Source organism: Papio anubis, chromosome X (genome assembly GCF_008728515.1).
Source record: "Papio anubis isolate 15944 chromosome X, Panubis1.0, whole genome shotgun sequence".
Classification (NCBI taxonomy): Eukaryota; Metazoa; Chordata; class Mammalia; order Primates; family Cercopithecidae; genus Papio; species Papio anubis.
Window position 1 is genome coordinate 91,007,816 of NC_044996.1, and position 261,600 is coordinate 91,269,415.

Here is a 261,600-nt window from a genome sequence, read left to right on the forward strand (position 1 = left end):
TGAAAGACACCATTCACAGAAATAGAGAGTACCAGAAGTGGAACAAGTTTTGGGGAAACATAATGAGTTCCATTTTGGGTAGTTTTTAGTTTAAGTGACCTAAAAGACATCAAGTAGTAGAGAGCTGAAAAGATGTGTTGAAAGCTCATGAGAGAGGTCGAGGGTAGAGACAGAGCAACAGGAATCATCAGAATTTAATTAATACTTAAAGCCACCATAATGGATGAGATTGCTCAGGAAACAAAAGTAGAAGAATATGACCAGGACAGAAGCCTTGAGGGCACCAACATTTAAAGAAGCAGGCAGAAGAGGAATAAGGAAAAAAGAAGAAAGAACTAGAGGGTTACAAGGAGAATCAGAAGTGAGTTGAACTGTGAAATCCAAGGAAGATAGTTCAAGAAAAGGATGGCTTGATATTAATGATCTTAAAGAGGACCAAGAAAGGCTAAGAATGGAAATGTGTGCAGCAGCTTCAGAGTGGTGACATCAGATATAAAGTAGCACTAGGCTAGGAAATGGGAATTAATACAATCTGCTTCTTTAAGAATAATGGTGAATAGGGAAGAAACGAGATAAAGATAATGGCTCGAAGGAATTAGAAAATAAAGGGGAAGTTTTTGTTTTTCAAAGATTATTTGTGCATGCTGTAAGTGAAAGAAACCAGAGAGGCAGAGACTGAAACTGTAGAAAGGACAGGGATTACTACTTTTGAATTCCTATAACATCACTGTATGATTCACTTACTTGGCACTTAGCTTACACATTTGCCTTGTATTGGCAGTATTGTACATTTAGCAATGCTGGCACAAACTAAGTGCTCAAAAAATCTACTTATGATTGTTTGTCTTCATGTATCTATACATATTATCTAGCCAGTAACAGTGTACAATCATACACAAGAATGTACAAAATGAAGGAAACAGGATGGTGGGATTGTGTAAACTTTGAGCAATATAAACCCAGAATAGTAATTTTTATCCACCACTTACTAGTACTTAGAACAAAGAAAAATTATTTTACCTCTTGGTTATCTCAGTTACTCAACTGTAAAATGGGGGAGAATACCATACACCTTGCAAGCTCTTGAGGATTAAATGAGTTATTTTTAAAGCTTTTAATATACAACTTGTTGCCTAAGAAGTAATTATTATTTTGATTATTTTCCAACCACTAGAGCATCTAGAAAAGTCATTGACTTTTCAGAATGTCTATGACTAATGGTAAGTAAACAATCAGGAGGCATAGCAGCCATTGCTTTATCGTATTCTAGAGAACCAAAGCACAACATGATACCTGTTCTCAAAGTCTGGTTATTCATATACCACCAACATGATTTCTGCCATATCCAAGTACTACAACTTAATATCTTTCTTTAAATCAACTCATTTTATGTAATCATAATCATTCTAAAAAAGTATAGCTGCGAAATGGTGAGTTTGATGTGCTGATCATTTTTTTTCTAATTACACAGTAACCATTAAAACAAAGCATTCATTCCCTTAATCACCCTAAATTATCTCCTGAATCACAATCTAAAACTGCTTTAGGTTGCTCTACTTCTGAGACCCTTAGGAAGCAATCAGGCAAGCAATTTGTGGGTTTACTTAATTTTCCTTCTACTGATTATCATTTACAAAGGTTTGCAGAGCATATAAATGAAACCAACCAAATCAAAAAATTCATCCCAACAATATACACTGGATCTTTTCATGGTAAGTCCGAAGTTGTCTAAAGCTAAACAGACAACCCAGCAACTTATCTATTATTTAATCCTTCCACCTCTACTTTCTGTATCACAAATGAAAATGAGACTGGGAATAAAGGTCCATCTTGTGGTCTAGCCCGAAGAACAAAACCAAAGAGGGGAGAGATACAGTAGTGGGTTTTGTTCTGAGGCACTGACATTTAGTCAAAAGAAATAGTAGGCATGCAAATCATCCAAGTGAAAAATTCCCACCTTCGAGACAGTAGAACACTCCTCTGAAAAGGGAAACCACAATCGGTTATTAATACCTTTCAAGTCTGTGCTACAATCCAGGGAGTTCTTCATCACTCCAATAAAAACAAAAACCGGGAGAGAACTTCACTCATTGATAACATCGACAGACACTTTAGATATGCAAATTTAGAGCTGGTCTTAAATCCATTATATTGAGCCACACTACACTCTTAAAAAGTCACTTCTACAATCCATTCTCTTAGGATCATTGATCTATTCATTATGGAAAAAAACAAGGTACTCTGCACCCAAAGTACACAGGGCATTATGGAGAATACAAAAAGATCAGAGTTTGTTTATAATCTAGCACAGGGAATAAGATTTATACATTCCCCAAGAGTGCTTCTAAGGACTAGAGAGAACTGCTGGGAATTTTTCCCCAACATTTTTATTATGAAAAACTTCAAACATATGGCAAAGTTGAAATAATTTTACAGTGAACATCTGAATACCCACGACTGAGATTATACTATTTTTACCATACCTTATTTATCACATATCTATCTATTCAATCCATCTTTTTTATTAACTGCTGGGATTTTGAAAATGAGACTGTGTGGTGAAGTACGACAAAAATACACTAAGGGCTGCTTCTCAAAAGATTTTGACTGATGGGGTATATAAACAAAAAAAAACTTTGGAAACCACAAACCCATACTCAGTGTTCAACCCTCCTGCCAACCTCCAATCAAAATCTATTCAGAGCTCATAACTGGCTATTCAGGTCTCCACACCCTTGTCCACTATCTGAACTCTCTTCAGTCCTCTTCATGGCTTAGCACCAATCCGTGAAGCCTTCCCCAACTTTCACTACCTTAATCAGAATTAACCATGCCCCCTATAGGGGCCACATTTTTCATCATTTGCAATTAGCCCACAGTATCTGCAATTTATTATCTCTTTCACTAAACCTTGCCCTCCTTGAGGACAGGGTCCCCTTATTTACCTCTCAGTCCTCAGCAAGCAGCTAGTACTTGGCCTACAGCAAGCACTCTAATAAAAGAGTGAGTTAATGACCTGAACCGTCTTTAACCAGGAGCCAAGGAAGAGTTTAACTGAGTGGGGAAATGATCTAATCACAGTGGCACTTTAGAAAGATTCATTTTATAGCAGCACTGTTGTTTAGAGTATGAGCTTTGGAGGAAGACCACATAGGCACAAATCTCAGCCCTGCCACTTATCTCTTGGTGACTTTGGGCAAGTTTCTAAGCCCGTGCCTCAGTTTCCTCATTTAGAAAACAGGGATAATACTGCTTCACAGGTTATTGCGAGGATGATGAGGTAATTTTTTTAAAAGAAGCGCATAGAGCGGCACCTAACACATAGTAAATATTCCATCAATGTGGTCACTATTGCCAGCAATCAGGTTAATAACGAGGTTAAAAATTCCTTACAAGCCTGGGTGGTAGCAGTGAAAACAAAGTGGAAAGAATGGCCATGAATAAAGAATCTACCTTAAAATGTTCAGTCAGAAGAGCAAGCAAATGTGTGCCTTTTTTTTTTTAACCTTGTATGAGATAGCTCACGTTTGGATGTGTTTAAACTAAAACAACTATAATCTAGGCACTCTAGGCACAGATTTGATGCTGAGAACGAGTCTAGCATGACTGAACTCTAGACACAACCTTTATAACCACTGCAAGCTTCTCTGTTTAGGTCTTTTAGTCTCTGAGCTAAAACTTGTTTCCTTCTCATTACTCCAGCAGACACCACTTCTTAAGTGATTCCCACAATCCCCTGTTCTGTCTAACTGTAAGGACAACCCCCAGGAACGTTGGTTGGGGAAATAGGTTTGCGGTTTCGTTCTACCCAACCCTGTACTACTTTTCTTTTTCTTCTTCCTGCCCACCTCCTTTACTTCCCCAGCCTTGCTATTCTCTACACGTAGGAACTTGAAACCTAAGAGTATGGGAAAGCAACAGAGCAGCAGCAGTGGTGCCAAGAACTGGGGATGCTGCCAAGCTGTTCCCCAGGCCCCATATGCAGTGACCCAACTACATGCAGATTGGACGTAACTGCCTATGGGGCCTTGCACACTTGATACTCCTTTTTCCTTCTGCTCATTTTCTTCCTCCCACTTAAAGCAACCTCCTCCCAAGCTTGTGACTCATTCAAATCCAATCCATCTTTGAAGACCCAGGTGAGGTCCGACTTCTTCAGGGAAGCCTCCCCTGACCACTTTAGTCCAAAGATAACCCACCAACCCCACATACAGAAAACAGGAACTGTACTTACTGTCTGGACCATAAGGCATAATCACACATTGCTATAATTAAATGTTTCATGTGTATACATTTAACTTTCCAAGGGTATGAGCAGTGTCTCACATGTCTTTAAAACTCGTACACTCAGTGCGTTAATACTTGTTGAACAGTGACTGAATCAGTGGGTTTTTGTTTATGTGTTTAGGCTAAGGCAGGAGGAAGAAGATGCAGGTTGAAATGAGAAAGGCTGAATGGACAGATGGGTAAAAAAGCAGCAGTGGGTGAAGACGGAAAAACAATGTAGAAGAAAGGTATTCAGTTCACACCTGCTTAAGTGATTTACTGCGAGGTTGGAAAGAGATACAGGAGAGAGATGTCAACTGGAAAAAGCAGGGTAAAGGCATTTCAGTTTGAGGCAGAAGACAGCAGGAGAAAGGTGAGGCTACAAAAGAAATTCTGACTAGATTCTGCTGAAACCTAGTGGTAGGCTAATTGGATAAGGGAACCTAAAGGGAGCTACTGGGATGACATGAGTAGAGATATGGCCATGTAGGTGAGTGAATCCGTAGGAGGTAGTATGAAGGGGGGAGGTAAATGGACAAAATGGTAGAGGGTAGTTAGGCAGGTAGGTTAGCTGTTGGGCGGGTAGGTGGGTGGGTAGATGGGAGGCAGGGTAGTGGGTAAGTGGGTAGGTGGTTAGGTATTTAGTTGGGAGGGAATAGGTGTGGGGCTTATTATTTAAGATCCGGCCCCTCCCTCACCTTGACCCGGAAGCGGATGAGTGCTAGCCTCACGCAGTGGCTCAGGCAGGCCGGTGGCAGGAACCAGGCCCGCGGTGGAGGGGTGCCCTTGTTGCCCACGTGTCCCACGATCAGTTGCGCTGTCTGCCGCTCGGCCTGGCACCGACGGCCCCACTCGGCCAGCCGGTCCTTGCCCAGGCCCCCCGGGAACATGACCACGAGCTCCAGGCCGTCGCCGCCAGGATAGGCACAAGCCTGGCACAGCGCTGACAAGTAGCCCAGCATGGCGTTCCATTGGCCGCCACACACCCAATCCGTCTGGTAGCCGCCATAAAGCCGCGGCAGCGCCGAGCCGGCGTCCACCAGCACCCGGGCCCCGGGCAGCGGAGGGGGCGGCGGCGGCAGCGGAGGGTGCAACCCGGGCTGCGCCTGGCCGTGATGGTGGAAGTGGTGAGCGGGGTGATGGTGCCGAGTCGGCCCCGCGCCCCCGGAGTAGGCACCCAAGGCAGCGGGCGGAAGCGGCGGTTGCAGAGGCGCGGAGCCCCTGGCGGCGCGTGGAGCCCCGGGCGCTAGGGCGGCAGTCGGCGGCAGCTGGCGGTGCAAGTGCTGCTGCTGCTGCTGGCGCGAGACCGTGCGCGCGAGTTTGAGGAGGTCCACGGGCACCACGGCCCCGGGACAGCGCTTCTCCAGGAACTCTTGGAAGCCCTGGACACCCATGCTTCGTCGGTGGGCAGACGAGACAGCGGCTGCGCGAGCAGGCTAGGCGACGATCTGGGCGCGAAGCTGGGGGCGGGCGCGTGCGCACTCCGCGGGGGGCAAAGGGGGGCGGGAAAAGGATTCCCGAGGGGAGGGGTGAGGAAGCGAGGGAATGAGGGCGGGGAGAGGAGGAAACCACAAATTGGATTTGGGTAGAGAGAAGAGGAGAGGCGGACCGGACCCGGGAGAGGCTGGGAGGATAAAAGCGAGGATGGGCTCTAGTCACTTCTCTTTTTTCTCCTTTCCGGTCGCTCTTCTTCGCGCTTTAGAAAGGGTGAAGCCTCTTTCTTCCACCTCCGGGAGCCATGTTGCCTCGTCTTCTCGGTGGTACACGCTTTCTAGCTGGAGGAAGGGGAGCGAGGAGGGGCGGGGCGGGGAGAGGGGCATCTTGGTAGTTGTAGTCTTCTTTATGGCCTTGGTATGTAGTCGAGGAACCAGAATACCACCCTTCTCAGCCCTTGTGCTCACAGGGTCTCAGGAAGCGGGGCGTGATGATGAGTGTTTAGGAGTTGCACTCCAGCTCCTTGCATCCCATTGAGCTGCTTAGGTTATTTACTGCTTTTTCCTGGAAAAAGAGTTTTGGGGGAAGGATTGATGCATCATGGGAATGGAAGTTAGAGTGGATTGACTGAACTCAGCTAAAGTGAGCTAAAACTCCCCGGGAGGGAGGATTTTCCCCTTAGTGGAAAGATGATATGTAAAAGAGCTGTTGGTCCCAATTAAGAAAGACGTAACTGGTCGGGCGCGGTGGCTCACGCCTGTAATCCCTCTGAGGCGGTTGGATCACGAGGTCAGGAAATGGAGACCATAGCGGCCAACATGGTGAAACCCCGTCTCTACTAAAAATAAAAAATTAGCCGGTGTGGTGGCACGTGCCTGTAATCCCAGCTACTCGGGAGGCTGAGGCAGGAGAATAGCTTGAACCTGGGAGGTGGAGGTTGCAGTGAGCCAAGATCACGTCACTGTACTCCAGCCTGGTGACAGAGCCAGACTCCATCTCAAAAAAAATAAAGAAAAAGAAAAACTTACATTATTTACTTGCCTAAGGCAATGCAGAGACAAAATAAAATCGAATATCCTTGCCCTAAGCATCTCTTTGGGCAGGGAGATAATTACCAACACAAATTACATTACAAGTTGTCCCTTTTTGGTACTCCCAGATCTATGTCCTATGGTTAGGGCCTTTGGTTTCCAAACTTCATTGTGTTTTAGTCTGTCGGGAGCTTTTCTAAATAGCTGCAAGGGCTCTAATTTCAGGTGTATAGAGTCATAATCTTTTGAAAAATGTATTTTCAACATACTGAGATGAAACAGATGCAGTGCCTGTCTTCTTTCTGGCTTTTAGGGCCGGCCCACTCTTTCAGCAGGAATAGAGCAGAAAACAAGATCTGAAATGAGTAGTAGCCAGATCTGGCTTGGAACTTACTGGAAGGTAGGAGATAATGGCAGGCAGAGTTAGACTGCAGAAGTGCAGAACCCAAGAGTTATCAGGATAAATGAAATAGGGGAATACTCTGTTAGGATGCAAAAGCAAAAAAGCTTCAAGCTACATAAAAGAAATTCTAAAATAGTGGAGATGGAACAAGCCAGATTGTCAAAGAATAAGTAGATGGCAAGGCAGTGTACATAGTTAACTCTTGAAAGCAAGCAGTGAAAGGAGAGAGCAGTGGCTTGAAGGGATGAAGGATGGAAGGAATGGAGGTTTTTTAGTATAATGGACACCTGTGGGACTGTCTGCCCAGGCCCTCTTTTCCGGGAATTGACCCTCCCCTTCCCGCATTTATAGGGTTATGACAAAAACTGCCATGTTCCTATAACCATAGCTTATTGGGTCAGAGGTGGGCACCTAATCCAACCTGGGGCAATCAAAATCTCATTTTCTAGAAATCTGGAATTGGACCAGAGATATCAGCTTTTCTCTAAGTGTAAAGCTTGGAAGCTGTCAACTAATTTTCCCACCAGAGGGACAGAAGTGAAAGATGCTGGTCTGCAGAAAGAGAGAAAAAATACAGACTTTCCGAGAAGAGCAGAGGTGAGAAATAGAGTCTGCATTGTGTTCAAGTCCCAGGTTCCAGATAATGCAGTAGTGTGATTACAGCTCACTGCAGCCTCGGCTTTATTTTTTGTAGAGACCCTAAAATGTGGAACAGATAAGATCAGAGACCTCTGCATCAGTTGATGGGAAGGAAGTTGGTATTCTGTGTTATTTGGCAGTGAAGCATTTGCTTATTGCTCTTGGGACTCAAAACAGCAGCCCCTTTGCTTGTATCAAGAGATCTGCATTTGCTGAGGGTCAGATATTCATTGGCCTTGCTGAATTACAGCAGAATCTCAATCTTGCCTCAAAGGTTTCACCAGTTAGGAAACTGGCATCAAGGCAATTGGAATGAAGTTATCTATATCTGCCTCCTAAGTAGTACTCCTTGTTCTCCAGCTCTCCTAAATGTGACGAATAGAAGCCACAACAGGATGATCCAGGCTATTCCCTTTAGCAGATCTGAAGCTTCAAAGAGCCTAACTTGGCAAGATTCTTGGCACTTGTTTTTAGCATTCTGAGTCTCCTCAGATGAAACCAGCAGGCAGTCAAATAAGGTTTTAAAGAAGCTGTATCACTAGAAAATCAAATCTGTGAATAGGGGCCATAATTGATCAGCCAGAGCAGTGATTCTCTCTCTTTTTTTTTTTTTTTTGAGATGGAGTCTCACTCTGTCGCCTAGGCTGGAGTACAGTGGCGTGATCTCGGCTCACTGCAACCTACACTTCCCAGGTTCAAGCAATCAAGCGATTCTTCTGCCTCAGCCTCCCGAGTAGCTGGGACTACAGGCATGCGCCAGCACGCCTGGCTAATTTTTGTATTTTTAGTAGAGACGGGGTTTCACCATGTTGGCCAGGGTGGTCTTGAACTCCTGGCCTCAAGTAATCTGCCCGCCTTGGCCTCCCAAAGCGCTGGGATTACAGGAATGAGCCACCGTGCCCGACCAGAGCAGTGATTCTCAAAAGTATGTCTCTGGAGCAAGCACATCAGCATCACCTGCAAACTATTAGAAATGTACATTTTCAGGCTTCACCTCAGACCTCCAGGATCAGAAACTCTGAGTGTGGGGCCAGAAATCTGTGGTTTAAGTAACATTAGTTAAAGCAGTGAAGACAGATTTTATTCAGTAACTACTGACAGAAGAGGAAAGAGCTGAGCTTCATTCTGATTTGCACAGAGGTTACTGGGCATTTTAGAGGGAAAATGAGGGAGTAGGGAGGGAAAGCAAGCAGGGACTCAGTAGAGTCATGGAAGTGAAAAATTACAGAGGGTTTGTCGGTGTAAATGTGATTAGGCCAGCTGTGTCTGCTACCTGGCAATTACTGAAGTTAGATTTTTATCCTCCCGGGGGCTGGGAGACAGAGGCCCTACCCTACATTTCAAAGGACTGGCTTCTAGGCCCTTGAGAAACAGACACTCTGTAGTTTGTAGGAAGTACATAAACATCTCAAAGGAACAGAGGAAGGATTTACAATTCTAAGCCCCTTTTTACTAAATGCCCTCAGAAAGGGAAGCAGGCCAGGTTTGGTGGCCCACACCTGTAATCCCAGCACTTTGGGAGGCCCAGGCAGGTGGATCACCTGAGGTCAGGAGTTGGAGACCAGCCAGGCCAACATGGTGAAACCCCTTCTCTATTAAAAATACAAAAAAGTTAGCCGGGCATGGTGGCACAAACTTGTAATCCCAGCTACTGGGCAGGCTGAAGCAGGTGAATTGCTTGAACCCAGGAGGTGGAGGTTGCAGTGAGCTGAGATTGTACCACTGTACTCCAGCCTGGGTGACGGAGAGAGACTCCATCTCAAAAAATAAATAAAAATAAAAATAAATAAATAAATAAAATAAAGAGAAACTGAGGCCTATCCTCAGGTGTAGACTAGAACAAACTGAAAGTTTTTCCCGACAGGGAATTCAAAAGTGAGCTAGGGCTGGGTACAGTGGCTCATGCCTGTTAATCCCACGCTTTGGGAGGCTGAAGCGGGCAGATCACTCGAGGTCAGAGTTCGAGATCAGCCTGGCCAACATGGCGAAACCCCATCTCTACTCAAAACACAAAAATTAGCCGGGCCTGGTGGCGCACGCCTGTAATCCCAGCTACTTGGGAGGCTGAGGCACGAGAATCACTTGAGCCTGGGAGGTGGAGGTTGCAGTGAGCTGAGATTGTGCCTCTGCACTGCAGCCTGCTCAGTAGAGTGAGACTCCGTCTCAAAAAACAAAGCAAAAAGTGAGCTGGGTCTTCTCAGGGATTCAATCTTAGACTGTCAGAAACCATGCTAATGTTTGGTGAAGTCTCAGTGCAGGGGTTTGAATTGAGTGTACCTGCTGAGTTTTTGCAGGTCTTACTTAATAGCACTTTAGGTGAACTCTTGAGTTTGAGAATCACTGCTTTTCTAGAACATACTCTTAGCCCCATGTCCAGACTGGTTAAGCAAAGAGGTACATCAGTAAATTGGTTGCCATTTTTTATATGCCTGTAATTTCTTTTATTCCAATCCAGGTGGAAATGGACCTGGTGGCTGATAATAGTGTGACCCCTCCTTTCCTAAATAGGCTTTTTTTTTTAGATGAAGTCTCGTTCTGTCGCCAGGCTGGAGTGCAGTGGCGCGATCTTGGCTCACTGCAACCTCCGCCTTCTGGGTTCAAGTGATTCTCCTGCCTCATCTTCCCTAGTAGCTGGGACTACAGGCATGTGGCACCACACCCAGCTAATTTTTGTATTTTTAGTAGAGACGGAGTTTCACCACGTTGGCCAGGATGGCCTCAGTCTCTTGGCCTCCCAGAATGCTGGGATTACAGGCGTGAGCCACTGTGCCTGGCCTAATGGACTTTTTTTTTTTGAGACGGAGTCTCACTCTGTCGCCCAAGCTGGAGTGCGGTGGTGGGATCTGGGCTCACTGCAACCTCCGCCTCCCAGGCTTAAGCAGTTCTTGTGCCTCAGCCTCCCCAGTAACTGGGATTACAGGTACACGCCACCACGCCTGGCTAATTTTTGTAGTTTTAGTAGAGATGGTGTTTCACCATGTTGGCCAAGCTGGTCTCTAATTGTTGGCCTCAAGTGATCTGCCCGCCTTTGCCTCCCAAAGTGCTGGCATCATAGGCGTGAGCTACCGTGCTGGCCCCTGAAAGGGCATTCTGACTGTGGTTATCTAATTATTTCTCTACTCTTGCATATTAGATCTATTGGTGGCAATTAAGTTTATCAGAGGTTGTGAGATCAAGAGCAAGAGCAGCCGTATTTAGATTGTCACCAAACTAGAGGAGGAAAGAATATGTCCTTGCCATACCATTGCTTCTGAATGCAGTAGTTGAATAAGACCAGCAGTTGTACATGGCTAATGTTAGGTGCTAGCATTTTGGGAATTGTAGGTATGGGGAAAATAGCATGTTTATAGGACAGCCAAGAGGAGGTTTATAGGTAAATATTTATTAGACTGTCTCTGCAGCACCCCTTTTTTACCACCTTATCTACCTTATCCTCATGGTTGCAGCAGGAGCCATCCTTTAGGGACGTTCCCAGAGAATTTGACTGAGCTGGAGGAGAAGACATGAAAAATCCTGGCTGTATTCAGACACCTGGTTCATTTGTTCCTAAGGCCCACCTGTATTATCCCTGGGTTCTATGAGGCAACCCTATCTTTATAAATTCCCATTTTTGCTTAAACTTGTTCAAATTGTGTTTGTACTACTTAAATATAAGATTCCTAACATAAATAGTACAGGAGAAACTATACAGGACGGAAGTCATAGAATAGTATTTCAGAATGTGTGCTTTGGAGCCAAGAACTGGTTTCCCATACCAGTTCAACTTGTTATTAGCTGTATAGTTTTAACAAGTTGCTTAGCCTCTTGTACCCTTCCTGTATCTGTGAAGTGGGGGCTCATTAATTTATTCAACAGATTTATTTAATACCTACTACATGCCAGGAATAAAGCTGGGCACTGGAAGAAAACAGTTTTAAAGACAGTCAAGGAGCACAGAAAGGTGACAACTAATGATCACTTAGGAGCTTGTGAAAATTAAATGACATTGTAGAGCACTAGCATAATAACTGGCACAATAAGCACCTAATAAATGTTAACTCTTATGAAGGGTGGGGAGAAGCATAAAGAGGTTATATGGAGAGTTCACATCAAACTCAATCTTATGTTACCATTCCACCGAAGTAGGAACTAGCTGTTCAGTTTCTGAAAGAGGTCCACTTAGGTTTCCCTATTGCCCAAATCCTTGGGGCCTCTTTGAGAGGCTATGAGGTCATAGAGTTATAGAAAATAATTCATCAGAAGGTCTAATGAGGTTGCCATATTGCTTGTGTTACTTGAATCAGCAACTGGCTGATAGTAGGGAAGTCATTTATTTGATTAGTAAACAATGACAGTGGTTCTCAACCCAAGTCACTTATCAGTGTCACCTGGGAAGCTTTTTAAGATGATGGTGATTCTAGAGATGGGGCCCAGACACTAAATTTAAAAATTTTATTTTTAATTGTAAAATACACATAAAATTTACCATCATAACCATTTTTAAGTATATGGTTCAGTAATATTAAGTATATTCATATTGTTGTGCAACTAAAACATTTTTAAAAATAGTTCCCAAGGTGATTCTAATATGCAGTCAGGGTTGAGAACCACTGAGCTTGAATGGAGAATGTTTTTACTGGTTAAATTCCTAAGCCTACTTCCTCATTTGTAATATGCATGTGAGCTAGTCCTTTCCAATTCCAAAATCTTATGATAGTCTTTTCTCCACCTAGCCCAAGGTCTTGCTCCTATCTAGACCATCATTTATGCTATACTTCACTCCTGTCTTGAGCTCCTGTTATAATATCCATCTTCTCCCTACTCCCCAACTACTTCACCTCTTTCTAAACTCTAGTCACAGATGTAATTCTGTTATGTCATTCTGTGTGTGTGTGACGGAGTCTCACTCTGTTGCCAGGCTGGCGTGCAGTGGTGTGATCTTGGTTCACTGCAACCTCCACCTCCCGGGTTCAAGCGATTCTCCTGCCTCAGCCTCCTGAGTAGCTGGGACTGCAGGTGTGTGCCACCATGTCTGGCTAATTTTTGTATTTTTAGCAGAGACAGGGTTTCACCATGTTGGCCAGGATGGTCTCGATCTCTTGACCTTGTGATCCGCCCACCTCAGGTCCGAAAAGTGCTGGGATTACAGGTGTGAGCCACTGCGCCTGGCCTGTTATCTCACTCTTTTACCAAGTGGTGCTCATTAATGATGGCATATTTTAAAAGGGTGTATGCTGGTCTTATTCCCTGACTTAAACACTCTCACCTCTACACCTCACTTTATTATATCATCTTGCCCCTTTTGGGCCAACACCCAATTTTTTCCACCAACAGACTTATGTTGACCCACGGAACGAGTTCAGTTTTTTTGTCACCTCTGTTTTGTCCTCATTTAAAATAATGATCTTTAAGGTCCCTTGTGTAAGTTATTTGAGCAAACCTACTATGTATCAGGCACAGTGATAAGCCCTTTATGTGCTTTTTCATTCAACCTCAAAACAACCTCACTGAGGGAATTATCCTTTTTACAGGTAAGGAAATTGAAGCTAAAAAGTTAAGCAATTTTCCCAAGTCCATAAGATAGAATACAACTACAGGTCTGCTTGACTCCAAAAGGTATCTGTATTAACTATAATCAGAATCAGGGCCCATTTCCAAACCAGTTTAATTTCCCAAGTGCAAGTTTACTGTGAAAGTCACCAGTGATATATAACAATAAGTGCAATTAGTAAATTAGAGACAGTGTTGGTTGCCTTAACACGTCTCATTTAATACTCATAACCACTTCATTTTACAAGTGAGGAAATATAAGTTTGAGAGGTCTGTGAATAAAAAAAAAAAAAACACATGCTTATTCCACATGTACCTTGTTGCCTCCCTTTAGGGATCACCTAATATAGAATGACTCACAGTCATTGGGTCAGCAAATCAAGATAACATATATTTAAAAACACTTTTAAAATACTCATCTAATCTTGAATATTTCTGATAGGCCTATTACTCTTCATCCAGGGTTGTTTGCATAAGCATATGTATGTCCTTCTCCCTAAGTTACCAGATGAGCAAGTGATCTGACCCAGTCTGAGTTTCTCAAGTCAGAGTGACGAATGATAAGTGTGGGAGGGAGATTTCCAAATATGTGTTGTTCTAAAGGTGGACCATACACATTATCAACATGAAAGGAAATACTCCTTAATAAGTTTGTGCATAGGGAACACTTTGAATCCTTGCTTGGGCCATAAAAACCTCCTTCTGAAACTATGAAATAAGCACTGATACAACTTCATGAAAGACATTGTAAAAAGTGTTCATACGGGCTGGGGGCAGTGGCTCATGCCTGTAATCCCAGCACTTTGGAAGGCCGAGATGGGAGGATTGCTTGAGCCTAGGAGATCAAGACCAGCCTGGGCAACATGCTGAAAACCCATCTCTAAGAAAAATACAAAAATTAGCCGGGTGTGGTGGCGCGTGCCTGTGCTCCCAGCTACTTGGGGAACTGAGGTGGGAGGATCATTTGAACCCAGGATGTTGAGGCTGCAGTGAGCCATAATTGCGCCACTGCACTCTAGCCTGGGTGACAGAATGAGACTTTGTCTCAAAAAAAAAAAAAAAAAAAAAAAGACCAGTGGGCCAGGCAAGGTGGCTCACGCCTGTAATCCCAGCACTTTGGAAGGCCAAGGCGGGTAGATCACGAGGTCAGGAGTTCAAGACCAGCCTGGCCAATATGGTGACATCCCATCTCTACTAAAAATACAAAAATTAGTCGGGCATGGTGGTGGCGCACGCCTATAGTCCTAGCTACTTGGGAGGCTGAGGCAGAAGAATCGCTGGAATCCGGGAGGTAGAGGATGCAGTAAGCTGAGACTGCACCATTGCACTCCAGCCTGGGCGACAGAGAGATTCCATCTAAAAAAAAAAAAAAAAGTGTGTACATACAAATCCTATTAGATAAGGGCCTACTCTAAATGTATCTCAATTATTATGCATGTAGTACACCTGAGAATCAGTGTGGCCTAGGGTTTTTCCCATGAGCTGTGCAGACAGACAGACCTGGGTGTGGATCCAGGCTTCACCACTGACTAAGTATGTGGCCCTAGCAACTTCTTTAATCTCTCTGATCCTCAAATTTGCATTGTAAGTGGAAATAGTAACAGACCTATCTTATAGGATTTTGTGTGAATTAAAAATATCGCAGGTAAAAGCCTAGCTAACACAGTATGTGTTCAGTAAATAAGAGCGACTGTTACAATTATGGCTCAAGTACAAGTGTGAAAATGAAGTCCAACTCAATTTGTTGGAACTGTAAATCAAGAGGTAACACGCAGCTTGGTTAGTTTTTTTAGGCCAGCATAGTTTACAGGACTAAATGTTCTAAATCTGCTAAATTACATTTGGTAAATGAAGAACCAGTTTTAGCCAGATGATTGCAGTGACTATGGCAGCATTTTAATAAGATAACATACTCATTTTAACACAGCCTTTATTTTCTGTTTCAAAACAGAATTTCCAGGAAACAAAACAAAATACTTACAATGGCTGGGTACAAATGAAATAAAAATCACAGTTTCAAAGAACCAAAATCAGACAGTTGCTGAAAGGCAGATCACTTGGTTTACCCCAAAAAAAGGTTAATGTCAAAAAGGATTAAAATTAAGTTTAACAACATTCTATATAATGCTACATTCCCCAATTAAGAAAGGAGAGTTCACATATACAACTAAATGTTAAGTGTGGAGAAGAGGGTGAAATTCTGCATACTTCATAGTAAATTATGCTGAAAGTTTATTAATTGCATAAACTTCCTGAGTGGCTCCCATGCTGCACTAGGTCTACATGCTTAATATATGAAACAAATTATAGCTTTAGGTGATTGAGCATGACAGACCTTGAACAACTGCACTTTCCAGTTAGTCACTATATCTGCTGAGGGTATGTTCTGGACCACAAACCTCAATCTCAAATCTTGAGTTATAGTGGAAAAGAAATTCAACTTAAAAAAAAACTAGAGGATGACAAGCACGCATTTAGGAGTTTAGTTTACAATGGCACATTTTTTTCTCAGAACCCAGTTTCTCTCTTCCCTTCTTGCTTGACTTTTAGCCTTGTTTGAATTTTTTTAATTAAAAGAAAACCTTCCAGAATAGGAGCTGTTGGTTTGTACACTTGTCTAGCTATCTTAGTTGAAAATAACTTTAGTGTAACCTAGTTACTATCCCAGGCTCCTTCATATATTGGCTGTCAGGGTTCCTGACCAATGTTTGTGTTCATCTTTCACATACAAAGACTATTTCCAGGGTGACCTGAAGGCATTTGGCTCCATAAAAATTTCATACTAATTTCAATTCAAAGGATTTTATCAAGTTTGAGTGTTACTATCTTACAATCTGCATTTTAAAAAATTTCAATCTTAGAAATTATACCTATCAAATCAAAGGCCTTTTCTACACACCACCCCCCTTTTCTGATTCCTCTTCTAAACAAAGGGAGGGGTGGAACAAGTCCTTGATAAACTACAGATTCCAAAAACAATCTATTCTAGAAAATGGCCTGCATACTACCTCAAATAGTTCAAGTTTTTCTGACCCAAACAAGATAAAATAACTGAATCCCAAAATGATGGCAAATATACCTCAGGAATGTACTTATGCATAATGACTGAAATACAGTATTTACCAATATTAAATATGCTGTAGTGTTACACAGTAAACATGTGAAACAAGGAACATCTGGTTACAAACATTTGCTGAGTTTTCAAGGAAAAAAAAAAGGAATGCATCATTTTCACTCAGAAAAGACAGCGAAGAAGAAAGTCAATGCTTCCATAAACTTTAGAGATTGGATAAAGTTATATAAAACCCTTACTATCAACTACATTTCAACTAAATGCATTTGGCCGTTTTAAGGTAACCAAATATCACTGCAAATACCTAGCACTGTGCTAATATATGTTGAATGATAGGCCATTGCTGAAGGATTTGTCAAATATTTCACTGTGGTAGTTAAAGCAATTTCAACCCATTGCCCTTTAGGCACACAGACGAGAAATGCATCTCTAATAAAAAATGCAAAGTTATAGGCACTGGATTGTCTAATTCAGGTACTTTCTTACCATTTGTTTATTTTATAACTAACTCCTACACCTAAGTCCTATATTGCCACCAATTTCAATTATTATTCTGCTCTCCACCCCCAAATCCCCAAAGCATATTTCACAGAAGCACATGGCTGTCCACTTAAACACAGATTGGTGGCAGAGTGATGATCCCTCTCATCTCAAACTGTTGGCTAGCACTGGGAAAAAGAGGCAGACCAGATTTATAATCTGAAAGAATACTGAGAATCAAGGCAAAAAAGCAAGTTTCACAGGCAGTGTTTACTTGTGCACCCAAAACAGCACTGAAAACGAGGTAGTTAAACAAAATTAATTGGACTAGAATTAAATCTGGGGTTCTAAAATGATACATCCCATCAAACTGTACATAACACTCCACGCTCAATCCAAAAATCACAGCAGAAAAGTGCCTTTTAAACTTTCACAGATAATTTTGCAGTCAAACCATTAGAATTCATGCTTGATATAAAACTGGCAAGGAAGGGATGAAAAACAGAATGAATATTTGTTATATTACAGCAAATTACCTTAAATAGTGATTCAAGACTGCTACAAATATACATAGGGTTATTTTCATTAGATTTACACCAATACTGGTTTCATATTCTTATGATGTTACACCCAACTTCACAGACATAGCAGCAGGTACTTCATGATGAAATGCTCACATTGCCACATATGGAGATACAGTACTATTCATCAGACTTGCACTTTGAGAAGTAAACATGGTGGCTGGACATACAGACTATCCTCTGAATAAACTTTACAAGCAGGATGGTTAAGTACAACCATTTTCTCCTCTACAAGAAGGAAAATGAAAAGGAAAGGTTTGTATGTTTTTTGGAAAGGAAGGCCCTTTTTATATAGTAGGCTCTTTGTTAAGAAGGGAATTTCTGAGCTTTATCTCAAGTTAATTATTTCTGGGGCAGAAAAGTATCTCAGACAAGGATGAAAATAGCACTATTACATGATTTAGCAAAATTATGACATAATGCAAAACCCCTGGATAGAAAACTAGCCAGTATTTACAGTCAAAGTGACTATAATCTGAACCAAACATGTAAGTCATGGGAAAAAATAATTTTAATAAAACCCCACAGTGATGAGAATAACATTGTTTTCTCCACTTCTGCACAAGCTCACTTTTTTTTCTGTATTTTTAAATGTACACGTTATACATAATATATATGATAACCCAGTTACTGCAGTCAGCATGGAGACAGCAGTACACTATTCACCATCTTCAAACTTTGGAAGACTACTTTTCTTTCCAGCAAAAACCTGAAAAGATTGTAAATATTACAAGGCACTGCAAGAGTCTGCAGGCAAACAAGAATGATGAATTATATGTGGAATACAGGTGGTGGCCAAAGGCAGAACATATGATGTAGAGCAGTCATTAATTCATGTAATTGTACATGTCAGCCATGGAGCTTTTTTCATCCTGGGGTACACTGTTTAAAATGATTGTGACTAGAGAAGAAGGGGTCCTAAAATCTGCAGTATTTTCACTTTATAGGTTGTATGTCTCAGTGTAATTACACAAAGCCAACTTTTTATAATGAAACACAAGCAGTTTTAAAGAATTAGGGATTTTAGGAGCATTGTTTTTATACATATGGAAAACAGTGCAATGCAAGCATTTGCATTACACAAATGTCCTAAAATCACTTCAAATTGCAAACCAATACTGTACAAGAAATTTGAAGAATCTGTACTTAACATTTGGAAAGACTCATACAAAACAGAGCATGTTCTATGAAAAGAAACAGTGGATCTTATCAACAGCAATTCTCAAAATGCTGCCCTAGATGCCTCAAATTATAGTGACAGAATCTTCTTGATAATGGATGTGATCCTCAGGTAAGCAACATAAGACACTTTTTTTTTTTTTTTTGGAAAAGAGGTACTGAATGTCACAAAATAGACTGTGCAAAAAAAAAAAAAAAAGTACACCCATTAAGTTTTCCTCATTACCTGGCAAGCCCATGGGGTACAATTTTTAGAAGAATACGGAGGAAAATCTGTTAACAGTAATGTTGGGTAACAATTTGGAATGTTTAGTAGTAGACAGAACTCCTAATTAGGTAAACGTGTATTTAGAAACGACCTCGAAGTCTTCAGAGTGGAAGGTAAGTAATTTGAACATGAATACTTAGTTGGTAAATACCATTTTAAGAATTCTATTTGGGTTTCACAGACTGAGCATTAGGTAACCCTGTGACTAGCCTTTAACATTATTATAGTTAACCTTCTTAAAAACCAAAGGTGTACATTTTGACATTGCCTCCCCTCCTCCTAAAACTGGATAAAACCCAGTAAAGTGCAACTTGACAGTGATCTCTCTCAGATTCTAAAGAGGCTGCCAAACTCATTTAAGATCTAAAATCATCTAAGATACTATAGATACTAAAAAGAAATTCTAACATCTAAAAATGGTAATTAAAAAAAGAGCTAAGGACAACTTAAATAGTATCCTTCTAGGGTCTACTGTCTCACTGCAGGACAGTGTATATCCCACATCTCTGAGAACCCTGTAAAGCCAGTGTTTCATATGTAAGTCTCAAAACCTACTGTGTCAAGTAAATTTCACTTCAGAAGAATGGACTGAGGTGTAGCTTTAATCCCCCTTGTTAGGAATACAAGGATTCCCCCCAAATGAGATTCATATCAGCTGCAATATATGCTTTGCAAAAGAATGCAAGCCAAACCAATACCTCTCAGATGTTCAAAACCAATGTAGTATGCATGTGAGAAACAAGGAGACAGCTGCTTTGAATTATTACTGAAATCCTAAAACAACAGCAGTATCTGCAGAATCAAGGAACTGTTACAGTTCTGTTTTTTTCCTTTCCCTCTGTCTCATCCAAAACAAGGCTTCATCCTACTGCTGTGATGACGGGAAATCAAATTTAAAAAGGGCTCATGTTCTGTATTGGTTGACAAAATTGTAATTTTTTGGGGGGCCAGGAGGATCCTGGGTTAGGGATTCGAGATAGTCCAGTAGCATAGTGAAACCTCATCTCTACAATGCAAAGTGGCAGGCATGGTGGCTGAGCCTGTAGTCATCTCAGCTACTCAGGAGGCTGAGGCAGGAGAATCGCTTAGACAGGAGGCAGAGGTTGCAGAAGCGGTGAGCGAGATCCTGCCTCCAGCCTGAAGGCGACAGAAAGTCCATGCCGAAAAAAGTTACTCTAATTTTATACACCAAAATGTTTCCTGCAGCAAGTTACCCTGCCTTCTGTGAAAGGTAAACCTAAGACAAACATGTGAAGATCCCATAAGACTCTGGCTGATGGAGGGTCTCAGTTCATCCACATTTGGGAAGAATCAATCTAAATAATTTTTAAACATTTTTAAAGAAAAGTATCCAGCTGCAGATAGCAGCAGTAAAAAAAAAAAAAGGTGGGGCTGGGGAGCTTCTCAACAATTCATGGAAAGTGTCCTGGAAATGGTAATGCTCAAGCTGAGCTTATTAAAGCATTCTGAACAGTATTTTTAAAAAATCAAGTATCAAAGAGGATAGAATTTGAAGTGAAAAAACATTTCTGTGTGCAGTGTTCTATGTGCAAACTGCACATTTCTACAGAATGATGAGCTGTATCAAATACCACACTGGAACAAAAAATATATAGTCTAAAGTAAACTCAAATGAGGGAAAATATGACAGAACCCAAGAAGAAGAAACTTTAATATCTTAGGTGTCCTGAAAATAATTCTGAAAAAACCTCCCTTATCATAATCTACTCTGATTCATTTAGGACCAGGAGGGATTGTGGCAGGATTCTGCACTGATGAAGTTGGAAATGCCTGCATATTCCCTGGCTGGAATGGTCCCCCAGATTGGGTGGGAATTACTACAGACTGTTGTGTTGTTCCTGAAATTCCTACCCACTGTACTGGATACCCCGCCCCACCCACAGCATTATACTGACAAACATGAGGCATTCCATATGATGATAATGGCCCAGGAAATGAAGGGAGTGAGAGTCCTTGTGGCAAGGAAGTTGGGACAGCTCCACGGATTTGGGACAGAGAAGAAATCCATGTTGATGTGTAGCCCATAGTAGATGGAGTATTCTAACAAAAACAAAAATAAAAACAAAAGATCAGTTTATTTGGTATATGCTTTTATCAGTCTATATTCCTTCCTATTCTTTTTTTTTCTATTGCTGCTGCACAAATTAATATTCCTTCCTAGTCTTTTTGGCATACTATTCCTATTATTACTATCAGGGACTACCATTTTTGGAGTACCTTTCCGTGTGCTAACCATAATTATGTACCTTAATTAATGCCATCTTCCCTGCCTTACATTTTTATAGTTATTTCCATGCATATGTACATAGAAAGATATTTGACATGATGTTTATCTGAAGTTAATGAAAATTATTTCTGGGTGGTGGAATTTGAAGGTGATATTTTAAAATTTGTACTTTTCTGCACTGATTAAATTATATAATGAACATTATTAGTTTACAGATAACCTGATTTTTTAAAGAAGACAAATTGGAGAGGTTATACATTTTCTCTTGGATATTTCAAAGGCATCTCAGAAACAAATGCGTGGAAATCAAATGTGTGATCTTTCTCTACCAAAGCACACTGCTCACATTCCCCATCTCGGTGATTGGTACACTAGCATAGTATCTAGTTATGTGAGTCAGAAACCTAGCCTTCATACCTCCCCTTCACCATACATCCATTCCATCACCAAATCTTGTCCATTTAATCTCTTAAGCATTTTTTGGAATCTGTTCACTTCTTTTCAACTCAACTTTTCCCATTTTCCAGACCAGTTAAGACTAATTCTTAACTGGTCTGCCAACATCTACCCTTACCTCCAATAAATAATCCTTTTCTCTTGCTTGAGTCAGAGTCATTTTTTCAAAAATCAAGTCTGATCATGTCAACCCTAGGGCTTAAATGGCTATTCATCTTTCTTAAAATACAGACGGCTGGGCGCGGTGGCTCACGCCTGTAATCCCAGCACTTTGGGAGGCCAAGGCGGGTGGATCACCTGAGGTCAGGAGTTCGAGACCAGCCTGGCCAACATGATGAAACCCTGTCTCTACTAAAAACTAAAAAATTAGCCGGGTATGGTGGCGAGCGCCCGTAATCCCAGCTACTCAGGACGCTGAGGCAGGAGAATTGTTGAACCTGGGAGGCGTAGGTTGCAGTGAGTGGAGATCGCGCCATTGCACTCCAGCCTGGGCAACAAGAGTGAAACTCCATCTCAAAAAAATAAAAACAAACAAACTAACTAACAAAAAATACAAAGTTCCTTATCATTACACTTTTAAGACTCCATCTACCTTAGATCCATTGTGCACTAACTCCTCTTTGCTAACTAACTTCACTTCAGCCAAACTGGTCTACTTTCAATCCCTTCATGCTCCTTTCCTCATACAGGGCTTTTGCATATGTGATCCCTTTCCACATGGAATCATTATTCCCTCCTCTTTTCACCTAGTTAACACCTATTCATCCTTCAGATCTCTGCTTAATCATCACTTGCTCAGTGAAGCTTTCCTTGACTTTCCTTTAAGAGGTCAAATTTCCCTTATTGTAGCCTATATCTTTCTTTTGTAGTTCTTATTACAGTTGCAATTTTATATTTGTATATGCAATTCTGTTATGTCTAACTAACTGTCTTAGCAGAGCATAAATTCCATGAGGGTAGGGATCACACTTGTTTTTACTCACCAAACCCATGTCTAGCGGAGGGCTTGGTACGTAACTGTTAAGCAAACAAGTATTTCTAAGTAAGGACACAGAGCAGTAAAATGTCAGAGCATTAGTGAGATGGGCTTGCCACACAAAAGATATAACCAACTGAACCTACAAATATAAAAACAGTTACTATATATAGGGTACCTACTATGTAGCACCTATAAAGGTACAGCTTCATAGGTGTTATCTCATTTAATCCTCATACCAATCCTGTAAGGCAGGTATTCTGTTTGAAAGACATGAAAACTGAGGCAGAGATAGATCAAATGACTTTTCTAAAGTCACACAACTAGTAAGTGACTGAGCTGACATTACAACCCAAGTCTGTTAAATGACCTTCACTACTTTTATTCACACACCATTTTCTACTCACCCTTCCTCCAAACATCCTCCATTATACTCCAGTAAACAGCCCTCCAACTAGTCAACAAAAGCCTCCATTCACACAGTACTCAGAGGTTCTCTCACTGGCAGTACAAATGCATTTATGTCTTGAAATTTGCCTCTAAAGGCTTCCAATTTTCACAATGGTGATGCTATCTGTGTATAAATTGGTGCCACAAGTAAGATAAATATACAGAGCTCCCAAGGAGATATACTGCTCACTAATTTGGGAAATCGAGGATTTTGAAAATTTTTATTCAATATTAACAATAAATGCATTATTCCTTTAACAAACTATATGATGATATATGTATAAAAATACATGTACACAAATATAACACACAGAGATAAATCTCTTTCAATTAAAGGGGTTAAAATTCTAAGCCCTGATTCCATTTTAATAGGTTTACTCATTTTGAAAAAAAAAAGTCACTTACTTTAAAAATACAAAAACACAGAAATGTACGAGGTAAAATAAGGCCTAAATTCCACCATCCAGCATATTTTTCATGGCTTTTCATATTTATGCATATCTATTTTGCATAAATTCTATGTATGCTGTTCTCTAAGCCTGACTTCTTCCTACTCCAGAATGCACTGTGGGCATCTTTCTTCATTTCATTGCATGTACACCTGACTAAGGGCACATGCAATAACTAGGCATCTTTTCTTTAAAACACCTCTTATAATATTCTAGCTTAAAGAACTTTAAAATTCTTTTTCATAATGAACAAATAACTTATCAGATCTAAGAATATTGATGTGAAACATAGGAAAACTTTTCCTTAAAACCCAAACTCTTCTTGGAACACTGTACTGAATTAACCTTCATTCCAGATGCTTTCTTCTTTGATCCTTGCTGGATTTTTTTTTTTTTAAACAGAACAGTCTAAAACAAGGGTCAGCGAACCACAGCCTACCACGTCTTTTTGTAAATAAGGTTTTAATGGAACAAAGTCATGCCCATTTGGTTATATATTCTCTATGGCTGCTTTTGCACTATAACAGAGTTGAGTAGTTGTAATAGTATAGCTTGAAAAGCCTAAAATATTAACTAACTGGCTCCTTCCCCCCAAAAGTTTACTGACTCATGGTCTAAAATATAATTTGCTCAAAGACATAATGAATCTAAAAAACGATAAAAGTCTCTATGTTATCAAGTCATACCACCCTCTCATAGTGACTGTAACTATAGGCCTAAGTGCATCAATTTTTATGGTTTTAGTTCTTGTAAATAAAGTAAATCGGGTATAAACAACTTACTTCATATACTTTGTTCCAGTTTTCTGTCTCTAGTTTGTGTTGACTTTGTTTAAGTTGGTTTAAACTTGGCTTAATAAGAGAATTTCCTACTGCTTCCTTTGTCCAGTCATCCACCAGCTTGTGTAAGTCATCTGTGAACATCCCTTTTTTACTGGCTGGAGACTGTTGGCATGATGCTGCATTACTCTCCACACACAGTGGATCTATAAGGAAAAAAAAACAAAAACAAAAAACAGGGAAACCATGAAAAGGAATTAAAACTGATAATCAGATAGCTCTTTGGCCAACAATGCCGTTAACAGAACCACACATGGGGTGCAATTAGGGTGAACACACACTCTAGTTTACCTGAGACATCCTGGTTTAAAGCTGTTGTCCTGGAGTAATTGCTAACAGTACACCCTTTCACTCTCAAAAGTTTCTTCTTGGCTGGGCGCAGTGGCTCACGCCTGTAATCTCAACACTTTGGGAGGCTGAGGCGGGTGGATCACGAGGTCAGGAGTTCAAGACCAGCCTGGCCAACATGGTGAAACCTCATCTCTACTAAAAATACAAAAATTAGCCAGGCGTGGTGGTGGGCGCCTGTAATCCCAGCTATTCGGGAGGCTGAGGCAGAATAGCTTGAACCTGGGAGGCGGAGGTTGCAGTGAGCTGAGATCATGCCATTGCACTCCAGCCTGGGACAGAGTGAGACTCCGTCTCAAAAAAAAAACAAAAACAAAAACAAAAACAAAACAAAAAAAACCACACACACACAAAAACAAAAAGAAAGTTTCCTCTTGTTTGGACAGCAAATTATATGGTTACCTTAGGTATAAATCAAGTGTAATAAATAGTACTCATAAAAATTAGTATAAACTCTAGTCTTTTCATCAGCTCCCTCAGATAGATACTTAGAAGAGTTAAAAAAGAATCACAGAATGTTAAAAACAAAAAAAGAGGTCTAGTGCAAGCCACTTTTATAATGGGAAAACAAGGCCCAGAATAAGTAAATTGACATGCCCAAGTTCTTGCAACTAATTACCAGCAGAGACAGGCCTGGAACTCTAAAGCCTAGACAAAGACACTCTATCTTTTCAATATACCATACTGACTTTCAAGAAGCTTCAGAAAACTAGAATCTTATTTTATTTTTTACCGATATTTCTGTCTAGGATTTAAAAAGATGAATGTGTATATCCAGAATAGCAGAAATGAAGGCACAGATGGTTTGATGAACCTCATGAGTTGTGGAGCATAAGATGTTCAAATAAATGAAAGAAATCAATTATAGAGAATTCCATAAGTATACTTTCCTAATCTGAACATCACACTAAGTCTTTACATCATAATTGAGTACTATTACTCATGCTTACGATATCATTCTCATAGAAAATATTCATAGAGTTCCAATTCCTCTGACTGAATTATAAGCCAAAAACTTAACAGAGTGGGTCTAAAATTAATTTTAGGAAATACAGTTGTGAATTTAAGCATAATAACAGTTCCAGGGATTTAACAAGCATGTGAAGATGTCTTACACATTTGTTATGGTACTTCTTTTAATCACGAAAAAATACAAAAAAAAATTGCAAGAGGTAATGCAAGAAGCTTCCATATTAATACTTTCTGAAACTTATAACAGGCCTGTGATATACACAAGTATCACTCTGTTTTATAGACGGAGAAACTGGGACCCAGAAGATTAACAACTGGAGTTACATGCTGGGGCTAGAATCCAGATATCCTGACTGTCAGGTCAGTGGGCTTTACGTTGTACTCCATCATAAATGCCAACTGCCAAGGTGGGTGGATCACCTGAGGTCAGGGGTTCGAGACCAGGCTGGCCAACATGATGAAACCCCATCTCTACTAAAAATACAAAAATTAGCTGGGTGTGGGGGTGCGCCTGTAATCCCAGCTACTCGGGAGGCTGAGGCAGGAGAATTGCTTGAACCCAGGAGGCGGAGGTTGCAGTGTGCCGAGATCACACCATTGTATTCCAGCCTGGGCAACAGAGCAAGACTCTGTCTCAAAAAATAATAATACAATAAAATAAATGCCAACTGATATAATAAAGTAGGAAATGGAAGAAGATATTTCTTAAAAAGGGAAACATGACAATCTCAATGATTGCATATGCATAGTCTGTGATTTTCTATGAACTCTGTGCTACTGAAAATTTAGATTCAAAGGTAATTAAATATTTTTGTTTGTTTGTTTTAGACAGAGTCTCGCTTTGTCACCCAAGCTGGAGTGCAGTGGCACGATCCTGGCTCACTGCAACCTCTGGCTCCTGGGTTCAAGCGATTCTCACACCTCAGCCTCCCGAGTAGCTGGAATCAAGGCATGCGCTACCACGCCCGGCTAATTTTTGTATTTTTGGTAGAGATGGGTTTCACCATGTTGGCCAGGCTGGTCTCAATCCTCTGACCTCAAGTGATCTCCCTGCCTCTGCCTCCCAAAGTGCTGGGATTACAGGTGTGAGTCACTGCTCCCAGCCTTAAATATTAAAGGGAAACACAATAATGTTGTATAAGAAGAGTTTAATGAATTAATCAGAACATTCACATATACAAGAGTTTTATAACAACATTTACTAATGTGGGGCAACCATGATATATCAAAATGACATACCAACTTGTTGGAATCCCAATTTTTCTAGGACATAAAATCCTGAGACCCAAAAGTCAGTCTATAATAAAAGCATCATTTCTTCTTGTTATTCCTTTGCACACTCAACTAATTCTCTGCTTATTCCAGCGAGGGAGCAAAGAGCACAACAAAGTTGGGGAAGACTCTGGAGCTGAAGCTTTTATAGACTGTGTTCTCAACCTAGAAGAATGTCAGCAGGTGGGATTAAAAAGAGAAGATAGCCAGAAACAGGAACATATCAATGCCCACAGTTTTGCCTATCCATCTTCTCTTAGAAATATTTTTGTGCCCAATCCCTTCAGCTTCTAAAACATTTGTTGCAGAGAGATTAGGTCTAAATGTCATTAATTTAAGAAAATTTCTGGGGCTGGCACAGTGGCTCACGCCTGTAATCCAATCATTTTGGGAGGCCAAGGTGGGTGGATCACCTGAGGTCAGGAGTTTGAGAGCAGCTTGGCCAACATGGTGAAACCCTGTCTCTACCAAAAATACAAAATTAGGCGGCCACGGTAGTGGGTGCCTGTAATTCCAGCTACTCAGGAGGCTGAGGCAGGAGAATTGCTTGAACTTGGGTGGCGGAGGTTGCAGTGAGCTGAGATCATGCTATTGCACTCCAGCCTGGGGGACAGAGTGAGATTCCATCTCAAAAAAAAAAAAAAAAAAGAACATTTCTGGGTGGGAGGGAGAAAAAGAACATTTCTCCAGTAAGGGAAATACAATGTTAGGACTCTTCTTGTGTATAACTCTGGTCTAACAAGTTATCTTAAATACTCAATTGGCAGTAAGTTAAGGCTGCTGCACTAGTGGCACAATAGCCAACAAGTGGAGGAAAACATAATTAACAAACCGAAACAAGTATTTAAATGAAACAGGGGCTAGGGCAGCAACCACTGCACTCCAGCCTGGGCGACAAAGCGAGACTGTGTCTCTTAAGCAGGCAATAGAAAGAACAACTACACACACACACAAAGTTATCAAGAACAATGTGCCATATGAAAAGGAAAAAAATGCTATTTGAATGTTATTCAGTATCTATGGTTTACATAAGGCAGGATCATTTATTTATTGATTTCATCTAAAAGTTATTCATATCATAATATAAAAGACCACTTAATTCAAAGCTCACAAGCCAGAAAGTACCCAATCAATGCATATTAAAATAAGTACTATGCAAATGTGGTTTATGATAGGTAGTAATAATATATTAACTTCAAACGTGCTCTTTAATATTCATTTCTTATTGATGAAAAGAATAAAACCAGAGTTCAGTCCTTGATGTTCTTTTTTGTTCTTTCCCCAAGGTGATGCCTATATTCAGACAGTTTCAGTGATCACTCCACTGCATTATTTCTATCTCTTATCCTATCCCTTGATTTCTCTCTTCAATCACAATCTCACAACCAACTCCCAAATGTATTTTTCTACTTGGATGTTAATAAATTATTCAATTCAGGCCAGGCACAGTGACTCACACCTGTAATCCTAGCACTTTAGGAGGCTGACACAGGAGGATTGCTTGAGGCCAGGAGTTCAAGACCAGCCTGGGCAACATAGGAGGATCTCATCTCAAAAAAAACTTGCTGGGCATGGTGGCACACACCAGTAGTCCCAGCTACTTGGGAGGTTAAGGTGGGAGGCTTGATTGAGCCCAAGAGTGCAGGGTTACAGTGACCTATGATCACGCTACTACATTCCAACCTGGGTGACAGTGAGACCCTGTCTCAAAAAAAAATTAAATTAAAAAATAAATAAATAATTCAAGTCAGTACACCTGGGGTCAAACCTATCACAATCCTGACATGACAATTGGCTTAAATGTCATACTTCTGTTAAAGATACTGAATTTTTTTCCAAACCACTCAAACTCATATCCTTTGGATCTCCCCACCAATACACACATATCCAGTCCATCACTACGTCATGAAATACCTCCTATACAATGTCTTTTGTCCACTTTCATTTCTACCATTCTATAAGCTCTTAATTATCTCATGCATAGACTACTATGATTGCAATGATCTAAATGGACTCACTCCTTGGCTCTAGCCAATATATTCTTCAAACTACCACCAGATTAATATGAATGAAGGCTGGGCACGGTGACTCACGCCTGTAATCCCAGCACTTTGGGAGGCCGAGGTGGGTGGATCACATGAGGTCAGGAGTTCGATACCAGCCTGACCAACATGGTTAAACCCTGTCTCTACTAAAAATACAAAAATTAGCTGGGCATGGTGGCACGCACCTGTAATCCCAGCTACTCGGGAGGCTGAGGCAGGAGAATCGCTTGAACCTATGAGGTGGAGGTTGCAGTGAGCCAAGATCGCACCACTGCACTCCAGCCTGGGCAACAGAGCAAGACCATGTCTCAAAACAGTAAATAAGTAAAAAATAATATGAGTGAAATGCTGTTTTCAGCTAAAATGCTGCTTTAAAAAAAAAAAAAAAAAGCTTCCGCAGTTCTTTACTGCTAACACCACCAGGATTCCCACTTGTTTAGGTGGCAAAGACCTGGGAAATCATGGTTGTCCTTGCAGAACAAGTACATTATTTTATTTATTATCCTTAAACTAACATGTATCACTTATTAAGCTTAAATATATAATTGTTTTAGATCAGATTATCTTACACTAAACACTAACATAAACATGCTGTAGGAGCTGCCAAATTTTTTTTTTTTTTGAGACAGAGTCTTGCTCTGTCACCCAGGCTGGGGTACAGTGGTGCGATCTCTGCTCACTGCAAGCTCCGCCTCCCGGGTTCTCGCCATTCTCCTGCCTCAGCCTCCCGAGTAGCTGGGACTACAGGCGCTTGCCACCACGCCTGGCTAATTTTTTGTATTTTTGGTAGAGATGGGGTTTCACTGTATTAGCCAGGATGGTCTCGATCTCCTGACCTCATGATCCACCCTCCTCGGCCTCCCAAAGTGCTGGAATTATAGGTGTGAGCCACCGCGCCCGGCCCAAATTTTTTTAAGTATAGAAGGAAAACTTTCTACTGTAAATCCTCCATTTCACCCAAGTATTTGAAAGTTATATGTCTTTCTCGCAAATCTTGCATTTTTACCATTTACATGCCTTAATATCATGAAATTGTATCTACTGACAATACTCTTTCCACTTTCCTTAATTTCAATTCTGCCCATTTATCCTTCTTTTTTTTTTTCTTCTTTTTTTGGCGAGATGGAGTTTTGCTCTTGTTGCCCAGCCTAGAGTGCAATGGCACAATCTCGGCTCACTGCAACCTCTGCCTCCCAGGTTCAGGCAATTCTCCTGCCTCAGCCTCCCGAGTAGCTGGGATTGCAAGTGTGCACCACAACACCCGGCTATTTTTTGCATTTTTATGAGAGATGGGGTATCACCATGTTGGTCGGGCTGGTCTCGAACTCCTGACCTCAGGTGATCCACCCGCCCCAGCTTCCCAAAGTGCTGGGATTACAGGCCTGAGCCACCGCACCTGGCCAGCCCATTTATCCTTCGAGACCAACTCAAATCCCATCTTCTGCATGAAGTATTCTCAGACCACTATCATCATTCATTCGCCTCAACCCACTACAGGTACAATTTATGGTTTTGGGAAGCAATGCAGTATAATAGTTAAGAGCCAAGGCTTTGAAGTCAGACAGATTTGGATTCTCTCACCTATTAACTGAGACCCAAAAGAAGTTACTTAACCTCACTAACCTCAGTCTCTTCACCTAAAAAAGACAAACATTAATATTTATCTACCTTACAGAGATGTTCTGAGGATTAAGATAATATATGTAATATATACTTTTTTTTTTTTTTTTTGAGATGGAGTGTGGCTCTGTCGCCCAGGCTGGAGTGCAGTGGTGTGACCTCGGCTCACTGCAAGCTCCGCCTCCCGGGTTCACGCCATTCTCCTGCCTCAGCCTCACAAGTAGCTGAGACTACAGGCGCCCGCCACCACGCCTGGCTAATTTTTTAATTTTTAGTAGAGACGGAGTTTCACTGTGTTAGCCAGGATGGTCTCCATCTCCTGACCTCGTGATCCATCCGCCTTGGCCTCCCAAAGTGCTAGTATTACAGGTGTGTGCCACCACGTCTGGCCCAATATATACGTTTTTAGACAGGGTCTGGCTCTGTCACACTCCTGGACTCAAGCAATCCTCCCACCTCAGCCTCTTGAGTAGCTGTGATTACAGGCGTGTGCCACCATGCCCAACTAATTTTTGTATTTTTTGTAGAGATGGGATTTCGACATATTGCCCAGGCTGGTCTCAAACTCCTGAGCTCAAGTGATCTGCCTGCCTTGGCTTCCCAAAGTGCTGGGAGTATAGGCATGAGCCACATGCCCAGCCTAATACATGCAATATTTTTATTATGTCTTGGGATCTCCCAGACCACCCACACATTCCGTGATTCACCAGGTCTCCAGGGACTCAGATTCATAGCTAAGGTTTATTACAGTGAAAGATACACATTACGGTCAGCAAAGGGAAAAGACAGGAGTCTAGAGAAATTCATGATCAGACTTCCATATGTTCTCTCCCTATCCTTTCTACAGCAACAAAAAAAATACAGCAACAGGTGTACACATTTCTACCCAGGAAAGCCCATTAGAGACTTAGTGACCACAGTTTTCACTGGGGCCCGGTCTCAGAGGCACATACCAAAATTCCAGACTCTGAGGAGGAAAACATGTGTTCAGCATAAATCACATTATTTGTACCAACAAACCAGGCAAAGTGAACTACTTACCGGTTAGGGAACAGAGGGAAACCAAGTTTCCACATACCAGCCAAGGGCCAATCTTGCCGGCAGGCCTCTCTAAAGATAGCAGTCTCATGTCTGTTATGTTGGCTCTATTCTGTACAGTTTACCATAATGCTCATATTATAAGTTAACTACACAAATACATTGTAGATACCATTACATTGCAATACCATAATTAGTCAGGCATGTTTGCATACACCTGTAGTCCCAGCTACTCGGGAGCTGAGGCAAGAGAATCACTCGAACCTGGGAGGCAGAAGTTGCAGTGGGCCGAGACCACACCACTGCACCCCAGCCTGGGTGACAGAGTGAGACTCTGTCTAAAAAAAAATAATAAATAAACATTGCAAAACCATGTATCAACTCATGTTTCCAACAAAACATGTATAATTGTGGGCAGGGAAGGATATATACATGTTAAGCAGTGCCTTTTTTTTTTTTTTTTTTGAGATGGAGTCTTGCTCCGTCACCCAGGTTGGAGTGCAGTGGCGTGAACTCAGCTCACTGCAACTTCCGCCTCCTGGATTTAAGCTATTCTCCTGTCTGAGCCTCCCGAGTAGGTGGCATTACAGGTGCCTGCCACCATGCCTGGCTAATTTTTGTATTTTTAGTAGAGACAGGGTTTTGCCATGATGGCCAGGCTGGTTTCGAACTCCTGACCTCAGGTGATCTGCTCACTTCAGCCTCCCCAAGTATAGGGATTACAAGCATGAGCCACTGCACCTGGCCAAGCACTGCTTCTTAAAATGGGTTCCCTGGTAAAATGGTTTTGGGAGATTTTGTATATTATCTCCTTTCTTGGACATTCTCAGTTCATATTAGCACATTAAAGGACCTAAGAAATTCTACAGTGGAGAGACTGGTATTTATATTACTTAATAACACATTTCGCATTTGACCATGTAACACCTATTAACTCCCTGCTGACAACTTATGAAATGCTGTGCTAAGGCCAACAAATGTGTTCACCAATCTTGGCCAAATGGGAAAAGATGAAATGTCAGCAAGTTTTGAAAGAGCACTATTAGAGCTAGAAATATGAAATCACCTGTTCCTTTGAGAGGCAATAAAGTAACAAAACTACTGGAAGGTACGTGTGGAGCACCCTGTCTTTGTGAACGTGGCCTCCATGAGTTATAAAAAGAAAGAGAAAATGAAGATAATTTAGTTCCTACTTAAGAAGACATGGCCATTTTTATACTAAATCTGGTTCGAGGGCCTGGCACAGTGGCTCACACCTGTAATCCCAATGACTCTGGAGGCAGAGGCAGGAGGACTGCTTGAGGTCAGGAGTTTGAAATCAGCCTGGGCAACATAGCAAGACCCCATCTCTAAAAAAAAAATTTAAAAAAAGATTAGCCAGGCACAGTGGTACACGCCTATAGCCCTAGCTACTTGGAAGGCTGAGGCAGGAGGACTGCTTGGGCCCAAGAGTTTGAGGTTACAGTGAGCTATGACTGAGCCACTGTACTCTAGCCTGGGTGACAAAGCAAGACCCTGTCTCTAAAAAATAAACACATAAATAACAAAGCCTGGTTTGGAAACCATCTAAATATTTTAATAAACAAGTTAATTTAACAGAAGTACAATAATCACATACTCTCCTTCCTGCCTACTAAAAAAGATAATTTCTGGCTTCCAGCATGACAGAGTGAGGATGTTAAGAAACCTCCCTCAAAAGCAATCCTAAAATTGGACAAAATTCAAAAACAACCATTTTAGTACTCCAGAATTTGTCCTAAGGAATACAACAAAATCAGAAGCATTTATTCGTGAAAACTACTGAACTTTTCAGGTAAGAACTGTGCAATCCGTGGTGTTTTTGCATAAGGCTGTTCCCATCACCCCCACCCAGTTCTGTTGCCCAGCAATTCTACCAAAGTGGGGCATTCTGAGAAAACAATAAGTTTGGCTGCTGTTGCGGCTACCATAGGGGATTCACTTGATTTGGAACTTTAGAAGCAGGTACTCCATTAGCCTGAGCTTAACAGGGAGATCTGAGAAGTGAGATAGCCATGGGGACTTGATAAATTCTCCACATGTCAGGCTGAGCGTGGTGTCTCACACCTATAATCCCAGCACTTTGGGAGGCCAAGGCAGGTGGATCACCTGAGGTCAGGAGTTTGAGACCAGCCTGGCCAACATGGTGAAACCTTGTCTCTACTAAAAATAGTAAAATTAGCCAGGTGTGGTGATGCACACCTGTAATCCCAGCTACTCGGGAGGCTGAGGTGGGAGGATCGCTTGAACCTGGGAGGCAGAGGTTGCAGTGAGTTGAGATCACGCCACTGCAATACAGCCCGGGGAACAGAACTAGACTCTGTCTCAAAAAAAAAAAAAGAAAAAAAAGAAAAAAAACCCAAAAACTCCACACATCTCAGGCTGACTGGATGGTTCTCTAACCATAATGATTTTAAAGTACAAAAATAAGAGATAATGAGTGGTGGCACACACCTGTAATCCCAGCACTTTGGGAGGCTGAGGCAGGAGGATCACAAGGTCAGGAGATCAAGACAAGCCTGGCCAATATGGTGAAACATCATCTCTACTAAAAATACAAAAATTAGCCAGGCGTGGTGGCGGGTGCCTGTAGTCCCAGCTACTCGGGAGGCTGATGCAAGAGAATTGCTTGATCCTGGAAGGCGGAGGTAGCAGTGACCCAAGACTGCTCCACTGCACTCCAGCCTGGGCAACAGGGCGAGACTCCCCATCTCAAAAACAACAACAACAACAAAAAAAAACAAAAAAAGAGAGATAATGAGAAAAATCTTCAAACTCTTCAAAATTAAACAACACACTACCAATAATCCATGGATCAAAGAGGAAGTCTCAAGGGAAATTAGAAAACATTTAGAACTTAAAAAAAAAAAAAAGAAAATATACGGCCGGGCGCGGTGGCTTACGCCTGTAATCCCAGCACTTTGGGAGGCCGAGGCCGGTGGATCATGAGGTCAGGAGATGGAGACCATCCTGGCTAACACAGTGAAACCCCATCTCTACTAAAAATACAAAAAATTAGCTGGGTGTGGTGGCAAGTGCCTGTAGTCCCACCTACTCGGGAGGCTGAGGCAGGAGAATGGCGTGAAACCGGGAGGCGGAGCTTACAGTGAGTGGAGATTGTGCCACTACCTTCAGCCTGTGGGACAGAGCGAGACTCCGTCTTAGCAACAGCAACAACAGAAAATATAATATATCAAAACCTAGGGAATACTGGAGTACAAAAAATAAACTTCAATGTATGCAAAGGTAAAAAAAAAAAAAAAAAAAATCATTTAGGAGGTCATGAGATCCCAGGATAGAATGTATTTGTCAAAATGCACAGAAAAGGCACAAAGAATGAACCTTAATATATGCAAATTTAAAAAGTAATTTAGGGGGTCTGGGAATCCCAGAACGGAATGTAGAATATGACAAAAGCATCTAACTATATTGAAAATGTATGAAGCAACCTCATATAAGGGGGTAGAAGAACAGATGCTGAACTATATAACTTTGGAAATGAGTGGCACATGTAATACTGAAGGCAAAAGAAACTGTACATAAGCATTGTATTCTGCTTGATGAAAGTGTTTCCCACTAGGGTTTGGGTTAAAATTCTGAAACTACAATACTTGTTTACTGGAATTAAACAAGTAAATGGCTGGAGGATGGTGGGAGCCAGGTTTCTCACTTCTGGAGTGGGAGGTTACAGATAAGCAAATAGATAAGTCGATAAGGGCAGAATGATCCATGTGGCAATGGAGTAGAGTTGGAGACATCAATATGAATGCAAATTTACCTTAATATAGATACGGATGATTACCTATAGAAATATTCATAGGTAGGGGTGTGTGTGTATATATATATATTAGTATACATATGTATAGTTCTTTATCAGCTAAGAGGGCCTAGAAGCAATGATACCTCAAGCACTCAAATCTTGGTTTCTTTTTTGTTAAAAAGGGTCTCACTCCGTCACCCAGGATGGAGTGCAGTGTTGCAATCACTGTTCACTGCAGCCTCGACCTCCCAGGATTAAGCAATCCTCCTACCTCAGCCTCCTGTGTAGCTGGGACTACAGGCATGCGCCACCATGACTGGCTAATTTTTAAAAAAATTTTCTGTAGATATGAGGTGTCACTGTGTTGCCAGGGGCGGTCTTGAAATCCTGGCCTCAAGTAATCCTGCTGCCTCGGCCTCCCAAATGATTTTAAAGGGCAAAAATAAGAGATAATGAGCAGTGGCTCACACCTGTAATCCCAGCACTTTGGGAGGCTGAGGTGGGCGGATCACAAGGTCAGAAGATCAAGACCAGCCTGGTCAACATGGTGAAACCGAGTCTCTACTAAAAATACAAAAAATTAGCTGGGCGTAGTGGCGGGGGCCTGTAATCTCTGCTACTCGGGAGGCTGAGGCAGGAGAATCTCTTGAAACCAGGAGGCGGAGGTTGCAGTGAGCCGAGATGGCGCCACTGCACTCCAGCCAGGGCGACAGAGTGAGACTCCGTCTCAAAAAAAAAAAGAAAAAAAAAAGAAACTAGGGGAAAAAAATCATCAAAATAAACACAAGGCATGTAGAAGGCAGAAAATAATAAAGAGCAGAAATCCATACAATTTAAAATCGGAAAACAATAGAGAAAAAAATCAATAAAAGCAAATACTGGATCTTTTGTAAAGATAAAACTGATAAACTATTAAGAATCACAAAGAAAAAAGAAGACAAATTAAATATCAGGAATGAAAGGTAATATCATTCCCCAGACATTAAACATAATGTTCATATTATCTGTAAACACAAAAATTCAACAGCATAGACAAAATGGAACAAGTCCCCCCCAAAACCACAAACTACTGAAACTCACCCAACATGAAATACGTAATCTAAATAATCCTATAACTACTATTGAAGAGTGTGATTTTTTTTGGGATGGAGTCTCACTCTGTCACCCAGGCTGAAGGGCAGTGGCGCGATCTCAGCTCACTGCTACCTCTACCTCCTGGGTTCAAGCGCTTCTCCTGTCTCAGCCTCTCTGGTAGCTGGGATTACAGGCGCGTGCCACCGCTACCACGCCTGGCTAATTTTTGTATTTTTAGTAGACATGGGGTTTTGCCATGTTGGCCAGGCTGGTCTCAAACTCCTGACCTCAGATGATCCTCCCGCCTTGGCCTCCCAAAGTGCTGGGATTACAGGCATGAGCCACCACGCCTGACCAAAAGTTTGAAAAGTTTGTAGTTAAAAACCTCTCAAAAAAGAAATCTCTGAGCCCAGATGGTTTCATTGGAAAAATTTCCCAGATATTTAAAGAAGAAATAATACCAACTCAAGACAAACTCTTCAGAAAATAGAAAAGGAAGGAGAAGATGGACTTCTAAAAATGCAGAATAAGGGCCTGGGTAAACTTTCTTGCCTTCAAAAACAATAAAAATATAGGCAAAACAGCTAGAACCAACCACCCCTGACAATTATCCAAAGCCATAGAACAAAACTAAAAACCTCTATGAAAGATAAACTGTGGAAACTACTGGCATCTGTGACATTTTGACTTGGGGCAATTCTCATTCCCCCTTGCTCCCCAGCTCAGGGTTGTGGTAGCCAACAAACAGCAGCACTGCACACCATGGAGCAATCAGACCTCTTTTTGAGCTCCCTTAAAAACACCATTTCCAGTGCACAGTCAATATTTTGCAGCACCCTGGAAAGATTTCTATTTCCCAAGTGTGGTGGATATTTGATTTCACTCAAAGCTCTGCTCACCTGGCAGTGGAAGAGCATAGTGGAATAGAGAGTAGGGGCTACCTGCAAGGCATTACTGAGACTATGGGAAAGTGCAGGTAACAACTCAGCTGCCTAAGGCTGAGATTTCAGTTGGGGCAAATAAGAACCTAGACTAGAATTAAAAGGGAATTCTGGGAGAACTAGATGACCATAAGAAACTTTGAAAACCTCTAACATATTCTTGGGAATATAAAAGTCTGACATGCCCACAAAAGACCTAAGAAAGGAGAAGGTGCCAATCACTCACTTCTGGTTGACCTTGAGTTCCTAGGCAAGCAGGAAGTAAATCAAAGGTTGTCTTGTCTTGTAAACTGTCTGAAGTTTGATCTCTAACAGAGATCCCTTTGGAAAAGATATCCAGGCAAGGCACTTAATCATGGCTCATCACTAAACGGTACTGGCTCAGATGTGAACCTTGGGAAACCAGGCTTAAAAATTTAAAAATAAATAAATAAAAACAATTCCAACAGGGAGGCCAGGTGTATTGGCTCATGCCTGTAATCCCAGAACTTTAGGAGGCTGAGGTAAGAGTATCTCTTGAGGCCAGGAGTTTGAGACCAGCCTGCACAACAGAGCAAGACCCCATCTTTACAAAAATTTTAAAAATTAGCCATGTGGGCCCGGGCACGGTGGCTCACACCTGTAATCCCAGCACCTTGGGAGGCCGAGCCGGGTGGATCACGAGGTCAGGAGATCGAGACCATCCTGGCTAACACGGTGAAACCCCATCTCTACTAAAAATACAAAAAATTAGCCGGGCGTGGTGGCAGGCGCCTGTAGTCCCAGCTACTGGGGAGGTTGAGGCAGGAGAATGTCGTGAACCCAGGAGGCAGAGCTTGCATTGAGCCAAGATCGCGCCACTGCACTCCAGCCTGGGTGACAGAGCGAGAGTCCATGTCAAAAAATAAATAAAATAAAATAAAATAAAATAAAATTAGCCATGTGGGCCAGGCGCGGTGGCTCACGCCTGTAATCCCAGCACTTTGGGGCAGGTGGATCATGAGGTCAGGAGATCAAGACTATCCTGGCCAACATGGTAAAACCCTGGCTCCACTAATATACAAAGAAAATTAGATGGGCTTGGTGGTGCGTGCCTGTGATCTCAACTACTCATAAGGCTGAGGCGGGGAATCACTTGACCCGGGAGGCGGAGGTTGCAGTGAGCCGAGATCACACCACTGCACTCCAGCCTGGTGACAGAGCAAGGCTCGGTCTCTCTCTTTTTTTTTTTTTTTTTTTGAGACAGAGTCTCGTTCTGTCGCCCTGGCTGGAGTGCAGTGGCCGGATCTCAGCTCACTGCAAGCTCCGCCTCCCGGGTTCTACGCCATTCTCCTGCCTCAGCCTCCCGAGTAGCTGGGACTACAGGCGCCCGCCACCTCGCCCGGCTAGTTTTTTGTATTTTTTAGTAGAGACGGGGTTTCACCGTGTTAGCCAGGATGGTCTCGATTTCCTGACCTCGTGATCCGCCCATCTCGGCCTCCCAAAGTGCTGAGATTACAGGCTTGAGCCACCGCGCCAGGCCGGCTTGGTCTCTTAAAAAAAAAAAACAGAAACAAAAAAACAAACAAACAAAAAACCAAAATTGCCATGTGTTGTGGCATGCACCTATAGTCCCAGGTACTAGGGAAGCTGAGGTGGGAAGATTGCCTGAGCCCAGGAGTTTGAGGCTGCAGTGAACTAGATCATGCCACTATACTCCAGCCTGGGCAACAGAGCAAGACTATGTCTCTTTGAAAAAGAAAATCTAGCAGGGAATTCAATGGCCATACACTGCAGGGAATGTAAAATTTGTCCAGGAAAATCACTAAATAGCAACAAGAAAAACAACAACAACCCTTGAGGGGTAGAAGAATCTGATACTAGAGTTCTTTAATATATGATTTAAAATGTCCAGTTCGCACCACAAAATTAAGAGACACGCAAAGAAACAGGAAAGTATGACACACATGCAGGAAAAAGGGGGACCCAACAAAAACATCCTGGAGGGGGCCTATATTTTGGATTTAGTAGGCAAAGCTTTTATATCAGCTATTATAAATACAGCTGACCCTTGAACAAAACAGGTTTGAACTGTGCAGGTCCACTTATATGTGGATTGTTTTCAACCAAATATGGATAGAAAATACAGTATTCTGGGAAGTGAAACCTGCATATATGGAGGGCTGACATTTTGTATATATGTGCATTCCTCAGGGCCACCTGTGGAACTTGACTGTGTGGATTTTACCATACGCAGGAGTCCTGGGACCGATCTCCACATATACCAAGGGACAAACCGTATATTCAAACTTAAGGAAACTATGCCTAAAAAAATTAAAGTGTGACAACAATATCTCACACCAAATAGAGATGGAAGTTGTTTTTAAAAAGCAAATTCTAGAGCTTAAAAGTACAGTATCTGAAGTGAAAAATTAAATAGAGGGTTCCATTAAGAGATTTTAGTGGGAAAAAGAAATAATCAACCAACAAGAAAACAGGTTAATAAATCCACTTTGAAGAACAGAAAGAAAAAAGAATTAAAAAAAAAAAAAAAAAGGCCGGGCGCCGTGGCTCACGCCTGTAATCCCAGCACTTTGGGAGGCCGAGGCGGGCGGATCACAAGGTTAGGAGATCGAGACCACGGTGAAACCCCGTCTCTACTAAAAATACAAAAAATTAGCCGGGCGCGGTTGTGGGCGCCTGTAGTCCCAGCTACTAGGGAGGCTGAGCCAGGAGAATGGCGGGAACCCGGGAGGCGGAGCTTGCAGCGAGCCGAGATCGCGCCACTGCACTCCAGCCTGGGCGACAGAGCGAGACTCCGTCTCAAAAAAAAAAAAAAAAAAAGAGGCCGGGAGTGGTGGCTACGCCTGTAATTCCAGCACTATGGGAGGCCAAGGCAGGAAAATCACTTGAGGTTAGGAGTTCAAGATCAGCCTGGCCAACATGGTGAAACCCCGCCTCTACTAAAAATACAAAAATTAGCTGGGTGTGGTGGTGCTTGTCTGTAATCCCAGCTACTTGGGGGGCTGAGGCACGAGAATTGCTTGAACCTGGGAAGTGGAGGTTGCAGTGAGCCAAGATCACACGACTGCACTCTAGCCTAGGTGACAAAGCAAGACTCTGTCTCATAAATGAATAAATAGATAAAATAAAAAATTTAAAAATTTTAAAAAGTGAAAGAGCCTCACAGACCTGTTGGACACTATCAAGCATGATAAATATGCATAACAGGAGTTCCAAAAATAGAAAGGAAAGGGTCAGAAAAAATATCAGAATAAATAATAACTCTAAATTTCCAAAACTGAATGACAAATATTAATTTACACATTCAAGAAGCTCAGTGAACTATAACTAAAGTAAATTTAATGAGATCCTTACCTAGACACTCATAATCAAATTGATGAAAATCAAAAACAAAAAGAAAATCTTTAAAGAAGACAAAAAATAGACTTGTCATGTATAAGGGACCTCATTAAAATTAAGAGCTGACTTCTCATCGGAAACCATATAGGCCAAAAGACAATGAGATGACATTGTCAAAGTGTTGAAAGAGTAAGACTATCAAAGAAGAATTCACCTAAATCTTTCAAAAATGAAGGAGACCCGGCCAGGCACAGTGGCTCACACCTGTAATCCCAGTACTTTGGGAGGCTGAAGCAGGCAGATCACTTGAGGTCAGAAGTTCGAGACCAGCCTGGCCAACATGGTGGCACCACGTTTCTACTAAAAATAGAAAAATTAGCCAAGCATAGTGGTGGGAGCCTGTAATCCCAGCTACTCGGGAGGCTGAGGCAGGAGAATCACTTGAACCTGGGAGGCAGAGGTTGCAGTGAGCTGAGATTGCACCACTGCACTCCAGGCTAGGCAACAAAACGAGACTCCATCTCCAAAAAAAAAAAAAAAAAAAAAAAAGGAGATCCACACAACACTGTGCTATAAACTCCTTGAAGAGGGTGACCTTCTCATAGTAATAGACATCATGCTTTTACTTTGCATGTAGTTGGAGATTGTTATGTTTTAAGAAAGTGAGTAACAGTTTTCTATAGGTGAATTTTAATCTATAGAAAAAGAAATGTGTCTTGTGAAAAGTATGTAATACAGTTCAGGGCACCAAACTGTGCACTGTCTTTTGGGAGCCAACTGTTCAGTTGTGAGTGTTCAAAGGTGGACAAAAGCTAGTCTATATACCAGGGGAGAAGTGGATAAGGTAAATACGACTGAGATTTGGAAATAACCAGTTATAACAGTAAAGTAGCCATGCCTCTAGATTTACTCTCTTGTTTACCTATTCTTTATCTCAGAGACCTAATGTTAAGTATCAAAAGCAAAATATTTGTTGTGAAAAAGATTTGAAATAATGGAAGATGACTAATGCTTGGGAACATGCAAAAGGAACTTTATGCTTTCAATGCTCATTCTAATAACTAGTTCTTCTTGATGACTGGAATACAAAGAATACTAAAAAATCTGAATTTAAATCGAACCAAGCATTTTTAGAATAAGACCTTTCCCGAATAATCCCAGCACTTTGGGAGGCCAATGTGGGCAGATCACTTGAGCTCAGAAGCTGTAGATCAGCCTGGGCAACATAAGGAGACTCCATCTCTATTAAAAAAAAAATCAGCTGGGCATGGTAGTGTGCACCTGTAGTCCCAGCTACTTGGGAGGCTGAGGTGGGAGGATCACTTGAGCCCGGGAGGTCGAGGCTGCAGTAAGCTGTGATGGCGCCATTGCACTTCAGCCTGAGGGACAGAGAGAGACCCTGTCTCAAACACAAAACAAAAAAGATTGGAATGGAATCTTTATTATTTTACATTATTCCCCAAAACCCTAGAAAGTCTAAATCCAAATGGTTCTGATTTCTTTTACAAGAATGATTTTGTCTTTTCAAATTTTTAGGTGTCTTATTGCATAAGATAAAACTTTATTAATAGACTTATTAAGCAAAATAATTTTTTTCAATTTTGTACTTTTCAGTATTTTTTCTATCAACTTTATGGCAGAAAAGGAAGCATCTATTTTCTTAAAGAGAAGAGTTTTAAATAGCTAGCTATTTTAGCGTTCCTATTAAAATAGGATTCTACTTGTTATATTTAATTAAAGAAATTTAACCTGGGCCAGAATAGAAGGTGTTAAGAATATCAGATGTTTCTGTGAGCTGGAAGCTGTCACAGCAGTGACACACTTGAATTGGAAATCACCAAAATTTCCTTCTTATTTTCTAGTCACCAAACAAAACACAGGCATGCTTTTTCATACCTTATGTTTTGTAAGTTGAATTGTACCAGGCCCTTTAACAGCCTTTGATCCAAGTTAAGCTAGTCCTTTATGTCCTTGTTTTTTAAAAACAAATTCCATAAATGGAAAAAAAATAAAAATAGAAACACTTCTAATAAAAAACTGAAAATTCATTGCTAGCTGACCTAACTTACAAGAAATATTAAAGTGAGTCCTTCAGGATGAAATAAAAGAATGCTAGTTACTCAAATCCACATGAAAAAATAAAGCACACTGCTGAAGAGAACTACATAGGTAAATATAATATTCAGTATAAATGTACTTTGTGTTTATAACTCTTTACTTTTCCTATCTGATTTCAAAGTCAACTGCATAAAGCAATAACTATAAAATTGTGTCAATGAGCTTATAACATGTAAAGATGTGTATAACAATAATAGTACAAAGAAGTGAGGGAATATGTGTGTGTATGTATCACACACATATATATTAGAGAAATGTTTTGTGTACCATTGAAGTTAATTTAGTATTAAACTGAACTAGAGGCCGGGCGAGGTGGCTCACGCCTGTAATCCAGCATTTTGGGAGGCTGAAGCGGGCGGATCACCTGAGGTTAGGAGTTTGAGACCAGTCTGGCCAACATGGTGAAACCCCATCTCTACTAAAAATACAAAAAAAATGAGCCGGGCGTGGTGACACATTCCTGCAATCCCAGCTACTCAGGAAGCTGAGGCAGGATAATCGCTTGAACCCAGAGGCGGAGGTTGCAGTGAGCTGAGATCGCGCCACTGAACTCCAGCCTGGGCGACAGAGCAAAACCCCATCTTAAAAAAACCAACCAACCAACCAAACAAACAAACAAAAAAACATGACCAGGTGCGGTGGTTCACGCCTATAATCCCAACACTTTGGGAGGCTGAGGCGGGTGGATCACCTGAGGTCAGGAGTTCAAGACCAGCCTGGCTAACATGGTGAAACCCTGTCTCTATTAAAAATACAAAAATTAGCTGCGCGTTGTGGCAGGTACCTGTAATCCCAGCTACTCAGGAGGCTGAGGCAGGAGAACCCCTTGAACTTGGGAGGTGGAGGTTGCAGTGAGCCAAGGTTGCACCATTGCACACCAGCCTGGGTGACAAGAGCAAAACTTCGTCCCAAAACAAACAAACAAAAAACACACAACAAAACTGAACTAGATTGCTTTTAAATTAAGAAGCTCATTGTGGCTACCACAAGAAAATAACTGAAAAATATAAGAAAAGAATAATATAGGGCCAGGTACTTTGGCTCACACCTGTAATACCAGCAATTTGGGAGGCTGGGTAGGAGGATTGCTTAAGCCCAGGTGCTGGAGGCCAGCCTGGACAATACAATGAGAGCCTGTACTGGAAAAAAAAAAAAATTTTGTTTTTTAATTAGCTGGGCATGGTGCCATGCACCTGTGGTCCCGGCTACTCAGAAGGCTGATGTGGGAGGATAACTTGACCCTGGGAGGTTAAGGTTACAGTGAGCTGTGACTGCACCACTGCACTCCAGCCTGGGTGACAGGGCGAGACCCTGTCTCAAAAAAGAAGAAAAATGAAAAGTATAGTATAATAGGCCGGTCATGGTGGCTCATGCCTATAATTCGAGCACTCTGGGAGGCTGAGGTGGGCGGATCACCTGAAGTCAGGAGTTTGAGGCCAACCTGGCCAATGTGGCAAAACCCCGTCTCTACTAAAAATACAAAAATCAGCCGGGTATGGTGGTACGCACCTGTAGTCCCAGCTACTTGGGAGGCTGAGCGGAAGAATCGCTTGAACCTGGGAGGTGGAGGTTGCAGTGAGCAGAGACTGCACCACTGCACTCTAGTCTGGGTGACAGAGTAAGACTCCATCTCAAAAACAAAAACAAAAAAAGGATAGTATAATAATAATAATAATTTTATATATATATATACACATATATATATATAAAGACACAATAGAATTTAAATGCTACATTGGAAAATATCTATTTAACATAAAAGAAGGCAGGAATACGGAGAGTCAGAGGATGAGGAAAAAAAGAAAAAAATCAAAGATGTATAGAAAACAAAGATAACAAAAAGATAGGCATAAATCCTACCTTACATTAAATGGAAATGATTTAAATGCCCCAATCAAAACACAGAGATTGAAGGAATAAAAAACATGATTTAAAGACAGAATTCTGATTTAAAGACAGAAATGCATTCAAAGTAAAAGAATATAAAAAGATATGGCATGCAAGCAGTAACCAAAAGAAAGCTGGATTGGTTGTACTAATATCAGAAATAATCTCTCCTCTAGCCATTCAAAATGCCAAAAGGAATGAAGGCTAAGTGGAAGAAGATGGCCCCCTCTCCTGCTATTGTGAGGAAGCAGAAGGCCAAGAAGGTGATGAATCCCGTTTGAGAAAAGGCCTAAGAATTTTGGCACTGGACAGGACATTCAGCCCTAAAGGGACCTCACCCACTTTGTCAAATGGCCCTGCTATATCAGGTTGCAGCAGCAAGGAGCTATCTATCTTCTGTAAGCGGCTGAAAGTGCCTCCTCCAAATAACCAGTTTACCTAGGCCTTGGACTGCCAAACAGCTACACAACTGCTTAAGCTGGCCTATAAGGACAGACCAGAGACAAAGAAGATCATTGGCCCAGACTGAGAAGAAAGTTGCCAGAGGGATGTCTCCACTAAGAGGCCTTTGAGCAGGGATTAAGGCTGTCACCACCTTGGTGGAGAACAAGAAAGCTCAGCTGGTGGTAACTGCACATGACAATGGATCTCATAGAGCTAGCTGTCTTCCTGCCTGCCCTGCATCATAAAATACAAAGGGAAGACAAGACTGGGTTGTGTAGTCCACAGGAAGACTTGCACCACTGTTGCGTTCACATAGATTAACGTGGCAGACAAAGGAGCTTTGGCTAAGCTGGTGGAAGTCATCAGAACCAATGACAATGACAGACAGGATGAGATCCACTGTCACTAGGGAGGCAATATCCTGGGTCCAAAATCTCTGGCTCTCATTGCCAAGCTGGAAAAGGCAAAGGCTTAAGAACTTCCCATGGGCTGGGCACGGCGGGATTACATGCCTGTAATCCCAGCTACTAGGGAGGCTAAGGCAGGAGAATCACTTGAACCTGGGAGGCGGAGGTTGCGGTGAGCCGAGATCGTGTCATTGCACTCCAGCCTGGGCAACAAGAGCAAAAAAAAAAAAAAACAAAAAACCTTCCCATTAAGCTGGGTTAAATGTAGACTGTTGAGTTTTCTGGACAAATAATAATAATTCTCCTTCAGCCAAAGAAAATGAAATATAAATTAAGACATAACAATTATAAACATATGTGTAACTGCATTCCAAAATACACAAAGCAAAACTGACAGAATTGAGGAGAGAAATTCAACAATGGTTGGAGACTTTTTTTTTTTTTTTTTGAGACAGAGTCTCAGCTCTGTCGTCCAGGCTGGAGTGCAGTGGCAAGATCTCGGCTCACTGCAAACTCCACATCCTGGGTTCACACCATTCTCCTGCTTCAGCCTCCTGAGCAGCTGGGACTACAGGCACCTGCCACCACACCCGGCTGATTTTTTGTATTGTTAGTATAGATGGGGTTTCACCATGTTAGCCAGGAGGGTCTTGATCTCCTGACCTTGTGATCTGGCCACCTCGGCCTCCCAAAGTGCTGGGATTACAGGTGTGAGCCACCACTCCCTGCCAGTTGGAGACTTCTACGACTCACTTTTAATAACTGATAGAACTAGGCAGATGATCAACAGAGAAACAGAAGACTTGAACAGCTCTCTAAACCAACGAGGCCTAACAGACATATATGGAACATTCTACCCAACAACAGCAGAATACATACTTTTCTTAAGCATACATGAGTTCAAGACCAGCCTGGGCAACATAAGAAGACATTGTCTCTAAAACAAATTAAAAAAAAAAAAAATAGCAGGACATGGTGGCATGTGTCTATAGTCCCAGCTACTTGGGAGTCTGAGGCAGAAAGATCACTTGAGTGAGATCAGGAGGTTGAGGCTGCAGTGAACCATGATCATGCCACTACACTCAACCCTGGACAACAGAGTGAGACCTTGTCTCAAAATAATAATAATAATAATAATAATTATAAAATAATAAATTATTATAATATAATTTATATTATATATTATATAATAAAAATATATAATTTATATATAATATATAATATAAAAATATAATTATGATAAAATAATAAATTATAATAGAATAATAAATTATTATAATAAAATAATAATAATAATAATAAAGAAGCATAAGACCTGTACACTAAAAACTAAAGATGATTGCTGAAAGAAATTTAAAGACAACCTGGCTGGGTATGCTGGCTCACGACTGTAATCTCAGCACTTTGGGAGGCTGAGGCGGGTGGATCACATGAGGCCAGGAGTTCAAGACCAACCTGGCCAATATGGCAAAACCCTGTCTCTACTAAAAATAGAAAAACTAGCCAGGTGTGGTAGTGCACATCTGTAATCCCAGCTTGCAGTAAGCTGAGATCATGCCACTGCACTCCAGTCTGGGCGACAGAGAGAGACTCTGTTTCAGAAAGAAAAGAAAAGAAAGGAAAAGAAAAGAAAAGAAAAAAGAAAGATATTTAAAGACAATCTAAATAAACAGAAATATATCCCATGTTCACGGATTGGAAGACGACATTTTAAAGATAACAATACTCCCCAAATTGATATATAGATTCAATACCCTATCTAAATTCCAACTGTTTTTTCCCAGAAATTGACAAGCTGATTCTAAAATTTATATGAAAATTCAAATTACCCAGAATAGTCAAAACAATCATGAAAGAGAACAAATTTAGAGAACTCAATTTATACTTTCAAAACACATGATAAGCTATAGGAATCAAGACAGTATGCGATTGGCGTAAGGACAGACACAGAAATCAATGGAATAGAATTAAGATTACAGAAATAGGCCGGGCACAGTGGCTCACGCCTGTAATCCCAGCACTTTGGGAGGCCGAGGTGGGCGGATCACCTGAGGTCTGGATTTTGAGACCAGCCTGGCCAACATGGTGAAACCCCATCTCTACTAAAAATAAAAAATTAGTGGGGTGTGGTGGCATGCGCCTGTATTCCCAGCTACTTAGGAGGCTGAGGCAGGAGAATCGCTTGAACCCAGGAGGCGGAGGTTGCAGTGAGCCAAGACAGCACAACTGCACTCGAGCCTGGGCAACACAGTGAGACTCTATCTCAAAACAAAACAAAACAAACAAACAAACAAAAAAGAAATTATAGGAATAATTCATGACCTTAAATTAGGCAATAATTTTTTTTCTTTTTTCTCTTTCTTTTCAATTATTATAGAGTCAATGGTGAGCCAATGGAATTTTAGATATGACAGTAAAAGCACAAGCAACAAAAGAAAAGAAACAGATTAGATTTTAAAACCGTTAAAAACTTTTTGTGCTTCAAAAGACACTATCAAGAAAGTGAAAAGACAATCCAAGAATAGGAGATAATATTTGCAAAATCATATCCAGTAAGGCTCTAGTCCCTGGAACATATAAACACCCACAACTCAACAATTTCTCTACATTCTCTCCAACACTTGTTCCTGTCTTAAAACAATTTTTTTTTTTTTTTTGCCTCATATGTCCTATGTCCTTGGGGATTGCCTTTTTAAATTTCAGCCATTTTAAGTGGGTATAAAGTTACATCTCATTGTGCCTTTGATTTACATTTCCTTAATAATTAATGTTACGGAACATCTTTTCATGTATTTATCAGTCATTCATATATCTCCTTTAGAAAAATGCCTATTTGAATATTTTGCCCATTTTAAAATTGGATTTTTGAATCTTTTATTGTTGAGTTGTTGAACCCTCATGCCCTGCTGGTGGGACTGTAAAATGGTGCAGCTATTTTGGAAAAATAGTCTGGTAATTCCTCAAAAGATTAAACATAGAGTTCCCATGTCATCCAGCAATTCCACTCCTACATATCTATCCAAGAGAAATGAAAACGTTATGTCCACATAAACATTTGAACACAACTGTTCATAGCAGCATTATTCATAATAGCAAAAAAAAAAAAAAAATAGAAAACAACACAAATGTCTAACCACTGATGAATGAATAAAATGTGGCATATCCATACAATGGAGTATTATTTGGCAACAAAAAGAAATGAAGTACCAATACATGTTACAACACAGTTAAACTTTGTAAATACTATGCTAAGTGAAAAAAGTCACAAAAGACCACATAATGTATGATTCCATTTACATGAACTGTCCAGAGTAGGCAAATCTCATTTTATTTTATTTATTTTATTTATTTTATTTTTTTAAGACAGGTCTTGCTCTGTTGCCCAGGCTGGAGTGTAATGGCGTGAACATGGATCACTGCAGCCTTAACCTCTTAGGCTCAAGTAGTCCTCCTGTCTCAGCCTTCTAAGTAGCTGGGACTACGGGCATGCGCCACCATGCCTGGCTAATTTTTTTATAGAGACAGGGTCTCACTTAGTTGCCTAGGCTGGTCTCAAACTCCTGGGCTCAAGCAATCCTCCTGCCTTGGCCTCCCACAAAAGAGCAGGCAAATCTATAGAGACAAAAAATACTTTAGTGATTGATGAGGCTGGAGAATGGGGGAAGCAGGAATAAATGGGGGAGCTACTACTCATAGAAAAGGGGTTTCTTTTTGAGGTGATGAAAGTGTTCTAATGGATAAACATACATTTTAGTATTATGCAGCAATAAAAAACGAAGTACTGATACATGTTATAAAATGTTTGACTCCCAAAAACATTATAAGTATAAGAAGCCAGTCACAAAACCACATATCGTGTAACTGTATTGATACGAAATGTTTCAGCATAGGCAAATCTATAGAAACAGAAAGCAGATTTGTGGTTGCCTGGGGCCTGTGGTTGGGGGTTTGGGGTAGTGGAGCTACAATGAGGGATGACTATGAATATGTACATGTTTCTTTGTGGAATGTTGAAAATATTCCAAAATCAAATTGTGATAATAGCTGCACAAGTCTGTAAATTGTATAAGTTAAATGAGTGAACATTATGATATGTGAAATATCTCAATAAAACTGTAATTTTTTTAAAAAATTAAAAGTAAAGAAGCAAAAGAAATACTTACTTTCCAACTCATTTATAAGGCAGGTTTTCCCTGATATCAAACCAGAAAAAGATAATATCAAAATTTTCAAAATATAAAAAAAGATGAAAATTGTAAACTTATTGAACTTAAATTAATAAAGGGCATCTACAAAAACTTACAGTTAACATTGTAATTTATGGCAAAAGACAGAAGGCTTTCTCCTTGGAAGAACAAGGCAAGGATGTCCAATATAAAGTTTTAGCTAGTACAATAAGAAGAAGAAATAAAAGGCATAAAGATTGAAAAGGGAGAAACAAAAAAGTCTGTATTCGCAGAGGACATAATTGCTCACTCATAAAATCCCAAATAATTTATAAGAAAACTTCTAGAACAAATATGTTTAGCAAAATCTTCAGATGTAAGGTCGATATACAAAAATTAATCATATTTCTCTACCAATATATGATTGAAAACTCTGTAGAAATAAAAGAAATCCTTAGGTATAAATAAAACAAAACACATACAGGATCTGTAAGCTGAAAACTATAAAAAGCAGATAAAACATATCTAAGAAGACCTGGAGAAATAAACTGTACACCAAAGCCCCATGACATGCAATGTGCCTATGTAACAAACCTGCATATGTACCCCTCAGCCTAAAATAAGAGTTAAAAAAAGACAAAAAAAGGAGAGATATCCTACGTTTATTGATTGGAAGACTCAGCACAGTAAAAGTGTCAATGCTCCCCAAATTGATATATAGATTTAACATAATTCCAATCAAAATCACAACAGGATTTGTTTAGATTTAGTCAAGTTGATTCTAAAATTTATAAGAAAAGGAAGAGGAAGTAGAGTAGCTAAAACAGTTTTGAAAAAAACAAAGTTTCAGGAAACATAATACCTAATTTTGACAATAATAATTTTAAAAGTTGCTATAAAACTACAATAATGAAAGTAGTGTGGTATTGGTGAAAGGACAGACATATAGATTAACTGGAACAGAGTAAAGAGTGCAGAAAAAGATTGACACATATATGGCTAATTGATTTTTCAAAAAGGTACAAAAGCTATTCAATGGAGAAAGGACGGTCTCTTCCACAAATGGTAATGTAATAATTGAATATCAGTATGCAAAAAAGAACCTCACCCAAAACCTCACACCTTATACAAAAAGTAATTCCAAATGTGTCATAAATCTAAATGTAAACATAAAACTATTAAACTTTTAGGAGAAAACACAGAGGAAAATCTTTGTGACCTGTGTTTAGCCAGAGTTCTTAAATATTACACCAAAATCACAAGTTTTAAAAAATTTGATAAAGTGTACTTTATTAAAATCATAAACTTTTGCTCTGCCAATGATACTGTTAAGAGAATGAAAAGAGGCCGGGCACGGTGGCTCATGCTTGTAATCCCAGCACTTTGGGAGGCCGAGGTGGGTGGATTACGAGGTCAGGAGATCAAGACCATCCTGGCTAACGCAGTGAAACCCCCTCTCTACTAAAAACACAAAAAATTAGCCGGACATAGTGGCGGGCACCTGTAGTCCCAGCTACTTGGGAGGCTGAGGCAGGAGAACGGCGTGAACCTGGGAGGCGGAGCTTACAGTGAGCCGAGATTGTACCACTGCACTCCAGCCTGGAAAACAGAGAAAGACTTTGTCTCCAAAAAAAAAAAAGAATGAAAAGACAAGCTACAGACTCGAATAATATATCTGTAAATCATATGTCCTACAAAGGATTTTTATCAAAAATATAGAAAAAAACTCTCAAAAATTAACCATATGAAAACCAACAACCTAATTTTCTAAAATGACAAAAATTGTTGCCTTTGGGATAAACTGAGTGAAGGATACACAGGTACATAGGATTCCTCTGTATTATTTAACTGCATGTAAATCGACAATTATCTCAATGAAAATTTCAATTAAAAATAAAACAGGATACAAAAAAATAGCAACAGACTTGAACAAACAGTTTACCACAGAGGATACACAGAACACAAATAAGTACAAGAAAAAAATGCTCAACATCACTAACCATTAGGGGAATGAAAATTATAATAAAATAACCACTTTATATCACCAAATACCTATTCGATTGGCTAAAAAAAAGAATACTAGTAACACCAAGTGCTGAAGAACATCAGAAAAACTGGAAGTCTCGCACATTGCTGACAAAATGTAAAATGATACAGCTGCTTGGGAAAATGGTTTGTTTTTTAAAAATGTAAAATATGCATACCATATGATGCAGCAATCTCATTTCTGAGTATTTCATCCAAGTGATCTGAAAACTTATGTTCACCCAGAAAGCTGTATGTGACTATTTACGGGAGCTTTATTTGTAAAACCCCAAACTACAAACAACCCAAATGTCCTCCAACTGGTGAATGGATAAACAAACTGTGGTACATCCATTATAACACAAAATAAGTTGAGGAATCCCAAAGACAGTCTCCAGAGACATGTTTTTACCATGAGATCGTACTTCTCTGGCCATGCTTACTTAGAAACAGGTGGACACCTGACTGTAGAACAGCCCAACTATAGGCCAGGCAATGGCTCTGACCCATTTCTTCGCATGAAAAAGATGAGCAGGGACAGTCAAATTTTCTGTCCCTGGAATCTAACAAAGGTCAGTTAAATAAGGACCTGAAAGTGAAAGAATGCTTTGGGATCACGAGTAATCAATGTTATCTAACAACCAGTTTTGGGAAAGCAGAAACTATGCATAAAATGAAGCCATTTGGGAATGCAACAGAATAAAATAAAGTATAGCTATTAGTGATACTGTATCAGACTGAAGGTTCATGTACTTCTGCTATTAAATCCCCAGAGCTGCCTTCAATCTAAGTCTACCCTTTAATTCTGTCTTTACAAGATCATCCAAGTACAGTTCCTGTTCTTGGGTTCTGTATTAGTTGTCTATTGTTGTTGTAACTAATTGCCAAAAACTTAGTGGCTTCAAACAACACAAATTGATTGATCTTATAGTTCTCTAGGTTACAAGCCTAACATGGGCCTCAGTGGCCTAAAATCAAGGTGTTGCCAGGGCTGTGTTCCTTCTGAAGGCTAAAGTAGAGGTCTGTTCCCTGGCCTTTCCAGCTTCCAGAAGTTGCCTCCATTCCTTGGTCTGTGGCACTCTTCCTCCATCTTCAAAGCCAGCAATGTTGCACCTTTCTGACACTGTTTCCCTTTTCTCTGACTCTTCTGTGTTTCTTCTCTTCTACTTTTAAAGATCCTAGTGATTACACTGGACCTACCTGGATAATCCAGGATAATCTCCCTATCTTAGAGTCAGCAGATTAGCAACTTTAATCTCACCTGCAAGCTTAATTCTCGAGACTTTGCCATATATCCTACCATGGTCACAAGTTTCAGGGATTTGCACATGGACGTTTTGTGGGGGAATTATTTTGCCTACGACAAGTTCTGCTGGGATTTCACTTATGTCCTTATAATACATCCTTAACCCCCACCTTGACTATGCACATATAACCAAAGAGGCCTGACCTGATTAACAACTTCTTTATTAGTTAAGTAGAGACTGATGTTCTTACTTTTCAAAGTCAAAGAAGTATATTTTACTAATATTCTTATAACTAATAAATGAAGATCTCTTCAGATAAGAGCATGAGTGTAGATACATGTATACATTTCTTTTTTTGACACGGAGTTTCATTCTTGTTGCACAGGCTAGAGTGCAATGGCATGATCTCGGCTCACTGCAACCTCTATCTCCCAGGTTCAAGCGATTCTCCTGTCTCAGCCTCCCAAGTAGCTGGGATTATAGGAACAAGCCACCACGCTCAGCTAATTTTGTATTTTTAGTAGAGATGGGGTTTCACCATGTTGGTCAGGCTGGTCTCGAACTCCTGACCTCAGGTGATCCACTTGCCTGAGCCTCCCAAAGTGCTGGGATTACAGTCCCAAAGTGCTGGGATTACAGGTGTGAGCCACCGCGCCTGGCCAGAGAAAATATATATATATGTATTTTAGATGGGGTTTCGCACTTGTCACCCAGGCTGGAGTGCAATGGCGCAATCTCGGCTCACTGCAACCTCCGCTTCCTGGGTTCCGCTTCCTGGGTTCAGCCTCCTGAGTAGTTGGGATTACAGGCGCCTGCCACCACACCCAGCTAATTTTTGTATTTTAGGTAGAGATAGGGTTTCGCCATGTTAGCTAGGCTGGTCTTGAACTCCTGACCTCAGACGATAGGCCCACCTCAGCCTCCCAAAGTGTGGGGATTACAGGCGTGCGCCACTGTGCCCGGCCAAGTGTATTTTTAAGATTATCTTGTTACCAACAAACTCTCCAACAAACTCTAAATGCTAGACCAGAAGTTCCCACTGACTGATAACATTTCAAAAATTACTGTGGGGATTGGCATTGGGCTTCCAGCTGCTGGTTTTCCAAATAAAAGCATGAAGCACACTCAGCTTCTCTCTACAGTCTATCAATTATCCTAATCATTATTACATAAAAGGACATTTAACACCAAAACCAGAAAATAATCTCAGAATAATGTGTACTTCTTTAAATTATTTTAGCCTAATTAAAAATAAATTGTATTATAATCATTTTTCTCATTTTGCTAATCTTGGACTAGATTTTTAAAAAATTACTTTTATGACCGATTTACCTGTAGCAACTATGCCATTGTCCACATGTGTCAAGGACTGGGGGCGGCTTCGAAGTTTGCTTTTGAAAGATCTTGGTCGACGTGGTGATGCAGGTGGCAAAGGAATCTCAGTAGATTGGATTTTGCTATCTTTAATTGACCGAAGGCGTTCATAGAGCTCCTGCAGCTCCTTATTCTGCTGGGTTTGAAGATTTACCACCTCCTGAATGTGTCTGAATGAAAATCATGCAAAAAGCATTTTAATGGCACTGGCTCCATAAAGATGAGCCAAGAAACTCTACACCAGTATAAGTAAAGTTTAACAAGGAATTTAGATTAAGAATGGGGAAATAGAGACTGGGCACAATGGCTTATGTCCATAATCCCAGCACTTTGGGGAGCCAAGGCGGGAGTATTGTTTGAGGCTAGAAATTCGAGACAAGCCTGGGTAACGCGTAGGGAGACCCTATCTCTCTTAAAAAAAAATAAAAAAAAATTAGCTGGGCATGGTGGTGCATGCCTGTAGTCCCAGTTACTCAAAAGGCTGAGGTGGGAGGATCACTTGAGCCCAGGAATTCAAGGCTGCAGTGAGCCAAGATCACACCACTGCACTCCAGACTGGGTGACAGAGAGAGACCCTGTCAAAGAGGAAGGAAGGGAGGGAGGGAGGGAGGGAGGAAAGAATGGGGGAAACACAGAGTATTTTCACAATTTCCAGAGGGGAAGCGGGAAATGCCTTCCTAAGCATAACATTAAACTATAATAATCACTCATGAAGAAAAAGATGAACAAATTTCTAAAACTGAAATACAGTGAAAGTCAGTAAAACAAAATGTAAAGTCAAATAGTATTAATAATATTAACATTTTTGCCAGATGCAGTGGCTCACGCCTGTGGGAGGCTAAGGCAGGAGGATCGCTTGAGCCCAGGAGTTTGATACCAGCCTAGACAACATAGTGAGACTCTATCTCTCTGAAAAAAAAAAAAAAAAAAATCAGCCAGGTATGGTGGCATGTGCCTGTAGTACAAGCATCTTGGGATGCTGAGGCAGGTAGATCTCTTGAGCCAAAGGTAGAGGCTTCAGTGAGCCATGACAGCACCACTGCACTCCAGCCTGGGCGACAGAGCAAGACCTCGTCTTAATAATAATAATTGTAATAGTAATAAAAGAAAGAATAAATAAAAATCGGTGAAGAAACCATAATGCTAAAAGAACACTGAAGGCAGAATAAATTATTTTTTAAGATCCCTTCTAGGCCAGGCATGGTGTCTCATGCCTGTAATCCCAGCACTCTGGGAGGCTGAGACAGGAGGATGGCCTGAGGCTAGAAGTCTGAGACCAGCCTGGGCAACACAGAGAGACCTCATCTCTACAAAAAAATTTAAATATTAGCTGGATGTGTTACATGTCTGTAGGCCCAGACACTTGGGAGGCTGAGGTGGGAGGATGGTTTGAGCCCAGGAGGTAGAGGCTGCAATGATCTGCAACTGCACCACTGCACTCCAGCCTGGGCAACACAGTAAGACTCTGTCTCAAAATAAAAGATCCTTTCCAGGTCTTGTGTTATATGAGGTTATGAGAATTCATGTCTCACATTCAAAATTAAGCACATATTCACAACCAGCCAGTTACAAAAAACTAGCCAGCTACAAAAGCTACCAGTCATTTGACAATGGTTTAAAAGAACCATTAAAAACAGCAATAGAAGGCCGGGCACAATGGCTCATGCCTGTAATCCCAGCACTTTGGGGGCCGAGGCAGGCGGGTCACGAGACCAGGAGATTAAGACCATCCTGGCTAACACGGTGAAACCCCATCTCTACTAAAAATACAAAAAATTAGCTGGGCATGGTGGCGGGCGCCTGTAGTCCCAGCTACTCAGGAGGCTGAGGCAGGAGAATGGCATGAACTCAGGAGGCAGAGCTTGCAGTGAGCTGAGATCGCGCCACTGCACTCCAGCCAGGGCGACAGAGCAAAACTCCGTCTCAAAAAAACAAAAAAACAAAAAACAAACAGAAAAACAAACAAACAAAAAACCAGCAATAGAATACTTACATCACAAATATGAAACTGCTTTAATAACTTTTATTATAAAAAGTATCAGTGTACATATACTGTATAGTACTTAATATATAAGTTGACATATACATAATGTAATGTCAAGCCTGTATATATATTTTAAAGTGGAATATCAGCCTTCTGGTGATGAATATTTAAAGTATATATTCACAATTTTCTTGCAAGCTCAAGTCAAAAACACTGAAACAAGTTAGAGAGAATATATTATAATTATCTATCACTGGAATGACAGTTTTGGGTTTTTTCCTCCTCGAGGCAAGGCCTTAGAAACTAAGAAATTTCCAAGGATTTTAACCTGCTTTAATTCTTGAAGCACTCAAACACAGCATCCAAATGGAGCATTATTCAAGCTTGTAAGAACTTGACTAAAATCCAGCTTTTTATTTTATTTTTTGAGATGGAGTCTAGCTCTGTCACCCAGGCTGGAGTGCAGTGGTGTGATCTCAGCTCACTGCAACCTCCGCCTCCAAGATTCAAGTAGTTCTCCCTGCCTCAGCCTCCTGAGTAGGTGGGATTACAGGCGCCACCACGTCCGGCTAATTTTTGTATTTTTAGTAGAGACGGGGTTTTGCCATGTTGGCTAGGCTGGTCTCAAACTCCTGACCTCAGGTGATCCACCCACGTCGGCCTCCTAAAGTGCTGGGATTACAGACATGAGCTACTGCGCCCAGCCAAATCCAGCTTTTTACATGCCTATATTTTTAGTCCTCCCTGGTTCTCCCTGCTTTACAAATTAAGTTCCAGAACAGTGCAGAAATTCTCTAAAGCATAAGATACATTAAAAAATTGCTAGAGTTGGTTTCAACTTTTCAAAGTAATGGCATGGGGTCATCAATAGGAGGCTAGTAATTAACTTATGAGTATATGCATATACTGGAATACTTTGAAACAGTCAAAAATATAATGATACAGGTATATATCCAAGATACCATGAAATGGTAAAGAAAACCAAGATATAAGAACAGTCTTGCAGTGTAAGTTACTATTTGGGGGAACAAAGAATGAAATATGCATATTTGTTTATACGGTTATAGACTAACTGGATATACAAGAAACAGGTAATATTTATTGTGTGTAAGGAGAGAACCTGGGTAGTTCAGCTGCAGTGCTAGGAGGGAGACTACTGGTTACCCTTTTGTACCTTTTGAATTTTGAACCATGTGGATAGAATTAGAATTCAGCAACTTAATATGAATTTCTTTTTTTTCTTTCTTTCTTTTTTTTTTTAGACAAAGTCTTGCTCTGGTACTCAGGCTGGAGTGCAGTGGCGCACAATCTGGGCTCACTGCAACCTCCACCTCCCAGGCTCAAGCAATTCTCCTGCCTCAGCCTCCCAAGTAGCTGGGAGTACAGGCATCTGCTACTATGCCTGGCTAATTTTTGTATGTTTTTTTTTTTTTTAAGTAGAGACAAGGTTTCAAAATGTTGGCCAGGCCAGTCTCGAACTCCTGACCTCAGGTGATCCACCTGCCTCTGCCTCCTAAAGTGCTGAGATTACAGGCATGAGCCACCATGCCCAGCTGGCTTGAATTTCTTTTTTTAAAATGACTTATTTTATAAAACTAAATACAAAACAGCATTCTATTGACAAAATATATTATCATAATCTCACTAGTGAAGGTTGATTACCTCAGTCACCAAATAATAAGCTTGATCTTGAAAGTATCTTACCTTTTCCTAAAGAAGATGAACCACTATCTCTGATTATAATAAATCAGCTGTTTACTTATCAAATGTGAAATTATATAAGAATAGTTGTAAAATCTAAAACCAAAAGTCCTTAAGGACTGTAAAGGTTAACAAAAGGAGTAATTAAATCATATTGGTAAATAAGCAACTGTAATAGTCTTGAGACTATGAAAACATTTTATATATAAGAACTTTTTCTCATTCATAAATGTTTAGCATTAGCATTCTTTGTAGTTTTCAATCATTAAAATGTCAACAATCCTAAATTAGTTACCAATCAAATACTAAGTTCTATAAAACCCAGGGCAACCAGATTTGTGACAAAAGAGAAACAGTCCTTACTTTTCTCGTAATCTTTGAAGCTCCACCTTCAAGTCCTCATCCTCTATTTCTGATTCATCATCACTGCTCATTGGGGAAGATGGCGAATAGAAGAGTGAACTCTGTGTTTGAGCATAAGCTTGTTCTTCATGGTGTGGTAAGCACTGATCACTCTCTGGACCAGTCTTTGCCACTGACTTTCCACTGCCAGCAAGACTGGCTGAAAATTCACTATCAGAGCTAGGCTGTTTCCCAGCAGTCAATATCTCTCTCTCTTTAAGCAACAGTTCAGATCCAGACTGCATGCTACTTCCTGTGGCTGAAGTTTCTTCCAATTCCTTTTCTGGGGTCACTGAAGATACATCAGTCTCACAAGCTGCACTGAAAGATAAGAAGTTGTCACCTTGTTTGGGAACTCCTTTATTTTCTTTACAGGTTTCCTGAAGAGCTTGTAACTTCTCAGAAGAAAACGAAGTTTTGGGATTTTGTGTGGCAGGTTCTATTTCTACCAACTGAGACTTTGCTGTTTCAATAAAGGCTTCTTCACTAGAATGGTTTGTCTCACTGAACACTGATATGTGTTCTATTCCAAAAGATGTCACTTTTGCTGACTGCTGAGGAATTGTAATCACCTGAGATATAAAAATGTAAAAGTGGTTAGCATAGCACAGACAAGTAGATGGTCTGCTGTGATGTATATGTATTGATACTAGCAAAACTTAAAAATTTAATCTATACCCTCAAATTCACTCTTTCAAACAGGCCCCTTGGGTAAAGAGAGTGGGCATCATATTGCTCAAATAAAATTCCACAATTAGAGTTGCTGAGATTCTAAAACACGTGAAATTACATTTATAAAAGAGGACCCACCCACCCGCCAAAAAAAAAAAAAAGAAAAAAAAAACTATTTCTGTGCTCTCTACCAGCTACTAAAATCTCCATTTCTGTAGACTCATCTTTACTGATGGCTTCAAAAGGTGAGGGGATGCATGGAAGGTGAACAAATTAAATATGACAATGATCTACATTTAAAGTAAGTATCATCAGCCGGGCATGGTGGCTCACGCCTATAATCCCAGTACTTTGGGAGGCCGAGGCGGGTGGATCACCTGAGGTCAGGAGTTCAAGACCAGCCTGGCTAACAAGGTGAAACCCCGTTTCTAATAAAAATACAAAAAATTAGCCAGGCGTGGTGGCGTGCACTTGTAATCCCAGCTACTCGGGAGGCTGAGGCAGTAGAATCGCTTGAACCAAGGAGACGGAGGTTGCAGTGAGCTAAGATCATGCCATTGCACTCCAACTTGGGCAACAAGAGTGAAACTCCATCTCAGTAAACAAAAAAACAAAAAACAAAAATGGAAGTATCATCTACAGACCAAGATCTCCAGTGGCTGTTATGTTTTATAATGCCTTTGTGGATAAGGATTCAATCAAAGACACAAACCTGGAACCGACCCCGCTGAAATGATCCACTCATCGCTTTACATCTATTCAAAGCCCTAGTATCAGCTGTAGACTCCCGTGTCAGAGGAATGGGATCAGGAGCAATTGCTGATCTCATCTCTTCTGTTTCCACTGCAAGTTTTGCCAAATTGTAAGTAGAAAAGAGAAAATTGTTTGTTAAGACTAAATTTGTTTACATTACCAAAAATGAAGAAAAGTAGAAAAAGCTTAACTCCTGCTAGACAATTAAAAGGTGTTAATGTAATAAGCAACATCGTATAAGTCCCTAAGTCTAAATCAGACATTGCAAGATTTATCCCAAGACTTAGTATCTATATGAAATGAATAACTGGAAAACCAAATTAGTTACAAAAGGAAAAAATAAAACGGCAATGACATTAATGGGACATGTCACATACATGGGCTACGTGGAAAAAGTGGCAAGATTTGTATATGAACAACAAAAAAATAAGTAAATGAAAAGTGATGTTACCTAGTCTATGTCCCTGACTGTAAGCACACTACCTTGACGGACTTTTGATCTCTTGAAAAAGCTGGTTGACTGCCGTAGCCTGTATGCCCAGCTTTTTAATTTGCGAGTCCAGGATTTCTTGCTAATAGGATTTTTGAGACTAGGACAAGTAAAGCTTAGGCCAAAATATCCACCTCCTGTCTGCAGATGAATGGCTCCACCGCTTGACACAGCAGCAGGATAGGCCTCTGGATCCCCTGGAAGTGAAGCATCTGAGGACATCTCCTAATGGAGACAAGACAAAACAAAACAAAACAAAACAAAACAAAACAACCGAGAAAAACCAAAGTGGTAATAATTTAGGTAAGGTGAAGCTTTTTTTAAAAAAAATAACACCGGAATTTCTTGTACAGACTGATCTTTAAACCAAAATAGGGTATTATGTATTAGTTGCATTAATAGTAGCATATTAGACTGAACCCAAGGTACTCCATTTACAAAAATTAAGCCTTCTTGTTTCTTTAAAAATATTATTTAGACTTTAGTAAACAAAAGAGATTATTAATCTTCTACCCCAGAATATTTTTCATCATTATACAAACTTTGAAAACTGAAAATCAAATAAATATTTCCTTCATATGTGCCAGTTTACTAAAAAGGTTACTAAAACTCCAAGCTATTATCATGAAATTTTTCATTTATGCCTATATTATTTAAGAGACTCAGTTAAAGATGCTTGAAACACACAAACAGAGAAAAACAAGATATCGAGGCACTTAGATTTACAGAGAAGTATGAGGAAATCAAGTTTATTACTTTATGAAAGCATACGGAAATTTATAAAGGACATCAAAATTACTTCAAAATCATGCTCTAAAAATTCTTGTTAACATCAGGCTATCCTGGCTACAAAATCACTCCCCTCTTCTTGTTCTCCTACTCCCCCACCAAAAAGGGCCCCAGATATAACTGTTGTATCTAAATGAGTGCTTTAAAGATAAATCCTCTATAATAATTAATATGAAAAGTTAGCACAGACAACCACAAATACTTTGGGAAACATGAGAAGGGTCACTACTAATCTAGAAGATTAAAAAAATATATAAAAGCACAAAGAATGGGATTTAGCATTTGCCTGAAGGAAGATAGCCTACTGGCAGGAAGTATGATGTGTTGGGTAAGCATTATTAATACTTAGGGCAGGGCCGGGTGCAGTGGCTCATGCCTGTAATGCCAGCATTTTGGGAGGCTGAGGCAGGCAGATAACCTGAGGTCAGGAGTTTGAGACCAGCTTGGCCAACATGGTAAAACCCCGTCTCTACTAAATATACAAAATTAGCCTGTCGTGGTGGTGCGTGCCTGTAATCCCAGCTACTTGGGAGGCTGAGGCAGGAGAATCGCTAGAACCCAGAGGCAGAGGTTGCAATGAGCCGAGATCGTACCATTGCACTCCAGCCTGGGCAACAAGAACGAAACTCTTGTCTCAAAACAAAAAAACAAAAAAACAAAAACAAACTTACGGCAGGTCAGGGCATAAATTGTTAAGCAATCAGTTTTTATTTTCTGCAGTCTCATTTTAAACTAGTAACAATAAGTTTCATGATGAGAAAAAAATTAGTATTACAATTTAGAAAATGTTACATTGGTCCCACTGAAATTACAGAAAAGAATTTTAATATGTAGTAACCGGATCAAGATGGCAAATTAAATATTTGTTCTAGCCTTCCTTATCAATCCAAATTTACAGACACAACAGGAAAACAGACATAGACACATGCATACATGACTGAGAGAGGAAAAAGCAGACCATGACATATGTAGGAATTGTTTCAAAATGCTGCAAACTTGGGTGGCTGATACGGGCAGCAGGAGAGAACCCTGGCCAACCAAAAAGATGAGTGGTAGGCTAGAATGCTTACAAAACTCTATCAGATCTACCTTCTGTCTCTTTCAACGTTATCTCTTAATGTTCTCCTGTTTGCTGGCCTTCTTTTGGTTCCCTGAACAGTTCTCTATCTATGACTATCACCACCACATACAAGTCCTTCCCTGACTACCATATATAGTTTTAGTATCCCATTTTCTTCTACTAGATGTGAGCTCCACAAAAACAGAGGTTTTGACTTATTCACTGCTAAAGAGATATTCACTGAATGGAAGAATGAACTGATTGGGAATAACAAAGAAGGAACAGGCAGGCAGTTCTGTCCCCACCTCCACACCAAGCAAAGGGCAGCAGAGGCATGTGCCCCCAAATAAGAGTAGTAAGAGGAAAAGGTTTGTGGCCAAGAGAGAGGTCAACAACGTAGGGAGGAGACAACATCCAGGAAGAAAGGTAAGCCCTCCTACCTTTGGAGACTAGCTACTGGGCCACCCTCCAGGCAGCATTAGAGATAAGTTACAAAATACAGTGCCAGGGAGGATGTCCCATACCTTTCCCACAATTACTGAAGGAAGGTTACAGTAATTACATAAAACACAGACAGATGAACAAGGAATCTCATGAGTGAAAAAGACGAGAACACAACTAAGAATCACTAAACACCAAGGGAAAACTAACATTATAAGAAAATACTAAACTTGGCAAACAGGATAGCCAAGGAAATAGCATTAATAACATAGAATAAGACTAATATATTCAGAGAGATGTGTGAATATACTACATCTATAAAGAAAGGAATGAACTACAGTTACTAGAAATTAAAACAATATAATACTTGACACAAAAAATAGCTGAATAGGTGATGCAACAGCTTAAAAATTGAGAAATTATGCCAGTACAAAAAGCAAAAGGACAAACAAATGGAAAGCATGAGAAGTTTATAGATAAGAGCTGGGCATGGTGGCTTATGCCTATAATCCCAGCCCTTTGGAGGCTGAGGCGGGTGGATCATCTGAGGTCAGGAGTTCCAGACCAGCCTGGTCAACATGGTGAAACCTCATCTCTACTAAAAATATGAAAATTAGCTGGGTGTGGTGGTGAGCGCCTATAATCCCAGCTACCTGGGAGGCTGAGGCAGGAGAATTGCTTGAACCTGGGAAGTGGAAGCGGAGGTTGCAGTGAGCTGAAATCATCCCATTGCACTCCAACCTGGGTGACACAGTAAGACTCTGTCTCAAAAAAGAAAAAAAAAAAGTTTGTATATAAGAAAAATAGGAAATGAAGAAATAAAACTATCTCTATTCACAGTTGACATGATCTTATATATAGAAAATCCAAAATAATCCACTAAAAGTTATTGGAGCTAATAAACAAACTCAGTAAAGTTGGAGGATACATCAGCACATAAAAATCAGTTGTATTTTTATATGCTAGCAATGAAGAATCCAAAACAGAAATTAAGAAAACAATTCCATTTCTAATAACAATAAGAAAATACTTAGGAATATATTTAACCAAGGAGTGACAGTCTTATACACTGAAAACTACAAAACATTAATGAAAGAAATTCAAGAATACTGAAATAAATAGAAAGTTCATGAATAGGAAGACTTAATCTGTCAACAGTCCACAAAGTGACCTACAGATTCAATGCAATCCCTATCAAAACCCCAATGGCCTTTTTCATAGGAATAGAAAAGCTTATACTAAAATTTCTATGGAATCACAGGGGACCCTGAATAGCCAAAAAATATTTAAAAAGAACAAAATTGGAGGACTCGCATTTCCTGATTTCCAAATATACTATAAAACTACAGTAATCAAAACACTGTCCTTTTGCTACTGGCATAAGGATAGATATTGGGATTGACAAATAGAATTAAGAGTCCAGAAATAAATCCATACATCTATAGTCAATTGATATTTACAAGACTGCCAAGACCATTCAATGGGGGAAAGAATAGTTTCTTCACCAAATGGTGCTGAACAACTGGATATCCAAATGCAAAAGAATGAAGCTGGACCCTTGTCTCGTACATATACAAAAATTAACTCAACATATATCAAATACCTAATTATAAGAGCTAACAAAGCAATACAAGAAAAAGTAGATAATCAGACTTCAACAAAATAAAAAACTTTTGTGCATTAAAGGATACTATCAAGAGAGTGAAAAGACAACCCTACAGAATGGGAGAAAATATTCACAAATAAAATATTTAATAAAGACATAGCATCCAGAATATATAAAGATTTTTTTTTTTTTTAATTTTATAGAGATTGGGATCTCACTATGTTGACCAGGCTGGTCTTCAGCTCCTGGCCTCAAGCGATCTTACTGCCTTGGCTTCCCTGTTTTGGGATTACAGGCTTGAGCCACCACGCCCAGCCACACATATAAAGAATTCTTACAATTCAACAACACAAACAACAACCCAATTAAAAAATAGGCAAAGGACTCGAATAGACATTTCTCCTAAGAAGATATACAGATGGCCAACAAGCACGTGAAAAGATTCTCAACACCACTAGCTATTAAGCAAATGCAAATCAAGACCACAATAAGAATACCACTTTATACTCACCAAGATGGCTATGAACAAAAAATTGGAAAACAAGTGTTGGTAAGCATGTAGACAAATTGGAACCCTCACATTCTGCTGGTGGGAATGTAAAATGGTGTGGCTACTTTAGAAAAGAGTTTGGTGGTTCTTCAAAAAGTTAAATGTAGAATTACCATATGCCCCAGAGAACTGAAAACAGGAACTCATATGAATACTTTATATGAATGTTCGTAGCAGCACTATTCACAACAGCCAAAAGGTAGAAACAACCTAATGTCCATCAACCAATGAATGGATAAACAAAATGCAGTATAGCCATAAAATGGAATATGAACCTTGAAACATTATGCTAAGTGAAAGAAACCAGACACAAAGGCCATATACTGTATGGTTCCATTTATATGAAATATCTAGCATAAGCAAATCTATACTGACAGAAAGCAGATTTGTGGTTGCAAGGGGCAAGGGGGAAGGGAGAATGAATAATGACTGCTTAATGGGTATGAAGTTTCTTTTGTTGGGGTGATGAAAAAGTTCTGGAACTAGATAATGGTGATGGATACACAACCTTGTGAATATATTTAATGTCACTGGATCGAACACTGTAAAATAGTTAAAATTCTAAGAAATCACAAGACAAGTTTCCATATTTATAGAGCACAAAGAATATGAAATAAGATGAATAAACAATAAAGAGAATATACCAAAGGCATCCAGTAGCCCTTTAAGTAGGTACTATTATCTTGATTTTACAGATGAGGAAATTAAGGCTGGGTAAAGGGTGTAGATAATTTGCCTAGTATTACATAGTAAATGGCAAAGCAAGATTTTGAAACTGGTTTGTGGGGTTCAAAAGCTGTTTTCTTTCTAACGCTGTGTTTCAATAAGAATGTTTTCATTTTAAAAAATATCACAAGTAATATATTGTGAAAGGCAAACAAAAACTCAGGACCCTAATTCACTATGCCAAAAAGAAAAAAGTTAAGCTGAAATCTGAGTCATGCAAGAAACTGCATTTCATTTTGTTCCTAAGCAAACAGCTACAAATAAAAGGTTAAATATCTCCAGAGGTAGCTACCCTATGTTCACCTTATCTTATGTAAAGTGCTGATTTACTGAGCAAAATTGTGAGATGAATACATAATTGATTATTCTCCTACCTGCTCCTTTTCTCTTGCAACATGTGGATTACCATAACCTCCCTCTTTCCCCTCCAGCTTGCTTTTCCCCTTTAAATATTGAAGCCCTCAAAATCATCTTTGGAGAAAGGCACAGACTATAGACTGTATCTGTGATTCCATGTTTTCTCTCTTCTAGACATGTCCCTAACCTTGGCAAAATAAAATTCTAAATTGATTGAGATCTGCCTTAGATACTTTTTGGTTTATAACATGAATGACTGTTTTCTGTAAAAGATCTAAGCCATTAGATAAAACAAAAATCTCTGTAACAACCCTCCTTCCCAGTCCCCCCTGGAAGACATCCACTAATATCAATTTATCTTTTCAGAACTTTTTTGTAAATTTATGTACATATATATATGTGTGTGTGTGTGTGTGTTCCTTTTTAAAAATACAGGCCAGGTGTGGTGGCTCATACCTGTAATCCCACTGTTTTGGGAGACCAAGGCAGGAGCATCACTTGAGGCCAGGAGTTCAAAACCAGCCTGGGCAACATTGCAAGCCCACGTCTCTACAAAAAGTTTAAAAATGAGCCAAGCATGGTAGCATGCACTTGTAGTCCCAGCTACTTGGCAGGCTGAGGCAAGGGGATCACCTAAACTCAGGAGGTTGAGGTTACAGTGCGCCACGATCATGCCACTGCACTCCAGCCTGGGTAACAGAGACCCTGTCTCAAAAACACACACACACATACACATACATACAAACACACACACAGACACACACACATACACACACCTCATCATACTGTCTGAATTATTCTGCATATATTTTTCCTGATGATTTTTCCTGGAGATATGTCCATGATAAAATAAAGATGATAAGAGCTAACATATATTTATAGGTCTACTTTGCTTTTAAATTGCTTCATAGTATCAATGTCCCTCAATTTCTATTTATAAATATTTAAACTTGTTTGTGAATCCTTTCCTGTTACAAATAAACAAACAATGTTACACTGAACATTCTTATACATGTTCCTTTGTTCATATGTGCAAATGCTTCTCTCAGGCAGAATTTGACAGTGACATAGCTCAGTCACAGGAATGTACACATTTCTAACTTTCACAGTGCTAAACTGCCCTCCAGGTAGGCTGTACTGATTTTATTCCTACCAACATAAAATGAAAATTACCGCGCCTGGCCATCAATTTCTTTAATATTTGCTAGTCTAATTAGCAAAAACTATTTTTCTGTAAAGTTTTGCCTTTCTCTCATTACTAAGAAAGTTGAAAATCTTTTCACATGTTTAGCAGGCATTTATATTTCCACTTCTGTGAAATGCACGTTCACATGCTTTGGCTATTCTTCCACTGAGTTGTCTGATCTTTTCTCAATGATTTGTAAGCATTCTTTATATATTTTAGAGTTAATATTTTGTCAGTTTTCTGAGAAAAAAGCTTGGAAGAAAAATACATGCAAAAATAGGTTGCTATGAAAATGGAGCCAAGAATAAGAACGATTTAAAAAATCCAATTCATGACTGCCAAATGAAAAATTAACTGGATACAGCTGAATACCAAGAGAGTGATCTGAAATTTAAAAAGAAAAAAAAAAACTGAAGACATATCTGAGAACATAAGGTTTTAAAAAATGAAATTAAAAGTGAGAGCAAGCTGTTAAGAAACATGGGGAATAATCCAAGAGGCCATATATCTCCTACGATTTCCAAATGGAAATAAGCAAGACAATGAAGGGGAAGAAAAATAAGAAATGAAAATAAAGTTACTGGAGCTGAAAAAAGACACACATCTTCAAATTCGAAACATCCACAAAAGTGATATACAAAATGAATGGAAAAGCAATATACCAAGATAGAGTCTGATAATCAGAACTCTAAGATAGTTTCCTAAAAGCAACTAGACCTGTGCTAACTGAATACAGCAGCCACTAATCACATGTGGCTGTCTAAATTTAAATTAATTAAATCAAATTAAATTAAAAATTCAGGCCCTCAGTTGCACTAGCCACATTTCAAGTGCTCAATAGTCATATCTGGTTAGTGGTTACTGTATTGGATAATGCAGATACAGAACATTTCCACATTGTAAAAAGTACTAGAGCATTGCAGTGGTCTAGAGTAAAAACAGGTTACCTACAAGTGAATGATAAACAACTGAAATCACTCTCATCAGCAAGGCTAATAAAAGACAATAAAACAATGTATTCTCAATTGAGAAGAAAAAATTCTGATCCTACCATCTGTAGTTAGTCAATCAAGTGTGAAGCAATATAAAGACATTTTTAGATAGGCAAAAGAATACCAAATAGGATCTCCATGCAATATATTTGAAAACATTACTCATAGAAGTATTTTAGGGGAAAAAAGGATTCCACAACACCAGAAACAGTGGCAGCTAAGTATGATCCAGATATAGCAACAGACACTTGAAACAAATAAAAGAATCCATTTGACCTTGACACTTGGGAGAGTCTCCTTCAAGCAACAAAGTTTAAATGACAGAAATAACAGTTCATTTCTTAAGATTCACATCACATTATGTGATATTTATTTATTATTTAAAATAATTTAAAAATTTAAAAGATATTTAAATTATATCAGTGGAATATTATGCAGTTGTTTCAAAAAGTTGAGTAAGATGGAACTATGTGTACTGACATGGATACCCATAAATGAAAAAAATGCAGAATAGCATATATGTAAATAAATATATGTATATAAATATTAACATGTATCTATATATCTATATAAAGATACAATATATCATATATAAAAAGTATATCTTTATAAATATTTGTATATTAATTAAAATAATGTCTGGAAAGATTTGTTAACAGCTGTGTCTATAGGTTTGGGGATGGGGTGGATTTTACTTGTACATAGTACATATATACTATGTACAAGTATATATTATTACTTATATAATAACAAAAATGACAAAAAGATAGTGATAAAGATTTAGAAAGATGTCCATGATCTACTGTAAAATGAAAAAATTAAGTTGCAGACCAGTATGTATACAGCACAGTATTTTTATGAATAAAATGTTCTATGTATGTAAATAGATCTGTATAAGCTTCAGAAAAGTCAAGAAGGATAAGCACCGAATTATTAGTGGTTACTTCTGTGATTTGAAGGGGCAGAAAAGGAAAATTAAAGTTCCCACATTATATAACTCAAAAAATAAGTCAGGTCAGGCACAGTGTCTCACGCCTGTAATCCCAGCACTTTGGAGGCCAAGGCAGGTGGATCACGAGGTCAAGAGTTTGAGACCCGCCTGGCCAACATGGTGAAATCCCGTCTCTACTAATACAATTAGCCAGGCATGGTGGCACGTGTCTGTAATCCCAGCTACTCAGGAGGCTGAGGCAGGAGAATTGCTTGAACCCGGGAGGCAGACCGAGATCGTGCCACTGCACTCCAGCCTAGGAGACAGAGCAAGACTCCGTCTAGGGTTGGAAAAAAAAAAAAAAAAAAAAAAAAAAGTCATGGTATTAATGATGATTTTACTTTCTTTTCTTTTTTTGTCAAATTAAATCCCCCCAAACATGATTAAATTAAAAACCGTAACTTTTTTTTTTTTTAAGAAGGAAACTGATAACAGGCATTTTAAGTGAAAATCTAAAAGTTCTTCCTACCCACTAAAACAATCCATGAGTCAGTTTTCATTCTGTCATTAATACAAATATAGACACTGCTTGCAGGTTCTTAGCTAATTCACCAGAGGGCTCTCTTACCAAAGATAGTTTGTCATCTCTACTGAGAGGTTCTGAACACTGCAGCCTAAGTCATGGCCTTCTTAAATACCTGTGACCTCAGAATCTTGTGACATAGACCATTTCATTTCAAAGGACAGAATTTTAGAAGAGAAGGCACTTCTTTAAAACAATAAGGAATTGGTTAGAAAGAACGATACTTACATGTAAACACAATTCGCTGGGTACAGAAGTTATCACATTCAGGTCCCTTTTGAACACTGATATATTAGCAGGCTGACTTGCAGCCACATTAGACAGAAGCTTAGAGCCTGTCTGTTGGAAATTAGGGGATTGTACTGGGCTATCTTGAATTCCACAGTGACTGATGGCTATGACTTCTGTCACTGGACAGGAGAGGGTATCTTCAGCAGAGGAAGAAAATGGAGAGTCTATGCTTTGGGTATCCTTCTGACTCTCGGGATAGATGCTAGAGATGCTGTGCTCCTGATAGAGCAAGTTTCTTAATTTTTCATCCAGAGTTTTAATTCGGTTGTCTGCAAACTCCAGTTTTGGAGGTCTTTCTCCATCTGATTCCAGGACAGTAGTGGATTGAAGGGTAGTTGGTTCAAGGCCAGGGGTCTGAGTGGGAATGACTGTCTTTGGAGAACTTGCTTCAGTGTTCACTGTAGTTTCTCCTTCTTGGGAAATACACTCTGCATCCATAGCTGGCTGCTGTACTGATAAGGTTTGAGGCTTTTGATCAAATGCCAGAGTTGTAAGAGAGTTACCAGCAGTCTGAGTTGATTCGCCAGGATGGGACATAAGTGCATCAGCCTGACTGGCAGTTTGGTGACATGGATACACAGGTATGAATATGCTTGCTTGTTTGGTGAGTCCCTCACATTCAGCTCGAACTGCATGAACTGAAGTAGTAGAGTAACTGCAACTATTAGTAACTGGTGCCATTATCTGCCTGTTATCTTCCACTTGATAAAGTATAGCTGGCTGCTTGGTTTCTACGCTAGCACATTCAGAAATCTTACCATCAACCACATCCTTGTGTTCTGATTTGGAGGTGAAAAGTGCACGGTGGCATGGATTATTTTCTATAGTGAGCAGTGTGTCCCGTGGTATCTCCTTATTACTTGTATTTTTTGGACCTGGAACAATAATAAAGAATGGCTAAGCACGTACTGATAAGTACAAAGCATAGACTAGTGCCCTAAGTCAAAAGGAACAGGAGGAGAAAGAGGCAAATGAGAACCTGTGTGAAAGTACTCTTGTAAATAAGACTCAAAACACACAGAATTCAACCTGGCCAGGAAAATAATATTTTCCTTTTTTCTCATAAATATTAAATAGGAAATGGCTTAAGTTGTATCCTAATATTAATGTCTTCAAAAAAGCTTATGAAAATTCTCATAAGCATAAAATTCCCATGGAAACCAGTTAAAGATATCATATGTATTTTGCATCCCATCCTTTGAGTCTGGACAAAGTGGCAGAGAAGAAAAGCTTACTAGGAAGTGGATATAGGCCAGGAACCGAAGACATGGAATGCTGAAGAGAAGGAGGAGACTGAGTCTCACGGTTTCTTATCGTCTGATTGATACAGAATCGCCACCGACCAACCGGGGATGACTGAGGAGCAGATTCATCTGCAGAAATAATTAGCAAAAAATAATATGCTAAGCGATTTTCAATTTATTTACCTTATTGACTGAAGAAGCCAGGTTAAATAAACAATTTGCCTTGTATCTCCATTTCTAATAGTACTAGAATATATGTAATTGATAAGACCAGCCCTCTCAATACTGACAAAAAGTCTGAAGTACTAAGCACACAATATCTTTAGAGAAGGATTTTAGATTCTACTGAAACAAATATTGCATCAATAGTAATTAGAAACAGGGTACTCTTTGAAAAAACTGACAGCACTTTTCCCATTAAAACCTGTATCTCCTATTCTGTATCCTAATTATGATAGTGCTTACATAAATCTATATATGTATTAAAATTTACAGAAGTGTACACCAAAAGAAAAAGGAGTCAGTTTTACTGTATGACATTTTAAAAAATAAAGTAAAATAAACCCCTACATCTTAACTGCTACTTTGTAAACGTACTCAAATAAGTAATTCTCTTTTAAACTTTACCCAACTTTGTTAGTCAGAAACCTACTCAGATCTTGGCTAACCAGAAAAATAAGATATAGGAGGACTCTGCATTATAACACAGTCAAACTAAATTTCAGGATAATGGTATCTGCTTCTATTACTCCCACACCACCTTTTGCTTCTTTATGTTCCTGTAATTTCTTCAGGGGTGCTCATTTGTCTATGGCTCTTATCCCCCTCCCAGACACTCTTTAATATACCTGAGAAGAATGGAAAGATAAAGTCATCAGAAAAGAAAACAGAAGACCCTAGTTTTCGTTTCTGGAGGTTTATCTGGCATCTGATTTACTAAAAGTTATCAGTGACCAGAGCAAGTAGAAGCACATCATTCATCGTTAGTAGAATAAAATCAAGATATGAATGACTATTGAAACATGAGGCAAACTTAGAAAATGATGACTTTTGTTAAAAAGTTTCTATCCATCTCAAATCAGAAAAAAATAACTTACTACTTAAGTTTCAAACAGTTATGCCATTTAAGGTCATCAGTACTGTGACTGCTTTTCTGGTAACATTACCACCCAACAACTCAAAAATAAATCAATCAGATAAAGAACCAACACTTGAGGAAAAGTCAGGGGATGGATTATTACCTCTCGGCCTTTCAAGGTGTGAGAAAACCTACACTAATAAGTTACCAAATTAATTTATTGGCTAACATCTTTCCCAATGAAGGTGTGTTAAAAGTTTTCAAATGTCTTGCTTCAAAAACCAAATGGTAAATTTTACTAAATATACTTACTGCTGGTTTGAGTAGATGTAGAATTTATCTGTACTTGTTCAGATGACCCTGTCTGAATTAAAAATGAATAGATAAATTAAAATGTTCCTGATTCATATCTGAGAAGATCTGTTTGCTAAACAATTGTTCTCACCTGGCTACTGTTGGAGTCCACAGTAATAGAATCAACTCCAATGGCTCTTTCTGTGGCAGAGTGGACATGAAGGATCTCCTGGGCTTGACCTACAATAGCTCTCAATTCTTCTACAAACTTTTCTTTCTCACTTTCCAGCACAAAGTTATCTTCAACCTGCCCAAAAGTAAAAGTAAGTCTATTCATGAGAGTGAATGTAGTTTATTCAAAGTTATAATATTATATAAATAGTGACTACCATGTAAAGAAAGAAAATTGGGCCAGGCACAGTGGCTAATGCCTGTAATCCCAGTTTGGGAGACCGAAGCGGGCAGATCACGTGAGGTCAGGAGTTCGAGACCAGCCTGACCAACATGGAGAAACCCTGTCTCTATTAAAAATACAAAATTAGCCAGGAACGGTGGCTCATGCCTGTAATCCCAGCACTCTGGGAGGCTGAGGCGGGTGGATCACCTGAAGTCAGGAGTTCGAGACCAGCCTGACCAACATGGTGAAACCCTGTTTCTAATAAAAATACAAAATTAACCGGCTGGGGTGGCGGGTGCCTGTAATCCCGGCTACTTGGGAGGCTGAGGCAGGATAATTGCTTGAGCCCGGGAGGCGGAAGTTACGGTGAGCTGACATCGCGCCATTGCACTACAGCCTGGGCAACAAGAGCAAAACTCTGTCTCAAAAAAAAAAAAAAAAAAAAAAAAGAAGAAGAAAATTAAAATTAAGTATCTAAATCCAAGTGTAACAATAGAATTCACAAAGACCAGCAACAAATGCCAAAGAATACATTAAATAATTCTATTTGAGACTACCAACATTTCTCAGATTGGCACTACCTACCAGAGAAGGAACCAGCATTTAAAAAAATATGTCATTCTATAAATTGGTTATTTGAAGAATATAACTGAGGCAATGTTTAAAACTAAGATGTCCAAAACCAAAAGCTTTTAAATCACAAACCACAAATGAAACATCTTCAAAGAAAATAAAGAATAGCTTGGAAGGCTGGGCACGGTGGCTCATGCCTATAATCCCAGCACTTTGGGAGGCCGAGGTGAGTGGATCACCTGAGGTCAGGAGTTCGAGACCAGCCTGGTCAACATGGTAAAATCTCGTCTCTGTTAAAAATACAAAAATTAGCCGGGCGTGGTGGCTCAAGCCTATAATCCCAGCACTTTGGGAGGCCAAGATGGGTGGATCACGAGGTCAGGAGATCGAGACCATCCTGGCTAACACGGTGAAACCCCATCTCTACTAAAAAGAATACAAAACTAGCCGGGCGAGGTGGCGGGCGCCTGTAGTCCCAGCTACTCGGGAGGCTGAGGCAGGAGAATGGCGTGAACCCGGGAGGCGGAGCTTGCAGATCATGCCACTGCACTCCAGCCTGGGCGACAGAGCGAGACTCCGTCTCAAAAAAAAAAAAAAAAAAAAAAACCAAAAATAGCTCGGAAGACCACTAATTAGGTTAAACATTCCTGAAAAGAATGAAAGAAGAGACAGTTCAGAAAATATTACGTTAAACAAGAACAGAACTGATGAAATAATTGACTTTTAAAATGTTTAATTCTGCTTGGCTAGAAATGCATATACAAAGAAAGCTGGCAGAAACAAAAAGCATTATATGAACTCTTCCTGCCATTCTAGCCCTATCCCCATCACAAAAGGGGAACATGCAAAAGTAACCTAGAAAATAATATAAAATAAATAAAATGAAGGGGGAAGAAATACTAACTTAAGCCTAAAAATTCAAAGAAAATATTAAAAACTAAATGAAACAATAACATACAAGATGTTAGATCAGTGGCTAACACATTAGAATTACAAGGGGAGGCCAACCTGGCTAATACTGTGAAACCCCGTCTCTACTAAAAATACAAAAAATTAGCCAGGTGTGGTGGCGGGCACCGGTAGTCCCAGCTACTTGGGAGGCTGAAGAAGGAGAATGGCGTGAACCTGGGAGGCGGAGCTTGCAGTGAGCCGAGATCGCACCACTGCACTCCAGACTGGGAGAGAGAGCGAGACCCCATTTCAAAAAAAAAAAAAAAAAAGAATTACAAGGGGAGGGATACCCCATTTACCTTTACATCATTCTTACACCTTGTATACCTACATCAAAATATCTCATATACCTCATAAATATATAAACTTTCTATGTACCCACAAAAATTTAAAAAAAAAAAACAGAAAAAAAAAAGAATTACCTGGGAGTTTAGCTTTTTCAAAGCCTGTTATCAAAAATAAAGATAATGTGGAGGGGGGGGGACGGAGCAAGATGGCCAAACAGGATCAGCTCCAGTCTCCAGCTCCCAGCGGCGACACAGAAGACAGGTGATTTCTGCATTATCAACTTTGAGGTACTGGGTTCATCTCACTGGGGAGTGCGGACAGTCGGTGCTGGTCGGCTGCAGCCCGACCAGCGAGAGAATGAAACGAGAGCGAGCATCGCCTCACCACCAAGAAGCGCCAAAGGGGAAGGGAATCCCTTTTCCTAGCCAGGGAACAGAGACACACAACACCTGGAGAAAATGGGTAACACCCACCCCAATACTGCACTTAAGCAAGCAGGCACACCAGAAGATTATATCCCACACCTGGCGGGAGGGTCCACGCCTGGAACCTTCCTCATTGCTAGCCCAGTCTGTGATCTAACAGAGCAGCAGTGAGGCCTGGGAAGAGCCATGCTATGTAAGTAGGCAAAACAAAGCCCTGGGAAGATCAAGCTGGGTGGAGCTCAAGGAGGCCTGCCAGTCTGTAGACTCCACCTGTGGGGACAGGGCAGCTAAACAACAACAACAACAACAACAACAGAAGCCTTGAAACCTCTGCAGGCGCAAAAGCAACTCTGTCTGACAGCTGAAGATAGCAGTGGATCTCCCAACATGGAGGTTGAGATCTGAGAGCGGACAGACTGCCTGCTCAAGTGGGTCCCTGACCCCTGAGTAGCTAACTGGGGAGACATCCCCCACTAGAGACAGACCGACACCCACCTCACCGCGATTGGAGTACACCCTGAGGAGGGAAGCTTCCAAAGCAAGAATCAGACAGGTACACTCGCTGTTCAGCAGTATTCTATCTTCACACAGCCTCTGCTGCTGACACCCAGGCAAAGGGGTCTGGAGTGGACCTCAAAAGCAATCTCCAACAGACCTACAGCTGAGAGTCCTGACTGTTAGAAGGAAAACTAACAAACAGGAAGGACACCCACACAAAACCCATCAGTACATCACCATCATCAAAGACTAGAGGCAAGATAAAACCACAAAGATGGGAGAAGAAAGCAGGGCAGAAAAGCTGGAAATTCAAAAATAGGCGCATCAGCATCCCCCTCAAAGGAGCATGGCTCATTCGCCAGCAACCGAGACCAAAGCTGGGCCGAATGGCAATGAGATGAGAGAAAGAAGGCTTCAGTCCATCAAACTCTCAGAGCTAAGGAGGAATTGCATTACCAAGCATAGAAACTAAAAAAGCGGAAAAAAGAGTGGAAGAGATTGATAACAGAATAATTAATGCAGAAGGCCATAAATGAGCGGGCAGAGGCGAAAACCATGACACGAGAAATAAATTGACAAATCTGAAGCTTCAGTAACCGACTCGATCAGCCTGGAAGAAGAGTATCAGCGATTGAGGGATCAAATGAATGAAATGAAGCGAGAAGAAATCTAAAGAAAAAAAGAAAAGAAAAGAAATGAACAAAGCCTGCAAAAGAGGTAATGGGATTATGTAAAAAGACCGTCATCTGATTGGGGTGCCTGAAAGTGAGGGAAAATGGAACCAAGTTGGAAAACACTCTTCAGGATGTCATCCAGGGCTACAACCTAGTAGGGCGAATATTAACATTCAAATTCAGGAAATACAGAGAGCATACAAAAGATACTCCTCGAGAAGAACAACTACAAGACACATAATTGCCAGATTCACCAAAGTTGAAATGAAAGGAAAAATCTTAAGGGCAGCCAGAGAAAGGTCAGGTTACCCACAAAGGGAAGCCCATCAGACTAACAGCGAATCTCTCAGCAGAAACTCATACAAGCCAGAGAGTGGGGCCAATATTCAACATTCTTAAAGAAAATTTTTTCAGCAAATTTCATATCCAGCCAAACTAAGTTTCATAAATTGAAGGGAGAAATAAAATCCTTTACAGATAAGCAAATCTTAGAGATTTTTGTCACCATAGGCCTGCCTTACAAAGAGACCACGAAGGAAGCACTAAACATGGAAGAAAGGAACAGCCAGTACCAGCCATTGCAAAACATGCCAAAATCTTAATGACCATGAGAACAGGGAAGAAACTGCATCAACTAACGAGCAAAATAACCAGTGAATATCATAATGGCGGGATCAAGTTCACATAACAATATTAACCTTAAATGTAAAAATGGACTAAATGCTCCAATTAAAGACACAGACTGGCAAACTGGATAAGAGTCAAGACCCATCCAGTCTGCTGTATTCAGGAGACCCATCTCACAATGCAGAGACATATTACATAGGCTCAAAATAAAGGGATGGAGGAAGATCTACCAAGCAAATGGAGAACAAAAGCAGGGTTGCAATACTAGTCTCTGATAAAACAGACTTTAAACCATCAAAGATCCGGGTTTGGAATTCGCATAAAGAAAGCAGTAGCAAGACTTACAAAGACTTGGAGCTCCCGCCTGGCCATAATAGGAGACTTCAACACCCACAATCAACATTAGACAGATCAACGAAACAAGAGATTAACAAGGATATCCAGGAATTGAACTCATCTCTGCAGCAAGCAGACCTATGGGTTTATCTAAGAACTCTCCACCCCAAATCAACAAGAATATACATTCTTCTCAGCACCACATCACACTTATTCCAAAATTGACCACATAATTGGAGTAAAGCACTCCTCAGCAAATGTGCAGAGAACAGAAATTATAACAAACTGTCTCTCAGACCACAGTGCAATCAAACTAGAGGCCAGGATTAAAACTCAATCAAAGGCAGCTCAACTACATAGAGCTGAATAACCTGTCCCTGAATGACTACTGGGTACCTGTGAAATGAAGGCAGAAATAAAGATGTTCTTTGAAACCAACGAGTCAAGATACAACATACCAGAATCTCTGGGACACATTTAAAAGCAGTGTGTAAGAGGGAAATTGATAGCACTAAATGCCCACAAGAGAAAGCTGGAAAGAGATCGAAGATTGACACTCTAACATCACAATTAAAAGAACTAGAGAAGCAAGAGCAAGAAACACATTCAAAAAGCTAGCAAAAGGCAAGAAATAACTAAGATGAAGCAGAACTGAAGGAGATAGAGACACAAAAACCCTCCAAAAATCAATGAATCAGGAGTTGGTTTTGAAAAAGATCAACAAAATTGACAGACCACTAGCAAGACTAATAAAGAAAGAAAGAAAGAATCAAATGTTGCCAATTAAAATGATAAAGGGATATCACCACCAGAAGCCCCACAGAAATACAAACTACCATCAGAATACTATAAACACCTCTCACATGGAAATAAACTGGAAAACCTAGAAAGAAATGGATAATTTCCTGGACACTTACACTCTTCAAGACTAAACCAGGAAGAAGTTGAATCCTGAATAGACCAATAGTAGGCTCTGAAATTGAGGCAATATTAATAGCCTACCAACCAAAAGTCAGGACAGATGGATTCACAGCTGAATTCTACCAGAGAACAAGGAGGAGTTGGTACCATTCCTTCTGAAACTATTCAATCAATAGAAAAGAGAATCCTCTAACTCATTTTTGAGGCCAACATCATCCTGATACCAAAGCCTGGCAGAGACACAGCAAAAAAGAAATTTTAGACCAATATCTGGTGAACATGCGATGCAAAATCCTCTCAATAAAATACTGGCAGAGCTGGATCAGCAGCACATCAAAAAGCTTATCCACCACCACCATGATCAAGTGGGCTTCATCCTGGGATGCAAGGCTGGTTCAACATTAAGCAAATCAATAAACATAATCAGCATATAAACGGAACCAAAGACAAGAACCACATGATTATCTCAATAGATGCAGAAAAACGACAAAATTCCAACAGCCCTTCATGCCAAAGCAGCTCAATAAATTGTTATTGATGGAGCGTGCCTCAAAATAATAAGAGCTATTTATGACAAACCCAGCCAATATCATGTACTGAATGGGCAAAACTGGAAAAATTCCTTTTGAACACTAACAAGACAGGGATGCCCTCTCTCACCACTCCTATTCAACATAGTGTTGGAAGTTCTGGCTAGGCAATTAGGCAAGAAGAAAGAAATCAGGGTATTCAGTTAGGAAAAGAAAAGCAAATTGTCCCTGTTTGCAGATGACATGATTATATGTTTAGAAAACCCCCGCCGTCTCAGCCCAAAATCTCCCTTAAGCTGATAAACAACTTCAGGCAGTCTCAGGATACAAAATTAATGTGCAAAATCACAAGCATTCTTATACACAACAGACAAGCACAGAGCCAAATCATGAATGAACTTCCATTCACAATTGCTTCAAAGAGAATAAAATACCTAGGAATCAACTTACAAAGGGATGTAAGGACCTCTTCAAGAGAACTACAAACCACTGCTCAGTGAAATAAAGAGGACACAAACAAATGGAAGAACATACCATGCTCATGGATAGGAAGAATCAATATCATTGAAAATGGCCATACTGCCCAAGGTAATTTATAGATTCAATGCCATCCCCATCAAGCTACCAATGAGTTTCAATACAGAATTGGAAAAACTGCTTTAAAAGTTCATATGGAACCAAAAGAGCCCGCATCTCCAAGACAATCCTAAGTCAAAAGAACAAAGCTGGAGGCATCCATACCTGACTTCAAACTATACTACAAGGCTACAGTAACCAAAACAGCATGGTACTGGTACCCAAAACAGAGATATAGACCAATGGAACAGAACAGAGTCCTCCAGAAATAATACCACACATCTACAGCCATCTGATCTTTGACAAACTTGAGAAAAACAAGAAATGGGGAAAGAAGTTCTATTTAATAAATGGTGCTGGGAAAATTGGCTAGCCATAAGAAATGAGAAAGCTGAAACTGGATCCTTTCCTTACTCCTTATACGAATTAATTCAAGATGGATTAGAGACTTAAAATGTTAGACCTAATACCATAAAAATCCTAGAGGAAAACCTAGGTAAAAGAAAGGTACCATTCAGGACATAAACAGGCAAAGACTTCATGTCTAAAACACCAAAAAGCTCTTGGCAAAAAGCTAAAATTGACAAATGGGATCTAATTAAACTAAAGAGCTTCTGCACAGCAAAAGAAACTACCATCAGAGTGAACAGGCAGCCTACAGAATGGGAGAAAATTTTTGCAATCTACTCATCTGACAAAGGGCTAATATCCAGAATCTACAAAAGAACTCAAACAAATTTACAAAGAAAAAACAAACAACCCCATCAAAAAGTGGGCAAGGATATGAATTAGACATTTCTCAAAGAAGACATTCATACAGCCAACAGACATATGAAAAAATGCTCATCATCACTGGCCATCAGAGAAATGCAAATCAAAACCACAATGAGATACCATCTCACACCAGTTAGAATGGCTGATCATTCAAAGTCGAAAGGAAACAACAGGTGCTGGAAGGGATGTGGAGAAATAGGGCTACTTTTACACTGTTGGTGGGATTGGAAACTAGTTCAACCATTATGGAAAACAGTATAAGCGATTCCTCAGGATCTAGAACTAGATGTACCATATGACGAAACCATCCCATTACTGGGGATATACCCAAGGATTATAAATCATGCTGCTATAAAGACACATGCACCATTATGTTTTCTTGTACACTATTCACAATAGCAAAGACTTGGAATCAACCCAAATGTCCATCAGTGACAGATTGGATTAAGAAAATGTGGCACATATACCATGGAATACTATGCGGCATAAAAAAGGATGAGTTTCGTCCTTTGTAGGGACATGGATGCAGCTGGAAACCATCATTCTTAGCAAACTATCACAAGAACAGAAAACCAAACACGCATGTTCTCACTCATAGGTGGGAACTGAACAATGAATCACTTGGACTGGGGAAGGAACATCACACACGGGGCCTATCATGGGGAGGGGAGGGGGAGGATTGCATTGGGAGTTATACCTGATGTAAATGACGAGTTATTAGGTGCAGCAGACCAACATGGCACAAGTATACATATGTAACAAACCTGCGTTATGCACATGTACCCTACAGCAAAAAGTATAATAATAATAAATAAATTTAAAAAAAAAAAAAAAATGATGGCTCAAAATAAATGGAGACAGAATTATAGGGGATAAAAGACAGAATGCTGAAGGGAAGATAATTTAGTCTTACTATACTTACCATATAGTCTGCAATATCCTCTGGCGCATCACCATCAACATCAAACTTGAAGGTGACCATCTTGTTGTTGTGTGTCTCCAGCTGACACTCTACCATGTTATCTCCAGAGGTTGACACCTGAGTACAAACATTTCACTGGTTTAAGAGTCAGTCACTGTCTTTTCTTTGCAAATTGTGCAGGGCACATCTACACTAGTTCACATACAATATATGTGGAAAATGGCTTAAATAGTTCAGAATCTAAAAAGACTATGTTTTCCCTTGGTGGAATACCATCTAAACAGCCATTCTATGACTAATCTAACAGGTTCAAGTTACTCAGTAAAAAATAAGTTATAAATGTGATCCTGTGGTAAAGAAAACAATACAACTTTTATAAGAAAGCAAAAAAAAGTTATAATAGTCACTAGAGCTATCTGCAATGCAAAGATTTAAATTTAATAATTCATTTCCAAAATTCTCTTAATCTATAAATTGACTAAGCAAAAGAAGAGGCACTGCGAATGGAAATGTAAACTGGATCAATCTTTATGGACAGCAATCTAGCAACATATATCTTGAAATTTTAAAAATCTTCATATTTTGACCCATGAGTCCGACTCCTATGGATCTAATAAGGAAATAATCAGGGATAGATACAAAGATTTATGTTCAAGGATTTTGTTGCAAAGATATACAGACAGCCAAAAAGAGTAAAAGACAGCAAGTTAGAAAAAGGACAGACTGGGAAAAAGATGGAAAGAAAGAACATAAACCAAGAACATAGGGAATGATTAAGTTATTTCTCTGTATAAGCAGCTATTTAATATAGCCATTTAAAATGTCATGTTATCGAAAAATTAACGATACAGAAAAGCATACATGATATATTAGGTTTTTAAAAATAGAGGATATAAAATTATATATAGGTTGAAGCAGTCAACTGAAATGTACATCATACTGGTTAGAGATATGGGCTTTAAAGTCTGATTTAGGTTCAGATCTGACATTATCACTTGCTAGTTGAGTGATCTTAGGCAAATTACTTTGCTCCTCTGATTTTTTTTGTTTTTTTTTCAGATGGAGTTTTGTTCTTGTTGTCCAGGCTGGAGTGCAATGGCACAATCTCGGTTCACCGCAACATCCTGTCTCAGCCTCCCGAGTAGCTGGGATTACAGGCATGCACCACCATGCCCAGCTAATTTTTGTATTTTTAATAGAGATGGGATTTTATCATATTGGTCAGGCTGGTCTCAAACTCCTGGCCTCAGATGATCCACCGGCCTCGGCCTCCCAAAGTGCTGGGATTACAGGAGTGAGCCACTGTGCCCGGCCCACTCCTCTGATCTTTAGTATCTTCATTTGTAAAGATGAGTATACACTACGACCTATCATACAGGGTTATTGAAGGATTAAATGATAAAATGCATGGATAACATTTAGGGTGCCTACCACAAAAGAACTCAGTAGATTTTTGCTGCGATTACTAGTACTATTACAACCTTAATAATGTAAAACACTACATGTACATACAGGAAAAAGAGAGAAAAACAAACTAAAACATTAATAGGAGCTATCTCTGAATGGTGGTTACAAGTGGATTTTATTTTCTTTCTTATATTTCCTAAGTTTAACAATGAACACATAATACTCGTATTGGAAAGTCTGTAATGGAGAGAAGGTTAGTTTAGAGAGGGTTTCACAATATTTTACAACTCACTTCTGTAGCACTGCCCCTCTCTGACCCTCCAGACCTCTATATGTACTCTTAACCAAACCATATTTACAAACTGACCTGAAGGACGGTAAGCTGAAATTTAGTCCCCTTCTCTGGTCGGGGACAGGAAGCTCTTCTCTGTTTGATCCGATCCTGTTTGCCATTTCCACTTGGGTTATCAGGGCTACTGATGTTTTCCTTCATAGTTGCCACATCTTGATTCAAGCTAGCAATATTTTTAAAAAAGTAACTCATTCCAGTCTTGACAGTAAAATTCTAAGAAAAACTCCCAATTATAAAACCATAAATAATGAGTTTAAGAAAAATTAATAAATACTACAATCTTTTTAAAAGTTATGACTGCACAACTCTGTGAATATACTAAAAGCCATTAAATCACGCACTTTAAATGGTGTATGATTTATATTTCAATAAAGCTTTTTCAAAAAGCTGAAAAATTAAGATCACACTGTATTTATTTAGCAAACATCTCACAGTGATGAGAATGAAAGAAAAACACTGCCAGTGATAGACCTCTGTGAAACCTTTTATCATGGGGTGCTCTTGATCGGTTTTATCTTGTTTGTTTAGGGGTTACTTTATTTATATCTTCAAATAAAACTTCTAAAACCAAAACAAATTATCACTCAAAATATACCTGTTTATGTAATGAACTCAACAGGGTAGACCAGGTATGGGAGACAAGAATAGTGTTCTGCAGGAGGCAGAACAAGAAATGAAAATGAATGATGTAAAAAGAGCTCAACATTATTCATTCTAATTAGTTACATTTTACAGGTCTACATCAATATTATTATGAAAGGGGAGGCTACCTTTTAGTTTATCTGTGTCAAAGGCATTTTTCAGGTTTTTCTTTAAACTCAAACATATTTCAATAAAAAAATTTCAATAAACACATTTGGAATTTAAATTACAAGCTCTAAGTTTCAGATATCTTTTTGAAACAGGTATCTTTCAAATAAATTTAAGCAAGTTATTTCTCCTAAAAACAACTCATGAAGCATCTATATATAAATGTACAAGAAGAGATAAAAATAACTCCTAAATGTTTTATGTCCATATGACAAAGAATTTGCATAAATATAAGTAGTGGAAGAAGATACATTAATACTGCCCTTAAGAGATTTTTAAATACAGAAATGGCAGTAACAAGTAATCAGAGGATAAAAGGAATATAATTTTAGCCAATGGACTATATCATTCACATTCCAAAGTTACTTAACACACCAGTTTAGGGTTTGGGACAAGATGGCAGAAACTCAACTTTCCCTGCTCCTCCCCTCTAAGTACAGCTAAAAGTTCTAGAAATAATGTAGTGGACAATGACAGGAGGGCACAGAAGAGTGAAAAGATGAAAGTGGACTGGCTAGGGACCCCCAGGACTTGAGGAATATCATAGCAACTTGGTATCTTCCAATTACCCACCCAGTGAATAAAGGCAGTACAGGCAGTGTCTCCCAATTCCCAGTCCAGAGGCAAAGGCAGCCCAAGCCCAGTGTCTCCTGATCCCCAACCCAGCAACAGAAGCGGACTTAAGTAGGCCCTGTCCTTCCCCAGTGGCACTGGTAGGGGCCCCACCAGTAAGTAGAGCATAGCCTGTAGAGCAGACCTGGGGGAGCAGGCCTAGGGAAGCACTCTCCACCTCTTGGCCCAGCAGTGGGGGCCAGGGGGTCCAGGTGAACAAAACAAACCAGAATAGCAGCACTGTAAGGATTTTGAAAACTAAATTGTCATCAGAATCATGGCCCACAAAAGCAGGCCAGAACCTATGCATCTAAACAAGAGTGACTGCTTGCTAACATAGAAAATTTCAATAGGCGGGGCATGATGGCTCGTGCCTGTAATCCCAACACTTTGAGAGGCTGAGGTGGGCAGATCACCTGAGGTCAGGAGTTTGAGACCAGCCTGGCCAACATGGCGAAACCCTGTCTCTACTAAAATAAGTTAGCTGGGCATGGTGGCATGTGCCTGTAATCCCAGCTACTCAGGAGGCTGAGGTAGGAGAATCGCTTGAACCCGGGAGGCGGAGGCTGCAGTGAGCCAAGATCACTCCACTGCATTCCAGCCTGGGCAACAGAGTAAGACTCCATCTCAAAAAAAAAAAAAAAAAAGACTTAAATAGGATCTACAGTCACCTGACATAATATCCAAATGCCCAGGAGACAAATGAAAATAAACTCCTTTGTCATACTCCCAAAACTAGAAAAATTACAACTTGAATGCAAAAAGGTAATCAACAGATGCCAACACCAAGATGAGTCAGTTATTGAAATCATCTAACAAGAATACGATGAGGCCAGGCACTGTGGCGCACGCCTATAATCCCAGCACTCGGGAGGCCGAGGCGGGTGGATCATTTGAGGTCAGGAGTTCGAGACCAGCCTGGCCAACATGGTGAAACCCCGTATCTACTAAAAATACAAAAATTAGCCAGGCGTGGTGGTGGGAGCCTGTAATCCCAGCTACTTGGGAGGCTGAGGCACAAGAATCACTGGAACCCAGGAGGTGGAGGTTGCAGTGAGCCGAAATCTTGCCACTGCACTCCAGCCTGGGCAATAGAGTGAGACTCCATCTCAAAAAAAAAAAAAAAAAAAAAAATAAGATGAATCAGATATTGGAATTATCTAACAAGAATTTTATTTATTTATTTAGACAGAGTCTCACTTTGTCACCCGGGTTGGAGTACAGTGGTGTAATGTTAGCTCACTGCAACCTCTGCCTCCTGGATTCAAGCAATCCCCCAGCCCCAGCCTCCCAAGTAGCTGGGATTACAGGCGTGCACCACCATACCTGGCTAAATTTTGTATTTTTAGTAGAGACAGGGTTTCACCATGTTGGCTGGGCTGGTCTTGAACTCCTGACCTCAAGTGATCTGCCTGTCTTGGCCTCCCAAAGTGCTAGGATTACAGGTGTGAGCCATTGTACCCGGACTCTGACAAGAATTTTAAAGCAGCTATCATCAAAATGCTTCAATAAGCAATCACGAATAATCTTGAGGCAAATGAAAAAACCAAAATCTTATAAAAGAAATAGAAGATTTTAAGAAGAACCACATAGAAAGTATAGCACTAAACAATCACAGAAAAAAAAAAAAAACCTCACTAAATAGGCATAATGGTAGAATGAATAGGACAAAGGAAACAATCAATGAACTTGAAGATAGAACAATAAAAACTATCCAATCTATATTTTATACAGAAAAATACTAGTTTTCAAGTACTAAATAATAATACAATTAAATATCTAGTTGTAATTTATTTCTTTAGATTAGCTAGAATTCTACTCTAAACTCTATTGTTTCTTCCTTCCTTAACCCTTTACCAGCTTTTCCTAGAACAGAAGGGTATAAATAAACACAATAAGAAAATGAACAATTAATTTCACAATCCATATGATCCCTACTAACATAAAAAAGCAAAAAACAAATCTAGTAATATTTTTATTAAACATCTTTATTAAACATTCACACAAGTACAAGAATACAGAAGCTTCTCTAGTCAGGATGCACTAAGCACCTAATGAGTACACAAACTTCAGCATATCCTCATTGTTCTCATGGTACTAATTTGAAGATACTTACCTTCGAACTAAATCTGGTTTTAGAAGAGCTGCTTGTTCAACTCCAACTGGTTGGGATACAGGCTGTAAACAGTACAGACAAAAATCTTGCTATGATAACAGTAAAATTCAAGCTAAATATACGATTTGTTACTATTCAGAAAACATGATAGTTTTGGTTACCTTGCAAACCTGGTAGAATATCTATGTTATTGGATGTCTGCATCAATCCTAATTTAACATTATTACCAAAGATAAATAAAATTTAACAATACACCAAGTACATCTTATAAATGAAGATTTTTCATTTGAAAAAGTTAGCGCTGTTATATGTACTTTTGTTTGAGTTATTTTTCAATGGAAGACACTACTACTGAGCTTCCAGTCCTAGTTGTAAAACTACTACTTAAGAGAAGAGTTACTACCACTCTACAAGAAGATAAATCAAATGCTTAGGCATTAACTTAATGTGTAGTCTGTCTGTCTCGCATCTCTTTTCTCTAGATGATTTCAACTATCCCTTCAAGGAATTAGTATTCAGCAGCTGCAACATTGGCTTCTACTGGAAAATAATTTTACATTTACCTAATCCATCCTCTATGCACTGCCACTAGTGATAGCAGAGTGATCTTAGAATGCAAATCTAACAAAATTGATAATTTCCTTACCCAGTTTATACCCTATATGATGGCTCCTTATCTTCTGTAAGATTAAGGTCCTTCAGATGGCAAATAATGTTCTCAATGAACTGGCCTGTACCTGATTATCCAGCCTTATCTCTCTGTTTGAAGCCACACTAAACTGTAGCTCCTCTGTATAAATTAGGCTCTTCTGCATACTGTGACTCTACTTATATTCCTCCACTTCCCTAAACTATTTCAAACTATTTCATCATTCTAATTAACCCATACTGAGAAATTTTTTCCTGGATAAATTAGACTAGCTTCTAATTATAGATTAGATAATTAGCTCTTTAACATAATCACTGTTTAAACACTGAGAGCAAATATTTCAGCAAATAGTTTTTTTTGTATACTTAAGATTCAACAAAATGTATGTGATTTAACTAATGTTTGTATAGTCCCAGTAAGTTGGAACAGTAACATGGCATCCTAATGCATAAATCCAGAGACAAGTGTATGTACTAAGCAAAGAGAAACAAAACATAGTTATTATATAACAATATGGAATTATATTTTAATCACTTGCAATTATTAATGGGGTTATTAATGCTACTTTGTGCTAGTGCTCAGAATCATGGCTAATGTTTGGTTTATCCGCCATCATATCTGATAGCTACAAGTCAAGCTCTGTCATAATATTTCTAAGGGTTTCAAAATTAATATTTACAAATAGGTGCTGGGCCATTTTTGCAGATGTCTTTCAAATTTAATGAAATGTTTCATTTTTACTTTCATTTGTTTGTTTTATGTTTTGAGATGGAGGCTCGCTCTGTCACCCAGGCTGGAGTGCAGTGGTGTGATCTCAGCTCACTGCAACCTCCACCTCCTAGGTTCAAGCGATTCTCCTGTCTGAGCCGCCAAGTAGCTGGGACTACAGGTGCGTACCACCACACCTGTATTTTTTTTTTTCTTGTATTTTTAGTAGAGACGGGGTTTCACCATGTTGGCCAGGCTGGTCTTGAACTCCTGACTTCAAGTGATCCACCTGCCTTGGTCTCCCAAAGTGCTGGGATTACAACCGTGAGCCACCACGCCTGCCCCATTTTTACTTTTGTTTAAAACTGCAGTCAGTCCTTTTTATCTGTGGATTCCGCATCCGTGGATTCCGCATCCATGGATTCAGCCAATCTTGGATTGAAAATGTAATATTCTGGCTGGGCATGGTGGCTCACACCTGTAATCCCAGCACTTTGGGAGGCCAAGACAAGAGGACTGCTTGAGCCCAGGAGTTTGAAGTTACAGTGACCTATGATTACACCACTGTAGCCCAGCCTGGGCAACAGAGCAAGACCCTGTCTTAAAAAAAGAAAAAGAAAAAGACAAGACAGTATTTTCAGGATTCAGAACCCTTGGATATGGAGGGCTGACTTCATGTGTGTGATTCCACAGGGCCAACTGTAGGGCTTAGCATCCTTGGATTTTGGTATCCAAGAAAAGTCCTGGAACCAATCCCCTACAGATACCAAGGGACGATTGTACTGTAGTGTTGCATATTGATATAATGGTGACCTACCCTAAGATTATCAGATTTGAGGCTTGGTAAGTCTGTTTGTACAAAGTTGAATTTATTTTTTTCTTATTACCAAAGCAAGATGAATATAGATAAGCTTGTTTAACACCTTTGTGTATATTCTTTGAGACCATTTTCTGTACACACACACACACACACACACGTTTTTAATGTAATCATAATGTATGTACTCTTTTATAATCTTCTTTTTACTTAAAACATCTTAAGTGTTTAAGCACATGTTAAGGGCTACATAATATCCTTTAGTATAAACATACCATTATTTATTTAATGGCGCAAGTAAGGGAGACAAACATCTAATTTTTTTGCTATTTGCAACTGTATTTCATATTGTGAAGAACATTCTTGTAGCCAAATCTTTGTATGCATTCTTAATTATTTCTTTGGAAGCCTTTCTAAAAATGGAATTGCTAGACATTTTTAAGGCTTGATATATATTGCCAAATTGCTCTTCAGAAAGGTCTAACCAGTTTACAGTCCTACCAGATGTTTGTGAAAGTATCCATTTTCCTCTACATTTGGTATTTGCTATCCTATAAAAATGTTTAATTATTAAATGTATATAACATTATAAAATGTAGGAAAATGGGAAAAATCACCTAGAATGCTGTTTTCCTAACATGGCTGTGATTACAATATTTGCTATAATATTATAGGCTTTTTTCATGTGTATAAATGGTTGCAATTATACAGTTTTTTTCTGCTTTTTAAAATGTATTAAGTATTTTTCCTTACCTTTATTGGCCTGCATTATTCCAGTTTTTAATAGGCACATGATAGGACAATAAGTATTCATATTTATCTAACTCCTCCCCTATTCCTAGATAACTAACTTACTGCCAATTTTTATTACATATACATAAAAATACAGTAAAAATACAGAGATAGCTACCATAGCTAACATTCACTATGAAACAAGCATCGTAGTATGTGCTTTTTGCTTCCTTTTTATTTTCTTCAGATTAATTTCTAGGATTGGCAATATCAGATCATGAACATTTTTATGGCACAGTTTTTCTTCCTATGTCACCCTTTCCTTTCTTATTTCTACCTTCACACATTTATTGGAAACCTAGTGTGTAGCAGGCACTGTGCTAAGAGGCAGTGAGAATACAAAATGAATCTGATGGAGCCTTGGAGTCAAATATTAAACATATATAATAAAGAGTGGGCTGGGCACAATGGCTCACATTGGAAGGCTGCACTTTGGGAGGCTGAGGCGAGTGGATCACCTGAGGTCAGAAGTTTGAGACCAGCCTGACCAATATGGAGAAATCCCATCTCTACTAAAAATACAAAAATTAGCCGGGCGTGGTGGTATGCACCTGTAGTCCCAGCTACTCAGGAGGCTGAGGCAGGAGAACTGCTTGAACCTGGGAGGTGGAGGTTCCAGTGAGCCGAGATTGTACCATTGTACTCTAGCCTGGGTGACAAGAGCGAAACTCTGTCTCAAAAAAAAAAAAGAAAAGAAAAAAAAAAAAGAAAAGTAGATACAGCTACTTCTGCTGGGGCAGGAGCAGGGAATCAACCTTGTTATATTCCTGAGGCTCCCCTAACTGGTTCTGAGGTCTTATGTAACGCCAAACCTTGGGAAGGTGTTGAGGAGGATCTTTCTCCTTTACTTGCTCTACCACACCTTTCCTCCTCCCATTGGTGGTTCTCAGCCCCAGAAGGGGAGATGGGAAGACCAAAGAGATAAAAAGCTAAGACCACGTACAACATCCCAGAGATTCTTACTCAGTTATTATGGAGTGAAGGAGACCAGTAAAACTGGGATATACTTTTAAACATTTCATAAATTGCTTTATTGTATTATTGATGTTACAAAGCATATCTCTCTCCCCTGAAGTACTTTTAACAACCACTATTTGTTGAGCACTTATTACATGCCAGATGCTTCTCATATTTTATATCACCTAATCCTAATAAGCCTGCAATACAGGCATTTTTTATAACATTATAAAAATTTTCCAACACATAGAAAAGTGGAATTGTTCTGTGAAAAACTATATATCCAACACCACTCATAGTCTATGGGATTTTACTATAGGTACATTATCCCATATATTTCAAAGTAGGTTGCAAACGCAAGATAGGCATTTTAAAACTTTTACAACCATTTAAAAGCATTTCACACCAAAAAGAACCAAAGCTGGGTGAGATTAAATAACTTTCCTCAAGTCACACAGTGAGTTCAAAGAGCCAGAGTTGAAATCCAGGTGTAACCAATGACACAAATTGACTCAAGCCTATATGTATGCTGTATATACCTGGTTAACAGTGGAATTTTTGCTTATTTAATTAAAGAAAATTATCACTGTGCATGATGCCCACTTCCATATTTTTATATTTATATAGAATTCTTCATCTATAAAGACGTTGTCTTACATAAGCCCAATCGTTGGTGAAGGCAAGATTCTAAACTTTTTTTTTTTTTTTTTTTTTTGAGACAGGGTCTCACTCTGTTGCCCAGGCTGGAGTACAGCCTCAACCTCCCAGGCTCAAAGTGATTCTCCCACTTCAGCCTCCTGAGCAGCTGAGACTTACAGGCACATGCCACCACACCTGGCTAATTTTTTAAAAAAAATTTGGGCCAGGTGTGGCGGCTCATGCCTATAATCCCAGCACTTTGGGAGGCTGAGGCAGGCGGATCACCTGAGGTCAGGAGTTGGAGACCAGCCTTCAACAGGTGAAGCCCTGTCTGTACTAAAAATACAAAAATTAGCCAGATGTGGTGATGCATGCCTGTAATCCCAGTTACTCGGGAGGCTGAGGCATGGGAATTGCTTGAACCCAGGAGGTGGAGGTTGCAGTGAGCCATGATTGTGCCACTGCACTCCAGCCTGGGTGACTGAGCGAGACTGTCTCAAAAAAAAAAAATTTTTTTTTTTGTAGAGATGGGGGTCTCAGTGTGTTGCCCAGGCTGGTCTTGAACTCCTGGGCCCAAGTTATCCTCCTGCCTTGACCTTCCAGAGTGATGGGATTACAGGTACGAGCCACCGTGCCAGGCCTGAACAATGAAATTTACCCTAAGTTAAAAAACTGATCCAAAAGCACAGTTCCTGGGATAAAACTCACATAATGACATTCAGGCTATTACATAGGCCAAAATGATGAAAACATACCAGCACTACAAAGACTGACACATAAAAGAGTGACAGGAACTATGAGAGATGAAAGTGATAGGAATTAGGAAGAAGTTCCATTAACTGTAAGGCAGACAGAACTGAATTGAGGGGAGCCTAACTTCATGAAAGCAGACTTAAATTCCAAACATTCTAATACTGCCCCCTGTTAAGTGATCAAAGGTCTGTAAGAACTAGCAAACTGATCAGGCACTGGTATCGCCTCAGCCCCACAAAGCTTTCTACAGATATTTGGAAAAAGTAACTAACATTTTTTTTTTTTTTAATGGCAAGAATAAGAATGCACACTGGAGAAGAAAAGGAGAAGACAGACTGAGCCATTTTGCAGTCTGGAAGATAGAGACCTTATAAGTAAAGTCAAATGAGCAAGGATACAGACAGGAAACATTTTGCCAGCCCTGCATGTTGGAGATCATAGTCTTTAATGTATTTTATTATTTCAGAACATTGGATAATTCATTATGGGAGTAAAAAAAGTAAACCACACTTCAGTACAGACGAACCAGAATAAACCAACGCTCACTAATATACAGAAAGTGTGCATCTCCTTGTCCTCAAGCTATAGGCCTATGAAAGGGTTTAATCATCATTCAAGAGAAGAATTAGGCAGGGTGTGGTGGCTCATGCTTGTAATGCCAGCACTTTGGGAGGCCGAGGCAGGCGAATCATTTGAGGTGAGGAGTTCAAGACTAGCCTAGCCAATATGGTAAAACCCCATCTCTAGTGAAAGTACAAAAATTAGCCGGGTGTGGTGGCATGTGCCTATAATTCCAGCTACTTGGGAGGCTAAGGCAGGAGAATCGCTTGAACCTGGGAGGCAGAGGTTGCGGTGAGCTGAGATTGCACAACTGCACTCCAGCCTGGGCGACAGAGCGAGACTCTGTCTGAAAAAAAAGAGGAAAACGGAAGTCAAATAAAATCTACATGAGGTCAGAGAGTTGTGCAGGAGAGTCCAGATCCTGCAGGGCTTTATAGGCCATTAGTACATTATTGTGGCTTTTACTGTGAGAGAGATGAGCAATGAGAGGTTTTGGGTCTCTGAGACATGTTGTGACCTGCATTTTAAAATTATCACTGCTTCCTACAATAAGAAAAAGGTTATAAAAGAACAAAAGCAAAAGCAAGAACAATTAGGAGACTACTACAATTATTCAAGTAAGAGATAAGGCTGGGCACAGTGGCTCACGCCAGTAATCCCAACACTTTGGAAGGCCAAGGCAGGCAGATCACTTGAGGTGAGGAGTTCGAGATCAGCCTGGCCAACATGGTGAAACCTGGTCTCTACCAAAAATACAAAAATTAGCCAGATGTGGTGGCGGGTGCCTGTACTCCCAGCTACCTGGGAGGCAGAGGTTGCAGTGAGCTGAGATCGTGCCACTGCACTCCAGCCTGGACAAGACAGCAAAAAAAAAAAAAAAAAAAAAAAGAGGTGAATTAGACCAGCACGACAATGGTGAAGGTGTTGAGAAGTCAGGATGCAGATATATGTTAAAGTAAGAGTCAAATCAAATATACACAATGGAGCACTATGCAGCAATAAACAAGAATGAGATATTGTCATGGATGGAACTGGAGGTCATTATATGAAGTGAACAATAAGCCAGGCACAGAAAGACGAACTTGGCATGTTCTCACTTATGCGTGGGAGCTAAAAATTATAACAATTGAACTCATGGAGATAGAAAGTAGAAGGATGGTTACCAGAGGCTGGGAAGGGTAGTGGGGAGAGTCAGGAGGGGAGTGGGGAAGGTTAATGGGTACAAAAATTAATTAGAAAAGCTGAATAAGATCTAGTATTTAATAGCACAAGTCAACTATAGTCGATAATTTAATTGTACATTTAAAAATAATTAAAAGTATAATTAGATTGTAACACAAAGGATAAATGCTTGAGGTGATAGATACCCCATTTACCTTGATGTGATTATTATGCATTGTATGCCTGTATCAAAGTATCTCTTTTTATTCTTTTGAGACAAGGTCTTGCTCTGTCAGCCAGGCTGAAGTGCAGTAACGTGATTAAGACTCACTGTAGCCTTGATCTCTCAGGCTCAAGCAATACTCCCATTCAGCCTCCTGAGTCGCTGAGACTACAGGCATGGGCCACCATGCCCAGCTAACTTTTTATACATATATTTACTTTAAGTTTTTAAGTTCTGGGATACATGTGCCGAACATGCAGGTTTGTTACATAGGTATACATGTGCCATGGTGGTTTGCTGCACCTATCAACCTGTCATCTAGGTTTTAAGCTCCACATGCATTAGGTATTTGTCCTAATGCTCTCCCTCCCCTTTCCCCACATCCCCCGACAGGTCCCAGTGTGTGATGTCCCCTCCCTGTGTCCGTGTGTTCTCACTGTTCAACTCCCACTTATGAGTGAGAACATGCAGTGTTTGGTTTTCTGTTCCTGTGTTAGTTTGCTAAGGATGATGGTTTCCAGCTTCATACATGTGGGTATCTACTCAAAGGATTATAAATCATTCTACTGTGAAGACACATGCACACGTATGTTTACTGCAGCACTATTTACAATAGCAAAGACTTGGAACCAATCCAAATGCCCATCAATGATAGACTGGATAAAGAAAATGTGGCACGTATACACCATGGAATACTATGAAGCCATAGAAAAGAATTTTTTATTTTTTATAGAGACAGGATTTCGCCATGTTGCCTTGGCTGATCTCAAACTTCTCGGCTTAAGTGATCCTCCTGCCTCGGCCTCTCAAAGTGCCAGGATTACAGGGGAGAGCCACCATCCCCAAGCCTAAAATATCTCATGTACCCCATAAATATACGCACCTGCTATTTACCCACAAAAATTTGTAAAAGGAGTCAAAAGACATGCTGATAGTTTGAAGTAAAATATGAGAGAAAGCAAAGAATAAAAGATGACCAGAGCTGACCGAGTGTGGTGGCTCACACCTATAATCCCAGCACTTTGGGAGGTCGAGGTCGGGGGATCGCTTGAAGTCAGGAGTTCGAGACCAGCCTGGCCAACATGGTGAAACCCCATCTCTACTAAAAGTACAAAAATTAGGCGGGCATGGTGGTGTGCACCTGTAAGTGCCTGTAATCCCAGCTACTTGGGAGGCTTAGGCAAGAGAATCACTTGAACCCGGGAGGTGGAGGTTGCAGTGAGCCAAGACAGCAACACTGCACTCCAGCCTGGGGGAAAGAGCGAGACTCTCTCAACAAACAAACAAAAAAACATAGCCATATGGCTTGAGTAAGGGAAGACAGAGTTGCTATTTGTTGAGATGGGGATGACAGTGAAAAGAGCCGGCTTGGGGTGGTGACAAGTGCAAATATAAGTGTTCGATTTCGGATATATTTAATTTCAAACATCATTATACAACCAAGTGGAGATCTTGCGTGTACACTTGAGATACATGGCAAAAAATAATATAAATTCTCTCCTAGAACACAAAGTCAAAAGCAAAGTCACCTAAGGTATATGAATGCGCATGTGTGCATGCACACACACACACACACGCACAATTTCCTAGTCTGTCTGCTGAGAACTCTAGAAGCAATAACTCCCCAGTAGCAGCAAACACACCCAATACTCAGGCTTTTTTCTAAATTACATTACCCACTAAAAGGAATCAGGGGGAGGCTGAGGCGAGGGTATTACTTGAGCCCAGGAGTTGATGACCAGCCTGGGCAACTGAGCGAGACCTCGCCTCTACAAAAAATAAAAACTAAAAAAATTAACTGGGCATGGTGGCACATGCATATAGTCCCAGCTATTTGGGAGGCTGAGATAGGAGGATTGTTTGAGCCCAGGAGCCAGGTTGAGGCTGCAGTGAGCCATGATCTTGCTACTGGCACTCCACCTTGAGTGACAGAGCAAGACCCTGCCTCAGAAAAACCTTTTTAAATGTAAATAAATAAATTAATTAAAGGAATCAGAGCTCCATGGAGAAATAGCTGGATTCCAGGGTAGGAGCAGGGAACAGACAAAATGAGCCTGTAATATCTGTCTTGCTGTGGTTAGAAAATAAGGAAGTATTCAAAGAATGATGAGAAAATGTCAAAAGGACACAAATGCTACCATGAATGGGTATTTTAACCATCTAAATAAATAATAGTAGTATTATATTATAACCTAGTAAATAAAATAAGGTCCCCATGAGTTCATACAAACATAAATAAATAAATAAATAAATAAATAAATAAATAAGGGAGAACGGCCAGCTAATAAATATGAAGAGGAATGATGGAGCTAGCAAATCATAAATGGATGCTAAAACTACTGAGTGAAAGGGATATTTACATAGCTTCAAAATATCTCCCCACAAATAACTCATAAACTATAAGGGAGGAAACAATAACCTCACAGCAGAGAAGCTTGGCAGGCCCCACTTGAACCAAGTAATAAAAGTTAACTTCACCAATATTGGGACAAACTGGCATTACTTCTATTATGATGCACTGATAAGAAGACAACATCACTTACACAGTATTCCTGCCAAGAATGCATTATCTGAATATAATCATGAGGAAACTTCAAACAAACCCAAACTAAGAGACATCCTATAAAAAAAAACTGGCCTCTGCATTGCAATACTGTCAAGAAAGACAGAGAAAGGTTGAAGAATCGCTCAAAATTAAAACAGACTAAATACAAAAAAGATTTGAATAGGCACTTCACCAAAGAAGGTATCTGAATCTCTAATAATTATACAAAAAAAAACCGCTCAACATCATTATTTATCAGGAAAATGCAAGTTAAAAACCACAATACATAACCACATCAAACCCATCAGAACAGCTAAAATTTAAACGACTGACAAAGATAAGGATGCAGAGCAACTGGAAGTCTCATACATTGCCAGCGGGAACGTATTTTGGTACAACAGCTTTGGAAAACTGTCTGGCAATGTAAGGTATGGCTAAAACTACCCTTATTCTGTGACCTAACAATCCCATTCCTAAGTATATACACAAGAGAAATGAATTCATATATTCACCAAAAAATATACAGGAAAGCTCACAGCAGCTTTATCCATAAAAGCCAAAAACTGGAACCAATCCTAATGTACATGGATAGAAGAATGGATAACTGAATCATGGTATATTCTACAATGGAACAACTACCAGCAATGAAACAAACTACTGATACATGCAACAATGTAGATGAATCTCGGTGAACTTTCTAGGGGGCTGGAAGTGTTCTGTATCTTCATTTGCATTTCATGAAGGTATACATATGTGAACACTTATCAAACTGCACATTTAGGATACCTTAATTAATGTATATAGCTTGTTAAAAAAATTTTGAAAAATAGCTGGTATGATTCAATCCTGATAAAATACCAGACGTTTTTCATGCATACACAGCATGGAAAACATCTAGAAAAACTACAAAAGTTTTGTTTTTGAGAGGTAGGAGCATAGGTAACTTTAACTTTCTTTATACATTTCTGTACTTTAAAAAGTATTTATGAGAAGGAAAGTTATTTTTAAAAAGCTCCTTTTGTGTGTGTGTGTGAGACGGAGTTTCATTCTTCTTGCCCAGGCTGGAGCGCAATAGCGTGATCTTGGCTCAGCGCAACCTCCGCCTCCCAAACCAATTCTCCTGCCTCAGCCTCCTGAGTAGCTAGGACTACAGGCATGTGCCACCACGCCCAGCTAATTTTGTCTTTTTAGTAGAGATGGGGTTTCTCCATATTGGTCACGCTGGTCTTGAACTCCCGACCTCAGCTGATCCACCCACCTTGGCCTCCCAAAGTGCTGGGATTACAGGCATGAGCCACTGCGCCCAGCCTAAAAAGCTATTTTCATGTGAGGAAATAAAAGATCCATGCCAAGACATATAAAAGATGTATGCCATACCCAAAGAATTCTGAAAATTAACAAAATATATACACCAAACTTTTTACTTATAAAGATAAAGAATACCACCTATAAGCACTTAGGAGGAAAAGGGAACAAAAAAAATCAGACAGGCCTAGGCTTCTCTTCTGAAGCATCAGCTAGAAGAAGACAAAAGAACAAAATATGTAGATGGGAAAAAAAGATTGTAAACTGATTTTTTTTAAATGTCCAACAAGTTATTGTTCATGTGTGAATATAAATGAAAGGTCAGTTTCGGGTATCCGAAGAATCAGAAATTTCAAACCCAAGTAACTTTGAAAAATTACACAAAGCCATTCTTCAAACTACATAGGCACTTAGCAAAATTTAAAAATCAAGAATAGAGAATATGTGGTATAAAAACTGGTGATCTATACTAAAACCAATAGTTAATATTAAGTCCAAATTGTTAGAATTATAGCTTCAAAACTGAATGTACACATATAAATCGAGAATATAACATGTATAATATGATAACATTATTTTAAAAAGCTTTCATAATTGCTATTCTCCCAAAACAATAGTTTGCCTTTTTCTTAAATACCTTACCATGGTAATCCACAAATAATCAGTTTTTTAGCTCATTCAACCAACCTCCCAAATTGAAAAGTTCAACTGTGCTGCTATTTACAAAGCTGGCTCCTTCCTGGAAAAATGAGATCAATCTGAAAGGTTCTCCCCACTTCAACATCTTCAGTATTCTAACTGATTTACATTACAAAAAGGAGAGGGCTGAATAATGTCACTGGAAATCAATCCAAATGACTAATGTCCTTATTATTACCAGTTTCAATAATATGAATAGATACAAAGCAATACATGCTTTTTGGGAACACTTTTTGACAATGTTCAGCAAACACACCCACTGTTTAAACCGATTTCCCTTCAATTAGAATAAAGCAATTTCACATAAATACAATACTGTGCTAAATAGTGTTTTTACAGAAATAGTCTGATTCCTTGGAAACTAGAATCTCTCTCTAGAAAAATCAGTTACAACTTTCTCAATTTTTACACAAATATTTCCATGTAATGGAATTAACTACTTTACAGACAAAGTTACAGTGAAGATTAAATGAAATTACACTGCTTGGTAAGTTTCACTCCATTAGAATGCCTCAGACTCAGCTACCCGGGAGGCTGAGGCAGGAGGATCATTTGAGCCCAGGAGTTCAAGGCTGCAGTAAGCTATGACAGTGCCACTGCACTAGGTGACAGAGTGAAATCATATCTCAAAAAAAAAAAAAAAAAAAAAAGATGAAAAAAGAAGGTGGGAGGAAGGGAGGGAGGGAGGAAGGAAGTAACGAAGGCAGCTAGCTAGTCTCAGAAACTGGTTACATAATAAAATGGTCTTTACCAGAATACACGTGTGGAGCGTTTTAATAATATTCACTTACAGTAGGCCCATGGATATTTCCGAACAAATCAAACATAGAGAATCTTTTGCCAATTAATGTCAGTGTTACACACATCAACAGAGTTCATTCTGAAGGGAAATCGGTTTAAACATTCTGTACTGTTTTGTAAGCACTGAAAGAATAGAAATGTCACCAGAAACAAAGCCAATTTCTTAAACCACTGATAACCACAGTAACCATCTTTATGGGTCTAAAACATACCATGGCTAGAATTAAAATAAAGACATTACCTTCACTGATTAAGAAACTGGAATTAACAAAGAAAATGATTCCATTGGCTAAGCTATGAAATAGTAGTAAAATAGAAAATGCTAATAAGAACCAGAATTTCTAGAGTAATCTTACAAATACACAACTCAGCTATGCTAATATGCAGATTTAGCCATGAAAACAAGTAATACATAACATTTCAATGACTCCGGATGCATTCAAAGTCTGAAATCTGGCCAATCCAGTCAGTACTTATGAAAACAATATCAACAAAAATCTGAATGAAACCCCTGCTTCTAGTTGTCAATGCTAGATATTTGCAACAACAAAATCACTAAGTTATTTTCCCTTTTGATGTCAATCCACATTATTCATGTAGGTAAGAGAAATTCTGCGACTGAATCAATATGGCAACAGTGAACATATACATCTGTTTTACCAACTACTTAATACTCTAGAAAGCAACAGAAATGATTACTTTAAAAACTAGAATTGGCCAGGTACGGTGGCTCACGCCTGTAATCCTAGCACTTTGGGAGGCCAAGGCGGGTAGATCACTTCAGGTCAGCAGTTTGAGACCACCCTGGCCAACATGATGAAACCCTGTCTCTACTAAAAGTACAAAAAATAGCCGGGAATTGCTTGAACTCAGAAGGCGGAGGTTGCAGTGAGCCAAGATCGTGCCACTGCACTCCAGACTGGGCAACAGAGCAAGACTCCCATCTCAAAGCAAAAAACAAAAACAAAAACAAAAACTAGAATATAGTCATAACATCCCAGAAAAACTAAAAAGAATGCCATCCACAGACCATAAACGGTAAAGAACCTTCCAAAAGAACAGAAACCAATAGATCACATCCATGGGTAACAAAATATATGGAAACCAAAGCTTCAAACACACACATATAGGAGAAAACTACTGCAAAGTTAGGAGTGATTTGGGGAAGCTCTAAAACTACTCAATGGACACCAGAGATTGCCTGGCTTTGGGGAATTCATCTGGGAGATTAAATGATATGGTGAATTAAGAGCAGCTAGGTAGGCTAGGCAATCCTATCCTCTCCTAACCTCTCATTATGCTGAATAGTGAGCAGCAAGGAAATTTGCCCAAAAACTCAAGGTACAGCCTGAGAGGAAGAACAAATCTATAGGTAACAAACTACTAAGAAAACGTGTTCCCAACACAACTCTTCCCTCCTCTACAATAACTGGCAGCAAGGCAGGCTACTGTAAGTAAACAAATCAGACAGGTGAACAGGATCCTTAAATATGACTGAACAAAAAGCCAAGAATCACCAAATCCTTGAGAAACACTAAAATTTAGGAAAAAAAGAAGCACCAAACTCAAGAAAGAGATTAACTCTTTAGAATAATTAACTTCAAGAGGATCCTTAATGCTGCCTGGCAATCTCACTACATTTCCCTTGTTCATTCATTCTACTACCATTCTTCTATATAACTATTTAATACTTTTGCTTCCATCATTAAATTTCTAATACACACTCCCTCCCCTAACTTCATTCTCAGCTGATGACATTGCTTCCATTTCACTGAGGAAATAAAAAAGGCAACAAGAAGAGAATTTCCATAACATCTACCCACCTAAATAGCATTTAGGGCCATAATCTCTATCTTCACACTTATTATTATGGACAACTGTACTCCTATGCTAAGGCCAACCCCTCTATTTAGAAACTAAATGTTATCTCCTCTCACCTTCTCAAGGACATCACTATGATAATTTTTTCTTTCCTATTTCAAGAAATTTTCCCTCATTCCTAAATCATTCTTCCTATAAATGAGATTATTTCTCCATGAAAACAAACCCTCTCAACCAGAGCTCACTGGAAATGATTGATTACAAAGTTGAGGCAAGGAAGAATAGGATAGGTCTGGAACATCTTATTGTGTACAGATAAGTTCAAAGAATGATGGGAGCTGATGGTGGCTGATGCCTATAATCCCAACACTTTGGGAGGCTGATGCAGGAGGACTGCTTGACACCAGGAGTTTGAGACCAGCCTGGGCAATATAGCAAGACTCCATGTCTATGAGAAAACAACAACAACAAAAGGCCGGGCATGGTGGTGCACGCCTAGAGTCCCAGCTACTTGTGAGGCTTAGGTAGGACGACTGCTTGAGCTCAGGAGGTTGAGGCTACAGTAGACCATGACTGAGCCACTGCACTCCAGCCTGGGTGACAAAGCAAGACCCTGTCACCTAAAAAAAAAAAAAAGGTCAAAAGGTCGGGCCCAGTGGCTCACGTCTGTAATCCCAGCACTTTGGGAGAACAAGGCGAGGAAGATCACCTTGAGGCCAGGAGTTTGAAACCAGCCTGGCCAACATGGCGAAACCCTGTCTCTACTAAAAATACAAAAAGTAGCCAGGCGCGGTGGCAGGCGTCTGTAATCCCAGCTACTTGGGAGGCTGAGACAGGAGACTCGCTTGAACCTGGGAGGCGGAGGTTGCAGTGAGCTGAGATTGCACCACTGAACTCCAGCCTGGGCAAGAGAGCAAGACTCTGGCTCAAAAAAAAAAGTGGGAGTGGTAAATAGACATAAATGGAACTCAGATTTCAATAGTTTACTAGAGGTGGTAAAATGTCGGTATCGGTAGGGTATAAGTTCGTGTGTGTGCGTGTGTGTGTGTGTGTGTGTGTATGGATACCTTAAAGCAACCACTAAGAAAACTGTACAGTATAATATACTCAAAACAGTATAAATAAAACAAGAAGTTCATGACCAGCCTGGGCAATATAGTGAGACCCCATCTCTCATTAAAAAAAAAAAAAAAAAAAGCAAAAGAAAACCAAGAAGGAATCCTAAAAACTTTCAAATAACCCACAGGTGGGTAAGAAAAGAGAAACACAAGAAGGAGAAACATAGAGAAGAAACAAAATGCAAATACTAACATGGTAGACTTAAGTCCTAGAATATAAAAAATGACTTTGAATGCTAAACAGTCTAAATATGCCAACTAAGAGACATTGGCAGAAGGGATAAAAAACACGGATAAACATTAACTATACACTTTCTACAAGAAACTCACTTCAAACACAGGATAGGCTGAAAGTAAAAGGACGGAAAAATATATCATGTTGACATTAAGCAATAAAAAGCAGTAGGGAGTATGTAATATCAGATAAAGTTGACTTCACATGAAAGAAAATTACAAGAAATGAAGAGGGACAAAATATAATGATAAAAAGATCAATCCACTAAAAAGACATAGCCATCCTAAACATGGATGCACCAAATAAGAGAGCTTCAAAACAGAAGTAAAAAAAAAAAAAAAAAAATGACCGTGTAGGCTGGGTGTGGTGGCTCACATCTATAATCCCAGCACTTTGGGAGGCTGAGGCAGGTGGATCACCTGAGGTCAGGAGTCCAAGACCAGCCTGGCCAACATGGCGGAAACTCGTCTCTACTAAAAACACAAAAATTAGCTGGGCGTGGTGGTGCACGCCTGTAATCCCAGCTACTCAGGAGGCTGAGACACAAGAATCGCTTGAACTCAGGAGGCGGAGGTTGCAGTGAGCCAAGACTGTGCCACTGCACTCCAGCCTGGGTGACTGAGCGAGACTCTGTCTCAAAAACAAACAAAAAAACCAAATTACTTCGTTAAAAGGAGAAACACATGTATCTACAATTATACTTAGAAACTTCAACACCTTACTTTCAGCAATTGATAATACCTCTAGATACAAAATTAGCAAAGACATAAAACTGAACTACAAATCAGTATCTGTCATGAACTCTTCAACCAAGTATTAGTAAAGTGAATCAAACAATGTATGCAAAGAATCATATGCCATGACCAAATGAGTTTATTCCAAGGACATAAGGCTGTTTCAATATTTGAAATCCATGTCATCCACTATATATCAACAAGTAAAAAAAAAAAAAACAAAAAAAACCCCCATATGATCATATCATTAACACAGAAGAAACATCTGAAAAAGGCAACATTTATTTTATTTATTTATTTATTTTTGAGATGGAGTCTCGCTCTGTCACCCAGGCTGGAGTACAGTGGCACAATCTCAGCTCACTACAACCTCCACCTCCTGGGTTCAAGCAATTCTCCCTGCCTCAACCTCCCGAGTGGCTGGGATTACAGGCACCCACTACCACGCCTGTCTAATTTTTGTATTTTAGTAGAGATAGGGTTTCGCCATGTTGGTGAGGCTGTTCTTGAACTCCTGATCTCAGGTGATCCACCTGTCTCAGCCTCCCAAAGTGCTGGGATTATAGGCGTTAGCTACCGCACCCGGCCAACACTAATTCATAATAAAAATTCTCAGTGAGTCAGGTAATAGAGGGTAACTACCTCAACTGGATAAAGAGCATCTATAAAAAATCTGTAGCTCATATCATACTAATGGTGAAAGACTTGTTCCCCGTAAGACTCGGAACAAAGCAAAGGAGTTCATTCTCACCACTCTTATTCAAGACAGTACATTCTCACCACTCTTATTCCAGTACAGTACTGGAAATTCTAGCCAGCACAATAAAGGGAAAATAAGAAATAAAAAGCATACAGACTAGAAAGGGAGAGATCACACTCTCTCTATTTTAGGAGATTATATGATTTTCTTTTTTTTTAAGACAGAGTCTCGCTCTATCGCCAGGCTGGAGTGCAGTGGCACGATCTTGGCTCACTGCAACCTCCGCCTCCTGGGTTCAAGGGATTCTCCTGCCTCAGCCTCCCAAGTAGCTGGGACTACAGGAGTGTGCCATCACGCCCAGCTAATTTTTGTATTTTTAGTAGAGATGGGGTTTCACCGTGTTGGACAGGATAGTGTCAATCTCTCGACCTCATGATCCGCCTGCTTCAGTCTCCCAAAGTGCTGGGATTTCAGGCATGAGCCAACGCGCCCGGCCATGATTTTCTACATTTAAAAAAATTTCCAAGGATTCTACCAAAAACAAAAAAACAAAAAAATAAATCCTCCTAGGACAAATAAGTTCAACAAGGTCTTTGAATTCAAGATCAACACACACAATCACATTTCTATACTCAAACAAGGAACATGTGAAAACTGACATTAAAAACTACAATATTAGCCAGGTGCAGTGGCTCACACTTGTAATCCTAGTACTTTGGGAGGCTGAGGCAGGTGGATCGCTTGAGCCCGGGAATTCAACATCAGCCTGGGCGACATGGCGAAACCTCATCTCCACTAAAAGTACAAAAATTAGCCGGGCATGGTGGCACGCGCCTGTAGTCCCAGCTACTTTGGGAGGCTGTGGTGGGAGGATTGCTGGAGCCTGGGAAGTAGAGGCTGCAGTGAGCTGAGATCACGCCACTGAACTCCAGCCTAGGTGACAGAGTGAGACTCTGCTTCGAACAACAACAACAAAAAAGCACAATTATTTATAACCCTTCAAAATTAAACCAAATACTTAGGCACAAACTTAGCAAAAGAGCCTTAGGATTTGTATGCTGAAAATTACAAAATGCTGATGAAAGAAATCAAAGAAGACCTAAATAAATGAAGAGACATATCATGTTCCTGAACTTGAAGGCCCAACATAGTAAAGACGTCAATTTTCCCCAAATTCATATATAGGACTAATACAATTACTATCAAAATCCCAGCAAGGTTTTCTGTGGACATAGACTAGATTATTCTAAAATTTATATGGAAAAATAGAAATCCAGAAGAGCTATTAAAAAAAAAAAAAAAAACCAACTTAAAACATAAATGAATTAAACAGAATAGAGAACCCAGAAGAAAAGACCCACACAAATATGCCAAACTGATTTTTGACAGAAATATAAAAGCAATTGAATGGAAGACAAGCAGTCTTTTCAATGACGCTACAGCAATTAAACATCTACAGGGAACCTCCCTCCCCGCAAAAAAAACCCTGAATCTAAATCTCAAAACCATATACAAGATTAACATATTACTGTGTGAATGCCTCTAATTTAAAAAACATTAACATAGGCTGGGCATGGTGGTTCATGCTTGTAATCCCAGCACTCTGGGAGGCTAAGGCGGGTGGATCACCTGAGGTCAGGAGTTTGAGACCAGCCTGGCCAACATGGTGAAACCATGTCTCTACTAAAAATACAAAAATTAGCCAGCGGTGGTGGTGAGCGCTTGTAATCCTAGCTACTTGGGAGGCTGAGGCAGGAGAATCACTTGAACCCGGGAGGCAGAGGTTGCAGTGAGCCAAGATCGCGCCACGGCATTCTAGCCTGGGCGACAAGAGCGAAACTCCATCTCAAAAAATAAATAAATAAATTAAATTAAATTAATTAATTAACATAGATCACACACTGAAATGAAAAATGTAAAAGTAGAAGAATATCTCCAGTTCTAAGGCTAGGCAAAGAATTCTTAGACTTCACACAAAAAGCACAATCCAAAACCAAAAAAAAAAGAAAAGAAAAAACTGGACCTCATCAAAATTTAAAACTTTTTCTCTTCGTAATTTCTTGGAAAAGGCATATGTTTATATAAGGCAAAATCTTAACATTGCATTGTGCAGCTTATAATGTATGTAGATGTAATATATATAACAATTATAACCAGCCTGGGTAACAGAGGGAGACCCATCTCTATCCAGATAAAAAAAATTAGCCAGGTATGGTGGTGCATGCCTATGGTCTCAACTACTTGGGAGGCTGAGGTGGGAGGATTGCCTGGACCTGGGAGGTCGAGGCTACAGTGAGCTGTGACTGAACCACTGTACTCCTGCCTGGGCTACAGAAGGACACCCTACCTCAACAAACAAATAAACAAAAATAATTATAGCTTAAAGCCTGCAGGAAATAAATAGTTGCATGGTCCTTACATTTTATGATATATTAAATCTATGTAAAAACTGTGAAGAATTTAGAATGTAAATTAAAATCCCTAGAGTAAACACACACATACAAATACTGAAAAGGGGCCGGGCACGGTGGCTCAAGCCTGTAATCCCAGCACTTTGGGAGGCCGAGACGGGTGGATCACGAGGTCAGGAGATCAAAACCATCCTGGCTAACACGGTGAAACCCTGTCTCTACTAAAAAATACAAAAAACTAGCCGGGCGAGGTGGCGGGCGCCTGTAGTCCCAGCTACTCGGGAGGCTGAGACAGGAGAATGGCGTAAACCCGGGAGGCGGAGCTTGCAGTGAGCTGAGATTCAGCCACTGCACTCCAGCCTGGGCTATAGAGCGAGACTCCATCTCAAAAAAAAAAAAAAAAAAAAAAAAAAAAAAAAAAAAACAAATACTGAAAAGGGACACAAGAAACTTTTGGGTGTTCTGGAAATGTTCTGTATCTTGATTATGGCATATATCTGTCAACTCATTTAACTGTACACTATAAATACATGCAGTTTACTGTACATAAACTAAGCCTGAATAAAGTTCTTTAAAAGTAAAAAGACACACAGATAACATCATACTTAATGGGTGAAAGACTGAAAATTTTCTCACTAAGATTAGGAAAAGTAGGATATTTGCTCTCAACTCCTACTCACCATTATACTAGAAGTTCCAGCAAGAACAATTTTTTAAAAAACAAACATCTAGGCCGGGCGTGGTAGCTCACACCTGTAATCCCAGCACTTCCGGAGACCGAGGCGGGTGGATCAGGAGGTCAGAAGTTCAAGACCAGCCTGGCCAAGATGGTGAAACCCTGTCTCTCCTAAAAATACAAAAATTAGCTGGGCACGGTGGCAGGCAACTGTAATCCCAGCTACTCGGGAGGCTAAGGCAGGAGAATTGCTTGAACTCGGGGGACGGAGATTGCAGAGAGCCAAGATTGCACCACTGCACTCCAGCCTGGGTGACAGAGTAAGACTATGTCTCAAAAAAAAAAAAAAACAAAAAAAACACTAAATTGGAAAGCAAAATTAAAACTATCTCTATTCCCAGATGACATGATCTTATTATAGAAATTCCTATAGAATCTACAAAAAAACTATTAGAGCTGATAAACAAATTTAGCAAAATTATAGGATATAAGAGCAACTCACAAAAATCAGTTGTATTTGTATGCCTTAGCAATTAACAATCCAAAATGGAAATTAAGAAAACAATTCCATTTATAATAACAACAAAAATAATAACTTAGGAAAAAACTTTACAAGGAATTGTAAAGACTTGTGGAACATTATGCAGCCATAAAAAAGAATGAAATCATGTCCTTTGCAGCAACAAGGATGTAGCTATCCTAGGCGAACTAACACAGAAACAGAAAGCCAAATATCACATGTTCTCACATATAAGTGGGAGCTAAACACTGGGTACATGTGGACATAAAGATGAAAAGAGTAAACACTGGGGACTAATAGAGGGGAGAGAAAGGGATGGGGAAAAAAGCTGAAAAACTAACCATTGGGTATCATGCTCCACATCTGAGTAATGAGTTCAGTCATACCCCAGACCTCAGCATCATGCAATATACCTCTGTGACAATCCTGCACACGTACTCCCTGATTCTAAAATAAAAGTTGAAAAATAAAAAAAAAAAAGATTTGCTTGCTGAGAACTACAAAATACCGCTGAAATTAAAAACCAACTATTTTTCCCCAGCTTTATTAAGGTATAATTGACAAATAAAAACTGTATATATTCAAGATGTACAATGTGATGATTTGCTATACATATACACTGTGAAATGATCACCACAGTAAAATTAACATATCAACCACAACACAAAGTTACCCTTTGTACATGTATGTGTGGTGAGGATACTTAAGATCTCTTTTAAGGCTGGGCGCAGGGGCTCACGCCTGTAATCCCAGCACTTTGGTAGGCTGAAGTGGGCGGATCACTTGAGGCCAGGAGTTCGAGACCAGTCTGGACAACATGGCGAAACCCCGTCTCTACTAAAAATACAAAAATTAGCTGGGTATGGTGGCATACGCCTGTAGTCTCAGCTACCTGGGAGGCTCAGGCATGAGAATCACTTGAACCCAGGAGGCAGAGGTTGTATGAGCCGAGACTGCACCCCTGCACTCCAGCCTGAAGAACAGAGTGAGACACTGACTCAAAAAAAAAAAAAAAAAAAAAAAAAAAAAATTCAAGTAAACAATATGTTGCATCCCTAGAACTTATTCGTCTTATAAGTAAAAGTTTACACCCTTTAACCAAGTCTCTCCATTTCTCCTACTTCTCAGACCTTGGCAACTACTGTTCTATTCTCTGCTTCTATATCATACAGTATCTTTATGTATCTGGCTTCACTTAGTATAATGTCCTCCTGGTTCATCCATGTTGTCACAAATAGCAGGATTTCCTTCTTTTTCAGTGGCTGATTTCCTGAATTTCCTTCTTGATATACATATATATACACATACACATACATGTATATGCACACATACCACATTTTTGTTATCCATTCATCTGTCAACACTTAAGCTGTTTCCATATCTTGGCTATTGTGAATAAAGCTGCAATGAACACGAGGGTGCAGGTATGCCAAGATACTGATTTCTTTTCGTTTGGATATATGCCCAGAAGTGGAATGGCTGGATTGTAAGGTAGGTTTTTGTTTTTTTTTTTTTTTTAATTTTTTGAGGAACTTTCATACTGTTTTTGTTTGTTTTTGAGACAGGGTCTTGCTCTGCTGCCCAGGCTGGAGTGCAGTGGTGCAATCAGGGCTCACTGCAGCCTTGACCTCCTGGGTTCAAGGGATCCTTCTGCCTCAGCCTCCAGAGTAGCTGGGACTATGGGATACATGCCACCACACCTAGTTAATTTTTAAATTTTTTTGTGGAGACAAGGAGGTCTCACTATGTTGTCCAGGTTGGTCTTGAACTCCTGGGCTAAAGTGATCCTCGTGCCTCAGCCTCCCAAAGCACTGGGATCACAGGTGTGAGTCACTGCACCTGGCCTCATACTGTTTTCCATAATGGCTACACCAATTTACATTCCCATCAACAGTGTACAAGGGTTCCCTTTTCTCCACACCTTTGCCAACACTTAAAGAACACCTAATTTAATGAAAGGACATCCATGTTCTTGGACTCGAAGACTTCATATTATTAAGAGACAATACTACCCAAGCAATATACAAAGTTAACACAATGCCTATCAAAATCCCAGCTGGCTTTTTGGACCCAACTTGACAAGCTGATCCTAAAATTCATGTGGAAATGCAAAGGACTCAGAGGAACCAAAATAATCTTGAGAAAGGAAAACTAAGTTGGAAGACTCATATTTTTATGGTGAATTTATTGTCAACAAGGGTGCCAAGGCTATTCAATGGGCGAATAGTCTTTTGAATAAATGGCACTAGAAAAACTGGATGTCCACGTGGAAAGAATGAAATTGGACCCCTACCTCAAACTATATACAAAAATTAACTCAAAATGGATCAAAGACCCAAATTTAAGAGCTAAAATTTAAAACTCTTAGAAGAAAATATAGGAGAAAATCTTTATGACCTTGGATTAAGCAATAGTTTCTTAGATATGACACAAAAAGCACAAAGTAACCAAAGAAAACATTGAGAAATTGGACTTTATCAAATTTAAAAAAAAAATTATGCCACAAAGGACACCATCAAGAATGTGAAAAGACAACGCACAGAATGGAAGAAAATATTTGTAAATCATACATCTGATAATGGTCTAAGTATCCAGAATATATAAAGAACTCATAACTCAACAATAAAAAGACAAAAAGATACCCAATTAAAAACTGGGTAAAAGGGTTAGGTGCAGTGGCTCATGCCTGTAATCCTGGCACTTTGGGAGGCCAAGGTGGGAGGACTGCTTGAGACCAGGAGTTCAAAACCAGCCAGGGCAATATGGCGAGACCTCAACTCTACAAAAAATAAAATAATAAAACAAAAACTGGGCAAAGGATTTCAATAGATATTTCTCCAAAGACAATAAAAGAAGATACATGAAGGACCTATATGCATATAAAAAGATGCTCAACAATATTAGTCTTCAGAAAAATGCAAATCAAAACCACAATGAGATACCACATCACACCCACCAGGATGTCTACAATAAAAAAGACAGATAACAAGTGTTGGTAGAGATGTGGAGAAAGGGAAGTCTTTTCAACAGATGAAGCTGTTAGGATATTCCTAGAGGAAAGAAAAAAGAACCTTGACCCCTTACTTCACAGCATTCATAAAAATTAATTCAAGATGAACCATGGACTTAAACATAAAACTATAAACCATATGAAAGTTTCCTTATAACTTGGGTGTAGGCAAAGGTTTCATGGGCCACAGAAAGTGGTAACTACAATAGAAAAACTTTGATGAATCAGACTTCATCAAAATTAAATACTTTGTCTCATTAAATGAGACCATTACAAAAATGAATGGCAATATACAGACTGGAGAATATATTTATAAAACATGTATCTGAGAAGGGACTTGTATAATCCAGAATATATAAAGAATTTCTGTAAGTCCATAATAAAAAGGGCAAATAAAATGGGCAAATGACTTGAACAGGCACTTCACAAAGAAAGATATACAAAGGCCAACAAATACATGAAAAGGTACTCAACATCATAGTCATCAGGGAAATACCGATTAAAACCACGATGAGATACCACTATACAGAAGCTAGAATAACTAAAATTAAAAATGCTGGTGAGGGTGTGGAGCTCTCATACATTGCTGGTGTTAGTGCAGCCAATTTGGAAAACTTCCAATTTCTTAAAAAGTCAAACACTTATTCTATGACCCAGCAATTCTACTTCTAGGTATAATTCAAGAGAAATGAAAACATGTTTACAAAAAAAAAAACTTATATAGGGATGTTCGTTGCAGCTTTATTCACAATAACCCAAAACTAGAAATCATTTAGCTGTTTGTGAATAGTAAAATAGATAAACAAATTTGGCATATTCATAAAATGGAATATTATCCTGCAGCTAAAAAAAAGAAAGAGCTGGCTGGGCGGATCACCTGAGGTCAGGAGTTCCAGACCAGCCTGACCAACGTGGAGAAACCCCGTCTCTACTAAAAATACAAAATTAGCTGGGCGTGGTGGTGCAAGACTGTAACCACAGCTACTCGGGAGGCTGAGGCAGGAGAATCACTTGAACCCGGGAGGCAGAGGTTGCGATGAGCCGAGATCGCGCCATTGCACTCCAGCCTGGGCAACAAGAGCGAAACTCCATCTCAAAAAAAAAAAAAAAAAAAAAAAGAGCTACTGATACATACCCAACATGGATCAATCTCAAAAACATGTTGAATGACAGAAGCCTTACACAAGAATATATATTATATTGTTCCATTTATATGAGGGTCTAGAATGGGCTAAGCTAATCTATGGTGAAAAAATTAGCTAGGCATGGTGACTTATATCTGTAATTCCAGCACTTTGGGAAGCCAACGTGGGAAGACTCTATGAGCCTAGGAGTTCAAGACCAGCCTGGACAACATGGCAAGACCCCATCTCTACAAAAAAATTAAAAACTTAGCCAGGCGGAGTGGTGCACACCTGTGGTCCCAGCTACTCGGGAGGCTGAGGTGCAAGGATGGCTTGAACCAGGAGGTCAGGGCTGCAGTGAGCTGTGTTTGCACCACTACACTCCAGCCTTTGCAAAAGAGCAAAACCTTGTCTCAAAAAACAACAAGAAATAATCAACAGCGGTTGACTCTAATGGGTGTGGAGAAGACTGACTGGGAAGGGGCATGAGGGAACTTTCTCTGGAGTAATAGCAGTATTCTCTATCAGGTGGGCAAGGCTTCAGGCCAAATCTGGCACATCACCTGTTTTTGTGAGCAAAGGTTTATTGGAACACAGTCGCGCCTATTTGTTTACATATTTATGGTTGTTTTCATGCATAGAACAGCAGAACTGAGTAGCTGCAACAGAGATTATATAGTCTGCAAAGCCTACAATATTTACTATCTAGACCTTTACAGAAAAAGGCTGTCAACACCTCTTCTATGTCTTGATAACGGTTGGGGTTACACAGGTGTAAGCATTTGTCGAAACTCATGAATTATGATTTATGCATTTTACTGTATATACATTTAAACTAAAAAATATAAATACTGAGTTCTAGTCAATGATACGTATTTATGGATGATGTATACTGATGTTAGCAACTTCCTTTAAACTTTGAAATGCACCAGAAAAATAAAATGGATTAATAAAGGGATAAATGGATAAACAGGTATGTGATAGAGCAAATAGAGCAAAAGTTAACTGTATAATTTAGGTGTTAGGTGCGCCACTGCACTCCATCCTGGGCGAAAGAGTGAGACTCCATCTCAAAAAAATAAAACAAAACAAAACAAAAAACAATTAAGTTGTCTCTAGCTGGAGAAATAACAAGTAACTTTTCACTGCTACAATTTTTTCCAATATTCTGTATATTTCAAATTTTTCTTAGTAAGATGTTGGGGAAAACTTTTTAATTAGGTAAGGAAAGTATACAACACATGCAATCTGCCCACAGAATGAACATTAAAGTCCAAAATACTTTGTTAATTACATCTGTGTAGTGCAGGAAAACAAAAACAAAAACAAAAACAAAAAAAAAAGGAAGAAGAAAAAATGGTTTGTTAAACCCCTTAATCTAAAATCATAAATCCCAGAATAGCATGCCCCTGTCTGAAGAAACTTCAGCTGCAAAGATCTTTATTTATTCTCGCTCAGTCCTGTTAGGAGTCAGCACACACATACTGAAATCCATTATAAATTTATAATTTATTGATGAAGAGGAGATTTTATAAATAATGGGATTCCTAGGGTTGGTGTGAGGATGTACATGTAATGTCTTTGGAATAGTATTTGGCAATAAGAATCACTCAACAGTATTATCTCACAAAGGCAAATGCTTTATTATAAATGTAGAACAATAAGAGAACCATAGGTTCCAAACGTTTTAGGACTAAAGGATCTTGGAAAGCTACACTTGCCTCCTTGCTGTTTTCCAAACATGCCAGATAACTCTCCCTTAGGGCCTTTGCACCTGTTATTCCCTCTGTCTGAAATATACATTACTGACTCCCTCACTTCCTTCAAGTGTCTGCTCAAATGTTACCTTCTCAATGAGACCTACTCTGATGGCCATCTTCCTTAAAACTGCCACCCACTTTCCTCCTTTTCCTGCTCTACATTTTCCCCAAAGCACCTTGTACTATATAATTTCCTTTTTATAATGGTTATTGACAATCTTTCCCCATTAGACAACAAACCTCAATGACAGAAGGGGTTTTTGTATTTTATTCACTGTTATATCCTAAGTAGGTCCTCAAATTTTTTTTTTTTAATTGTAGTCATCTGGTCTAATCCCTACACTTTACAGATGAGAACATTTAGAAAAGACCTGAATCAAGGTCACCCAGTAAGTAAGGAAAAGAGTCAGGAACACGGACTGTGATTTCCACTGAAGTGCTATATCTATTATAGTTGACTATCATCCTGACCCTTAAATATCACAGAAAAATCACAATCATCCTCATTTTCCCCCACAAGGATTTACCTTTGGAATTTCTTGGCCTTGTAAATGCTGCTGTGTGTGTAACATAGAAATGCTCTGAAAAGCAGTGGAAGCGTCTACCAGAATGCTAAGTGTCAGGAGATGAACTGAAGATTGCTGATTTGGAAGGGCTATCCCAGAGCTTTGACAGAGGGTCTGCTGTTGTAATTGTGGCTCTGATGACCCAGAAACAGGTGCTAAGCTGTAAGATGGCTACCACTGCGGCTGGTCAGCAGACTGCTGCTGGATGTATGCTGGCTGGTATTGTGCTAGGCTTTTCTGTAGGGGAAAAGTCTGACTGTTGTCTAGTTCCTGAAGTACTTGAGGCTGCTCTAAAGGCTGTATTATATATTGTTGTTCCAGGGCTGCCAGTTGCAACTGTTCTTGCAACGGATGTATAATCTGGACCATGTGTGTAATGGTGTTTGGAATACCTGGTTAACGGCTGAACTTGCTTAGGTGCCTGTGAATGAGGTACCTGCTGCTGGACAGCAGCATGTTGACTAAACAAAGATTGCTGTTGATTTATGGGGCCTTCCTGAGTAGACAACTGATGGGTTTCCTGTGCTTGTCTATGAGATGAATGAGTCATCTGCTGCTGCTGAATGAAAGCTAAGTGAGAAACCTGGCTTGGTGCTAGATGTGATTGGGAAAACTGCTGAGAAATGTGGGGGCTATATCTGTGCCTGTGAAGAGGCCTGCTGAATGAAGGACACCTGCTCAGGGTTTTGAAGCTGTCCTTCCACTGCCCTCTGAGATATAATGCTAGTTGACTGGGCCTGAGCTTTTAACTCCTGGTGTCCAAAACTGACATCTGCTTGGGATGGAGTCGCTGAAAGCTGGATATTAAATAAAGGCTCAGTAGAACGTGTCCGTGTATCTAAGGTTGATATTAAATACATCCTTTGTTCCAATGTTGAAGAAGAACTACCTTGGGGTTGTGTTAAACAGGCTTGTTGCTCAAAAGTCTGTGCTACAAATGGTGGTACAGAGTATAACTTCTGATCTGCAGAGTTTGTCTGTCATGTGTACTTGCTTGCTATCAGGAGGGCTTATTGTATATGCCTGCTGGGTTATGAAGATTGCATGTTCAGCTGTCTGGATAGTGTAAGCAGTTTGTCCTAAATAAGATACATGCTCAAGAGACAGTGCCTGATAAGCAGGCTGTTCCATAGGTTGCACAAGGTAAGCTGCCTGGATTACATATGCTGCCTGGTCTGGAAAAGGTGACTGAAGCGGAGGTTGCACTAGATAAGCAGGCTGCACGTGAGTCTTTGCCAAATATGAGGGCTGTACTGCAGCTGGGACTGGATAAGAAGTCTGCATAGAATAGGCTGGCTGTGATCTCGGTGGTTGTACAGTGTAAAGAGGATGCTCCAGGACTGGCAGTGAATAAACAGACTGTTTATGTAGTGGAGCCTGAATTGAGTAAGTTGGCTGTGATGAGTAAGAAGTTTGTTCCTGGGGACATATCACAAAGGGCAGCTGCTCAGGAGCCTTCAATGGGAAGGATGATAATTCTGCAGGTGGCCCTGGATAAGTGTGTTGAACAGAATAAGAAGGCTGTTCCAGGGACTGAATCACATTTTCAATACCACTCTTTGGCTGTTGCTGACTTGCAAGAGCTTCAGACTCTTGCAGAATATAATCCTGCTGAAAATTTTTCTGTAGAGATGCCAAAATCTTAGGTTGTAAAATTAATGACTGTTGCTGAATAGAGGCTTGGAAACAATGCTCCTTCAAACGCACAGTCTGGCTTTGTGGCATTGAAGAATCTAAAGTTAGAGACTTCTGATGGGTATGGCTGTGACACTGAATGTGTCTTTTGGGAAGAATGCCCCCCAATGGAATTAGAAGGGAGCTGAGCTGTACCAGCAGCATTCTGTGCACTGCTCACATGTTGGACAGAAGAATGATTCAACAAAGCTTGAGGGTGATTAACCGGTAAGAAACTAGAAGTTTGGCAGCTGGTGCTTTGGTTAATGCCTAATTCCCACTTCTAGGATCACACTCAAGTTGAAGACCAACTGTTGGATGCTGGGAAGTCATCTGTGAAGCAGACAATATCTGAGGAGAAACTGCAGAAAGAATTGGTTGTGGCCGGGAATGGTGGCTCACACCTGTAATCCCAACATTTTGGGAGGCCCAGACGGGCAGATGTCTTGAGGCCAGGAGTTCAAGACCAGCCTGGCCAACATGACAAAACCCCATCTCTACTAAAAATACAAAAATTGGCTGGGCATGCTGGTGTGCTCCTGTAGTCCCAGCTACTCGGGAGGCTGCGGTGGGAGAATTGCTTGAACCCAGGAGGCAGAGGTTGCAGTGAGCTGAGATCACACCACTTCACTCCAGCCTGGGTGACAGAGCGAGACTCTGTCTAAAAAAAAAAAAGAAAGAAAGGATTGGTTGTGGAACTCCAGTAACTGACAAGTCTAAAGTCATAGGTTGGGCTAAAGTTTTTCTATCTGCTCCAAAGGCCAGCTACAGGTACAAGGAGAATTCAAATTATAAATGCATATACTATGCCCATTTTAATGGGACTTTCCCAGACATACTGATAGAGAAAATAATGCTACGTTTCAAAAATTTCAGCAAATTATCAAAAAGGTGCTAGGTATAGCATTAGTCCTATAAAAATCTTAATACCATGAGTAAATGCTAGTTAACTGAATACACTAAGAGGTTGAGACCAGTCACAGCAGTATAACACTCATGGTTTCTTATTTATTGCATTTACTGTGTAACTCATTCAAACCCTGGCAGAGATTCTGAGTATCCGAATCTGACATCGTCACACACCTGACAGTGGAAGTCCCATGAGAAAGCTCAAAGGATTTCAGTATCATTCCTAAAATGAATATAGACACTCTCTCAGGAAGAAAGGAGAGAGTTGGCAGAAATAAATACTGATTGGCTGCAATAATTCCTAGAATTTGGGTTACCATGCTCATAAAAAGACCCATATAATCAAAGTTATTGCTTATGTGGCTTCTATATATTAGGTGAAAAGGGCAGGCTACAAAAAATCGTTATGTATGTGATATACACGTATATATATAAACAAAGTTATACATGTGTACATAGAAAAAAAGATAAATCTAAAGGCTATACCTCAAACATAAACAATAAGTTGTCGGCCGGGCGCGGTGGCTCACGCCTGTAATCCCAGCACTTTGGGAGGCCGAGGCGGGCGGATCACGAGGTCAGGAGATCAAGACAATCCTGGCTAACACGGTGAAACCCTGTCTCTACTAAAAATACAAAAAATTAGCCGGGCATAGTGGCACGTGCCTGTAGTCCCAGCACTCGGGAGGCTGAGGCAGAAGAATCGCTTGAACCTGGGAGGCGGAGGTGGCAGTGAGCCGAGATCGCGCCACTGCACTCCATCCTGGGCGACAGAGTGAGACTCTATCTCAAAAAAACAAAACAAAACAAAACAAAAAAACAATGAGCTGTCTCTAGCTGGAGAAATAACAAGTAATTTTTCACTTTCTTTTTCATAACTTTATGGGCTTTATTTTAAAATAAGCAAATAACACATTGATAATTAAATTTTTGGAACACATTTTAAAATACACATACCTGTATGCTTATGTAAATTGAACCTAAGTTAAATTTAAACACCGATTCAACACACTTTGCATTATAGGATTAGAAAGAGGCAAATCAAACTCCCACACGAGCTCAATTACAAATAGGCACCATATCACTTATAAATACTAGTCAAATATCTGGCACCTTCAACTATATCAAATCAAATCTAACCCTAGCAGATTTTAAATGCATCTGGCATTTGTCAAGTACATGCAGGCTTTCCCCTATAAGACTGGGCTCTTTGAGGGCAAGGATCATGTTTATTTTATTTCATATCCCCAGAAGGTGGTAATCATTAAAAGTCTGATGATGAACTGATAATATACTAATCTCTTAAAAGATGCACCAGCAGCTAGCTAAACCAGGCACTCTCTGTTAGCTAGTAGCTATCAGATCATCTCACTCCTAGAGAGGGAAGACAAATGCAAGGTATGGTAGGAGGTGAGGGGAGAAAATGGGGTAATGGCAAAGAAAAATGCAACCATGCATCCAGAATCCATAACCTAGGGAACCAGGATACAGTCTTAATATATAAACTCACACAAAGACTGTTAACTCATTGTCAGAAATGAAAAATGCTGACTTTAAGAGTCTGAAAGACAAAAACACTTATTTCTCCTACAGAAATAAACATGAACCAAAACAAGAGTTTAGATGAACATGCTAAAAATTATGAAAATCTATGAAATACTATTTCTAATTAACTGCAACATACATCCCTCTATGTTCAAATCAGGTTGGAAAAGTTTAATACAAAGAACAAATAATCATTAATAAGAGGAAGAGATCAGTCCTAAATAAATCTTTTGTTCACATATACTGAGTTCTCTGTTTCTTCTCCAATTATACAAGCAGTATCTCAAGATTCTAGTTACACAATGTTAGGCACATTAAGAGGAATGTCTTGGGCCAGGTGCTGTGGCTCATGCCTGTAATCCTAGCACTTCGGGAGGCCAAGGCAGGCGGATCACCTGAAGTCGGGAGTTTGAGACTAGCCTGACCAACATGGAGAAACCCCATTTCTACTAAAAATACAAAAAATTAGCTGGGTATGGTGGCTAATGCCTGTAATCCCAGCTACTTGGGAGGCTGAGGCAGGAGAATCGCTTGAACCTCGGAGGTGGAGGTTGCAGTGAGCTGAGATTGCACCATTGCACTCCAGCCTGGGCAGCAAGAGTGAAACTCCGTCACACACACACACACAAAAAGAGGAATGTCTTGGGTGAAGGAAAGCATAAACAACTTTTAGCTTTTGGTGACCTTTCTCTAAACTATAATGAATTTATAAAAGAGAACCTTTGCCTGTCAGAAAATCTAGGCAGTATTAAATTTATTTAAATGAATACAGAACCTCTAAAATGTGTCTTACCTTTATCTGTGGGACCTTCTGAACAGTTAATGGGGAAACCTGGGGTTGTGAAACAACTGTTGGTCCAAGCACATGTACAGGTAAAACAGTGGACTGACCTTGTACCAAAGGCAAAATCTGCGGCTGAGTCAGCTTTGGCTGCTTCTGTAACTGTTAAAATAAGGGGAAAAAAAGATTAAAGATAAACTTTCCCATTTACAGTAAGTACACTGATTATATATTTAAATATAACAGTTCACCTCACCCCTGAAACTTGCTGGTAATGTCCTACTAGTTGCTGAGATGAATAAATTTGTCCTGGGACATTTATTTCAGCCTGCGGGATGTTAGAAACCATTTGAGAGCCCATCGTTTGATTTGAGGAATAGGCTACACTGGGCTGACTTGAAGTATCTGAATGTATAACTGATGCAGCTCCTGCCTCAGACAAATTGTCACCTATAACAAAGAAAATAAGTAACAGGTAGAAGGGAAAACTTGAAGCACAAAATGTCCAAATGGTATAGGTAATGGTGTTTCTTTAACAGCTTTTTTACTCTGAGAACCTGACATAGCTTCAAATAAAATATTTACACTACAGCATTAATCAAAAACCAGCATGTAAACTCTTATCAAGCAATGAAATGTTGACATTGTAGTATAACTAAAATTTTCTTAGTAAAGCAAACCTAAAAACAGAGAATCAGACAAAAATCAACTCCATTTGCTGGCCATGTCACATATATCCCTAACTAATCTACACTTGACATAAGGATTTCAGTAAAATATGTCATATTCTCTTTCTCCTATAACCTAGAATACTGTCTTTGTAGAACAATAGGTTATTACTATGCAAATACTGTGTCCTTCTGGAAAAGAAAATGCATTACAGCAGAAAATTAGAGGAATTGTGTTAATGTTATACTTGAGGGTCCCTTCTAAAATACAAAGGATCTTAAAGACTAGAAAATTCCTTCTTGAGGAATAAATTTTATCTTTAGTTCTAAATTTTCTTTATTAAAAGATTTATGTGGCTGGGCGTGGTGGCTCATGCCTACAAACCCAACACTTTGGGAGGCTGAGGCGGGCAGATGGCTTGAGCCCAGGAGTTTGAGACGAGCCTGGCCAATATGGTGAAACCCCATCTCTACCAAAAGAAAATACAAAAATTAGCCAGGTGTAGTGGCATGCACTTGTAGTCCCAACTACTCAGGTGGCTGAGGTGGGAGGATCACTTGAGCCTGGGGAGGTTGAGGCTGCAGTGAGTCATGATCGCACCACTGCACTCCAGCCTGGGTGACAGAGCAAGGCCCTGTCTCAAAAAAAAAAAAAAAAGATTTATGTTAGACCCTCAAAAATGATAATAAGGTTATTTATACCCCAAACTAAACCACATGATAGATTATAATCCTTCTGCAACTAGCACCTTAGAAGAATCACTTAACAGAACAGTTTCTTAATTTTAAAATAAGGAAACTAGCTGGCTTGTCTATTTTGGGGGTTTTCTGAAGGCTTGATAAAATGATAGATAACAGAATGCTCTGAAAAACACAGAGGTGCTATTTAAAGACAAGCAAATACACAAAAAAGAAAAGAAACAGAATACGCCATTGACCACTGCCCTTCAAAATAAATAAAGATTAGGGAATATAATTGCACATGTGTTTGCTTTTACGAGCTGTAACTGTGTTACCTGCAACAGAGGAGCAGTGCTGCTGTGGTTTTCTTTGTAGAAGTTGTTGTCTAACATGTTGATCAACTTCAGTTTCTTCACATTCAGCCCCAGTTTGCTGAGTGGGAGCAGGGGGCAAAGTTGTATTCTGGGGCTGAGGGAATACATTCCCCATAGACTTGCACTGAGAATCCCTGCGTTCTTCCAAACAGCCAGCAGGCTTCTTCTCTCTTGTCTTCTTTATCGGTGTCACCCGGTCTCTAATGGATTTAGCAACAGCTTTGGAATCACTTTCATGGAAGAACCCAGACTTGACCTACAAACAAAACACAGTAAGCAAAAACTACTTCTTTAACATTTAAGATTTTAACTTTTTTTTTTTTTTTTGAGACAGAGTCTAGCTCTGTTGCCCAGGCTGAAGTGCAGTGGCACGATCTCGGCTCACCACAACTTGAACCAGGTTGAAGTGATTCTCCTGCCTCGGCCTCCCAAGTAGCTGGGATTACAGGTGCCCGCCACCACGCCCAGCTAATTTTTTTGTATTTTTAGTAGAGACGGGGTTTCACTGTGTTGCCCAGGCTGGTCTTGAATTCCTGACCTCGTGATCCACCGCCTCAGCCTCCCAAAGTGCTAGGATTACAAGCATGAGCCACCACGCCTGGCCAATTTTAACTTTTTCTTTTTTTTTCACTAGCAGTTATTTTATGCCCCCAAATTCCAAATTAACAGTTAATCTGTTTCTATATTCTCTCTTAAACAAAGACGTACATAAATGCCAGAGCCTCTAATTGGCATGAGAAATAGCAATAGTATTACCAAGCATTGTGAAAATAATTCAGGCTTTAAACAAAAACAAACAAAACTTGATGTTTCAGAATATGCAGTCTTATCACAGGTAATTTAGAACTGCCATTACGTTTTTTGAAGGATTAAAAAGGTTTTCTCATTCAGCAACATTAAGTGTCTACAATATGCGCAGTACTAGGCACCAGATACAGGTGACTAAGTTGGTCCTTTGTCCTGTATGAGCACACTATCGGGTGGTGTGAAATGGACATAACTTAACTTGAAATGAGCTGCTGTAAAAGTCTTTAAGTAGGAGCACATTGCATCTCTGGAGGTAATAGAGTAAGTGTTTTCACAGAAGAATTCTATTTTATTTGATTTGTTTCTGAGAGACAGGGTCTCACTCTGTTGCCCAGGCTAGAATGCAGTGGTACCATGATAGGTCAATGCAGCCTCAACCTCCCAGGCTCAAGTGATCCTCTCACCTCAGCCTCCTGAGTAGCTGGGATCACAGGTATGCACCACCACACCTGGCTAATTTTTAATTTTTTGTAGAGACGGGGTCTCCCTATATTGCTCGGGCTTTGGTCTCGAACTCCTGGGTTCAAGCAATCCTCTCACCTCGGCCTCCCCAAAATGCTGGGATGACAGGCATGAGCCACCGCATCCAGCCTGGAAGGTAAATTCTGACCTGAATTAAAGCCAAAAAAGGAACATGCACACTATTGACGGATGTGCAGAAGTTTGGAGTGGAGACCAACATTCTAGGCAGAGGCAAGTATGCTAACAGCAAAGTACTACGTCTTACTAGGCATTAGAGGAGAAAAGAAGAAAAGGTTCTGCCTTCTCATCTCAGAGGAACAAGGCTGAACAGTAGAGAAGATCATTTGAGGAGGTACCATGACATATCATTCTCAGTCCTGCAATCTGCTTTAAGATGCTCCCTCTTAATCCCCAAACCTGTGCATATATCACTCCCATCACTGTGTTTGCTATAATACATAGCACAATTGGCCTTAATCTAGGGAGATTATCTCAGTGAATCTTTTACCAGCTGCTGACACAAGAAGGATTCAATGTGCCATTGCTGGCTTTGAAGATGGGGTGGAGACATGTGAAAGGACTGAAGAGTGGCTTCCAGGAGCTGAAAGTGGACCCAACCACTCCCATGTCCCCTGAAGACATGGAATTTAGGAAATTCAAAATTAAATACAGGAGTGAAGCAGAGAAGTCTAGGAAGGTGGTAATGGGAAATGCCAGGGTGATAGTTGTGTACCAGATATCCAAAATAATCATTCCAGTTTAGAACAGTATGATCAGAAAGACATGTTAAAGGTTATCATTTCCAAGTTCCCACTGTCATTGCCCCATCCTTCTTTTTAACCTGAGGTCAGAATGCCCAGGTGAGCCTCGGCTGGTTTTGAGTACATACTGCTGCGGCTCCTGCACACCCTCCTACCAGCACTGCAGCTGCCTGGAGCAGGTGTGGACATGCATTTCACCCCACAGAAGTTGCCTGCTGTGATCTATTGAGGGTGGGGGCTAGTCACAGAGAGATTGGAAGCAAAGAGTCAGAGTGGCCCACTTCCCATCAAACCATATGGTAACCAGACAACTAATTTCTGGTCTGCACAATAGCCCTGCCGGTGACCTGACTATGCTGAGGCATAGGTGTATTTTCCTGGCCTCATTTAGAACCTTACCCTCTCACTTCCCCAGAAGTAGCTCTTATAAACTCTTAGGGAAACTGAAGCCACACTTGCTATGACTGAGAAATTCTCTTCAGCTTATCCTCTTCTGGGACCCTTCACCTAATTGTACCAATACTGCCCCTTCCCACCAGCTAGGTGCATGCTTGCCATTCAGTCTTCAAAACAAAACAATACATTACATAGGTAAACTATGATGAAAAACAAAGAAATGAGTAACACAAAACTCTGGGTAGAGGGCCGGGCACAGTGGCTCACACCTGTAATCCCAACACTTTGGGAAGCCGAGGGGAGAGGATCACTTGAGGTCAGGAGTTGGAGACTAGCCTGGCTAACGTGGCTAACATGGTAAAACCACATCTCCGCTGGGAGTGGTGGCAGGCACCTGTAATCCCAGTAACTCGGGAGGCTGAGACAGGAGAATTGCTTGAACCTGGGAGGTGGAGGTCGCGGTGAGCCAAGATTGTGCCACCGCACTCCAACCTGGGCGACAGAGCGAGACTCCGTTTCACAACAAAACAAAAAAAAGTCTAGGTAGATATTACTCATGGTGATGAGGGAGGAAAACGCAAATGAGAGAGGCACTCAGATGGCTTTTAAGGTAATGGTAATGTTCTATTTCTTAATAAATGTAGAGCTTTATTATTCTTTACACTCTACATACAAATTTAATATACTGTGTCATAGTGATATAGTTCACAACCACATAACAATTTAAAGAAAAAAGGAGAAGGCCGGGCTCAGTGGCTCACGCCTGTAATCCCAGCACTTTGGGAGGCCGAGGCAGGTGGATCACAAGGTCAGGAGTTCAAGACCAGCCTGGCTAACACGGTGAAACCCCGTCTCTACTAAAAATACAAAAAATTAGCCAGGCGTGGTGGCGGGCGCCTGTAGTTCCAGCTACTTGGGAGGCTGATGCAGGAGAATGGCGTGAACCCAGGAGGCAGAGCTTGCAGTGAGCCGAGATCGCGCCACTGCACTCCAGCCTGGGTGACAGAGTGAGACTCCATCTCACAAAAAAAAAAAAAAAAAAAAAAAAAGGAGAAAATGAGAGGAAAGAAAGCAATGAAAAGGAGAAAGGAATGAACCCTGATAAAATAAGAGGTGAGGGGAATAGTGGTATGATTAACTTACCATTTCATATGCTACTTCCTCAGGTGTATCTGTTTCTAAATTGAAACTAAATTCAATAGCTTCATTGTCTTTGTGTTTGCCTTTCAATTTTTTAGGGTCTTCAACCCAGAGTCTTAAAGCCAGGGATGAATTTGAGCAATCATCTTCTTCTGCTAACTCCACCCTCAGTCCTGTATCCTCAGCAAAAAATGCATGGTTTAATAGGTCCCTGATAGACAACCTAATAAACGAAACACATATCTCATTATCAGTTCTTCCAATCATAGCAAGATGTAGACCCTTTAATTACTAAAAATTAATTGTATAAAAGCAAAAAACTTATTTGAAATTTTCTATCAATTTAATCATTAATCTGCCTTGTTATAAAAACCACATCTCTTTCTTTAACAGATCCTGTGGAAGCAAAAACAACAAAAAATCTTATATCCAACTTATTACCAGGGATGCAAAGAAATCCCAACTAACATGCATACGGAGTGACTTCAATTAAAAACGAATTATTGGCCGGGCGCAGTGGCTCACGTCTGTAATCCCAGCACTTTGGGAGGCCGAGGCGGGTGGATCATGAGGTCAGGAGTTCGAGACCATCCTGGCTAACATGGTGAAACTCCATCTCTACTAAAATTACAAAAAATTAGCCGGGTGTGGTGGCATGCGCCTGTAGTCCCAGCTACTTGGGAAGCTGAGGCAGGAGAATGGCGTGAACCCGGGAGGCGGAGCGGAGCTTGCAGTGAGCCGAGATTGTGCCACTGCACTCCAGCCTGGGCGACAGAGCGAGACTCCGTCTCAAAAAAAAAAAAAAAAAAAAAAAAAAACGAATTATTAACCAGTAATACATCTAAATAACAAAGTTTAACATACACAAAATTATGCCTAGTGAGAATTGGAGAAGTAGCTTAGTACATGTTAGGCAAATTTCCCTAAGCCACTGGCTTAAGTTACTCAGACTCAAACAGTAGATTCTCAGCAAAGGGAACCAAAAACTCTTGCAGATTTATAAACTCTAAAGTACATTAAAAATTCAAACTCTTTTTACGAATGTTATAAATAGAAGTCACTGTCTCCATGAATAATCTAGTCAGTGTACTTTACAGAATGCCATGGGTGAAGCTAATGTGGTTCCGCAAAGTCCAGTGGTTTTCGTACTTAACTCTGGTTTTAGACCAGAGTATACATATAATGGATACAACCCTAGCCTAGTATTAGGGATTAACCATCTCTGAAGAGAAACAAAGGACATAGCTTCAAAAGATTTGTTTACAAGCTGGATAAGTTAATTTAGTTTTCTTTTACTAACTTTTAAAAAAGATACATAATATTTAAACTCTCTGTATTACAGGTCAGGGAGAGCTGAAACTGATATACTGCATAATGTCTACAGAGACCTCTTCCTATACTACTTAAAGAGAAAAAGTATATACACAGCATGATATCCTGTAAGTTGAGGATTTTCAACCCCCTACATTTTTAGTGACCAAGTGACAAATACTTAACTAAGACAGTGTCATAAATAGAACAAGCCATCATTCCATACAAAGTTGATTTTTTTTAAAAAAAGATAAAGCTGCTCAAATGAATTACTTTTAAAACTAACGCGAGATGTGTGTGTGTGTGTGTGTGTGTGTGTGTGTTTTTGAGACGGAGTGCAGTCATGTGATCTTGACTCACTGCAACCTCTACTTCCCGGGTTCAAGCGATTTTCCTGCCTCAGCCTCCCAAGTAGCTGGGACTACAGGTGTGTGCCACCACGCCCAGCTAATTTTTGTATTTTTTAGTAGAAACGTGGTTTCACCATGTTGGCCAGGATGGTCTCAACCTCTTGATTTTGTGATCCGCCCGCCTCAGCCTCAGGCATGAGCCACCGTGCCCGTCCCTAAGACTAAAGTGAAATGTGTTTAAGGAGGCACAACCAAGTAAAGCCTCTGCCTCCCAATAAAAATTTTTACTGTTTTATAGTGAATTTTTACTGTAAAATTTTTATTATTTACAGTAACATTATTTTGGTTTATTAGTTTGCTTGTTTACTTGCTTGTTTTGGGATGGTGTCTCACTCTGCTGCCCAGGCTGGAGTGCAGTCGCAAGATCTCGGCTCACTGCAACCTCCACCTCCCAGGTTCAAGCAATTCTCCTGCCTCAGCCCCCAGAGTAGCTGGGATTATAGGCACCCACCACCATACCCAGCTAATTTTTGTATTTCTTGTAGAGCTGGGGTTTCATCATGTTGGCCAGGCTGGTCTCAAACTCCTGACCTCAAGTGATCTGTCCGCCTCAGCCTCCCAAAGTGCTGGTATTACAGGTGTAAGCCACCGCACCCAGCCTGTTTGTTTTTAAGACAGGGTCTTACTCTGTCATCCAGGCTAGAGTACAATCATAGTTCATTGTAGCCTCCAACTCCTGGGCTCAAGCAATCCTCCCACTTCAGCCTCCCCAGGGGCTGAGACTACAGGCGTGTGCCACTATGCCTGGCTAATTTTTTCATTTTAATATTTTGTAGAGACAAGGGTCTCATTTTGCTTCCCAGGCTGTTCTGGAACTCCTGGCCTCAAGTGATCCTCCTGCCTCAGCCTCCCAAAGCACTAGGATTACAGGGGTAAGCCACCACCCTCAGCCTATTATCCTTTTAGTCATCAAAATAATACTTGTTTTATGTAATTACTAACTTGGCTCAAGGTCACACAGGCTAAGTGTGAGTCCAGATTTGACTTTAAGTCTGATGATGAAGCCTCTGCTTTTTCCAATATACTAATATGCTATAAATCCTTTTCAATACTCCGATGCTCTTTGGTAATAGAATATATTTAAAGGCTGTACAAACAACAATCAGAATCCGAACTAAAATAGCTACTTCTATAGTGTTTTTAGCCTCATGTTTAAAAGCATGCCTAAGCTCTTATCTCAACAACAAAAAACCAAACAAGCCAATTAAAAATGGGCAAAAGAGTTGAATAGATATTTCTGCAAAGATATACAAATGGCCAATAATCCCATGAAAATTTCTACTAAGGATATATCACCTTTACTAATAATCATCAATAACGAAGTAAAAATCAAAAGACAAACCTACCAATTTAAAGTCAGCAACTGTCCAAAGCTGAAACTAAAGGGTGGCAGGCCGGGCGCAGTGGTTCACACCTGTAATGACAGCACTTTGGGAGGCTGAGACGGGTGGATCATTTGAGGCCAGGAGTTGGAGACCAGCCTGGCCAACACGGTAAAACCCCGTCTCTACTAAAAATACAAAAATTAGCCAGGTGTGATGGCATGAGCCTGCAATCCCAGCTACTCAGGAGGCTGAGGCAGGAGAATCACTAGAACCCGGGAGGCAGAGGTTGCAGTGGGTCAAGATCGTACCACTACACTTCAGCCTGGGTAACAGAGTGAGACTCCGTCTCAAAATAATAATAATAATAATAAATTAAAAATAAAATAAGAAATAAAACCTAAAGGGAGGCAAAAGCTAAGAGTAATGGGAGTTGTCTATAAGGCAAATTGTGACACAAATAAATGTGGAATACAATTTCTTGAATACATATTTCTTCTATCCATATTAGCTTTATCATTACCGTGACACTAAGGATATAGAATCAAATTTTTAAAACTTTGTCCACTCTCAACTGTTAGAAGCAAATTAACCCGTGGGGGCCTACTGACTGTTAAGCTGATGGCTGAAGGTGATGAAAGCTTGTCAAAGGCACACACACACACAAACACAACCCAAACGTCAGTTCAAGAAAAATTCAGCACATGATGTCCAAGTCTAAAATGGTAAACAACATGCACTGACACAATTCAATCTAGAGTATGGTTTGGCTTCTACTCAAAAGTCAAACTCAGCATGACTGAAAGGTCAGAAAACGACCCAATGCAAGATAAGAGAAAAATGCATCTTTTAGTTATGTCATTTTGCTACAATTGCACCCACCTTTCAGATTTGTTTTGACGAATACATCCTTCAATGATTTCTTTGACTTCAGGATCAGTGACTTTATTGAAGCTGGCTGGTTTTATGCCCTAGGAGAAAAAAAATGGTTTCTAGTAACAAATGATGCAACTGAAAGCCCAAGTCAACATGACATTTATTAAACATTATTTTTATCACTAAACCATAGTCAAATTTTAAATGAAGTATTTGTAAATATATATGTATATATATAGAGAGAAAACATAAGTTTAATAACCTTTTGGCAAGGATGTTATCTACAAATAACAGTAAAAAACTGTAAATAATCTAAACCTCTGACAACAGAGGCAAAGTTACACATATTATGTTATATATATACACCATGTTTTTCAAATCTAGACCTGCAGGTATATATGACAATATACAGAAATTAAAAATGTTCTCAGAATAATTAATGACATGGAAATTATCATAATGTACTATTAAGTAGGGAAAAATAGGATCCCAAAATCTACATATAGTATAATCCCAATTAACAAAATATAATAAACAAGTTTATTATTATTTTTTTGAGATGGAGTCTCACTGTGTCACCCAGGATGGAGTGCAGCAGCCCGATCTTGGCTCACTGCAACTTCCTACCTCCCTGGTTCAAGCAATTCCCCTGTCTCAGCCTCCTGAGTAGCTGGGATTATAGGCACACACAACCACGCCCGGCTAATTTTTCTGTATTTTTAGTAGAGATGGGGTTTCACCATGTTGGCCTGACTGGTCTTGAACTCCCGATCTCAGGCAATCCGCCTGCCTCAGCCTCCCAAAGTGCTGGGATTACAGGCGTAAGCCACCGCGCCCAGCCATAAACAAGTATTTTTTTGAAATCAGAAAATAATTAATGCTAGTTTTAAAAACTTTTGAAAATTCAAAATAAAGGCTTCTCTACATTCCAATTCTCTGTCTATATATATATATATGTTTGTTTTGTTTTTGAGACATATATTTTGTTTTGTTTTTGAGACAGAGTCTCACTCTGTCACCCAGGCTAGAGTGCAGTGGTACGATCTCAGCTCACTGCAACCACTGCCTCCTGGGTTCAAGCGATTCTCATGTTTCAGCCTCCCAAGTAGCTGGGATTACAGGCATGCGCCTCCATACCTGGCTAGTTTTTTTTTTTTAAATAAAGATGTGGTTTTGCCATGCTGGCCAGGCTGGTCTCAAACTCCTGACCTCAGGTGATCCGCCCACCTCGGCCTCCCAAGGTACTGGGATTACAGGTGTGGGCCACTGTCTCCAAAAAAAAAAAAAAATCATGTAATCGTCCCCCCTAAAATACTCATGAATAATTCCTTAATATCAAATATCTGAAACCCAGTCCATACTCAAATTTTCAAAATTGTCTAAATGATGCCTTTTTACAGTTGGTTTGTTCAAATCAGGATCAAAACAAGGTCCATAGGGTAGCATTTGTGAGCTGGTATGAGCCAGCTCATGCACATCCTACCCTATGGACCTTGTTTGGATCCTGATTTGAACAAACCAACTGTAAAAAGGCATCATTTAGACAATTTTGAAAATTTGAGTATGGACTGGGTTTCAGATATTTGATATTAAGGAATTATTCATGAGTATTTTAGGGGGGACGATTACATGATTTTTTTTTTTTTTTGGAGACAGAGTTTGCTGTCACCCAGGTTTGAGTATAGTGGCACGATCTCGGCTCACTATAGCCTTGACTTCCTGGGCTCAGGCAATCCTCTCACCTCAGCCACCTTAGTAGCTGGGACCACAGGTACACACCACACCACCCAGCTATTATTATTATTTTTTTTTGTATTTTTGTGTAGAGATGGGGTTTCACCATGTTGCCCAGACTGGTCTTGAACTACTGGGCTCAAGCAATCTGCCCACCTGGGGCTCCCAAAGTACTAGGATTACAGGCATGAGCCACCATGCCTGAGCTACATGATTTTTTTTTTTTTTTTAAAGGTTCTTATCTGTTAGAGATGTAAACTGGAAAATTCATGGGTGAAATGACATGATGCCTGAGATTTGCTTTAAAATATTCCAGGATACAATATGTATGGGGGCAGATAGCTGAAACAAGGTTGACAAAATGTTTGTTGTTGAAACTGGTGATGGTTACACGGGGCTTCATTATGCTATTCTACTTTCAAGTATGTTTGAAAATTTCTATAAGAGCTCAGAAAAAGAGATAAGGCTAGAATGTGTTTTTAGTTTTGGCCCATATTTTGGAAGGCCATAAATAGAAAAGAATTTTGTGTTAAGATTTTCTAAGTTACAGCTCCTGAACTGTTTTTACAAGTAGGAGCAGAGAAAAGCAATAATTTACCCAGAGCTGAGAAATGAATATACCAGTGGGAAGGTCAAAGAGGGCTTTTTCCATAGGTAGAATAACAGGTCAATTTTTTAAATTTTTAAAATTTATTTATTTTTTAAAATTTATTTTTATTTTTAATTTTTTATTGTACTTTGAGTTGCTGTTTTAATACATCTATTTTTTGAATAGTGACTTTATTATTTTATATTAAAGTCATTAAAAATGCCATATCACAATTCAGATTTCCATCTGTCTTAAGCTTCTACATTTTAGGAACTAAATTAACTCCTAATTTCATCAGATTTATCTACCATGTAATATTGGGCTTTCTGATTCTGTGTCCTATGAGGTAGCATGACAGGCGTAGAAGTATATGTTAGATTGCCTCATTCCATAACAATTATTCTTTCCATTGTATCTTTCTGCTTCCAGCTTAATTTGGAATTTTCTATTAAATGACTCCAATGATCTTACTTGGGTTATTTTTTAAATCTAAAATGCTTAAATAAAAGATAATAGAATATAAAATAAGCAGATTCAGAAAGCCAATATGTTGGCTTTTCATAATATGTTTATTATGAAAACATTTTGAATTGTCTGGACTTCATTTATTTGTTATTGAATTCCTAGAACCTGATAATTAGCTTGAGGTACGTGCTCTCAGTATTTTATTATTGCTTAAGGATAAAAACAATACAGATTAATATATAGGTATATATGTTCATATATATACATATATACACATACATACACATATGTATCTACTGATTGCTCCTTGCTTCTAGCCATTCTAGAAGACTGAAATATATTGAATTGGGCTGGGTGCAGTGGCTCATGCCTATAATCCTAGCATTTTGGGAAGCTGAGGCAGGAGGACTGTTTGAGCCCAGGAATTCAAGACCAGACTGCGCAATACAGCAAGATCTTGTCTCTACAAAAAAAAAAAAAAAAAAAAATTAGCCGAGTTTGGTGGCACGTGCCTGTAGTCCCAGCTACTCTGGAGGCTGAGGTGGGAAGATCACTTGAGCCTGGGAGGTTGAGGCTGCAGTGAGCTGTGATCATGCCACTGCACTTCAGCCTGGGTGACAGAGTGAGACCCTGTCTTTAAAAAAAAAAAAAAGAAAGCAAAAAAAAAGCCAAAGTAATAAAAACTGAAAACATCACTCCCTAACTATTTTACTACAGTTTACTATTATTTATGCGTTTGCGGTTATTTAGTTACTCTATCTGCATGGTAGAAATAAACATACAATGAGTGCAACAGTGCATCTCTTTCCAACTCTTCATTCAGTGAGGTCACACTGGTAACTTGAAATTAGCCATGGTGGGAGTACTTATACCACAAAAATCAGCAAATACTAGAAGTCAGCATTCTTTCTTTCTTCAGAGAATCAGGTGTTAAACATTTACCAGCTCACCACTACTCTTAATTAAGTCTCTTGTATTCTATAAAAGCCTCCCTTCCTGTTTCTTTTATAAAATGTATTTGTTGGAGAAACTAGGTCATTTGTCCTATAGAATGTCCCACATTCTGGATTGTAGCCTTATTTCTTATTGTCTCCTTACACAAACTTCTAGAGTCAGACAGACTTGGGGTCAAAACCCACCATTATCAGTAGCTGCGGGAAGTTGGGCAAGGTACAACCTCTGATTCTCAGTTTCATCATCTGTAAACTGAGGATTGCACCTATCTCGTAGGGGATAAAGACTAAAGTATGTGGTGGCCAGGTGCAGTGGCTCACGCCTGTGATCCCAGAACTTTGGAGGCCAAGGTAGGCCGATCACGAGGTCAGGAGTTCGAGACCATCCTGGTCAACATGGTGAAACACTGTCTCTACTAAAGATACAAAAAATTAGCCAGGCGTGGTGGTGCGTGCCTGTAATCCCAGCTACTTGGGAGGCTGAGGCAGGAGAATCACTTGAACCCAGGAGATGGAGGCTGCAGTGAGCCAAGATCGTGCCATTGCACTCCAGCCTAGGTGACAGGGTGAGATTCAGTCTCAAAAAATAAATAAATAAAGTATGTGGTAAACCGCATGCATTAAAAAACAGTACCTCCTCACATCTGTTAGAATGACTATTATCAAAAAGATGAAAGATAAGTGTTGGCGAGGATGCAGAGAAAAAGGAACGCTTGTACGTTGTTGATGGGAATATAAATGGTACAGCTGTTATGGAAAATGGTATGGAATTTCCTCAAGAAAACTAAAAATAGAACCACCATAGCAATTCTACTTCTTGGTAGATACCCAAAGGAATTGAAATTAGTATGTCAAACAGATACATGCACGACTATGTTCATTGCATCACTATACACAATAGCCAAGATATGGATGACCTAAATGTTCATCAGTGAATGAATAAAGAAAATATGGTATATATATACACAATGGAATACGATTCAGCCCTAAAAAAGAAGAAAATTCTATCATTTGTGACAATGTGGATGAACCTAGAAGACATTATGTTAAGTGAAATAAAGCAGCACAGAAAGACAAATACAACATGATCTAATTTGCACATGGAACCTAAAAAAGATGAACTCAAAGAAGAGTAGAATGATGGTTACCAGAGACTGGGAGTTGTGGGGGAGGAAATGGGGAGCTATCGGTCAAAAGGTGTAAGTTGCAGTTAGGAGGAGTAAGTTTTGAGATCTACTGTACAGCAGGGTAACTACAGTTGATAATAATAACAATATACTGTAAATTTCAAAATAACTTAGTAAATTTCAAATGTCTTACCACATAAAATAATAAGTGGGGTGACAGATATGTTAATTAGCCTGATTTAATCATTCCACATTTGTGTGTGTGTCTGTGTATCTCAAAACATCACATGGTACCCCTTAAATGTGTACAATAACAATTTGTCAACTAAAAATGATATTAATTTTGGCTGGGCGCAGTGGCTCACACCTGTAATCCCAGCACTTTGGGAGGCTGAGGTGGGTAGTGGATCACAAGGTCAAGAGATAAAGACTATGCTGGCCAACATGGTGAAACCCTGTCTCAACTAAAAACACAAAATTAGCTGGGCATGGTGGTAAACGCCTGTTGTCCCAGGTACTTGGGAGGCTGAGGCAGGAGAATTGCTTGAACCGGGGAGGTGGAGGTTGCAGTGAGCCGAGATCCCGCCACTGCACTCCAGCCTGGTGACAGACTGTGTCTCAAAAAAAAAAAAGAAAAAAAAAAAAGATATTAATTTTAAAAGAATTTTAAAAACTGGTACCTACTAATGTTAAGCTACCTAAAACAATCTTTCACAGCCCGTCTTGAGCTGCCCAACTGGATATGAAGTAGTCCTCTTTTGAATAAGCATAACACTTTGCTTCTACCTTCCTTATGTCCCTTACTATACTCTCATCCTCTTATTTTATAGTCATTTGTGAATTTATATTATTCCCTTATTTAAAATGTAAGCTCTTTGAGGGTAGCAAACACTTCTTACTCATCTTTGCATTCCTTACAATTTCTAACACAAAAATTTACTCATAGCAGGACTCAAATACTGTATCTATTGAACTATATTTTGAATGCCCTTTCATAAAAAGGCTTTTAGACCTAGAAGAAACTATGTAGTCAGTTTCTATTATTCAGCTTTGAAAAATAAGATCCATCTAACAGATAACTAAAAATTCCTTATGAACAAATATATATAGATGATATACCTGTACGTTTTCCCAAAGACACTAATACAAAGCATTTTATATGACTCCAATGAAGCATAGTCATATGGTATAAATCTAAGGCTTGTTGCATTACAATTGTTAATTTTAATACTGTTACCTAGAGCTAAACCAAAATTAGTTTTGAGTAAGTCAAACTTAACTAATTTCAACATGAAATGTGGCAACAGATAAAGTAAAAAGAAAAAAGTTATACCTACACTAGTTACTTTCCGGTATATTTGAGCTGCATTCTGACACTCAGAATAAGGATACTCCGACGTGGCCATTTCCAGCATACACATTCCAAAAGCATAAACATCTACAGATTCATCATAGTGTTCTTCATACATCTCTGGAGCCATAAACTCAGGAGTTCCTACAAAATAATGCCACCACCACATTTTTTATGAAAGAGAAAAAAGTATCCACCAAGATCACATCCCCTTTCCCATAAGGATTATCTGTGTTAATTTCTACTCCCCCAAAGCAAATTTCTTTTCTTTTTTTTTTTTGAGATGGAGTCTTGCTCTGTTGCCCAGGCTGAAGTACAGTGGTGCGATCTCAGCTCACTGCAACCTTTGCCTCCTGGGTTCAAGCAATTCTCCTGCCTTAGCCTCCCAGGTAGCTGGGATTGCAAGCGCCTGCCACCACGCCTGGCTAATTTTTGTATTTTTAGTAGAGACGGGGTTTCACCATGTTGGCCAGGCTGGTGTCGAACTCCTGACCTCGTTATCCACCCGCCTCAGGCTCCCAAAGTGCTGGGATTACAGGCGTGAGCTGCCGTGTCTGGCCGCAAATTTTTAAGTATACAATTTGTTGAATATTTGCTATATCTACATAAAGCACTGAAATAATGTATTTAATTTTCCATACTGATAGAGTATAATTTGTAATGCTCAAGATTAGGTAATGATTAATAAAATGTTCTTATTTCTATCCTTTTTACTTAAATTTTTCTGAATTAACTCAGTAAATTCTCTTACTTACGTCCTTAGAACCTTTCAATAATCCTAAATATAAATATAATCCCACAAAAAATACATTAGGATGTCTCTGAAATAAGCCAATATATAATAGGTATTTCAAAGCAAATTCAGTCTAAGCCCAGTGTTGGCAAACTTTTCTGTTAAGGGCCAGATAGTAAACTGTTTAGGCTTTGCAGTTTGTATGGTCTCTGTCACACAACTACTCAACTCTGTCACTTATAGGTGCAAAAGCAGCCCTAGACAATCTGTAAATGAGTGAGTGTGGCTGTGTTCTAATAAAATTTGATTTACAAAAACAGGCAGTGAGCCACATTCATCCCACTGGCCATAGCTGGCTGATCCCTTTTCTAGACCTATACAATTGAAAAATCTCTCTTTACCCAACCAGTAAACTTTAAAACATTAATCACCAATGACACTCTTAGCAAATGAGGTGCGCATTAAGGTGGCTAATCCTAGATCACCAATCTTCACAGATCCAGTGGGTCCCGTGATGAAAATATTGTCACACTTCAGATCCCGGTGAATAATAGGAGGAGTCCTAGTGTGCAAGAACTGCAACCCCTTTAAAATTTGCCTGCACCAGCTCCTTAAGACCTTTGGTTTCATGACTTTAAATCGTTTTAAGTACCTATACAAAGAAACAAAAGACCATGTGTAAACAAACATATCCAGCTTATTATATGAACACTATTAAGGTAAGTTACATAAGCAAACAACTTATGCACTATGATTCCCATCACTGAGTTGTTTTCTATTGTCTGTTATGGCAAAAAAAAAAGGTTTTTTTAATCTAATACTTCATTCTTAGATAAGACATCCTACCAAGCATAGCCTTTTTTTTTTTTTTTTTTTTTAAGATGAAGTCTCACCCTGTCTCCCAGGCTGGAGGGCAGTGGTGCAATCTCAGCACACTGCAGCCTCCGCCCCCCAGGTTCATGTGATTCTCATGCCTCAGCCTCCCAAGTAACTGGGACTACAGGCGTGCACCACCATGCTGAGCTCATTTTTGTATTTTAGCATAGACAGGGTTTCACCATGTGGGCCAGGCTGGTCTTGAACTCCTCACCTCAGGTGATCTGCCTGTCTCGGCCTCCCAAAGTGCTAGGATTACAGGCATCAGCCACCACGCCTAGCCAAGTGTAGCATTTTTACTTCAAACTAAGAATCATTCCACAGTGGCCTTTTGTAGAATGGCAGCACAATTTTAAAAAGAAAGTCCTTCTCTACTACCTAATAACTGCTTATATAAAGTCACTAGAGGGTTAAACTATGTAAAATTTTAGTATATACACAAATGTTAGGAAACAAAAAGTTTACACCATATTTAATACTTGCAAGTGATTAAACCACATTTAATATTTACAAGTCATTATTCACCAAATGAATAATTATGGTTAGAAATAAAAGACCATAATAGTCTATAATACTATAATATTATACTATACAATACTACATATTATACTATATAATACTATAATAATATACTATAATACTATAATACCATAATAGTATCGCTCACTAGATATTTGAACTTGACGAAGCCCTTTCAACCTTCCACTATCTTCTACAAAATAAAATTATGGCCGGGCATGGTGCCTCACCTATAACCCTAGCACTTTGGGAGGCTGAGGTAGGCAGATTGCTTTAGCCCAGGAATTCGAGACCACCCTGGGCAACATGGCGAAACTCCATCTCTACAAAAATTATTTTTAAAAATTAGCCAGGCAAGTTGCCGCATGCTTGTGGTTCCAGCTACTCAGGAGGCTGAGATGGGAGGGTCACTTGAGCCCAAGGAGGTCGAAGCTGCAGTTAGCCATGATCATGCCACTGCACCACTCCAGTCTGGGTGACAGAATGAGACCCTGTCCCAAAAAATAATTAAAATAAAATAAAATAATATTCTCTACAATGATTTTTAATTCTAAAATTCTATAATATCCCACAAATATTAACTTCTCAGTACTGTATGTTTTAACAAACTTCATTAACATCTCAATTTTTTAACCTAACTTAAAACAGTCACTAGATTTGAATCTACAAATTCTCTTTTTTTTTTTTGAGACAGGATCTGGTTTTGTCAACCAGGCTGGAATACAGTGGCACGATCATGGCTCACTGCAACCTCCACCTCCCAGGCTCAAGCCATCCTCCAACCTCAGCCTCCTGAGTAGCTGGGACTACAGGTGTGTGCTGCCACATCTGGCTAATTTTTTTATTTTTTTGGTAGAGACAAGGTTTCACCATGTTGCCCAGGCTAGTCTTGAGATCCACCCTCCTCAGTCTCCCAAAGGGCTGGGATTACAGGTATAGCCACTGCGCCTGGCCAGATTCTAAAAATTCTTTGAGTAGTTTTATTTTATAAAAAGTGTTATGACTCCTAAAAATTATTTCCAAATAAAACTACATTGGCACTATCAGGGTCAACTTACGTCTTTAAGGTTCCAGATGTCATTAGTTCAGTCACTAATACAATACATTTCTTTCCTTTTAATATAGATTCCCAGGAATCATAAAATCGAACTATATTGGGGTGCTGGAGACCCTTCAGCATCTCTGCTTCTTCCTTGAATCTTTGCTGCTCAGCTTTGGTTAACTTTCGGTCCTGAAAAGGAATAACAAGTTCCAAAATAAAGTCATGAAAATTCTCATGCACATTTCTAATACCACTCAACTGAATGCTTTATTGCATTTATGCACGTATGTGTATATTTATTCATTTTTGCCTGTCAATGCTTTTCTCAAGACTTGTATCATCACAGATATCCTTTATTAGTTACTTTGACTCCTCCAACATGGCAATGCAGCTACTGTTATATTTCATAAGTACATTATAAACCCACCTGGGTAATAAATCAGTATCTTGAAAAACAGTATCTCAAAATGCATTGAGAAAAAGCAATAAAGCAGACAGGAAAGTTTCCCTAAGAAATCCCTGAGTTTCCATATCTAAAACATCTGTAATGTCAGAACAGGAACAACCAAAATGTTAAACATCTAGACATTTAATCTAATTAAATTTCTGAATTGCCAAAATAAAAGTGCTCTAGGTTTCCATAGAGAAATATTAGGTTATGAACCAGTGAAAGACATTCAAATAGGCATTGGACCTCTGATCTGCTACATTAACTGCTAGAAGTCAAAGGAGCAATTTTACAGAATTCTGAGGGAGAACTATGGCCCTAAAATTCTGATCCCAGACAAGCTATCCATCAAGTTTAAAAGGGAAAAAATCCTACATTTCTAGACAACAGGGACACAGACAGTACACCACCCCGTACACTGTCTCTGACCATATCACTCAAAGAACTTCAATAAAAATGTGGCCATAAAAAGTTAGAAAAGGAAGGTATGGGCTGGGCACGGTGGTTCACACCTATAATCCTAGCACTTTGGGAGGCCAAGGTGGGATAACCAGCCTGGCTAACACAGTGAGATCCCCGTCTCTACAAAATAATAATAATAATAATAATAAACAGATGGGTGTGGTGGTGCATGTTTGTAGTCCCCAACTACTTGAGAGGGTAAGGTGGGAGGATTGTTTGAACCTGGGAGGCAGAGGTTGCAGTGGGCCAAGATCATGCCACTGCACTCCAACCTTGGTGACGGAGTAAGCCCCTGTCTCAAAAAAATTGTATTACAAAAATAAAATGTTGGAAAAATTTTGTTATCAAAGTTGTACATGACATCATCTTCTAATTTGTTTTATTCTCTTTCATAGCATGCTATGTTTTATTTCTCATTCCTTTTTTTCTAGACAAAGTCTCACTCTGTCACCCAGGCTGGAATGCAGTGGTGCGATCTCAGCTTCCTGCAACCTCTGCTTCCCAGGATCAAGTGATTCTCCTGCCTCAGCCTCTTGAGTAGCTGGGATTACAGGTGTCCACCACCAGGCCCGGCTAATTTTTGTATTTTTAGTAGAGATGGGGTTTCACCATGTTGACCAGTCTGGTCTTGAACTCTTGGACCTGAAGTGATCCCCCTGCATCGGCCTCCCAAAGTGCTGGGATTACAGGCATGAGCTATCACACCTGGCCTTCTCATTCCTTTCCTTGTGTTATTTCTCCCCTATTTTCTTCACCAGTTTCCTTAATCATTTTTCAGAAAGCCCCAAATAATAAAATATATTTATCCTATTTTTATGTACGTAAATTTTAAATTAATTTCAGTTTTTCTGAATTCCCTCTTCCTTTCTTTTAATGTTATTTTCCTAACTTCATAACATGAGTACTAAATTCCTTTAGTTATTATTCAATAATAATGAAGATATTTTAGGCTATAAATTTTCTAACAGGTATAACTTTTGCAGTGACCCACAGGTTTTGCTGTAATGTCTTCTCTTTTTTATTGCTTTCTAGTTTATAATCTCAGTTTTGATTTTCTCTGTGATTCAAAATTTATCTAGGAATGTGATTCCTGCTCTCTAATTAGTTAAGAATCTTTTGGGCCGGGCGCGGTGGCTCACGCCTGTAATCCCAGCACTTTGGGAGGCCGAGGCAGGCGGATCACGAAATCAGGAGATCGAGACCATCCTGGCTAACACGGTGAAACCCCGTCTCTACTAAAAATACAAAAAATTAGCCTGGCGTGGTGGCGGGCGCCTGTAGTCCCAGCTACTCGGGAGGCTGAGGCAGGAGAATAGCATGAACCCAGGATGCAGAGTTTGCAGTGAGCCGAGATTGCGCTACTGCACTCCAGCCTGGGCGACAGAGTGAGACTCTGCCTCAAAAAAAAAAAAAAAAAAAAATCTTTTGGTTATTTATTTCATTATTTATTTCCAATCTTATTGAGTAATGCAAGTACAAAATCTCTCTTCTTTAACTTAAGGTTTTCTGGGGGCCACATATAACAATGTATATTTCCTGTTTGAAAGATATAAAGTTCTATACATCCATCGAATAAAGTTTGTGGATTGTGGATTATATTATTCAACTCCTCTGTATTTTTTTATTTTTTTATTTTTTTGAGATGGAGTTCTGCTCTTGTTGCCCAGGCTGAAGTGCAATGGCGCAATCTTGGCTCACGACAACCTCTGTCTCCCAGGTCCAAGCTATTCTCCTGCCTCAGCCTCCCGAGTAGCTGGGATTACAGGCATGCGCCACCAGTCTGGCTAATTTTGTATTTTTAGTAGAGACGGGGTTTCTCCATGTTGGTCAGGCTGATCTTGAACTCCCGACCTCAGGTGATCCACCCGCCTCAGCCTCCCAAAGTGCTGGGATTACAGGCCTGAGCCACGGCGCCCAGCACAACTCCTCTGTATTTACTCACTTTTTGTGTACTAGATGTCTCCTATTCTGAAAGAAATGCACATGAAATTTCCCACTACAAACACATGTTTGTCTTTTTTGAAAATGCTATTAGAGGTTATTCAGCCAAAATATTTTTGGTGTCTACAAGTTTTTCATACAATTTCTTAAACTATAAAGTATATAATTTCATAATATCCTGTCTAATGTTTCAACCTTGTTTTTCTCCTTTTTTGATGTACATTAACATTGCCACTTTGGGGACAGGTGTGGTGGCTCACGCCTGTAATCCCAACACTTTGGGAGGCCGAGGCAGGCAGATCACCTGAGGTCAGGAGCTCGAGACCAGCCTTGCTGACATGGTGAAACCACATCTCTACTAAAAACACAAAAAATTAGGCGGGTGTGGTGGCACGTGTGTGTAATCCCAGCTACTTGGGAGGCTGAGACATAAGAATCGCTTGAGCCCAAGAGGCAGAGGTTGCAGTGAGCCAAGACCATGCCACTGCACTCCAGCCTGGGAGACAGAGTGAGACTCTGTCTCAAAAAAACAAAAACAAACAAAACAAAACAAAAAACATTGCCACTCTTGCTTTCTCTTTGCTTGTTTATATCTTTACCTTTTCTTTATCACTGCTTTAAGTATTATTTTAGTAAACAACACATGTGAGTTTTGTCTTTTAACTCCACCTGACAGTCTGAGTTTCTTAATAAGCAAATGCAACATGTCCACATACTATACTTAATTTTACCAAATACTATACTTAATTTTACTCCTTCAATCTTATTTTATGTTATTTATTTATTTTACTTTATTGTTTTCTATTATTAACTAAGAGATGTATCAGGCCAGGCACAGTGGCTCACATTTGTAATCCCAACACTTTGGGAGGTCAAAGTGGGTGCATTGCTTAGGCTCAGGAGTTTAAGAGCAGCCTGAGCAACATGACGAAACCCTGTCTCTACAAAAAATACAAAAATTAGCCAGGCATTGTGGTGTATGTCTGTAGTCCCAGCTACTTAGGGGGCTGAGGCTGGAGGATCGCTTGAACCCGGGAGGTCGAGACTATAGTGAGCCATGTTTGCACCACACTGCACTCTAACCTGAGTGACGAAGTGAGACTCTATCTCAAAAAACAAAGAGGTACATAATATTTTTCCTTTTTTACTAGTGGATAGCCTCCCTTTCCACTCCATATCAAACATATTTATCTGTTATAAGAAATTAAGTAACTCATCTACTCGTTCTCCCTACTTCACCTAGCCCCCACTCACCAAAAATAAATAAATAATCTAAAATACTAATACTTCCCCCCCTTTCTATCATACCACATAGACAATACATGTAGAAGACTTAATCACTGGTCAGGCACGATGGCTTATGCCTGTAATCTCAGTACTTTGGGGGGCTGAGGCAGGTGAATTGTTCAAGCTCAAGAGTTCGAAATCATCCTGGGCAACATGGCAAAACCTCGTCTCTACTAAAAATAAAAAAAATTAGTCGAGCATGGTGGCACATCCCAATAGCTGTAGTCTTAGCTACTTGGGAGGCTAAGGTGGGAGGATCACTTGAGCCTGGGAGGTGGAGGTTGCAGTGAGTCAAGATTCCACTACTGCACTCCAGCCTGGGCAACAGAAGGAAACCCTTTCTCAAAAAAAAAAAAAAAAAAAAAAAAGACTTAATCACCCCTACACTGTCTACTCCTATATGATTGCCCCTCCCCCTCACAGACTTCTATTCTAGCTGTAGAGTCTTTACTTAGCACTTTCATCAAATATTCCATTCATTCAATGTCAACATATGTTATTTTCACAGATCTAGCTTCATCTTTTTAACTATTACATAGTTTTCTGCACTATGGTCCATGAATATCTTTTTCACCCTGGGAGATGATATCTTAGCTGATTAGAGATTCTTGGATGATGTAGCCTTTTCCCCTTAATGGTCTACCATCTTTTAGCTTCTAGCATTGAAGATAAGAAGAAAGGTGCATGTAAGATTCTTTTTTCTTGGTTAGTCTAGTTATCTACCAGATTTTACCTAGATATCTACTTTTAGATACTACTACTTTTTGATTATCGAGACTACTAATTCAATCAGAAAAGTGATTCTTTTCCCCTCATATTCAATCCTCCTCTTCTGAGTCCTTGATTTACTCAGAGGGGCCCTGGGATACCTTATGTAGTCCCATGAGTGATGGAGCTATAGCAGTCTCTCCCCTGAGGGCTGCTCTGTAACAACTAACATCTTGTTAGACATCGAGGAAGTGTGTTTGCTCCTTATTTTCCTAGAATGCAAAAGCTAACTCTCTCTCCTACTCTGTAGACGATAAATGACCCCGTCTACCCTCTAGACCCTCAAGACTAAAAGACTGGTCAGCCCACTAGTCTTTTAGCTCTGCTCACACTTTTGAGGGGGCATAACTATACAAAGAGATCAGCAGATCTTCCCCTGTATTATAGGTGGAATGTTTGTGTCCTCTCTCCTCTGTCAAAATTTGTAAGTTAAAACCCCAACCCCCTATGTGACTGTATTTGGTGACAGGGCCTCATAAGGGTGGCTCCTTGATCCAATAGGATTAGTATTCTTATAAAAAGAGACAACAGAGGCGGGGCGCGGTGGCTCATGCCCGTAATCCCAGCACTTTGGAAGGCCGAGGTGGGTGGATCACCTGAGGTCAGGAGCTCACCAGCCTGTCCAACATGGTGAAACCCCGCCTCTACTAAAAATATAAAGAAGTAGCCAGGTGTGGTGGCGGGCACCTGTAATCCCAGCTACTCGGGAGGCTGAGGCAGGAGAATCGCTTGAACCCAGGAGGCGGAGGTTGCAGTGAGCTGAGATTACGCCACCACACTCCAGCCTGGGCAATAGAGCGAGACTCCATTTCAAAAAAAAAAAAAAAAGACAAGGAGTCAAGAGAAAGTTCACTGCCAACTCTCCTCACCAAGCCAGGAAGAGAGCCCTCACCAGAAACCCACCAAGCTAGAACTTGATCTAGGACTTATAATCTCTACAACTTTGAGAAAAGATGCTCAATATCATTAGTTGTCAGGGTAATGCAAATCAAAACCACAGTAAAATACCACTTCACACCCATTAGGATGGCTACTATCTAAGTAAATAAATATATAAATAATTAAGAAGTGTTGGCAAGGATATGGAGAAACCTTGCACATTGCTGGGGAATGTAAAATGGTATAGTCATTGTGGAAAGCAACATGATGGTTCCTCACCATATTAAACATAGAATTACCATACGCTGCAGCAATTCTACTTTTAGGTATTCTAGGTATATGCCCAAAAGAATTGAAAGCAGAGACACAAACAGACATTTGTAGAACCATGTTCATAGCAGCATTATTCACAACAGCCAAAACGCAGAAACAACTCAAATGCCCACCAACACATGAATAAACAAAATATGGTATATGGTATATACATACAATGGAATACTGTTTAGCCTTAAAGAGAAAGGAAATTCTGATACATGCTACAAAACATGGCTGAATCTTTTTTTTCCCCCCCCCCGAGACGGAGTCTTAATCTGTCACCCAGTCTTGAGTGCAGAGGCACAATCTCAGCTCACTGCAACCTCCGCCTGCCTGGTTCAAGCAATTCTCCTGCCTCAGCCTCCTGAGTAGCTAGGATTACAGGCACATGTCACCATGCCTAGCTAATTTTTGTATTCTTAGTAGAGACAGGGTTTCACCATGTTGGCCAGGCTGGTCTCGAACTCTTGACCTTGTGATCCGCCCACCTCGGCTTCCCAAAGTGCTGGGATTACAGGCATGAGCCACCGCACCCGGCCAACATGGATGAATCTTGAAAACGTTATGGTAAGTGAAATAAACGAGACAGGAAAGACAAACATTGCTTGATTCCACTTATATGAGGTACCTACAATAGGCAAATTCATAGAGACAAAAAGTAGAATAGTAGTTAACAGGAGCTAGGCAGAATGGGGAATGGGAAGTTAAATTGTTTAATGAGTACAGAGTTTCTATTAGGAATGATAAAATACTGGAGATGGACACTGCTATGTACAATGATGTAAATATACTTAATGCCACTGAAAAATTGCACACTTAAAAATGGTTAAGATGGCTGGGCACAGTGGCTCACGCCTGTATTCCCAGCACTTTGGAGGCCAAGGCGGGTGGATAACTTGAGATCAGGAGTTCGAGACCAGCCTGGCCAACATGGTGAAACCCCATTCTCTACCAAAAATACAAAAATTAGTCGGATGTGGTGGCACGTGCCTGTGATCCCAGCAACTCGGGAGGCTGAGGCATGAGAATTGCTTGAACCCAGGAGGAAGGGGTTGCAGTGAGCTGATATCATGCCACTTCACTCCAGCCTGGACAACAGAGTGAGACTCTGTCTCAAACAAACAAACAAACAAAAAAAGATTAAGATGGTAACTCTTATGTTATATATTAGACATTTTGCCACAATAAAAACTATTTTTAGAAAGTTAAGGAAGTCAGCTGGGCACAGTGGTTCACATCTGTAAGTCTAGCACTTAGGGAGGCTAGGAAGGAGTTCAAGACCAGCTTGGGCAACAAAACAAGACCCCATCTCTACAAAATAGCCAGGCATGGAGGCACGCACCTGTAGTCCTAGCTACTTGGGAGGTTGAGGCAGGAGGATCACTTGAGCCCAGGCATTTGAGGCTGCAGTGAACTACGGTCACGCCACTGCACTCCAGCCTGGGCAAGACAGCAAGACCTTGTCTTGAAAAAAAAAATAAGGAACTCAGAGAACAAAAGCAAGGAAACAAGTAGAGTCTTTATGTTTTACTATCTGACCTGACTAATAAGTCTTTTCTTTTTTTTTTTGAGATGGAGTCTTGCTCTGTCATCCAGGCTGGAGTGAGTGGTGCGATCTCGGCTCACTGCAACCTCCGCTTCCCTGGTTCAAGCAATTCTTGTGCCTCAGCCTCCCACAGTAGCTGCGATTACAGGTGCTCGCCATCACACCTGACTAATTTTTGTATTTTTAGTAGAGACGGGGTTTTGCCATGTTGGCCAGGCTGGTTTTAAACTCCTGACCTCAGGTGATCTGCCCACCTCGGCCTCCCAAAGTGCTGGGATTACAGGTGTGAGTCACTGCCCCCGGCCCAACATGACTAATACGTCTTAAATGCCCCTATAATTGGCTACAAGTCCTCTACTCACAATAGGCAGCAGATCTACTCTGAAGTATAAAGAGTAATTCTTTTTTGAGACAGGGTGTCACTCTGTCACCTAGGCTGGAGTGCAGTGGCGCGATCTCAGCTCACTGCAACTTCCACCTCCCAGGTTCAAGCGATCCTCCCACCTCAGCCTACCGAGTAGCTGGGACTACAAGCACGTGCCACCACACCCAGCTGATTTTTGTATTTTTTGTAGAGATGGGATTTCGCCATGTTGCCCAGGTTGGTCTCAAACTCCTGACCTCAAGTGATCCACCTGCCTTAGCCTCCCAAAGTGCTAGGATTATAGGCATGAGTCACCGTACCTGGCCAGAATAATGAATACACTTTGATGCCTTCTGATTAAATTAGCAGAATGCCAAGTCTTTCATGTGCCAGACTAAACTACCCTACTTCATCCTTTGATTCTACAGATTGAAAGTAGTCAGCATTAGGAATAAACAACTTTACAAAATTACAACTGTTTTCCCAGATATACTGCTGGAGGTGAAATCTACTAAAAATGTAGAGCCAAGATCTTCAAAACTCCACTTTAGATTTAGCAAGGGGAAAGTAAACCTGTTAAAGTAGCACCAAAATCCAGAGAGAAATACTTAGAGCTTTCAGCTACCACAGTAACATCCTTTAAACACACATACCCCTACGTGCATTGTTGTATTAATGACAACCACTTTGGTAGAGAAACTTTCACACATCATCAATAAGAATTCTTACACAAGAAAGGAATGATGAGCCACAAAAGACAAACTAGAGAACAGCACTAGCTAATGAAGGTGACATAGTCAAATGCCAGGAAAATTCTAGTCTATGAAAATGATCCCTAAATCTTGCTGTCTCAAGGTAAGGACACCAAGAAGAAAGCATCAAATATCAATTTTATATCAAATATCAGTGTTATAAATGTTCATTTACATGGCTGGTAAATAGGAGTCAAATATAAATTTATCAAATAGATTTCAACTACTCCAGACTACTTTAAAAAGAAATATTATCCTTTTATAAATGCTAACTAAACATTCAATCTATTATAACATATGGAATGCTAAAAATGTACACAATACCTTTCCTGAGACATGGCACAATACCAGTATGACCAACCTGCATATATATTTATTCAAGATAAGAAGCATTTCATTTCCAAAAAGTAAACTATGTCCTTATCAGCTATGTCTCTTAATGCAAACACCAACAATGCTCTACAGAACCAAGTCAGAGGCTACATGGATCTGTTTCTGCAAATGTGAAAGGAGAAATTATTAACAATGATACAAAATCTGTACTACAAAATAACCTAATCAAGTAAGGATGAATATTACAAAGGCTTCAAAATGATGCTTAGCTTATAAAGCACTCTATCAATGAATTATTTTTTTCTTTTCAGAGAGACAGGGTCTCACTCTGTGTTGCCCAGGCTGGAGTGCAGTGGCACGATCATAGTTCACTGCAGCCCTGAACTCCTGGGCTCACATGATCCTCTTGCCTCACTCTCCCAAATACCCAAGACACTACTGGGACATGCCACTATGCCTATGCTCAGCTTTTTTTTTTTTTTCTTTTTGTGGAGATGAGGTCTTGCTATGTTGACCAGGCTGGTCTTGAATTCCCATCCTCAAGCTATTCTCCTGCCTCAGCTCGAACATTCTTGATAAACATGAGGTTGCTCAGTATTTTAACACTACCATTTATTGAACACTAAAATGTGTTACATTCTTTCCAAGTATTCTCTCTAATCGTCAATGTTTTCTTTTCTTTTCTTTTCTTTCTTTTTTTTTTTTTTTTTTTTTGACATGGAGTCTTGCTCTGTGGCCCAGGCTGGAGTGCAATGGCATTATCTGGGCTCCCTGCAACCTCTACCTCTTGGGTTCAAGCAATTCTCCTGCCTCAGCCTTCTGAGTAGCTGGGATTACAGGAACGCGCCACCATGCCCCGCTAATTTTTGTATTTTTCGTAGAGCAGGAGGTTCGCCATGTTGGCCAGGCTGGTCTCTAATGCCTGACCTCAGGTGATCCACCCACCTCGGCCTCCCACAGTGCTGGGATTACAGGCGTGAGCCACCGTGCCCAGTCAATGTTTTATTTCTTAAACTGGGCAGTAGGTACACAGTTTCCATTACGTTACTCTTTATTCTTTTTGGTACATCCAAAGTATTTATCATATTTTTCTTTAAAAGAAAAGTAAAAAATTAAGACTCCAGTTAAGCTATCTGGCTTACCCAAGGTAACTAACTGGCACAGGCAACACTGGAACCCCGTACGTTGAATTCTGAATCCGAAGCACTTTCTAGTTCACTACTCTGCCTCTCAGAAATGGCAGTCATAGCAATGAGTGCAGATATCTCATTCACAAACCACTTTCCATGGAGAGATGGTGTAGTACCCCAGAACTCATGCTAAGAAATAAACAGACACTGAGGATAATGATAATTTGTAAATGGTGACATCAACGTATCAATTAAGAAATCACGGTATAATAGTCATAATCTGGCAATATTACCATACTAAAACTTTGAGATAGCAATGGTATTAATACCTAAAGAAAAGTGCTTGGCTGGGTACGGTGGCTCACACTTGTAATCCCAACACTTTGGGAGGCTGAGGCAGGTGGATCATCTGAGGTCAGGAGTTCGAGACCAGCCTGGCCAACATGGTAAAATCCCATCTCTACTAAAAATACAAAAATTAGCTGGGCGTGGCGGCACATGCCTATAATCCCAGCTACTCGGGAGGCTGAGGCAGGAGATTTGCTTGACCTGGGAGGCAGAGGTTGCAGTGAGCCGAAATCACGCCATTGCACTCCAGCCTGAGTGACAGAGCAAGACTCCATCTCAACAAAAAACAAAAAGAAAAAAGAAAATTGCTCACAAATGGTAGTCAAGATAATAAATCAAAAGGCAATAAACCATGCACAGAACCAGGTTCACTTATCTTCCAGAACTGCTGATCAAAGATGTCCTCGTCCAATCAGAATGTGAGCATTCGGTTCATTTGGTCAGGCTCTTGCCTTAGCAGGAGGACATACAGGAACATCTAGATCCTTTGTTCCGACTCTATAAGCACCAAGCCAGCTTCTGATTATAATTTAGCTCCCCATGTATCTAGCCTAAAGACTACATAGAACATTTTACCTAACAACTATATTTCTCATTTTAAAATAATAAACTTGCGTCCTAGATTTAGGAGCTGGAGTGAACATAAGTCAGTCTTCCCAACCTCTGGACACTGACAAAAGGTGAAGGCCAGATACTGAACCATAACAATCTAATCATGAAACTATTCCTCAGGTGCCCTTCAATGACACCATTAACGGACATCCCTTGAGTTTCAGCAGTTCAAAGTTAAGAATCTTATTTTAAACAGGATCCATTTAAGAAATCATTTGTTCTAAAATGGTTAAAGACATAAAAGAATGATCTGCCCAAGTAACTAGTGAGTAGGAAATTATTCAATCATCTATGCAAATGTTTTATATATATACACATAATACACACACACACACACACACACATATATCATGGATGGAATATAAATCCTGACTCTGCTCCATTGGAAAAATTGCTTAATATATCTAAATTTCAGTTCCACCATCTGAAAACTAATAATCCTTATCTCATATACCTATTCTAAGGATTAAATAAAATATTCAAATTAAGTACCAGTATAAATGTTCCATTAATGTTACTTTTGATAAATGGAAAATATATGATAGCTGCTATTACTAACTATATCAAATACTTCAACCATAAATTCTCCTATTGTTGGGTTTCCAAAAACTTAACAGGTATACTGGGGAGAAATCACATAAAACTAACAGGTAATGCCAATTAATAAATGCAGAAGGAATGTGAGGAAAAAAATCATTAGAACACTACAGTTATAATGATGACATGCAAGATACACCAATGGATGCTAAAATCAGTGGGCAAAAGTTTAAAAGAAAACAGTATATTTGCATAGTCTCAAAGATCTACCCCCAAGATATTTACTAATATACAACAGGAAAAATAGTAACTTTATAGTAGAGAAAGCCTGGCAGATATCACCTTAACCAAGTGATCAAGATTATTATCACCAGTAATACAAAACAACACCATGTACCCCCAGTTATGATGCACCGAGGATGGTGCATCACTTCTGTGGTATTCCTGCCAAAAATGCATAGTCTAAATCTAATCATGAGAAAACATAAGACAAAGTCAAATTAAAGGGCAATCTAAAAAACAACTAAGGGCCAAGCAAGGTGGCTCACACCTGTAATCCCAGCACTTTGGAAGGCCGAGGCAGGAGGACTGCTTGAGGCCAGGAGTTAGAGATCAGCCTGTTCAGCACAGCAAGACCCCATCTCTACCAAAAATAAAAATACAAGATATTAACATAAAGGGAGTCTGGGTGATGGGTATACAGGAAGTTTCTATACTCTTTTTGCAACTCTTCTGTGAGTAGAAAATATATCAAAATAAAAAGTTTTTAAAAAAGAAAACTATGTAATAAAGGAGTGATATCCCTGTTGCCCCCTACTCTCAACCCTACCATTGCCTTTAAACAAACCTATATTAAACAGCCCTTTCATCATTTCACTAACTACAATTTCTAAGCCTTCTTATAACTATAAACTCTTTCTACTGTAAGCTTTGTGAAAATGAGGCCTGTGTCTGCTTTTTATCCCCATTATGTACCTAGCATTTGGCATGTGTCTGGCACATTGCAGGTACTATTTATTTGTTGAATGAATGAACAAATGGCAGCTACAGTCTATTGTATTCATTTCCTATTGCTACTGTAACAAACTACAACAAACATAGTGGCTTAAAACAGAAATGTATTATCCGCTAGTTGTAGGGATCAAGAAATCCAAATTGAGTCTCTCTAGACTAAAATCAAGGTATCAGGAGGGCTGCATTCCTTCTGAAGGCTCTAGAGAAGAATGTTTCCTTACCTTTTCCAGCTTCAGGAGACTGTCCACATTCGTTGGGTCATTGTCAGCAACTGCATCACTCCAGCCTCTGCTTCCATCGTCATATCTCCTCCTCTGACTATGGCCATTCTGCCTCCCTCTTATAAGGACCCTTGTGATTACACTGGGTCTACCCAGATAATCCAGGGTAGTCTTCCAATCCCCAGATCTTTAAGTTAATCACATCTTCAAAGTTCTTTTTGTAATGTAAGATGACATATTCACAGGTTCCAGGGATTAGGACATGGACATCTTTGGGGGGCTATTTTCAGCTTACCACTTGTATCAATTTTTTAAATCTATCAAGCAAATAATTAGCTCCAAACAAACTCACTCAACTAACCAGGGAAATTAATGCTTTTTCCCAGACAAAGACTATCTCCTGCTACTCCCACCCTTTGTCATTTTGTAAAAGCATTTGCCTTTGGTTTGTATTTAATAAAGTCCATGACTAGTTTTTAAACAGAGATGAGAACATGTATATTTAAGCAAGCTCTATCCCTCCTCCCTTCAATGTAATCACGCTTTGTCCATGAGTGAATTCTACTTTTAGGGCTGGATCTGATGAAGAGAGTGGGAAATCAAACTGAATCAGACTATTTGGCATGTGCCTATAATGTAATGAAGTACTTTGTTACACGGCTAAAAGGGAATCCAGAAACATTTCCAAGAGGGTCATAAAAATATTTTGGGAGCAAAATTAAGTGTCCCAGCACGAATACTGTAAACAACTATATTCAGGAACAGAAATTCTAGCATCTATTTTTTAAATTACTTTTTCCTTTATTGGAAATTCAACTGTTTTCATATCTAATTCTAATTTCACAATCAAATGTAATAGGGCTGATGTCTCAAAATATAGTTTTCCCCAAAGTATACTTAGATGATGAATGAAAATAAAATAGAAGTAAGTTCTTCCACAATTTTGATAGATGCTTCAGGTGTGGAAGTATGGATTTTTAAGCTGTTACTTCCACTGCATTGCTTTGAGTATATTCATTATTATAATGAAAGTATAGTAGAATGCTCACTCAACATGTCAACCTGCTATACTCTATTGTGCCATTTTTTTCCTTTTGGTATTTCTTTTCAGTGTCATGTTTGGTTCGGTTCACAGACTATAGCTCAAGTTGTTAGATATCTAAGTGCTATTCAAAGGTCTGTTTACCCTCCAAAGTACACAATCACCTATCTGACCACAGAGTGAGGCTTATTACAAGCACACTCAAATACATTTTAGAAAAAGTCAATAAAACGTATTTCAGATATCTATGATGTTTCTATATTTAGAAAAAAGTTCCACTGGCTGGGCGTTGTGGCTCACGCCTGTAATCCCAGCACTTTGGAAGGCCGAGACGGGTGGATCACCTGAAGTCAGAAGTTCAAGACTAGCCTGGCCAACATGGTGAAACCCAGTCTCTACTAAAAACACAAAAATCAGCTGGACACGGTAGCACATGCCTGTAATCCTAGCTACTCAGGAGGCTGAGGCAGGAGAATCGCTTGAACCCGGGAGGCGGAGGTTGCAGTGAGCCAAGATCATGCCATTGCACTCCAGCCTGGGCAACAGAGTGAGACTCCCTCTCAAAAAAAAAAAAAAAAGGGAAATAGTTCCATTATATGAAGAAAACAAACGATAAATACACTGGTGTAAGTATTTTCCAACTCATCATAGAGCAAAAACTGGTTGTATTTCCATGTGTAAAAGCTAAGTGATGTTAATTTTCAAACTGTTAGTGGAGGAAGACACTATTACAAACTCCTGTGATTGATTCTTTCTGAGAGTTGCTAAACTGGTCTTTCAGTAACATGTGACCAAGTATTTCAACATCATAAACTAAAATACAGTCTTCTAAATAGCACTTATGACTGATAGCCCTCACTCACAGTAATTTACTAATTTATCAAGTAAATTACCAAGTAATTTACCAAAGTTTTTACAAAGAACAATAGGTCAAAGTCTTTCCATTAATTTTTGTTTGTTTGATTTCTTATTTTTATTTTTGAGATGGAGTCTCGCTCTGTCGCCCAGGCTAGAGTGCAGTGGCGCAATCTCGGCTCACTGCAAACTCCACCTCCTGGGTTCACGCCATTCTCCTGCCTCAGCCTCCCGAGCAGGTGGGGCTATAGGCGCCCGCCACTACACCTGGCTAGTTTTTTGTATTTTTAGTAGAGATGGGATTTCACCGTGTTAGCCAAGATGGTCTTGATCTCCTGACCTCGTGATCCGCCTGCCTCGGCCTCCCAAAGTGCTGGTATTACAGGCGTGAGCCACCGCGCCAGGGCCCATTAATGTATTTTTTAAATCAAGTTATGGGGGCCAGGTACAGTGGCTCATGCCTGTAATCCTGGTGTTTTTGGAGGCCAAGGCAGGAGGATCACTTGAATCCAGGAGTTCAAGACTAGCCTGAGCAACATAGTAAAACGCCATCTCTACAAAAATTAGACTGGGTGCAGTGGCTCATGCCTGTAATTCCAGCACTTTGGGAGGCCAAGGCAGGAGAATCACTTGAGCCCAGGAGTTTGAGACCAGCCCGAGCAACATAGCGAGACCCTGCCTCTAAAAAAATAATAATAAAATTAAAATGAAAGAAATTATAGCTGGGTGCAGTGGCTCACACCCATAATCCCGTACTTTGAGAGGCTGAGGCAGGCAGAGATCACTTGAGGTCAGGAGTTTTAGACCAGCCTGGCCAACATGGTGAAACCCTGTCTCTACTAAAAATACAAAACTGAGGCCGGGTACAGTGGCTCACGCCTGTAATCCCAGCACTTTGGGAGGCCAAGGCAGGCAGATCACGAGCTCAGGAGATTGAGAACATCCTGGCTAATGCAGTGAAACCCCGTCTCTACTAAAAATACAAAAAATGAACTAGGTGTGGTGGCAGTCGCCTATAGTCCCGCTACTGGGGAGGCTGAGGCACGATAATCACTTGAACCCAGGAGGCAGAGGTTGCAGTGAGTCAAGATCGCACCACTGCACTCCAGCCTGATGACAGAACAAGACTCCGTCTCCCAAAAAAATTAGCTGGGCGTGGTGGTGTGCACCTGTAATCCCAGCTACTCGGGAGGCTGTGACAGGAGAATTGCTTGAACCCAGGAGGTGGAGGTTGCAGTGAGCCGAGACCATGCCACTAGGAAATCTGAGGGGGGAAGATTGCTAGAGCCTAGGAGTTTGAGGTTGCAGTGAGCTACGACATGCCATTGCATCCCAGCCTCGGCAACAGAGCAAGACCTTATCTCTTAAAAAAATCATGCTATATAAACCATAAAATATGAAAAACTTGAAGTGCAGGTGTTTATAGCCAAATCCTAAATCTGAGAGTTTGTTTTCAACATCCTCAAAGTCAAATATCAGCAGTAAAATTTATCACTCCCAGTTCTTTGCAGCACCATAAGGTCAATGTATTCTAAACAAATGGAGTGGGGCTGTTAAGAATTATTACACAATTTGCCTTTGCTTTGTTGGTGATAAAAAAGACAGAATTAGGTTGGGCATAGTGGCTCATGTCTATAATCTCAGCACTCTGAGAGGCAGAGACAGGAGGACCTCTAGAAGCCAGGAGTTCGAGACCAGCCTGGACAACATAATGAGACTGTCTCTACAAAAAGCAAACAAACAGAATTATTTCACAAGACTCAAATATCTACAATGGGGAAGAAGGGAATGCCATCAAGAGAAAAAGGTATTAAAACCTATTGTTGAGCTATAAATTTCAAATCAAACATGCAAAAATAAAATTTTAAAAAAAGAAAAGTACCAGGTACAGTGGCTTGTGCCTGTAGTCCCAGCTACTTGGTTGGCCAAGGCAGGAGGATCACTTGAACCCAGGACTTGAAGACCAATCTGGGAGACAGAGTGAGACTCTGTCTCTAAAAATAAAAAGGCCAGGTGGTGGTGGTTCACGCCTGTAATCCCAGCACTTTGGGAGGCCAAGATGGGCGGATCACTTGAGGCCAGCCTGGGCAACATGGCAAAACCTCGTCTCTACAAAAAATACAAAAATTAGCCAGGCATGGTGACACATATCTGTGGTCCCAGCTACTAGGGAGGCTGAGGTGGGAGAATCAATGAAGCCCACAAGGTCAAGGCTACAGTAAGCTGTGATCATACCACTACACTCCAGCCTGGGTGACAGAGTGAGAACCTGTCTCAAAAAATAAAAAAGAAAAAAAAAGAAAAGAATTACCTAACATTAGGGGAGAAAACTAAGCAAGAGGTAGTGTCAATGCTATGGTTTACACATTTTAATAATGTGAATAAATAGAACATATATCAAATTGATAAGACAAAAGTATGGACATATCAATTATATATACATATTATAAATACAATCTCACACACACATATAAAAAAACGAATAAAAAAGAATCTAGAATAATTTAGACATTTAAACTGCTCACTGGGGTCTTTTTCTACAGAATTGTTTAATTATATAATAAATAAGACTATAGAAGAAGAATGAGAAATTGTACATTACGAATGGCATTGTACTCAGGAAGCAATTCAAAGATGATGCCCCTTATTCTCCTGGGATTATAAATAAGCTAGTTTTTCTTAATTTCAAACATGCAGGCTGGGCACGGTGGCTCATGCCTGTAATCCCAGCACTTTGGGAGGCTAAGGCATCTCTACAAAATATTTCAAAAATAAAAAAAAAAAAAATAGCTGGGGGTGGTGGCCTATGCCTGTAGTCCTGGCTATTCGGGAGGATCCTTTGAGCCCAGGCGTTCGAGGTTACAGTGAGCTATGATCACGCCACTGTACTCTAGCCTGGATAACAGAGCAAGACTTTGTCTTAAAAAAAAAAATGCAGAAGATGAAGTAATATCCAAAAACTGATTAAATAAGTCCACTAATTTTGACATTCCTTTTATAACAGAAAATTAAAATTGTTGTTCTCTGTGTAAATTAAAATGTACTTTATATATTTATTACATTTCCTCTACATTAGAGATTCTCAAATCTGGCTATGTATCCAATCACCTGGGGAACTTTTTTTTGAGACAGGGTCTCATTCTATCACCCAGGGTGGAGTGCCGTGGGGCACAATCACGACTCACTGCAGCCTCAAACTCTGGGGCTCAAGTGACTCTCTTGCCTCAACCTTCTGAGTAGCTAGGACTATAGGTGAGCACCACCATGCCCGGCACCTTGGGAACTTTTAAACAGTAAGTTCCTGGAGCCCATCGCCTAAAGATTCCAATTTGAGAAGTCTGGACTGGAAGCCAGAAATCAGAATACATGATATAATATAATATAAAGTTAATGTTAGTGTATTAAAGGAATGCCTACTGTGATTCAGCTAGCTGTTGGGTTTGGTCCCATATTTCAAGTGCTTTCCAAACTCTACTTAACTGTGCATACAAATTACTTGGAGGTGTTACTAAAAGTCAGATTCTGATTCAGAAGGTCTGGAATGAGGCCTGGGAATATGCAGTTCTGACAACCTCCCAGGTGATGTCCATGCTGCTGGTCCAGGGACCACACTTCGAGTAGTAAGACCTTATGAGATTTTTAAACCTTTCCACAGGTGAATGATAGAAGTCAGTATCCTACAGCCAGGTGCGGTGGCTCATGCCTGTAATCTCAGCACTTTGGAAGGCCAAGGCGGGCAGGTCACCTGAGGTCAGGAGTTCAAGACCAGCCTGGCCAGTATGTTGAAACCTGCCTCTACTAAAAATATAAAAATTAGCCAGGCATGGTGGTGCATGCCTGTAATCTCAGCTACTTGTGAGGCTGAGGCAAGAGAATCACTTGAACGCAGGAGGCTGGAACCCAGGAGGTTGCAGTGAGCCGAAATTACACCACAGCTCTCAAGCCTGGGCAACAGAGTGAGACTGTCTCAAAAAAAAAAAAAAAAAAAAAAAAAGGAAGTCAGTATTCTAGGCAGTTTCTCCCACTGAAATATTTTCAAGTTTTACCTAAACATCCTTTAACATAACTAGAGTATACAGCTTGCAGAATGATTGACTTATCTTTACTATGTACCCTACTACCAAGTGAATGGAAATTATTTCTCTCATTTACAGATGGTATCACGAAAAGTTGAGGGCTACTGATGTCAGAATGCAGAGATGAAGTTAAAATGTACATAACTTTCAATATTATACACAAGGATGTTCATCATAGCCATGGTTATAATAGTAAAATAGTAGAGAGAAAAACCTCGGCAGGCTACAGTGGCTCATGCCTATAATCCCAGCACTTTGAGAAGCCAAAGCAGAAGGAGCACTTGAGCCCAGTAGTGTGAGACCAGCTTGGGCAAAATAGTAAGACCTCATTTCTACAAAAAATAAAAACACAGCCAGGCATGGTGGCTCACGCCTGTAATCCCAGCACTTTGGGAGGCCGAGGCGGGCAGATCACAAGGTCAGGAGTTCGAGACCAGCCTGGCCAATATGGTGAAACCCCCAACTCTACTAAAAATACAAAAATTAGCCAGGCGTGGTGGCGTGCACCTGTAGTCCCAGCTACTAGGGAGGCTGAGGCAGAATAATCGCTTGAACCTGGGAGGCAGAAGTTGCAGTGAGCCAAGATTGTGCCACTGCACTCTAGCCTGGGCAACAGAGCAAGACTCCGTCTAAAACAAACAAACAAACACACAAACAAAAAACACTATTAGCTGAGTGTGGTGGCACACATCTGTAGTCCCAGCTACTAGGGAGGCTGAGGTGGGAGGATTGCTTGAGCCCAGGAGGTTAAGGCTTCAGTGAGCCAAGACAACGTCACTGCATTCCAGCCTAGATGACAGTGTGAGATTAGATTACATCTCCCCCTGAAAAAAAAGGCCCTACATATCCAACAATAGGGGACTGCTTAAATAACCTAGAAGAACCTTATAATGAAATACTAAGCATCTATTTTTTAAAAATTATGTAGGCCAGGCAAAGTGGCTCACACCTGTAATCCCAGCACTGTGGAGGCCAAGGCAGGCAGATGGCTTGACCCCAGGAGTTTGAGACCAACTGGGGCAACATGGCAAAACCCCATCTCTACTAAAAATACAAAAACAAAATTAGCCAGGAGTGGTGGCACACACCTGTAGTCCCAGCTACTCGAGAGGCTGAGGTGGGAGAACTGCTTCAGCCTGGGAGGCAGAGGTTACAATGAGCCGAGATCATGCCACTGCACTCCAGCCTGGGCAATAGAGTGAGACCCTGTCTCAAAAAATAAAATAAAATAAATTAATAAAATAAATAAAAAATTAAAAATGGGGGGGTGGTAGGAGGGAGAGCATCAGGAAGAACAGCTAATGGATGCTGGGCTAAAAACCTAGGTGATAGGATGATTTATGCAGCAAACCACCATGGCACATGTTTACCTATGTAACAAACTGGTACATTCTGCACATGTACCTCTGAACTTAAAATAAAATTTGGAAATCAAAAAATAAAATTTAAAAAGAAAAACATTATGTAAATATATACTAACAAAAATAAATAAATAAATAAATATACACTTAATGAAAAGACATTCAAGATAAGTGAAAATAAAGATTATAAAATTTTATAGAAAGATATGTATGTGCATATATATGTATACCAAAAAGATGTATATACTAAAACGTTTAAAACATTGTACTCAAAGTACTGGAATTTTAGATGATTCTGATGCTTGCTTGCCTGCATTATCTAATATTTCTACTACAATGTATACCATATAAAATTCTTATAGGGTAAAAAGCAGGTGAGAAGAAAACCAAGCAAACTCCACACATGCACATACGTTTCAAGACCCACTGGAATGGATCTGACTGATAAGTAACTTGCTTTCCAAAGAGTGTTCAAGGGACTCCCTAAATTAGAAGCACTTAGAAAGTTTTAAAAAATTGCAGTCTTGCACCCCAATCCAGATTTATTGAATCAGAATTTGTACCAATGGGACCTAGAGTTTGCATATGAAGCAAATACTGACTCTTATAAACAGTAAAGTTTGGAAATCATGGCATTAAATAAAAAGCTTCCTAGAAATGCAGAAACCTGGACTAAATTCCAACCTATCTGAACAGCAACCTACGGCAAATTCAGAATGAGTGAAATAATGGTGTTTCCACACATATACACTTACTCTCACAGAGACCACTGGAATTTAATCAACAGAAACCTGTTCTTAGCAACTGGCTTTATTCCATCTTAATCTTAAGCATCCCATGTGATCAATAACCATTTCCCATGGGCTGACAGAGGTCACAAAGGTTTTCCTTATATTTGACCCACATCTGTCTAAAACTTCTCATTATAACCCCTTCTATGATGTTCTGTCCCTATTTAGTTCTTCATTAATTAAAAGTACTACATGAACATTTATTATGGAACCAAATATGTAGGCAATTCAATCATTCTCCTGTTGCTTTCATTTCTCCTTTCTAAATACATTCTAGTTGAATAACTTCAATAGATTCTGGTGATTATTTCTTCCAGTGATACTCTCTGAGGTAAACTCAAAGGCTTCATGAGCTTCTATCAGTGAAGGTCCTCAAAGAATCAAGTAAAACCTTTCCTGTTATGAAAAATACCACATGAACCCCTAAGATTTTGATGAAAGAAAAAGAGAAAAGCTATATGCCACACTGAATGTATTTCCCTATCAAGTACTTAGTATAATAATCAACTCATAAGTCATATATTTATGAAAAGTTTTCAAAAGGAGACATTAAGAGTTTGGGGACTTTCCTAAAGCTAACAAATTAAAACAATTTTTCCAAAAGAAAGTCATGATAGGCTGGGAGCCATGACTCACGCATGTAATCCCAACACTTCGGGAGGCCGAGGCGGGAGGATCACCTGAGGTCAGGAGTTCAAGACCAGCCTGCTCAACATGGTGAAACCCTGTCTCTACTAAAAAACCAAAAAATCAGTGGGGCATATTGGCACACGCCCGTAATCCCAGCTATTTGGGAGGCTGAGGCGGCGGAGGTTGCAGTGAGCTGAGATTGCGCCACTGCACTCCAGCCTGGGTGACAGATCAAGATTCCGCCTCAAAAAAAAAAAAAGAAAAGAAAAAAGAAAGAAAGCCATGATAGATTTTTTTCTTCCCCTTTAAAACAGAAAAGAAAACAACAGGAGGAAAAAAAAGTTTGGAGTGAGCTCCTAAGAGGACATAGGAAAGGACCATAATTTCTAGGATGTGGAGGACAAGCCCTTCATTTTATTTTAATCCATGATACATTTTAATCATGGATCACACAGAAGGCCAGGCCAGCTAAAACTTGAATTTGTTATAACCAAGAAGATTATATACCTACCTGCAGCTCACACCAAGCAACCTCAACCCATGTTTCAGTGTCCAGTCCTTTATATACTGTTTTAAATGCTCCTCTTCCTAGTTCTATGTCAAATTTCAGGAATCTGCCACTAGGAGAAGTAGCTACAGCCTTCATTTCTGCTTCTTCTTCCATTTCCTTTTCATTTTTCTCCTTGAAACAATCTTTTGAGATTTCCGAGGTTGACTTTGAACACTGTTCATATTTAACTTCTTGTCCACCTCTCAGCACATTTGAAGGAAGTTTATCTACTCTTGGAATATTCGTTGCAGCCTTAATTCTCTCATCTTTGGGGGATGATTCGGCAACTTTGTCATCTTCCGTCATTTCAACACTCTTTCGGAAAAATCTCTTCCTTTCTACAGTTTCCCCAGAAGCAGAGAAGGTGCTGTTTTTCTCCTTTAGTCTAGCTTCTACTGTCAAAGTTGCAGCAACCTGGGGAACTCTGTTTTCAAATGAAATTCCATCAGGTTTCTCAGAATCTTCTGTGCTGGCTGGATCCCCTGAATCAGTGGCCATTGTAATTAAAGTTGGCACTAAAATTTTTCCTGTTTCTACTCTTCAGTCCAGTTACATCTCAGGTATCAGAATTATCAGAATGGACTTCCTTTTGCGTGGTCATGTATTTCCATGGCAACCTGAAGGAGGGGAAAGGATATTTTAAAATCACCCTACAAAGGAAATCATTAAGGAGAAAACAAATCACCTGATTTTTTAATCCCTTTTTCCTTAATAAGAAGTTTATTCTTTTTTCTGTCCAATCTTAGGAACCAGCAGACTCTAGGGACTGTGTCTTATCTTGTTTACCATTAGTCCTCAGTGCCTAGCAGACTACTTAGTATATGGCTCAATCTGTCTTCATATTGCATGAATATTGGTTAGAAACCTAGTTCTCAGCTCCATCTGTCAATCCATCAAACTCAAAACGAGTACCCAAACCCTAAGTTCACTTAGCCACAATGTGACAAACACAACAAGTAAAACAACCACATGGTTTCTAGGTGGTTTTTGTCTAAAATTCTGGAATTCATCAATAGTAGTTTCTTTTACTGTACTAAAATATACATATTGTCAAATTTACCATTTTAACCATTTTTCAGTATATAATTCAGTGGTGTTAAGTACATTCACAGTGTTCTGTAATCATCACTACTATCCACGCCCAGAGCTTTTTAATCATCCCAAATTGAAACTCTGTACCCATTAAACAATGATTCCCTATCAGCCCTCACCCACCCCTGGTAACTTCTATTCTACTTTCTGTCTCTATGAATTTGCTTATTCTAGGTAATTCATATAAATGGAATCAGACAACATTTGTCCTTTTGTGTCTGGCTTATTTCACTTAGTATAATATTTTCAAAGTCCACTGATGTTGTAGCGTGTATCAGAATTTCATTCCTTTTTAAGGCTGAATAATACTCCATCATATATTATAGACCACATTTTGTTCATCCCATTCATCTGCCAATGGATTGGATTGTTTCCACCTTTTGACTATTGTGAATGTTGCTGCTGTAAACATCCAACAGTAATTTGAAATAATGCAAATATTTATAAGCTTGCCTTCAGATTTTAACAGAAACTATTGTCAAATATTAATATACTATCCTAAAACAATAGCAAGAAAGACTCAAAACCATGTATTCTTTTAAATTAGCAATTCTACTTATAGGAACTTGCCTTAGAAAATAGTCAAGAATCCGTGCAAAGATTTAACTATAAAGATGTTCATTCTAGCACTTATGGAAAAAACTAAACATAAGCCTAATTGGTGTTTAATTAAGTATCTCAAAATGAGGTAAGCCACAGCATTAAAAATAACACTGTAGGTTGGGTGCGGTGGCTCACACCTGTAATCCCAGCACTTTGGGAGGCCGAGGCGGGCGGATCACTTGAGGTCAGGAGTTTGAGACCAAACCAGCCTGGTTTAGTGAAACCCTGACTCTACTAAAAACACACAAAAAAATTAGCAGGGTGTGGTGGCGGGCGCCTGTAATCCCAGCTACTCAAGAGACTGAAGCAGGAGAATCACTCGAACCCGGAAGGCTGAGGTTGCGCCACTGCACTCCAGCCTGGGCGACAGAGACTCTGTCTCAAAAAACAAAACAACAACAACAAAACACTGTAGTCTTCAGTGAGATAAAAGATGTTCCCTATATATTATATGGTTAAATGTAAAAAGGAATACATGCAAGCTTACAGAGGTAACTCTGAAATTATGGATTTTTCTTTCTGCTTTTTGGTATTTTCTAAAACTTTGCACAATAAACATGTGAAAATATGTGGGGGAAAGTTTTTCAAGTGAGTGGTCAAACCACCAATAAGAAAATGCTTCCCTTCTCACCACAATCACACACCGCAAAGTTAAGCCTGTATACTTCTTACTATGTTAGGCACCTCGAAGGGCACAGTTTGTCACAAAGATTTGTTAAGAATTATGTCAAACCAAAAATGCACAGAAATATAAAATTTGAAAAACTGAAGGAAAAAAATCCTGAACTAAAATAAACAAAATAAAAATAAAAATAAACAAAATAGAGACAAATACTCCAAGTTGTTCTACACATTCAACTCACTTCATCAAAATTCCAGCTGGTTTCTTTGTGGAAAACATCAAGCTAATCCTAAAATGCATATAGAATTTCAAGGGACCCATAATAATTAAAGCTTATACAATCTTGAAAAAGAACAAATTTGGAGGATCCATACTTTTTGATTCAAAAACCTACTACAAAGGTACAGTATTAAGACAGTATAGTCCTGGCATAAGAATAGATGTATAGATAAATGGAATAAAAATTGAGTTCAGAAATAAAGCCATATTATTTATGGTTAATTGATTTTCAACCAGAATGGCGGTGGGCAGTGGCTCACGCCTGCAATCCTAGCACTTTGGGAGGCCAAGGTGGGAGCTCAGGAGTCCGAGACCATCCTGGGCAACATGCTGAGACCCCGTCTCTATAAAATACAAAACATTAGCCAGGCGTGATGGCAGGTGCCTGTAGTCCCAGCTACTCGGGAGGCTGAGGCAGAAGAATCACTTGAACCTGGGCAGTGAAAGCTGTGAATCACTTAAACCTGGTAGGTGGAGGGTGCAGTGAGCCGAGATCTCACCACTGCACTCCAGCCTAGGTGACAGAGTGAGACTCTGTCTCACCCCGGCCCCACCCTCCCTACCCCCCAAAAAAACCCACAAGGTTGCCAAGAAAATTCAATGGGGGAAAGAATAGTTTTTCCAACAAATGGTGCTGGGACAACTGGATATCCACATGCAAAAGAATGAAGTCAGATCCTTTAGTAAGTTTTTCTGGGAAAAAAAAAAAAAAAGGCTGAGTTGAGTCTCAAAGAAAGATAATTAGCTGTTGTTTCCTGGCTTTTTAATGATTGCCATTGGAGAAATAGGAACACTTTTACACTGTTGGTGGGACTGTAAACTAGTTCAACCATTGTGGAAAACAGTGTGGCGATTCCTCAAGGATCTAGAACTAGAAATACCATTTGACCCAGCCATCCCATTACTGGGGATATACCCAAAGGATTATAAGTCATGCTGCTATAAAGACACATGCACACGTATGTTTATTGCGGCACTATTCACAATAGCAAAGACTTGGAATCAACCCAAATGTCCATCAGTGACAGACTGGATTAAGAAAATGTGGCACATATACACCATGGAATACTATGAAGCCATAAAAAAGGATGAATTCGTGTCCTTTGTAGGGACATGGATGCAGTTGGAAACAGTCATTCTCAGCAAACTATCGCAAGAACAGAAAACCAAACACCGCATGTTCTCACTCATAGGTGGGAATTGAACAATGAGATCACTTGGACACAGGAAGGGGAACATCACACATCGTGGCCTATTGCGGGGAGGGGAGATGGGGAGGGATAGCATTAGGAGATATACCTAATGTAAAAGATGAGCTAATGGGTGGAGCACACCAACATGCACATGTATACATATGTAACAAACCTGCACGTTGTGCACACGTACCCTAGAACTTAAAGTGTAATAAAAAAAAGAAAGAAAGATAATTAGCTGATCCAGGCAGAGAGAAAATCACAAGCAAAGGCATTAAACAGTATGGAGTTTAAACTGTTTAAACGAGCAGTTGTTTACATGCATATTAGAAGAAGCAGGCAGATGAGGGCAGAGAGGCAGAGAGACACCAAGGACTTCTATGCCATACAATGTAAAACAAGGAGACCCATTAAAAAGCTACTGCAACAATCCAGAAGAGATGATGAGGTTTGAATGAAAATAGTGGCTGGAGGGATAGGTTCCAGACACATTAAGGAACTACTAAATGCAAGAAAATCTACTGTCTGAATGAATATGGCTGTGAGGGAAAAGAAAGAGTCTTATGGTGACTCACAGAAATTTGCCAGCCAGATGACATTACTAGGACATATCTATGTCAATACCAAACCTAAGAATTGAACTCATGAAAGTCTCTATGAGGTTACACTGTCAAATCAATATACTTCCAAAGTCACTTAATAAGACTAGTGTTGCATGCAAGTAAAAAAAGACAACTAGTTTAACTCTTTATTTTGAAATAATTTTTGACTTGGGAAAAAAAAAAAACCTACAACAGCATAAAAAGAATCCAGTATTCACCGACGTTCCCCAAATGTTAAACATTTTAGGTGAGATTTTAAACCTCAAGAGCAAAACTCCACAAGTAACACAAAAAGACATCTAAGCAAGGAGCCAAAAATAGTTAAGTCAGATAATTTAAGTTGGAAAGCCTTCAAAATTTTTTACTACAGAACCTATTTTTCAAAAAATAAAATCTTTGGCTGGGTGCAGTGGCTCATGCCTGTAATCTCAGCACTTTGGGAGGCCAAGTCGGGTGGATCATGAAGTCAGGAGTTCCAAGACCAGCCTGGCCAAGATGGTGAAACCTCATCTCTACTAAAAATACAAAAATTAGCCGAGTGTGGTGGCAGGTGCCTGTAATCCCAGCTACTCAGAGGCTGAGGCAGAGAACTGCTTGAACCCAGGAGGCGGAGGATGCAGTGAGCCAAGATCACGCCACTGCACTCTAGCCTGGGCGACAGAGCAAGACTCGTCTCAAATAAATAAATAAATAAAATATTTGAAGCCAGGTGCAGTGGATTATGCCGGCAATCCCAGGTACTCAGGAGGCTGAGGCACAAGAATTTCTTGAACCCAGGAGGCAGAGGTTGTAGTGAGCCGAGATCACACCACTGTACTCCAGACTGGATGACAGAGTGAGACCTTGTCTCAAAAATAAATAAAATAAAATAAAATCTTTCGCCAGACACAGTAGTTCATGCATATAATCCCAGGAATTTGGGAGGCGAAGGAGGGAGGATCGCTTGAGCCCAGGAGTTTGAGACCAGCCTGGGCAACATGGCAAGACCCCATCTCTACAAAAAAAATTACAAAATTAGCTGGGTATGTTGGCATGCGCCTGTAGTCCAAACACCAGGAGGTTGAGGCAGGAGGATCCCTTGAGCCCAGGAGGACAAGATTGTAGTAAGACTGACAGAGCCACTGCACTCTAGCCTGGGTGACAGAGACCTTGTCTCAAAAACAAAAACAAAAACAAAACAAAACAAAACTTTGCCTTCAGGTCCATGATGTTGGGAAAATTTTTTTTAAATTTAAAAACAACAGGCTGGGCTGGGCATGGTGGCTCACACCTATAATCCCAGCATTTTGGGAGGCCAGGGCAGGCCGATTACCTGAGGTCAGGAGTTCCAGACCAGCCTGGCCAACATGGCGAAACCCCATCTCTACTGAAAAATACAAAAATTAGCCAGGTGTGGTTGCTCATGCCTGTAATCCCAACTACTTGGGAGGCTGAAGCTCAAGAATCACTTGAACCCAGAATGCAGAGGTTGCAGTGAGCCAAAATTACGTCACCGCATTCCAGCCTGGGCGACAGAGCAAGAACCCGTCTCAAAAAAAAAAAAAAAAAAAAAACTTAGCCAGGCATGGTGGCATGCACCTGTAGTCTTAGCTACTGGGGAGGCTGAGGTGGGAGGATCACCTGAGCCTGGGAGGTTGAGGCTGCAGTGAGCCACTACGGTCCAACCTGGGTGACAGAGTGAGACCCTGTCTCAAAAAATTTAATTAATTAAAATAAAAAACAAAATAAAACCTTAAATTCAGACCCCTAATATAATAGAGGAGTGGCAAGTACTGGTGCTCTGGTATAATAATTCTAACACCTGGCTTCCCAAAGTATAGGATAAGAAGCAAGTAAGAGCTGGGTGCTGTGGCTCATACTTGTAAACCCAGCACTTTGGGAGGTCAAGGTGGGTGGATCACCTGAGGTCAGGAGTTCGAGACCAGTCTGACCAACATGGTGAAACCCCATTTATATTAAAAATACAAAAATTATCCAGGTGTGGTGGTACGTGCTTATAATCCCAGCTGCTCGGAGGCTGAGGCATGAGAATAGCTTAAACCTGGGAGGCAGAGGCTGGCAGTGAGCCAAGACCATGCCACTGCACTCCAGCCTGGGTGACAGAGAAAGACTCTGTCTCCAAAAAAAAAAAAAAAAAAAAAAAAAAGCAAGTAAGAAGGATGAAGAAAGAAATCTTCCCTCAGTCTTAAAAACCAGTACCCTAAGACAAAAATATGTCACTAGAGACAAGGAGGGGCATTTTACATGGATAAAAGAGTTAATTCATCAAGACAATATACCAAATACACATCTAACAACAGAGTCCCAAAATACATTTAATAAAAACGGACAAAATTGGAGAAATAGATAATTCAATAATAGCAAAAGATTTCAATACTCCACTCTCAATAATGGAGAGAGTAACTAGACAGAAAACCAACAAGTATATGGAAAACTTGGTCAATACTATCAATCAACTTGACCTAAGTGACATCTACAGAACACTTCACCCAACAATAGCAAAATAGACATTCTTTTCAAGCACACATAGAACATCTCTGAAAAAACAAAATCATATGCTATGCAATAAAACAAATCTCAACAAATTTAAAGAGATTGAAATCATACAAAGCACGCTCTCCTACCAAAAATGAATAAATTAGAAATGAACAACAGGGTAAGGATAGACATACAGGTCAACGGAACTGAGAGTCTAGAAGCCCTAACATTTACAGTCAATTGATTTTCAATATGGAGGTCAAGACCATTCAATGGGAAAAGAAGAGTTATTTCAACGAAACTTGCTGGCACAACTGCAATCCACATGCAAAAGAATGAAGCTGGAACCCGACCTCATACCATACACAGAAATTTAAAAGTGGATCATAGTCCTAAATACAAAAGCTAAAACTATAAAACTTTTAGAAGAAAACATTAGAGTAAATCTCAGTGACTCGGGTCAGACAATGAATTCCCAGCCACAACACTAGAACCACAAGCATAAAAGAGAAAATTAAGAAGCTGCGCCTCAGCTGGGCACGGTGGCTCACGCCTCTAATCCCAGCACTTTGGGAAGCCAAGGCAGGTGGATCACTTGAGGTCAGGAGTTTGAGACCAGCCTGGCCAACATGGTGAAACCCAATCACTACTAAAAATACAAAAATTAGCCAGGCATGGTGGCATGTGCCCATAATCCCAGCTACTCAGGAGGCTGAGGCACGAGAATCACTTGAACCTGGGAAGCAGAGGTTACAGTGAGCCAAGATCACGCCTCTGCACTCCAGCCTGGGCAACAGAGTAAGACTCGGTCTCAAAAAAAAAAAAAAAAAAAAAAAACCAAAAACACAGAGAAGCTTCACCTCATCAAAATTTTAAACTTTTGTGCTTCAAAGGATACCTTCAAGAAAGTGGTGAAGACAACCTACAGGGCAGAAGAAAGTATGTGCAAATCATATATGTGATAGGGGATGGTATCAAACTATATTAAGAACTCGATAATGGCCGGGCACAGTGGCTCACGCCTGTAATCCCAGCACTCTGGGAGGCCGAGGCGGGTGGATCATTTGAGATCAGGAGTTCAAGACCAGCCTGGCCAACGTGGTGAAACCCCATCTCTACTAAAAATGTAAAAATTAGCCAGGCGTGGTAGTGGGTACCTATAATCTCAGCTACTCAGGAGGCTGAGGCAGGAGAATTGCTTGAACCCAGGGGGCAGAGGTTGCAGTGAGCCAAGATGGAGCCACTTCACTCCAGCCTGGGCAAAAGAGTGAAGCTCCATCTCAAAAAAAAAAAAAAAAAAAAAAAAAAGAATATTACTGGGCAATAAAAACGAATGGTGTCAGGTGTGGTGGCACACACCTATAATCTCAGTTACCCAGGAGGCTGAGGTGGCAGGATCACTTGAGCCCAGAAGTTCAAGGCTGCAGTGCGCTATGATCACACCCATGAATAGCCACTGCCTGCTAGCCTGCGTAACATAGCGAGGTCCCATCTCTAAAAAATTAAAAAAAAAAAAAAAGAATGGAGTATTGATATACGCTACAACAAGGATGAACCATGAAGACATTATGCTAAGTGAAAGACGTCAGAGGAAAAGACTGCATACTATATGATTTCATTTATATGAAATGTCCAGAAAATACAAAGCTACAGAAACAGAAAATAGATTGGTGGGTGGGGCTGGGGCATAGGAATAGGATCGACTGCAAATAAACACAAGCAATCTTTCGGGGATGATGGTAATGAACTAAAATTGAGTTGTAATCAAGATTTTACAACTCTATAAATTTACTGAAAAGCATTGACTTTTATATTATATTTGTAAATTCTGTTATATAAATTGTATCTCAATAAAATATGATGTCCTGGCCGGGGCCAGTGGCTAACACTTGTACTCCCAGTACTTGGGCGGGGAGGGGGGCCGAGGCAGAAGGATAGCTTGAGCCCAAGAGTTTGAGACCAGCCTGGGCAGCAGAGGGAGACCCTGTCTCTACAAAAAATAAAATTTAAAAATATAAGCTGAGCATGGTGGTCTACGCCTATAGTTCCAGCTACTAGGGAGGCAGAGGTGGGAGGATCACTTGATCCCGGGAGGCTACAGTGAGCCATGATTGCAACAGTGCACTCCAGCCTGGGCGACAGAGAGAGATTCTGCCTCCAAAAAAATTTTTTTTAAATATGGCTGGGTGCGGTGGTACATGCCTATAATCCCAGAACTCTGGGAGGCCAAGGTGGGTGATCACCTGTGGTCAGGAGTTCCAGACCAGCATAGCCAACATGGTGAAACCCTGTCTCTACTAAAAATACAAAAAATTAGCCGGGCATGGTGGCGGGCACCTGTAATCCCAGCTACTCGGGAGGCTGAGGCAGGAGAAGCACTTGAACCCGGGAGGCAGAGGTTGCAGTGGGGCAAGAACGTGGCACTACACCCCAGCCTGGGGGGAAAAAGGGGAAACCCTTTCTAAAAAAAAAAAAAAAAAAAAAATTCTGAAAGTAAAACATTTTGATGAAAATCAAAACCATCACATTATCAAATATGCCTATTAAAAACTATACTACCCTCCCACCCCTCATTGTGTCCACTCTTATCTTTAGCCTGGCCTCCTGGGTTAAGAATCCCAGGAGGAAAGTAAAGGCCTGACAACAATAAGATGTAATAGCTGGTGACCTAAAGGTAAACAACAAGTAAGAAAAACTAGGCCAAGAACTTCACTAAGTATAACGTATCTGGGGCCATCATGGATTCAATGGCTTTTTTTTTTTTTTTTTTTAAAGATAAGACCTCACTCTGTTACCCAGGATGGAGTGCAGCGGTGCAATCATGGCTCCCTGCAGCCTTGACCTCCCTAGGATCAAGTAATCCTCCCACCTCAGCCTCCTGAGTAGCTGGGACTACAGGCGTGAACCACCACACCTATCTAACTTGTTGTATTTTTTTGTAGAGACAAGGTTTTGCCACGTTGCACAGGCTAGTCTCAAACTCCTGGGCTCAAGCAATCTGCCCTCATCAGCCTCCCAAAGTGCTGGGATTGTAGGCATGAGCCACCATGCCAGGCCTCAATAGCTTCTTAACTACAGTATATGTGGGGCCATCGTGGATCTTGACCATAAAACAGTTTAAGAACATAGCTCAGCTGGGCGTGGTGGCTCATACCTGTAATTCCAGCACTTTGGGAGGCCGAGCACTTGGATCACAAGGTCAGGAGTTCAAGACCAGCCTGGCCAAGATGATGAAATTCTGTCTTTACTAAAAATACAAAAATTAGCCGGGCATGGTGGCAGGAGCCTGTAATCCCAACTACTTGGGAGGCTGAGGCAGATAATTGCTTGAACCCAGGAGGTGGAGGTTGCAGAGAGCCAAGATCACACCACTGCACTCCAGCCTGGGCAACAGAGCAAGACTCCGTCTCAAAAAAAACAAAACAAAACAAAACTCAGGCTCGTGCTCGCTTTGGCAGCACATATACTAAAATTGGAACGATACAGAGAAGATTAGCACGGCCCCTGCACAAGGATGACATGCAAATTCGTGAAGCGTTCCATATTTTTAAATCCCAATATCCATTTTTTCTTTTTTTTTAGACTCTGTCGCCCAGGCTTAATTGCAGTGGTGTGATCACAGTTCACTGCAGCCTTGACCTCCCAGGCTCAAGCGATCCTCCGACTTCAGCCTTTCAAGTAGCTGGGACTACAGGCACATGCCACCAGACTCAGCTAATTTTAAACGTTTTTTGCAGACATGAGGTCAAGCCATGTTGCCCCGGCTGGTCTCAAACTCCTGGGCTCAAGAGATTCTCCCTCCTTGGCCTCCCAAAGTGCTGGGATGACAGTCATGGACCACCATGCCTGTCCCCAAAATTCATTTTTAAAGATAATTCCATTCCAGTTATCCAGCAACTTTGTAAATTAGACTAATTTAATTTAGCCTTGCAACTTAATAGAAACGACTTTGGGCTTCAACATAAAAATATAAGTATTTTCTCTGGCAAAGGTGGGAAAATTCACATTTTCCATGAAAAACTGAGGAAATAACATTAATTAAAACTGAATTCTGGGCGGGCGTGGTGGCTCACACCTGTATTCCCAGCACTTTGGGAGACTGAGGCAGGCGGATCACGAGGTCAGGAGGTCAAGACCATCCTGGCTAACACGATGAAACCCCATCTCTACTAAAAATACAAAAAATTAGCCGGGCGTGGTGGCGGGCGCCTGTAGTCCCAGCTACTCTGGAGGCTGAAGCAGGAGAACGGCGTGAACCCGGGAGGCAGAGCTTGCAGTGAGCCCAGATCGCGCCACTGCACTCCAGCCTGGGCCACAGACTGAGACTCCATCTCAAAAGAAAAAAAAAAAAAGCAAATTCCACTCCAAAGTCAGTATATTGACCATAGAAGATTCACATGTTCCTTTTGCAGTCTTTCAGCTTTGTGGTTCTGACCACAATCAATGATCACAAACATATGAATAACTCACTGCCTCACAGTAAAAAACTGAGTCTTGGTTCTCATAAACTAATATAAGACCTGACTGAACATAAAAATATTTGAGGCCGGGTGCGGTGGCTCATGCCTGTAATCCCAGCACTTTGGGAGGCCAAGGCGGGTGGATCACGAGGTCAGGAGATCGAGACCATCCTGGCTAACACAGTGAAATCCCGACTCTACTAAAAATACAAAAAATTAGCCGGGCGTGGTGGCGGGCGCCTGTAGTCCCAGCTACTCTGGAGGCTGAGGCAGGAGAATGGCGTGAACCCGGGAGGCAGAGCTTGCAGTGAGCCGAGATGGCGCCACTGCACTCCAGCCTGGGGAACAAAGCGAGGCTCCGTCTAAAAAAAAAAAAAAAAAAAATATATATATATATATAAAATATATAAACAATATATAAATATATATAAATATAAAAATATATATATAAATAAATATATTTGAGGGGATTCTTCAAAATCCATTCAATTTGGAGGATGTTAAAATATAAGAGTATTTAAATATATTTATGTAGAGTTATTAAAACACACTCGGAATGAGCTATTACCAAAGTGAATTTATATTTCCCGGAGTTTTAAAAATATTATTTTGGCAATTATAGGTACTGATGAGAAGAAATTAGAACCACAAAGAGGCGAGTCTAGAAATAGCATTTTTCTTCTCTTATTTCCTATCCCAGATCCTTAGGAGTTGAACTACCTTCATATGAACAGAAACCCCATCTCTACTAAAAATACAAAAAAAAAAATTAGCCGGGCATGGTGGCACACGCCTGTAGTCCCAGCTACTTGGGAGGCTGAGGCACAAGAATTGCTTGAGCCCAGGTGGCAGAGGTTGCAATGAGCCGAGATCACGCCACCACACTCCAGCCTGGGCGACAGAGTGAGACTCAGCATCAAAAAAAAAAAAAAGAAAAGAAAAGAAAAGAAAACAATGAGGGGTGAGCACCAAACCTAGATACGTGGCAATATAAAAATAGAGATCATCTCTTTCTTGAGGTTCAAAGAACTTTAGGTAGATGTCGGAACACAGATCGTCTTCTGTGCAAAATACTTCCAAGCCCTATAAATTCAGAAAGAAAAGAAAAAAATAAATAGCATTGTATTCATCTTGCAATCCCAATATAAGTATATAATTACAAAAACTTTCAGTTAAACCTTTGTTTTTTATTTTTATATCTTATATTCCTATTTTCAATATATAAATTTAACTCAGTGATATATATATACATATATGTGTGTGTATATATATGTACGTTGTGTTTATAAATGTTCTGGGAACAAGATAGTATCTCAGCTAAACTTTGTAAATCACCTTGGGTATTGAATATTTTCATTAATAATAGCTTTTGTGAACTTATTATTTTGAAATTCAAAATTAGCTGATCCACAAAAAAAAAAGAACACAAGCTTGGCTGGGAGTGGTGGCTCATGCCTGTAATAACCCCAACACCTGGGGAGACTGAGGCTGGCAGATTGCTTGAGCTCAGGAGTTCAAAACCAGCCTGGACAACATGGCAAAACTCTGCCTCTACAAAAAATAAAAAATTAGCTGGTTGTGGTATTGTGCGCCTGTAGTCCTCGCTACTTAAGAGGCTGAGGTAGGGATGATCACCTGAGCCCAGGGAGATTGAGGCTGCAGTGAGCTGTGATCACACCACTGTACTCCAGCCTGGATCACAGAGTGAGACTCTGTCTCAGAAAAAAAAAAAAAAAAGGAACACATGCTCTGGAGTGGGAGAAATCTGGAATCAAATATTGGTTCTGCCTTTCAACCTTTGGAAGAGATTTCGGGCAAATTATTTAACCTCAATAATTCTTGATTGCATTTGTGAAATCTCACAGGACCAATATGAAAATACACATATAAAATATTTAGCACAGTGCCAGGCACAACATAATAATCAATAAATGCAAGCTTTTATTTTCTACGTCTCAATAACCCCTAGGGACAGCACTATATTAAAGTACTCTTCAACAATACTCCAGAAAACATTAAATGATTTTCAGGAGACTCTACTTAGGAAGGCAGAAAACCACATATTTTCTAAAGTTTTTCAGTAATGAACCATGTTGGCATTGCCAAAGGGATATGCTCCAGTGACCAGGATAGTATCTCTTCTACATTCAGCAATGTAGAAACATGGCCTAGTGAGAAAGTTTACAAAAATCAGGCCTCAAACCTGGAATCTCTTACTAAGTTCACAGTTATATATAATTACCTACATGTAGCCATTTTTCCTTCATAAAATGATAAATACACTTATCTAAGCTCTAGGAATATATATAAAGACAACTGTGGCTGGGCACAGTGGCTCACGCCTGTAATCCCAGCACTTTGGGAGGTCAAGGTAAGTGGATCACCTGAGGTCAAGTGTTCGACACCAGCCTGACCAACATGGCGAAACCTCGTCTCTACTAAAAATACAAAAATTAGCTAGGCATGGTGGCACGTGCCTGTGATCCCAGCTACTGAGGAGGCTGAGGCATGAGAACTGCTTGAACCCTGGTGGCAGAGGTTACAGTAAGCCAAGATCGCGCCACTGCACTCCAGCCTGGGCAATAGAGCGAGACTCCATCTCAAAAAAAAAAAAAAATAGCCAGGCATGTTATGTGCCTGTAGTCCCAGCTACTTGGGAGGCTGAAGTAGGAGGTTTGCTTAAGCCTGGGAGGTTGAGGCTGCAGTTAGTAGTGATTGTGCCACTACACTCCAGTCTGGGTGACCGAGACCCCGTCTCAAAAAAATAAAAGACATATATCTACATATATAAAATACAATATATGTAATATATTTATATATATATATACACACACATATACATACATATAATACAATCATATGGCTCAAATATCAAATAAAGAAGTTTATAAAGGGCAGGCTTATTCCCAACTCTATCTCCCTTCCATTCAATTCCATTCGCCCCACCAACAGGTAACCACTCAACAGATTCTTGTGTATTCCTCCAGAATCTCTTCAGGCAAATTAACAAATATATGTTCTCTCCTTCCCTATCTACACAAAAAGTAACACAGTACACACCAAGCTCTTTTTATAGTCATAGTAACTTAAGATACATGTTTTTCCTTTTCAGTACATACAAGTTTCTCATTCTTATTTTGTAGTATTCAATTGTTTGCTATTATAAATAACATTGTAGATTTCATTGTACATATGTGTGTGTATGTGTGTGTGTGTGTGTATCCCTGAACTAGAATTGCTAGATCAAAGGAAATTTTTTTTTTTTAAGACAGTCTCGCTCTGTCGCCCAGGCTGGAGTGCAGTGGTGTGATCTCAGCTTACTGCAACCTCCACCTTCCGGGTTCAAGCAATTCTCCTGCCTCGGCCTCCGGAGTAGCTGGGATTACAGGTGCACGCCACCATGCCCGGCTAATTTTTGTATTTTCAGTACAGACAAGGTTTCACCATGTTGGCCAGGCTGGTCTCGAACTCCTGGGCTCAGGTGATCTGCCCACCTCAGCCTCCCAAAGTGCTGGGATTACAGGTGTGAGCCACTGTGCCCTGTCAAGATCAAAGAAAATTTGCATATTTATTTTTTAAACTTTTATTTATTTAAGTATACTAATATATTCAGAATAACGTATGTAATACATGTGTATCTTTATATAATGCTGCCAAATTACCTTCCATGGGCAATGTACCAATTTAAACTCCTACCTCCAACGTGTGAGTGTCTCTTACCCCACAGTCTTGACAACAAAGAGTGTTATCAAACATTTTGATTTTTAACACTCTGATAAGTTTAAGCAAGGAATCTCAGTGTGGTTTCAATTAGCATTTATCCTACACACGAGGGCAAGCATCTTTCTCATAAATAATCGTTAAAGTCAGGAATAAGCCAAGATTTCCTACTACCAACTGAGGAAATAAAACAAGACCTACAAATGTTAGAAAGTAGGAGACAAAACTCAAAACTTACAGACTACATGTTTATCTATCTAGAAAATCCAAGAAAATCAACTAAAAAACTATAACTAACAAGGAACTAACAAGAGCTCAGAAAACAGGCCAAAGACAAAATCAACATACAGAAATCTGCCATATATCTCAGTAATCATTACAAAATGTAATTTTAAAAAACGACTATCGACCAGGCGCAGTGGCTCATGCCTGTAATCCCAGCGCGCTGGGAGGCCCAGACGGGTGGATCACCTGAGGTCAGGAGTTCAAGGCCAGCCTGGCCAACATGGTGAAATCCCGTCTCTACTAAAAATACAAAAATTAGACGGGCGTGGTGCCGGTCGCCTGTAGTCCCAGCTACTGGGGAGGCTGAAGCAGGAGAATTGCGTGAACCCAGGAGGCAGAGCTTGCAATGAGCCGAGATTGTGCCACTGCACTCTGGCCTGGGTGACAGAGTGAGACTCTGTCTCCAAAAAAAAAAAAAAAAAAAAGTAAGTACAAGTGGCCAATACATGTACGGTAAGGGGATTGCTCAAACTCATTAGTAAACACAGGGGTACAAACTCAAATGATTCAGTATCATTTTTCATCTATCAGGATGCAAAAAATAAATATCTGTTAAATTTGAGAATTGTATAAGAAATTTGGTATTCCATGCACTGTTGGCAGCTAAACTGGAATAGCCTTTTCATAGGGCAAATTCCGAGTACCTAGTGCATAACTGTCACCCAGCAATTCCAATCCTTAGTAGTATCGCTTGAGAAATATTCCTGCATGTGAACAAATATGTAGGTACAGGGCTTTTTAAAACTGAAACATTGTTTTAAATAGCAAAACAAACAAACAAACAAAATCAACCTGAAAAGAACTTAAATATCCATCTATAGGAGAATGGTGAAATAAACATGGTACATCCATACTGTGAAATAATAAGCATCTGTTTAAAAAATTCAAGATGGATATATATATATACTGATATATAAAAATCTCCTACATATGTATACTATAAGGTGAGAAAAGTAAGTTGTAGTACAACATGTATATTACATCTACATACTATTTGTGTTAAAAAAAACACCACAAAACTGTATTTCTAAAGGTACTCACATATGGGTGAATGCATATAAAAAAGACTAGAAAGATATACTCTAAACTGATCCTACTAGTCAAAGCTAGAGAAGCACATAGGAAGAAATACTATGTATTAATCAAAAATAATGACGTGAACATATATATAAACACTGATATGAAAAGAGCCCTAAGTGACAATCTTTGGGAGAAAAATCATAAAATATATATCACATACTTGTTATTTGTATATGTACAAACATATGCATGTAAATACAGAGAAAAAAGGACTATATTCCACAACCAACTCTTTTTTTTTTTTCTTTCATCCTTATTTTGGCAACCATGGAACCAACTCTTAACCAATGGTTATCTACGGGAGGACAGGAAGTTTGGTTAAAAGGTGTTTTAATCTAATGCTGTATTACTTTAATTCTTTAAAGAAGAGTTGCCCATTAACAATCTGTACAAAAGAATCAGTTAAAAAGGCCAGGCGCGGTGGCTCATACCTGTAATCCCAACACTTTGGGAGGCTGAGGCAGGAGGATCGCTTGAGCTCAGGAGTTTGAGACCTGTTTGGGCAACATAGCAAAATCTCATCTCTATTTTTACAATAAAACAAAATACTGGCTGGATGCGGTGGCTCACACCTGTAATTCTAGCACTTTGGGAGGCCAAGGCGGGTGGATCATCTGAGGTCAGGAGTTCAAGACCAGCCTGGCTAACATGGCAAAACCCCACCTCTACCAAAAATACAAAAACTAGCTGGGCGTGGTGGCATGCACCTGTAGTCCCAGCAACTCGGGAGGCTGAGGCACAAGAATTGCCTGAACCTGGGAGGCAGATGTTGCAATGAGCTGAGATCTCACCACTGCACTCCAGCCTGGGTGACAGAGTGAGACTGCGTCTCAAAAACAAAACAAAACAAAACAAAACAATAAAATAAAGCAGAAAGACAACTCACGGAATGGAAGAAACTGTTTGCAAATCACATATCTGATTAGGGTCTAGTATCTAGACTATATATATTTTTTAAAAATTCTTACAACTCAACAATAAAAAGACAACCAACCACATTTTTTAATGGGCAAAGAACTTAAATAGACATCTCTCCAAAGAAGAAATACAAATAGTCAACAAGCCATGAGAAGCTGCCCAATATCATTAGGGAAATACAATTCAAAACCACAATGAGATACCAGTTCATACCCATTATGATGGCTATTTAGAAAGAAAAATAAATAAAAATATTTTTTAAAAAAACAAGTAAAAAACAGAAAGCAACAAGTAAGTGTTGGTGAGGATGTGGAGAAATGGAACCCTCATACATGGCTGATGGCAATGACAATTGGTGCAACTGTTATGGAAAACAGTTTGGTGGTTTCTCAACAAGTCAAACATAGGGCCGGGGACAGTGGTTCATGCCTGTAACCCCGGTATTTTGAGAGGCTAAGGCAGGAGGATCACTTGAGTTCAGTTTATGACCAGCCTGGGCAACGTAGGGAGACCTTGTCTCTACCAAAAGTAAAAAATTAGCCTGGTGTGGGGCATGGTGGCACACACCTATAGTCCCAGCTACTCAGGAGGCTGAGGTGGGAGGACTGCCTCAGCCTGGGTGGTTGAAACTGCACTAAGCCATGATCATGCCACTGTACTCCAGCCTGGGCAACAGAGCCCTGTCTCAAAACAAAACATAACATAGGATTACATATGACCTAGCAGTTGTGCTCCTAGGTATACCCAAAATAAATGAAAACAGGTATTCAAACAAAAACTTGTATGCAGATATTCATAGCAGCACTATTCATAAAAGCCAAAAGGTAGAAACATCCCAAATATCCATGAACTGATAAATGGATAAACAAAATATGATATATCCATAGAAAGGAATAATACTCAGCCATAAAAGGGAATAAAGTAATGCTACATGCCACAACACAGATGAATCTCAAAAACATGCTGAGTGAAAGCCAGACACAAAAGGTCATATATTATATGATTCCATTTACGTGAAATATCCAGAATAGGCAAATATTAATGGTAACCTGGGACTTGGAGGAAGGGAGAATGGGGAGTGACTGCTTACTGGGTACAGAATTTCCTTTTGAGGTGGTGTTAGCTGCACAACATCATGAAGTTACCTAATGCCACTGTACAACTGTACACTTTAAAATGGTTAAAATGGGGCCAGGCACAGTGGCTCATGCCTGTAATCCCAGCTCTTTGGGAAGTCAAGACAGGCAGATCACCTGAGGTGAGGAGTTGGAGACCAGCCTGACCAACATGGAGAAACCCTGTCTCTACTAAAAACACAAAAATTAGCCAGGCGTGGTGGTGCATACCTGTAATCCCAGCTATTTGGGAGGCTGAGGCAGGAGAATCACTTGAACACAGGAGGCAGAGGTTGCAGTGAGCCAAGATCATGCCACTGCACTCCAGCCTGGGTGACAGAGAGAGACTCCGTCTCAAAATAAATAAAATAAAATAAAATAAAACGGTTAAAATGGTAAATTTATGTTACATTAATTTTATCACAATTTTTTAAAGTTACTATGCTAACAGCCTGGCTAACATTGTGAAACCCTGTCTCTTCTAAAAATACAAAAATTAGCCAGGTGTAGTGGCAGGCACCTGTAATCCCAAATACTCAGGAGGCTGAGGCAGGAGAATCGTTTGAACTCTGGAGGCAGAGGTTGCAGTGAGCCGAGATGGCGCTATTGCACTCCAGCCTGGGTGACGGAGAGTCCGTCTCAAAAAAAAAAGTTACCATGCTAAAACACAGAAAACAATCTACTTCATTTCTTTCGGCCGGGCACAGGGGCTCACGCTTGTAATCCCAGCACTTTGGGAGGCCAAGGAAGGTGGATCACAAGGTCAAGAGTTCGAGACCAGCCTGGCCAATATGATGAAACCCCGTCTATACTAAAAATACAAAAATTAGCCAGGCGTGGTGGCATGCACCTATAATCCCAGCTCCTTGGGAGGCTGAGGCAGGAGAATAGCTTGAACCTGGGAGGCAGAGGTTGCAGTGAGCCGAGATCGCACCACTGCACTCCAGCCTGGGTGACAGAGCAAAACCCTGTCTCAAAAAAAAAAAAAAAAAGTTAATGAGAAAAATATATCCCTGAAAGGGCATTTAAACTCATTTCTGCAGTGAGTCAATCTCAACATTTGCCAAACCAAATCTCATAACAAGCTCTATCAAAACAATTAAAAATTGTATCAATTCTACTTTTGAAGCTTTAAAATTTCTGAATGAATGTCTTATAGATGTTTTTTAGTCATCAAATGTCCCCTAACGGCATCATAAATGTTATGATCTCAAACAAAGATGGAAAAGACCCACTCGTTTGAAAGAATTCTGGCTTTTGGCCAAGAGACAAAATCAAGTATATCTGTAAATAGAGCTCGTCTACTTATATTGAGAGACTGAGAAAGGAGGGTCTTTTTTTTTCTTATACCCAATTCCTTCCCCACAAAAACATACACAAAAATTTAAGCCCTCCAGGAACAACAGTTAACTGTGGCCTGTCGGGGAGGCGGAAGGAGGGGAGAGTACTAGGGAAAAGAGCCAACTCATGCTGGGCTTAATACCTGGGTGATGGGTTGGTAGGTGCAGCAAACCACCATGGCACACGTTTATCTATGTAACAAACCTGCACATCCTGCACATGTACCCCAGAACTTAAAAAATAATAAAATAATTATTTTTTAAAAAATCAGTTAAATATACTAATAAGTATTATTTAAAAATAAAAAAAATTAAGCCCTCTGTTAATTATTTTTATTTCAATTATCTGACTAGAAATCTGATAGCGGCCGGGCGCGGTGACTCATGCCTGTAATCCCAGCACTTTGAGAGGCTGAAGTGGGCGGATCACTTGAGGTCAGGAGTTTGAGACCAGTCTGGCCAACGTGGGGAAACCCCATCTCTACTAAAAATACAAAAATAAGCCAGGCATGGTGGCGCGTGCCTGTAATCCCAGCTACTAGGGAGGCTGAGGCAGGAGAATTGCTTGAACCTGGGAGGCGGAGGTTGCAGTAAGCCAAGATCACGCTGCTGCACTCCAGCCTGGGTGACAGAGCGAGACTCTCTCTAAGAAATAATAATAATAACCATTATTTTCTTTACTTCTGTCTACTCTGGTTCTTTGCAGCCACTGGCTTTATCATTTACTGGCTCAGCAATGAACAATACAGAAAAAACAGAAACTCTATGGAAGAAAGTTAAGTCAACACTACAGAAATCTAACTCTTAAAACTATAATTATATAAGCAAACGTAAACCTGTGATATGAAGATCAACAATGGTCTAGAAGTCAGAATTCCGGGGCCCACCAGTTACTAGGGCAAGTCTTGTTTTTCTGGGCTTCATTTCTCTTTCAGATAGAAGGAGAAAAATGCCTTTCCTACCTGCCTCCCAACCGAAGTGCCGTAATAAAATTATGTACAAGGTATGACAGAACTCTAAAGAGGGAGACCTAACCTAGCTTGGTGGAGTTTTTGAAAAGGAAGAAAGGGAAACCAGGAAAGGCTTTCAGGAATAGCTGGTGACAGATGTTAAGTTTTAAAAGCATGAGTTCAAATTCAAGAGAAGGGGGAGAGAAAGCATTCCAGGTAGAGGGGGACATCAGAAGCAAAGGCAGAAACACCATAAATCTGTTTGTTATTCCCCTTCTTAAACAATCAAGAGTTCCTAATTCACCCCAGCCTCAACCTAAGATTCCAGCCTTATCTCATTCCATTCTCCAAATATACCATGCTTACACTTTCAAGACCCAAAATGTGAATGCCCTTCACTCTAGAAACATCTAGTTCAAAAAACTGGGAGACCGCCTTGCCTGGTTGAGTTAGTGCAACATTTCCAGGCTCTTATAGTGCCTTTATACTTCTACTGTACTATTTAATACATTAAGTATTCATCTCAATCTGAGAGACTATGAACAGAATATGACCTTCTGTATTCGAACTGTGGGTAGCCTAAACAAGGATTACACTCTTTCCAATATCAAAGCAGAATAAAAGAAAAACAGCATGGGAATGTTCTCAAGTTTGCAACATTTCCAAGAAAACTAAATATATATCAGTAAAATTTGTAAAAAATAATCACAAAACATTAAAATCCATAACCATTAATCTTGACCCAGAACAGAATGAGACCAGGACAAGACATCCTTATCAGAAGATAAGTATTCAGAGAACAAAATGTTCACGTAATCTGTTGTAATTTAAACTCACACCAAAAAGCGAATGCCAATTTTCAAACAAGATAAATTCGGAATGACCAAAAAAATCATGTACAATTATTTTAGTTCAAAGTCAGCTTTAGTGGATTTTTTAAGACAGAGTCTCGCTCTGTCGCCCAGGCTAGAGTGCAGTGGCACAATCTTGGCTAGCTGCAACCTCTGCCTCCCGGGTTCAACAGATTCTTCTGCCTCAGCCTCCCAAGTAGCTGGGATTACAGGCATGCTCCACCACGCCGGGCTAAGCTTTAGTGCATTTTTGCTATCCTTTAATGCAAGGTATCTTTCCCTTGAGCTGTCGAGTTTAAACAATTTTTAAACACATCAATCCAAAGGATAGAAACTCTAAAAGACACCTGCTGCTCTGTCACATACTAAGACCTCTTCAAAAGTTCTCTTGGTATTACAACTTACTATAGATGAAAAACAGATAACGATATCTCCAAAAATTGGATACAATCACTACTATGCAGAAGATTTTCACAACTCAAAGGCTGTTTTATTCATATAATTGTCTCAATCAACAGTAACTCTTAAGAAAAAATAGCCATACTACTCGCATCTGTTTTGAGGGTTCAGTCTCATTTTAACAAAGTCTCTCAACTCCCAAGATACGGAGATACACACGTGCAGGATTTCCACCCACACCTCATTATATAAATGTTTCACCACTCTTAACTAGTCAAACAAAACCTCTTCAGTACAGTGAAGCCACCTCACCACTTTCATCCTCACCTATCATACCATCTCCTCCCCATCCCCAACCTGTCAGTCACACAACACACACCACCCCTTCCCAAATAACACCTCAGAATCTCCTTGAACCTAACACATTTACACAACAAGCCAGCAATATTCCTCACCCCATCCAGTCCCTCACACATTAGCTGAACCTCTTAATTAAATCTACTCTTTCCTTCATCCTATTCCCATCAATACAACTGAACTTCCCACACCCGAAGCGATCTTCCCTTTCAGTAGCTTCAATCTCACTTAAGTGATCACTCAGTCCTTTGTCAACCGTCTCCTGGTCCCCGTCCTGTATCCTCCTCACCTTCCCCGTCCCCTGGTCTTCCATCAGCTCCCAAAGTTGTCACCCCTCAACAACAACCAAAAAAAAAAAAAAAAAAAATCAAAAACAAAAAACAAAACAAAACAAAAACCGCACCTCAGCCTCAAACCTGCCCTTCCCCACTTTCCCCCTTTTCATTTTCCTCTCCGCCTATTCAGCGGTTTCGACAGCCCCTTAGCCCCGAGCCCGACCTCGTCCGGTACCGACTGGTGAACGCACTCACCCTGCCTCGGTCAAGCCGCCCCCCGCTAGGGCGCTTACTCCTAACAGACTCTTGGCCGCCGCTGCCTCCCTCCATTCATCCCTGGCCCATTCATCTCTCAGCCCGATCCCAGACACGCCCCCCGGCCTCCTCCCTCTCTCCTAGCGCCCCGGCCGGCCCGGGACCCTCACCAGATTAGAGGCTCTCGCAGAGGAGGACTCTCTGACTCTTTTCGCTTCTCCCTCGCCCTCTCTCGAGCCTCCTCTCGCCCCACGACAAGCCACACCGTAGAACAGAAACATACACACACACCGCCTCCTCCTCGATCGCCTCCTCCGATGCTTCTTACTCCTCTCCTCGATGTCTCGAGCTCCGCTCCGCGTCGTGTGCGCTTGCGCGCGTGAGCGTCTCCCCGCGAGCCCACCGGGCCAGCTACGGCCGGTAGGTAAAGAGCGGGCGGAGAGAGGGGAGCAGGGTACGAGCCCGAGCTCGCGCTCGGCCCGGAGCTGAGCAGACGCACGCGTACTCCAGCCAGGGAATTCGGACGGGTAGGAGAGAGGGGCGGAGGGGGGCGGGGAAGGGAGGGGAGAACAGCAGAGGGGGAGGGGCGGAGAAAGCCAACGGAGCAGCCCCAACTCGGAACCGCCTCTATCGCGGCGAGGTGCCGAGTGGCCAGCCAACGAGAGTGCGCGCACGCCTCCCGCCCCCTCGGCGCCGCGGGAGACAGGGATGCGCGTCGAGGAGAAAGGCTTCTCCCCCTTGCAAAGAGAAAACCTCTTAGAGGAAGCACGCGCGACACCTCCTGTGTGTTCCGAAGCCCTCTCGCTCTACCCTCTCCCCTCAGAGAAGAAGAAGAAAAGTCCAAGCACACACTACTTCCTAGCCCCCCACTGCCCACCCTTGGGTCTTCGCGAGCCTCTGAATGCGGTAGCACCGCTGTTAGGAGGTGATACCCGCCGGCACCTTTTCGCCCGCCACCCCTAACTCCCTTTTTCCAACTCCCGGGCTTTCTCGCGAGACCCATACCTGCCGGCTTTGGGATTAGAAGTCGAAGCACAGATTTACAAATACTGGCCTCCCAGTTACGTTGCGGGGGCAACAGCCACGGCATGTCCCCCCCGACCCCCAGGACCGCAGTGCGCGCGCGCGGGGGCTGGGAAACAACCAAAGCGGGGATGAGAAAGGGAAGCTATGAAACTGATTTTTGACGGCATGTAACCGCTAGGCCTGGGCACGTGCCCTGCGCCTCGCAGGCCGGTGCGATGTACCCTGGGAATTGTAGTTTTTCTTCCCACCTATGGTCAGACTCCCACCCTCAGTTTTACTCAGGCCTCTGACCGGGAGGGGGATTACCGACGCCATTTTGCCCGGAACAATGGCCCTCGGCCCTGATGGTGGCAGGTGGGGGAGGGAGCAATGCTTTTAAGGGTTCGGTGAACCTCCCCGGCCCCTCGGTGCCATAGCAACCCCTTCAGAAACCTGGTCCCGCCCCCTCGCCGCCGCCAGGCTTCTAGACCGCGCGCATGCGGAAAGGCTGCCTCCAACTGAGACTGGCTCTCTCTGTCTCCCACCGGCCACCTCCTTGAAAAACTCACAGATCCTCTAGCTGGTAGTGAATGCTGCTTCCTTCGAGCTTTCGGTACATGTTAGCCTCGGCGCAGCGGCTTCAAACTGCTTCCTGTGCTATGCCAGGAGCAGTATAGAATTGTTTCTGCCATTCTCCCATGAATAATCCCGGCCCGACAGAGGAGGAAACTGAGGCTCAGGAGGGGAAATGGACATGAATTGCTCAAGTTAATACTATTTGTGGAGTTAGAACTTGAACCTAGGTGTGCTCTTTCCAGAGCCGAGACATTTTTCAATCTCCCGGGAGTCATCTGGTGGCGCAGCTAAAGGGCAGGGCATTCTTTTTGAATGCCCCTCAAGCTGGGAGACTGTGTGGGAAATATCAGACTAATGCTTTCAGCCCTCCAGCCTCGGCCCTATCACTGAGTTATCCCCTCTCCACTACCTGTTTTTCTTTTCTTGCCGTAGGCCTCAGAAATCTCAGTGTTTTTCAGCTCTTTAAAACAGCACAATCAATAAATTTAACTCAGGTTTCCAAAGTCCAAATAAAGTGTAATGGTTTGACTTTGTAAGGGGGGGGGGCGGTGTTGAGTATAATGGTGGGAGGCCTTGTAGCCCTGTCTCTTGCCTCTGCCCCTTCCTTACTAATTTCAATATTGCCAGAACATGTAAGGAAACCGGACCATGCCCTTAATACATTTAAACTCCCATCTTTCCATTTTGACAATGAAGGGAGACGCTGAGGAAACAATAGGGCTATGGGGTCCAGCCACTAGACCGGTGGAGATCTTTCTTCCTGGCCAATTTGAAAGAGCAAGGTGTGGTTTCTCCAAATAGCTTCACCATTCTACCTTAAGGGTCTCTGAAGTCTCAATTAGCTGAAAAATGGATGGGGTCTCCCACGCTCCTTTCCTCACTGTCCCTGAAGATAGTCTCTTTTCCCTGTTGATTGGTTGACTAGTGTCAACCAAAAACAGAGGAAAGAGTAGCTGAACAACCACTAAGGGGCAGTTTCAAAGTTTCAAAGGTTACCAATTTATCCCAAGTCTTTGTAGGTCCTGACTCCCATGAGATGGCAACTAGAAACTTGTGGCCACCGTTTGTATTTCTCAGTGTCACCCTATTCCCACCACTACCACACACATCACCTTTATGAAAAGCAAGGCATCTAGCTCAGTTGTGACCTGCTCCTCTTCTCTTGTCTCTGAGCCTGATGATGTAGGTAATGAATAAATTCAATACTTGGAAATGTTAGCCCTTCAATCTGCTTAGATGTTAATTCTTTTGAGCAGTACCTCTTTGATAGTTGAATACTTGCTAAAAAAAAAAAAAAAAAAAACTATTGAGTAGAGTGACTTTTATGACCTTTAGAAATTTGAAAATCAAAGAAGTCAGCTCCCCATCCAAATACAGGTCCTTCTCAATTTAGACCTTTTATTGACATATGTGCTTTTCTATTGGGGACAATCTGGTCTGTAACTCAGCACAAATGCCACTGTAGGCAGAAAGGGGAGCGGGCAGTTCTAGCTAATCACCAAGGTATGACAGGGAACATTCCTTTCCTACCTACTGGTTTCCACTGACTCTCAAGTGACGTTTGCAATGTTCCTACTCATCAAACAGAAATTTTGATTTATATTAACTATTTGTAATTTGGTTTTACATTGTTCCAGGAAAGCATCCTTCCAATAATCTAATTCATTTTTTTCTAGAGGCTCTGGTGCCAATAAATTACAAAAGATTTCACTGGAATCTTTTTTAAACCCTGGAATCCCACAAGAGTGGGGGTAGGAGGCTAGTTTTATGGTCCTACTATCTGTTGGTCTCTTTCCTACCACACAGGATGGTAACTTTTGCAGTCAACAAGATGGAGCTGAAATGAACCTCAAAGTTTGTAGTTAGCTGACTACTGCAACCATGGGTAGAGTTGTGACTGTTTCTGGAACTTAATTTCTGACCCCGTGACCTCTTTTTAACCAGGTTATTGGGGCGGGGAGGTAAACAATGTCCATCATTCTTGATGTTCATTTCCCTTAACCCAAGTGATGCCACAGTTTGGGGATCTTAGGTAGTGCCCAGGCATGAGTGTAAGTGTAAGTGGAGTAAGGATATCTGCCTCTAGTTATTTAGATCCTGGCAGTTTGTGCTGAGCCCTCTGCCCACATGGGTCCTTTCCAGTGCTGTGGTCCTCTCCAATGTCTCTGCCACACTTGGGGCACAGAATTTTTCACGAAGTCCCAATAGGTATTGGGCCATCTACCTAGACATTCCACACAGCCCTTCCTCTCTTGAGTCTTCCCCATTATCTAGTTGCTGCTCCTGGGAAGCTGAGGCTAATCAATGCTGCTTGTGCTCTCACAGATATCTCTCTCTGCTCTTGTTGTCTCTTCCTCCCAAGGAGAGGGGAGTGAGGAAGAGAAGAATCATTTTTTAGGTTTGTGCAACTCTTTCTTCTAGTTTTCTGGTCCAGATACTTGGTCTCTGCCCCTACACCCTAATACCCCTTCCTTAAGGACTTATGTTTTGGGAACACAGAAACCAGAAAGAGTGACAGAGTATTTGTTTTCCTGCCTTGCCACCTCCCTCCCCTGAGGTACACCACAAAGCGATGTTATTTTGGGGGAAGGGACAGGTAGAGAAAAAGAAAAATACAGGAAAGAAAAAAAATCTATCTATATTATCTAAATAATACTGAGCCACATTCTCCCTCTATTAAATCTTAGCATCCCAGCAAGGGAAAGTGTACTTCTCATCCAGGTGCCTCTGTTCAAGGCAGTAATTCCCAGGGCTTGGATGTCTGGGTGATCTTTTCTCCAGGCAAGTCTTTCCACTAGGGGAATTTCTCACCAGGATCATCTTAGGATTATTAATATCCTCCCAGAAGGTTCTCTTTCCTCCCAGAACAAGTTGAGTATCCCTTGAGTAAGGGCATACTCAGAAGTGAACAGCTATCTTTGTCTTAGTGACTGACTTAGAAACACTCCACATTTCAGGCTGGATAGTACAATTTCTCCAGCCTTGCTATTAGTCTAGTCTCTTCTTCCTAGATGTAGTCTTTCCACATGTGCCCAGAGCATATATCAGGGGGCAATCTTTTTTTTTTTTTTTTTTGAGATGGAGTCTTGCTCTGTCGTCCAGGCTGGCGTTCGGTGGCGCAATCTTGGCTCACTGCAACTTCCGCCTCCTGGGTTCAAGCGATTCTCCTGCCTCAGACTCCAGAGTAGCTGGGATTACAGGCACGCGCCACCACCCCCGGCTAAGTTTTGTATTAGTGGAGACGGGGTTTCACCTTCTTGGTCAGGCTGGTCTCAAATTCCTGACGATCTCGAACTGAGGCTGGGATTACAGGCTTGAGCCACCGCGCTGAGCCATCAGGGGGCAATCTTAAGGTAAATGCCTTTGCCTTGACAACTGACTCTCAGAATGCCTACAGATGACTAAGCCCACATCACTTCTCCAAAACTTGCAAATTGTCCAAGATCTTAACTCCTCTGCAAAATTCCCATGTGGCCAGACTACAGAGCCTGAGTTGGGGTTGCTGTAACAGCCCCTCCCTCTCCAGAATAAGATCAGTTCTTTAAGAAATGTACAATCTGACATAGTATATTCTTTTGAGAATCAGAAACTTCAGTCTGCTGGGCTAACTAACCAGGCTTCATTTGCTGACCTGCCTTTCTTCCTCTCTCCCTCTCTCCATTCCTTCTACGGACTCTCTGCATCTATTCCAATAGTCTGTAATAGTCTTTCAAAACAGTCTTGTCACAAATCCCTCATGTAGCAGGTATGAATTGTAGTCTACCCACTAAGGTGTATAATAATAATAATAGTAATAATAATAATAATAATAATAATAATAATGTCGGCTAATAATCCAATAGCATTTACTATGTGCTTTATACAAGCCCATTGAATCCTATGAGGTAAGTGCCATTATTAACATCAGCTTTCAAATTAGTAAACCAAGGCACAAAGAAATTAAATAACTTGCTCACAGTAACACAGCAAGTAAGTTTCAGAGCTAGAACTAAACCAATTAGTTTAGTTCAGAGTCCATGCTCTTAAACATTTTTTGTTGCATCTTTCTTGTCTATGATTCCATTTAACTTTTGACTCCAATATCCCCGATTCCTTGGGGTTGGAAAATAACCTGTATTATTCTTGATGTTCCTCCATCTCAGGTTCAAGCCACGGTGCTAAGACCTGGGAACAGAGGTCCATTAAATCCTTAATCATAGCCAGGCACTGTGGCTCAAGCCTGTCATCTCAGCACTTTGAGAGGCTGAGGCAGGAGGATTGCTTGAGCTCAGGTGTTCAAGACCAGGCTGCGCAATGAAAAAAAAAAAAAATTTTGGCTATGTGGCCACACAGGTTAGCAGTCAGAGGTTCATTGCCTCATCCCATAGTGTTCCTTTATGGTATGGCAGGCCCTTGTTACACTGGATCCCTCCCAGTGGCTTGGGAATTTTTGTTAAAGTTGCCTAGAACAGCCTCTTTTCTCTCACGTTTTGCTGTCTACCCAGGGATGATGCCAGGAAGCAGGACACAGGTCCTTTCTACCTGGAACCCAAGGATCTCCCTGATAGCATTATATTATCCTCAGACCTAGCAGGTAGGAGGGGCTAGAATCTCTCTTTAGGGTGGATAAAATCATTCTCCCTTTATATTTTCTGGCCAAGACAATTTGACTACACACTAACCCTCTTCCCCTAAGGACGTGGGCTTTCAAAACACAAAAACAGAGATGGGCAAGTAAAATCTGCTCTTAGTCTCTTGCCACATCCCTTCCCCTAAAACAATAAAACCTGGGTTGGGGTTGGGGAAGAGGGTGAGGAAGATAGAGAAATTAAAAGTAATAGGCTGGGCACAGTGGTTCATGCCTGTAATCCTAGCAGTTTGGGAGGCCGAGGCGGGTGGATTACCTGAGGTTGGGAGTTCAAGACCAGCCTGGCCACCATGGTGAAACCCCGTCTCTACTAAATATACAAAAAATTAGCCAGGTGCAGTGGCACGCGGATGCATGCCTGTAATCCCAGCTACTCAGGAGGCTGAGGCAGGAGAATTGCTTGAGCCCAGGAGGCGGAGGTTGCAGTAACCGAGATCGTACCACTGCACTCCAGCCTGGGCTACAGAGTGACGCTTCGTCAAAAAATAAATAAAAAAAAATAACTACAGAAAATATAAATAAATCTCAATTTCAATTATGTGCAAAAAAGACAGCTTATTTAATAAATGGTGCTTTAAAAATTGGTTATCCAGCAAGAAGTAAGCAAAACTAGGTTCCTACCTTATACTATATACAAAATTAAACTCCAGATGAGGCCAGGAAGAGGAGTTCAAGACCAGCCTGGGTGACATACTGAGAACCCCATCTCTACAAAAAAAAAAAAATTAGCTGGTTGTGGTGGTGCTTGGGTGGCTGAGGTGGAAGGATTGCTTGAGCCCAGGAGGTCGAGACTGCAGTGAGCTGTATTCATGTCACTGCACTCCAGCTTGGGCAACAGAGAGGGGGGCTCTGTCTCCAAAAAAAAAAAAAAAAAAAAAAAAAATCCTGATGAATGTCCATTTTCCTGCATGCATCCATTACTGCTAGGAGTATGAATCACTATTATCTTTTTTTGTTGTTTGCAAAGTAATCTGGAAGAATCTAATAAAATTTAAAATCTATAGTATTAGTTCAGAATGGTTTGGGCTGCAAGCAACAGAAAATCTGACTAATAGTAGCTTAAACAAATAGAGGTTTGTTTTCTTTCTCACATAATAAGAAATCTAGAGGGACATTCTATGTCCCAATGCTAACATTGGATCAGCTGTTCAACAAGTTCATGAAGAACCTGGGCTTCACAAGACAATCCTAAGCAAAAAGAACAAAGCTGGAGACATCATGCTACCTGACTTCAAACTGTACTATAAGGTTGGCTGGGTGTGGTGGCTCACACCTGTAATCCCAGCACTTTGGGAGGCCCCGGGGCATGCGGATCACCTGAGGTCAAGAGTTCAAGACCAGCATGGCCAATGTAGTGAAACTTTGTCTCTACTAAAAATACAAAAATTAGTCAGGCATGGTGGTGCATGCCTGTGGTCCCAACTACTCAGGAGGCAGAGGCAGAAGAATTGCTTCTGGGAGGCAGAAGAATTGCTTGAGGGAGGCGGAGGTTGCAGTGAGCCAAGATCTCACCATTGTACTCCAGCCTGGGCAACAGAGCAAGGCTCTGCCTTTAAAAAAAAAAAAAAAATCTATACTACAAGGCTACAGTACTACAGTAACCAAAACAGACATATAGACCAATGGAGCAGAACAGAGACCTCAGAAATAACACCACACATCTACAACCATCTTCAACAAGCCTGACAAAAACAAGCAATAGGGAAAGGATCTCCTATTTAGTCAATGCTGTTGGGAAAACTAGCTAGCCATATGCAGAAAACTGAAACTGGACCCCTTCCTTACACTTTACACAAAAATTAACTCAAGATGGGTTAAAGACTTAAATGTAAAACCCAAAACCATAGAACCCCTAGAAGAAAACCTAGACAATACCATTCAGGACATAGGCATGGGCAAAGACTTCATGACAAAAATGCCAAAAGCAATTGCAACAAAAGCCAAAATTGACAAATGGGATCTAATTAAACTAAAGAGCTTCTGCACAGCAAAAGAAACCATTATGAGAATGAACAGGCAACCTATGGAATGGGAGAAAATGTTTGCAATCTACCCATCTGAGAAAAGGTCTAACATCCAGAATTTACAAGGCACATAAACACATTTACAAGAAAAGAACAAAAAACTGCATCAACAAGTGGGCAAAGGATATGAATAGACACTTCCCAAAAGAAGACATTCACACAGCCAACAAACATATGAAAAAAACTCAACATCACTGATCATCAGAGAAATGCAAATCAAAACCACAATGAGATGCCATCTCACGCCAGTCAGAATGGCAATTATTAACAAGTCAGGAAACAATAGATGCTGGTGAGGCTGTGGAGAAATAGGAATGTTTTTACACTGTTGGTGGGAATGTAAATTGGTTCAACCATTGTGGAAGACAGTATGGCGATTCCTCAAGGATCTAGAACCAGAAATACCATTTGACCCAGCAATCCCATTACTGGGTATATACCCAAAGGAATATAAATCATTGTACCATAAAGACACATGCATACCCAAAGGAATATAAGTCATTGTACTATAAAGACACATGCTCTCGTATGTTTATTGCAGCACTATTTACAATAGCAAAGACATGGAACCAACCCAAATGCCTATCAGTGATAGACTGCGTAAAGGAAATGTGGTACACACACACCATGGAATACTATGCAGCCATACAAAGGAATGAGATCATGTCCTTTGCAGGGACATGGATGAAGCTGGAAGCCATCATCCTCAGCAAACTAACACAGAAACAGAAAACCGAACACTGCATGTTCTCACTCATAAGTGGGAGTTGAACACTGAGAACACATGGACACAGAGAGGGGAACAACACACACCAGGGCCTGTTGCAGGGTAGGCAGTGAGGTGAGGGAACTTAGAGGACGGGTCAATAGGTGCGGCAAACCACCATGGCACACGTATACCTATGTAACAAACTTGCACGTTCTGCACATATATCCCATTTTTTAAAATAAATAAATAAAAGAACCTAGGCTTCACCTCATACCTGTTAGAATGGCTATAATCAACAAAATGAAAGATAGCAAGTGTTGGAGAAGATGTAGAGAAAAGAAAACCCTTGCACACTGTTAGTGGAAATGTAAATTAGTACAGACATTATGGAAAATGGTAGGGAGGTTTCTCAAAAAATTAAAAATAGGGCCAAGCACAGTGGCTCATGCCTGTAATTCTAGCGCTTTGGGAGGCCAAAGCAGGAAGACTGCTTGAGCCTAGGAGTACAAGACCAGCCTGGGCAACATAGCAAGACCCAATCTCTTATAGAGGCAAAAAAAAAAAAATCTTTAAAAAATTAAACGCAGGATTATCATATGATTCTGTAATCCCATTACCAAGTATATATCCAAAGAAAATGAAATCAGTGTATCAAAGAGATATCTGCATTCCCATGTTCATTGCAGCATTATTTACAATAGTCAAGACATGGAATCAATCTAAGTGCCCATCAATGGATGAGTGGATAAAGAAAATGTAGTATATACACAATGGAATAGTATTCTTCCTTAAAAAAAACAGGAAACCCAGCCTGGTGTGGTGGCTCACGCCTGTAATCCCAGGACTTTGGGAGGCTGAGGCGGGAGGATCCCAGTTGCTCGGGTGACTGAGGCAGGAGAATCGCTTGAACCTGGTAGGCGGAGATTGCAGTGAGCTAAGATGGCACCACCGCACTCCAGCCTGGGTGACAGAGGGAGACTGTGTCAAAAAGGAAAAAAAAAGGGATATATAATTCAAAAGATACTGCCATATTACTAGAATCTCATTCAATCATTAATAGTCAGTCTAGTTCATCATATTGTATAAATATGTCTTCTAGGGTGAGCTCACTCAGGTTTGCAGGCTTCCATTCGATCTTGTTAGGTTCCAAAAGCAGGAGTGGTCTTGGCAAACATAACTGTTGCAGGCATCTGGGGTAAGTGAGCTAGGAGACAATGTCATCTCTTGTCCTTCAAAGTGCTAATGTATCTCTTTTTTGTTGTTGTTGGTCTTGTATGTGACAATCAAGGTGTCAAGGTGTTAATGTAGTGTTGGATTTCCCTCATTATATAACCCATTTATTTATTCTTTTAGCCCCAGCTACTATTTATCTTTCTCTTCACTTATTCCCAAATTTTTCCACCTTTGTGGTTTTTCAGTTATTTTCTTTTTTCTTTCTTTCTTTTTTTTTGAGACAGAGTCTCTGTCACCCAGGCTGGAGTGCAGTGGCACGATCTTGGCCCACTGTAACCTCCGCCTCCCAGGTTCAAGCAATTCTCATGCCTCAGCCTCCCAAGTAGCTGGGATTATAGGCGTCTGCCACCACGCCAGGCTAATTTTTTTGTATTCTTAGTAGAAATGGGGTTTCACCATGTTGGCCAGGCTGATCTCTAACTCCTAACCTCAGGTGACCTGCCCGCCTCAACCTCCCAAAGTGCTGGGATTACAGGCGTGAGCCACCGTGCCCAGCCCAGCTATTTTCTTTTTACTTAATTTTTTTTCTCGCTTCAGATCAACAACAGCTCATTTTTATTTATTTATTTTTGCATGACCATGGTTAATTGCAACCTCAAACTCCTGACCTCAAGTGATCCTCCTGCCTCAGCCTCCCAAAGTGCTGGGATTACAGGCATGAGCCACCATGCCTGGCCAAACATGAGGTTTCTTAGGAATCATCCCTACTTCTAGCATTTATAGTTGCAGACCTGGTCCTATGACCACTGCATCAAGGAGAGGAAATTTTTTTTTAAAGTTGAGGTGATATGCGGAAGAAAAAAAATATATAGTTGTTATACCACTGTACTCCTCCCTTGGCAAGAATTGCATTGTCATACTGGGATCCTTTCCCATCCCCTCTTCCCCGGATCTACCAGAAAAACAGAAGAATCTCTAGTGCGGACACTCCTTTAGTTCCATTCATGCTGAGTGTGAGCACACACTCATGAAAGGCGTGTAAGTCAGCCCCTCATGCCTTTATCCCTCTCCCTTTTAGATAACCAATCTTTCGATTGCCAGTTCTCCATCTCTATGAAATTATTTTTTCTTCTAGTGACTTTGTTTTTGACTCTATCAAACTACTACTCAGAGGAGGGTGTCTCTGTGCCCATTGTTGGGCATTATGGGCTGTACAGTGTTCCTTGGGCTGAAGAAATGATGGATGGCCATCGAAATCCATGCAATACCTTCTGTCCTGGTTCTTCCATAGCACTCTGGGCATTTGCATATTCTACCAAGTAAGCAAAGTCCAACCTATCAGGATCCATTTGTAGCCCTCCAGGGCTACCAGCATTAGTCTGACTTGTCAACTATGTTCAGGGCCTTTTCACCAGGGAATCTGCCACATAGTCATTGGCAGTCTCTGTCTCTTTTGTGGCATACAGAACAGTTCTTAATTGGCATTATGTGCCTGAGAGGGTGCAAAAGGAATATGTCTCAATTCAGCCCATTTCTGCATTGCTATAGAATCCTGATACCCAATCATTTCTTGACCCAGGTGTTCGCCTTAAATGAGCACATAAGGATAGCTGCTTGATGATTCTAATCACGTTCCAAAACAAAAGGGAGTTATTGTGATGGCCATTGACATGTTCTACTTTTTAAAATCTTGTTTAAATTTAATTTAATTAATTAATTTTTTTAGACAGAGTCTCGTTCTGTCGCCCAGGCTGGAGTGCAGTGGTGCGATCTCGGCTCACTACAACCTCTGCCTCCTAGGCTCAAGTGATTTTCATGCCTCAGCCTCTCAAGTAGCTGGAACTACAGGCGCCCAGTACCCCGCCCGGCTAATTTTTGTATTTTTAGTAGAGATGGGGTTTCATCATGTTGGCCAGGCTGGTCTCAAACTCCTGACCTCAAGTGATCTGCCCGCCTCAGCCTCCCAAAGTGCTGGGATTACAGGCATGAGTCACCATGCCTGGCGACATGTTCTACTTTAATGCACTCCTCAAATTTCCACAGGGCTGTGCCCCATGTGGGCATCCCCTTAATAGGCCACATTTCCATTGCCCTCCTGCCTGAGTATATAACCAGGCCATTGGACACTGCCCAGGAGTGAGTAAAAATCCAAACACAGGGGCTTTTATCAATGTTCAATTCTTCCATCGCTGCTAGGAAAATAGCATGCAATTCAGCCCACATACTGGTTTGTTTTTACCTTCTTCGATCGTGGCATCCTCCCAAATAGGATGTTGTCTGTTCACCTTGGAACTGTCATCCACAAACCCAGCAGCTCTTTGTCAGTCAGTTGGGAGCTGTATATAGGGCACTGAAGAATCCATCTGCTTCTTACACAGTTCCAGAGTCTTCCCTAGGGGAAAAGAGGCTCCCTGCTCCTGAGTATCTCCTCCTTGCATTCCCCAGGTAGCATCATCCTGTGTAAGCCATTTCCATTTCATTATGGAACTCTTTTGGATATTGCCATCCCCGTTAACAGTGTTTCTTTGACTTCACTTAAGACACTGTGGATATTTTAGGCTTCAAGATTTATGAGTGATACAGATGAAGAGATGCATAGGGTGAGGTATCAGAAGGGGCCCAGAACTTCCATGCCCTCTCCCTTTGCCACCTTCCATGAAACTCCAAGTGCTGAAGCTGTCTGGAAGCTCTCTGAATCTAGTCCGGCATGGTGCCTTTTTGTCCTTAGGCTTTTTACTTTTTATTTTTTAAAGTCCTTTTCAGGGTACTTGTCCCTAGGCTTTTTGCTTCATGCTTGCAAGATGGGCTGCTGAATCTGGAGATCATAACCGCATTCAAAGGCAGTAAAGTGGGTGAAGGTATGGCAGTGGCCAGGGAAGCAAGAGAGATGCCACTCTCCTGTTTTCAGGGAAAGCCCTTTTTTCCAGGTATCCCTCAAGAAACTGGCCGGGTGCCGTGGCTCATGCCTATAATCCCAGCACTTTGGGAGGCCAAGGCAGGTGGATCACCTGAGGTCAGGAGTTTGAGGCCAGCCTAGCCAACATGGTGAAACCCCGTCTCTACTAAAAATACAAAAATTAGCCAGACATGGTGGCACATGCCTGTAGTCCCAGCTACTCAGGGGACTGAGACTGGAGAATCGCTTAAACCCCGGAAGTGGAGGTTGTAGTGAGCCAAGATCGTGCCACTGCACTCTAGCCTGGGCAACAGAGTAAGAGTCTGTCAAAAAAAAAAAAAAAAAAAAAAGGAAACTTACCTATATATCTCCTTTGCCATAACTGATGACATTAGGCCAGGGAGTAAGACCACCTTTCTCGAGATCAGGGTTCTCTGCCTAATACCTGAACAAAATTAGCATTCTGTTAGCAGGAAAGGAGGGTGAGAATGCCAGCTGATTAGACAACCACTGTGTCTGCTACATATATTTACCCTCTGACTGAGCTGTTCAGAGTAAGGAATAAAAGTACTAAGAGGCCAGGCGTGGTGGCTCATGCCTGTGATCACAGCACCTTGGGAGGCCGAGGCGCACGGATCACCTGAGGTCAGGAGTTCGAGACCAGCCTAGCCAAATGGTGAAACCCTGTCTCCACTAGAAATACAAAAATTAGCTGGGCGTGGTGGTGCATGCCTGTAGTCCCAGCTACTCAGGAGGCAGAAGCAGGAGAATTGCTTAAACCCAGGAGGTGGAGGTTGCAGTGAGCTGAGATCATGCCACTGCATTCCAGCCTGGGCAACAGAGCAAGACTCTGTCTCAAAAAACAATAATAATAAAACAAAATGAAAAATAAAAGTACCAAGAAACCTGCATGCCCATCAAGAGGGAAATGGTTGAATAAATTGTGGTACATCCACACTAAAGCATATAAAATACGCTTAAAAATTGTTTAAATAGGCCAGGTGCGGTGGCTCACGCCTGTAATCCCAGCACTTTCGGAGGCTGAGGCAGGCAGATCACGAGGTCAGGAGATCGAGACCATCTGGCTAACACAGTGAAACCCCGTCTCTACTAAAAATACAAAAAAATTAGCCGGGCGTGGTGCCGGGCACCTGTAGTCCCAGCTACTCAGGAAGCTGAGGCAGGAGAATGGCGTGAACCAGGGAAGTGGAGCTTGCAGTGAGCCGAGATGTTGCCACTGCACTCCAGCCTGGGCGACAGAGCAAGACTCCGTCCCAAAAAAAAAAATTTTTTTTTAAATAATGAGTTATATTTATACCTGTTATACCTGTTGACCTGAGGAAAATTTTGAGAGTCTACAAAATAATTTAAATAATGGTTAACTCATGGTTTGCACATGTTACTTCTATAGCAAAAATTTTACCTAGCCAAAATGGAAATGGCATAATGAAGTCTTTTACCATAATTTCTTGAGAGAAAATTGCTTTTGATTTGCACGGTTTTAAGCCATGCATGCCTTTTCAAGAATACATCCTTGCATATGCCAAGGAATACGTGTACATTACCTCGGTAAACTATTTCTGTCAAGAATGCTGGTTAATGAGCTTCATGTTAGGGGTATGTTTTTAAAAAAAAAAGAGTGCTGGTTAAGTAATATAGTTTTTAAAAAGTATTGAACTGAGAATCAGGAAACCTGGGCAAAATAATTATACTAATGCTGCTACTTATAAGAAAGAGAAGCACACAAGCCGGGCATGGTGGCTCACACCTGTAATCCCAGCCCTTTGGGAGGCTGAGGCAGGTGGATCACCTGAGGTCGGGAGCTCAAGACCAGCCTGACCAACATGGAGAAACCCCGTCTCTACCAAAAATACAAAAAAATTAGCTGGGTGTGGTGGCACATTACTGTCATCCCAGCTACTCGGGAGGCTGAGGCAGGATAATCACTTGAACCTGGGAGGCAGAGGTTGCCATGAGCCGAGATTGTGGCATTGCACTCCAGCCTGGGCAACAAGAGCGAAACTCGGTGTCAAAAAAGAAAAAAGAGAGAGAGAGAGAAAGGAAGGAAGGAAGGAAGGAAAGAAAGAAAGAAGCACGTAATTACAGTTTATGTCTTTGGTGGACTTAGAATGCAGATAAAGAGATAAGGAACAAATAAGTGAATAATAAATCAAGAATGATCATAAGGTACTGAACATCTAATTATCACGTGCATGTTGCTGACAGTAAGTGCTACAGGCACTCAGGAATTTATTCATTCATTCATAGGGTATTAGTGCATAAGCTAAGATGTTAGACCCAGGCAGGGTCTAACATCTTTGCATCCTCCTTTCTCAAAATTGGTGTCTAAAATTTATTTCTCATCTGGTTTCCCAGTTTTGGTGATCTACTGGCTTGTTGTCGTCTATATAATCTGTTCTGTGCATTGAACTGTGGGCTCAGCCTTTCTCTTACCTGTCCCCCTCCTTCTCAGAGACCAGTCCTGAAATCTGTTCTGGAATTGGATGAGTTTGTGCTTCTTGCTGCCAGATCTCTATGATGTTGCTTACATAGATCTAAACCACACCATAAAAGCCGGGCACCGTGGCTCACACCTGTAATCCTGGCACTTTGGGAGACTGAGATGAGTGGATCACCTGAGGCCACAAGTTCGTCACCAGCCTGGCCAACACAGCGAAACCCTGTCTCCACTAAAAATAGAAAAATTAGCCGGGCCAGGCGTGGTGGCTCATGCCTATAATCCCAGCACTTTGGGAGGCCAGGGCGGGCAGATCACCTGAGGTCGGGAGTTCGAGACCAGCCTGACCAACATGGGGAAACCTTGTCTCTACTAAAAATACAAAATTAGCTGGGTGCGGTGGCACATATCTGTAATCCCAGCTACTAGGGAGGCTGAGGCAGGAGAATCACTTGAACCTGGGAGGTGGAGGTTGCGGTGAGCGGAGATTGCACCATTGCACTCCAGCCTGAGCAACAAGAACGAAATTCTGTCTCAAAAAAAACAATTACCCAGACGTGGTGGCAAGCGCCTGTAATCCCAGCTACTCAGGAGGCTGAGGCAGGAGAATCGCTTCAACCCCGGAGGTGGAGGTTGCAGTGAGCCGAGATTGCGCCACTGCACTCCAGCCTGGGCAACAGGGTGAGACTTTGTCTCAAACAACAACAACAACAACTAAATAAATAAATAAACTACACCATAAGGCTTGAGTGCTGCTTTTTTTTTGAGATGGAGTCTCTCGCTCCTGTCGCCCAGGCTGGAGTGCAGTGGCACAATCTCAGCTCACTGCAACCTCTGCCTCTCGGGTTCAAACGATTCTCCTACCGTAGCCTCCCAACTAGCTAGGATTACAGCACTGCAGTCTCGCTAATTTTGTATTTTTAGTAGAGACAGGATTTCACCATGTTGGCCAGGCTGGTCTCAAACTCGTGACCTCGTGATCTGCTCGCCTACGCCTCCCAAAGTGCTGGGACTATAGGCATGAGCCACCCCGCCCGGCCACAAGTGAGGTAGTTCTCTGATTGGCCCTGCTTACCCTTGGAGAGAGTTTACAGGCCACAGTGCAGATAGGGGGAATCCTTTTTATTTTTATTTTGTAAGACAGGGTTTTGCTCTGACACCCAGGCTGGAGTGCAGTGGCGAAATCATGGTTCACTGCAGCCTCAACTCAAGGCTTAAGCCTTAAGCCTGGGCTCAAGCAATCCTCCTGCCTCAGCCTCCTGAGTAGCTGAGATTACAAAAGTGTGTGCCACCATATCTGGCTTTTTTTTTTCTTTGTAGAGACAGGCAGGGTCTCCCAATGTTGCCCAGGCTGGTCTAGAACTCCTGGGTTCAAATGATCTTCCCACTTCCACCTCAGCCTCCCAAAATGCTGGGATAACAGGCGTGAGACACCACACCTGGCCAAGGGGAAATCTTAATGGAGCTCCCTAAGTTGAGGAGATGGAGCTAAGGATTCAGAGAAGCCACAATTGCTAGAATTCATAAAGTAGAATACCAAAGAAGGAAGAACTGCATGGAAAGTAGAGAGCTGAACAGAGGAAGAGCTCCAAAGACCTGCACGGAGTCTCCAGCAGTGTACTGATCAGCACATGTGTATGAGTATCTTATCCAAGGCAGAGGAAAAAGATCCCTGAAAAAAAAATTGATAAAAATTATTGGGGGTGATGCAGAGCTGGGATAATTATTATTTCCAAGAGTCAGAGTAGAAAAACCTTGTAATAACATGGGGCATCAGGAAAAGTACTCAGAGGAGGTATTGCTTCAGCAGTAAGGCAAAATTAGTCCTAAAGACTACTCTGGTCCGTCTACAATGCTTGAAAACAAGGCTCAAATGGATAAATTGTTTTAAAGTACTTAATGGTATCCAAAAACAAGCTCAAAATAATTTAAAGGAATAAAAATAAATAAAAGCCAGAACCCAACATGGTAAAATTCATAATGTCTGGTGTCCAGTAAAAAATTATCAGGTCTGGCCGGGCGCGGTGGCTCACACCTGTAATCCCAGCACTTTGGGAGGCCGAGGTGGGCGGATCATGAGGTCAGGAGATCGAGACCATCCTGGCTAACATAGGTGAAACCCCGACTCTACTAAAAATACAAAAAAAATTAGCTGGGCGTGGTGGCGGGCGCCTGTAGTCCCAGCTACTCGGGAGGCTGAGGCAGGAGAATGGCGTGAACCCCAGAGGTGGAGCTTGCAGTGAGCCGAGATTGCACCACTGCACTCCAGCCTGGGCAACAGAGCAAGACTCTGTCTCAAAAAAAATAAAAAATAAAAAAAAAGAACTCAAAGCCAATATAACTAGAGGGCAAAAAAAGTAAGAAAAATGATGTGAGAGTCTTTGAATGAATAAACATTTTTTAAAAAATTATCAAGTCTCGGTTGGGGTTTTATATATGTAGCAGAGCAGCTCTCTTGTTGTGAGCTGTTGAAAGTCAGCCCTTGACATCTTTAAAATATAATAATTGGCCAGGCGTGGTGGCTCAAGCCTGTAATCCCAGCACTTTGGGAGGCCGAGACGGACGGATCACGAGGTCAGGAGATCCAGACCATCCTGGCTAACACGGTGAAACTCCGTCTCTACTAAAAAATACAAAAAAACTAGCCAAGCGAGGTGGCGGGCGCCTGTAGTCCCAGCTACTCGGGAGGCTGAGGCAGGAGAATGGCGTAAACCCGGGAGGCAGAGCTTGCAGTGAACCGAGATCCAGCCACTGCACTCCAGCCTGGGTGATAGAGCGAGACTCTGTCTCAAAAATAATAGTAATAATAAAATAAAATATAATAATTAAATAAAAAGTATCAGGCAGCTGGGTGTGGTAGTGCATACCTATAATCTCAGCTACTCAGGAGGCTGAGATGGGAGGATTGCTTGAGCCAGGAATTCAAGACCAGCCTGGGCAACAGAATGAAACCCTGTCTCAAAAAACAACAAATTGGGCGGGCACAGTGTCTCATCCCTGTAATCCCAGCACTTTGGGAGGCCTAGGCAGGTGGATCACCTGAGGTCAGGAGTTTGAGACCAGTCAGACCAACATGATGAAACCCCGTCTCTACTCAAAATACAAAAAATTAGCTGGGTGTAGTGGCAGGTGCCTGTAATCCCAGCTACTTGGGAGGCTAAGACAGGATAATCACTTGAACGTGGGAGGTGGAAGTTGCAGTGAGCTGATCATGCCACTGTACTCCAGCCTGGGCAACAAAAAAAAAACTCTGTCCAAAAAAAAAAAAAAAAAAAAAAAAAAATTATCAGGCATGCACAATAGCAGGAAAATGCAACCAATACTCTAGAAAAACCAATCAATATAAACAGACCAAGAAATGACACCTTAAAAAGAATATTTAAATAGCTATTATAAATATATTTTATATGTTGGAAAAAGTAGAAGAGGAGTGAGGTGTTTTTTTGTTTTTGTTTTTGTTTTTGAGATGAAGTCTTACTCTATTGCCCAGGCTGGAGTGCAATGGCATGATCTCGGCTCACTGCAACCTCCGCCTCCCAAGTTCAAGTGATCCTCCCATCTCAGCCTCCTGAGTAGCTGGGATTACAGGTGCCCACCACCACGCCCACCTAATTTTTCTATTTTTAGTAGAGACAGGGCTTCACCATATTGGCCAAGCTGGACTCAAACCCCTATTGTCAGGTGATCCGCCCGCCTCAGCCTCCCAAAGTGCTGGGACTACAGGTGTGAGCCACCATGTCCAGTCAAAGAGTGAGCATGTTAAAGGAGAAACATGGAATATATTTTTTAAAGACCCAAACTGAACTTCTAGAGATGAAAAATTAATTGTCTGAGATGAAAAATGTACTGGGGAAATTAACAGAAAATTATATGTTGCAGTAAAAAAGATTGTGAACTTGAAGACCTAGTAATAGAAACTATTGAAAGTGAAACACCCAGAGAAGAAAGGCTGAAAAAAATAAACAGAGCATCAGTGAGCTGTGAGACAACTTCATGGGGCCTAATATACATGTTATTGGAGTCCCAGAAAGATAGAAGGGATCATAAAATTATTTAAAGAACTAATGGCTAAAAATTTTTCAAATTTGTTGAAAATTTTGCCTTGCTAAGTAAAAATTGCCTTGCTAAGAAAATTAAATTTATGTTCAAGTGCTATTTCTTTGCAGCACCAGGGAGCAAGCATTCTGTTTCTAAATAAACATTTTACATATAACAGCATGGCATAATCAAATGAAAGCAGTTTGTGAAAAAAGACACTTTCTGTATAGAATAATAATAAGGATGATAGCAGACTTCTTGTTGGAAACAATAATATAACCTATTGGTTACAGAAGCTGCCTTCACAAGTAAGCCTTACACTTGCCAGCCACGGTGGCTCAGGCCTATAATCCCAGCATTTCGGGAGGGCCGAGGTGGGCTGATCACCTGAGGTCGAGAGTTCCAGACCAGCCTGGCTAACATGATGAAACCCTGCTCTACTAAAAATACAAAATTAGCCAGGTGTGGTGGCGTGTGCCTGTAATCCCAGCTACTCAGGAGGCTGAGGCAGGAGAATCACTTGAACCCGGGAGGCGGAGGTTGCAGTGAACTGAGATCGCACCACTGCACTCCAGCCTGGGCAAGAGAGTGAGACTCTGTCTCAAAAAAAATAACAATAAATAAATAACTGTTATTTCTCCTATGGACCTCAGCAAATATTTGTTGGATATTTGGAAGATAATAAGGTTCATTTATTCCCTAAACTTATTAATTTTTCAACTTGATATGGGAACCTAGGATAGAGGATTAGCCCTAGTCCCAACGCCTGAACTCACAGGAGCTCAGAAAAAGATGTGTGGTTTTGTAATGTTTAACAGATTTTGAAAATTTTTGGCCAGCAGTTCTTCAAACATTTTTGGTTTTAATGTTGAGAAGAAGGACTTGTTGATAATCATTCTCAAAGGATTGAGCAGGGACTCTTCATGCGGACTTTGAGGTGTCTTTTTCACTCTCTTGACAAATTTGTCCAAATGAAATTAAACACCAGCCTTCTTTTTTGTTTGATAGCATTGTGTGTAAGAAGCTCTGCCCCAATCAATAGCTCTGTGGAGCTGTGAACTCATCTTTGATTCTGGAAGCCTGTATATATCAGCAACCTACTGATTCTCAGTCCAAAATGTAAACATTTTCTCCATTTCTTTCACCATTACATTGTACCTTTTTCTTGCTTTATTTTTTTGAGACAGAGTCTCACTCTGCCACCCAGGCTGGAGTGCAGTGGTGCGATCTCGGCTCACTGCAACCTCCACCTCCCAGGTTCAAGCAATTCTTGTGCCTCAGCCTCCTAAGTAGCTGGGATTATAGGTGTACACCACCATGCTGGGCTAATTTTTTTATTTTTTATTTTATTTTATTTTATTTTTTTGAGATGGAGTCTCACTTTGTCGCTCAGGCTGGAGTGCAGTGGGGCGATCTGGGCTCACTGCAAGCTCCACCTCCCGGGTTCCACGCCATTCTCCTGCCTCAGCCTCCTGAGTAGCTGGGACTAAGTGGAGGCAAACTTTGGAAGCTTGAACTTACTTGGGTTAGTAGGAAGAGTTCAACTTGGTTAGGTGCGGTGGCTCATGCCTGTAATCCCAGCACTTTGGGAGGATGAAAAGGGAGTATCCTTTGAGCTCAGGATCTCAAGACCAGCCTGGGCAACATAGTGAGACCTTGTCTCTAAATTGTTTTTTAAGAATTCAAGTTTTCCTTATTCCCATCTGCTGTCAAAATGGAGGTATTGTGATAGGGTTTGAGGACGCATAATTGAACCACTTTCTTGGCAGTAGAGCTTTATCAGGTAATAACTGAGAGGTAAAAAGCTGTTGCTATGGGGATCTCTATTTTGGCATATCTGTATTTTCTTTCTTTTTTTTTTTTTCATGTCACCGATTTGAAGCTCATTGGCATATCTCTATTGGCAATCTTGGCCTTCCCCTTGCTTGGACATCGTTCTCTAACTTGTTGGATTGTGCCTTTCCTCCTGTACAGGTGGAGGAGTAGAAATGTCCACCCCTAGACCATCATTCTTCACTGAGCAGACTAAGTGGGAACTTCAAGGGAGTCCAAAAGATTGGAAGCCTGGAATTGAGGGGTGAGAGTAAGGCATGTTCTGCTCTAAGCCCTCTAAGCCAAGCTTTCTCAACCTCAATACTATTGATATTTTTGTTGTGGGGCTTCCCTGTGCATTACAGGGTGTTTAGCAGCATCTCTGGCCTCTACCAAGTAGATGCCAATAGCACCCCCTGCAACACACACACACACACACAGAGTTGTGACAACAGAAAATGCCTCCAAGCATTGCCAAATGTCCTCTGGGCATAGGAGGAAGGGGACAAAATCCCTCCTGGTTGAGAACCACTGCTCTAAGCCTTATGAAAAGGAGCTCTGTTATTTGGGTTTGGTTTTCTCTATGCCTCCTACCACCATAGTCTGGGTAGTACAATCAAGAGGGACAGAACCCAGGTTATGAGCCCAGAGGGAAGTACCAAGGAGCTCAATTGTCCAGTCTCTATTTTTTAAAATCTTTTTATTTATTTATTTATTTGAGTCTGAGTCTCTCTCTATTGCCCAGGCAATAGAGTACAGTGGTGCAATCTCAGCTCACTGCAACCTCCACCTCCCAGGTTAAAGAGATTCTCCTGCCTCAGCCTCCTGAGTAGCTGGGATTACAGGTGCCCACCACCACGCCCAGCTGATTTTTGTATTTTCAGTAGAGATGGGATTTCACCGTGTTGGCCAGGCTGATCTCAAACTCCTGACCTCAAGTGACCTGCCTGCCTCAGCCTCCCAAAGTGCTGGGATTACAGATGTGAGCCACCGCACCCTGCTGGCCAGTCTCTAGTTTAGACCTTGAGCTGGAAAGATTCATTCTTTTTAGACTCCCTGTGGTGCATATATGCTTTAGCTCCTCTTCCTGGGTTAAGATTTGAAGATCTTCCTGATCCTGCATTGCAATGTTTTTCCTCAACACAATTAATATTTATTGTAGCTCAACAGCCTGTTATAGGCACACATAATATGGTGATGCCAATACCTCTGCTTACTATCTGAAATATGATAGTGAATGTCTCTCAATATTTCGTGGAGGTTTGGTGGCTGGGCAAAGATCATGGAAAGGGGCCTAATGATCTCTTTTGTGCTTAGGGAGATATCTGCCAGTTTGTGGATGTTGCTATCTGACACATCTCAGGGTGGGGAAAACCAAGGCAACCCTCAGCTTTATCTCAGCAAGAGCTAGGCCTCTCCCCTTCCTAAGAACTTCCCAAGGCCAAACAAAACAGCAGTGGTGGAAGATAGCCCACACCATAGCAACAGAATTAGGAATTTAGGCCACCATCAGGCAACCAGATGAGAGATAAGATGCCTGGATACATTTGGAGCTTTCATTTTCTTTTCTTTTCTTTTCTTTCTTTCTTTCTTTCTTTCTTTCTTTCTTTCTTTCTTTCTTTCTTTCTTTCTGTCTTTCTTTCTTTCTGTCTTTCTGTCTTTCTTTCTTTCTTTCTTTCTTTCTTTCTTTCTCTTTCTTTCTTTCTTTCTTTCTTTCTTTCTTTCTTTCTTTCTCTTTCTTTCTTTCTTTCTTTCTTTCTTTCTTTCTTTCTTTCTTTTCTTTTCTTTTCTGAGACAGAGTCTCGCTCTGTCACTCAGGCTGGAGTGCAGTGGCACGATCTTGGTGCCATCTTGGCTCACTGCAACCTCCACCTCCCGAGTTCAAGCAATTCTTGTGCCTCAGCCTCCTGAGTAGCTGGGACTACATGTGTGCACCAGCACACCTGGCTAATTTTTGTATTTTTAGTAGACACGGGGTTTCACCATGTTGCCCAGGCTAGTCTTGATCTCCTGGCCTCAAGTGATCCACCTGCCTCGGCCTCCCAAAGTGCTGGGATTACAGGTGTGAGCACTGTGCCCGGCCTGGAGCTTTAATTTTTTCTTGGGAAGAAAAGATTAACTTGCTCATGGAAAAGACGATATTATTAAATGTTATTGGTTATTGATTGTGATAAGTCATTGTAGTTACTTGAGACACATTGTGAAATCCAGTATGTAGAGCTGGGTTAGATAGCAGGTCCATTGTTTTCAATTGCCCTCCCCTATATTCACTTCTCACAGAGCCTTCGCATAACCCCACTGAGTGGGTAACGGGCCTTCGTTGTTACCTCATTCCCAGGCTACAGCTGAATGGACCAGGGTAGACACCCAACCTAAGCTGAGGAAATCATCTTCTCTTCCCTAAGAATTTGGAAGAGGACTCAGACACACTCCAGTTAGCTAGCTACAGGTACAGAACTGATAAGGATATAAAGTTGGAGTTTGGGGGACCATGTTTGGGCCACATGAACTGAATCAGCTAATAAGAAACCAAGTTTTCATCCAGTCTGTTTGATGTCTGTCTTCCCTACAAGATAGTAAGTTCAAAGAGCACAGGAATCATGTCTCTTTTGCACACCACCATAGTTCTAGAGTCTGGTACAATGCCTGATGCATATAGGCACTTAATAATATTAATTGAGTGAAATTTTGATCAGTGTCACCACTTAAGAATATAAATAATGGCTGTTTGTCTCCTTTTTCCTATTAATTGTTTAAGCATGCGTTGGCTTTTATTAATAGGAAGTTGTTTTCCTTTTGAGGCCTCTATTCCTCTTAACTTGGTAAAGAACTGTAGGTACTTATTCATTCCAGGATAATGAGTCTTATTTATAAACTCTATACAGAGTTTATAAAGTCTTGTGAGAAAGTCCAGTCATTCCACTAGCACTGCTGCTTTTCCTACAGGTCCTGCACAGTGCAAGGGTTTAGAATACCAAGGTTACAGCTCTTTAAGTTAATTCTTCATGCTCAGCTGTTGTTGATCCTCAAAATACACCACTGTACCTGCCAGGTTCTGTCCTGGTGCTTTAAACAGAAACATCCCAACCCCCCAAGAGCCCTTAGGCTCTAGTGTTGAGCTCAGATAATTAGCCCAGATTCTTGCTGCCTTCAAGGTAATCTTTTCTTTTCTTTTCTGCCTTCTTTTCTTTTCTTTTCTTTCTTTCTTTTTCTTTCTTTCTTTCTTTTTCTCTCTTTCTTCTCTCTCTCTTTCTTTCAGACAGACTCTCACTCTGTCACCCAAGCTGGAGTGCAGTGGCACAGTCTTGGCTCACTGCAACCTCTGCCTCCTGGGTTCAAGCGATTCTCCTGCCTCAGCTTCCCGAGTAGCTGCTACCATGGCTGCCTAATTTTCGTATTTTTAGTAGAGATGGGGTTTTGCCATGTTTGCCAGGCTGGTCTCGAACTCCTGGCCTCAAGTGATCTGCCTGCCTCGGCCTCTCTCGCCACGCTGCGCCTCTTTCCTTCTTGTTTTTTTTGAGATGGAGTTTCACTATGTCCTCCCACCTCAGCCCTCGCCTTGCCTCTTTTCCTTCTTTCTTTTCTTTTTTTGAGATGGAGTTTCACTATGTCCTCCCACCTCGGCCTCCCAAAATGCTGGGATTACAGATGTGAGTAACTGCACTCGGCCTAAGGTAATTTCTTCTTTGAGACCACTAGTGTCCTTTATTGCCACCCCAACAGATTTTCAAAACTTTATGTCTTATGGAAGAAGAGATTGGATTCTTGGCCCCTTCCTTCTTAGAAATCCTCTTGCTTTCTTATGCAAATTCACCCACTCTCTCCCCAAGACTCTCCAGAACTCTGAAAATTGCTATACAAAGGAAAAAGGGCCAGGTAAGGTGGCTCATACCTATAATCTCGACTACTCAGGAGGCTGAGGTGGAAGGATTGCTTGAACTTAGGAGGCAGAGGTTGCAGTGAGCCAACATCATGCCACTGCACTCTAGCCTGGGCAATAGAGCGAGACTCTGTCTCAAAAATAAAAAGAAAACAAAAGAAAAAATTACAGTTATTCCTTGCCTGAGAGTGCCTTCTTGCCTTCAATTTATATAACTAAGAGAACTAGCCAAATGATTTTTCTTTTATTTTTTCTTTTCTTTTTTTTCTTTCTTTTTTTTTTTTTTTTTTTGAGACATACCTCTTTCAGGAATCTGCAGAGGTTATAGGCCAAGGATTTGGGTCATCTCATCTATCCCCTGAATTACCTAACAACATGTAAGGGCAAGAGAGAGGAGTATCCAGGCCGGGCGCGGTGGCTCAAGCCTGTAATCCCAGCACTTTGGGAGGCCGAGACGGGTGGATCACGAGGTCAGGAGATCGAGACCATCCTGGCTAACACGGTGAAACCCCGTGTCTACTAAAAATACAAAAAAACTAGCCGGGCGAGGTGGCGGGTGCCTGTAGTCCCAGCTACTCGGGAGGCTGAGGCAGGAGAATGGCGTAAACCCGGGAGGCGGAGCTTGCAGTAAGCTGAGATCCGGCCACTGCACTCCAGCCCGGGCTACAGAGCAAAAACTCCGTCTCAAAAAAAAAAAAAAAAAAAAAAAGAGAGAGAGGAGTATCCAGTTTGACCTCATCTTAACTTGATTACATCTGCAAAGGCCCTGTGTCCAAATAAGGTCACATTCACAGGTAAAGACAGAGAGGGGGTTAGGATTCCAACTTGTCTTTTTGCAGCGCACAATTCAACTCCCAACAGAGGCCAACACTCACTAAACACCAGCATTTTGTCAAGGGTTATATCTCTTGCTGCTTTCAATGTTTGAGCTGCTAGAATTACGCCGTCTTCTGTATAGAAGTTCCACCTCCTCTACTTTTGTCACCCTGTGCCTTATAGCGTCCCTTGTAAAATCAGCTCCTCATATTCTGCCTGAAACCTCTTTCTCTACAGGGTTCAGACACCAATCCACAAGGCTAATGAGGTGACAGACAATACCTAAAGCAGATCAGGCGTGGTGGCACGTGCCTGTGATCCCAGCTACTTGGAAGGCTGAGGCATGAGAACTGCTTGAACCCAGGAGGCAGAGGTTGCAGTGAGCCAACATCGTGCCACTGCACTCCAGCCTGGGTGACAGAGTGAGACCCTGTCTCAAAACAAAACAAAACAAAAACAACAAACTCTAAAGCAGAGTGGTCAAGAGTGTGAGCTCTGCTGTTAGACCTTTTGGATCTACTAGCATATACAATATTTGTTAAACTATTTAATCTTAAGCCTTAGACTCCTTATATTGAAAGTTGAGGCAGGGCGCAGTGGCTCACACCTGTAATCCCAGCACTTTGGGAGGCCGAGGTGGGCAGATCACCTGAGGTCAGGAGTTCGAGACCAGCCTGGCCAACATGGTGAAACCCTGTCTCTACTAAAAATACAAAAATTACCCAGGCGTGGTGGTGGGCACCTGTAATCCCAGCTACTTGGGAGGCTGAGGCAGGAGAATGGCTTGAAACCGGGAGGCAGAGGTTGCAGTGAGCCAAGATCACACCACTGCACACACCGGCCTGGACAACAGAGTGAGACTCCATCTCAAAAATTAAAAAAAAAAAAAGCACAAATCTTAAGTGGTGATTCAGTGAACTTGAATAAATGTACCTGAATTTACCAAACCCCTATCAAGACACAGAACATTAACATCAACCCAGAAAGTTATTTCACACCTCTTCTCAATCATCCATCCCTAGCCAGGCATGGTGGCTCATGCCTGTAATCCCACCACCTTGGGAGGTGAGGTGGGAGGATTGTTTGAGCCCAGGAGTTAGAGGCCAGGCTGAGAAACATAGTGAGACTTTGCCTCTACAATAATAATAATAATAATAATAATAATAATAATAATAATAATAATTGTTTTTTTAAAGACAGAGTCTAGCTCTGTTGCCCAGGCTGGAGTGCAGTGATGCAATCTCAGCTCACTGCAACCTCCACCTCCCAGGTTCAAGCAATTCTTGTGCCTCAGCCTCCCAAGTAACTGGGATTACAGGCGTACACCATCATGCCTGGCTAATTTTTGTATTTTTTTAGTAGAGACGGGTTTCACTGTGTTGGCCAGGCTGGTCTTGAGTTCCTGACCTCAGGTGATCTGCCCGCCTCCGTTGCCCAAAGTGCTAGGATTACAGGCGTGAGTCACCATGCCTGGCCAAAAAAAAAAAAAAAGGAATTATTGGGGTATGGTGGAGTATGCCTGTAGTCCTAGCTACTCAAGAGGCTGAGGTGGGAGGCCTGCTTGATCTGAGGAGCTTGAGGCTGCAATGAGGTGTTTGTGCCACTGCACTACAACCTGGGTGACAGAGCAAAATTCTGTATCAAAAAAAGAAAAATTATCCAGCCTCCGCCTCCAGCCCTCAGACACTGTGGGCAACCACTATTCTGATTTTTTTCCCACAAGAAATTAGCAGTTTTGTCTGTTATAGAACTTCATATAAATTGAATCATATACTATGTATTATTTATTTAGTGTAAAACTTCTTGTTCTCAGTCTTTTTTTTTTTTTTTTTTTTCTTTGAGACAGGGTCTTGCTCTGTCACCCAGGCTTGAAGTATAGTGGTGCGATCTTGGCTCACTGCAACCTGCATCTCCTGGGCTCGAGTGATTGTCCTGCCTCAGCCTCCCAAGTAGCTGGGACTACAAATGCGCCTCATGACGCCTGGCTAATTTTTGTATTTTTTGTGGAGGCGAGGTTTCGTTGTGTCACCCAGGCTGGTCTCAAACCCCTGGGCTCAAGCGAATCACCTACCTTGGCCTCCCAAAGTGCTGGGATTACAGGCGTGAGCCACTGTGTCTGGCCCACTCAACCTTTATACTATTGGATAGTATTTTGTTATATGAATATACCATAGTTTGTTTATCTGTTCTCATATTGATGGACATCTAAGCTGTTTCCAGTTTGGCGCTGTTATGAATAAAGCTGTGTGGTATGCAACCTTCAAAGTGGCCCCAAATGGTTCCCGCCCCCTGGTATGTATGGCCTTGTAGATCCACCCCTTCATGCCTTCCGATCAGCCCATAATCCCAGATGATGCCTTGATTGCAACCCCGAGACACCCTGAAGCACAGGTATTCAGCTCAGTCATGTCTGGATCCACAGAAACTGTGAGATAATATAAATATTTGTTGTTTTAAGCTGCTAAGTTTTGGGGTAATTTGTTATGTAGCAGTGGATAATACAACAGCTATGAACATTCTTATAAGTCTTTTTCTGGACATGTATTTTTTTTTTTTTTTTTTTTTGAGACGGAGTCTTGCTCTGTCACCCAGGCTGGAGTGCAGTGGCCGGATCTCAGCTCACTGCAAGCTCCTCCTCTCGGGTTCACGCCATTCTCCTGCCTCAGCCTCCCGAGTAGCTGGGACTACAGGCACCCGCCACTTCGCCCGGCTAGTTTTTTGTATTTTTTAGTAGAGACGGGGTTTCACCGTATTAGCCAGGATGGTCTCGATCTCCTGACCTCATGATCCGCCCGTCTCGGCCTCCCAAAGTGCTGGGATTACAGGCTTGAGCCACCGCGCCCGGCCCTGGACATGTATTTTAATTTATCTTGCCATGGATCTAATTTTACTAGGTATTGCTGAATTAATCTCCAGAATGGTTGTACCAATTTATATTCCCACCATTAACATCTGAGTTCCCTTTTCTTCACTTTCTTACAAATACTTGGTATTACCAGAGTTAATTAATTTTTTTTTAATTTTCTTAATTTAGACTGGGCTCAGTGGATCGCGTCTGTAATCCCAGAACTTTGGGAGGCCAAGGCGGGTGGATCACTTGAGGCCAGGAGTTTGAGACCAGCCAAGCCAACACAGGGAAACCCTGTATCCACCAAAAAATACGAAAATTAGCCAGGCATGGTAGCACGCATCTGTAGTCTCAGCTACTCAGGAGGCTGAGGCAGGAGAATTGCTTGAACAGGGGAGGCAGAGGTTGCAATGAGCCAAGATCGTGCCGCTGCGCTCCAGGGCGGGTGGATCATCTGAGGTCAGGAGTTTGAGACCAGCCTGACCAATATGAAGAAACCCCATCTCTACTAAAAATACAAAATTAGCTGGGTGTGGTGGCGCATGCCTGTAATCCCAGCTACCCGGGAAGCTGAGGCAGGAGAATCGTTTGAACCTGGGAGGCAGAGGTTGCGGTGAGCCAAGATTGTGCCATTGCATTCCAGCCTGGGCAACGAGAGCGAAACTCTGTCTCAAAAAAAAAAAAAAATTAATTTTGCCAATATGATGGTTGTGAAATATTACCAATCAAATTGCTTTGAAGTGAGAATAAGTCCCATCTCCTTTACTCTGTGTCACTCTACTTTTAATTTTCCTGATTACTAGTAAGATTTACCATCTTTCATATGTTTATTGGCTCTTTTGTGTTTCATTCTGTGTGCATTATCTGTTCATATAATTTTCCCACTCTTTTTAGACAGGGTCTTGGTCTGTTACCCAGGCTGGAGTGCAGTGACTCAATCTCAGCTCAATCAATCTTGGCCTTCTGGGTTTAAGTGATCCTCCCAACTCAGTCTCCCAAGTAGCTGGGACTACAGGCATGTGCCACCATGCGCCACCATGCCTGGCTTTTTTTTTTTTTTTTTGAGACGGAGTCTCACACTGTCACCCAGTCTGAGAGTGCAGTGGCGTGATCTCCACTCACTGCAAGCTCCACCTCCTGGGTTCATGCCATTCTCCTGCCTCAGCCTCCTGAGTAGCTGGGATTACAGGCACCCACCAGCCATGCCTGCGGTGGCTCACGCCTGTAATCCCAGCACTTTGGGAGGCCGAGGCAGGTGCATCATGAGGTCAGGAGATCGAGACCATCCTGGCTAACATAGTGAAACCCCGTCTCTATTAAAAATACAAAAAATTAGCCGGACGTGGTGGGCACCTGTAGTTCCAGCTACTCCAGAGGCTGAGGCAGGAGAATGGCGTGAACCCGGGAGGTGGAGCTTGCAGTGAGTGGAGATCACTCCACTGCACTCCAGCCTGGGCAACAGAGCAAGACTCTGTCTCAAAAAAAAAAAGAAAAAAGAAAAAGAAAAAGAAAAACAACAACAGAGGCCTTAAGACTGACAAAGCAGACTCTTTATAGCAATAAGATACCAACATGACAGATAGCAGGCTCTAAAAGAAATCAAAGTATTTCCCCACCAATATATTTATTTGACATATTTTGAAATGGCATGGCCCTGCAAAGCTGCTTCTTGTGGGGACAATCTACATACTGTAGTGAATCCCCTACCCTTTCTAGATCTTCTCCCGCCCATCCAGGAGACAATTAACTAAGAGTATGGCACCTCTTTAAGTCTAATAAGAAACATTTATAGTCTATTATCTCTGAAGCCTGCTACCTGGAGGCTTCATCTGCATAATAAAAACCTTGTTCTCCATAACCCCTTATCATAACCCAGACACTCCCATCTATTGATTCCAGGTCTTTAGATAAACTCTTTCAAGGAATTGCCAATCAGGAAATCTTTGAATCCATCTATGACCTGGACCTTCGACTTGTCCTGCCTTTCTGGACCCAACCAATGTACATCTTACATGTATTGATTGATGTCTTATGTCTCCCTAAAATGTATAAAACCAAGTTGTGTAGCTCAACCACCTTGGGCACATGTTCTCAGGACCTCCTGAGGTTATATTATGGCATGTCCTTAACCTTAGCAAAATAAACGTCTAAATTGATTGTGACTTGTCTCAAATACTTTTTGGTTTTTGCTATGTTGCCCAGGCTGGCAAACTCCTGGACTCAAGCAATCATCCTGCCCAGACTCCCAAAGTGCTGGAATTACAGGCATGAACCACCATGCCCAGCTTAATTTTTTAATAAAATTTTCCCCCATACAGCTATGATCCATCCACTCATCTATATCCTTCTGGCTATTAGAATATATCCTATATATATACTAAAAAATATATATATATATATAAAATAATACATATATGTTAGAATATATCCTATAAGATCATGAACACAGATGTAAAAAAAGAAAAAAAAGATTATATCCAATAGAAACTTCACCAAGGCCGGGCACAGTGGCTCATGCCTGTAATCCCAAAATGGGAGGCCAAGGAGGGCAGATCACCTGAGGTCAGGAGTTTGAAACCAACCTGGCCAACATGGTGAAACCCCGTCTCTACTAAAAATACAAAAAAAGTAGCCAGGCTTGATGGCGCACGCCTGTAGTCCCAGCTACTTGGGAGGCCGAGGTAGGACAATCGCTTTAACCTGGGAGGCAGAGGTTGCAGTGACCTGAGATCGCACCACTGCACTCCAGCCTGGGTGACAGAGTGAGACTCCATCTCAAAAAAAAATAAAAATAAACTTCACCAATTGTTAACTCTGGTTACTCCTGGATGTGGGATTTTGGGGTTCTTGTTGCTTTGTTTGTTCTTTGTTGATTGACTTTTCTATAAAAAGCATATTTGATTTTTTAAAAGCAATGAAGTCAGCATTTCCTGTTTAGTTGGAGGTGTGAATTGAGAATCTGGAGAATGAGAAAAGAAAGAAAAGAAAAAATTTATTTGCAATTTGCTTGGAGGAGGGTGGGATTGGGAATCAAGCGAAGTTTGGTAAGGAGACTGAAACCAATTGCTGTCTCTCACTTCCAGCTGATGTAGGGATGGAGCAAGTTTCCCAGTGAGTGGCAGGCCGCCACATTTCATAAAAACCTACATATGTGGCCCGGCGCAGTGGCTCATGCCTGTAATCCCAGCATTTTGGGAGGCCGAGGCACGTGGATCACGAGGTCAGGAGCTCGGTAACAGCCGGATCAATGTGGTGAAACCCCGTCTCTACTAAAGATACAAAAATCAGCCGGGTATGGTGGTGCACGCCTGTAATCCTAGCTACTCAGGAGGCTGAGGCAGGAGAATCACTTGAACCCGGGATGCAGTGGTTGCAGTGAGCCGAGATCATGCCACGGCACTCCAGCCTGGGCGACAGAGCAAGACTCTGTCTCAAAAAACAAACAAACAAACAAACAAAAAAGGGAAAAAAACCTACATATGTGCTCAGAATTCCAGTTAACAACATGGATGAGTAGTGACCAATCCCCCAGAAGCCCTTCTCATCATGTGTCCTCCCAGTCACTGCTCATCTCAAAAGTAACCACTATCCTGACCAAAGCTTAATTTTCCCTCTTTTAGAATTTTATATGAACGGAATCATACAGTATGTACAGTATGTACTCTTATGTCTGGCTTTTTTTTTTTTTTTTTTGAGACAGAATTTTGCTCTTGTTGCCCAGGCTGGAGTGCAATGGCGTGATCTTGGCTCACCACAACCTCTGCCTCCCAGGTTCAAGCGATTCTCCTGCCTCAGCCTCTCTCGTAGCCGGGATTACAGGCATGTGCCACCACGCACAGCTAATTTTATATTTTTAGTAGAGATGGGGTTTCTCCATGTTGGTCAGGCTGGTCTTGAACTCCCGACCTCAGGTGATTTGCCCGCCTCGGCCTCCCAAAGTGCTGGCATTGCAGGCATGAGCCACTGCGCCTGGCCTGTCTGGCTTCTTTAACTCAACGTTGTGTTTGTAAGTCTTCCATGTTGTTGTGTGTTGAAATAGTTTGCTTCTCAGCCTTTTGGCTAAGATCAAGTGTAGAAATATGAAGCATTGGTTTTAAGTCGTTTTGATTGGATTATCTTCACTTTCATTTTGTATTCTGGATACAGATCCTTCCTTGGATATATGTATTTGAAACATCTCCCTCTCTGTCTTGCCTTTTCACTCTCTTTTGTTGAATAGTGTATTTTGTTAAATAGCAGTTCTTTCTTTTAATTTATGAAGAAAGAAGGTTTAATTGGCTCACAGTTCTGTACACTGTACAGGAAGCACAACTGGGGAGGCCTCAGGAAACTTACGATCATGGTGGAAGGTGAAGAGGAAGGAGGTAGTGTGTGTGTGTGTGTGTGTGTGTGTTTTCTTTTTTTTTTGAGACGGAGTCTCGCTCTGTCACCCAGGCTAGAGTGCAGTGGTGAGATCTCGGCTCACTGCAACCTCCGCCTCCCGGGTTCACACCATTCTCCTGCCTCAGCCTCCTGAGTAGCTGGGACTACAGGCGCCTGCCACCACGCCCAGCTAATTTTTGTATTTTTAGTAGAGACCGGGTTTCATCGTGTTAGCCAGGATGGTCTTGATCTCCTGACCTCATGATCCGCCCGCCTCGGCCTCCCAAAGTGCTGGGATTACAGGCGTGAGCCACTGCACCCGGCCAAGGAAGGAGATATGTTTTATATGGCCAAAGCAGGAGGAAGAGCAGTTATTCATTTCAATCAAGTCCAATTTATCATTTGTTCCTTCAATGGTTAGCACTTTTTTTGTCCTGTTTAAAAAATCTTTGCCAATTTGCAGATAATATTTTTAAATATTAGGCTTTTCTCCTCCCTGTATTTTACCCTTTCTTTCTCCCTTTCTAGCAAATAGCAGGCTCTGTGTTTCATTACCTTCTAGGAAGTATGTGACCCAGCTGAAAGCAGATTAGCTTGCAGGATATTTGAGCTTTCTTTTCTTTTCTTTTCTTTTTTAATGACACAGAGTCTCGCTCTGGGAGGCTGGAGTGCAATGGCATGGTCTCGGCTCACTGCAACCTCCGCCTCCTAGGCTCAAGTGATTCTCCTGCCTCAGCCTCCCAAGTAACTGGGATTACAGGCACCTACCACCGTGCCTGGCTAATTTCTGTATTTTTATTAGAGACAGGGTTTCGCCATGTTGGCCAGGCTAGTCTTGAACTCCTGACCTCAAGTGATCCACCCACCTCGGCCTCCCAAAGTGCTGGGATTACAGGTGTGAGCCACTGTGCCCGGCCTGAGCTTTCTTTTTCTTTTCTTTTCTTTTTTTTTCTTTTTTTTTTCTTTTTTTTTTGAGACAGGGTCTTGCTCTGTCTCCCAGGCTGGAGTACAGTGGCGCAATCTCGGCTCACCACAGCCTCTGCCTCCCGGGTTCCAGCAATTCTCTCCTGCGTCAGCCTCCTGGGTAGTTGGGATTATAGGCACACACCACCAGGCGTAGCTAATTTTTGTGTTTTTAGTAGAGACAGAGTTTCACCCTGTTGCCCAGGCTGGTCTCAAACTCCTGACCTCAGGTGAACCTCCTGCCTCGGCCTCCCAAAGTGCTGGGATTACAGGCATGAGCCACCGCGCCCAGCCCAATCTTTCTTTTCTAAAAGCCCAAGCACTTTAAGGAGAATTGGGTTTGAAGGAGAATGGGGCTCTCATCAGATTATAAAGAGATGTCCCTTGGGTTGCTGGGTGAAGGGGAGAAATGTCAGCTGGGGAACTGGACCTGACTTCTTACAGATTCTTAGTAAGGGCTCACAGAGGAATAGCTGCTTAATGAATGTGGGGACTAGGAATGCAAGGCCCGTGTTGACATGTATTATAAGAAATTTCTGTGTCCCAAGCATGGCGCAGAAGCCACAGAGAGCCTACCAATCTAAAAATGCCAGTGAACAATGTACCTCAGTGATAACCTGTGAGGATAAACGATCCTCCTCAACACCTTTCCAAGGTTTGGCATTACATAAGACCCCAGAACCATTTAGGGAAGCCCCAAGAATTTAATGAAGATTGATTCCCGGCTCCTGCCCCAGCAGAAGTAGCTGTGTCTACTTCTTCTTCTTCTTTTTTTTTTTTTTTTTGAGGCGGAGTCTCGCTCTGTCGCCCAGGCTGGAGTGCAGTGGCGCGATCTCAGCTTACTGCAACCTCCACCTCCTAGGTTCAAGCGATTCTCCTGCCTCAGCCTCCTTAGTAGCTGGGATTACAGGCGCCTGCCACCATGCCCAGCTAATTTTTGTATTTTTAGTAGAGACAGGGTTTCACTATGTTGGGCAGGCTGGTCTCGAACTCCTGACCTCAGGTGATCCGCCAGCCTCGGCCTCCCAAAGTGCTGAGATTACAGGCGTGAGCCACCGTGACCAGCCTGTATCTACTTCTTTATGTGGCAGTTTCTGGCTTTTGAGATTGAATTGAGAAAGGGGATCATTAAAAACTATTTAAAGATGTAATCATGGAACACGGATGGAAATTACTTGATGTGAACTGCAGGTGAAAGTGTAATCTTCTTAATAAATTCCAGTTTCAGCCAGCATAGCTTCCTGAATGATCTAGGATTAAAATAATAACATGGTTTAAAATGGAAGGTTTTTTTTTTCCCCCTTGAATTGTATTCCTTTTCTTGATCCTCTTAGGAGCTCACCAAACTTTTCTTCCTTCTGTATTTTTCCTTTCCATGAAAACAAAATGAACTTTGTTGCTTTCATTAGATCTAAAAAATGCTCTTAATTTTTATAATATGAAGTTTAAAATACTCGTAATTTTTTATTTTATTTTATTTATTTGAGACCAGGTCTCACTCTCTTGCCCAGGCTGGAGTGCAGTAGCATGAACACAGCTTACTGCAGCCTCGACCTTCCAGGTTCAAATGAACCTCAGACCACCTCAGCAGTCCCACCTCAGCCTCCTGAGTAGCTGGAACTAGAAGTGTGCACCACCAAGGCCAGCTAATTAAAAACTTTTTTTTTTTTTTTTTTTTTTTTTTTGAGACGGAGTGTCGCTTAGCTGCCCAGGCTGGAGTGCAGTGGTACGATCTTGGCTCACTGCAACCGCCGTCTCCCCGGCTCAAGTGATTCTCCCGTCTCAGCCTCCCGAGTAGCTGGGATTACAGGCACCCAACATCATGCCCGGCTAATTTCTGTATTTTAGTAGAGATGGGGTTTCACAATGTTGGACAGGCTGATCTTGAACTCCTGACCTCAGGTGATCCACCTGCCTTGGCCTCCCGAAGTGCTAGGATTACAGGCATGAGCCACCTCGCCTGGCCTAAAACAATTTTTTCTTTATTTTTTAATTTATTTTTTTGAGATGGGGTCTCACTATGTTGCCCAGACTGGTCTTGAACTCCCAAACTCAAGCAATCCTCCTCCCACCTAGGTGTCCGGAAGTGCTGGAATTACAGGTGTGAGCCACCATGCCTGGCCTGCTTTTTTTTTTGAGATGGAGTCTCATTCTATCTCCCAGGCTGGAGTGCAGTGGCGTGATCTCGGCTCACTGCAAGCTCCGCCTCCCGGGTTCACACCATTCTCCTGCCTCAGCCTCCCGAGTAGCTGGGACTACAGGCACCTGCCACCACGCCCGGCTAATTTTTTTGTATTTTTAGTAGAGACAGGGTTTCACCACGTTAGCCAGATCGTCTCGATTTCCTGACCTCGTGATCCGCCTGCCTCGGCCTCCCAAAGTGCTGGGATTACAGGCGTGAGCCACCATACCCGACCAACCTGGCCTACTTTTTAAAATGTTTAAAATAAAATAATATTTGACGTATATGAAAGAATATTTGTAATTCGTTATTTAAATTATAAAGCTTAATAATAAACACCCATTTTTTTTTTTTTTTTTGAGAGGAGTCTTGCTCTGTCGCCCAGACTGGAGTGCTGTGGCGCCATCTCGGCTCATTGCAAGCTCCGCCTCCTGGGTTCACGCCATCCTACTGCCTCAGCCTCCTGAGTAGCTGGGACTACAGGTGCCCGCCACCACGCCCGGCTACTTTTTTTGTTTGTTTTTTTGTTTTTGGTATTTTTAGTAGAGACGTGATCCGCCCGCCTCTGCCTCCCAAAGTGCTGGGATTACAGGCGTGAGCCACTGCGCCCATTTAAAAACTAGAAAATTACTATTAACTTGCATCTGTCTTTTTTTTTTTTTTTTGAGATGAGGTCTCACTCTGTCGCCCAGGTTGCAGTGCAGTGGTGCGATCTCCACTCACTGTGGGTGGCACAGTGCTTAGACAAAATTATGAAGTGACCTTGATTTGTCTCATTTTTTTCATGGTCTCAGAATAAACTTGTTTGAGGTTGATATTCTGTGAGATTGTTTATGTCTAAATAGGAGAATAACATAGCCTACCTCTGAGTGTTAAGCCAGTTTCTGAATATCAGGGGCTGCTATTTTTTGTTTCTTTTTCAAAGTTTTGCCTTTATTTTTAAGTGATTAAGAAGCATGGAGTTGGATTTTTGAACGACATGATATAGTTAGTGTAAGGATGAAATCTGATTTCTCTCTCTTTTTTTTTTTTTTCAAGATAGAGTCTCGCTCCGTCATCCAGGCTGGACTGCAGTGGCATGATCCTGGTTCACTACAACCTCCACCTCTCGGGTTCAAGCGATTCTCATGCCTCAGCCTCCCAAGTAGCTGGGATTACAGGCGCCCACCACCAAACCTGGCTAATTTTTGTATTTTTAGTGGAGACAGGGTTTCGCCGTGTTGGCCAGGCTAGTCTCAAACTCCTGACCTCAAGTGATCCACCCTTCTCGGCCTCCCAAAGTGCTGGGATTACAAGCTAATTTTTGTATTTTTAGTAGAGATGGGGTTTCACCATGTTGGCCAGGCTGGTCTTGAATTCCTTACCTCAGGTGAGGAATTTTATCTCTACTAAAAATACAAAAATTACCCAGGCATGGTGGTGCATGCCTGTAATCCCAGCTACTAGCGGGGCTGAGGCAGGAGGATCGCTTGAACCTGGGAGGTGGAGGTTGCAGTGAGCCGAGATCGTGCCACTGCACTCCAGCCTGGGCAAAAGAGAAAGACTTCGTCTCAAAAAAAAAAAAAAGAAAGAAAGAAAGAAAGATAAATGAAAACAGGAGAATGATTGAATTACCTAGATATCTGGTTCCATAATAAATGTTTACGTAGTATTTTTAATACTGAAGGACTAAATGGTGGGGAGGGAGGACAAAACATCATAGAAAGGGTTATAAGAATAGTTTTAGACAGATGTAGGTCAAATATAAAGAATCTGAATTTACTGTAAGTTGCCATTTAGATAGCTTGAAATTTAGTCTATGTTCTTAGATTTCTAAAAATCTTTCGTTTTTGATTTTTTAAAAAAAATCATTTTATTTTTTAACTACTTTATTGAAGTGTAATTGACGCACAAAAAGCTATGCATATTTAATGTATACAATTTGATGAATTTGGAGGTAAGTATACACCTGTGAAGCCACTACTGCAATCTATGCCATAAACCTATCCGTCATCTCTAAAATCTTCCACTCACCCTCTTTATAATGTTTATTTATTTTTATGTATTTTATCTTGATTTTTAGTAAAGACAAGTTTTCACTATGTTGCCCAGGCTGGTCTTGAATTCCTGAGCTCAAGTGATCCTCCTGCCTTGACTTCCCAAAGTGCTGGGATTATAGGCATGAGCCACTGTGCCCGGCCTGCTTTTTTGTTAAGTAAATTACCCATGATCATTCAGGGCGTCTGTGGTAGAAGTAGGACTAGAAGCCTGCCTCCAGGACCTCAATCCAGAGACCTATCTGAAAGGTAAAAATAAAATTCTAATCAGATTTACCTTTTTAAAAAGCACATATTAAGAGCCAGGCACTGGGCCGGGAGAAGTGGCTCATGCCTGCAATCCCAGCACTTTGGGAGGCTGAGGTGGGCGGATCACGAGGTCAGGAGTTCAAGACCAACCTGGCCAATATGGTGAAACCCTGTCTCTACTAAAAAATACAAAAATTAGCTGGGCATGGTGGTGCGTGCCTGAAGTCCCAGCTACTCAGGAGGCTGAGGCAGGAGAATCGCTTCAACCTGGGAGGCAGAGGTTGCAGTGAGCTCAGATCGCACCACTGCACTCCAGCCTGGGCGAAAGAGCAAGACTCCGACTCAAAAAAAAAAAAAAAAAAAAGAGCCAGGCACTGTTCTAAGTATGTCATACAGACTAATTTATGTATATCTCACAATAACCTATGTTGACTTTATAAATTAAGAAACTGGTGCACAGAGAGGGGAAGTTATTTTCCCAAGATCATACTACTAAGTACATACTTACAAGTACTAAGTCAGAACTAGAACCAGACAGTCTGACTCTGAAGTCTGTGCTCTCTTGCCAGGTGTGGTGGCTCACACCCTTAATCCCAGCACTTTGGGAGGCCAAGATGGGATGTTTGAGCCCAGGAGTTTGAGACCAGCCTGGCGAACATAGCCAGACCCCATCTCTACAAAAATTAGCCAGATGCAGTGGCGTGTGTCTGTAGTCGAAGCTACTCGGGAGGCTGAGGTGGGAGGATCACTTGAACCTGGGAGGTTGAGGCTGCAGTGAGCTAGGATCACACCCCTGCACAGAACAAGACCCTGACTTAAAAAATAAAATAAAATAAATAAAATAAAGTCTGTACTCTCAATCTGTATGATATTCTACACTGCCACCCAAGAAGAAACAAAGATCTTGGCTAATATACACTAACATACCGTAGTTCCAGGTGGGGTTGTAGGATTGATGTCACATTCCTTTTTTTCCTCAGCTCATGCTAAGTAGATGTTGGCCCCCATCCCTTCACTGCAATTTTTCTTGGCAAGTTCACCAGTGATCTCTAGGTTGCCAGCTACATTCAGTGCTTCTTTATCCTCATTTTACTCAACAATTTACGAACATTCAGCAGAGTTGATTATTTCAGTCTTAGAATACTTTCTTCTCTTAGTCTACATGACACTGAAAGCTCATGGGGTTTGTCTTTTTTTTTTTTTTTTTTTTTTGAGACAGGGTCTTGCTCTGTTGCCCAGGCTGGAGTTTAGCGGTGTGATCTCGGCTCACTGCAACCTCTACCTCCTGGGTTCAAGCAATTCTCCCACCGCAGCCTCCCGAGTAGCTGGGACTACAGGCATGCATACCACTATACCGGCTAATTTTTTGTATTTGTTGTAGAGATGGGGTTTTGCCATGCTGCTCAGGCTGGTCTCCAACTCCTAGGCTCAAGCAATTGGATCCTGCCTCAGCCTCCCAAAGTGCTGGGATTACAGGTATGAGCCACTGAGCCTGGCCTCATGGTGTTTGTCTTATCTCAACTGGCTGTTCCTTTACACCGTCTTATGCTGATTCTGGTTCCTTTAATCAGCCTCTGAACTTTGGAGTGTTTAGGGCTCAGTCCTTAAACATAAAATTTTCCAGGTAATCTCCTGCAATCCTAGGACTTTAACTACCATCTATATACTGATTACTCCCAAATAGGCACTCCTAGCTTTGACTGAATGCCACACGTGTGTCTGTGTGTATATGTATGTACATACATATACACACACACACACACACTTATACACACACATACATACATATACACACACACATACACACACATATATATATATACACACACACACATATATATCTCTCTCTCTCTCGGCTCACTGCAATCTCTGTTTCCCAGGTTCAAGCGATACTTGTGTGGCTAATTTTTAAAAACTTTTAGTAGGGACAGGGTTTTGGCTTTTTTATTTGTTATTTTATTTTATTTTTGTTATTTTTATTTTATTTTATTTTATTTTATTTTATTTTATTTTATTTTCTAATTTTTTGAGACAGGGTCTCACACTTGTTGCCCAGGCTGGAGTGCAATGGCGCGATCTCGGCTCACCGCAACCTCCGCCTCCCGGGTTCAAGCGATCTTGGCTCACTGCGACCTCCGCCTCCCGGGTTCAAGCAATTTTCCGAGTAGCTGGGATTACAGGTGCCCACTACCACGCCTGACTAATTTTTGTACTTTTAGTAGAGATGGGATTTCACCATGTTGACCAGGCTGGTCTCAAAGTCCTGACCTCAGGTGATCCGCCTGCCTTGGCCTCCCGAAGTGCTGGGATTATGGGTGTGAGCCACCGTGCCTGGCCTCACACTTGTATGTTCAACTGCCTGCTGGAACTTTCCACTTGGATGTCTCATAGGCTTCCCTAATTTAGCATGTCTAAAATAGAGTCCTGATCTTCCTACTACCACAAACCTATTCCTCCTTCAGTCTTACCCAACCAGGTTAATGGCAACTCCATCCTTTCAGTTGTTTGAACTAAAACCCTAAGAGTCATCCTTAATACTTCTCTGTCCTTTGGACTCAAGTCTGTTATTTAAGCCTCTTACCCTCATCTCCAAAATATATCCTAAGTCTGTCCGCTTCTCACCATCTACACTAAGAAATCTTGGGAATCACTACTAAGAAAAGCAAGAGGAGAAGGAACATTTGTACTTTCCCAAATCAAGAGAACAGCAAGAGCCTGGCAAGGTGGCTGATGCCTGTAATCCCTGCACTTCGGGAGGCCGAGATGAAAGGATTGCTTAAGCCCAGGAGTTCGAGACCAGCTGGGCAATATGGCGACACTGTCTTTACAAAGAGTAAAATTAGCCAGGCATGGTGGCATGTGACTGTAGTCCCAGCTACTTAGGAGGCTGAGGTGGGAGGATTGCTTGAGGCTGGGAGGTCGAGGCTACAGTGAGCCATGATCTTGCCACTGCACTCCAGCCTGGTGACAGAGTGAGACCCTGTATCAAAAAAAAAAAAAAAAAAATACAGCCAGGTGTGGTGGCTCACGCCTGTAATCCCAGCACTTTGGGAGGCCAGGCGGGTGGATCACAAGGTCAGAAGATCGAGACCATCTTGGCTAATATGGTGAAACCCCATCTCTACTAAAATACAAAACATTAGCTGGGCGTGGTGGCAGGCACCTGTGGTCCCAGCTACTCAGGAGGCTGAGGCAGGAGAATCACCTGAACCTGGGAGGCGGAGGTTGCAGTGAGACGAGATGGTACCACTGCACTCCAGCCTGGGTGACAGAGTGAGACTCTGTCTCCAAAAAATAAATAAAGAAAGAAATGAAACAGCACTCTTCCTGTACCCTTGGCAGATCAGACAGGGGGTTGGGAGGAAAAGTATCGCACTACTTGTTACTATTAACCATTGAAGTCCACAGTGTGATAGACTCACAATTCACTTTTTCATCTAATTATTCAAAGTAAGATTTTAAAAACTCTTCAAGGCCAGGCACAGTGGCTCATGCCTGTAATCCCAACACTTTGGGAGGCCGAGGGAGGTGGATCACCTGAGGTTAGGAGTTCGAGACCAGCTTGGCCAACATGGTGAAACCCCGTCTCTACTAAAAATACAAAAACTAGCCAGGCATGGTGACGCGTGCCTGTAATCCCAGCTACTAGTGGGGCTGAGGCAGGAGGATCCCTTGAACCTGGGAGGCGGAGGTTGCAGTGAGCTATCATGCGACTGCACTCCAGACTGGGCAACAGAGCAAGACTCTGCCTCAAAAAAATTAAAAATTAAAAAAATAAAAATAAAAACTCCTCAAGGGCATACACACTCCTTGCCTTCCAAGGAGCTGGAGTGTGTGCTTATACCTTTGTATATTTGCACACATTGTTCTCTCACCTGCAATTCTCTCTTGTCTGTTTAGCCAACTCTTAACTCCTCCTCAAGTCTTAGTCCAGATCTACATTCCTCTGATAACTACTTATTAAATGGTACCTATAGACCAGGCTGTGGTCTGAGGTGTTAGGGAGATATCTGAATGAGACTGTCCATTCTCAAGTAGCTTCCCAGGCTGGTCTCAGAGAAAGAAATATAAAGGAACAGATGGTGCAAGAAGTTACAGGTGCTATGATAGAGGCCTCAATGGATTTCAACATGGAAATGTCTAGTTCTACCTGAAGGCATCAGATGAGTCTGGAAAAATAAATAGGTGTTCACCAGGTACAGAAAGAAGCAAGAGAAAAGATACAAAGGTGTGAAAAAAAAAAAAAAAAACAACCTAGTGAATATAAGAATGTTGAGCTGGCTGGGCACAGTGGCTCACACCTGTAATCCCAGCATTTTGGGAGGCTGAGGCGGGCAGATCACGAGATCAGGAGTTCGAGACCAGCCTGGCCAACATAGCAAAACCCTGCCTCTCCTAAAAATACAAAAATTAGCCGGGCATGGTGGCTCACACCTGTAGTCCCAGCTACTTGGGAGGCTGAGGCAGGAGAATCGCTTGAACCCAGGAGGCGGAGGTTGCAGTGAGCAGAGATTGCACCACTACACTCCAGCCTGGGCGACAGAGAGAGACTCAGTCTCAAAAAAAACAAAACAAAACAAAACAAAAACCCAGAATGTTGAGCCATTCAAAAGTGGTGGGGCATCAGGGTGGTAGTTTGGGTGGTTTATGAGATGAGGATGGTGAAATCCATAGTGGGTAAATCCCAAAGAAATGGGAATGCCGGGCTGAACAACTTGGGTATTTATCCTGTGGGAGAGGTAGAGTCATTGAAAGGTTTTGCATTTTTTTTTTCCAGTTTCGTTCCACAGATGAAAATGGAAAGGTTTTAATCAGTGGGGTGACCTGGTAAATTTGCATGCTACAATAATTCAACTGTGTCAGTGATTTTTTGGAGCTGGCTTCTACCGACTCCCAAGAAAGACATTTGTTAGAATGTCAGGAATTTTGCAAGCTAACTGACATCATGTTAGTGGCTTGAAATTGGTCATAATGGGAATATTTACACCATGGAAATCAGCAAATGCTACAAATCAGGGTTTCTTTTTTTCTAGAGAGTTTATTAAACATTTACCAGGTCACAGCTGGCAGTGGCCATTGTATCAGGTGGACTGGAAGAGGAAATTGGAGAGAGGCAAATGCAATAATCGAGGAGAGGTGGAAGTCATGCACCATGGCTGACACCCATAATCCCAGCACTTTGGGAGGCCAAAGTGGAAGGATCACTTGAGCCTAGAAATGCCTGTAGTCCCATCTACTTGGGAGGCTGAGGCAGGATGTTTGAGCCCAGGAGCTCAAGGCTGCAGTGAGCTGTGATTGCACCACTGCATTCCAGCCTCAGTGACAGAGTGAGACCCTATCTCTATTACAGTAAAAAAGGAAGTAAAAAGACAACCCACAGAGTGGGAGAAAATACTTTTAAATCACGTATCTGATAAGTGACTAGCATCCAGAATATATAACAAACTCCTACAGCTCAACAGCAGAAAGATAAACAATCCAACTAAAAACGGGCCGGCACGGTAGTTCCTGCCTGTAATCCCAGCATTTTGGGAGGCTGAGGCAGGAGAATTGCTTGAGCCCAGGAGTTCAAGACCAGCCCAGGCAACATAATGAGACCTCGTATCTACATTTTTTTTTTTAAAGCTGGGTGTGGTGGCATGCACCTGTGATCCCAACTACTCAGGAGGCTGAGGTGGGAAGATCACTTGAGTCCAGGAGGTTGAGGCTGCAGTCAGCTATGATTACACCACTGCACTCCAGTCTGGGCAACAGAGCAAGACCCTGTCTCAAATAATAATAATAATAATCATCATCATCATCATCCACCTAAAAATGGGCAACAGGTTCGAATAGACAGTTCTCCAAATAAGATATATAAATGGCCAATGAGCACATGAAAAAATGCTCAACATCATCAGTCATAGGGAAATGTAAATCAGAACCACAATGAAATATTACTTCCTACCTACTAGGATGACCATAAAAACAAACAAACAAACAAACAAACAAACAAACAAACAAAACAGAAAGCAACAATTTTTGGTGATGATGTGGAGAAACTGGAACCCTTGTACGTTGCTGGTGGGAATGTAAAATGGCGCAGCCACTGTGGAAAACAGTTTGGGTTCCTCAACAGGTTAAAAAGAATTATCATATGTCCCAGCAATTCCACTCCTAGGTACGTACCCAAAATAATTGAAAGTAAGTGTTGCACATGAATATTCACAGCAGCACTATTCACAAAAGCCAAAAGGTAGAAACATCTCAAATGTCTGTGAACGGATGAATGGATAAACAAAATTTATGTCCATACAATAGAATATAATTCAGCCATAAAAGGGAATGAAGCACTGACACATGCTACAACATGGATGAACCTTGAAAACGTATGACATGAAAGAAACCAGCCATGAAAGGCCACGTATTATATGATTCCATTTATACGAAATATCCAGAATAGGCAAACTCATAGAGACAGAAAGCATATTTCTGGTTTTAGCAGCTGAGGGGAGGAGGGAGTGGGGAGTGACTGCTTAATGAGCATGAGGTTTCTGTTTGAGGTGATGAACATGATAATGGTTGTACATAACATCACTGACCTGAATACTTTGAAATAGTAAATTTTGTGTTATGTGTATTTTATCACAAAAAATGGAAAAAAAGAGACAGAAGTAAATAAAAGGGTCTTGCAGAAAACAGCTTAAAAACACTGATGTATGTACCACAGACTGTTCTAAGTCATTTGCAAGATTAAACTAATGGTATCGCTATAATAGCCTTATAAGGAAGGCGCTATTATTATTCCCTTATGGTACCATGTCTAGGTTGATGATGAGACCACTAACTAAGGAGTATGATTGTTTTAGCTTTCTTTCTTCCTTTTTTTTTTTTTGAGATGGAGGCTCACTCTGTCGCCCAGGCTGGAGTGCAGTGCAGTGTTGCGAGCTCAGCTCACTGCAACCTCTGCCTCCTGGGGTCAAGTGATTCTCCTGCCTCAGCCTCCCAAGTATCTGGGATTACAGGTGTGCACCACCATGCCCGGATAATTTTAGTATTTTTAGTAGAGATGGGGTTTTGCCATGTTGGCCAGGCTGGTCTCGAACTCTTGACCTCAAGTGATCTGCCCACCTCGGCCTCCGAAAATGCTGGGATTATAGGCATGAGCCACCGTACCCGGCCTAATTGTATTAGTTTTCTACTGCTGTGTAACAAACTACCATGAAGTTTGTGGCTTAAGACAACACACATTTATTGTCTGTTTCTGTGGGTCAAGGTTCTGGGCACAACTTAGCTGGATTCTCTAGAGTCTCATGAGGCTGCACTACAGGTGCTGGCTCAAGGAAGAGGTCTCTAATCCCAGTCTTCTAAGGTGGAGTCATATATAATATAATGTTATGTTTTAAGTGACATCCCATCACCTTTGCCATATTATGTTACCTAATGAAAGCAGTGACAACCCATCAGCGTTTCCATGTTCTATTGGTGAGAAGCAAGTCTGCCTATATTCAAAAAGAAGTGATACAAAAGCACAGACGTCAGGAGGTGGGAATCTTTGGAGGTCATCCTTAGGGTCTGTCTGCCACAATGATTGAGTGAAACAATTTAATTCTGGGTCCCTGAGATTCAGGATTTTTTAAAAATTTCTTTTTTTTCTTTCTTTTCATTTTAAAAACATTTTCTGGCCGGGCATGGTGGTTCATGCCTGTAATCCCAGCACTTGGAAGGCCAAGGCAGGCAGATTGCTTGAGCTCAGGAGTTTAAGACCAGCCTTGGTAACAGGGAAAAAACCCCATCTCTACAAAAAATTCAAAAATTAGCTGGGTGTGGTGGCATGAGGCTGTGGTCCCTCAGTTATGTGGGAGGCTGAGGTGGGGGGATGGCTTGAACCTGCGAGGCAGAGGTGGCAGTGAGCCAAGATTGCACCACTGCACTCCAGACTGAGTGACAGAGCCAGCCCCTATCTCAAAAAAGAAAAAAAAAAATCTTTCATTTTTATTGTTTTTTAAGTGCTCTGCCCAAAGAGATTCAGGATTTTAAACAATTTTTTTTTTATTTTTATTTTTTTTGAGACGGAGTCTTGCTCTATTGCCCAGGCTGGAGTGCAGTGGTGAGATCTTGGTTCACTGCAAGCTCCACCTCCCAGGTTCATGCCATTCTCCTGCCTCAGACTCCTGAGTAGTTGGGACCACAGGCGCCTGCCACCACACCCGGCTAATTTTTGTGTTTTTAGTAGAGACGGGGTTTCACCGTGTTAGCCAGGATGGTCTCGATCTCCTGATTTCGTGATCCGCCTGCCTCGGCCTCCCAAAGTGCCGGGATTACAGATGTGAGCCACCGTGCCCAGCCAGGATTTTAAACAAATCTAAAGGTTTTTTTTTTTTTTTTTTTAGATGGAGTCTCACTCTGTCGCCCAGGCTGGAGTGTAGTGGTACAATCTTGACTCACTATAACCTCTGCTTCCCGGGTTCAAGCGATTCTCCTGCCTCAGCCTCCCAAGTAGAGACGGAGTTTCACCATGTTAGCCAGGATGGTCTCGAACTCCTGACCCCATGATTCGCCCGCCTCGGCCTCCCAAAGTGCTAGGATTACAGGCATGAGCCACTGCGACTGGCCTAAATGATTTTTTAAATGAAAGAGCTTTAAAGAAAAGTCCCCCCAGAAGAGATTCATCTTCAACTTGGTAGCAGATGAACTCTATAGCCTTCCTGCTTCCCACAAAGGACATAAACATTACTTAACCTTACATTGTATTAGGTATTTAAGTAAAAAAATAAGTAAATAAAAGTAAATATTACTTGACCAGCTTTAACACTCAATGTGGCTTTGGCTTTGCATTTCCTGCAGAGATGGCCATACCAGCCAATACCTTTAAGCATCCCCCTTCTACTTCCTCATGGAAATTGTCAAGTCGTTGCTTCAGACTGAGACTCCCACTTCATCGCCTAAAAACATGACAGTTGTTCTTTTTGGGGCTATCCAATTTCATACTTTCCACTGTGTGTAGTCTTGGCAAGAGGGGAATTCCTAACACCTGCTTCCCGCTGCTGGCTCCCATTACAAAAGCTGAAGGGGCCAGATCTTTTATTTACCTGATCCCTGGTATAGACATGGTATGGGCACTTGACCCAAATTTGGCTCACTCTTAGGACGTTGATGCAATGATGGAAGAAATTTTGGAAGTAAGACTGTTCCCTGCAATTTCAATGATATCACAAACACTTTTTCCTTCCCATTCCTACAGATAAAGAATCAAAAGAACTTGTGCTCTGGGCTCTATTGTGGGACTCATAGAACCTAGGATATCCTAAGTCTGTTCCCTAAGTATCAGCTTTATTCCCCAGTGTGTGTGAGTTTATTGTAGGGGACCCCCTAGCTGAGGTTGCACTTCTGGTTATCAGAGAAAAGTCATAGATTCATTCATTCAACAAAAACTTATTCAGTACCTGCTTTGGGTCAGGCACTGTTCTAGATACTGTGACACAATACTCTACAAGACAGACATGTTCTCGACTCTCATGAGCTTACATTCCACTGGGCAAGACAGATAATAAATAAACACACTCAGAGAGTAATAAGTTATATGAAGAAAATAAAACATGACAAAGTAATAGAGTGGTACATTGTGGGTGGAGTGGGGAACACAGCATTAAATAAAGAAGTTGGGGAAGGCCTATTTAAAGAGATGACATTTGAGCTGAGACCTAAAGCATAAGGCATCAGTGCTGTGGATATCTAGAGGAAAATAATTCCAGGCAAAAGGAAAAGCAAGTATAAAAACCCTAGATGGGATAAGTTTAATATGTTTAAGAAACAGAAACAAGGCCGGTGTGACTGGGATAGGAAGTCATATTGGAGAGATTGCTTAACAATGGGAACACATTAAAGAAAAAAGAAAAGTTCAGAGAGTTATTGGGAGGCCAGATCATGTGTAATCTTACAGACTACTATAAGGACTTTGATTTCTTTTCTTTTCTTTTGAAATGGAGTCTCACTCTGTCATCCAGGCTGGAGTGCAGTGGTGCAATCTCAGCTCACTGCAACCTCTGCCTCCCAGGTCTGCTGAATTCTGCCTCAGCCTCCCCAGGCTGGATTACAGGCTAGCCACCACCACGCCTCTTGCTAATTTTTTTTTTTTTTTGTATTTTAATAGAGACAGGGTTTCACTAGCTACGTAAGGGGTTTCAAACTCCTGACTTCAGGTGATCTGCTTGCCTCCACCTTCCAAAGTGTTGGGATGACAGGCATGAACCACTGAGTCTGGCCAGGACTTTGACACCTGAGTGAGGTGGGGAGCCATAGGAGTGATTTCTTAACAGGGAGGGATTTGATCCACTTTGCTTTACACAGGACACCTTTTGCTGCCTACTAAACTATAGGGGCAAAGGTGGAAGTGGAGCAGGGCTGTTTTGGCACTGCTTGTCTATCATTGTGTGACTTTGAAAGGTGCTTTCCTCTGGGTGGACATAGCCCCCATTGGTACTTGGCTTGGAAAGAAGGGCCTTGTTGCCAGGGCAGTGGCTCACACCCGTAATCCCAGCACTTTGGGGATGCTACAGGATGGACCACAGGCCAGGAGTTCAAGACCACAGCCTGACCAACATGGTAGGAACCCCGCCTCTACAAAAAATGACAAAAAAATTAGCTGGGCCTGGCGCATGCACCTATAATCCCAGCTACTTGGGAGGCTGGTGCAGGAGGCACCCGCTTGAACCAGGGAGTCAGAGGTTGTGGTGAGCCGAAAGATCGCCACTGCACTCCAGCCTGGCGGACAGAGCAAGATTCTGTCTCCAAAAAAAAAAAGAAGGGCCCTGGTTCAAAGAGAAAGATGCCTCTTCCTCCTGCAGGTGTAACCCCACACTGAGGTCTGGTTTAAGTACCTGGTGAGTGCAGACTGGGATTTCAGCTCCCTACTGGGGCCCTTAACTTAGATATGCACAAACCACAGAACTATCTACAACCTTGATCACAGAGACTGGTAGAAGGCTGTGGCAATGCAGACGGTGAGATGATGGTTTGGATCAGGTGGTGAAGCGGGTGGAGGGAGGCAAATGCACAAGGGAAATGCTGAGAATATACTTTAGCCCTGGGGGCCTAGTCCAGCTCCTGGGAAAATGGAGTGTTATTGCTTCTCTGAGAATCAGCTGTAACGCTCCACCAAACATGTGGCTCAGGACTATTCTACTCACACCACCAAGTGAGAAGCTGGGGTGGTTACTCTGGGAATTATGGGAGGGTTTCTCTTCTCCTGAAAGATGTTATAGCCCCCAGGAAGCTTTAGCTCCTAGGAAGGTTGGCAGCCAATAGGTACGCTTCCTCAAGGGAGTCTGGGAGCAGTTGTGCTTCTGTGTGTAAATTGTGCAATATGAGGTTATTAATTTGTCAGAATGATCGAATATATGTTCCAAGCAGCTAGATTTGGGCCAGTTAGGTGGACAGAATTCTTTTTCAGTCTTAGCCTAAGTTCCTCCGTGGACTCACTGAGGAATCTTAGGACAACTGTTTTCATATTGGCTAGTTTGTTTGAAATTATGAGTAATATTCCTGCAACAAAAGGTTTTTGATCAAATGGAATGAAACCGTGATGTGAGGGAAACTGTTGGAAAGCCGGGCCATATAATTGCGGGTAGCGGTGATGTTGCAGTGCCTTCTCTCCTAACTGTCCCTCTTTAGTCCAGTTCTCATCCTTTGCCAGGACTCAGGAAGAGCTCCCAGCTTGTTGCTCTGCCTTGGTCTCCTAAGGTTCTTCGACCTAGTCTCCTGAACCTTAAATTCTCCTCTGAAAAAATTTTTTGTGTTTTTTTGTGTGTGTGTTTGAGACTGAGTCTCAGCTGGTTGCCCAGGCTGGAGTGCAGTGGCGCACTGCTCACTGCAACCTCCGCCTCCGGGTTCAAGCTGATTCTCCTGCCTCAGCTCTTCCTGAGTAGCTGGGACTACAGGCGCATCTACCACCATGTCCTAATTTCTGTGTTTGTTTTGTTTTTTGTTTTTTTTTTGAGACGGAGTCTTGCCTTGTCGCCCAGGCTGAGGTGCAGTGGCGGACTCCGCCTCACTGTGCTTTCTCCGGCCTCCGGTTTCACGCCCATTCTCTTCCTCCGCTTCCAGCTTCCACCCAGTAGCTGGACTACAGGTGCCCCGCCACCATGCCCCGGGCTAATTTTTGTTTTTTAGTAGAGACAGGGTTTCAATCTGTTAACTAGGATGGTCTCAACCCTTGACTCCAGTGATCCCACCTTGGCTCTCCCAAAGTGCTGGGATTACAAGCTGGAGCCACTTCACGCCTGCCTCCTGAAGCTTTAACACGTTTCTGTTGAACCTGCATGGCTCCCAGAGCTCCCCCAGATTTGAGACAGAGTCTCGCTTCGTCACCCAGCCTCTGAGGGTGGTTTGTTCGATTCAGCTTCATCACCTTTCACCGCTGGAGTTGAAGCATTCTCCTGCTCAGCCTTCAGCGCAGCTGCTGCTGCTGGGACTGGTGGTGCCACCACGCCTGGCGATTTTTTATTTTAGAGGGGTTTCGTTATTGGTGCCAGGCTGGTTCAAACTCCGACTTCAGGTGATCCACCGCTTTCAGTTCTTTCCAGTGCTACTACAGATGCGACACCGCTGGCCGGGCCGAGCCCCCGGATTTATAGGAGGAGGCAACAGCCAGGTGCATTGCAAGGATGTGGATGCACAGAAAAGATGTTGTCCTGGCCGGGCGCCGTGGCTCAAGCCTGTAATCCCAGCACTTTGGGAGTGCTCTAGACGGGCGGGATCAATGCAGGTCAGAGATCGAGACCATCCTGGCTAACATGGTGAAACCCCGTCTCTACTAAAAAATACAAAAAACTAGCCGGGCGCGGTGGCGGGCGCTTGTAGTCCCAGCTACTCGGGAAGGCTGAGGCAGGAGAATGGCGTAAACCCGGGAGGCGGAGCTTGCAGTGAGCTGAGATCCGGCCACTGCACTCCAGCCTGGGCTACAGAGCGAGACTCCGTCTCAAAATTGAGTACTAAAAAAACAAAAAGATGTTGTCCTAAGAAAGTTCATTTGGGTGGTACTCAAACCACTGTGATCCTTCCCCAGCAGGGTTAGAGGAGACTGTTCCATCCACTTTTGTTTCCCCTTTCTTTTCTTCTTTTTTCTTCTGTCTCTCCTTCCCTTTTTCTCTAACCTTTCCTCCTTCCTCGCCTCCCTCTGTGCTGTCCCCTTTCTCTCTCTGTGTGATGCAGATTACTGCTTTGCTGTCTCTCTTCTCCCTCCCTTTGGTGGGTTGGTTTTTGGTTCTGCCTGCTCCTCTCCTCTCTTGTCCCCTTGCCCCCCCTGCCCTGCCTCCAGTGCCCTATGGTTCCGTGTCCTCCTCATTCCCACTGTACCTTTCCTCCCCGACCCCACGTTTAAGGATGAGCAACCTCTCAGAGTCTGGAAGTCCCGCAGCTGTTCTGAGATGCTGGGGCCTCCCACCACTGGGGCCGGAAAAAGGCCGACCCTCTGGAGGGACCGAGAGGGAGGGGTAGCAGGAAAAAGGGGCGTTACACTTGCAGCTTTCTTTTTGGCCATTCATTTTGGAGGGGAAAAGTGAAACAAAGGAATTTAAAACTTCCTCTTTTGTCCTGCCCCAGATGCAACTAATGATGGTCTAAGAGCTTGGTTTGACTTTCTAGGAATGAAAACTGTTCTAAGAAACCGCATCTTTTAAACACTTGGTTTGCTGTGGACCACAGCATCTGATAAGACAATGAAAACAGAAAAGCTTTTAAAGCCAATTTAACCCACACACAAATGTGATTCTAATGAAGAGTCAATAGTCTGGTGGATCATTTTTCGTGCAACTCCTTGGAGAAGCTTAAAGAGGCTTTCAATCAGCGGGGTAGGTGGTGAATAAAATGTTCTTTTTGAAATGAATAAAGTTGATTTAAAGATGAAGATTAAGTAAATAATAGCCAAGGTGGCACTTGGTCTTGGAAAACATTCTAAGGTGGTTCTTCGCTGGCTGCTAGTTAGGAAACACTGGTCTAATGAAATCAATATGTAATGTGAGGGGGGGGCAAATGCCTGCACAGATTCATCAGAACTATAAACACATCTGAAGGAAGAATAGTTCCACAAACAAGTGTGGCCAGCCTTGATTTTTCAAATTATTTTTTATTTTTGGTGGAGATGGTGTCTCGCTATGTTGCACAGGGTGGTCTGGAACGCCTAGACTCAAGTCAGTCTTCTACTTTGGCTTCTCAAAGTGCTGGGATTACAGGCATGAGCCTCTGCTCCCAGCTGTGCCCAGCCTTGAAAAGGAGAGACACTGAATCAGTAGAGTGTGGGTAGGCCTATCCAGGCGAAAGGGATTTGATAACATTGCTTGTTGATTGTTGTTTGCCCAGATTCACTTCTCCCTCTTCCTAACCGTACCGCGGTTGCCTTTGTAGAATTCTTTCTGACCCCACTGTAGCAGGCCTTGTAAGTTACTCCCTTCTTCTAAGCTGTCAGCATCCTGCTTTGGTTCCAGTGCTCACCCTTCCCCTGTGGGATTCAGGACTAAGTCCTAATTGATTTAAACCAGTAGTTCTCCAAGTATGATCTGGGAATCCTTGGGGATCTACAAGACTTTTTCAGACTGTGAATTCAAAACTCTTTTCATGACATTGTTTGTCTTGAATTTTCACTCTCATTCTTTCACAAGTATATGGAGTTTTTCAGAGGTTACATGACATATGATGTCATCACTCTGACATTAATAGAATGTGTGCTTTTATTCACAATAGCAAAGACATGGAATCAACCTGTGTGCCCATCAACAGTGGATTGGATTAAAAAAATGCGGTACATATACACTATGGAATACTACACAGCCATAAAAAAGAATGAAATCATATCCTTTGCAGCAATATGAATGCAACTGGAGGACATTGTCCTAAGCTAATTAATATAGGAACAGAAAAACAAATACCACACGTTCCCAGTTATAAATGGGAGCTAAATGATGGATATTCATGGACATAAAGATGGCAACAATAGACACTGGGGACTACTAGAGGGGGGAGGGAGGGGGCAAGGGTTGAAAAACTAACTATGGGATGCTATGCTCAGTACCTGGGTGACAGGATCAATCATATCCCAAATCTCAGCATCACTAAATATACCCAGGTAAGGAACCTGCACAGGTACTCCCTGAATTTTTATTTGTTTGAGCTAGGGTCTTGCTCTGTCACCCAGGTTGGAATAAAGTGGTGCAATGACAGCTCACTGCAGCCTTGATCTCCCAGGGCCCAAGCAATCCTCCTACCTCAGTCTCCCAAGTAGCTGGGACTACAGGCACACACCACCATGCCTGGCTATTTTTAAATAATTTTTTTGTAGAGATAGGGTCTCACTATGTTGCCTAGGCTGGTCTCAAACTCCTGGTCCCACATGATCTTCCTGCCTCAGCCTCCAAAACTGTGGGATTACAGACATGAGCTGTTGTGCTTGGCCTAAATTTCTCATTCTTAGTTTATTACAATATAAAAACTGGCAGCTATCACTCACACACACAAAAGCTCTTTTAGGTCCTCAATAATTTTTAAGAGTATAAAGATGTCCTAAAGCCAAGAAGTTTGAGAATTATTGGCTTAAGCAAATTATGGGGGTCCCATTCCTGTGGGGGAATGTGACACTGTCCTGACTCATGAGATAGAAATAGGTTCCTCTGTGGGATGGTGTTCTGGGAAATGTGTCCTTGATGTTAAAAAGAAACACACAGGGCCAGGCACAGTGGCTCATGCCTGTAATCCCAGCACTTTGGGAGGCTGAGGCAGGCAGATCACTTGAACTCAGGATTTCAAGACCAGCCTGGGCAACATGGTGAAACCCCATCTTCACAAAAAATAGAAAAAATAGCTGGGCATAGTGGCATGTGCCTGTAGTCCCAGCTACTCGAGAGGCTGAGGCAGGAGGATTCCTTGAGCCCAGGAGATTGAGACTGCAGTGAGCCGAGATTGTGCCACTGGACTCCAGCTTGGGGCGACAGAGTCAGACCCTGTCTCAAAAAAAAAAAAAAAAGGAAAACCCTGAGTAGGCAAGAGGCAAGATCTTACCTCTTCTCTTCTCTTCCTGGTGTGTTGAGAAGAGCAGGCATATAACCTAAGGTTAGCCAACCAGATGCTATCTTTGAATCGTGAGCAAAGAATACAAGGATGGAGGGAAAGGTGTTAAGTTGTTCACTCTTCCCTCTTTCCTTCTTTCTTTCTTTTCTTTCTTTCTTTCTTTCTTTCTTTCTTTCTTTCTTTCTTTCTTTCTTTCTTTCTTTCTTTCTTTCTTTCTTTTTCTTCCTTTCTCTTTCTTTTCCTTCTTCCTTTCCCTCCTTCCCTCCTTCTCTTTCCCTTTCTTTCTTTCTTTCTTTCTTTCTTTCTTTCTTTCTTTCTTTCTTTCTTTCTTTCTTTCTTTCTTTCTTTCTTTCTTTCTTTCTTTCTTTTTCTTTCTTCTCTCTCTCTCTCTTTCACAGGGTCTTGCTCTGTCACCCAGGCTGGAGTGAAGTGGCATGATCTCAGCTCACTGCAGCCTCGATTTCCCGGGCTCAGGTGATCCTCCCACTCAGCCTCCCAAGTAGCTAAGATTACAGGCACACGCCACCACACCCAGCTGATTTTAAAAATTTTTTGTAGAGATGGGGTCTCACTATGTTGCCTAAGCTGGTCTTGAACTCCTGGGCTCAAGTGATCCACCCACTTCGGCTTCCCAATAGTGCTGGGATTACAGGTGTGAGCCACCGTGCCACGTCCAAATTGTTCATTCTTTATTCCTGCAGCTCCCTTTATTTCCTGCCCAGCCTGAAGCCTGCTCCTCCAGCCACACATGGGTTCTACAAGCACTTAATAGCCATCCAATAATTCTCTAGCCAGAGTTGATTTCTGCTGTTCACAACTAACAACCTTAATGGAGATGCAGGGTCAGAAACAGGAATATTCCAATCACCACTGTTTCATTTTGTTTCATCAAGCAAATAGCACTCAAGACTCTCCATCTTGGTTGGGCATGGTGGCTCATGCCTGTAATACCAACACTTTGGGAGGCTGAGGTGGGAGGATTGCTTGAGCTTGGGGGTTTGAGGCTACAGTGAGCTATGAGCTCTCTCTTAGCTCTGTTCCTCTACTCAACCAGGGAGCCACTCCATAATTAATTTAATGGCATATTCTTTGTGGAGTAATCAAGTGTACAGTTTGCTTGTGTGGCCCAGCTCTGAGTTGAATCAGCTCTGTGTGTTCTTCAAAGTCAGGTTTCTGGATCCACAAGGCTGAGGCTCACAGGCTCTGGATTGTAGAATGTGAGGAGCTTGCACCAGCAATAAGTAGGTCATCTATTCAGACAGTCAGCAAATGTTTACTGAGTATCTAACTGTTCTAACAGAATATAGCAGTAAACAAAATAGACACAGTCCCTGTCTTTGTGGAACTGACATTCTAGTTGGAGATATAAACATTAAATAATCAATTGTACAAGTATTTAACTGCAATAAATGCTAGGAAGAAAAAGTACAGGATACCATGAGAATGTACAGTTGGGCCACAAGCTGGTCTTTAATGTCAGGAAAGGTTTGCCCTGAGAAAGGGACATTTGACATTAGGCAAAAGGGTGGGAGGAGTATTTGAGGCAGAAAGAACATCTTATCAAGGTCCAGAGGTGAACAGTACGCCCAGGGGAACAGATTGTTCCCTGATTGTTGGGGAACAAAGTGAGGGGGAGGAGGCCAAATGAGGCTAGAGAGGTGGCAAGGGCCAGAAGTGGCTGTGTAGGCCAGGCTTCTTTAAAACTTTTTTAAATTGTGATAAAATACACATAATATAAAAGCTACCATTTTAACCATTTTTTCTGTAAATTTTTTTTTATAGAAGCATAGATTCAAATTGTCCTGAATATATACTCCCCCGCTTAACCATTTTTAAGTGTACAGTTTAATGGCATTAAGTGCATTCACATTGTTGTGCAACCATCTCCAGAACTATCTTCCTCTTATAAAACTGAAATTTTGTGCCCATTAAACAACTCCCCATTCTTCCCTCCCCCTAGTCCCTGGTAACCACCATTCTACTTTCTATCTCTATGATTTTGATTATTCTACGTACCTCATATATGTGCAATATGCAGTCTTTGACTTTTATTTTGTTTTTTTTTAAGAGATGAAGTCTCTCTGTTGCCCAGGCCCGTCTCGAACTCCTGGCCTCAAGGGATCCTCCCGCCTTGGCTTCCCAAAATACTGGTATTACAAGCATGAACCACCCTGCTTGACTTAGTCTTTCTCTTTTTGTTACTGGCTTATTTCATTTACCATGACGTCCTCAAAGTTCGCCCATGTTGTAGCACGTGTTAAAATTTCCTTAGGGCCACTCTTTTATTTCTTTTTAAAAATTTTTTTTTATTTGAGACAGAGTATTACTCTGTTGCCCAGACTGCAGTGCAGTGGTGTGATCATGGCTCACTGCAGCATCCACCTCCCGGGCTCAAGCAATCCTCCCACCTCAGCCTCCCGAGTAACTGGAACTACAGGCAGAAGCCACCACACTCAGCTAATGTTTGCATTTTTTTTTTTGTAGAGACAGGGTTTTGCCATGTTGCCCAGGCTGGTCTCCAACTCTTGACCTCAAGCTATCCTCCCACCCCAGCCTCCCAAAATGCTGGGATTACAGGCATGAGCCACTGGGACTGGTGGGCCAGCCCTTCCTAAACTGTAATGTTGTCGCTTCCTCAGACCTACCCTGATTAACAAGGTGGTAGGCCATGCTAAGAATCTCAGGATGAGATTTTGAAATCTTAATCTTTGTGCTGTCCTTTTCTGCCTTACCTTTCCTGGTTCTTCAATCAGGAAACAAGGGCATCCATGTTTGTACTCATTTCCTAGGGCTGTCATAAAAAGAAGTACACAATTCTGGGGCAGGAGTGGGCATTAAAAAAAAGGTATCACAAACTGGGTGGCTTAAAACAATAGAAATTTAGGCCTGGCACAGTGGCTCACGCCTGTAATCCCAGCACTTTGGAGGCCAAGGTGGGCGGATCACCTGAGGTCGGGAGTTCAAGACCAGCCTGACCAACATGGAGAAACCCTGTCTCTACTAAAAACACAAAAAAATTAGCTGGGCGTGGTGGCACATGCCTGTAATCCCAGCCACTCAGGAGGCCGAGGCAGGAGAATGGCTTGAACCTGGGAGGCAGAGGTTGCAGTGAGCTGAGACCACGCTATTGCACTCCAGAGCCTGGGCAACAAGAGCGAAACTCCATCTAAAAAAAAATAATAATAATAATTTTTTTAAAAAAACAAAACAAACAAAAACCCAGAAATGTATTCCCCATAGTTCAGAAAACCAGAAGTCCAAAATCAAGGTGTTGGCAGAGTTTGTGACTTAAGGAGGCTCTGAGGGAGAGTCTGCTCCATACCTTTTTCCCAGCTTCTGGTGGTTTCCAGCAATCCTTGGCTTGTACATGCATTACTCCAATCATTGCCTCCATCTTCACATGGCCATCTCCCTGTGTGTCTTTTTTCTTTTATCTTTTTTTTCTTTTTCTTTTTGAGATGGAGTCTTGCTCTGTCATTCAGGCTGGAGTGCAGTGGCGTAATCTCGGCTCACTGCAACCTCTGCCTCCTGGGTTCAAGCCATTCTTCTGCCTCAGGCTCCTGAGTAAGTGGGGTTACAGGTGCGTGCCACCACACCCCGCAAATTTTGTATTTTTTAGTAGAAATGGGGTTTCACCCTGTTGGCCAGGCTGGTCTCAAACTCCTGACCTCAAGTGATCCACCTCGGCCTCCCAAAGTGCTGGGATTACAGGCAAGAACGACCGTGCCCTGCCTGTTTTCTTGTATCTTGTCCAAAATTTACTCTTTTTTTTCTTTCTCAGTCCAGGGCAAAGCTGAACAAAATCCACTCTTCTTACAAGGACACCGATCATTGGATTTATGACTCACCCTAATCCAATGTGACCTCATCTTAACTTGAATACATATCTCCGAATGAGGTCAAATTCACAGGTTCTGGGTAGACACACATTTGGAGGGGTCACTATTCAACACAATAGTACACTGTTGCTTCTACAACAAGGATTGTTAGAAAAGGAACGTAAGAGAAAGATGTAGATAATGTTCAGCTTTTGTTTTGTTTTGCTTCTAACTTAGGCTTTTGAACAAAAGTTGTTGCACAAAACGTACTTTGTGCAAAAGAGAAATCCTGGCTGGGCACAGTGGCTCACACCTGTAATCCTAGCACTTTGGGAGGCCAAGGCAGGCAGATCATTTGAGCTCAGGGGTTCGAGATCAGCCTGGCCAACATGGTGAAACCCCATCTCTACTACAGATAGAAAAATTAGTAGGGCACGGTGGCCACCGCGCCCAGCCCAGTTACATATTTTCTAATTCTCTGAATTAAATGAAAACTGGCTTGAGCCTTCAGAGGCCAGTGTAGCAATAAGTTTAGTACCACTTTCTGCCCGGGTGAGGTGGCTCACGCCTGTAATCCCAGCACTTTGGGAGGCCGAGGCAGGCGGATCACGAGGTCAGGAGATCAAGACCATCCTGGCTAACACGGTGAAACTCCGTCTCTACTAAAAATACAAAAAACATTAGCCGGACATGGTGGCGGGCACCTGTAGTCCCAGCTACTCGGGAGGCTGAGGCGGGAGAATGGCGTGAACCGGAAGGCGAAGATTGCGCCACTGCACTCCAGCCTGGGCGACAGAGTGAGACTCCGTCTAAAAAAAAAAAAAAGTTTAGTACCACTTTCTTTGGCTCTTCTCTTCCTCTGGTTTATCCAGGAATTTACACAATCTGCAAAGGAGGTCGCCTTGATGTCTAACCCTCAGCGCTGCACGGGGAGGTGGGGTCAGGGGTTGGGGGTGGTGGGTGGGGGGTGGGGTAAGGCTGCCACTGCCATGCCTGCCATTTTGCCCCATTGCCACAAAATGTCGCTATTGAACACCAGTCCGCTTCTATCTGGTACTGCTGGTCTACCACAGAGCAAAGCTTTGCTGACCCCCACCTTCCAGTACAGATCAGTGAGGTCCTTCACAGGTTCCCCAAGAAAGTGAAGTTCAGGGGTTTAAAACGGAAGGCCTCTAAATCTTTGGGATGAATGACCCTGAGTGACCAGTCTTTCTGGGCATACACTCAGCTCTTCTCAGAGATCTCACTGTCTCAAAGGCACTAGGTTCAGATTAAGGCAATTGTTTGCCCATCATAGAACATCCCTCTTTCCATTCCCTAGGGATTCATCAAACAAAACAAAAGCAGACTTAACATCTCTATGAGGGTTAATCTACATGAAGGCCCTGGGTTCTCAGAAATGGAACGAATGCGTGGAGACACGGGCATCATTGTGGATGAGGCCAGCAGCTGAGAATTTCAGGAACTGTTGAGCTCCTATTTCTCCCAGGCAAGGTAACAGAACACTCGAGGAGTTTCCAACTGGGGCCTTATTGGGTATGAAGCAGATTACATAGTGGAGGAAACAAAAATCTGGGTGCGCTTTGCTTGCCCCCACTGTTCTCATAATAGGTGCTCCCAGGCTGGCCAATGTGTTATCCAAATGGCTTTGTCTCCAAGGCTCCAAAAATTTTCTGATAGCAAATAGTATATTATGTCCACTCAAACTTTGGTTTACAATGGGCTTATTATTCCATATCACATAGTAATTTATTTTTTTATTTTTGGCCAGGCATGGTGGCCTATACCTGTAAATCCCAGCACTTTGGGAGGCCAAGGCAGGTGGATCACTTGAGGTCAGGAGTTTGAGACCAGCCTGGCCAACATGGTGAAACCCCATCTCTACTAAAAATACAAAAATTAGCCGGGTGTGGTGGTGGGCACCTGTAATCCCAGCTACTTGGGAGGCTGAGGCAGGAGAATCACTTGAACCCAGGAGATGGAGGTTGCAGTGAGTCGAGATTGTGCCACTGCACTCTAGCCTGGTTGACAGAGCGAGACTCCATCTTGTAGCAGGACGAGCCGCAGACAAAACTCCTCAGACACCGAGTTAAAGAAGGAAGGGGTTTATTCGGCCGGGGGCATCAGCAAGACTCCTGTCTCAAGAGCCAAGCTCCCCGAATGAGCAATTTCTGTCCCTTTTAAGGGTTCACAACTCTAAGGGGGTGCGCGTGAGAGAGTCATGATCGATTGAGCAAGCAGGGGGTACGTGACTGGGGGCTGCATGCACCAGTAATTAGATCGGAACAAAATAAGTTAGGGATTTTCACAGTGCTTTTCTATACAATGTCTGTAATCTATAGATAACATAACCGATTAGGTCAGGGGTCGATCTTTAACTACCAGGCCCAGGGTGCGGCTCCGGGCTGTCTGCTTGTGGATTTCATTTCTGCCTTTTAGTTTTTACTTTTTCTTTCTTTGGAGGCAGAAATTGGGCATAAGACAATATGAGGGGTGGTCTCCTCCCTTAATCTCAAAAAATTATTATTATTATTATTTTTTTTTGAGACGGAGTTTTGCTCTTATTGCCCAGGTTGGAGTGCAATGGCACGATCTTGGCTCACCACAATCTCTGCCTCCTGGGTTCAACCGATTCTCCTCCCTCAGCCTCCTGAGTAGCTGGGATTACAGGCATGCGCCACCACGCCTGGCTAATTTTTTGTATTTTTAGTAGAGACGGGGTTTCTCCATGTTGGCCAGGCTGGTCTCAAACTCCTGACCTCAAGTGATCTTCCTGCCTCGACTTCCCAAGGTGCTGGGATTACAAGCGTGAGCCACCACGCCTGGCCAAAAAAATTATTTTTTATGTTTATTTTTTGGAGACAGGGTCTTGCTCTGTCACCCAGTTGGACTGCAGTACCACAATCATGGCTCACTGCAGCCTTGACACCCACCCACACCCAAAGCTCAAGTGATCCTCCCACCTCAGCCTCTCAGGTAGCTGAGATTATAAGCACATGTCACCAGGCCTGGCTAATTTTATATATAGAGAGCGATATTTCTATCTATCTATCTATCTATCTATCTATCTATCTATCTATCTATCTATTTTTTTTTTTTAGAGATGGGGTCTCGCCATGTTGCTTAGGCCTCTTCTCAAACTCCTGAGCTCAAGTGATCCGCTCACCGCGGCCTCCCAAAGTGCTGGAATTACAGGGGTGAGCTGCCATTTGCCATTTCCGGCCCACATAGTAATTTAATACATCCACTCATAGCAAAACTTGAACCTGTAACACTTCATTAATTAGAATTCAGCATGTTATTCTGGGAAGCTTCCCTCCAAATCATTCCGGCAAGCTTAGCAGAAGTCCAGCCCAGCCTCATCTCCATATTTGTAACTGTGGGGTTTAGTCAGGATTCTTTGTTTGCAAGTAACAGAAAATGGCCCTGTCTACCTTAAGGAAGAAGGGAATTATTTCAAGGCTACAAGGAGAACTCACAAGATTAAAAGGAAGGTTGGACAGACAGAAGCCATTCAACTACCAAGGGAACTTGATAATAGTGAGACTTATTAATGAGTTTTCCCAGACACCACTCCTGAAATGAATGAATGGACATTTTTTTTTTTTTTTTAAATTTCAGATGGAGTCTCGCTCTGTCGCCAGGCTGGAGTGCAGTGGCACCATCTCAGCTCACTGCAACCTCTGCCTCCTGGGTTCAAGCAATTCTCCTGCCTCAGCCTCCTGAGTAGCTGTGACTACAGGCGCACACTGCCATGCTCGGCTAATTTTTTTTTTTTTCTTTTTGTATTTTAGTAGAGACGGGGTTTCACCATGTTGCCCAGGCTGGTCCGGAACTCCAGAGCTCAGGCAGTCCACCCGCCTCGGCCTCCCAAAGTGCTAGGATTACTGGCATGAGCCACCGCACCCCGCCGACAACTTTTTTCTATCTTTGCATCACTCAAGAGTCAAAGCTCCTGCTGAGCATGGTGGCACGTGCCTGCAGTCCCAGTTACTTAGGAGGCTGAGGTGGCAGGATCACTTGAGCCCAGGGAGGTCCAGGCTACAGTGAACTGTGATTGCACCTCTGCACTTCTGCCTGGGTGACACAGTGAGACTCTGTCTCAAAAAAAAAAAAACAAAAGAAAAACAAAAGAAAGATTCAAAGCCCCAACATCCCAATAGAAAAATGGCTAAGGGATATGGCAGACCACAGAAATGGAAATTCAGTGGAGGAATCATGTCGGAGTAGGTTGTGAGAGAGACGAGAAGAGGGTGACACATACGCTATCAGGCTTGAGTGCTCTCTAGGGCAGAAGCCAGGTCTCACTGCCCTCTCTAGGGTTCCCCATCAGATACTTTGTGTCAGTTAGCTCCTTTACTTATCATAACAGGCCAGGCGCAGTGGCTCACGCCTATAATCCCAGCACTTTGGGAGGCCGATGCAGGCAGATCACCTGAGGTCAGGAGTTTGAGACCAGCCTGGTCAACATAGTGAAACCCCGTCTCTACTTAAGAAAATACAAATATTAGCCAGGTGTGGGGGCCAGTGCCTGTAGTACCAGCTACTCAGGCGGCTGAGGCAGGAGAATCACTTCAACCCAGGAGGCGGAGGTTTCACTGAGCCGCGATCATGCCACTGCACTCCAGCCTGGGCAACAAAGCGAGACGCCATCTCAAAATAATAATAATAATAATAAAAATATCACAACAACTCTGTAAGATGAGTGTGAATGTCTCCCATTTGTCCAATGAAGAAACTGAAGCTCAGAGAGGGGAGATCGCTGACCTTAGGTTGTCTAGCTGGGAGGTGGGAGGGCTGAGGCTGACCTCATAGTGGTCATTTCCCCTATATATGTTGCCTTGGCTGCTGTGTATGGCTGTACAGTTTATGCATTGCACAAGCATGCACAGTCCAGAGGATGAGTAGGGTCTGGGCTGAAATCTAACCTATGATCCACTCAATAAGCTGGCTGCCTCTTTGTAAATCTGTGCCTATCTCTAGAGGAAGAGGCTCATTTTTCTAATTTGTTCTCCCATATAAAAATTCTTCAACCTCACCTCAACCTCTGATTCTTTGGTTCCACCACTTTTTGTTGTTGTTGTTGTTTTGTTTGTTTGTTTGTTTGAGACGGAGTCTTGCCCTGTCTCCCAGGCTGGAGTGCAATGGTGCCATCTCAGCTCACTGCAGCCTCTGCCTCCCGGATTCAAGCGATTCTCTTGCCTCAGCCTCCCGAGTAGCTGCGACTACAGGCATGCACCACCACCCCTGGCTATTTCTTTTATTTATTTATTTTTAGTAGAGGCGGGGTTTCACCATGTTGGCCAGGATGATCTCGATCTCCTGACCTCGTGATCCACCCGCCTCAGCCTCCCAAAGTGCTGTGATTACAGGCGTGAGCCTGTAAAAGGCAGGTCCCATCACCTTTTAACTAACTGCCCCTCAGTCCCCCCATGTCCTCACTTCCCTCCTTACCCAGTATGGTGGGCAGAATTATCTGATGACCCCCATAGTATCTCTACCCCGTTATTATGCCCTGTATAATCCCCCTTTCCTTGAAGGGGGTGGGCATTGTGACTTGCTTCTAACTGATAGAATATGGCCAGGATGATAGGATTTCACTCCTCTGATTTGCCCTGCCCCTACCTCTCTCTCTGTCTCTCTCTAGATACAGCTATGGCTCCATCTTGCTAGCATGCAAAGAACTCAAACTGATGGCCTTGAAGAGCGAGAAGCTGCTATGCTATTGTGTACTACCTATGGAGATGGCCACATGGCAGGCGGCTCCTAGGGTCTGAGGGCCTTAGTTCTACAACCACGAAGAGCTAAATTCTGCCAACAACCATGTGAGTTTGAAAGAGGACCCAAACCTCATATGACGCTGTAGTCCTGGACAACATCTTGATTGCAGCCTGTGTGACCCTGAACAGAGAATTCTGTTAAGCTGTGCATGGATTTCTAACCCATGGAAACTGGGAGACAATATGTGTGTTTTTTTTACAGCTGTTAAATTTGTGGTAATTGGTTATGTGGCAATAGAAAACTAATACACTCAGCTTAGATTTCATTATTCATCATTATAATCACTCTCTTGCAAACATCCTTACTATTCTAGCCCTTGTGGCCAACAGATGCTAAAGTGACCTCCAGTAATCCCCACCACCTGGTGCTTATGTCCTATGTAATCTTATCTTCTGGAGTGTCAGCAGAACCTGTGACTTGTTTCTAGCCTTCTAGAATATGGCAGGCCAGGTGCAGTGGCTCATACCTGTAATCCCAGCGCTTTGGGAGGCTGAGGTGGGAGGATCTTTTGAGCCCAGGAGTTTAACACCAGCCTGGAAAACATAGCAAGACTCTGTTTTTACAAAATAAATAAATAAATAAAAAACAATAGAATATGGCAAAGGTGATGGGATGTCAGTTTGCTGAGACTCCATCTTGGTATACTGGAGTTACAGAGACTCTCTTTTGTCAGCTTTGAAAAAATAAGCTGCCAAGTTATCAGAGGGCCACGTGGCAAGAAACTCATTACTTGCTGTTGAGAGCAAACTCTGGATGAAAGCTAGCAAGAAAATGAGGACCTCGGTCCTATAGCTTCAAGATTAATTCTTCCTTGATATGATACAGGAGATATTAAAGAAACAAAAGATGAATTATTCCAACAGTCTGAGGGAGCTTGGAAGCAGATATTTTCCCTAGTTAAGCCTCTGATGAGACTGTAGCCCCAGTTGACACCCACGATGCAGCCTAGTTAGACCCTGAAAAAGAGGACCCAGATAATTTGTTCTCTGACTCTTGACACACAGAAACTGTGAGGTAACACATGTGTGTTGTTTTATGTCTCTAACTTTGTGGTAACTTGTTACACAGCATAGAAAACAAACACAGCCCATCTGTCTCATCTTTATACTCATCTGGCCAAACACAACCCAGGTTACTCTCTACCTCTACAAGAGAGCAGCTGAATGCTGTTAGAGAAAACGAAACAAACAAACAAACGAACAAACAAAAAACCAACACAAGCCAATGATTTCCACTATAAAGTATTGATTGCAGACCTCAAATAGGTATTAGTACCTGGGACTCATAGCAATCCTGCTATGATCACCTCTCCACTCTCAGAGATAACTAATTTTTTTTTTTTTTTTTTTTTTTTTGAGACAGGGTCCTGCTCTGTTGCCCAGGCTGGAGTGCAGTGGTGCAATCTCGGCTCACTGCAACCTCTGCCTCCTGGGTTGAGGTGATTCTCCTGCCTCAGTCTCCCAAGTAGCCGGGACTACAGGTGTGCACCACCACGCCTGACTAATTTTTCTATTTTCAGTTGAGATGGGGTTTCACCATGTTGATCATGGCTGGTCTCGAGTTCCTGACCTCAGGTGATCTGCCCATCTTGGCTTCCCAAAGTGCTGGGATTACAGGCGTGAGCCACCGCACCCGGCCAGGTATAACTATTTCATACCTCCTCCTCTCCTCCCAAACTGTGCTCATCCCAGGCTCTGTCCTCACTTTCAGCTGATGGCCTCACAACACCCTTCATTAAGAAGGTAGAGCTGGGCTGGACACGGTGGCTTACGCCTGTAATCCCAGTACTTTGGTTAGGCCAAGGCAGGAGCATCACGAGGTCAGGAGTTCAAGACCACTCTGGCCAAAAAGGTGAAACCCCATCTCTATTAAAAATACCAAAAATTAGCCGGGTGTGGTGGTGTGCGCCTATAATCCCAGCTATTCAGGAGGCTGAGGCAGGGAAATCGCTTGAACCCAGGAGACGGAGGTTGCAGTGAGCCAAGATTGCCCTATTGCACTCCAGCCCAGGCGACAGTCCGAGACTCCGTCTCAAAAAAAAAAGAAGGTAGAGTTGGGCACAGTGACACACACCTGTAGTCCTAGCTACTTGGGAGGCTAAGGTGAGCTTGTGAGGATCACTTAAGCCCAGGAGTTCGAGCTCACAGTGAGCTATGATGGTGCCACTGAACTCTAGCCTGGGTGACAAAGTGAGACCCTGTCTCAAAAAAAAAAAAAAAAAAAAAAAAGAAGGTAGGTAGACACAACATTCAAATGGGAATTTCCTTCTCTCACCATGAAATCTACAATCCTCTCTGCACCCAACCTCCTCTTCTTCTGACTTCTCACATGGAGGAACTGTCCCTCCTAATATTAAAGACCAGTCCCTCTATTTTGGCATTTGGCCCCTCTCATCTACCCAAAAGCTTTGCTTCTTAGGTGACTCTCATGTCTCCTGCATCACCAGTTTCTCCTCTTTGAGCCCATTCTCATCATCACATGCATGTGCTCTATTATATATCATCTCTTTTTTTTTTTGGAGTTGGAGTTTTGCTCTTGTTGCCTAGGCTGGAGTGCAATGGTGCGGTCTTGGCTCACTGCAACCTCCACCTCCTGGATTCAAGCGATTCTTCTGCCTCAGCCTCCCAAGATGGGATTATAGGCACCTGCCAACACGCCCGGCTAATTTTTGTATTTTTAGTAGAGATGGGATTTCACCATGTTGGCCAGGCTTGTCTCGAACTTCTGACCTTAGGTGATCCACCCCCCGCCTTGGCCTCCCAAAGTGCTGGGATTACAGGTGTGAGCCACCAGGCCTGGTCGATATACCATCTTTAAGAGCTCCCTTGGCCGGGCGCGGTGGCTCAAGCCTGTAATCCCAGCACTTTGGGAGGCCGAGGCGGGTGGATCACGAGGTCAGGAGATCGAGACCGTCCTGGCTAACATGGTGAAACCTCGTCTCTACTAAAAATACAAAAAACTAGCCGGGCGTGGTGGCGGGCGCCTGTAGTCCCAGCTACTCGGAGGCTGAGGCGGGAGAATGGCGTGAACCCGGGAGGTGGAGCTTGCAGTGAGCCGAGATCGCGCCACTGCACTCCAGCCTGGGCGACAGAGCGAGACTCCGTCTCAAAAAAAAAAAAAAAAAAAAGAGCTCCCTTGAATACCATGAGCTCTTCCTACTACTGCCTATTTCTCTGCTCCTCTCATGCAAACCTTCTCCAGATGTAAGCTACATATTACTCTCTCCACTTCATCTCCCACTCTTCAACCAACTGCAGCTAGCTTCATACCACTCCATAGAACCTATTCTTGTCAAAGTCACCAAAGATGTCATGTCAAATCCAACAGACAGGTTTTTTTTCTTTTTTCCTCATCCTACTTGTCCTTTCAGTAGCATCTGGCAATCAACAATCCCTCCTAGAAACACGTTTGTTTCTTCTCAGTCTCCTTTGCTGACATCTAAATGTTGAAGTTCTCTGAGCTTGTAGAACGAACTGCCTCCTTATCATCTATCTCCACTGGATTATCTCACAAGCACCTCAAATTGAACATGTCTAAAACAGAAATCTTGATATTCTTCCCCAAGTCCTTCCCTCCTCTCACCTTCTCCCATCTGTATAACCAGTAGTTACTGAACTAGAAAACTGAGAATCATCTCTTCTATCACCTCCTTTACACTCAACTTATTATAGAGTGCTATTGGTTCTACCTCTAAAATTTATCCTGAATTTGTCCATATCTCTCTGTCTCCACTATCTCTAATCTACACCAAACCACCATTGTCTCTTGTTTGAACTTTTTTTTTTTTTTTTTTGAGATGGAGTCTCACTCTGTTGCCCAGGCTGGAGTGCAGTGGCGCAATCTCGGCTCACTGCAACCTCTGCCTCCCAGGTTCAAGCGATTCTCCTGCCTCAGGCTCCTGAGTAGCTGGGATTATAGGTGTGCACCACTACTCCTGGCTAATTTTTTTTTTTTTTTTTTTTTTTTTTTTTGTATTTTTAGTAGAGATGGGGTTTCACCATTTTGGCCAGGCTGGTTTCAAACTCCTGACCTCAGGTGATCCACCCGCCTCAGCCTCCCGAAGTGCTGTGATTATGGGCATGAGTCACCGTGCCTGGCTTGTTTCAACTATTATAGTAGCTTCCCAGTGGTCTCTCTGCTTCTACATACGCCCTTCTATAATTCCTTCTCCATATAATAGCCAAAGTGATCTTTCAAAAATAAAAGTCAGATGTCTTCATTCCCTGGCATAGAAGATTTTCCATTGTATTTAAAATAAAATTCAAACTTCTTGCCTGCCTGTGGCATTCGCCTCATCTCCTGTAGCTCTTTCCCTCTCATACTAAGCACTATCACCCTGGCCTTTGTGTTTGCTCTTTCCTTTTCTTGGAACCTTCTTTCTCTGGCTCTACATCTGAGCACACCTTAAATGTTTTTGTTTGTTTGTTTGTTTTGAGATGGACTCTTGTTCTGTCACCCAGGCTGGAGTGCAGTGGCTTGATCCTAGCTCACTGCAACCTCTGCCTCCCAGGTTCAAGTGATTCTCCCGCCTCAGCCTTCCCAGTAGCTGAGATTACAGGCACAGGCCACCATGCCTGGCTAATTTTTGTATTTTTAGTAGAGATGGGGTTTCACCATGCCGGCTAGGTTGGTCTCAAACTCCTGACCTCATACGATCCACCCACCTTGGCCTCCCAAAGTGTTGGGATTACAGGCTTGAGCCACTGCGCCCGGCCTACCTTAAATGTTATATCCTCAGAAGTGCCTTCCCTGACCACCCTCCCTCCACCTTTATCCTCACTCAAATATAAGTCCTATGGAAGCAGAGCCTTTGTCTGTCTTATTGGCTCCCCAGTGCTTAGCACATAGTCAGCATTCAATCAATATTTAAAGAATGAGTGAATAAATTAGGCAGTTTCTCTGAGGATCTGAGTACAACATATCTAGGTGTAAAGATGGAGTCTGGTGGTGTAAAAGGTAAAATGCAGTGGACAATTGAGATTATTTTATTCAGGCTATTGCAATAGGGAGACCATACACTATTGAGAAGCATCTCAAAGAAAAGGAAGGGGACTGGAATTTTATGGAGGCAAGTAGACAAGGGTTGACAATCTAGGAGTCTTTTGGGGCAATGAGGAAGGATAAAGACAGGTCTTTTCTGAGTCATTGAGGAAAGGTGAAGGTGAGTCTTATCTTGGCCTATGTGGGAGTAGAGAGGTCCTCTGTGGTGAGCCCTTTCTGGAGAGCAAAAGGGTGGGGGATTTTTCTTTTTTTCTTATTTTATTTTATTTATTTTTTGAGACAGAGTCTCACTCTGTCACCCAGGCTGGAGTGCAGTGGCATGATCTTGGCTCACTGCAGCCTCCACCTCTCTGGTTCAAGTGATTCTCCTGCCTCAGCCTTTCGAGTAGCTAGGACTGCAGGTGCATGCCACCAGGCCCAGCTAATTTTTTCTATTTTTAGTAGAGATGGGGTTTCACCATGTTGGCCAGGCTGATCTCGAACCTCAAGTGATCGCCTGCCTCGGCCTCCCAAAGTGTTGGGATTACAGGCGTCAGCCACCATGCCCAACCTATTTTTTATTTTTATTAATCATTTATCTTTGTTTTGTTTTGTTTTGTTTTCAGATACAGACCTATAGAAGGGTTGGGGAATTTTTTGACCATGGCTGATTTCCAGGAATACAGGGTTCAGATAAGTTTCAACATTGTCAGTGGTTATCTCAGTTTCCCGATAGGGGCTTCTTCTAGAGATTTCAACCTGGGGTATCAGTTTGGGGGCCTATTCTAGGCACTCACTCTGGAGGCCTATACTTGGGTTCAATCTGAGCAACCTGAGTGACCACTAAGGGCTGTTATTGTAGATCAGTTAGTCTGAGGTCCTAGCCTGAAGGACTCAATTTGTGACTTCAGTTTGGCAGATCAGTTTCAGAGAACTCTACCTGGGAATTTTAGTCTGTAGAACTCAGTTTGGAGGCTCTGACTGCGAGGGGTACTCTATCTGCTAGGCACAGTCAAGGGGCTCATTCTGGATATGACAGGTTGGTGCTCCATCCAAGGTTCATTCTAAGGTTGGTAGTATGACTTTCTTCTGCAGAGCTCAGAGTATTGCTTTAGCATGGGGATCTGAAACTTAATTCTGCAAACTGAGTCTGTTATACTCAGCTTGGGGAGCTTCTTCAGGGAACTCTGGGGAAATCATTTTAGGGGTTTGGTCTAGAAACTGTTTGGGCCACCTGCTTTTTGGTAGTCTGTTCAGAGGCTCAGGCACTGGTATACCTGAGATCAATCTCATTGTATTAGTCAATCAGGAGCTCTGTCTAGATCACTCACTGTTGGATGCTCAGCATAGGCATTCAGACTCTTTTGTTTTGTTTTGTTTTGTTTTGAGACGGAGTCTCGCTCTGTCACCCAGGCTGGAGTGCAGTGGAACGATCTTGGCTCACAGCAACCCCCGCCTCCCAGGTTCAAGTGATTCTCCTGCCTCAGCCTCTTAAGTACCTGGGATTACAGGTGCACACTACCACGCCTGGCTAATTTTTGTATTTTTAGTAGAGACGGGGTTTCACCATGCTGGCCAGGCTGGCTTGAACTCCGGACCACAAATGATCTGCCCGCCTCGGCCTCCCAAAGTGCTGGGATTACAGGCGTGAGCCACCGCGCCCAGTGGCATTCAAACTCCTCAGAGAAGTCTGGGAGTTCCGAGTGAGTTCTGAGTGAGCTCAGGCATTGACTCACTCAAGAGGGCTCAGCTGGCATCAGATGTGATTGCACATAACAAAGAGACAACAAATAAGGATGGCTTAAACAAGATAGAAACCTCTATTTTTCTATTTTTCTTTTCTTTTCTTTTCTTTTTTTTTTTGTTTTGTTTTGTTTGAGACAGAGTTTCACTCTGTTTCAATCATTGCTCTCTGCAGCCTAGACCTCCTGGGCTCAAGCAATCCTCCCACCTCAGCCTCCAGAGTAGCTGGGACTATAACCATGTGCCATGCCGGTAAATTAGTCATATCTGCTTATTATTTTTATTTTTATTTTTTGTAGAGACAGGGTCTCCCTGTTGCCCAGGCTGGTCTCAAACTCCTGGGCTCAAGTGATCCTCCCACCTTGGCCTCCCAAAGTGCTGGGATTACAGGTATGAGCCATCGAATCTGGTTCAAACCTTTTATTTCTCTTATGTGAAAGCAGTCCTGGCCGGACGTGGTGGCTCACACCTGTAATCCCAGCACTTTGGCAGGCCAAGGCGGGGGTGGATCACAAGGTCAAGAGATCGAGACCATCTTGGCTAATATGGTGAAACCCCGTCTCTACTACAAATACAAAAATTAGCCAGGTGTGGTGGCATGTGCCTGTAATATCAGCTACTCAGGAGGCTGAGGCAGGAGAATCGCTTGAACCCAGGAGGTGGAGGTTGCAGTGAGCCCGGATTACGCCACTGCACTCCAGCCTGGCAACAGAGTGAGACTCTGTCTCGGGGGGAAAAAAAAAAAAAAAGCAGTCCTAAGAAACTGCTCCTTTCTTCCATTAAAAAGAATTTTTTTTCAGATAGGGTCTCTGTTGCCCAGGCTGGAGTGCAGTGGCAAGATCACGACTCACTGCAGCCTCGAACTCCCTGACTCAAGCACTCCTTCCACCTCAGCCTCCCAAGTGTAGCTGGGACTATAGGAGTGCGCCACCATGCCCAGCTAATTTTTTGATTTTCTGTAGACAGGGTCCCACCACGTTGCCTAGGCTGGTTTTGAACTCCTGGGCTCAAGCAATTATCCAGGATTCTTTGAGCCAAAGTTGCCAAAGTATCCCTGCTACACTCAGTTATTGGTAGTTTTTGGCACTCAGCTGATGATGGCAAGCAATGTCTGCGCAAATACGGGGGTGGATTTCAGTACAGCAGCTGGGGCCTTTGATTAATTTCATTCCCTGTAGCTTAAGGTCTGTGAGATGAAATCTCATGGCTACCATAGGTGCATACCGGCGGTTCTCTCTGAGTATTCCGTCTAGGGCTCATTTTGGGCTTTTTTTTTTTTGAGATGGAGTCTCACTCTGTCACCCAGGCTGGAGTGCAGTGGCACGATCTCGGCTCACTGCAACCTCTGCCTCCCGGGTTCAAGCAATTCTCCTGCCTCAGCCTCCCAAGAAGCTGGAACTACAGGCACCTGCCACCACGCCTGGCTAAGTTTTGTATTTTTAGTAGAGATGGGTTTTCACCATGTTGGCCAGGCTGGTCTCGAACTCCTGACCTCAAGTGATCTGCCCGCCTCGGCCTCGCAAAGTGCTCGGATTACAGGCATGAACCACTGCACCCGACCTTGGGCATGTTATTTCCAGGTTCAGACATTAGGTTTTCAGTCTGAGGGAAGCTGTTTCAGAACATGGGCTCAGTCTACACTTTCAGCGGGGAGGACGAGTTTGTGGCTTTAGTATGTGATGGGTCCTTCTGGGAACTCACCCTGGGCCCACTTGCAGGATATCAGTCCCAGTCCCCATACTCCTTCAAGGAGCTAAGTTTGGGGACTCAGTCCCATGGCTCTACCTAGAGGCTCATTATGGGCATTATGAGGACATGACTTTAAGGTTGAGGGTTTGCATGTTGATGGTTCACTCTTTTTTTTTTTTTTTTGAGACAGGGATCTGGCTCTGTCACCCATGCTGGAGTGCAGTGCTGCCACCTCTGCTCACTGCAACCTCCGCCTCCTGGGGTCAAGCTGATCCTCCAACCTCAGCCTCCAGGGTAGCTTGGAGACCACAGGCATGTCCCACCATGTCCTGCTAATTTTTGTATTTTTTTCAGAGACAGGGTTTTGCCATGTTGCCCAGGCTCGTCTCAAACTCCTGGACTCAAGGAATCTGCCCAGATGGTTCGCTCTTGAGACACTCATTCTAGTGTTTCAGTTGGGAGAAGATTTGATATGGGAGCCTGATATTTTGTCTGACATATGACTAAGCCTCTCACTGAGTAAGTGCCAGTTTCAGAGCTCAGTCTGCTCAGGTACTGGAAGCCCAGTCTGGAGATTTTAGCCTGAGGTCAAGCCTAGGAGATATGGATGTGATGGCCTCACCTAGGGATGTCTGTCTGGTGGGCTCTGTCTTGGGATCCCAGGCTTGGTCCTAATCTGAAATTTTCTTTTCTTTTCTTTTTTGAGACAAAGTCTCACTCTGTTGCCCAAGCTAGAGTGCAGTGGTGTGATCTCGGCTTACTGCAACCTCCACCTCCCGGGTTCAAGAGATTCTCCTGCCTCAGCCTCCTGAGTAGCTGGAACTACAGGCACGCACCACCACGCCCGGCTAATTTTTGTATTTTTAGTAGAGACAGGGTTTCACTATGTTGGCCAGGCTGGTCTTGAACTCCTGACCCCGTGATCTACCCGCCTTGGCCTCCCAAAGTGCTGGGATTACAGGCGTGAGCCACTGCACCCGGCTGAAATTTTCTATCTGGAAGCATCCTCTGCACATTCAATGTGGTGGTTCAACCTGCATTTTAATCTTGTAGCTCAGCCTGAGGTGTCATACTGAGAGCTGAGTTTGGGATACATGGACTTATAAAGCATTATGCATAGAATTTTGGGGTGTCTGTATCTTTCTTCCCTCCCTCCCTCCCTTCCTTCCTTATTTTTAATTTTTTAATTTTTATGGATTCTCACTCTGTTGCCCAGGCTGGAGTGCAGTGGTGCCATGTCAGCTCACTGCAACCTCTGCCTCCGAGTTCAAGAAATTCCCCTGCTTCAGCCTCCTGAGTAGAGTAGCTGGGACTACAGCTGTGCACCACCATGCCCGGCTAATTTCTGTATTTTTAGTAGAGACAGGGTTTCGGCATTTTAGTCAGGCTGGTCTCGCACTCCTGACCTCAGGTGATCGCCTGCCTTGGCCTCCCGAAGTGCTGGGAGTATAGGCATGAGCCACCGTACCTGGCCTGATTGCAATTTTAAAATTGGGAAACAAATAATGCAATTTGGAATGGTGTTTTTGTAATATTTTGATAACTGTATTTTAACATACTTGACTTCCTTTGTGAACCTATATTTTATTGTATGCATTTAGAAACATTATTCTGGGCTAGGCTCATGCCTGTATTCCCAGCACTTTCGGAGGCTGAGGGAGGATTACTTAAGCCCAGGAGTTTGAGACCAGCCTGAGCAACATAGTAAGAACCCGGTCTCTGCAAAAGAATTTTTTTTTTTTTTGGAGACGGAATCTGGCTCTGTGGCCCGGGCTGGAGTGCAGTGGCACGATCTCGGCTCACTGAAACCTCCACCTCCCGAGTTCAAGCGATTCTCCTGCCTCAGAAATTTTAAAATAAAATAAAAACATTCTGTGAAGAGTTATATTGACTTTACCAGATTGCCAATGGGGGTTCAAGTCACAAAAAAGGTGAAGACGTTTGGTACTTAGGATACTCGGCCTTGGACTTCAGTCTCAAAGCTAAATCTCAGGGTTCATTCAGAGGCCTTGGTTTGTTACATCCCGGAGAGGGACTCCAAGTGTGGGGATATCTAGCAGGCCTATTCTCTCTGTGTATGTTTGAGGCCTCAGACTGTGGGAACTTGAACTGAGGTTTTCAATATCTTCATTTGGGCCTCTCTGAACTCAATCTATGTTGCTGACTCTACAAAAAAATGAGTCTCTGGAGCTACTGAGGAGGCTATGCCCCTGAGGTTCTCAGTCTGGAACTACTCTAATTATCATCACATACCATGTTGCTTCCTGCCTCTGTGTATTTGCACACATTTTTTCCCCTGCACAGAAGGCTCTTTCCTCCTTTCAGTAACACCTTCCACCCCCATACACACACACTCCCCATCACCCAGCAAAATTCTACTCAAACTTTAAAAATCAGCACATGTGTCATCTCCTCCGAGAGGCCTGCCACAACCCCCAAGGCTGGGTCAGGGACCCTCTGCTGAACTCCCATGAGTCCCTGTGCTCCTTTCTCCCTGGGCATTGCACAGAGAGAGATTTATTGTAGAACTAATCAGTCTTAAGCCTCAGGGCCCCACACTTGCACAGGCCACTTCCAGGTCTTTGGTTATTGAGCCTGGTCTATTTAAAGAGTGTTTAAGATTTGTCACTGAGCAAGAGAAGTTAAAATAACCTGAAATCTTACAGCTCACATGTAAAAGAAACTAGAAATTTTCCCAAGTTTGACAAAAAGCTTAAAATGTACATTACTAATAATGAGTTGTGAAATTGAAACTTTTCTAAAATACCAATAATAAAAAATTTTACTCAAGTGAATTGAAATCAATTGAATTCTTTGTGTTCTCTCTAGAAAATATAAAATACTTGTCATATGAAGAGTTCTATAAACTCTTTGATATCAAAAAATGTAGAAAAATTAGTAGAGAGGTGAATCAGGTAATTAATAAGAGTATTTTATTTTGGCCGGGCATGGTGACTCACGCCTGTAATCCCAGCACTTTGGGATGCTGAGGCAGGCCGCTCACCTGAGGTCAGGAGTTTGAGAACAACCTAGCCAACATGGTGAAACCTTGCCTCTACAAAACAAAAACAAAATAACATTTTATTTTTCTGGGTTAGAAGATGTTTGTGACATTTTTCAGTTTTTAAAAATTTGTAATTTGTAAATTAGATTTCTAATTTTAAGGAAATACTTTCATCAATAAATCAACAAATAAGTAAAGTGTGCAATTCAATGGCTTTTAGTATAGTTTCTTCTGATTTGCTCCTTGGCTTTCTCCTTAGCTTTCTCACTGTGTGTTCACATAGTTGTCCCAGTGTATACACCTCTCTGGTGTCCCTCTTTGCCTGTGTCCTCATCTCCTCTTATTATTATATTTTGTTGTTTTTTTGTTTTTGAGACGGGGCTTGTTCTGTTGTTCATGCTGGAGTGCAGTGGTACAATCATGGCTCACGGCAGCCTCAATCTCCTGGACTCAAGTGATCCTCCCTCCTCAGCCTCCTGAGTAACTGGGACTATAGCCATCATACCCAGCTAATTAAAACATTTTTTTTTTTTTGTAGAGATGGGGGTCTTGCTTCGTTGCACAGGATGGTCTTGAACTCCTGGCCTCAAGCAATCTGAGCCATTGCACCGAGTTCTAATCTCCCTTTCTTTATAAGGACATCAGTCATAATGGATTAGGGTCCACCCATACAACCTCATTTTACCTTAATTACCTTTTTAAAGGCTCTATCTCCCAATACGGTCACATTCTGAGGTACTGGGGATTAGGGTTTCTACATATGAATTTGGGGGGTGGTGGACACAATTTAGCTCATAACAGCAACCATTACCTCATCTAATTTTTAGAACACTTTCAACACCCCCAAAAGTAGCCCTGAAGCCATTCAGAAGTCACACTCTATTCTTTCCCCATCCAAGCCCTGGGCAACCATTCATCTGTTTTCTGTCTCTATAGATTTACCTATTCTGTATATTTCATATAAATGGTATCATACAATATGTGGTCTTTTTTGACTGGTCGGTAATTATACGTCCTCTTTCATTCCTGATTTCAGTAATTTGAGTCTTCTTTCTTTTATTTCTTCCTCAGTCTAGCTAAAGGTTTGTAAATTTTGTTGATCTTTTCAAATAACTGACTTGGCCAGGTGCAGTTGCTCACGCCTGTAATCCCAGGATTTTGAGAGGCGAGGCAGGTGGATCGCTTGAAACCAGGAGTTCAAGACCAGCCTGGGCAACAAAGTGAGACACCTCCTCCCAACACACACACACACACACACACACACACACACACACACACACACACACACACTACCCAGGCAGGGTGGCCTATTCCTGTAGTCCCAGCTAATCAGGAGGCGGAGGCAGGAGGGTCCTTTGAGCCCAGGAGTTTGAGGCTGCAGTGAGCAATGTTTGTGCCATTGCATTCCAGCCTGGGCAACAAAAAAAGACTTCATCTCTAAAAAACAATAACCACCCAGGTCCGGTGACTCACTCCTCTAATCCAAACACTTGGGAAGGCTGAGGTGGGCAGATCACTTGAGGTCAGGAGTTCGAGACCAGCCTGGTCAACATGGTGTAACCCTGTCTCTACTAAAAATACAAAAAGTTTTAGTAGAGGGGCATGGTGGCATGTGCCTGTAATCCCAGTGACTCTGGAGGTTGAGGCAGGAGACTCTTTTGAACGTGGGAGAGGTTGTAGTGAGCTGAGATTGCACCACTGCACTTCAGCCTGGGTGACAGTGCCAGACTCCATCTAAAAACAAACAAACAAACAAACAAACAAAAACAACAACTGACTTTTGGTTTCACTGTTTTTTCTTTTCTCTATTGTTTTTCAATTCTCTATTTCATTTATTTCTGTTCTCATATTTATTATCTCCTTTCTTATGCTTGCCTTGGGATTACTTTGCTCTTCTTTTTCTGGTTTCGTGAAGTGGGAGCATAGGTTATTAATTTGATATCATTCTTTCATTTTTATTTTTTTGAGGCAGGGTCTTGCTCTGTCCCCCATGCTGGAGTGCAGTGGCACAATCACGGCTCACTGCAGGCTTGAACTCCCAGGCTCAAACCATCCTCTCACCTCAGCCTCCTGAGTGGCTGGTACTACACGCATATGCCACAATGCTTATCTAATTTTGTTTGTTTGTTTGAGACAGAGTCTCACTGTGTCACCCAGGCTGGAGTGCAGTGGAGTGATCTCAGCTCACTACAACCTCTGCCTCCCGGGTTCAAGCGATTCTCGTGCTTCAGCCTCCCAAGTAGCTGGGATTGCAGGTGTGTGTCACCATGCCCGGCTAACTTTTGCATTTTTAGTAGAGACAGGGTTTGTCCATATTGGCCATGCTGGTCTCAAACTCCTGATCTCAGGTGATCTGCCCGCGCAAAGTACGGGAATTATAGGTGTGAGCCACCATGCCTGGCCTAGTTTTCAAATTTATTTATTTATTTATTTAGAGACAGAGCCTCACTCTGTCTCCCAGGCTGCAGTGCAACAGCACCATCTCAGCTCACTGCAACCTCCACCTCCCAGGTTCAAGCCATTCTCCTGCCTCAGCCTCCCAAGTAGCTGGGATTACAGGTGCTTGCCACCACACCCGGCTAATTGTTGTATTTTTAGTAGAGATGGGGTTTCACCATGTTGGCCAGGCTGGTCTCAAACTCCTGACCTCAAGTGATCTGCCCGCCTCGGCCTCCCAAAGTGCTGTGATTACAAGCGTGAGCCACCACACCTGGCCTAATTTTTAAAATTGTTTTTAGAGATGGGGGTCTCACTATGTTGCCCATGCTGGTCTCGAACTCCTGAGCTCAAGTCATCCTCCCACATTAACCTCCCAAAGTGCTGGGATTACAGGCATGAGCCACCATGTCCGGCTCTTCTTTTTAAATATGCATGTTTACAACTAAAGATTTCCCTCTAAGTGTTGCTTTAGCTGCATCTCATGCATTTTGTTTTCATTCATTTAAAAGTGTTTTCTAATTTTCTTTGTGATTTTTTTTCTTTGACCCATTTGTTGCTTAGCAGTGTGTTAATTTCCACATGTTTGTGAATTTTGTAAGTTTATTTTTACTGATTTTTAACTTCTTTCCATTGTGGTCAGACAACATACTTTGTATGTTCAATCCTGTTAAATCTATTGAGGCCTACTGTATGGCCTAGTGTATGATCTGTTCTGGAGAATGTTCTTGTGCACTTCAGAAAAACGTACAGTTATCCCTGGGTATCTGTGGGAGACTGGTTCCACGACCTCCGGAGAACACCAAAATTCATGGATGCTCAAGTCTCTGATATAAAATGACATAGTATTTGCGTATAACCTATGAATATCCTACTGTGTGCTTTAAATTATTTCCAGGTGTGACTCACGCCTATAAATAATCCCAGCAATTTGGGAGGCCGAGGCAAGTGGATTAAGCCCAGGAGTTCGAGACCAGCCTGGGCAACATGGCGAAACCTGTCTCTACTAAAAACACAAAAATTAGCCGGGAGTGGTGGTGGGCACCTGTAATCTCAGATACTCCGGAGGCTGAGGCACGAGAATTGCTTGAAACCGGGAGGTGGAGGTTGCAGTCAGCCGAGATGGCGCCACTGCACTCCAGCCTGGGCCACGGAGTGACACTCAGTCTCAAAAATAAATAAATAAAAATAAAAATAAATAAATAAATAAATAAATAATTTCCAGGTTACTTA

The 261,600-nt window shown here is 41.6% G+C and overlaps 2 protein-coding genes and 1 non-coding gene across 12 annotated transcripts in view; 1 reads left to right on the forward strand and 2 right to left on the reverse strand.

Annotated features, from left to right (window-relative positions):
* The window catches only part of FAM120C (family with sequence similarity 120C), a 118,138-nt gene extending 112,378 nt beyond the window's left edge, over nucleotides 1-5,760 (reverse strand). For all 4 annotated transcript variants that reach the window (XM_009197678.4, XM_009197677.4, XM_003917761.5 and 1 more), the window contains exon 1: nucleotides 4,965-5,760. In XM_009197678.4, coding sequence (XP_009195942.2) covers nucleotides 4,965-5,660 — 696 coding nt within the window. In that variant the 5' untranslated portion in view covers nucleotides 5,661-5,760. The remainder of the gene's footprint in view (nucleotides 1-4,964) is intronic.
* Nucleotides 5,761-17,106: 11,346 nt separating this feature from the next.
* Nucleotides 17,107-182,799, reverse strand: WNK3 (WNK lysine deficient protein kinase 3). Of its 7 annotated transcripts, none has more exons than XM_031660810.1 (23): nucleotides 182,395-182,798; nucleotides 159,312-159,967; nucleotides 137,105-137,277; nucleotides 135,083-135,303; nucleotides 133,905-134,062; nucleotides 127,706-127,794; nucleotides 123,784-124,003; nucleotides 120,176-120,470; nucleotides 118,748-118,941; nucleotides 118,504-118,653; nucleotides 86,298-86,359; nucleotides 82,775-82,922; nucleotides 81,001-81,117; nucleotides 72,660-72,815; nucleotides 72,527-72,578; nucleotides 71,128-71,265; nucleotides 69,830-70,767; nucleotides 60,515-60,605; nucleotides 59,850-59,980; nucleotides 58,427-59,037; nucleotides 54,337-54,548; nucleotides 24,245-24,447; nucleotides 17,107-20,944 (listed from the first exon to the last, which is right to left on the reverse strand). In XM_031660810.1, exons 2-23 carry the CDS (start codon nucleotides 159,846-159,848, stop codon nucleotides 20,618-20,620), a joined length of 5,223 nt encoding a protein of 1,740 aa, XP_031516670.1. In that variant the 5' UTR covers nucleotides 159,849-159,967; nucleotides 182,395-182,798; the 3' UTR covers nucleotides 17,107-20,617. The 7 variants fall into 7 exon arrangements, with proteins under 7 accessions (XP_031516670.1, XP_021788385.1, XP_021788384.1 ...); XM_021932693.2 differs by having other exon boundaries at nucleotides 20,538-20,944; nucleotides 60,374-60,605; nucleotides 182,516-182,799; XM_021932692.2 differs by having other exon boundaries at nucleotides 20,538-20,944; nucleotides 60,374-60,605; nucleotides 182,508-182,799.
* Nucleotides 169,662-169,768, forward strand: LOC116272324. The gene has a single exon (XR_004181024.1). It is a non-coding gene; the product is annotated as a U6 spliceosomal RNA (small nuclear RNA).
* Nucleotides 182,800-261,600: the final 78,801 nt, after the last annotated feature.

Excerpts from the sequence above, each read along its gene's own strand:
- WNK3 (XM_021932693.2), bottom strand. The coding sequence starts at position 159,848 with ATGGCCACTGATTCAGGGGATCCAGCCAGCACAGAAGATTCTGAGAAA. Across the intron at positions 134,063-135,082 it reads ATTTGCTAAGAGTGTCATTG|GAACTCCTGAGTTTATGGCT; the intron begins GTGATTAATGTT and ends ATTATTTTGTAG. Across the intron at positions 86,360-118,503 it reads AGAAGGTCCCACAGATAAAG|CCTGTATCCCAACCAGTTGG; the intron begins GTAAGACACATT and ends TACTGTTTACAG.